At 40.1% G+C, this 246,119-nt stretch overlaps 1 protein-coding gene across 2 annotated transcripts; it reads left to right on the top strand.

The window, feature by feature from the left end:
• Positions 1–24,386: 24,386 nt before the first annotated feature.
• ROR1 (receptor tyrosine kinase like orphan receptor 1) lies at positions 24,387–236,034 on the top strand. 2 transcript variants are annotated; one of them, XM_063137992.1, is made up of 9 exons: positions 24,387–24,577; positions 168,244–168,315; positions 191,483–191,770; positions 194,144–194,174; positions 221,998–222,125; positions 223,051–223,368; positions 224,243–224,488; positions 231,258–231,469; positions 232,874–236,034. In XM_063137992.1, exons 1-9 carry the CDS (start codon positions 24,469–24,471, stop codon positions 234,296–234,298), a joined length of 2,829 nt encoding a protein of 942 aa, XP_062994062.1. In that variant the 5' UTR covers positions 24,387–24,468; the 3' UTR covers positions 234,299–236,034. The 2 variants fall into 2 exon arrangements, with proteins under 2 accessions (XP_062994062.1, XP_062994071.1); XM_063138001.1 differs by lacking the exon at positions 24,387–24,577 and adding an exon at positions 129,298–129,376.
• The last annotated feature ends 10,085 nt before the right edge of the window (positions 236,035–246,119 follow it).

The raw sequence follows: 246,119 nt of genomic DNA, 5'->3' as shown, positions 1-246,119 counted from the left end.
TAGCCAATGGTCAGGAATGCCGGGAGTTGTAATTAAAACATTGGAGGGCACCAGGCTGGGGAAGGCTTTTTGTGATGCTATAAAAAAATAGTCCAAAAAAGTACACAAATCACTGCGCGTAGGCTCACGATCTTGGCTCTATGAGGTCATGATTTTCAGCCATATCTCCTTTTTTGTCACTTGATGCTGTCATGCTTAAACCTTTGAGTTGTACTGGTATTGAGAAGGATCAAGAGGAAACCTGGGGCATGGCTAAGGTGCTGTCTGATTCTAGGCAAGACATACTGTTCAGAAAGCACCATCTGCAGTTCCTTTTAGATATGACTGCTATTTCCAGAGTCAGGAATAATTGGTCATTCCCCATTATGCTTGCAAATGTTTTGCTTGGATTCCTCCTGCTGCTGTTTCAACACTTCAAGAAGGAACTTTGTAGAGTGGTTCTGCAACTGGAGTCACCTGAAAATAGGAGATGATTTGTGAAGGCAGGGCTGAGAGGGTGGGGAATAAAGGCACCGGTAACCTCAGAGCTATGACAATATGAAGCAAGAGGACTTCTAGCATGTGTACAATTGCATGCTTTGGGAGTAGTAAGTCTCATTGAATTAGTGAAACTTCCAACAAAGCATGCCCATGGGTAAGACTGCATAAGAACTTTTGAATATGCAAACAAGGAACCCTCGGATAAGCATGTGAGAGTGAGCCAACCTTGAGTGCAAATTAGCCCTTCTCTAAAATGTTCCTCCTTATGCTCAAACAGTTTTTTCTCTCCTCAGAAAGTAGCCAAAATTTGATTGCAAAAGCATTTGGATTGGCAACATTCAACAGTAACAGTGAAGACACTCCTATGAATAACCCTGTTTTTATCAAGTCTCATACACACCACCCAGCAAGCATTATCTAAAATGTGGCAAAGCTTTATCAAGGTTTCCTGTTCAGTCAAACGTTTTTCTCTAGGCGTTTTCCTTTTTTCACAACTAAAGCTGCCGCTTGCTATGTGTGAGTGATTCTCCTTTTGCATTCAAAGGTCTGGAACAAAAAGAAGTTGGGCTTGTCTGACCAGGTACCCTCCTCCTCCCTTGTCTTGTTCCTGCCAACACCACACTAATTTGTGGTGAATCAAACTTGCCTATTACACTGTTTGTGTATATACAGGACCTGCCCACACAGAAGAGAGTAGACTAGACCTAATAATTCTATACTTGGTCAACATGTCAGGTCATTTCTCAGTCTAAATAAAGTCCTTTATTAGTTCGTTGTGTGAATGGCATCAGGGCCCTTAATGATGAAAATATATACAAGCCATATAGAAGCCTTAGGAATAAAGTCACAAAATTAGGATGTTTTTAGAGTATGTCTGGCAATTATGCTCCAACTAGGCTACATTTTGTCCACCGTCTTTTCCTTGCAGCCCTTTTTCTTTCCCTTGTCTTCATTATCAGCTTGCTTCTGTGAAGTTCCTATGTGATAATTATGGATCAGGTCCTTCCTCTAAGCCTTCTAGTAGCTGCATAATCAAATTACTTGCACTTTGCCCGTAATAGGAGTCCAATAAACTACACAGCACTATTTTTCTATAAGTGTCAGGAGCCATCAATGTAAGCCATTGCTGTGACTTTTGCAAAACTAATCATGCTGTAAGTACAGTGCCCATTGCCAAGAGCTCCAGATGGAGCACGTAATGAGGCCTCTAAATTCCTCCTGGGTGTCTCTTCCCCAACCCCCCTTACTTTTAATATGAAAGCTAAAAACATAATTGTACATGACAGGTTCTAAATACTAAGTCACTGGAAGAAAAGTGGTTGCTCTCACTTTTATTCACTGATACAGTATCAAACTTTAATAGTAAATGATAAAATATATTTTATCCAGAGTAGCAGTTTTTAAAATCCCTTGTCCAGGTTGCAGCATAGTGGAAGAATGTCCTTTTAAAGAGTATGCTAAGCCTCTTTTGATAGAAGCAGAGCCACAATTAAGCCCCCAAACAGATACAACAGAACTGTTGAGCAAATAGGTCCTACTTACTTCCTAGTAATTGGGACTATCTTTTCAGAATTTTGAAGCCCAACCTATGCATGTTCATTTGAGAAAACTTCCCACATCTGGGTAATATTTATCTTCATAAATCATGCTCTAATGAGATCAAAAGGTGCTAGGTTATCAATGTGTCAACTACATCCCTGAAAAATGGTGTATGCATCCACAAGTTGCTGCCCTTTATTTAGGACATTATGTAGTACTTTTGACTGGATAGCATTCAGTGGAACCACCATGTCCTGAGTGGTATATGGAGTCCTTGTTCCAGGGCCTGGAATCTAGGTTCAATTGAGCAGGATCAAAATGCACTCCCAAGTATGGGCCATAATTCATAAGAGTGCAATGCTTTGAGGACAGACAGGAGAATAAGATCTCTGTTAAAAATGACTCCCTTTTCTACAGCTTTTATGAAAAGATACACATTTCTGTCTTTCCCCCCGACATACTCTGTTTGGACAAATGCGTTTAGTGTAGCCTGCAGATATAGCTTATGGCCTGTAGAGGCCACTGTGGTCCTTACAAAACTTGATTATCAGGCCTTTTGGTGCCTTATAGTTCTTCACATTTTGGAGGCTAATAGGACAAGCGACATAGGCTGGAATCCTATACCTTCTTCCCTGGAAGTAAGATCCATTGAACTCTAGGGAATGTATTTCAGAGTAACATGCATAGGATTGCACAGTTGATGACTGGGTACTGGCAAGAATGTGAACAAGCCTAAGGGAATAGCTAGTGGGCATAGCTAGTGTGGCAGAACTGGATTAAAGAATTGGCTTTGTGCCAAACCAAATTATGGGACTCTGCTAGAGCTGCCACCTGACTAAAGAAATCTTAGTAAATGAATTGCATGAATTATTATGGATTAATAAATCAAACATTCATCATTCTATGTGTGTGTATGTATGCATATATATATATATATATATATATATATATATATATATATATATATATACACACACACATACACACACACACATTTATATACCACCCAATCGCTGAAACAAAATACCAAAAAATGATAAAGCACAATATGAAAACATTAAAAAGTTTAAAAGAAGAATAAAAGCAAAGTAAAACCAGCAACAATGGAAAGCTGTAAAAATGCACTAATACGGTTTTTTAAAACAAGGATTAAAAAAACCAGGGGAAAGACCACAGTGTAGGCACCAGGTGAACCACTCTGAGGAGGACGTTTCACATCCACATAAATTATGAATTCTTATGGTGCAATTCTATGCATGTTTGGACAGACAAAATGTCCTACAGCAATCCCCAGCCAGCACTGTTTAACTACATTGATGTTTCATCACACAGATAATACTCTGTTCCCCAGAGGTCTGTGTGCTGTTTCCTAGGCCTGGCTCTACCATTAGGCAGAGCGAGGCAGCTGCCTCAAACACCAGATGCTGGGTGCTATGTGGGAGGGATGGAGACAGCCCCCTGACCATTCACCTTGGTTGGAAGACAGCTATGTGTTCCAAGAAGCCTGTTTTGCATTCCCTAAGTTTGCCTGTTGCCCTCAGGTGAGGTAGGGTATGCTGTATCCCATCACCAATTGTGAAGCAAGTCAGTCTGGTTGGCTTCTGTTGGTGGAACAGGAGAGCTGACATCTTGTCTTTTGTCTCTGGCAGTGAGACTTCTTGGGCTGGCCCTGGTTGTCCCGTATATGGGATAGCATATGTGCAGATCAGGAACTCAGAACTTTCTGGATAGCTAAAAAAAAAAAAGCAGATGAAGTGTTTGATTCCTCACTTAAGGCAAGTGTTTCTGGTGCCTTTTGTATGAGGCAACATTTTTGTGTGAGGCAACATCTTCCTGACAACTTTCTCTCTAATTGCCACATATGTAAGTGTTAGAATCTAGCCCCTGGGTTTGTGATGAGAGTGCAACCAGAATGTTCAAAGTTTCTGGAAACTTCAGGCAGATATAGACAATTATTTCTGCAGATAAAGAGAAGCAATATTCCAATAATGCTACTGTGGCATTAGTCCAAATCCACTGTCAGTAATTTGATCATTGTACCACTGTCATGAAAGTGGGGAAATTTTGCTTTGAGAGGGAAATTACTCCCTTAATTTCGGTTCTCCCTTGACCCATAGAAATCAGAGCACTAAGTGCAATCATATACATTTCTCCTCAGGAGTAAGCACTAATTAAATTAATGGGATTTTCTGCCAAGTACATGTGTAGTACTGCAGCTTAAATCGTTTGTAAGCAACAACAACAATAAAAAAAATCTTACCCGCCTCTCCATTTTGATCGAGGCAGGAAACAACAGTAAATACAAAATACATAAAACTGAATTAAAACATTTAGACTAGTCAGTGTAATTTCTAACAGATACTTGTGATGTAGCTTTAAAAGGAGGGGGTTTAGCACATAATGGTTCTAGAAGTGCTCTAGACCTTAGAGTGAGGAGGTTCCTTATTATTATTATTATTATTATTTATTTATATAGCACCATCGATGTACATGGTGCTGTACAGATAACACAGTAAATAGCAAGACCCTGCCGCATAGGCTTACAATCTAATAAAGTTGTAGTAAACAATAAGAAGGGAAGGAGAATGCAAACAGGCACAGGGAAGTGTAAACAGGCACCGGGAAGGGTGAAGCTAACAGTATAGAGTCAGAACAAACTCAAAGTTTAAAAGCTATAGGGAAAAGAAAAGTTTTTAGCTGTGTTTTAAAAGCTGTGATTGAGTTGGTAGTCCTCAGGTGTTCTGGAAGAGCATTCCAGGCATGAGGGGCAGCAGAGGAAAATGGACGAAGCCGAGCAAGGGAAGTAGAGACCCTTGGGCAGGCAAGAAGCATGGCATCAGAGGAGCGAAGAGCACGAGCGGGGCAATAGTGTGAGATGAGAGAGGAGAGATAGGCAGGGGCTAGACCATGAAAAGCTTTGAAGGTCAACAGGAGAAGTTTATATTGGATTCTGGAATGAATTGGGAGCCAATGAAGAGATTTCAGAAGCGGAGTGACATGGTCATAGCGGCGGGCCAGGAAGATGATCTTAGCGGCAGAGTGGTGGACAGAGACCAGCGGACTGATGTGAGATGAGGGGAGGCCAGAGAGGAGGAGGTTGCAGTAGTCCAACCGAGAGATAACCAGTGCGTGAACGAGAGTCTTGGCAGAAGAGACAGACAAAAATGGTCGAATCCTGGCAATATTATACAGGAAGAAACGACAAGATTTAGCTACTGCCTCGATATGAGGAATAAAGGAGAGCGAGGAATCAAATATAAAGCCAAGGCTACGAGTTTCCTTGACCGGAGTAAGCGTGACATCGTTGACAGTAAGAGAGAATGAGAGGTGAGGAGAAGGTTTAGGAGGAAAAACAAGCAGTTCAGTTTTTGCCATATTGAGTTTCAAACGGCGATGAAGCAGCCAGGCTGAGATAACTGTACACACATGTCTATTGCTGCAATGTTGATTAAGAACATAAGAAGAGCCATGCTGGTTCAGACCAAGGGTCCATCTAGTCCACTATTGTGTTCAGACAGTGGCCAACCAGCTGTAATGGGAAGCCCACGAGCAGGGCATGATGCAACAGCACCCTCCTACCCACATTCTCCAGCAACTGGTGAACATACTGTAGGCCTATTGCCTCTGATACTGAAGGTAGCACATAGCTATTGAGACTACGTCCTGTGTGAAGAAGTACTTCCATTTATCTGTCTGGAATCTCCCACCAATCAGCTTCATGGGATGGCCCTGGGTTCTAGTATTATGAGAGAGGGAGAAAAATGTCTCCCTATCCACATTCTCACACCACATGTAATTTTGTACATCTCTATCATGTCTCCCTTTACTCGCTTTTATCCCAAGCTTAACAATCTCAGCTGTTGTAACTTTTCCTCATAGGTGAGCCCCTTGATCATTTTAGTTGCCCCTTTCTGCACTTTTTCCAGCTCTACAATATTTCTAAGTATACCCTACATTCATATAAGGGCAGTATGATATTGAGGGTTTTATTGTCTTTTCCTTTCCTAATTATGCCTAACATGGAGGTTGCCTTTTCAATTGCCCTTCTCTGCACTTTTTCCAGTTTTATAACATCTTTTTTTTTAACTATGGTGACCAGAACTATACACAGTATTCCAAATGTGGTCACAACAAAGATTTGTATAAAGGCAGTATGATATTGGCAGTTTTATTCTCAAATCCTTTTCTAACATGGCGTTTGTATTTTCTGTAGCAGCCGCACACTGGGTTGACATTTTCATTGAGCTGTCCACCACAACCCCAAGATCTTTTTCTTGGTTGGTCTCTGCTAGCTCAGATCCCATCTGGCTATATTTGAAGTGGGGATTTTTTGCCCAAATATGCATCACTTTACACTTGCTTACATTGAACCATATTTGCCATTTAGTTGCTCATTCTCTCAGCTTGTAGAGATCCTTTTTGAGCTCCTCACAGTGCCTTCCTCCCCCACCAGTCTAAATAACTTGATGTCATCTGCCAACATGTCCACTTCACTGCTCATTTATGAACAAGTTGAAAAGCATTGGTCCAGACACAGATCCCTATGGCCGCTATTAACATCTTTCCATTGGGATAATTTACCATTTATTTCTGCTCCCTACTTTCTATTCTTTAGCCAGTTAGTGATCCATATAAGGACCTCTCCTCTTATTCCATGACTGCTAAATTAGTTCATAAGTCTTTGGTGAGAGTCTTTGTCAAAAGCCTTTTGGAAGTCCAAGTAAACAATCTCAACTCAATCACTGTTGTATAAGTGTTTATTGATGTTCTCAAAGAAATCTGAAAGGTTAGTTGATTCTTTTTCAACAGGGCTCATCCTTCTATATGCTTACTTATTTTATCTTTAATAATGTGTCTGGAAGCACCCTTTTTCTGCCCCCTGCCCCTCAGTGACACTCTCTTTTTTCTCTCCTTCCTTTCAACCCAGCAGATTGGCAGGATGGGACAGATCCCTCTGGCCAGAGGTCTGAACTGATTGCTTGCATTTGGAAATCTGCAGAGGCCTTCTGCAAGCAAACAGGCATTTGACAGTTTGCAGGGATTTCAAATGCACTTGGAAGGAAGGAATTTTGAATGGGGAAATTGCAAATAAAACATTTCTTCCGTTTCTGGGGTTTCTATTCCACTTTTAAAAGTACCATCCTGGTAACATTATACACCTCTGCCTGTAATGTCTAGCATGGACCTCAGTTTTCACATTGGAGGGGTCACTTAGTTGAAAGTGTAAGCACATCAACATCATGCCTGATCTGATTTCAAAACCTGTCTCTAGAGAAGGCTTAGATAAGCCATCCATGGACTGGGATCTAAAGCAACTAGGAGCCAACTGCTTGTAATTGGAACCTACCTATGTCTGGCTGTTATCTAATTTTAAGAACAAAGAAATGACAAAACCTAACCTGTCAGTCAATATATAAGCTGCTTCCCTGAGCAGGCAAGACATTTAGCTACCATGTACATGGCACATGTCCATCTGTACCCATGGGTTTCCTTGTGGTTACAGCTGTTCCACAGTAACTGTGGATATGTGATTAGCATTGTCACATAAACACCCTCTGGGCAGCTGAACAGCAGAAGGTGTATTCTTGCATCCTAAGGACAGAGTGCTTGTCTTACCATTGAATTCAGTGCTTTGTTCTCAGTACTAAAAGGGCTCATCTTGATATGAATCAACAAGGAACAGATTAGAAAATTAGATTACTCTGTAACAAAAAGAAAATCCCAATCATCTGTTGTTGTTTTGTTTTTAATCTGTTCTATTGCTTGAAAAAGAGTGACACTTTTGTTTGTTGGCTTCTATTAAAAAAAAACCCATCTTCTGACAAAATGGTAGATACTTTCCCTAAACCACTAATTAAAACTTATTGTCTTTAAAAGAGGAGAATTTAAGAGAGATGAAGATGGGAGATGGGTTGCTTTTTTAGTGTACACACATTTATTTTGTCCTACTGTTGCCCTAGGTCAAAGAGTTTTCAGATTAAAAAAAAAACACAATTCAGAAGTGTGATGGATTCATGAACAACATGCACAAGGATCCTTCTTTCAAACTCCATTCAACCCTCTGAGAAAACCAACTGTTATGTGCAAATCCAGAACCATGGGTTATTTTGCCAGGTTAAAGAGGTAGTAGGCGAGAGCAGTAAACAAACAAAAAACCAGTTGTTCTATATACTTGTATTACAGTGCCACAAAGGCATTTGGAATACAGAGAGGAATCAGACAAATAAGGAGGAAAACAACCCAGGGATTGAGAAAACAAACCATAGTTTGTGTAATCGTTTACCAGACAAATCCTGAGTAGTATGTAACAAACCACGGGTTAAATAAACCATCAGTTAACATTATTTCAATGAAACTTACAGATCACTGTGTTTAAGACAGCAGTACAGCAGTACAGCGCTCAAACTAAGCTAACCTGAAAGGGACTTAAGTTAGTGATACTTAGGAAGCATTTTCAAGTTAGCTTTATGGCATTCTTGTGCTTTATTTCGCACCAGAAATGAAATACATCCCTGCAAATCATAGGAACCTCTTCATCCAGGTCATCACAAATTGTGCCATTGCATAGACAGCAGCCCCCGCCCCCACCCCGATCCACAACAGGTGAGGGGAAGGGAAAGCATTAGTTAAGATGATCAGCAAGCAGCTGTCTCATTAAATCTGCCCTGAGCACTTTGGATTGGATCCAGACCAGGGCTGCAACCCTATGCACACTTAAAATCTCTGCCTTCATTTCCCTTCTGCATGAACATGCATTGCAATTAGCTGCTTGCTTGGTGGCTAAAAGTTACCCCCAGCCCATTTTTCAGTTCAGCTCATAGCCTTACGAAGGCAAAAAGTTAGCATTGCCCACATGTTGACTCTCCTCCTCATGCAAGGAAGAAGGAGGGAAGGCTGGAGGGAGGAAGAGGCAGAGAAAAACAATTTTTTGTTTGTGTTTCAACCAACTATGGCAACTGAGGTCAATCAGTCTGGGTACCTGAATGAGACAAGAAAGATTGCTACAGGCAAAAGTGGGTCAGTCAAAGCTGGATGCCTTGCAAGCTGTGTATATGTTTTGCATTGGCCACACATCACATGCTTATTTTAAATTCTTTCACACAACATGTAGCAATTCTCCATTACACTGATACAGATTTTAGATAAATGTCCTGGCTGTGTAGTGGTTGTAAATGGGCCTAGTCGACTGAGGATGTTTGTTCTGGCTTAGTTGTAGCCACTGTGATAACACTGCTGATGTACTGTGGGAATCATGCTCCCAAAAACGCATCCCAATGAAGGTAACTTGGGTTGCAGCAGTATTCTATTAAAGTGCCCTTGAAATCCAGTGCACCAACAACCAAGTAGTGGCATGGTACATTGCACTGTTTCTGCTACGTTGTGCTAGAGCAGTCGCATGTGTTGATTCCACTGTTTCAATGGCCTCAGTCTATCAGAAACAGTGCAATGGGAAAGTACAATGTAGTAAATAAAATGGGGTGGAAAGCCCCTTTAAAGCTGGGACAGGCAGACCAAATAGCACTGTACTTCTATGGAAACCACACAGCAGCATTACAGCAGCTGGAAAAGGTTCACACATAATGACAATCCAGAGTATATCATCATCATTGAGTATGGGTCATCACTGAAACAAAGGTTGAATTGTGGGTTGTTGTTATGTGCGAACCCTGCACTATGCTTTAACTGTGGGTTGTTAACCCATGGTTTGCCGTTGGATTGTGAATTCTGGGTTGTTCATAGTTAACAACCAATAATTAAACCATAGTGCAGGGTTCACACATAACAACTACCCATGTTTCAACAACAACCCATACTCAACCCATACCCAATCTGTACTCAACCCGTATTCTGAATTGTCATTATTAAATCTAGGTCACTGACTCCAAAGGTAGAGAAAGAGCATTTGACTGTTTCAAATAAAGAAATGACTGTGTGTAGCCTAGGGTGACCATATGAAAAGGAGGACAGGGCTCCTGTATCTTTAACAGTTGTGTAGAAAAGGGAATTTCAGCAGGTGTCATTTGTATATATGAGAACCTGGTGAAATTCCCTCTTCATCACACTAGTTAAAGCTGCAGGACCTATACTAGAGTGACCAGATTTAATAGAGGGCAGGGCACCTGCAGCTTTAACTATTGTGATGAAGAGGAAATTTCACCAGGATCCCCAAATATACAAATGACACCTGCTGAAATTCCCTTTTCTACGCAACTGTTAAAGATACAGGAGCCCTGTCCTCCTTTTCGTATGGTCACCCTAGTGTAGCCACCTTATCTGCAATGCCTCTGGACAGAAACAGGTGTGCAGCAAACAATCCAGAGTGATGTGGTGCAAGAGAGCGCTGGACAGGGTGTGGAAGGTGGTGTGGAAGGCTAACTCCAATGCTCAATTGCACTTTCCCTAATCTCCAGATGCACTGTGTTTAATGTGAATAATTATGGTTAGTGAATGGTGTAACACTTGAGCCTTTAGTTTATGGAACACTTAGACCCATTTTGGACAAGAGATAGCAATAAATATTTTCTCAGAGCACTAATATCCTTGGGCAAAAGAGCTGTAGTGTGAGCAATCCCTCCTACACTTTCCCTTCCTCACTGGCTATTGCGTCTCCCACCAGAATCAGATCCAGATGTTTTTGAGTTTGTATTCCTTCCTCCCCACCCACCCTTTACAGCTTCACCTAATGTATATGTCTTGTGCAGCTAAAAGGCTAAGCTTTATCAGTGAAAACCCCTTTGTGTAGACAACACATTCGACCTTCTATTCCTCTTCCTTCTCAAGGGGATCATTCTAAATATGGTCCCAAAAGAAATTTGAAAGGTCTGTCACCTTAGTACATAGAGGTGATGCTTAACTAAACTCTTTATTAATCTGATTTTTAGAGAGGTCTGAGATATAACATTCATCCCATGGAACAGTATGCCTTACTGTTCTATTAATTGTTCTGAACATCTGTTAATCTTGTGGTGATTGGTCAAGATGTTTCCCCCTGCTCATAAATTTTAAGATAGTATCTCAGAATGCACTTTGTGTTTTCTGGAACCTTGCAAACAGAAATCAGAAGTGCTTACACATTTTGATGTGTCCAGTGGAGGCAGGCGGCTTCGATGTCAGGGTGCGGTGAATCCACTCTGGATTTCTGTCAAAACTAGTTAGAACTCTAAATGAGCTATTCTTAAACTGCTACTTTAGAGTTCTGACTAAAACCCAGAATTGATTCAGCACCCCACTGACATCAGAGCCACCTGCCTCCACTGGATGTGGCAATCCAGTTCTCCATCAGTCCCTGGAGAATATAGCTCTGGAGATTAGTCTACAACTGAAGCCCACATAGCATGAAACTGTGCATTACCCATTCATGTCTGATAGAGGATATTGGCTATACCTTGTCCCTGAGCTTAGGGCTGATACACTTACAGACATTTCACAAGGGAGGAAGGGTGGTTATGAGTTTACCCGGATCTGCGAACGCCACTCATGGGGCACACGTGAGGAAAGTTTCCCGCAGGTAAAGGAGAGCTGTTGTGGGAGAATGTGTGCCCTATGACGGCGATTCTGAATGTGTAGCAGCAGAAGTGGGCGGGACTAGGCAGATGGGTATGGGGCATGGATATATTTTTTGTAATCAGAGATGTGCACCAGCACAGATACACAGCAACACAAGGGGGGATAGGGACTGTGTCGGAAATGCATTCCTGTGCAGAAAAAAAATATGTTTTTTTTAAAACCACTCGACGATGAAACATGCTGATGCCCATGCACACGACCCTCACAGTGGGTAGGCTGTTTGCTGAGCCAGGCGCTCGTGCTGAACAGCAACAGCTTCATGGGGGGGCAGGCACGGTCACACCAGCCACAGACTTTAGGATTGTAGTGAAAGAGCTGAGAAACCCGCTCCAAAACCAGTCAGTGATATTCCTGAATAACTGAGAGGTGGAGCAGAGATCACAATGGGATCAGCTGTGCGTCATGTGGCCCGGTAGGGATAACATAGGGTGACCATATGAAAAGGAGGACAGGGCTCCTGTATCTTTAACAGTAATGTAGAAAAGGGAATTTCAGCAGGTGTCAATTGAAGAGGGTGAAATTCCCTCTTCATCACCACAGTAAAAGCTACACTAGCTATAGTAGAGCGGCCAGATACAAAAGAGGTCAGGGCTTCTGCAGCTTTAACTGTTGTGATGAAGAGGGAATTTCACCTTCTTCAATTGACACCTGCTTAAATTCCCTTTTCTACATTACTGTTAAAGATACAGGAGCCCTGTCCTCCTTTTCATATGTTCACCCTAGATAACATCGATATTATCCTGGAATAGACACAGCCTGAGTATTAGTCCTGAGGCTTAAATTAAATGCTTCAGAAAATTACAAATTACAAAAATTACAAATTCTTCTTTTTCTATGGGAAGGCATTGGCATCAATTTGAGGTTAGCTGCAGAAAACTCTATTCAAAGTCCTAGCTTCCATTACCACCCCATTCTGAAGAGGCACAGATAAAGAGCAGATCTTCTTTCAGTACCTTGGGAGTGGGGGAGTAAAAAGGTTGTTTTATCAGTGACAGATTGGTTTGAGAGGCCCTTGGGCAGGCTACCTTTTTGCTCTATTTGTTTGGGTGCCAGGTATCAAATGAAGGAAAGGTGATATGTTCTGAAATATAATTTTACATCCAAATGGAAAGGCATGTTGGACAGGGACAACGCGAAGTACTTCCTTCACTGAGGTTGCAATCCTGAAGCCAATATCTAGGGAGTAAGTCCCATTGAACTTCTGAGTAAGCATGCACTAGATTGTGTTATCAAGAACTCCCCACCCTAAGTAGGGAGGTTGTGGGCTCTCCCACACTAGAGGCCTTCAAGAGGCAGCTGGACAACCATCTGTCAGGGATGCTTTAAGGTGGATTCCTGCATTGAGCAGGGAGTTGCTCAATGGCCTTATAGGCCCCTTCCGACTCTACTATTCTATGATTTCTGACTCCAAGTTTAAGTTCTCTGGCTTCTCTGGACACTAGTGTATGTGTATGGGTGCATATGTGTGTGTGTGTGTGTGTGTGTGTGTGTGTGCACACTCACGCAGGGAGACTGGTCACGCTGAGTTGTCTGGTGTGTGCAGATCCAGCTGCACCAGCTATCTCTGTCCTGCTTTTTGACATACACATGTATCATAATGAGAAGGAGACTGAAATTGCTCCTATGTAAACTGTGCAAATATTTAATACATATGTTTCCTCTGAGATAAAACAGAGCAAATCAGGAGACAGTGACTGCAAATTTACACCCCCTTCCACATGCCATTAAGATAAAAGCATTACGCTGCTCTGTAATTATAGGGCCTCAAAGAAGAAAGTTTTATAATGGCAGTTTTCAGACTCTCAGCTATTAAAATCCATGGCACAAAATGAAAGAACATGATTCTAAATAACCCTGAGCTTTTAATTCTGCTCCCTAGCAGTAGGAAAGAACTTATTTTGGAATTGTGCTGAAGTGGTTGAAAGATACAAACATTTGGGGGCAACTGTAAACATTTTTCCTGCTATAAAACCTCTCATATTTATATTTAAATTTTAGTGACATATTTCCAAACTGCAGGACAGCTGCTCATCTGAAGTCTGGAAACATATAAAATAGAAACATCACTTGTTTAATCTATCTAGTTTATGGTACTTAAATGCTACTTTCCTCATATGCAAGGGGGATGTCTTTGGACACATTTTAATTAACCCAACGTCTTTTCTTGCTCTGTTCTATTTTGAAATCTTCAGAATAAACAAACAAACCAAGCTGACTGTCACTGTTCACCAAAGCCAACTAGTAGCTCAGTGTAACTGTTATTCCAAAGAAATTACTGTAAAACGTATAAAGTTACAATTAGCGAGGGGAATGGGGGGTCTTTGGGAATAAATATGTAAACAAAGGAGTGATGAAAAATGATAATTTGCTATGTGCTAGTTTAATTATTGTTTTTGTGTTACATAGTTATCTTTTAAAACATTTATTGACATGTTTCTAGAGTTGTTTTTTTCTAATTAAGATTGCAGTTTAATAAGTGTTAATCAAAAGTTCAGAAGATTGTTTAGCCTTTATATGTGTGTGGTTATGTGTGCCATATGAGGGAGGGAGAGGGGAAACTGAACACGTCTCCTCCCTCTGGCTGCCCATTCCCCCCTCTTTGTTTTAATATTATAAGCTTTATCTGCGGAGCTCCACAGAATCATATAATTTAAAATGAAGACAGCGGGAAGGAACGAGGGAGCCAAAGGAGGACGCTATAGGTGGGAAGGTGGGAAATCGGCCAATCACTTTGTTCTGCCCTGAAAGCTATGGCCACATGTCAAAATGCGATTTAACTCTCCCAACGACACATAAGCATAACGCAGTGCAAACTCGGACGTTGATCCAAAAGTTGCGGTAAATAGCAACTATGAATATGCACATTATCGCTTTAAAAACCCGGCGCTACGGAAAATGGACAGCTGCGTCATGTGTCCTGAAATGCAAATCTACACGTTTAGGTCAGGGAAAAGAACCCATATAGACATCCCCCTGGTCTTCTCAGCAACTTTTGACATCATCAAGGATGGTATTCTTCTGCATAGGCTGTCTGAGTTGAATATGGGAAGAATCACTTATTGGTGGTTCTGCTTCTACTTGGATTCCCAATTTAGAATGTGATTTTGAGAGATTCAAGACTGCTTAACAGTCAAACTTTGGGGTTCTGCAGAGTTCTATGCTTTCTCCCATGCTGATTAACTTCTACACGAAACTGCTGGGAGACATCATCCAAAGATTTGGTCTGGGGTGTCACCAGTATAGAGATGATATCCAGAGAGGGTCACCTGGCCCTAAGTGGGCACTCTAGGTTGAGAGAAGGGTTCAGCTCTTACACACACACACACACACACACACACACACACACACACACACACACACACGTTTTACATGAATGGGTCAGACAAATTGTCAGGACTTACATCCTTGTTTTACTGTAGGCTGTAGCAGAGGTCTGATTCTGGCAAAGGTAGGTGAGGTACTGGTTCCTCGCTATTCGGCCCTGGTTAGGCCTCATCTAGAGTATTGCGTCCAGTTCTGGGCTCCACAATTCAAGAAGGACGCAGACAAGCTGGAGCGTGTTCAGAGGAGGGCAACCAGGATGATCAGGGGTCTGGAAACAGAGCCCTATGAAGAGAGACTGAAAGAACTGGGCATGTTTAGCCTGGAGAAGAGAAGATTGAGGGGAGACATGATAGCACTCTTCAAATACTTAAAAGGTTGTCACACAGAGGAGGGCCAGGATCTCTTCTCGATCCTCCCAGAGTGCAGGACACGGAATAACGGGCTCAAGTTAAAGGAAGCCAGATTCCAGCTGGACATCAGGAAAAACTTCCTGACTGTTAGAGCAGTATGACAATGGAATCAGTTACCTAAGGAGGTTGTGGGCTCTCCCACACTAGAGGCCTTCAAGAGGCAGCTGGACAACCATCTGTCAGGGATGCTTTAGGGTGGATTCCTGCATTGAGCAGGGGGTTGGACTCGATGGCCTTGTAGGCCCCTTCCAACTCTGCTATTCTATGATTCTATGAGGATCAAGTGCATCAGAGACAGGGTGGTTGGGTATCCAGTTGGGCAGAAACAAATTTAAGGGTCAAAGGCAGAGGATGTAATAATCAAAAGATTGGCTAATAGTTGGGAGCCAAGTTGGGTGGACAAGAATGGAATGGCAAGAAGCAGAGACATGATCAAAGCCATGTTGGAGGTCAGATACCAGATGAGGTGAGGCAAGGCAAGGCTAGGCGCCAGGAGGCTGCGGTTGCTGCTCATAAAGACACTGAAAAACACAGCTTGAAACAGGAGCCAGCTTCTTGCCACTGAATGAGTTCTGACCCCTAATACATAGTAAAGTTCCATATTTGGCAAAAACTGCAATAAGTAATAAGATAGTATCAAAAGCTATGGAACAGTAACTGTATAAAGTGACATAAACATGTCAACAGCAACATTTCTACCTATATCAGAAAGGTAAGTGGGAATTCGGTCCAGCCTCTTAGATTGTTCAAAGAAGCATTTATAAAATAATCCATCCCAACTATTCCCCACCCACCACATACACACACACACTCTCTCGCACTTCAGAGCTATTGTACTGCATCTTATACCAGAGGTGGTCTGTAGATTTCCTTCATGTAGGCTTGGCTTAGACCTTAAAAAAGTTGTATGACTTTTAAGAAATGTATTTTGTTATTTACCCTTTACATTTTTCTTCAGCATATTAACACCTGAAGGAAAACTGAAGTCATTTGAGGGCCCTGAAGATGAGAAGACTGTAAGTGTACATCTAATTAGATTTGAGGCAGGGTAATGCCATGCTTTTATACTCCAGAGAACAATAACAGGAAGGGGATTAATAGGAGAGGATGAAGGATTAAAGACAGCCCGTCTTTCCCCACCCCTGATTTCTGTTCCTTGTTTATAAATGCTCAGCACTGCTCACCAGATGACTGACTGTATCTCACCACAGCAAAGCCAACTTTATGTATCAATGGTATTTCAAATGGTCATGGTCACATCAGTTACTGAAATTTGGTGCCCTGGGGATTATACACTTCTTCCATTGTTTCCACATGATACAAGGTTTTTTCGCTCTCTTTAGGAGAGGCTTTCTTTTCATTCCCATAAACTTTCTTAAAAATTGGATGGCTCTCACATTTCAGATTGGATGACCCAGTGAGCTGGCTTTTTTCTTTTTTTTGCTTTTGCTCATTCAGAGAACCAAATGAAATTCAGGCTAGTGACCGAATACATTCTCTCTGACGTTTCTTCTGCAAACAAAACAGGGCAGCACTCTTGGGCTTCAAGCACTGCAGGGGGAGCAAAACTTTCATGCTTCATTGAAATCAAATACCGAGGCTATGTGATAACTTCATCTCTTTTGTATTTATCAGATTAGATATCTCTGGGCTGCAGCTGAAATGAAAAACCTCATGTTCCCATTACCAATAAACAGAATTAAAAATTATCATTCAAAGTCCACTGGTGGAGACAGAAATGTTTCTCTCCCAAAAGTACTTTTGAAAAAATGTTATCCCCTGTATCTCACCCAGCTATAGGACGATGATGTAATTACTCTCTTAATTTAAAGAATAAATATTTTGGACTGTACTCAAGAGTCAGAATATATGTGTGTGAATGTTGTAACTTTGCATTTTCAAGGGGGTAGATCATTGGGTGGCCTTGAGCCAGTCACCATCTTGGAGGAATTATGGTGGTCTGTTTTACAGCATTTCTCAACAGTACTGAAACTTGTAAAGATGGTAAAGGACTTTTTGTATTATGAGTACAATAATCACTGTATTTTGCTGGTGCTTATGTAGGACAATGGTGGATGGCATCCTTAAAGTATTATATTTCTATAGTAGTAGCCACAGTAGCCCATTAGATTATTATATTTTATTAACATTTCATAGCACAGAGGATAGTGAATTCTATCTCACATTCTAGCACAGAGGATAGTGAATTCTATCTCACGGGGGTCTGAGCACCATTTTGTACAGTGTGTGCTACTTTTGTTTTGTGGGCTGAGAGGCAGTGACACACAGACACACAGGAAACTTCATGGCTAAGGGGGATCTGAACCTTGGTTTCTCACATCTTAGTCAGACACCCTAAGCACTACTCCACACTGTCTATATGTCTTTTGTGGTGCACTGGTTCCACCATTGAAATACACACATGAAGATGTGACACAGATGAAGACACAGATAGGGAAGACAGTTCCTCATCATTGAACTGGCTAGGTCACTTCTTTGCTGTGAATGGGGAGGATGTCAATTCACATCTATGCCACTCCATATTTTTTAAGGCCCTTGGGCAAGACATCCTCAATAGACCCATTCTATTTTCACACGACCATTATCACCAGCTGCTCTTGCTCCTCCTCCTCTTTCTCATCATTGCTACCACTTGCTTGCTTGACAAGCAGAGAGCCAGGGAGCAAATAGGCAGTGGCATCTACTGCTCCTTTTTCACCACCATCATTGTCTGGGCCAGAACAATAGGTAGTTGAACAAGCAGTGGTGAAGAGGAAGAGCAACTTCAGGGGGAACTTGTCAGTGGGCCCCTGCTGGGGTGTGGGATCTTGGTAAGTGCCCAACCATGCCTACCTTTGAAGCATACCTACCTTTAAAGTTGCCCATCAGTAAAGCTGGCGCAGGACTCCTTTATTTTTATTCACTGTAGAAGGTTAATTAATTAAAACTGTAGCAGTGCATGCCACATTAGTCACACTGAGTATCCACAAAGTTCGCAGTATACAATATATTCTTCATTAAGTGGGCACACATATACAGTACATAAAGGTTGCCCAGTTTAGTAAATAGGAAGTGTGTGGGAGTATTTGCCTGGGACTTTGAGTAAGGTGTCAGTTGGAGACTAGTGCTGAAAGTTTCCTTCCTACCTACTCTATAGGTATTTTAAGCCTCCAGCATGGGAATCTATGGCCCTTTCTATACCTAAGGATTATCCCAGGCAAATGGAGGGATTATCCCTGCCTGCTCCCGGGATCCCCTGTGTGTCATTTGGATGCACAGGGATGATTCCAGGATGATCCCGGGATATAGGCATGGTGTAGACATGCCCTATGTTCAGTAAAAGCTTCCCCCTTAGTGGAGACTCACAATTGTTTTGTCCAATAATGCAATACCCTCCATTTCTGATCTCATTAGTCAGTGTCATTTTTTATATCCATTTCTGATGTCAGGAGCCCCCACTGAAAGAGGATAGGCAGGTAGCTGCAAAAAAGACGGCCGTATCAGTTATGACACCCTGTCTATGGAATACCATCCCTTCAGGATGCTCACCTGTCATCCTCATTGCTCTCTCTCTTTTTTTTTTTACAAAGACCTTTCTTTTCTCCCAAGCATGTTAGAGTTTAGTTTTGTAGATTTTGTGGCTGTTTTTATATTTAGTCCTGTGCTATTTATTGTTTTGAATTGTATTTTATTCTTGTAGCATTTATAGTTTTATATTGTATTTTATTCTTTTTGCTTTTGTAATCCACGCAGAGAATGTCTGTTCTTGGGCATATTAATAAAAAAATACAACAGAACATTTTCTATAAGCATGCAAAGTTGCAAAACATGAAAATTTCAAAAACTGTCCACAATTTTGGCCACCACTGTGTCCATAAGCAGCAAGCTTCCTCTTAGTCTTTTTGATTTTGAGAGTCTTGTAATAAATTTTATCTCCACTTATGTTTTAAGACCACTCAGAATGGCACATACTCTATGAAAATAATGGTCTGCTACTGAAGATGTATATTACTATAGATATGTATCATTGGGCAGAGTGAGACAGCTGCCCGGGCAGCTGATTTTGATTGCTATAAAAGGCAGCAAATTGTTGGTTCTTAATTTATTATTAATGTATTTTATTTTTATTTTATTTTCTGCTGTCGGGTGGGGGGAAAAACATTTGTGGGATTTTCTACCTCAGATGCCAAAATAACTTCTCCAGGCTTGGGTACCTTGACATAGGGAATGGTTCCATTTTCTGCTTTGCCTCAGGCAGCAAAATGTCTTGTAGCCCAGTACATGATAAAAATGATTGTACATCTGTCGCTTTTATGAATGGACATTATTTAAGCACTAAAGGACTAGCCACATGTTATACACAAATATATGTAACTGAGTCCTGATATTTTTTAAAAAGTGAAAAGCCACTTCATGAAGGAAATTCACAGGAAGGCAAAGAGGGAGGGAGCACTTAATTTTTTTACTGCCCACTGTTTCTCTCCTCCAAATTTCCTTCATGGCTTTCTCCCCACCCACGCAACCCTAGATCCAAAACTAAGTTTGACAGAAAATAAGGAATATTCTTCCCAAATGTTTGAAATGTCAATAAAATACAGCATTTATTAGTGTAATAGGAAAATATGATGTGGGAAGCATATTTTGGAAGGAAAATACAGGCATTCTTGAAACAAGAGCCCATGCAACCAACAAATGTGACATAGATCTAAAGCTAATTGCTCACATTACAACATTTCTCTCACACATCTTTGCATTCCCTTTACAAATTATTCCCAGACAGCACGCTTCATGCTTATCTTTTCATTAAAAAAAAGGGTTATCTATTATACTTTTTTTCCTGCTAGGATTATTTTTTTTATGGATATTGACTACAGACTTCTGTTCTTTCAGAAAAATGTTGGAATGCAAAAAGTCAAAGCTTCTCCTACATAGAATTGATTTTCTGATAGTTTTATCAGCTCATCAAACCTAAGTAGAATCCAGTGGATTTTGTAGGAGAATTCTAATCATTATACCAGGGTCTGCCTTTGTCTTACTCTTGGTTATTCTTTACCATTGCACATTTATGGATGTCTGATGCTTTAATTTATTTGATGATGGTGTTGTTGTTTTTTAACTTAGGCCTCTGTTTTGCTTCTTTCTCCTACTTTTCAAGTTTATTCTATTTTCAGTTCTTCCACTGCAGCACACCGCAGGCTTTCTGATTGTTGAGCGTCAAGGGGAAAATAGCAAAAATATTTGTGTTGACTTCAGAATGCTGCAGATTAAGAGCAGATGTATTCCCAGAGCATGTGTTTTAACTTTCATTGATGTGCTCTGAAGAACAGTCTCTAAGCCAGGAAGCGTATTGCATTTACTAATTGTGGGCAGTTTGGCAGATGGAGAGCTAAAAATAATGTTTTTATGTTTTATTACTGTAAATTATTCTGTTCCTCCTCTCAGACCGAATATATCTGGTGCATTTAATGTATAGATCAGTTTTATGTACACTGTTGCAATACTTTCCAACAGAGTCATCATCATGGTTCCAGTCTGTTCTCTGGGTTAAACCAATGGACAGCATATATTTGCACTTTCTTTTTACATTGATGACAGCTAAAAGAGACCAGGATGATAAAAGTAGTACTACACTGCCTATTTCATACTTCTACTTCTTAGATTAAGGAGCGTGTGGGTTAGCGTGTGGGTTAATGGACTGAGCTTCTCACCTAATACATTATTTATTTATATCCTCCATTAATGCAGTCCTTTCCCTTCCTGTTATGCAGCTGTGAAAAGTTGTCTCTAAAGGAGACAGACTTAGCTCACTGATTCAATCTCCTTCCTCTTTCCTTAAATTTTAGGTAAGTGACTCATCCAGTATTGGTAATGTCTTTGGTCAGTAACTTTAAACATGTATTTCTGTATTAAGAGTAACTTCAACCTGATACATATGAGTAAACCTGATTACATCTGTTTAAATCAGAGGGGAGGAGCCATTTTCCTATCAAGGTCTGCATTACCTCATTTGAAACCTGTTGGGATCCAAGAGCGAGATTGGACAGAGCCCAAAGTGGGCAGGATTTGAAACTAGGACGAAGACCACATTAAATGCTGAAGTCTGCATGGAGTTAGGCTAATAGCCTCAGGCTGCAACTTCTCCATCCTTGATTTAAATAGTATTCTAGCTAAAGTTCAGCTATAGTATTTTGAGAACATGGGATCTATTCAATATGAAGCCGTAACTAAGGCAAAACATTTCTTTCTCCAAGAAATCCTGATTGTGTACCAGAGCAAAACTCTTTCATATATTTAAGCTGTAGCAGTACTAACACACTTGATTGATTCCAAATAGACAACCCATGCTCCACAGGAGTGGGGGTAACTGTGGACCTAGTGGGTGTCAAAAGAGGGAACCACAGGAGAAAACTCAGCCATGCTGTTATAGCTAGAGTGAACAGATACAAAAGAGGGCAGGGCTCCTGCAGCTTTAACTGGTGTGATGAAGAGGGAATTTTACCTCTTCATCACAAGGTGCTGCATGCATACCAAAAACACCTGCTGAAATTCCCTTTTCTATACAACTGTTAAAGATACAGGAGCCTTGTCCTCCATTTCATATGGTCCCCTAGCCATAACAGAATGTGAATGAATCTGAAACTGGTGGGATCTCCAGTGGAGCAGTTATAATTTAAGAAGGCCCCAGGATATGCCATCTCTTGTTAAAAGAAAAGAAGCGAAATTCATATTTGAACATACATGATACTTTGAAAAGTAGCAACATCTATTACCCAACAGCAGGGTGACCATACGAAAAGGAGGACAGGGCTCCTGTATCTTTAACAGTTGCATAGAAAAGGGAATTTCAGCAGGTGTCATTTGTATATTTGGGGATCCTGGTGAAATTTCCTCTTCATCACAATAGTTAAAGCTGCAGGTGCCCTGCCCTCTATTAAATCTGGTCACTCTAGTATAGGTCCTGCAGCTTTAACTATTGTGATGAAGAGGGAATTTCACCAGGTTCTCATATATACAAATGACACCTGCTGAAATTCCCTTTTCTACGCAACTGTTAAAGATACAGGAGCCCTGTTCTCCTTTTCATATGGTCACCCTACCCAACAGTATATTTTGCAGAGGTAAGTCATAAAGGACATAGAACCAGAGATCCTAAACCTGTTTACTTGGACATGTCACATTAATTCAGTGGGATTTGACTCCAAGTTGGTATACTTAGAATTGCAGGCATACTGTTATACAGCTGTAAAACTGACAAGAGTTTTCCTTCTATCCAGGTGTACCTCTGCTGAGCAATTATATACTGTTAGCATTTTCTCTTTCCAAGTTGGAAGAATTAACAGCACACTAGCATGGAAAGCTTTTATTTCTAAATGAGAGAAACAGGGTCACAAGCTTTCCTGAAAGTCATGCCCTTTAACCTGGAAGTTCTTTGCCCAGATTCCAGATGTGTAGAGACCAGATGTGGTTATTCAGGAGGGGGGGGGAGAGTAGAAAATAGTGTCAAAGATACTTCTATATTAAATTTTCAAGTGGCCAATAGCTTTTAAAAAGTTAGCTGCATTTAAACTAATAGTTAATTTGTATAAAGAAAATGTATGTAAACCAGCCTGCTTTAGAGGCCAGAAGGAGCTCTAGTTCATGAAAGGTCATACATAATAAATACGCTAGTTTCTAAGAGGGCCTATCTGTCCCATTCAGCCATCCTTTGGCAGGGGTTGGGATTGCCCAATAAAATGTCAGGTAGGTATATATCATTTGGTATACACTCTGAGCGTCTCTACACCAGTGATATATAGCACGCTTGTGACTGGCCACTCATGAAAACTTGTGGGTTCTTTAGATGATGTTGTCAACCTCCTGCATGTCTACCACACATTCCCCCAGTTATCTCATTCTAAAAAAATAAAATGTCTGGATATCCTGATTCTTCTGAAATATTGTGGGATTTCCTAACATGTGCAGCCAAGGTTGTGCTACAAAGCAAACACTAGAGGAAGCTGTCCCATTCAAATATATGAGCACTGAGAGGAGGGGAAGTTTTCAATTACAGATCATGAGGTCAGCAATTCAAACAACACAGTCGCTGCTCTCCATCTGTGTAATTCATCCCATTACAATCACACAAAAGATGAAGGAAGTACAACACCCAGGTAAGGCAACACAATTTCCCCTTAATGTAGAGATGTCCTCTGAGTAACTTCATAGACCTCAATTACATGCCTTCCCAATAAAACATAACACATACCCAAACTTTTCAACAAGCACGGACTCCCTTTCTTTCCCTCACTTTGCTTCAGAAATCTATTTTTGATGTGACTAAACAAACACACAAACAAAACTTCTTTTAGGTCAATGCAATGTCCTTTATTTCCCTCATAACCACCTCTTTGTAGTTGACCTTAAAAAAATAACGATAAATAAAAACCCCCGACAAAGCAGGCAATAAGCACAGTTGTTTCTCTATATCAAATGATAAAACAGTGTCAGAAAATCCCAGCTCAAGAATGATAATCTACAATTCCAGAGTGGTTTCTTTGTTTTTGTTTTCCATGTTTCTCCTCCCTCCCCATTTCTTCCTTTAACTTTTCAGTCTGTAGCTGACCTTTTTTAATTGTCTTTGTATTTCCTAAAACAAATTTTAACATGTTGTGCGTGCGCGCGTGCACGTTTTAAACAAACAAGCAAGCAAACAAGTCTTAAAGCGTTACTTAGGTGGAGAACCAGGCGCCGGCTGCTAGATCCTGTCTCCCCGGCTCAAAAGGAAGAAGAACGCGGCGCTTCCCCCGCTGGCCCAGCAAGGGGCGCTGGCGAGCCGAGCAAGGCCGGCTGTGGCCTGGCGCAGCCAGCGGGGCTGCCTTGGCCTGGGATGGGTCGGTCTGGAGCGGAGCTCCGGGAAAGTGACAAGCAGCCAGGCGGCTGAGAGCAGCGAGAGCGCGCGCTCGGAAGCGGCGGCGGGAGGGGAGCAGCAGTCGCGGCAGCCACCTGGAGGCCAGCTCCACAGCGCAGCCTGCCTGGGACGGGACGGGACGGGACGGGACGCGAGCGGACCGGGAGCCAGACGCGGGCAGCGGCAGCCCAAGCCCCGCTCCAGCGCTCGTGGATTCCTGGATGTTGGAGTAGCGAGGGCGGACGAGGAGCCGGCTCAGGAATGCAGCGGCAGCTCCGGCCGGGCGGCTGGGAGAGCAAGAGCAGCCCTCTCCTGCTCCAGCTGCTCTTGTGGCTGCACACGCGGAGCCTGGCGGAACCCGCAGCCCAAGGTAAGCGAGGCCCCGCGTCCGTCTGCGGCGGAGGATGCGCCGGCGGAGCAAACCGCTCTCGCTCGCTCTCTAGTTCCCCCCCCCCCCATCGCCTTTTCCTCCCAGTCTTTTGCCTTGGTGGAGTTAGCGGCGCTGCAAAAGTCGGTTGGGGCTGCTGCTGCTCTCTCTCTCTTTCTCTCTCTCTGGCGGTTTGTTGTCAGAGCTGCGCTTGCAAGAGAAACTTCCGAGCCGAAGCTAGTCTGACTGGAATCGAACTTGCAGCGCCATCCAGACCCTTTGCCCGTTTCTTTGCCACGTCAGGTCCCACACGGACTTATTCTTTTAGGCGGCAATCCTATATACATGGAAAGAAGCCCGGTTGGGCTTCGTGGAATGGACTTCCAAATAAACGTGTTGCGGGCAGGGTTTGAATGATGGATCCGACGGGTTCAGAGACCAGCGGCTTGATTTGAGCCAGGATGTAGCCTCGCCTGACATGTTAGCTAGGAACTTGTGAAGACAGTGCCTCTGACCATGTGCGGAAAGCATTTCCTTTCGCAATGACGGCTCATGTCGTCCTCTTGTAGCCCACCCAATCTAAGATTTTAGGAATTTAGGGCATTGCTGCTAATCCACTTTGAGGCCAAGTAAATGAAGCAGGGCGTCCAAGCTCCTTTTGTCAGAGAAGCATCCATCCACCCTTGTGGCCTGACAACTCCAAATGGCTCCAGTATTGGGCCTCCTCTTTCTTTCTTTCTTTCTTTCTTTCTTTCTTTCTTTCTTTCTTTCTTTCTTTCTTTCTTTCTTTCTTTCTTTCTTTCTTTCTTTCTTTCTTTCTTTCCCTGTGGAGCGTCCTTTCCGAATAGGTTGGGCGTTGTCCGATCCTTAACTTGCAACAAGAGAGATTCCGGGCCCCAGCTGGTCTGTAAAGTGTGTCTGACTTCTAAGCCTTTCTCCCAGTTCCAAATCTGTGGGTGATGATTGTGCTTATTTAGTTATTTTGGGGTGGGGGGAGAAATACTCTGCACATGCTCAGAGCAAACCTTGTGTTACTTCCCATGTTCTAGCGATGAAAGCAGAATTCGAGGCTAAGCTGTTCTGGTTCAAGCGAAAACTTTTCCAAAGGGCCTTTTGGGCTCTGCAATTGGGTGTGTGTGTGTTTATTTGAGGAGAGCTCTCGTTGTTGCTGTTCAGAACTCCACCGGCTTTTCCCGCCTCGTCCTGTTTCGTTTGCTTGGCTCTCTTCCTCGCAAGAGCTGCTGCAGGAACCGTCCGTGTGTCCCCTCCCCTCTTTCTTTGCAAGAGTTTGCATTTTGTGTTGAACGAAATTGGACGGCGTTGCGTGAATCCGAATAAACAAAAAGCCTCGAGGTCGCGAGTTGTTTACTTTATCGCGTCCACGTTTTCACAGTTTGCAGCAGGCCAGCCAGATCTGTGTGCATACTTTTGCGTCTACAGCATCTGCTGAACCGAATGGTAACACTTCGGTTAGTCAGGCTGACTTGTGGATTCCTAAGCGTTACCTGAACTGGCGTGTTTAAAAACCAAAAGAACACAATAGCAACATTTGAAACCAGGCTAATAAGGCAAGCCCAGGCCTTGCTGATTTCCCTGCGGGAAGCCCTCAGAGCCCCCTCCCTTTTTCTTTTCTCTTCTTTTTTTGGGCTTGGACACAATGAAAGGGATGACGGGCTGCTCCTGGGGATTCAGTTCAATTGTTCTTCAAGAAAGGGTGGGTGAAAAGTTAATTGAGATGACTGGGTTTGGGAATGGCAACAGCTCTGAAGATGGCATTCGAAGCAAGCGGGGGACATATCATTAGGTCTCCTGGCAAGGCGTGTGGCTGTTTACATTGAATTTGTGTTCTGTAATTCTTTAAAGCTGATGCGAAATTGCCTGGAAGTTTTAAAATTAAATCACGGTTGGAGGCTTTGTGGAAAAATGTGTACTTGAGATTGCTTACAGTGCAACCCTGTGCATGTCTACTCAGAAGTAAATCCCATTGAATTCAGGGGGGGTGTCTTACTCTCAGGTAAGCAGGCATAGAATTGCAGCTTCCTCACAGGCTTCATCCAAACTGTTCAGGAGAGCATGATGCTGTAGCATTGTTGAGACTAAATTGTTGTTGACCTGAGCAATAATCTATTGGGAGCCATATATAAACTATTCTGAGCATACATCCTGCACCTAAATATGAAAAACTAAGTAACCCAGAAGCCTAAATATTTTTATTTATATTTAAAATATTCATATGCTGCCCTTTATCCAATAGATTCTAGGGCAGCGAACAGCAAATATATTGTAAAACATTAAGAGCACAATCCTATCAAGATGCCTGTCCGCCTTCAAACTCAGAGGCTTCCGCAGTCTTCCCACTCTGTATTTTTGCTAGATGGGCTTTTTTGCCCATCTAGCTTGGGCTCTGCAGAGCAGGAGAAACGGAAGCTGGAGGATTTTTATATAAGCCAATCTGCCCAACCCCTCCCCACCCCACTCCACCCACAGAACTGCCCGCTTTCTCTCTTTTCTGAGCTAGCTGGCACAATTTTCTCTGTGACAGTTGCAAGTGGGAGGAAACAGGGAGGGGGAAGGGATGCTATCTAGGGGATCATAAGATTGCTCTCCCTAATATTTAATAAAAACACAACATTAACAGTGAAATGTGGCAAACAACCGGTGGGCTGTCATTTCTTAAATTTAAAATGCCTGGGAATTTATTTGCTTATGCTGTAGAAAATCATGCACTTGATGGCACTGCATAAATAATATTAATACTATTACCAATTAACACTCTTTATCTACCCTGCAATATCCATAATCACAATCTACCCTTTCAATCAGTGAAGCTTTCGTATTAGTGATTGTGAGTGAAAAGCTGATGATTGTTAGCTTTCCGGAATAATGTGGGACTCAAGAGAGTGATTGTGTGTGTGCATGTTTGTGTGTGAGAATTTGTTGGAAGGTAATATCCGGTTGCAATATCTGGTTCACATGTGCATCTACATTTCTTGCTTACCATATTCTTGAAGGCTGGCAGCTCAATGTGTGAACATTATGAGGCTGTCTGAGCTAATATGAAAAGTTTATCTGTAAATCTGTATCAGTCACACAAAAATGTGATCGCTATATGCAATAGTCATCAGGTAATGAACATACCTGTGTAAAGTAGTTCAATAGTAGTGTAATCATGGTACCCTTAATGCAGGATTAGACCTATCAGAATTTATCTCTTGATAACAAGCTACATCTATCAGTTGTATTACCAACTCCAAATGTTTAAATATGCCCTTTCAACTTTGGGCATTGTTTTCAAATTCTTATAATAAAAGACAAACAAAAAATGAATCCCAAATGTATGCTTTCAAATGATTGTAGTAAAATATTTCAGTTCAGATAAGCAATTTTGTGATTTTTTGCAGGAAAAACGCATTTTTTGCAACTACATAAGTTAAAAAGGCTGGTTTGTTTTGATTCCCCCCCCCCCCCCGCCTGTAATTGTGACTATAACCATAAGGGTTAAGGAAGCAATCCTATGTCCCCTAGACAGCCTTTGGGAGACATAGGATTTTTTGGTTTTCTGGGTCCACGCGCTCCGAGCCAGGAAACAGCGGTCCCTTCCTCCTTGCAGCCAGTCTGCCTACCCCCATAACTTTCTGTACAAATCTATACACTTGACAGGAAGCTAAAGCCAATTCTGATTCTCTAACAAGTGTATGGCCACAATGTATGCGTTTGCCAACAGTATCTGTTGCATTAACACTTTGCATTTTTGTTAGGTCTGCAACTGCCCTCAAATATCCTGGTTGAACAGAAATTTAAACCTGGCTTTCCCAAACATTATACTTTTAGTTCAGCTTTACCTAATTTGGTGTCCTCCAGATGTGCTGGGACTGCAACTCCCAATGGCTATGCTGGCTGGGAATGGTGGGAATTGTAGTCCAACACATCTAGAAGGCATCATGTTGGGGAAAGTTGCTTTAATTGCTACAGCATGCTGGCTCTTATTTTTTTGCTTTCATGTAATATGTTTAAGATCAGGATGCAAGTCACAATAGTTGGAGTCTCAGTGAAAACGGGAAAACTCACCTATTCTTGGGAGTTACCATAGGGGAGGCCTCCACTATGCTGATCTAATATAATTATTCTGTTATATTCTTTTGATGTTGAAGGATGAGTAAAAAAATTACTTTATTGGTGTGGGGGTGGAGAGTCCTTGAAGCTAAAGCATGTAAAAGCTAATAAATGGGTTTTATCTTTTTCTTAGGAATATCTTCTGTGGAATTTTAAGTCTATAATTTATCATTCTAAAGGCTTAAACATTTAATCCAATATCTAGATAATGTTCTGTTGGGTTTTTACGTTTCACATCACTATCACTTTTCTTGCAAAATGCTACTACCAGGCGGTCTCCTAAGAGACAAACTTGGACCGTTTCTCCTTAATTCCAAGCATTCCTACATTTTTTTTTGTAATTGCTTTGTAAAATATATTTCCACATTTGACTCTGCATAGTTTTTCCTTTGCCAAAGCAGTACCCAGAGGTAGTATTGTCAATAAATATTTGTTAATGATCCAGCTAATGCCCTTATATTTTGTGTGTGATACTACAGGCCATGAAGAAATTGCAACAGGTATCATGAAGTTAATTTACCTGCTTTTAATAAGCTATTTATTTCATGAATTTTAACTATTTTACTATACATTCTAAAATCCAACTTTGTTAATAATTCTAGATGCATAATATTGAAAATATAACATAATTTCCAATATTCCAAGATTACTTCTCAATTAGTAGCTATGGTGAGTTCTTTAGCACCTGGAGTGAGCTAGGTGTACCACAATGATAAAAATAAATAAATAAATAAATAAATAAAAAGAGACAATTCCTGTATAAAGAAAGAATTGTTTGAGCATTAGGTGGCCCTATGCTTGCTGTTGTTCCCCGCCTTGATCCAATCAGAGAGGCAGGTAAGAAATAAATTATTATTATTATTATTATTATTATTATGTGATTTTAAAGGTATGGTGTTGTTAAATCTAAGTTTTTCATATAGGGTAGGCACTCTTCAAATACTTGAAAGGTTGTCACACAGAGGAGGGCCAGGATCTCTTCTTGATCATCCTAGAGTTCAGGACCCGGAATAATGGGCTCAAGTTACAGGAAGCCAGATTCCGTCTGGACATCAGGAAAAACTTCCTGACTTGTAAGAGCAGTACGACAATGGAACCAATGTCCTAGATTGGTCATGGGCTCTCCCATACCAGAGGCCTTCAAGAGGCAGCTGGACAACCATCTGTCTGGGATGCTTTAAGGTGGATTCCTGCATTGAGCAGGGAGTTAGACTCGATGGCCTTATAGACCCCTTCCAACTCTACTATTCTATGATTCTATGGCACTTGGTAAACAGTTCTGAGTTTCCATAAAATAATAGGAATTTTTAGACACCATTCTACCTTTAAATGATAGAGCACACACATATTTTTTCTGTGGGGACAGTTGATGGAATCTAGGACTGGCCATAGTTCTCCAGCATATTTGCATACATCTGATTGTTACATATGCTGAACCATGAATCCGTGAGTGCATGCTAATGTATAGAAAGGATTTTTTCGCATGCATGAAGCAGCCCTTAATGTACTGCTTTTGGTTCCATTTCTGGAAGTTGTGCCATTTTCCCTCAGTGATTTTGCAGAGCCAAAATCTGTTCCAAAATCCCAAACAGGTCGATTTGCACAGTTTCTGTTGACCTAGAAATCTCCCTGTCAAACTCTCTGTCAATGACCCATAAGTCATCGCCCCTTGACCCATGCTGAAGAGTAAAGCCAATAAAACTAGATGGTATTTTAATAGTTGCACTAATTCGTATCACATCTGTAAGTGTCTGCTAAAGGTGAAGATATAAAGGACACTTCAAAGTACAAGTGGCAAATGCTAGTTTAAGGCTGATAATTGGCATTTCTAATGTTTATTCAAATATGCCCCTTTGCATATTTCTCATAATTCCTGGTAACATTGTCCAGGAAACCTCAAAGAAGAAACATCCACTTATTAATTCCTTATGAAGAAGAAAAGAAAGCTAGAAGACAAATGTCAAAGGACAACCCCAAATAACATATCAGTCTGCATTGGCTGATGCAAGTCAGCAGGTCCTTAGGACATTTTTTCCTGGGACAAAGCCAGCAGGTTCAAAGCAGACATTGATTGATTGATTGATTACATTTTTATACCGCCCAATAGCCAAAGCTCTCTGGGCAGTTCACAAAAATGGTGATTTACTGCAGCTAACCTGCTGTTTCTCTTGTCTTCACCTTCTTGTTTCCTCATGGTCAACACTGCAATTTTATATTGATATAAAAACATGAAAATCAGTGAAGGCAGGTGTCTTGAGGTACCCCAAGAAGACACCTCACCAGCTTGGCCTGTTATCGTAGAAATGGGTGTCTTATGCTATAATCCTATACACATTTACCTGGGAGTAAATCCTATTGAACTCAGTTTGATTGATTTCTGAGCAGACATGCATAGCACTATACTGTTAGTGACACAGAAAAACAATTCAGGTAAAATAGAGACTCTGTGAAACCAGCCACTTTGCTGGCCAGATCTACACCAAGCAGGATATGACACTTTGGAAACGGTTTGAAAACTGTATATGGGGTGTATCCTGGGCTCCATCAATTTTCACATAAACTGTTTTAAAGCAGTAGTGTAGATCCTGCCCAAGTCTAACCACTGCTTGTCGTGATCAAAATAGCATGCAAAGGATTGGGTCCTAAGTAAATATAAATTTCAATTCAAGATAATGTAAGATCAGGTCAGGTCTACACCTTGGGGATTTTGGCTGGCTTGGGAATGTTGAGAGTTGTAGGATTTTTTTTCTGTCTAAACATGTGTAGGATTGTGCCCTTATTGCATTTTTACCCTGCCTTTCTGCCCAAATGGAATAGTAACTGTTACTAAAAGAGTCTTATATTTATATGTTACTTTAATGAATGTCTTTTGGGAGATGTGTGGTGATTTATGTACTCATGAAAAAGTCTTGGTAACTTAAGTTAAACTTCCCCAAGCAAGAGCTAGGCATCTGAAGATTGCTTGTGAGTATGTAAGCCTGGACAAAAAATGCTTTCCCTGAGGTGTGACACTGGATACTGTTCTTTAGAGACAGGCAGAGAAATGCAATAGCCATCTGAGGCTCTGAAAACCTCACAGTTGAAAATGCTTCAAAAACCCTTAACTAAAAGCAGGTGCTTGTTACACAGATGTTATCTTGCATACCAGGAATATCTATAAAGTTGCTTAATGCAAAATAAAAACAAATAGCTGTGTGAAATCGTTAAACTCAAAACACATCTCTTTTTGCAGTTAGTAGAGCCACACATTCTATCTGGGTCTATTCCACAAAAGCTTATGCCACAATAAATGTGTTCATCTTTAAGGTGTCTCAAGACACTTTGTTGTTTTTACTTCAACAAACTAAGAAGGCTACTCTTCTGGAGAATGTTCTAGTTAGTTAAGAAAGCTAGTAAACAACGCCTTTTTAGCGCTGGAAAAAGCTTGCTTGTTAAAGCATATTGCCTATCCTTATTAGGTCATTTTAAAAAATTTCTGCTCTTGTAAACAATTGAAGTAAAAAAGTGTTTATAGTAGTTGGCTTTTCTTTGTAGCAGAGCGAGAGAGAGAAAATCATATCGGGAGTATGTCAGACAAGGTAGGAATTTCCACACCTTTTGAAACAGCATCCTGGAGTGAATCATCAGGATATATGTGGTTCACTGAATTACTTAAAAACTCCATCCCCAAAATATTTTCCTCTTCCATCATGGATTCCCCACCCCTCTCCAATACATTAGTAAATATTTCAGAGTTATGGTACTGGTCAGATATCATGGGAATATCAAATGATAAATTAAACTTTGTGGATTTTTGAGCAACAGTGCCTGACTTCCTATATTAAAGATCAAAGTAACTTAAGGGGAGCATTTGGAATGGAGAGGTGGCAGTTGTGGAAAGAGGAAGGGTGTGTTGACCCCTTTCTCTGCCAGTTTTCCCCTCCTCAAAATCTCCCCCCAAGCTGCTTCCCCACTCTCAGTGTTTATTAGGATAAGTACACCTGTGGCATTCCTAAAGGGGAGAACCACACAGCTGGAGTAATTCTGAGAGAGAGAAAAGGCTAGTGGGAAAATAAACACCCCCTTCCTTGTCCCACATGCATTAGAGCTCTAAATCCCCCCTCTTGAAGTTGCTTTGATCTTAAAAACAAAAAATGGAGGATTGGGTCCCCACATGCATTAGTTTGATTAGTTATGGTGGTCTCTTTCTCTCCTTTCCTTTATTATATTTGAACATAAAATGTGTATGTGTATTTATGTGTGAAAGAGAGAGTGATTGGCTGGGCTTGCATGTCACTTCAAGTCATGGTGGCTTATTAACTACTCAGAGTAGCTTATCAGCTATTGTATCCCCCACACAATTGGAGAAATAAGCTACTGTGCATGGCTTATTTTCCCCACCCTAGTCCCTCTTTCCTTCACAGTCCTGCTCAGCTGAGATGGTATCCCAGCTTCTTTTGCACTGGATACCACTCTCTGCCAATTACAGTGTCATGTTCCTCACTCTGATTGTACACAGCTTCCCCTAGTAAGCTGTCAAAACTCTGTGCAATTACAAACCAAGGAATACCAACCCCATGTGCATCAAAAGGAGGGTGGTGCAAATACACCTTTGGCAGGATAAGGACAAAACTCTCTTCCCATAGCAGAGAAGCACAGAATGCTCCATCAGAACCCTGTGTCCCCTTTTCTCTCCCCACTCCCGACCATTTCATTCATTTCCCCCACTGGCGATAGTGCAATTTGGACAGAGGCTGCTTTCCCCACTTGTACACTTTGGGTATAGGACATGGGGCAATTGGTGCTATATGCTGTAGCTCTTCAATTTTACTTTGTGCTGTTTCACAGAAGCACATTACTGCTATTTCATGGTACCCCTGGTTCAGCAATTCAGTAGTTCATCTTATGAGGACTCAGTATCAGTTTTCTGGCCCCCATCCAGTCTACAACTGCATCCACACCTGCACGGCCTCTCCTGATTCAGATGTCACAGAGAAATAGAACCGAGTGTTAACGCACAGCATGCAGGTGACACTGCACTTCAAAACACATAATGATCTTTCCCAATGGCTTCATATAGGTGTTGAATAGCATTGGGCACAAGCAGTAGGGGTGCAAAAAACAATCACCCAGTGCTACTCATTGAAACCAGCCCTGCAAGTAAGAGCAGAACCACTGTGAAACAGTGTCCTAGGAGGATACTATGGCCAATGCTGCTAAGAGATTGAGCAGGAGGAATAGGGTTGCATCCATGAAGCCAACTGAGGTAGATTCACTACTAAAACCAGGATTGAAATGGGTCTAAATGAATCTACTCCTGCCATCATATGTCAGTGATGCCAGAGACTCGACTGGTGTGCCAAGGAAGCCCATTTGTCCTGTGGATTTCCCATATATGCCGTTTCAGTACATTGCAGTACAGTTTGCCACTGTCCCTCTGCCGATATTTCTTCAGCAGGAATTCAGTTGGGTCAGAATTAATCTCTTCTTTGAGTAGGTGTTAGTTATCAAGTGACCTTGGAGACTGTAGCCTAGCCTAGAAGAACCAGCCTTGTTCATATCTGTTATTTTAATCAGAATTCCATTGAAACGAGGACCTAATTGTAATAAGCATGTGTAAGATAGGATGTCTTTCTGCTTTTTCTCTTAAGTGGCATGGTAGTCATCAAGATGATCTTTATCTGTACAGAAGAAGAACCCTGAATAGTGTGTTCTGTTGATCTTGCTTAGAGTTACACTAGAAGCGTTTGGCTATAAGTGTGGGCTTTAACCTTTCATGAGTTGATGGCTCTTATCTGAACCAGATATTTTGAAGTTCATTTTTGGTTATTAAAAATATTATGTGTGGGGCTGCACTAGAAAAGTCACAATGTGCCAGTGTCCTTTAGAACAGGATTTGTGCAGTGGTGCTTGGATTTGGTGAAATGAGCTGAGAAATGAATTCCTGTACTCTCTGGCTTTTCGTGTTTACAGCAGGAAGCAGTTTTTGTAGAGTTAAACAGATTGTTTTTGTTCCATCTTACTTTCATTCCCAAAGCTTTTGTTGTGAAACCTTATACATTGGATAATAATTGACTAATAGAAGCCAGTCTGTGTGCTGCATTTTTATGCAAATGCTACCATGTTATAGAACTGCTAATCTTTGGAATCTTGGATGTTGCTGGCATCTGGATAAACCCAGGGTGAATTAAACCCTCACTGAGCAAATCCCCATGAGGTTAAGTATGTTGCATTCCAATCTTCTTTCTTGCCAACTGTAACAACTTGGAGTTTTTTTCTTGTTGGTGATGATGGGGACGGTTGATATGTCAGTATCAGATTTGGGATTGCTTTGAAATATTGTGCCTTGCCATAGAAATACAAAATTTACATTAATAGATTTTAAGGAGGAAAAAGTGTTAATATCTTTAGCATGTGGGCTCAAATAAAGATCAGTTGATTAAGACTGCAGCCTTAGGGTGTGTTTATGTGATATTCCTTTGGACCATACAGCATCTTGATTATGATAGTGTGCTGTGGCTTTGACTGTTTGTATTGTGGGAACCTCTTGGCCTTTTGCTCACTTTGAAGTGACCTAGTGTTTCCCCAACATTGGTGTCTGTTGCTCACAGTTTTATGAATTAAAATTGGACACATATTTAACTAACAAAGATACATATGTATTTTCTTCATCAGCTCCCCAAACCATGGACATACATCGTCCGTGAAATGACAGGGTAGCCTACTTAATGCTGCTTCCTGTTGTCCTGCATCCCCCCTTTGGTCAGACAGTCAGGATTCATGGATAGGACTGTGCCTTCTGGACAATGGTGCTGCTTCTAGGATTCCTCTGTGCCTGTCAACTGCTGGTGCAGCTGTCAATTTCTTCCCATGGAATTATGTCCATAATATTGTGCTTTTGATCATTTTATTAGAATTTGTAGCACAGTGTTTCCTGGTGGCTTGATTAGGGTTGCAATATATTCGACTTTGAGAATCCAGCAGGGTGTCTATATGTGGAAAAGCTCTGTGGTGGGTGTGAATCTGTGCTGTGTCAGTTATATGATGCAGCCACGGATTCGTAGCCACCTCAGGGCTTTCCTGTAAAGCTGCGCATTGAAAGTGTCTTATCCCAACTTTTTCAATGGGAGCAAGGTCAGTATGGCTCTTCCCTTGTCTGACATCGCTCCAGTGCTGATCCAGGGGGTGGTCCTGATGGAAGGCGACAGGCGATTGGTCGCCTTCTACCAGGAAGAGGGTGGGCGGGCGGCTCCAGTACCCAGATGATCGCTGGAAACCCCACACTCCCTCCTTGGTGTCAGAATTACCCAGTGCCACCATGGGTAAGAAAAACCATGGGGTTTGGGGGGTAGGCGGCACCAGCTCGGCACTGTGAAGACAGGGCTCAGGAGAAAAGATTTCCACAACTGAATAGTAGGCACTGAGTATGTTCACCCTCTTTCTCCATCTTCCTCTGCTGTCCTACCTTAGGGCACTATGACCCATTTCATATCTAAATAATGAGATGGTGCAGTCCTTACATAGGGTCTTCATTACCTCAAGTTTCATGCAGGGAGGTGTATGCACGAAAGCATCTCAAAGTTAAAAACTGACCACTTCAACAAGGTTACAAACTATATTTCTTTCTTGCTGATGCTAAGAGATGGGCTTTATGTATCCTTTGATCAACTGGATTTGTTCAGCTGTTTCTAAGCAGCTACTATCCAGAGTCCACTTCAGGGTAAAGCTTTTGAAATTGGTTCACATGGTGTGAAAAGACCTTTTCAGTGTTTCGGGAGCCAAATCAAATCAAATGCTCAAAATAAGAACTGCAGTGTTGCAATGAGGAACTAACCAAATGCTGTGTTCAATTTTTGGTTAGTTATTGCTTAAGTCTATAAAGAGTCCCTTTTTCAAACCATGGTTCATTGTCAGTTCTGCTGCTCTTGGAATTACTTCAGATAATCCTATAAGATGTTAAAAAGACCTAAGGGTAACAATCCTGTCTTTCCAAGTAAGGGGATTAAGTGTGTATCTATTAAATGTAATTAGTTAAGAGGTTGGACTTACACATGTTACCTGTCAAAGGAACTGTAAAGAACCATTCAGATTATTAAGAGAATACATATATAACATCCATGAAGTTCTTATTTTTGTTCTGCATTTATATTAAATTTACTGCCTCTTTGAAGGAGATGGCTGAAATGGAAAATTGCTCATGCAATAGAATATTAGTACTATACTACTATTTATTTATTAATATATGCCACCTTTCAGGTGGCATATATTAATAAATAAAGTAAATAAAATAAATAAATAAATAAATAAACTTCCCAAGGTGACTCTTATAACAGCTAGCTGACATAAGAGATAAGACATTAAAATCAATTCACTTATAAAACTAAAACAGCACTCTTAACACACTCTAGAGACTTGTACAGCAAATCCAATAAAACATTAAAAATGGAGAGCATAGTATTTTCACCTAACGGCAGGACAGAACAAAAAGCCCATTTTGAAAGCTGGTAAAGAAGGGGCCAAACATATCCCTTGGGAGGAAGTGGCACAGAGAAAGCCCTGTATTCTCTTAAATGAGTATGCGATGTTACCTTATCTTGAATTCCTCCCTTTCAGTTGGTGAAAGAAGGATCAGACATTATCCTCTTGACAACAGGAATTTAAACTTCAGTTATACTTTGAGAAGTTTACAATGGAAACTTATAATGAACTGGAGCTATTCCATTGTTTCTGTGGTGCCTTGGTTTGAACATAGGAACTAATTTCCAATGTTTGTGTGGTGGTTAGAGTGTTACTTTTCACATGGGAAACCCCAAATCCCTTCTCAGCTGTGAATCACAAAGTGCAGCTTTGGGTAAGTCTGTATTGTTGTAACGCTAATGGCACAACCCTATACATGTTTCTTAAGATGTATGTTCTTACTCCCATATAAATGGCTATATGGCTGCAGCCTTAAATACTAATCTTTGGTGGAAGAACTGAATATAAAAATAACAATGAATATATTTACATGTAATCTAATGTATCCCCATTTTTCAAGAATGTGATGTATTCTGAGCTTGAGTGGATGAATACATTGCATTAATTTTGTCAGTTCCTTTCTGCCTGATTGAGCTGTAGCAGCTCAAACAGTGGCTTGTACCACTGTAACTCAATCGGTGATTTGTCTTTGGCAAGAGAAGGAAAGCCATGTTGTTTACTGTCAAGTAAAACCTCTCTGAAACTATTGCACTGTATTTGAGATCCTGAAAAGCTGCTTAAGGCAGATCCGACTTTTACGAGATAACCAAAACAACGCAACAGAAATACCCTTCATGGCACCACTGTCTCATGCTGAGAACAAGAATCAGCTACTTGCACAGCTATAGTAACGCTGGGTGCTAGGGGTGGTCATGTCCATTGTACAAATACTGAAACCTCAGTGTACTGGCTCAGAGGACTGGGTGTCTACTCTAACATTGTTAAACCCAAATATGAATACTGTTGAGCAAACCAGACTTAGAAGGAATAAAATCGAAATCATATTTGAAAGAAAAATATTGAATTGTTTGTTTCAGTTTGCTTCTAGATCACCACACTTCTAATTGTATGCAACAACACTGTACTGGAAATGCTTTGAAAACAAGAGAATGGGTGTGGATGTTATACATATCTCATGGCTAGAGAAAGCAGTTATCCAAGAGTCACTCCAACATCTGTGGTGATTTACTTATTTAATTTCCTTCCACATTTAATTTATTATGCACTCGATGGGAGTGAATTCATTTTCTGTGAAAACATGGCCTTAAAGAATCACTTTCGAGCTTTCATCATCTCTGTTCTAAGAACAGCAGACCCAACCAGGTGTCCATAATCAGTCTAGTTTATCTGAGACTGATGAAATGTGGACTTCAGCATTTTCCAGATTTTAATGTATTGGCTGGTCCAAAAGGGAGATAAGTTAACCTTATGATATCCAAATAATATGTAAAAAAACCAACCTCTTGTGAACTTCAAAGAATATATCAAATATCTCTTGTGAATTTGAAAGAAGTATTTCTTTTTTTAAAAAAAATAGCCTGTATCTCTCAAGATTTATCACACAAGCCACATATTTATGAGGGAACAAGTAGATAGTGTTCTATACATTTTTCTGCTTTATTCTTTAGAGGAGAAAAAAATTATAGAAAAACCATATCCGTAGTTATTTTTCTTCAGTTCAGGGAATTTGCTCTCCTGAATGGGAAATGGTTGCTTTCTTTGGTTGTCTGTGTGGCCTTTTTGTTTATACTGGCTTGCTCACAATTTGTTCAGTGAAAAGATTCATTTTAGTCCACTAAAATGTGTTTGTTGACTATAGCCTTGAGGTTATTTCTGCATCCTTTTGAGTTTGCATGGTTTTGTTCAAAGTAAATGGTTTTATTGTGTTTCAAAGTGATGATTATTCATATTGCACGATTCATGGGTCATCCCTGTCTGAGAACCATACTGTCCTGTGAAACTTGATGGTTTGGATCTGACATGAAGCAGTACTTAGATGATTCATCTAAGAGATTGCTTCATGCTTTTTAGTTGGTCAGATTTCAAAGAAATACTGTAGTTAATAAAAGTATGTGAAATTCAGTGAGACAAGACATGAAGACATCTGTGATGGGATAGTCCGGCTAGTTGCTTTGGTCAGTATCATTCTTACACTGGGCATGCAGTGTCAGTGCCCCTTACACTGAATGAATCACCCAAGAATCGGACATTACCTCACCACTAGGTTAGCAAATACTCCTCTAGTGTGGTTTGCCTTTCTCTGTTACCCTATTGCACAGATACTATTTCTGAGCCAATCTTATTTTCAAAGGATTATACTCAAATCTAGGGACAGTAGTGCCCATATTCTTTTCTACAATAGTCATTGCAGTCTAGGGCCTCCCATTATGCATGCTTACCTGGGAGTAAGCTTCAATGACACATTGACCCGGTTTGTTCAACACAACAACCCATGAGTTACATAATCCATAGGCTGTCATGACAAATAGGAGAGGGCACACACACTTCCTGCACGACACACTTGCCACTTCTGCTTTTACATAGCAACTCATAATCAGCTTCTTCACAGGTTGCTTACTTAGGGTGACATCTGAGCATGGACCACTGAGTTGTTTAGGGGCTAAACAAACCCATGGTTAACCCATGGTTTGTTGTTGGGTTAACCAAATGGTTGTTCAGCTGCTAAGTGATCTATTGGTCTGGATTTGGAAAACATGCTACGAAGGAGCCAATTGAAGATTGCTGAGTAAAAGCAGAAATGGCAGGCGCCCCATGGGCAGCATGCCCAGTCCTTCCTTGTTTCTGACAGCCCATGAGTTGTTTAACCCGTGGGCTATCATGTTGTGCAGCCTGGCCCATTGGGACTTAAGTTGTACATTTCTCTCTTCCTGCAGGGATTTAGATTGCGACATTACGCTGCTGTTGCAAGAACAAATGCTGCATGTAATAATGTAAATGCATTATGCCAGTGCAAATATGGACAGTAAAATAACATTGCAGTAATATGTCAATTTTGTCACCTGTTAAATCCCTAGATTGTTTTAACTAAATAACTTTTCTTATAGTGTTGCCTTTCATCCTTTTATACACTGTTAACTATTTTGTGAAATGTATCTTTGTGTATTTCGGCTTGGATTGTTGTTCAAGTCAGTGTGACTTTTGTTGCTGTGCATAAATGACAACTTACATGGCAGTAATGTATATTTTATGCTTTGATGGATGAGGAGCAGCTTTCTTTTTATCTGTAGTGTGTCTAAATCTGTAACATGTTGTCACGAGATGAGTATTGATCTTTGGCCAGGATTTTGTTTTGCTTTTGCTTTTGAAGCTGAGGGGTGAATAGTTTCATGAGGTTTAGTAAACAGAATATTTCTTTCTTTGCACGTGCAATGCCTATGGCTCTATGGCTGGAGGACTCTTACTTCTGAGTAGACATGAACAGGATTGGGCTACAGATAGGGTGACCATATGGAAAGTAGGCTCCTGTATCTTTAACAGTTGTATTCAAAAGGGAATTTCAGCAGGTATCATTTGCATGCAGCACCTGGTGAAATTCCCTCTTCATCACAACAGTTAAAGCTGTAAGAGCCCTGCCCCAGTGACCAGATACAGAAGAGGGCAGATCACCCTAGCTGCATACTTCTTTTAACTGCTCTACTCACTTATACTCAAGCTCTAAAGTATTGGATCAGTTGTAGGGCTCTGATCCAAATCATAGAATGGTAGAGTTGGAAGGGGCCTATAAGGCCATCAGGTCTAACCCCCTGTTCAATGCAGGAATCCACCTTAAAGCATTCCAGACAGATGGTTGTCCAGCTGCCTCTTGAAGGCCTCTGGTATGGGAGAGCCCATGACCAAACTAGGATATTGGTTCCATTGTCGTACTGCTCTTACAAGTCAGGTCTAACCCCCTGTTCAATGCAGGAATTCAATTAAAGCATTCCTGACGGATGGCTGTTCAGCTGCATCTTGAATGCCTCCAGTGTGGGAGAGCCCACATACGGTACCTCCCTAGGTAATTGGTTCTATTGTCACACTGCTCTATCCAGCCAGAATTGGGCTTCCTGAAACTTGAGCCTGTTATTCTGTGTCCTGCAGTCTGGAATGATCGAAAAGAGATCCTGGCCCTCCTCTGTGTGACAACCTTTTAATTAGTTGTAGAGTGCTATTATGTCTCCCCTCAGTCTTCTCCGTTGGCCTCATGATGTGATCCATATAGTTCAGTAAACCATATTTCATGGTGGACAGCCCAGTGTTGTCCTGATACAGATACAGCCAATCATAGAAGTGAGGGAGGCAGTTGAAGACACTATCAGACACTATCTGCTCCTGCTTCAGCTGGATTTCATTTCTCCATCGTAGCAGCATTGCCAGCTGTCCCCAGTGTGGTGCTCTTCAGATATTCTGGGCTTCAACTCCCATCAGCCACATCCAGCATGGGCAATAGTCAGGTATGTTGGGAGTTGTAGTCCAAAACATCTGGAGGGCACCAGGTTGGGAAGGCTGTGCTATAGAGTAAGACCAACCATGGGTGTCTACAGGAATGATTCCAGGGGTGAGGGTGGGAAGCAGTACAGTGGTGTGTGCTTGTAATTCACACACAAGCATGCACTGCTATAGCACATGGTTTGGTGTTTAGATTCATATTCTATGACATTTAGAAGCCTACAGTGGCAGAAAATCCTTGGAATTTGAGATCACTAAATGCAGAAGAGTATTCTAGTCATGTTTCACACAAAAGGCATCATGAGCTCCAAATAAACTTTATTTGGAGAGGAATATAATAAAATAAATAAATAAGAAAAAGTTGGGAAAAAGCAGGTGTACAAACATGAAACAGCAGTCTTAATACTGGGTATTTTAAGGCATCACTGTCTTTATAATGCAATCATAAGAGTTCGAAGGGACCTGAGAGATCATCTAGTCCAACTCCCTGCTCAATGCAGGTTCTGCAGTGTAGGGTGCAGCTACATTGCATATATTGTATGCAATATATTTTATGTATTATATTTTCTATAAGAAAAAAAAGTAGTCATGCCAGTTCATGAGTAAAAGAAATTCAAAATAAATACCTTTATTCCACAACTCTTCATCAGGCTAAGTGGCAGGGGATAGAGATTTGCAGTCTGAATGAATACATCAACAAGCCATGGGTTATTTGAGGGTGTTATCCTCCTCAAACAAGCCATGCCAGTTTTGGATGACATGGCAAGCCACACCCATATGAGTAATTAGACAAATGGTGTCTGGCATGCACTATGGCTTAAACAAATATGGTCATTGACTAGGTTCTTACCATTAGCGAAGCTAGAGTTGGATCCCAATGTGAGGACATCCACTGCAATAACTCATATGGTGTGTTCCGACAGTTATGGAAGGGGAAGAATTCATCGTTGCTTCTCCCCTTGCATGAGATCTGCCCATGGCTGTCATTTGCAAAATCCCCAGCAATGCAGCATGCATTGGCATGTTGTCTGAACCTGGTGTGCAGCATGGAGTGGATGGTTTTGTACCCACCCTGCAACGTCTACTGCACATTGTGGGTTGTAGGGTGAGTATGAAGCCATCCTCACTGCACCCTGTGCCAGGTTCGAATGACATGCCAAATTGCACAGCATCATGGGGGATTATGCAAATAGCAGTCATGCATGGAGCACACGCAGGGTCAGGGAGAGAAGCTACAATGACTTCTTCCCCCGGAGCGATAACCTGAACCCAATCATGGGATCAAGATGTTAGATCTGCCAATCATATCCCTTTTGTAAACCACTTACGCCTTACTCCAATTCTCTGTTACCTTTCATGGAGGAATGGAAATCCGGAAAACTGCTTTCTGCTCCCAGGTCTGTTATTGCCTTGCTATGTGACCTTGGCTAAGTTGCTTGCTTCCTAATTTGTAAAATGGGCACTAATAATATTTATCCACCTGTGTAACACACTTTCACATCCTTGAATCAATGAAAGGTGCTACTGTATGGAAACACAAGGTAGCATTATTAATAATTTCACACGGAGCAAAAACTTCTGACTGTTTCTGGGGCAGGTTAATGGTTTCTTTCACAAATTGGTAAGATGTCGTAGCAGAGAACAACGTGATCACTGACAGCAGTCTACTTGCTTGTATAAAGATTTAAAATGTTTAAACTGGTCAAAATTAATGTCAAAATGATGGAAATTCAGTTCATAATTGTCTCAGTTACTATGTTGGACTAATTATTTTACATGATTTAGTGGTTAAAATTCTAAATTCATGGAATGGGGAGTATCATTTCCATCAGTTCTCCCATCTATTTGCAGGCCCCAACACTATTTCTCACACCATTCCCAAGGGTCCCCTGACTTCCAGGAACAGAATTGGTGGGAGGAGGTACAGGAGGCAGCTGAGGGAGGCAGGAGAGCCCTCTTTCATAACATGAATTTTGATATATTCATGGAAGGGAAGTTAGAATCTAAGCCAATGTGTTCGTATGCATGCATGCACCTTCCCACTACACATACATATTCATGTATATGGATAGAAATGGCCTAAGCGTAACTGGGTTAATGGTGTGGCATGCTTACTTGGGCTAAAATGTTGTGGTTATATTTGCACAGGCAGTTTATCACGGTTTGAACTGCTTCTGGAACTGCTCTGATTGCTATAAGGTTTCTATTCAATCAGCAGGGACTGGGTGTTAAATATGTGCTGGGAGATTTAGCAGTACTTTACTCCTGTTTCCCTTCAGATGCTGGAAAGAAGCAATTTTTGATGGTTTATGCAATATTGCCTATCATTCTGTAGGGAAGCATTGAGCTAGGTCTTTCTCGGTGATGCAAGGTAAGTCTGCATGCTTATACAGGATAAAGTTCTGGATGGCTGTTATTTTCCAATAATAATAATTTCTAACCTGCCTCTCCATTCTGATCGAGGCAGGGAACAACAGCAAGTATACCCATTCACCAATCTGGTATTCAGCAGTAGTACCTTCACCCCAGGGGCATTGTCACCATTCCTCCTATATGCGGGAAAAGGGGAAATGTCTATCTTAAGGTGGTGCTTCCCATCTGCAATCATTTAAGTACCTGTAGTACAAATAATTAAAACAAATAATCTGTTGCCAAATTAATTGGAGATTCTTCTTTAGTCAATGTAATTGGGGGGGGGGTTAGGGGGGAAGGAATCAGCTAAGCTGATTGAAATAATAACCTCAATTGTGATAACAATTGAGTCAGTTGCTTCAAAGTCCCAGTATGAGCTTATAGCTTCACTACTATAGGATCCAGTTGCTTACTATGTTAAGCATTATATGCTTACAAGGATTTTATAAAAAGGAAGTCTTTCAGAGTCAACCAGGAGGCCTCGTATGGCTTACAATTAATATCCTGCTTACCGTTCATGCATTTGGCCAGTTCGCATGATCAAACAGCCCACCATGGCTTATTTAAGCTATGGTGGTCTGTGGCGCATGTGGGTAGTCATTTTGAATATTCATTGCTTGGCTGTGGCTTGTTTCATGCAAAACCTGGGAATGTAGGTTATGTGATGGTTAAAGAACCCTCACATAACCCAACAACAGTCCCCGGGTTTGCTTGACACAACAAGCTGTGGGAGGGCTTGAATATGTAAGTACCACCCAACATACACCATAACCCACCGTGGCTTAAACAACCCATAGTGGGCTGTTTTCATTGGGTGAATCAGGTCATTGTGTGAAAATGCATCTATTCACATGCAACTGGTAATATGAACTCCTCTTCTAATTTTCATTACATCTTGATAATAAAATACAGAAGGTGTAATTAATGTATTGAAACACACCACTGCCCAGCTCCTATGCATTCTAACCTGGAAGTTCTGTGATCAGTGGAACTGACATCCAGGAGATTACACCTAGCTGTATCCCTAGTTTGTAAAAATAATAGAAATGAACTGAAGATGAAATAAAAGCAGGAGATCAAATGACATGTAACACTTGTAATGTTTGCCATTCTATTTGTAATGATTCATACAGGTATATGGTTAGAGCTTTTTGGCATAAGTGCTACATATTATAGCGTGATTAATTTGATCCAAACCTCTAAATGTGGAAGAGAATCTCCTGTGCTCCTGTCTCTCCTAGCTATATATATCTATACCACGAATTTGTTCATAAATACAATGACACATGAAATATATCGTAATGCTTCAGTTCTTAGGATGGTGCAATGTGTGTTTGAGTGAGTTAAGGTGATTATTAATTTGGTTCTATTCAGATTTTCCTATAGCTTTATGTTGCTTAAATACTGTCAGTGTTTGGAAAGCTCACGTTTGACCACCGTAAATTGGTTTATATTTCCAGCAAGGCAGTTATTTAATTTCCTGTTGGAAGTCTACATATGTTGAGGCTGTTTACAATTTGGCCAGATTCCAGAAGAGTCTATAGAATCATTAACATGTTGTAGTCTGTTGGAAGGGTTCCATCAGTACTGAACCCTGCATCTTATAAAGCTCTCTTATAGGGAAAGAGAGACAGTGTGAAGACAAGATTTTTATTAAACATTCTTGTTCTAAGTTCTGATGTCATTCATCTTTATGGGATTTTCCTTCCAATAAAACAAGATAGTACCATAAGTGTAAGATTCTAGGTTTTATTTTGATGTTGGCAACTTTTGGGATATGCTGTGTTAGTACTCTCTTTCGTCATCCTAGAAGTGGCTGTTCCTTAGGTCCCGGGCTCAGAGAGTCTCAAATGCTTACTCCATTAGGAAAGTTCCAAGGCTCACCTCTCCAAGAAGCTTAATCATTGTTCACTAATAAGTTTAGCAAAGATAAAAAAAACAATGGGGCAAACAATTGCAGCATAAGAGATTGAAGAGTCAGGCATGACTCAGTGGTAGAGCACATACTTTTCATGCAGAAGGTCTCAAGTTTTGGGGTTCTATATTTGTTTTCTTTAGCAACAAGATTAGCTAGTTGGAAAATGTACATTAGGCACTAGATCTCCAGTTCCCCATAATTGTTAAGTAATCTTTCAATACACTAACTGATTCCAAGCACAGGAGAGCATTTATGCTCACCCGTTTCAACATGCTGTCCTCTGCACTGTTAAGCTGACAATTTAATAAGATCATAATTAGCAAACATCAATAAGGTATTGTAATAATACAATCTGTTGATCTTGTACCCCTGTATTGTAATTTGGTCAGAGATCGTAGAAACTGTCTGATTTCCCCTCTACTCTCCCAGGATGATCTTCTGAAGGTCTGGTATTGTTCTGCTTAAAGGATGATTCATCCTATATTACTGAAAGCGTTGCTAATTTTTATTTACTTCAATGTAAATAAGGAAATAATTTATGTTGGCCTCCCTTTAAAAGTCAATTGTTTCATCTATCTGTTTTAACTTGCTAGTTTTATTCTTTCTTTCTTTATTTATTTATTACATTTCTATACCGCCCAATAGCCGGAGCTCTCTGGGCGGTTCACAAAAATTAAAACCATTCAAAGTATAAAACAGCAGTATAAAACCATAATATAAAATACAATATAAAAGCTCAACCAGATAAAAACAGAAGCAATGCAAAATTACAAATTTAAAACAACATGTTAAAATGTATTTATAGATTGTTAAAATGTTGGGAGAATAAAAAGTTCTTCACCTGGCGACTAAAAGCATATAATGTAGGTGCCAAGCGAACCTCCTTAGGGAGCTCATTCCACAGCCGGGGTGCCACAGCAGAGAAAGCCCTCCTCCTGGTAGCCACCTGCCTCACTTCCTTTGGCAGGGGCTCACGGAGAAGGACCCCTGAGGATGACCTTAGGGTCCGGGCAGGTACATATGGGAGGAGGCGTTCCTTCAGATAACCTGGCCCCAAGCCGTTTAGGGCTTTAAATGTTAATACCAGCACTTTGAATCGGGCCCGGGCCTGGACTGGCAGCCAATGAAGATGGAAAAGGACTGGTGTAATGTGGTCTTGTCGGCCAGTCCCTGTTAGTAAGCGTGCTGCCCTGTTTTGTACCAGTTGAAGTTTCCGGACCGTTTTCAAAGGCAGCCCCACGTATAACGCATTGCAGTAATCCAAACGAGAGGTTATCAGAGCATGGATCAAAACCCTTATTGCTCTGTGACTATAAGTGATTAATTCTTACATTAGGCACTGGGGTGATGCTGATGCTGCTATCGCCCACTTCATGCCAGCATGAGACTGATTAATGGATGTGAAAGTGAAAATTAGAGTATTGCTTGGGTAGTTGCCAAGCAATTATATACATGTTTATCCCCATCACTTCCAAATTCCACCAGGAAGTGATAAGGTGGCACATGAATGTCTTCCTCCCTTCTTGACATCACAAGGATCTTCTTTGTTTTTCATCCTGTAGCTGGATTGGTGGAGAGAGGCAGATGCTTCCTCATGACAATTTTTTAACAGTTGCTATTCAAGATCTTGCTAAATATTTTTGGGTCTAAAGCTATATCAGTGACCACAGGGAAGCTAACTTTCTTTTGCACTATTCTGAACCTGTTGAATTTAATTTAATTTGCTTTTCTCAATGATGCATGCTCTATTTACCTGCACATGTTGGAATAAATTTAATGTATTTTTGTAAGGGTGTTAGAGTAGAGTTCACAGTACTAGCAGCTTTTGCATCAGCCACTGGCCATGCTGGCTGAAAATTATGGGTTGCAGTCCAACACATCTGGAGGGCATCAGTTTGGGGAAGGCTCCTTTGGACATATGCATCTAGGAACAATACACAAAGATAAGCTGTAAATGAAACACACTAAATTAAATACAACTGATCTCAATTCACCTGAGATTAATCTCATCCAACAAGTACATTAAGTGCATTGTGTTCTTATGAGATCATTAATGCCTGAATCTATCATATACTGATCCATTTTTGGCTAAGGGTTAATAAAACTAGGGAAAAGAAAAAAATGTAGAATTGCATGTGGAAATTATTAATCTTTCTATGTGTGTGTGTGTGTGAGGGTGGAATAAAGGAGAACATGGTAGAAGAAGGCACTGTAGAAAGACATCGTCGTCGTCATCATCATCATCTCCCAGTAGCCTTTCTAAGATGACATAAGTGACATGATGGAGAATATAGCATGGCAAGATTGTTCACCAACTAATATCTTGACCACCATTAAAAAAAATCTAGTTCATTGACCAGTGAACAACTGATTTAATGGCTTGCTATTCTTGGTTCTCATCAGCTTCACTGTCCTCTTCCCCCCACTTCTCCGGATGATCGAAACAAGTCAGTACAGGGAGGCGAATGTTGCAAGGAGGAATAGGCTACTAGTAGAATACTTTAATGTTTACTGGAATTTTTTATGAGGAGTAAGTCTTTTTCAGGACAAGGTCTACAACATAATCATCACTGAAGACCTCTGACCTGTGGTTGCACCTGTTACCTGAAAGTCCATGAGCTGAATGCATGCAACTCCCAGTATCCCTAGCAGGGTGGATTTGATTTTAAATCATGATTTAAATCACTACTCAGAAAGTCTAGGTTTAATCATGTTACTCCCCCCCCCCAAAAAAAGTGCACTCTTCCTCGTTATATTTTACACAACTCAGAGTTACCAAAGACTCATTCTTGCTGGTATAATCTTAATATTTACAATCAGATGAAGGTTTCAGTTTTAGAATAACAACTTTTCAGATTAGTTTTAATCTTAGCCTCTTGTGCAGATCTATTCCAGTCCAAACAATCTATTCATTGAATTTTTTGAAACTTAGCACTTAAGAGGTAAGGGGTTGATTCTGTGTACATAGATTTGCAAAAGAACAATAGGATTGTGATCTCTGCAGACACAAATTCAGTTTTGAGAACTGTAAAGCCAAGATAGATTTTTCCCTCAAAAAGCATTTTATTAAAAAAAATCCAATTTAAATTTTTAAAAAATCTGATTTAAATCAAAAAATCTGATTTAAATAAAAAAAATCTTATTTTTAAATTTGTTTTTAAAAATCATTGATTTTTATCCACCCTGATCCCTAGTAAAGAATGAATAGGCAATGCTGTACTCCTCTCAGATACCAAATAGCCCATGTTTTTGCTGCAAAGGGCCTCTTTTCTGAAGAAAGATAAGTGTCAAGGCTGGCAGTGTTCCCAGATGTTTTTGGCTTTGACTTGGAATCAGGAATGGAAATGCTCACTTTCAGCACAGAATTACATGTCTTATGAAGGTAGCATAGGGCTCTCAATTGTATGTTTCTCTGATAATGCTTATGTTGGGAGGGGGCATTACAGGGCAGGAACAACAAGCAGGAGGGAGTTGAGTAACCCCTTCTGCCTGTCTGTCAATTCTGTCCCTGTTACTGCTTCTGGCCCCAGATTCACACGGGATTGGAAACATTTGTTCTAGCTTCTGTCTTTCCCTTTATCTAGAGTTAATCAGTCCTAGACTAGTATTTTGTCATTTTAGAGCTGTGTAAGATAGTCAGTGGTGGTAAGCTTGAGATCAGAATCTGTAACACAAATCTTTGAAGGCTGAAAGATATTCATAGCAGACCACCTATGTTAGAATTTTCTTGTACTCCTGCCAAAGCATAATCTGAAATGGCATTAATTCAGCATTTCAGTTTCTAAGAGTTGGTGAAAGATTTATTATTTTGTTTGTTTTGTTGTAGTTCTGAAACACACACACAATTAGATGGAACTCTACAGGAGATATTAGAGCAAAGTGGTATATTATTTATTTACTAAGCAAGAAAGATTATGCAAGAAATATAGCAATGTACTCTCAGGATGGTATATTGCAGGGCAACAAAAGCACACTGATTGTGCTCTAGAAAGCCAAACTATTCAGCATTGGACCTGTGCTAATCTTTGATACATTCTTCTAGTATTGTAACCACAATGGAATTTTAGATGCTCTGAATACCTCTATTTTATTTATTTATTTATTTATTTATTACATTTTTATACCGCCCAATAGCTGAAGCTCTCTGGGCGGTTCACAAAAATTAAAACCATAATAAAACAACCAACAGGTTAAAAGCACAAATACAAAATACAGTATAAAAAGCACAACCAGGATAAAACCACGCAGCAAAATTGATATAATATTAAAATACAGAGTTAAAACAGTAAAATTTAAATTTAAATCTATCTAGTGTTGTTCAAGGATTTCCCACATTTGAATGAGTTGACCTGATTTGTACTTCCCAGCCTAATAAGGGGAATGAGACACAGTTACAATTCAACTTTGCACTTCTTTAGATTTTTCAGAATGGTTCCCTCTCAAAGCAAGTATCAAAATGTGTATAAAATGCTTATTTTTGGTTGAATGCATGCAAAACTGTCTGTTTTTAGAATAATATCCATACAACATACATATTTATGGGTAAAATGCATATAAATATGCATATTTTAAGAAAAAATACATTAAAAATAAAAATAACTTATAAATGTTACATTTGCAGTGAAGACATTATCAATAACAAGATCAAAGATTCTATCGCCTAGATATGTAACAACATTAAACCTAAAAACAAAGCATATGACAACTTACAAAGAGTTTTCTTTGATAATCCCATATAGTTATGTATTTGCTATAAAGTTATTTTTTTTGTTTGATTTGTTGTCATATAATCATTTATGACAATAAATTCAGCATATATTGAAGTCTTTTCTTTTGAATGTATCCCTGTCACAAGTCAGGTAAATATTTGATAACATGCCAAGATATTACAAACAACCTTTTCATCATTTAAATATACATCTGGCCACTGTGGGGATGCATTCATAGGAAAGTTTCATCGAGAAAACTACCATGTGGTGAACTTTTTCCTATTTATAAATTCTCGTATAAGCTTACCTTTAAAGCTACTTCTGATATATTTTTGTACTCAAAGTTAGATTCTCAGGTACCAACTTAATTGTTATATGTTGTCATGAAGGGTCCATGTGTATGCATTGTAACACTTTCATTCATTCACAGAAGCAGGTTCCCCTTTTGAGTCATGGTAGTTATGACTGGGCTGTTGAGACAAAACCCAGTTCTTTAAGCATACGTTTTTGGTATAACAAACTGATGGACTTCAAACTGATTGGCATCTCTTTTCGATCCTCCCATTAATTTTTCCCCCTGCTGGGATGATGTGCCATTAACAAACAATTGTGAAACTTTTTTATATCACTTCCTAGTCCAGAAATATTTTCCAATTCTTTCAAAGACGGCATTGTCAATTACATAATTTAGCCACTTGACAATGATGATGCATCAACATCTTTTAATAACATCACAATGATTTCTTAATGCACGTTAATTGTGGTCTGATTAACCATTTTACTTTCTGAGAGGTTCAGATGAGTGACACAATATCTATTTTTCTATAAAAGTCTCTATAGGTTGAAAATGTTTTAAATTAATACAGTGCAATCTTATAAAGACAATCGGCACCCTCTAAATTTCAGCCGCCCTTCATTTCTGCTAGATAGGCAATTTTACTCATCTAGCAGCAGCCACTTCAGAGGGGAGGGAAGCTGGGGCAGCCATAAGAAACGTGGTATAGCAGCTGCCGGAGTCTCCTCCCCTCCCCATCCCTGGGAACGCCTCCATTTCCCATCTCCATACTCCGTTTCTGAGAGCAGAGGTGTAGCCAGAACTGTGCTGGCCATGATAGGGAGGGGAGTGGGATTTCTGGGCACCAAGGTCAGAGCCCTGTTTCTGACCTTGGAGCCCAGAAACCAAACAATCCTATGTCCCCCAAGATTGCTCCCTATATTTGTTTTCAATTCTGGCCCAAATGGAGAAAAGTAGTCTTCTCAAGCTTAACATTAGCTAATCCATAGGACACAGCTTACATGTACATAAATATAAAATACTAGAAGTAGGGTGTGTTTCTGTGTTAAAAAGTAAGCTAAAACTGCATTTACCTAGAATACCAGAATCCTGTTTCTTTAACTCTTCTTTACACCCTAAAATAGCATCTCCTGAGGGGGAAAAGAAGAGTTGAAAGCCAAGAATTAGAGTGATGCTATTATCTGGTAACCAAAACATGCAAGAAACAAACACTTCTTTAATTTATTCAATTGGATAGCAGCCAACTTAGATCTGAAATCTGATTATTTTGAAGTAGGTCCAACTGGTTTTTAAATGAAACTGATTTCATGTAAGTATGCTTATGATTACCATATAAAATGCTATGAATGATGTAGTAAGCCTGAGGCTGTGTTTCGAAGTGATGCTGAGGACATATATTTGTCTTATACTTTTTTGTTTGGATTTGTGAATATGGTTAATATGGTATGTCAGGCAGGAAACTGCCATTTATTACTTGGCTGATAGAGGTGCACAGGTCAAAAAACCCACCCCAACAGACAGAAGAACCATCTCACAGCAATCATGCTCCTAAGGAATTAGGGCCTATAACCAGTGTTGAAAAGATAGCTGCACAGATTTCAAGGAAATGTTTATATTCCTTATTAAATATTGCTTGAAAAAGTCTGCTTTGAGTTGCAGCATGAAAATATTTTTAAATAGAGGAGTAGAAATGTTGATAAAGCAACATTTTTCAAATGTGATGGGAACACATCAATCTATACAGCTGAGCAGATGTTGGTCAATTGCGTAGGGTTGTAGGGATAAGAGGAATTGGTTTTCCCTAAAAGATGCTATTTTGCTGACAGATGGACACAGTTAGCTATGACGCGTTATCTACATCACGATATGGATCAGCATAATTAATAAATCTTGGCCCCGAAGTTCTTTATATATAGCTGACCATCAGATTTTGGTTGTACTTTACAAGATTCCAAGGACTGGACCTAGGATGGATCCATCTATTTAAAAATTTAAATTAATAGAGTTATATATGTCTCTTTCATCTAGGATCAAGTGTGGACAACTTGTGGTCCCCTAGATGTTGTTGACTGATTGCAGCTCCCATCAGTCTCATATCCAATGATGAGGGTTGAGGGAGTTGCAGTCCAACAATATCTGGGGGCCACATGTCCATGACTTAGGATCTGTTGTGTGATGTCACATAAGCATCAGTATTATTGCCACCATTGTTCAACATCTGTATTTGGAATGTAGTGTCATCAATATCCTACCTACACACAATTCTTTTCCTTTTTTACACCCAGTCAAGGAGTAACAGTTTGAATTGTCATGCTCTAGTGCTTGTGGGTCATGGACTTTAGGTCCTAAGTAGTACATCCAGTTAGAGAAGGGGATTGTTGGGGAGTCTGCCCTATTTTACAAATTAAGCCAGTGGCAGGGCCAGGAACTGAATCTAGTCTTCTGGTTTCAAGGCTAAATTCTACACACTAGACAGCCTTGGAGATTAATATGTACAGTGCTCATTATCAAATATATTATCAGATACACACATATACACCTAAGTGAACTGTATCCATAAGGTACAGCTGATCTGACTTCATGGCTGTGTTTGTCCATTGTTCTTAGTTGCTAGAAAGTGGTAAAGCTGAATTACAGGTATCCACAGGTGTTTTTTCTCATTTATTTGTTTTTGCATAAACATGTTTACGCATAATTCATAACATAAATGGTTCCTGTGGGAACTGTAGACAAAGCAGTAATTGGTTTGCCAGTTGCCATAAATATGTTTGTGTTGACTTTGTTTTTTAGGAATGTTTTATACTAATACAGCATGTACATATCTTATGGTCATTGAGAAAAAGACCATTCTCATGCCATGTGAAGTTGTGAACCATTCTTCAAGTGAATTTTTGCATCCGAGCTCTTTCCAGAGAATAAATAATTAAATAATCAGTAACTGATTTGGAAATTAACCAAGGTTTTATAGTAAGAATATATAAAGAACCATACTGGATCAGACCAAGGTTCCATCTAGTCCAGCATTCTGTTCACGCAGCGGCCAACCAGCTGTTGATCAGGAACCCACAAGCAGGGCACAAGTGCAACAGCACCCTCAACCCATGTTCCCCAGCAACTTGTCTATATAGGTTTACTGCCTCTGCTACTGGAGGTAGCACATAGCTATCAGGACTAGTAGCCTTCTCCTCCAGGAATTTATCTAAGATAAATAAAAAGATTATTTATTTATCTTTTAAAGCCATCCAAATTGATGGCCATCACTACATCTTGTGGTCACAAATTCCATAGTTTAACTATGGTATATTTTAGGGACAGAAAAGTTGCTGCATCTTTGTTGGACAAACTAAAAAGGAGGCAGAAGTTGTGGGGGGAAATCATGAAATTTTAGGGTGGAACAGATATTGCAAGAGACACGTTGCTGCTACTGAAAAGCATGGCCCTATGACTACTTCTTCCCATCTTCCCCTTAATATCTAGTAAAGAAAAAGGCATGACAGAAGTTACTGGATTTCCTGCATTTACTCAACTTGATTGGCTGCTGCTTGTGGAGCTGGAAAAACTTAATGATGCAGTGTCATAGTGGTTCCTTCCAAAAGTGAGATTTGGTACCAATGGGAGTTCCTCTCCTGGGCCTAAAGGCAATGTTGAGGAAGATGGATTTTGATTGGGATCATAATGGGGGAGGAAAGGGTTAATATTTCTCCCGTAGTACTGTGGTTGGGAACCTCCCAATGTCTGCTATTTAGAGTTTAAAAAAAGATTCACAGAATTTGAAGTGATGTACTTAGCATCACATGTTGTTTGTCCCACAGAGGAATGTTACTGTTATCATCCTCTTGCTCAGACCCATATGCCAATTTCAAAGAGGCAGAAACAGAGGTTTCACATAGCTCAAGGCGAAGAATATCAGATACAGACCCGGAGGGTCAGCAGCCCAGATCACTTGAGCAGATTAGCAGTACTCCTTCAGGAACTAGCCCTTCCGTTGCCCAGGACACCACATCCACCCAATCCTCCTTGCCTGAAGTATCAGAAACTCATAGAGTGCCAGAGAAGTGCTAGACTCCAGGCAGAGTGTGGCTCCTTTAAGGAATCCACCACCCACCAAGAGTGGATGGGGTCAGACATCATGATTGGCAGGAGGATCAGAGCTCAGTTCATGTTCTGGCAGCTGGGTGGAGCTATTTTTCTGCCTTGGAGCTATCTGTGGTGCTACAGACTATTTGGCTAATCCTGCAAACTAGTACCTACTCTCTTCATTTGGTTTTCACCAGCGATGCCAAAGATGGCTAGCTGCTGGTCTGCATTGCCTGACATTCCACCCAGTCCTTAGTCGATTTTGTCCTAAACTCAAGGACCTTAAGCATCATGTGTTTTTGCTTACTAGATGTTGGTGCGGGGTGGGGTGGGGGGCAGCTGAGAGAAAGAGGTGGGGTGCTGTTTTCACCTGAGGTTAGTAGCAGGAGAGGGGTAAAAACACCATTCTTAATATTCACTGCCGAGTGCCTGTCAACATATACTCTAAAATGAATATAAGGGCCAATTCACATATGAAGTATTTCTGTAAGGATATTGCTTACATGAAGGAAATTTTATGTACACTTCTATATGAGAAAAGTGCACTTGACTTTTTGCTATGTATACATGATATGGAAATTTACTGCACATTAGGGCTTACTCTTGTATGTGCACAGGCAAAACACATGTATTCATAATATGACTGTGCGTAAACAAAGTTTCAGGGCATTGATAATCCTGTAGGAAATATATCATGTGGTCCACCACCCATTTTCTGGTCTCATCTCAAGCATTGTTGGATAAGGATGGAGTTCGATAAATTACTGCAGTATATACCAGGGATGCTTGATCCTTTTGGGTCAGTGGGCACATTTGGAATTTGGAGAGAGTGTTGTGGGTGCTCTTGCAAAATGGCTGCCATGGGAAGTTAAAAACACCCATTTCCCAGACGGCAAAACTGATAAGAGTTAAGTAACTTGACCAAGAAAATGAGTATCAAGGAGAGGTGGAGTCTGGTTGCAAATCACATATTTGCAACCACAAATCAGAACAAAACACCCATTTTACAGAAGGCATACTGGTGGTACTCAGAGAATAATCTTTGATTATTCTATTTATTTATTTATTTATATCCCACCTTTTGTCCAATGCTGGGCCTGAAGGTGGCTTTACAAAATTAAAACAAATTCCACCAGAAATTGAGTCCATTACTGCCAACAGACACCAGTTTAGCACAGAAACAGCTTCCTTGGAATTGGCTGGAAAGGAGTGGTAGAGTTGGGTGTCATCAACGTACTGGTGGCACCACACCCCAAAACTCCAGACAACATCTCCCAACAGTTTCAAGTGTATATTAAATAGCATGGGGGACAAAACAGAGCCCTGAGGGACTCTACAGGCCAATGGCCAAGGAGTTGAACAGGAGTCCCCCAGCACCACCGTCTGGGTCCGCCCCTCCAGAAAGGAATGGAGCCACTGTAAAACAGTGCCTCCAAGTCCCATCCCAGCAAGGCGACCAAGAATACCATGGTCGATGGCATCGAACGCTGCTGAGGGGTCCAGCAGAACCAATGGAGACACACTCCTCCTGTCCAGTTCCCAGTGTAGGTCATCTGCCAAGGTGACCAAAGCTGTTCCTATTCCATAACCAGGTCTGAAGCCAGATTGAAATGGATCTAGATAATCCAGCTCATCCAGGAATCCCTGGAGTTGGGAGGCTATCACACTCTCCAATACTTTGGCCAGAAATGGAATATTGGAGACTGGTCAGTAATTGTCTAATACATTGGGTCTCAAGGAGGGCTTTTTCAACTTAGGTCGTACTACCAACTTCTTCAGGCAGGTTGGCACCCTGCCTTGGCAGAGTTAGGCATTGACCACTCCACTTACCCACTCAGCCAGTCCTCCTCTGGCTGCTTTTATAAGCCAGGAAGGGCAAGGATCTAGCATACATGTGGTGGCTCTCACCTCTCCAAGGACCTTGTCCACATCATCAGGCTGTACAAATTGAAAAGTATCCAATAATACTGGACAAGCAGGTGCCAAAGTTACCTTCACTGGGTCTGTATCAACTATAGCATCCAAGTCAGAGCGGATCCGAGCAATTTTATCTGCAAAGTGCTGGGCAATTTGGTCACAGCAGGCTGTCGAAAGGTCTGAATACTCCTCTTGGGGGTCAGTATGTAACAGGCCCCTGACCACTCAAAACAGTTCTGCTGGATGGCTCTTTGCAGACGCTATAGTGACAGAAAACAATAATTTCTTTGCTGCCTGTATTGCCATGGCGTAGGCCTTCAAATAGGCTCTAGCCTGTGTTTGATCCCATTCACTCTTGAGTTTTCTGCTAACTTTGCTCTAGTCTCCGTCTCACTTGTTTCATTGCTGCCAGCTCCCTGGAAAACCAAGGGCTGGTGTGGCTCCACTTTGTGAGAGAGGATGCTCAGGAGCAGGTGCTCATGTCCACCACCCTGGTCATTTCTCCATTCCAGAGATCAACCAGGGCTTTGACAGAATCACCTGCCAAGGCAACAGGAAAATCCCCAAGAGCCATCAGGAAACCATTCAGATCCATCAGCTTCCTGGGGCAGACCATCTTAATTGCTCCTCCACCCCTGTAGAATGTCAGCAAGTCTAAACCCCACCAGGTAGTGATCTGTCCATGACAACGGAACTCTAGAGAGTTCCTCCACTCTCAGATAACTGCCATCCCATCCAGCACAGAAAGCAATGTCCAAAGTTCTGACTTTATACTGTTAGTTTTACCCTACCCAGTGCCTGTTTACCCTACCCTGTGCCTGTTTGCTTTCTCTTCCCCTCCTTATTGTTTTATTATGGTTTTATTAGAATGTAAGCCTATGCGGCAGGGTCTCGCTATTTACTGTTTTACTCTGTACAGCACCATGTACATTGATGGTGCTATATAAAGAAGAAGAAGAAGAAGAAGAAGAAGAAGAAGAAGAAGAAGAAGAAGAAGAAGAAGTAGTAGTGGTAGTAGTAGTAGTAGTAGTAGTAGTGTGCCCAGCAGCATGGCTGGGGCCAAATACTATTTGGGACAGGCCCATGTTTGTCATGGCAAAGATGAAGTCCTGAGCCACAGGATGGATGTTGATAACCCCCAGGACAACAAGCTGGGGGAGGGAGGGAGACTCTTAACACCAACTCCAAGACTACCCCTGCTAGCTCAGGAAGGGAGACTTGAGCAGCGGGGCAGACGGTACACTAACAGAATCCCTGTTCTGTCCTGGGCACTTATCTTCAAATACGCACATTCAAACCCCACAGACTGTGGGACAGGGCACCTGGTCAGGAGGATAGAATCCTGATAGATCACTGCCACTCCACCTCCCCGCCCCCCAGGCCTTGCTTGCTGCTGTACAGAAAACCCTGGTGGGCAAAGCTGAGAGAGATTAAGTCCCCCAGGTTCATCCAATCAGGTCTATGTGATACAGGCTACTTCGGCATGCTCATCCAGGAACAAGTCCTGGATAGGAGTTGTGTTTCAGTGTCAGTAAACATTGGCTTAAATGCCTTTTAATTTTTCTAATCATATATCTTTATTGTAGAATCGAAAGCCAATGAAATTTAGGAAGTATTCTCCAAGAACAAACCTACAAATATTTTTTCAATTGACTCAGAATGCCAACTATCAATAAAGAATGCTCTCAACATTTATTTTATTACCTTGAGATGTACATTTAGCAACCATCCCCCCTTCCAACCCCCCTTATGTTCAATGCTTGGGTTCTTTTTTATTTTCTTACATAGAATATGAAAGAAAACAAGAACCCAAACATTTAACATGTTCTGGAAGGGGAAATAGTTGCTAAATGTTTGGGGATTTTTCCTTATCCGTTCTGTTTATTGTTTATCTGTTTTATAGAGTTTCAATTACTATTTTTTTTTTTTGCTTTCAATGTACTTTAAAGTAATTTGAACCTTGTTGGTGGTCTTGGAAGAGTCCCAGAAATAGGTTTGGCTGGTAGTTGTAATGTGAATACAATTAGTGGTGTTTTTCTTTCCACTTTGAGAAATGAGATCTGTAGAAAAATAATGCATGGCAAATTTGTCAGAACAAGGAAGGTTGTAAAATTTTGGACTCCCAAATTGTGGGAAAATGTATAATATTATACAATTCTGGGTTAAAATGATTGAATAATTATTTTGTTTAATTCATCAAATTACATAATTTAAACATTAGCCTGCTGTGAATATACAGTATGCTTATATACTGCTTATATCTACACGAGGGAACTGGTTGTCAGAGCGGAGTGAGAATGTCAAGGGAGTCCTGGATGAATCTCAACTTTGTGCTGCTTTTCTAAACAAAACTGCTTTCTATAATGGGTGCAATTCAATGAACTCTTACTTGGGAGTAAAGCATAATTTTCAAGTCAGATTGCAAACCTGTTTCTGTTTCAAGTCAGGTTGCAAACCTGTTTTGTAGACTAAAATGGTCTAAAATGTAGACCATTTTAGTCTACAACTTGGGGCTCCCATGACTTCTTTACCATTTTTGCCCCCACTTACTTTAACATCTAGTTTACTATACGGAAATAAGTTATTTTTAAAGAAATGATCCCCATTCTGAAATGATACAGACCAGATGCAGGTTCACCTCCTCCCTAGTATTGTGCTGAAATTGAGGACTGAAAAATATTATACAGATCCTGATCTCAAAGAGCGGATGAATTAACAAACAGAACAAACCCCTGACAAATGTTTAGTGTGGATTTTATAATTTGCTTTATGGTGGGAATGGGGGAAGGGACTTTGGGAAATATCCAATACTGCCACTGTGCTTCCGCTAGTTCTGATGTAACAGGTTGGCAGAGATTTCATTTAAGAAACAAATGTTCTGCTCTTTCCAGTTTTGTTCTGCACTTATGTTAAAAGAGTTTATTTTATAGGATGGGGCACAGTATACATTTGAGAATATCTCAGTTGTTTTCTTTCTCATACATAAGAATAGTTCTGCTTGGCCTGTGTAATTTTTTTGCTGAGGGGCATGTATTGGCAGATGCTGCATATGTAAGATTATGGAGTGCCTAGGGCAGCCCCCTCCAATTTGGTGGCTTCTGGAGGTGTTGGACTTCAACTCCCATCATCTCCTACCAGCATTCCCATTGCCATGCTGGTTGTCCATGTTGGGAATTCTAGTCCAACATGTCTGTAAAACTCCCAAACTGGGAATGGCTGATCCTAGAGAAAACATTAGCTATACTAAGATTTTTATGGGACCAATATGTTATTGCCAAAATAGATCAAAGATCAGAGGTGGTTCAATTTTTTATATTTGGAGGAGGCAGAGCTTTGTTTCTTCCCTGTGTGTCTGTTGGGTGGCATACCCTAGAAAGTTTAGATTTTGTATATTTTATGGAATCTCCCTTTCCTGAATGTGTTATACTCCACTTCTAGAACACATCCAGTCCATAGAAACATATGGATAAAGAAGTAACATTGCTGTAGATTCACATACCATGGTTTTCAAGTTGGCTGCTAAGAATCCCAGAGTTTCTTGGAAGATGTTGGACAAACTGCCAAGTTGGTTTCTAAGTTGGGTCATAGAATCATAGAATCATAGAATAGCAGAGTTGGAAGGGGGCTACAAGGCCATCGAGTCCAACCCCCTGCTCAATGCAGGAATCCACCCTAAAGCATCCCTGACAGATGGTTGTCCAGCTGCCTCTTGAATGCCTCTAGTGTGGGAGAGCCCACAACCTCCCTAGGTAGCTGATTCCATTGTCGCACTGCTCTAACAGTCAGGAAGTTGCTCCTGATGTCCTAGGAGCCTTGGGGTTTCTTGATAAGAAGATGTTGGATGAGCTGCCCAAAAGGTAGCTTGTCTACAATTTCCAATCTTCTCATTCAATGAGCAGCCCCAGAAGAGTGTTGTGTCCATTTTTGAATGTACTTCATACAAGTTAACAGGTTTGCCTGGTGCCACATATGAACTGAATGTATACCCTAGATTGCACCCAAGAATCCTCTACAATACCCAGGCATTCCTCAGTAGGTCTGCAAGAGTTACTCAGCAGATATCTCCCTGCCAAAGGAACTTCTAAATCCATTACTCTAGGGGGTTCTTAAGTTTGAAATGTTGGACTTAGTACTAAATGACACCATTGATGGGAACTCCTGGAGCTTACAGGGGGTGGGATAAAGAGAATTGTAGCCAAAGGACAACTTTGTCATGCTGCCAGAGGGAAAAATTCTTGAACCTGTGAAGAAGTGGTTACTGCCAACTGAAGGAGGAAAGATTAGTGGCTTGCTATGCATCAAATACAAATGGAAACCACATTAAAATTAATGTGTTGATACTAACCAATGCTTATTTAGAATTTTGACACATTTAGGCTACTCACATGGGAACAAGCCCCATTGAAGTCAGTGGTGCTTTCAAATAGAAATGTGTAGGACTGTACTGTTCAGAACACATACCTCTTAAGTGCAATATTCTGTAGTCTGAAGATGAGAATACACTCTCCTGTGTTCAGTAAGAGGGCTTTGGTGGGTATTTTTTAAAAAATTATTATGCTATTAGCATAGCCATGTTTATTGCCTTGAAATAAATAGTTAACCTAACTTGATTAAATCTTTGTACTTAGAGCACCCTTTCAGCTTGTAACAAACTGAATGCTATGCATCACAAAGAGGTTTAACAATGATAATAACACATGAAAAGTCTCTCTACAGGGAGATTGGCCTAGCTTGGCAGAAACAGCAGGGTGCTAATAGAGCTTTTCTGCTTCAAACTAAACAGGCTAGTCAAGCATCTTAACTTCCAACTGAGTTCTCTTACCTTTTGTACTTTTAGTTCCAGCCTTCTTTAATGCTGCCTTCTGTGAGAAAAAAAAGGGGCAAAAGGAGTTCAAAAACATGCCATATCTATGCATGTTTAGCCTCATATTTGCAACAGCATTTACCACGGTTCCACACTCTCCTTTTTTTTTTAAAAAAAATGGATCAGTGGGTTATTTCTGAAATTATTAACCCATGTGTACAGTACAATGAATGTTGGTATAGCTAAAAAGAATAAACATTTATATACAGCTGCCTTTTAAAATAAACTAATTGCATGCTGAGAAAATAAAGCCAAGTCGAATTCTGGAAACTGCAGTGGCAATCCACATAAAGGCAGATTTTTATAGTAGTGTAATATCTCACCTAAATATATGTGCTGATGTCCCTGCCTGTGATAGGGCCGTTGTACTGATAGAGTTGCTGATGTCCTCCTTCACAAGTCTCTGCATGTGCTGGGGCAGCTAATCTTAGGTGAAGTCAGACCCTGAGGTTAATGGGGCTGCAGTGTAATAGACAGGGGTGGGTGGGTTGAGGATCCTGGCTAAAGGGTGTTCTGCTGAATCGTGTTTCTGCTTGAGGGGTTGTTGTTGTTGTTGTTGTTGTTGTTGTTGTTGTTATTGTTATTGTTATTGTTATTGCATATATCGTGCCTTTTTTCCTCCAAGTAACCCAAAGTAGTGTACATAATCCTCCTCTCCATTGTATCCTCACATCAACAACCACCCTGTGAGGCAGGTTGGGCTGAGAGTCTGTGACTGGCCCAAAGTCACCCAATGGGTTTCTACGGCCGAGTGGGGACTAGAACCTGGAACTCCTGACTCCCAGTCCAACACTTCAGTCACTACCCCACACTGGCTCTCACACCACATTGGCTCTCAGATTCTTTGTTTGTGAAATGAAAGCAATACTCCTCAGCATATAGCATGTTATTTTTAAAAGAAAGTAAATCCTGGACATAATAGGAAGTTGCAATTTGAAGCCCATGCACACACATCCATGACAAGATCATCAAATTTCCTCAGAGGCACATGAGAACCCTGATAAAAAATTCTCCATAACATCAAAAAGTGTGTTGTGCTTGAATCATCTGACCCATCACAGATGCCCCTTTTAATCAACAGAAGGGTATCTGTGCTGAGCTGACAGAAACAAATCTGCCTTGTCCCAGCTTTGCTGTGATCCTTCATTTGTAGTATTTTGGAAAAGCCCTACAGATGGAAGCCCTGGGTTATAGCTCAAAGTTGTTAGGTAAGACATTATTTAGAGGGGGATAGGGGAATGAGAGCATTCGATTCTAAGGAACTTAAATAGCTCTTGTTGATCTACATACCTATTTGAAAGGACCAGCTGAAGCAGAAAGCCCAGAGGGTTAAGTGGAGGCAGGTATTCTGTGAACATGATAAGCTATCTGTTGCTCAGCAAGTTTCATGTTTCTGCTTTAGAAAGAAAGAGGATTTTGTGTGTGTCTAAATTCTTTTAAAAGGCTGATTAGGTTTTTCCAAGACCTTGTAATACCTTGAACAGCAGCAGCCACACACACAAAAAAAACACCCACCCCAACCTAACCACCCCCCATAAACCCAGACAAAAACTGATATCAACAACTACCCTGGATGTAGGTGGATGCTTGTGGAGTTAAAAGTAAGTAGTGGGGAGGGGTAGCAGGGAGGGAAGATGATATTTCTTGGGTCATTTAAGTATTGAAAACCTAAAAGCGGAAGATTCAACACAGTTCTACAGAAGAAAATTGGTGCAATTCATGTTTCCTTGCTCCACATTTCATTTCTCACTTTAATTCAGTTTGAATCGTTATCTTACAGCTGTGTTAAGCATAGCCAAACTATTTTTTAATGGGAAAAATATGGGATTATTAGGTATTAGAACTAGGGAGGTTGTTTTTGATGAAGAAAAATGATACCAGTAAACTAGCTTGCCATATGTTCTGAACTAGAATAGCACTTCCCTAAATATAAAGACAATTAGGAGGAACTTTTAAAGAAATTAAGCATGATGAGATTACAGCCAGTTCTGCTTTCTGGTGTGTACCTAAAGTATTTTTTTAAAAAACCCAACAACCCCAAAAGTAGAAGTAGTAGATATATTCAACAGTCCAAGTATTACCACTTCTGCTTGCCTGGCTCATCTTGCTTCCATTAAATTATTGTATACATAAGACTCTTTTGCCTGTTTCAGTTTGATGCCTTTTGTTTAGATTCCAAGCACTCCTTCACATGCGTGTCTAGCTGACCCTGGGGCAGTGGGATGGGGTTTCATTCTGGCCAGTGGAGGTGGTTCTGATGTCAGTGGGGCGGTGAATCCACTCCAGGTTTCAATCAGAATTCTAAAGGAGCTATCCGATAGCTCCTTTAGAGTTCTGGCTGAAACCTGGAATGGATTTGCCGCACCACTGACATCGGAGCCACCAGCCTCCACTAATTCTGGCCTGTGAAATGTCAATGCTTTTCTCATGCTTCTCTTATCAGTTGTGTATCAAATGGTATATGCCCCCTGCTGGCTCTAAGTAGCAGCAGCTGGCATCACCCTTGACTACTTGCTCTACTGTCACTCTGGCTCCATAAGGCAATTTTCCGTTTTTTAAATAATACTTTATGCTAAATAATTTTGCTTTCCTTTAGGACTCACCAGCTAATTTGGTGGTCTGTTTCTAACTGATTGTTTCAACTCCCAAGCCCTGGTGCAAGAAAATGTCAAGAGGGTGGGTCAAAGTAAAGCCAACAAACATCGGTTCCTCTGTAGTGTCAAAGCAAAGTAAAATACTAGATGGAATTCAATATTTGGTGCCACTTGATGTATGTAAATCTTTCAGAGAGCCTCTGCTCAAAATGCCAAGTTATCTGGAGAGAGATGAGTGACTAGAAGATGCAGGGCTGCCTTAGTGGTGGCCCCCTCATTGAGACATGTGCTTCCTAAGGAGGTCTGGACTTACTCTGTCTTTTAGGAGCTGGTGAAGACTTAACTAGTTCTGATGGGCATTTAGGCCTTCATCTGGCCCATGGGGACATTGCTGTAGGTTGGTTTAAAGTCATTTCTTTGTTTTACTTTGTTGTGGTGATTGTCTTTTTATTGTAGTTTAATTCCATAGGTATTTTTTTAAAATAAAAATAAAATTTATATAAGCTGCCTTGAAAGCTCTCTGGGTATCTAAGGCAAGATGTAAAATTGTAGAGCTGACTAATGTATATAACTGTAGTGGTGCTAGATACCTTGTCTAATTCATTTTATTATATTTTTATTGCGGCAGAAATCCTGAAACTTGGCATTGATTTACTCATATTATGTCATCTAATTATACTATTAGTTATGTTTTGTTCAACCTGGCCAAAAGTTCTGTGTTACTCAAATGATTAATCTACTCTTTTGCCAGCATAAGGTGAGGTAATGAAAGGCATCATCTTAACTGTCTTACATCCCTCATTATTTGGGACCAAGAGCTTGGCAAGATATTGACAAATGAATTGCTGCATGGGCCAAAATCATTATGTGAAACTTTGGCTTGACATTGGCACCACCTTAGATGTAGCACCTTTATTGTTCTCACAGTTGAGCCTAGGGCTGTCACATCATCCGCCTCTATTGTGTGCGGTATGTCATGTGATCTGAGGTGCTTTCACATCCTGCCTGCGTGATCCATTTGTCTGTTTTTCATTACACACATGAATGTAATCACGTAGGTCTAACCTGGAAAATAAGAAAGTACCTGAGTGTATTCACAAATCCAAGGCTTGTTCATCCTATCTGTGTAGGTATTTCACACTGGGCCTTTAGAACATTAGCATTAGTGTATGACTTACCTCATTTGTATAGGAGTAGGAATAGAGGAAGCTGAGTCAGACTACTGATCTGTCTGGCTCAGTATGGTCAACAGTGATTAGTAGTGACTCTCCAGGTTTTCACGTAGGAGTTTTCCCAGCCCTACCTGGAGATGCTGGGGATTGAATCTGGGACTCTCTGCATACAAAGCATATGCTTTACTACTGAGCTACAACCCCTCTCCCAGCCTTGAATCAGGGGAACTATTCTGGTTTGAATGTAGGTTACATGTTTTTATATTTTAACAGCTTAGCTAACTTTTGTAATACTATTTTGCGCTTATCACTTCCTTATGGTAGGGCATTTCAGGGGTAGGGTTTTGGGGGTCAGTTTTCTTTTGAGGAAATAGTATTGGGGATTGTGGCATTTAATATCCATTTACAAATATGCAGGTTAAACAGGGAGAAATGGAACAGGCAGAAAAACCGAGAGACAGCACTAGTCTTTAAAACAGCATCAGTTCCCTTCAAAGCAAACCACAATTAATTCCTTCCAGAAGCTCCCTCTTTCTCTTTCGCTGGTTATATCCAAACTCCCAACTACTTCTTTCTGATTCCCCCAGGCAAGTGTGGTAGAACTTATAGCTAGTAGCCACCAGCCATGAAAGATAATATAAGGAAGCATATTAGCTATGCAGAGGCGTAGAGAAAAGGCACTGTCCATATTTGATGAAGATGCTCACAGCAACGTGCCTTGTTGATGGGTAGCAGCAGGTAGAATTATTTTGGAGAATCCTGAATAATGGTCAGTGACTTTATAATGTACGTTTTAAACTTGAATGTTCATAGACAAGCAGAAGATGCTGCATCGTTCTTTCTAATTAGCTGTGGAACAAAATTATATGGCTGCTTAGAAGACACATTTCTGTGCCATTAATGGGGATGAAAAGATCAAATGGATAAATCAATCATTGTTTGCTATGCTGATTCATAAGTGTATTCATTTTGATACACACCATTAATTTGATAACATCAAAAGATGGCCTGGAAGGCTCCATTCAAGAACCTTGATCTTCATGCTTGAACTCTAGTTACTTTGAAGTACAAAATAAAAGGTCCAATTTTCATTGCCTTGATCATGTGGTGTTTTTCCAATTAGTAAATACTGTAACCTAGTAGCTTTTGTAGAAAGTTACATGTTAAAGTACATATTATTTCAAATGAAAACCATGAAAAATGAATTCTTTCTCAGTTAAGGAAATACCAGTTCATAATCATCAGCATTAAAAATCACACTCTTCTCCACTTTTAATTTAACCCCCTTTCCCTTTATAACCAGTTATAGGCTTCCTCATAAGTTTCAGGAAAAAGGGTTTTTCTGTGCTGGCTTACCCTGATGTATAGCATCCTTCCCCAACCTGGTGCTCCCTAGTTGTTTTAGACTACAATTTTCAGCCTTCCTAGCTATTGGCCATACTGGCTGGGGCTGATGGGAGTAGAAGTCAAAAACACCTGGAGGGCACCAGATTGGGGAAGGATAATGTCTAGAGTCCTTCAATACCTTACCCAAAATTGACTTATGAATTATGTTGTTGAAAACATCATATAAGATAAGGAATATGTACTCCTTTCTACTAACTTTCTGCATGTCAAGGTGCTGGTGGCAGACTTCTTTTTAAGTGCCTTTTATTTTAAAAAGATGGCCATGTATTTCAGAATAGGTCCTCTAACCATAAATGGGGCACTTTATTTTAGAACACTTCAGATCCCTTGTTTCCCTAACACACAAGGGTGCCTGTCTTCATATGCCAAAAAGTGTTGGGGGTGTATATAGTATGTTGGACAGTATAGCATGTCCCCCACTAACATAAATATTCTATATAAATGTACAGCATAAATATACTACTACATATACTACAGAACATAAGAAGAACCATACCAAAGGCAGCATTCTGTTTCCACAGTGGTCAGCCAGATGCCAATGGAAAGCAGCAAACAGGGGCAGCCTGCTCATGTTCTCAGCAACCGGCATACAGAGGTGTACTGCCCCTAATACTGGCGGTAATATATAGCCTTCATGGCTAGTAGTCATCGATAGCCTTTCCCTCCATTAATTTGTCTAATCCCCTTTAAAGTCACCCAAGTTAGGGGGCCTCTAAGAAACCAGCAAAAGGGAGTTCTGTACTGCATGATGATTTTTAGCCATTGCACAGTTGCTTTTCTAATTAGCAGTGTGTTGAAATTTCAACAGCAGCTTAGGGTGTTCCTTGCTAGGTGCTGATATAGTTTTGGAAATATAGATAAAATTCATAAGAACCAGAAGTTCATATAAAGCAACTGACCAATGTGGCTGTAAAAACTTTAGGGTTATATCTAACGTTAGTATAACTTACAACTCATTCATTTCAGTGGGTCTACTCTAAGTGGAGTAACATTGGATACAACCCAAGGATATAATTGGGAGAAATAATTGTTTTAACCCATTCTATTGATTTGTTAAGTTCTTTGTTATTTTGTTGGGAAAGGAAGTTCAAAGCTTAAAGTTAGTGAGTATTGTGTTAGTGGCTTTTTGATTATGCCCAGAAACAGTAGCTAATTGGTAGCTGGCTGAGCTCGCAAACTTTGTTAGTGAGTCATTAGCACCCCTTTAAACATAGAAGTTAATTGTACTAGGGATGAATCTGCCTCTGTTCTAGGAGGATTTTGCACAGCAAAATCAGTAAGGATTTTGCACAGCAGTGAACCCAAAAGGAATGAAAGAAATCTGTAAACGCTTCACTTATCCAAATATATTTGGAGCTTTTGTTTTTGTTCTTAAGCTTTGGCAGCTTTCAGACTTCACTTTTTTAATGGCAAACTGCTCCATGGCATCTTCTTTTATCTGGAGGCATCTTTTATTGTCACAGGAGTATAGAAGCATAATCATGAGAACTGCTATTAAACCTATCTATTACAATACTGCTTAAATACTTGTGGAACGGTGCCTACAGCTATTTTCCTTCGGCCCACGATTCTTTGGGGCCAACCCTCTGACTTTGTTCACACAACATGATAAGCCAGAGTATGGATTGAGTGTGTGTTGCTGTTGAACTGGGGGTTGATACTGAACCATGGGTTGTTGTGTTGTGTGAACTCCGCCATGCTAACAAATCATGGTTTGTTCATCACAAGCAACTCTCAGTTCACAACCTAACAAGAAACCATAGGTTCTCTTTGTGGGTTGTTTGTAGTTAACAAGCCAATGACAGAGTATGTCTGAGCATAGTGTCCATATTGCAGGTGGGTTTTTTTAAGTGCAAACATTGATAAGTTTTACTGAAAGGTTTGTCCCATTGAATTCAGGTCAGATTAACAGATGGAAAATAAGACTTCTGCACCTTTAATAGTTGGGTAAAGCAGAGTACTTGGCAGATGCAGCTTTTGTCACCCTACACAACAAACCACACCTAATAAAATGCCCTCTTCTATAAAAGGAGCCCTGTCATATTAATCCCCCCTACTCACCTACATTTCAGTGGACTTGCTTCTGTGTAAGGGCTCTTATTTATTTATTTATTTATTTATTTATTACATTTTTATACCGCCCAATAGCCGAAGCTCTCTGGGCGGTTCACAAAAATTAAAATCATCATAAAACATCATCTTAGGATCCATCATGGATGCATGGATGGATGTCATCCTGCTTGTAAATATCCCTGAGATGTCTGACTAGCCAGTTTCAGTTGGCAGAATATAGGGTTAGATGAAACATTAGTCTGGCTTAGAATGGCAATGGCACTCCTTATTGTACATTATGAGATAAGGTGGCATTCTGAGTTAGAAACATTTAAACATTACTATTGGAGGCAGGCAGGGTAGGAGAACTGCCTTTGCAAAAGATTTTATTTTTGCTTTGGTAGTCCATTTTTGTTTACAAAATTTTAGAATGAAGAGTACTTTCATTAAGAAATAACTTGTGGATTTCTGGAAAGCTTTTTCTGAAAGTAGATGAAATCTTGAAGATGAAATTTATAGGAAATTCCTTATTGTTCTGAGTGGCAGTATTTGAAGATGTATGTATATATGAGAACTATAATTCCTTTCTATTCATGACTCCATTTCTCCTCTGAGAGTTAATTATTCAGTATAACTGTCATACAAATTAAAAATAGATTTCTTCCCACATAGTGTAGATGTTTTTACAATCCCCCCTCCAAATAATATTAAACCACAAACTTTCAATAGATGGGAAAAATCCATCTTTAAACCAGGAGCATCTGTTGCAATACTCTAGTGTGCAACCAACACGCTATTTGTAATAAATACAATACTGATTGTACGTGCCAATACTTTTTTTATGTATGGTGAATTCAAAAGAAATTGATAGTTGCAGTGGATGTTTTGCATGGTCAACACTTTGAAAAAAACACTTTAACATGGATAGTTTGTGACTTGCTATGTTCTTACTGATACCAATTTCTAAAGCAAGGATCCTCAAACTTCCTGGACCTGTGGGAGAATTTAAGAAACTTGTGGGCATCACCCCAAAATGGCTTCTATGGAAGATGTGACTAGTCACATAATGGCTGCCATGCGGTCCTGGCTAGTCAAATTCATCCAAGAAATTGAGTACAAACAGAGGAAGGGTCTGAACTCCAAAGCCAATTCACATATTTGTCCCGACAGAAGCTCAATAAAATATTTGACCCGACAGAAGCTCAACAAAATCTTATGCATGCTTACATGGAACTGAATTATTTCTGAGTAGACCTACATTGGATTGGATTGGTCTGCTCATCTTACACACACACACACCTTTCCCCGTCCCCAAAAGTAAAGAAAATGTTTTCCCTACCTCTAGCCCAGATTCAGCAACTTCATTCCTCACCTGGTGCTCCTACTTCTTCTACCATCAGATCCCCCCCACCTGGGAAGGTGGTGTGTGTGTTTGTCTGTCTGTCTGTCTGTCTGGGAAGGGGAAGGAAAAGAGCAATGCTAGGTGCTGGGAGGAGGAAGAAATAGTGGGATAAAGGAGTGAGAAGGGGAGAAAGAAAAGCTAGGAGAGGGAGAAACAGCAAGGTAAAGAGGTGGGGCAAATAAATAACAAGGTTAGAGGCTGGGGGGGAAGGGGATATAAGGCAAAGGGACCGATTGAGCAAGGAAAGTGGTTGCAGGGAGAGAAATAGTGGCAGTAGAGGATGGGAGAGAGAGAAAACACAGAGGGGAAAGATTTGTGTGGGTGGAAAATGATTGGGAACGGCCAGGAAACAACAGTTTCCATCTCTTCCTGCTCCCCAAACAGCTGATCAGTGGCAGCTGTTTCTGAAGGGGGCAGGAAGCAGAGAGCTTGGGGGGCCCCATTGGAGGGCCCCACAGGTGCATTGATGCCCGCAGACACTGCATTAAAGGAGCCCTGTTCCAAACATTTTTCAGATGTCATAAAAATCTGTGTGCATATTTGAGCATTCACAAGTAGCTCAGCACTGTAAATTCATCACATGTGGATGAAACCAAGTAAAAAATAATTATTGTGTGAGTTATTGCTTTAAAAAGAAGAAGAAAAAGCAAAAGCAATACCATCCTTTTATTTCAGCCTTTTCTACTGCGTCACACAGGCAAAATGAGAGTCCTCTCTAAGCCTTTCCATATGTCTTTTTGATTCAGGGCTGTACAGTGACTTGAGTACTTTTCTCCCTCATGATGGAAGAAGGCAGGCATGAACAACTCACTGAACATTATAAACTCTGGCATAGTCAGAATGGGACAAGAGACTGCTCTGATTGTCCTTGTCTGTAAGCCATGTAAACACTGGTAGCTGCAGATTCCCCAAGGGAGAAAATTTCGGGGTATTTACAATTTTACTCAGCATTTCAAGGAAATAATGCAGGCTCTCAATGTAGGGAACTGCTGTGATTCAGTTATTTTGAAGTCTAATTAAGGCCTACCATTTACTGCCTCTACCTGGTAAGAAGTCTGTGTCTTCTTCACTCAGATGTGATTCCCGAGACCATTATTAATTCAGTGGCTACTATTCAAAATAGCTATATGCAACTCCTGGATCAGAGGCAACATGCCTTGAAAACCAATCGCAGTGGAACAGCAGAAAGAAGAGGCTATTCTCTTGGTTGTTGTTTTTTAAATGTTTTAACCCTTGGGTGAGTGGGTGGGGGAAATTCTAGGAATGAAGTAGATTGAGAGGGAAGGTTAAAACATTCTTACCCCATGCATGGTCCTTATCTGGAGCAGTGGCCCATTTCAAGTAAATAACCTATGTAATTGACATTTATTTTTATTTAAATTAGTTATATACTATACTAAAATCTCTAAACAATTTGCATGAAAAAATATATAATACAGTATAAAAACAAAGTAAAACAGTATAAAATAATAAATATTGAAAGGAAGCAGTGATGGGGCCTGATAGATCCCCAATAATAACTCATTCCAGAGGTGTGAGGCCACTACAGAAAAGGCCCTCCCTTGTGTGCTTGCCTACCTAGCTGCCCTCAAAGGTGGACAAGTGAGAAGGGCCTCTGCTGCTCATCTTAAAATGAGGACAGGCTGATAGATCAATTAAGAACCTGAATTCAGTTCTTTGCACATCTTTACATGTTATACTGGAGCTTTGTGTAATAAAGTAAGTTTTGTGCCTCCTTCTCCCTTGCAAAGTACTCGCAGAAGGAGATGCTTTGTATTGGAAAAGAACAAGTGGTAAAAAAAAAAGTGCATAGTACTCCTCTTGTTGGTTGTTTTTACCATTTAAAACAAAGCCAAGTCTAAATGATGAAAAACAAATTTTAGTTTTGTTCATTGTGCGTTCATAGAGACGAGAGTAAGAGTTCCCATGGGATGGAAAGACATGATACAATATAGCAGTTTAAAATGTTACTTTAAAGAATACATGCTTTTGATTTTCAGAACAAACTCCTTATTTTACTCTAGTAAAAAGTATGGGATCTTAACAACCTGTTGGAAGTCCAGGCAACACAAATCGTTCTTCAGTTCTCCCTCTAATGCTAAATTGCAGGTATTTACAAGATCTGCCAGCAGGAATTCTTTAAGTCTGGGCTGAATTTCGAACTATATCTGTGGGGGTGGGGGTGGGGGTGGGAGGGCAGATGCTCTTAGGATACAAAACAAAGGACTCCAGAGACCTGGGCCAGATCTACACTACTGCTGTAAAGCACTTTATAACAGTTTTGACAACTGTATATAGAGTGTGTTCTGGGCCCGAACAGTTGTCAAAACTGTTATAAAGCACTTTAAAGCAGTAGTGTAGATCCTGTCCTGGTTCAGACATTCATTGTAGGCTAAACAAGCCATTTTGGCTTGTTTAAACCACAGCACATGCCAGGCACGATTTTCATAATCACCAGCCCAGCCACAGTTTGTTGTGCCATCCGAACTTGGGCCAGCATGACATGTTTGAGGGGGAAACAATCCTCAAATAACCCATGGGCAGCTGTTTAAGCTCCACTGCTCCATGGCTTGTTTAGCCTACGATGATCATGTGAACTGGCCAAAATCTCTTAGCTTTCCTATTGGTGGAATTGAAGATCAAAAATATAAAAATCATGAGCACAGGGATGAAATGGTGGCTTACAAAAACTGGAATCTTTAAAAGTATCTAAAGCACAACCATACAGTTCAAGTCAAATTGTTACTGCTTTCCATTAAGATGAGTTTAAAAAGTTCTATGAAAAAACTTCTTGCTGTATAATCAAACACATTCAAAATGTTTTATTAAAAGAAAGTGTAGCCTCAAGCTGGTAGACATTTTCCCTTGTCACTCTAACTTAGCATAGTAAAATATTTTTCTTTCTCATCAAATAGCTGTATGTGTTATACCTGACTTGTTTTAACATGGCTGGTTTTGCTTAGGCACTAGAAAGTAAATGTTTTTCATCAAACAATGCCATTTGCAGGCATGAAAATTGGGTTGCTGAAGAGAAAAAAATCAAGAACTAAATTGAACTCTGGAATGTTGACTGGAGTTTTGAAATGATATATGTTTTAATGAGTAATTTGAGGGAGATCTGTGCCACTGCTGAAAATGGCCTTTCCCTGCTAACCACCCACTGTATCTGCGATGGGAATGCCTGGAGATTGGGTGTGGATGATTGCATAGGGAGAAGAATCCATTATGGCTTCTCTCCTTGTGTGTGCTACATGCATGGCCAACATTTGCATAATTCCCTATGTTGCATCATGGGTTGGCATTTTGTCTGTACCAATGCAGCAGAGGTGACTTTGCACCCATCTTACAACCTACGACCTGCAGTAGAGGCTGCAGCGCAGGGAGATTATACAAATGGCAGTTGCATATGCGAAGGCAGGGAGAGGAGCCTTGATGACTTCTTTTACTGTTGTGATTGTTCGAAACCTCCCCCCGCCCCCGCCCCCTCCCAGTATCTGGACAAGCAAATTCACAAGTACCAGAACAACCCATGAACAGCAGGCTACATGCTGCCAAAAAGTCACGCCTCTCACCAGGTTCCAAACAAAGGATGTACTTGATGTGCCCAGGCTTTGTGGCTGCTAATGCTGATCTGGATACACTCTAATTTCTTTATTTGTTACATTTATATCCTGCCTTTTCCTCCAAGGAGCCTGAGGTGGTGTACATTTTATCTTTACAATGATCCTGTGATGTAGCGTAGGCTGAGAGTCAGTGGCTGGCCTAAAGTCACCCAGTGATCTTCATGGGTGAGTGAGGACTAGAACCTGGGTTTCTCAAGTCCCAGTCCAACACTCTAACCACTACACCACACTGAGGTCTCATCTACAGGATATTCCACTATGAAAGCAGTATGAAAGTGGTATATAAAAGGCAGGAGCCACACTACTGTTTGATGGCAGTCTTGAAGTGCACTGCCAACTGTTGGGTCCCATGACACATACCATGTACCGCTTTCAAACGCTTTCATGGTATCCTGCTTGGTGTAGTGTCATGGGCCCCAACAGTTGTCAGTGCACTTCAGTACCGCTATGAAGCAGTAGTGTAGATCCTGCAGTATACTTCAATAACAATATAAAGCAGTAGTGTGACTCCTTCCTTTTATATACCACTTTCATACTGGAATATCTGCTTGGTGTAGATGAGCCCCTCTGTCTAAGAGCTAAGGTAGTCTGGTTTAAATACAGTTTGTAATCTTGGGGTGGTATCTTCTCACTGGGCTAGATGGTTTACTGCTTAACATTCCATACGGGAGTTCTATGAGCATTAAACCTCCCAAAAACAAACAGGTCTATCCCAAATGCTTATACTTGAAAACCAGAAAGAAATGCAATGATTCACTATTTTTTGTTTTACTTCTGTACTAATATTAGCAGCTTATCATTTAGTTGAGTCAACACTGGCTGCATTCGGATAATCGTATCTCAGCTTAATAAACTGAGATATGAATGAACTTTGTGACTGTTGCGTGCAGGCTCTTTCCTCTTCGGTGCAGAGCATTTCAGCTGAGAAGTCTTCTGTTTCCTGTTTTGTCTGAAATATAAAACTATGTTTAATGTGGTTAAGATCCTGGCTTGTTCTAAACCTTCTAACCGTAGTTTCCCAGTTCAGAGAAAACAGGAACTATGGTTAACTGAAGACTTCCTGGCATGTTGCAGTGCACTAAGAAGGAAAGGGGAATCATGAGGACAAAATGTGCAAGCAAAGGATTTGTGCATGTATATCTCAGATTATTAGGCCAAAATATGATCAACCAAACTGGGCCAATGTTTCTTATGGGTCAATAGGATTGATTAGATTGCTTTACTGGATTTTGTTTAAATGGTGTGTTTTTGTTTATATTTATATACTAGGCATGTCCAGATGACATGCTAAGCCATGGTTAGGCCACTAACCCTTTTGCAGCAAACAAGTTATTGAGAGTGTTTAAAACGTGGTTATGTAGCCACCATGGTTAGGAATGGTTCACATGACACGCTAAGCCATAATGGGCCTGTTCAGACAACATGCTAAGCCATGGTTAGGCTGCTAACACTTTTGCAGCAAATGATTAGTGAGCATGTTTAAACCATGGTTATGTTGCCACCATAGTTAGAAGTAGTTTACGCGACATGCTAAGTTATGGTTCACATGACACCCTAAGCCCAAAATGTTTAGCTCAAAATGCTTAACCACCATGGCTTAGTGTGTCGTCTGAATTATTCCAAAGCATCACTGTTCAGTGAAGTGGAACTACTCTGAAAAGAAATGAGCAGAGGGATTGGAAGCCACATTTCTGTTAAAGAGAGTAGCTCAACCTCTCTGGAGGCAAAGTTACTTACAACAAATTTTACATTTAACACACAAATTATTAGGAGCATTTTATTAATTTTGAAATTAGGCACTTATAAATGTGCCGTGTGTTTATATCAAAGATGGGCAACATATGGTCCATAGTGCCCCCTGATATGCTCCCATCTGCCTTAATGGCTAAAATTTCATATTCTTTGAAAACAAGTGAAACCTGGATATTTTAGGCTTCCTTGGCAGTTTGCTGCTCAAAATTGCTGGCAAACCACCATGTACTTTTTGGGTGCCCTGTGAAGTCTGGCTCAGAGGGAGAGTGGGGGAAGGCAAAATGGTGCTCAAATATTCCAGCATTGCCCACCCCTGATCCATGTTAACATAAAATGAAATTTCATTTGTGTATTATTATGAAATTGAATATTGATGGCCTTCTTTAAATTGTGAATGGAGAAAATTATTTCCAAAACTGCAAAAAAAAAAAAATCTACTCTAAACTGAATGAATTAATTATGAAAATTCAACCCACTTTTCCAAATCTCCTCATTAGGATAGACAGAAACCCTAGAAGGTTTTTCCCAAGCAAGTATAGTGTGTGTTTCAAGGCAATGCATAGAACAGGTTTGGTAATCCTCTCCTCAATCAGATTTCATTTTGCATTCCTCGTGGGAGCAACATTTCTTTGTTGCTTTTTCCAATGGTAAATCTCTTGTATATTTGTCTTCATTCTCCCCCCCCCCCCATTTCATTCTTCCCTTTTGTTTTTTCTCCAAACTTTAAAATAATTTTGACTGTAAAGCTTGAGTGCTTTGCACTATAAGACGGGCTAAGGGTGCGATCCTATGCATATTTAGACAAAAAAAATCCTGCAACTCCCAGCATGCTCCAGTCAGCATGACTGGCTGGGAACTGTAGGGCTTTTTTCTGTTTAGACATGCATAGGATTACACCTTTAAAAGCTTTAACATACATACTATAAATGGACAGACAGACAGACAGAAAAGTTAAGATTGAGAATTAAGGTATTATGTGGTTTCATTGAAAAAGGCCTTTTTAGGATTCTTGTCCTTTCTTCTTGCCCTGAGTTTTCCGATGTGCAGAGTTACCCAGACTAAACAGCCCTGTTATTGGCATATTAGCTGTACTTGTGTGACTTCCATACTCTGTAGGAGCAAGAACAGAATTAGAGCTATCTTATACATACTGGCCTGCGGCCTTAGCTAGACCTAAGGTTTATCCCGGGATCGTCCCAGGGTCGTCCCTGCCTGCTCCCGGGATATCCTGTGTGTCATTTACATGAACAAGGATGACCCCAGGACAATCCCGGGATAAACCTTAGGTCTAGCTAAGGCCTGGGAATGAGTGTCATTGAACTCTGTGGGATTTACTTCTGAGTATATATGTATGGGATTGAACTGTAAATTGCGTGAGAGCATGAAGGTATTTGTTAACTGAGACCCTGCTCTGTTTCAGAGAATACATAGCAAGTCACCTAGTTAGGTTGTTGTCCCACTATGTTTGTGAGACTGGTCCACGAAAATTAATATATGTTGATTGCCCATTGGACTGTAGGCAATTGGGACCTTTAGCATGGCTAAAGTTGTTAGCCTTCTCTATGGGCACCAGTGTTTTAACACTTGCAATTTTCCTCAAGGCTATTGTACCTGAATTCTAATATCCACAGGTCATGAAAATGCCCAGACTTCATGTGATCTTTATTAGAACAGTTTTAACATCCACTTCTCTTCTTGTCAACTTAACAGTCTACTAGCATTCAAGAAAGCTATAAAGACTGATCTCTTGCTGCAGGCCTATCCAGTGGAATTTTAAGATGTTTTTAGAATGTTTTTAGGATGTTTTTAACAATGTATATTATGTTTTAATTCAGTTTTATATATTTTATCATTTATTGTTGTTCCCCGTCTCGATCAGAATGGAGAGGCGGGTAAGAAATAATAATAATAATAATAATAATAATAATAATAATAATAATAATAATAATTTTTCTGGTATATGCTGAGCTCACTGAAAGCAGAACTTCAAATGCAGCAGAGTTTGAATGAGACTTAGGGTCTGGCAAGATTTCTATTTCTAACATTATTCTTTTTCATGAGATTCATGGAAAAAAGGGGATTTTTCTTCAGTGACAAGAATAAATCAGGAAAATGATTGGAGGAATGCTGTGTTTGTGTGCTTGATTCTGCTCTCAGCAATGCAGGTGTAGGGGGTCTTTTCTCTACAATGTCTTGCCCTTGTAATTGATTTTACAAGATACCCAGTGATTTATGGTACAAGTGTATCCTGACAATAAGATCATGCTGAACACCTGTGTGTCTAAGCACAACCTGTCAGGCCCATGTGATTTAAATCTGCTCATTTAATTATTATTTTTATCATTTGCCAGCTTTAAAGATAAATTCACATTTAACTTTTTGTGGGTTCAGATGTTGCTTGTAATGCCATATGATTTCATTTAGCCAGTGTGGTGTAGTGATTGGAGTGTTGGACTGGGACTTGGGAACTCCGGGTTCTAGTCCCCACTTGGCCATGAAGCTCACTGGGTGATTTTGGGTCAGTCACTTACTCTCAACCTAACCTACTTCACAGGGTTGTTGTGAGGATAAAATGGAGAGGAGGAAGAATATGTTAGCCATCTTGGGTTCCTTGCTAGAGGGGAAAAAAGGCAGGATATAAATGTAATAATAAATAAATAGAATGCCCTTCATGACTGGGACCCATGTTTTCCTTCTGTCAAATGGGAAATCTAAGGGATACTTCACATGATGTGTTTTAGTGAATAAACATTAGAAACAGATGGCATATTTCCACCCTAAACACTAGGCCTGCTCTATGACTACACAGTGCAGGGAGGTTTACACAGCCTTTCCCAACCAGGGTCCCCAGATGGTGTTGGATTACAACTCCCACTATCCTCAGCCAGGAGTCCTAATGGTTGGGGATAATGGGAGTTGTGACCCAACAATATCTAGGGACCACAGGTTGGGAAGGGCAGTAGATAATGAGTTTCTTGGCTGAAGAGAATACATTCCTAACGAGTCGTACTCCGGCTCCCTATTTTCTCTAGATGGGCTTTTCTCTCTTTCTAGCTGAAGTGTCAGAGTGGGGGAGGAAAGGAGGCTGGGGAGGCCTGGGGATACGGCATAGGCCATCCGTCCTCTCCCCACCCACAGGAATGCCCCCTTTACCTTCCCTCCATAGTCACACCAGCTGCGAAAGGGAGTGCAGAGTGGGCTGCTCACAGTGACTCCAACCACAGATGCAGGAATCAGAAGTATCCTATGTCTAGGGGCCATAGGATTGCTCTCCCCAAGACTTCCAGACAGCCCAAGAGAAGTAAATTAGTAAAGATGTGAAGGACCAACTCACCCAAACACAAATCAGGGGAAAATGTTTTCCATCATTTTTTCCTAAGAACATGTCCTGAAATTAGAAAAAATGGGGAAAAAATGGATTATGAAATATTTTCTTTTCGAAGACCTGTAGCTTGTATAAAACTTTTATAATGTGTGTGTAGAATTTTGCATACAGGTATTCTGCAAGAGAGATCATGCATGGAATTTTCTTGCTGGATTAGGAGAAATAGACAATGAAATTAAACACAGTTATGCATCCTAACGCAAGATGTCTAGTGCAAACCCCATGCATACTGCATGGTGTAGGTGGAGATGCAATTTCACATCCAAGTTTCAGTGCAGAATGTGAAGCTAAATTCCCCCGCCCCCAGCACACACACACACACGCGTGCGCGCGCACACACACACAGAGTTTTCTTTTATTGTTAAGCCCTGAGAAGTATTCCTTTTGAAGGCCATCTGTAAATGGGGTATATTTTGTCATAGTTAGGGGTGTGTGGTCTGGGAAGAGAAGGAGAAACCTCCATAGTCTGGATTCTGAGCCCTGGTGTTCTGGAATTTGTGCCATCTTGCCAAATTTGTTTCTTGCCAAAGAAGAAACATTTTATCCCAAAGTAATCAAAAGATGAATGAAGCTATAACAACTTGTGTCATTGGCTTACTTCAGACAACACGTTTCTCAATGGTGGTTTTAGAACACCATGGTGGAGTTTTTACACCACTGTTGAGAGATATGTTGTCTGGCAGGAAAACTCCATGCTGTGCAAAGGAGAGTTCCTACAAACTGTTGTGTAGCGTGTTGTGTGGCAGGCTCCATGGAGTTTTCTGTTGCGTTGAGTATACTTAATTGTCAACTGAAAGACTTTAAAGCCACAAAGGTATGAAACTTCTATTCCAGTGGTCATCAGCTACAATCTCATTGTCAAGTCTAGCCCATGGTGGTCACTGCCTTGCTGCCCCACAAATCATTCCTATTACTCCTTACGATTTCCTCAGAGCAGTCAAGAAACAAAGACCCATTCAGCAACGTACATGCCTATTCCAGGGGAAAAGGAACTAGAGGAAATTAAGACATGTGGGTGGCTGTGATGATTGTGTTCACGCATAACCAGAAGTTCATAAATTTTGGCAAAGCCAAAAATTGTGGTCACAAAGATGCAACGCCCTTTCTCTCCATACAATCCTGTATTTGTTTTCTTGGGGCTAAGTTTTAGAAATGCTGAAAATATATATACAAATGCAACTATGTTGTATGATGTCTACCAGCCAGTAACTTTCTCTAGAGTGCAAAAATTGAAGAGTGGGAATCTTTGTGCCAGTGGGAATCAGCAACAACTGGAGCTACTGTTACTACTCATAGTGCATTCTAGTGCATTCTGAAGGAATGCCTCTCCTTGTACCAGCCTACCTAGGCCCTTAGATCTGTGGGGCAGGCTTGACTCATTCTCACACCACTGCAAGTGGTAACATGAGGTAGGGCTTCTCTATGATGGTGCCCCAACCTCACACCTGGTGTCAGTCTTACTATCATTTCAGCATTAAGCTAATACGTGTTTGTTCACACCAGCATTTATTATTGGTTAGCTGTGGTGTGGATTGACTGATTAATTAATTAATTGATTAATTTGTTTAACAGATATACTGTATATCGCTATATTAAACTGTTTTTCTATAGTTGGATGTTTTAATGTTGTTTTTTGGGGGAAATGAAGGTCAGGGCTTAAATAGAAAAATAATAAATAATAAATATTCAGCCTTATTTTAGCAGTCATATAAATCATGCAAGACATATCCTAAGCATAGTGAAATGCCTCAGGATGTTTTACTCACCTGGAATGAGCATGTGCACCACATTGTTATCATCAACAGAACTTGTAAGAGACTTTTATTGATTAGCATACCAGCTCCTTGTAATCTTTTATCATGTTTATTTATTTAATCACACCCTGATCATTTATTACCCTCACTTTAGAGCTTGTGATTTAATGCCTTGGCAAAGGCCACCCAGTAAGTTCAAGGCTGAGTTGGGACTTCAGCCCAGGTTTCCAGGGTCTGCAATGTATCTCTGCTTCATACCTTGAAAAACTGGATCATGTGCCTAAGGTGCTTTCCAAATCCTTGCTTGGTGCAAACATTGATTTCCATGTCCATTATTGTAGGAGCTCCTTATTCTTAAATCTGGCATGTACTCGTAGAGTTCCTGGCTCATGGAAGAGTTGAAAACTGTGATTTCCCGAGGGAGTTTTGATGCAGCGTTCACCATGACCGCGATTACAGTTATTGCAGGTAGAGATTAGCCACTGATGCCTTTTAATTAGAAGTTCGGCTGGAGTACTGAATACTTGGCCTGCTGCCATCCAGAGCAGTGCTGCTGAGAAATAAAAGTGAGATGCAGTGGCACAAACAGCAGGTGTTTGCCTACGCAAATGCTGGCAGGTATGTTCTGCTTCAACAAGGTTTCAGGGCCAGTGTCTGACAATGCTGTGGCATTTTCTCTCTGTCATCAGTTGTCATGCAGGTTTCTTTTTGCCACGCCTGGTATTCTTGATCAAGTTGAACAGAAGATCGTGCTTCTTGTTGTTTCTGCCCCTGTGTCTTTCTCTTCCCTGCCCCCCACATTTATGAAGCAGCAGCAGTTATTCATAAGGTCTGTCATCTTATCTCTGAGTTTAGCATTGCCTCCATGGCTCCATGTATTCGTTGACTGAGAACAGGTAGTACCATGAAAATGGACTGGCCCAAACTGACCATGTAATGCGCTGACAACTGATAGGTTTAGGCAAGGGATGTTTGAACAATTCCTATTTCATGGCTTTAAAGAATGGAGGGAGGTATTTTTGAATTGAGGGCAGTGTTGATTTGGATAAGTTTATATTGGAATAATACATTGATTTAAGACTGGATAGACTTGATAACATGGTTCAAAACCAGGGTGGATTTGATTTAAATCACAATTTAAATCACTACTGAGAAAGACTTGATTTAATCATGTGACTTCCCCCCCCCCAAAAAAAATGCACTCTTCCTCGCTATATTTAACACAACTCAGAGTTACAAAAGACTCATTCTTGCTGGTATAATCTTAATAATTGCCCAATAATCCTACAGAAACCTCTGGAAGATCATGATATTGTGAATGGATTAACGGAATTTATTTACCAAAAAATTTAAACATTGCATGAATATACAGCCTAGTGCTACATAATTAAAAACTAATCCTTATTTCATGATGAATAACCTTTGGACTATAATGTATCTTAAATAGAAAACTATCTTTAGATAGATTTTTCCTCAAAAAGCATTTTATTAAAAAAATCTGATTTAAATAAAATATACATGATTTTTTTATATATTTTTTAGAAAAATCATTGATTTTTATCCACCTTGTTCAAAAATAAAGCCAATTGAAAAGAGGCATTTGCACTCATCGATAGTTGCAAGGCACTTGAAATTGCACAAATGCTTGGCTTCCAGAGCATTTGCCTTTTTTCAGATGGTTTTAATAAGATAGCACATAGTGATTTACAACTCTTGAGAGATAAAACTTTTATCAAAGAATGTGACTTGGCTCTGATATAAATGAAACACTAGTGGGCCCCAGTGCACAGCTTGGTCTTTGGGTTTTGGGGATGCAGTTTTCACAGGGAAATGCAGTGTTTAACGCCTTTGTCTGTGTACTAGCAAGCACGCATGTGGAAACTTCCTTTTTGATAAAGAACAAAGAAGGGAAAGAATCATTTTGCACAAATTATGACTTGGTGAGCTGAAGCCATTAACTTGCTTTATCCTTCATGTGGTAATCAAAGGGCAAAGAAAACAAGTCATAGCATGTATTACTCCAGAGGAATTTAAATAAGGCAAATATAAATATATTTATATATTTATATAAATATATAAATATAAATATATTATTTTCTTCTTCCTTACCTCCCTGCCCCACCACCTGAAAGTATGTTCTGTTGTACATGTGACTTGTGCAGTAGTGAGGTACTTGCTCCTGTATAACTGGAATTATACAGTTATAATTAACATGGAATTGTTAATTAAATCTCAGTTCTAAAATACAAAATGGGAAGTGCAGGAAGTAAGTAGGACTGGAAAAATCACTTTTGTTCTTGTAAAACAGACTTCCCGAACTTGGTGCCCTCCAGATATTTTGAACTATAACTTCCATAATCTTTGACCATTGATTATGCTGGCTGGGGCTGATGGAAGTTGCCATCCAAAACATTTGGAGGACACCAGTTTAGGGAACGCTGTTATACAGGCTATCTGAATCCTATCAAGCAGACTGGCTCTGTAATTGACGCCATTGTTGTGAATAGTGGAGGCTGATGAAAGCCCAAGATGAGCATATGTAGGTTGGATGCACCTTTGACCCCTTTCAAAACAGCCACAGGAATGGATCTTTACATTTATCTGAAATGTTTAAAGATTAGAGGATAGCAGTATTTATGTTCAGTAAACGGCTTGCTTGATTAGGCCCAGATTGTGAAGCATTTCAGAAGGGCATGACAGTAATCTTCAATGTAAAGGGGTAGGGAATTTTGATTCTATCTGGAATTTTTTGACAGTACGTTAAAACAGCTGATGGAGGGAGTGTTGCTTAAACATGGTTACTTGGGCATTATTATTTTTAATACTATTTTATTGATTTTCAAGTAAGGACAAATACAATAAACACACAGAGTAAAAGAAAACACTCAACAACAATACAAATGTTCCCACAGCACCACTATAAAAAAGAGCAAATACCATTTTAGATTTTATTAACCAAAATAATGAAACTAGTCAAATTGCAGAAGATTCACAAGGAAGCCACAAGAAGGGAAAGAAGCAATGGGCTCAAGTTATGGCAAATCTAATTTGGGTTGGATATTGTGGAAAACTTCCTAAATATAAGAATGGTTGAACAGTTGCTAAGGGAGCGACTGTGTGCACATTACATGCTAAGCCATGATGGGTTGTTTACTTGAACAACCCACGGTGGGTTAGCATGTCATGCAAACCTGGATTGGTTTCATCAGGTTGGCTTGTTTTTCCCAAGTCATCCTGATAAGCCATGCTCTGTTCTAAGGGTTATTTTACTCATAGTGGGTTAGCAGGTTGTCCTAGATCTGTCAACCCATCGTGAGTAAAAGGCATTGGGCAGCGAGCCCTTCTGCAAGAGTGGCACAAACTCCTGGACTCGTCCTGAGTGTGGCTGCGAACGCTTTTCGCAGTTGTGGCCAAACCACTGCCAAATGGCACTTCAGAGGGGCTGCTGCTGGTCCCCTCAGCTCTGGCCAAGCACCCCCACCTCTGTTCTGACCATGATCCCGATCACATCCAGAGCCCATTGTCATAGAGAATCTTTTCCAAGCAGATCCAGTCATTTCCCCCTTTCCGCCCTGTCGAACTCCAGCACATCTAATAGTAAACAAGTAAAAACAAGTATAGGAAAATGGGTGCTGCCAACTCAGGGTGGGGGTGGAGTAGAAAGGGGTACCCCCAAGGGTTGGGACAAGAATTCAAATCCCAGGGGGCACTCAGCTAACTTGGTGATCTTGAGCCTGTCAAAGTGCTCAGGGTCACCTAATTAACCAAGCGAATCCAGAAATTTGAAGGGTTGCTCCTACAACACTTGGGGATCTCTTCCTTCTAGTGCACCCTTCCCTGAGTCTGAAGCACCCTGTAATCCTATAAATGTGCACACCACTCCTTTTTTCTCTCCCAAACAGAGAAACTGCTTCTAGTTTGACAGCTGTCAAAAGAAGCAGTAACAGTGATCTGTAGAGTGTTCAGTGACTGCATGGAGGAACATCTGAAAAGGGCTCAGGGTCCTCACTTTCCATGCTATATTGGGAACACAAGAAGACACTTGTGCATTTTCAAACCATTGAGTCCTTCCTTTGTGTTCAACTCCTTTTCTTTCCAAATTCTTTCTGATGATCATATTAGAACTTGCAGTTCTTGATCATGAATTCATCTTCTCCACTTCTGAAATCTCTTCATTGGCTTCCAATGCACTTCAGAATCCAATATAAACGTCTCCTGTTGACCTACAAAGCTTTTCACTGTCTAGCTCCTTCCTATCTTTCCTCTCTCATCTCACACTATTGCCCCGCTCGTGCTCTTCGCTCCTGTGATGCCATGCTTCTCACCTGCCCAAGGGTCTCTACTTCCCTTGCTCGGCTTCGTCCATTTTCTTCTGCTGCCCCTTACACCTGGAACGCTCTTCCAGAACGTTTGAGAACTACAAGTTCAAGCGCAGCTTTTAAAGCTCAGCTAAAAACTTTTCTTTTTCCTAAAGCTTTTAAAACTTGATTTTATTCTGACTTTTATACTGTTAGTTTTACTCTACCCTGTGCCTGTTTGGTGCATTCTCTTCCCCTTCTTATTGTTTTATTATGATTTTATTAGAATGTAAGCCTATGCGGCAGGTTCTTGCTATTTATTGTTTTACTCTGTACAGCACCATGTACATTGATGGCACTATATAAATAATAATAATAATAATAATAATAATAATAACAACCTAGTGAAATGAAAACACATTTCACCACATTACAGCACCTCAGATCCATGGGTAGCTGCATATCTTAAAACAGAAGCAAAGTTCAGAAGCATGAGTGGTTTCCCACTTCTTTTGAGCACCTGATTGTTCCTGACAGGACTTTCTGAAGTTCTGACAATAGGTGCTCTACAAGAGTGATTCCCAGATCAACCTGTCTGACTGAGGGTATGTTTACTGGAACAGTGAAACTCAGTGTTCGAAGTCAGAGTGGTTTCTGAATCAAAGGAAGGAATACATGAAAGCAAATTTCTACTAGTAGATCTTAGTAGTAAATGGCAACACTTGTGATTTGCATTGACACCCATGATTCATATAAGAGAAGAGAATAAAGTTGGAAAGTGTTTTTATGAGCTGTGGGTGTGTTCAGTATTACATGCTCAAGGGTGTTTTTCAGCCTTAATGGAAAGAAATGAGGCAATGCTGGGATAAAGGGAATAAATCTATGTGCACACAATGCAAAAAACCCTGCACTGTTCATCAAAAGAAAATAAGCAGCAGAATAAAAACAGAGGATGAAATTGTATTTCCCGAGAACTGAGTGACAAAATTCTTAGGTTCTTATAGCATCGGCTCTTCCATGGAAATTTTTAGGTTAAGCAATAGATTCCTATAAGAAAAAAGCTAAAAGTTAAATATGGAGCACATTGGCTATTAATTTTATAGGCTGTCCCATATGCTGCTGTGGAATAGAGCAGATTTTTTCTTCAGCCTGTGTATTCGCTCTGGCTTCTGGGGATTATCCAATTATGTGTTTGAGTTGCAAGCTACATGTCTCACAGCAACTCATATATTCAGAAGATGGTGGGATGGAATGGGAGAAATTCAAGTTGTCTTGGCTAGTGTGTCCCAAATTTTAATCAGAATGGTATTTCCTTTTTCTGTAGTCCAAAGGTAGCACCTGTGTTTTTCTTTGAGTGCCAAAAAAAGACACTTGGCAGAATCTATTGTTTCTGAGAAACTCCTGAGTTTCCAGTTCAGAGGCAAAATGAATTAGAAAGTTCATCTGCATACATTGTCTACAAAAGGTGCACAAAACGCCTTCACAAACTATTTCAACAAATTAAAGAGCGGGACCCTCTGACAAAGCTAATAAGATGTCTGGTAAATTGCTTTGACAAAGCACCGAGATCTTATTGGAGACCTGAGGGTTTGTAGTAAAGGTCAGAGTGGGTTGGCATGATGCAATTTTTGTAGTATTTCTTAATCATCCTGCCTGATTTAATGTGTCAGGGACATGCCTTTAACTTCAAAGGATGTTCTCAATTTAAAATTTCACCATAGGTATAGATCCTTGAAATATATATTGCAAGCTTTAACTTTTTAAAAAAGTATCACAGTTGAGTTAAAATGTTTCTCTTAGTCTCTTACTGGCCTTGATTTTGTCCAACTAGTTAATAAGTCAATATACATATATATCTCAGTGCAAGGAATATATCTTAGGAGTTCTAATGATGGCAAGTTTTTTTTTGACTGAATACCAGAAACAACTTATTATTTAGAAAATTATCCTGCATTGCAAAAGGCAGTGAATTAATTCTTTAAAAGAATGCCAATAGCTCAGAAGTCACGAATTTGTGATTAGTGAATTGAAAGATTAATTTCATCGGTTACTTTATTAATGTTCCAGTTCTATCTCATATTCTTTGAATTGGCAGATGCTTCTTCTTTTCCCTTTCATCCAAGAACAGGGAACTTTGCTATTCTGATCAGATCTGCAAACACAGCTTTTTTCTTTGATCACTCTTTGGAGTACAATGTCAGCCACATCCTCCTTTGAGTTTATCTATATCAGGACAATTTCAGTAAAGCCTGCAATTGCTTTGAATGGGTTTAGAAAAGTGTACGAAAGCCATATGTTTTACAATTGTGTAAACTGTCAACTTATTGATTCTATTTATCTCATGACTTTGTTTTTGAAACTTAAGAGTTGTCTACCATCCTCTTTAGAGTAGGTCATACTTAAGAATTCTGACAGCATTTGGCCTGATTTCTGTGACTAATTGCATTGGGTTTTTTTTACTCCTGTGGTGACTTCTGTGATAAACACGAAAATGGTGGCAAATTTTATTTTTGTTGAATATAAACAATGCAATTTGAGTTAAAACTTCTCTAGAAATAAAGCACCCTAAGAAAGTTCTCTAAAGAAAAAGGATGTGAAATTTCCTGTTTTAAACTCTGGCAAGATTTTAAACTTAAAAGTATTGGCATTTTGCTTTTTATTACACAAGAATAAACCTATTTATTTTTTAATTTCTAATTTTTCTAGTGTTGCTCTTCTTTCTATTTCTTGGCTTCTGTGATAAATTTTGTTTCATTCTGTGATTTCCAGACTGATTTAATTACTCTTGATTTGTATTGGTTTCATCCTATCCACAGTTTATACTACGGAAATAATTTGACAGTGTTGTTATGCCACTACCATTCCCTCTGGTGCACTATGAACGGAAACTGTTTACTAAGGTAAAAACATAGGTACACAGTTGAAGTGAAAGATCTTGTCTGGGTAGATCATTATGTGTAACACAGGTGCCAAGTATATCACTGCCAAACAGATAAGGACACTCAGTTTTAGCAGCACTAAGTGCATGTACTTTTAGGAGGAGTGAAAGTGGCCTAGAGGGGAGAGGACTGGAATCACTTCTCCCATTCAAAGAGCATTAAGCTGTTAATTTTCTGTATCTACTTTTGGTTTCGTTGCATAATTGAGATCTGAGCACTTGCATGAACAGCATTTCTTTTCCACTTAATGGAATAAGTGGAAAAAGCATTTTCTTTCACTTTCTCAAATAATACTGCATTTTCTCTGCTCTAAAAAAAACCTCACGGCTGAAAGTACTGTTTAAAAACAGAAGCGAAACTGGAGGGTCATGACCTCAGTTAAAGAACCCACAAGCAACCGTGAGTAGGGAATGATGTGTGCACAATAAATTCCTCATGTAGAAAAGCAGTGATCAGTGTTGTCAATGCTGCTTTTGCTTAGCATCTGTTAAGGGCTGTGCTCATGAATCCCAATCAACTGGGATATGAACAGCCCAGGTTTTAAGACAATTCCCCCCCCCCTTGTGCAGCACCATACATACAGGACTTTGATTCAGCAAGGGAATCCATGCTGATGGCGAATATTTTCTGGTAATACAGGTTTTAAAATCTGTACACTGTGCATCTTTGCTCTATTTAAAATAGAAAATGTTGCTTAGATAAAGTTTTCATAGACCAGGTTTGTAATATTTTCATAGTAATTATGTTTCCTTTGGGCCTCTGGCTCCAAGCCTCCAGCAATCATTCTGTGAGAGAAAATACTGTGGTAGATTACAGAAGGGTTGTATTTCTTATTCGGAAAACAACTGTATGATAAACTTAATGTAGTATACAATAAGCATGAGTACTGACAACCTCTCTATAAAATTGTCTGCTGTCCAAAATAATGAGATCAGCTTTAAAAGAGTGTTGCTTTTAAAAAGCTCTTTGTAATTTGCCATTTATTTCTCTGCCTTCAGGGCAGACTTGTGTTGTATGTTCCATGCGCGCCCCCCCCCCCGCCCCATCTGTATGACAACGGGATTGCTCCTCATTGAATATAAACCCGAATTTTTGTTGATTCGAATCTAGGGAAAGAGCGTCACACTGCAACAGCAACAGCGCAGATCTCATTCCATAGCTAAAGGAATAGGCATGGCACATCAAAGCTGTCTGCAATAGTATTCCAATAGAAAACACTGGCAGCATTCTAGCTTCAGAGTGAAAATGAGCATGCCTGACATAACTTTGCTGGCAGTTGCTGCCATAAGCTTCTGTGGGGAGAAAAAAAACCTTAATAACGTTTGAATTACCTAAATTGGAAAGGCTGTAGGGGAGAGCAGTAGTCTAAGCGACAAGAAAGTATTTATTTATTGATTGCATTTATATCCTGATTTTTTATGCCAAGGAATTCAAGGCTGCAAACATACTCTTCCTCCTCTCCATTTTATCCTCACAACTGGAGAAGTATTGTCAGGTGGTATAATGCATGTTCATATGACATTCCAGCTTCTCATATCTACATCAACTTGTTAACTGGAGCAGATGCAGCCACCATGGGCTTCATAATGCTATGACCACTCACCCTTGCAGTGGAAAGCTCCAAAGAACCATAAAAATAGTTCTGTAAAGAAATGGCCCTGTGTTTTTTTTCTCACTTGTGGTATGATTATGGGAGCAGCTGTTTAAAGAAACAAATCAAAAATTCCATGGGGCCAATCCTGCAAGTGAGCCTAAGCAGCGGTTTGGATCCTAACTGGTTTGTTCTCAGATGAAGGATCATATTTTAATCCAAGTATGATGGGAAGTTGACAGTATCATAAATGGAATTTCAGGCCAAGATTCTGCAGTCAGATCCAAAAACAAAGCCCCTGTTCAGTTTCTGGAGAAGACATTTATCTCCTCTCCCAGTTCTTGGGAGAAAGATATAGTGCAAGTTAAATATATTGTTAGACTGGCAGATTCCAGACTCTGGAATGCAGAAGGCGAGCGTGACTGAGAATCCCATGTCAAACTCTGGCCTAGAAGCTCTCTATTGCTTATTGCTTGCTGTTAACAAAATTATACATAAACACGTATTGGGAAAATTCCCATGTACAGAGAACACACATACTAAAAATCATTTTCTAAGAGATTTCTGGCAAATGTATTGTGTATTCATTGGGCTTATACTTAACACATATTACAGTGACAAGCACAGAGATGTCATCCTGTCAAATTTTGTAATATTTGTATTACACCATATGGAGTTTATTTACTGCAAAAGTAATGACTTCAGAGCAGCAAAAATGATCTTCCTTGTTCAGAAATGGATGTCTTTTTTCATACCCCAACATTTCCTTATAATGTTTTGCTGTAGGAGCAAAAATATGTCTGAGATCCATATTCAGACGATAAATGAAAATGTGATGATTAGGAGTGCCCATAATGCTGAATTCCTGTTTTCCAAATTAAAAAATGTATTTGTGCTAAAATAGAGGGTGTATTTTTACATAAGAATTTACATCATCTTCCCTTCATTTATTTGCCTTTCCTCATCTATAATAATGGTTGCTTACGTGTTCTTCTAGAGGAGTGGTTCCCAAACTTTTTCAGGTCACCGCCCCCTTGGTTCCACAAACTCATGCCCGGTGCTCCCTGCCCTACACTATAAAAATCATTATTCAGAATAGCGGTTTTCAACAACCCACTAAGGAAGATAACAATAAAATTCAAAACAGCAACAATTAATTTAATATTTATTCAAAATCCAATTACATTTTTTTAGTTTATTCAATTAAATATAATTGATGAACTTGATCCAATGATATCATCTTGTCAAAGTCTGATAGTCATTTAGCAAGAATATTAGATATCACATTTAGTAACTAGGGTAGAGTACCTCACTATTCTGTAAAATATTAATGTGATGGATGGGCTTGATGAAGTGATACCAGTTTCCCAATGTCTGGTTTAAAGTCACTTAACATGAGTCTTAAATCACCACATTTAGTAATCTGGAGTCAATTCCTTTGCTTGGAGAGAAGTAGGCAGACCACACTAAAACCACATTCCATCAAATATGATGTTGGAAATGCAACCAGGAGCTTCTGAACCACTCTCCATAGTGCAGGATAGCGGGGCACACCAAGCAGGGTATGTCTCTTCATTAGCGTTTTGGTGCTTTTGAAACATTTCAATTCACCGTTAAAAGTACTCTTCTTAAACAATATTAATACATGTGTGGATTCTTCCCCTATATGGCTTGGGACCAAACTACCTTCTCCCATAAAAATGTCCTTGGGTTTTAAGACCTTCTGGAGAGGCGCTTCTCGGAAAAGACCACCTGGAGCGCCCCTCTGCCACCCCTTTGCCTCTTAGTGCCCCCCTGCTGCCCCCTTGCCTCTTAATGCCCCCCTATGCAATCTCACCGCCCCCAAGGGGGCAGTACCGCCCACTTTGGGAACCACTGTTCTAGAGGGGCGTATTACAAAGACTCAATGCCTGGGAGGCAAAGCAAATAAATTCAGTTTAAAAACAAAACAGATTATAAAATAAATGAAAGTATCAAAATCTGCCAGGCACTTTTCTATATCTAGAGTTCTTCTATAGTATTAAGCATATTTGTAACCCCCCTAGGACATGAACAGACCTAAAAGAGTCTGGAATATATTGATTATTTATGGCTAAAAATTCTCTGCAAATTAGAACAAAGCAAGGGAGACAGGTGAAGGATGAGTTATGGATCTGGCCTGTTTTTGCTTCAACTCAAGAGAAATCTAAGGATTGACATAAATAGGATAAATATAAGATTATTTACTGACAGCAATAATAACAGTTATTATTGTCTGAGAGAGTAAGATAGAAAGCATTGTGGTTAGATGAATAGTGAGGAAAAGACGTTGCATGGATGGACTATATATTGGGACAATGTGGTCAGAGTCCTGCCTGTATCTTCCGTCTGTTGTCCCTTCCAGCTGCTCTCAAAACAATTTGCCTGTATAGATCTCCTAATAATGCTTAAAACTCCTAGCCACCCTTATGAGCCATCTGATCACTGTCTAAATTGAGATGGGGATTTGGGGATTTATTTTATAAAATGGCCTCGTTTGTGAAAGAAGTACTTTGCTTTTCTGAAAAATGCAATAGTTTACATATAGGTTTCTGTGAAGCATTTCCTAATGCCTTTACACTTTCCCCAACTGGGTGCCCTCCAGATGTGTTGGACTACATTTCCCTGCATTCCCTAGCAGATGGGAGTTCCAGGCAACGTGTTGCCTCTTGGTTTAGAACTAGATGTGATGCCCAGCATGAGGCTGTTGCCAAAAGTATCCATTGCAACCCCTTTTGCTTATTGTTTAGGCAAATTTTCCCTATATGGTTTCTGTGCAGCTTGTTTTCCCTTGCCCTGCCCCTTGCCATAAGTAGCAGTGTGGTTGCAGGAAAACACCCAGGGGCTGTCTACATGCAGGGAAAGCCCCACGGTGGCTGTGGATCTATGCCCCATCAGTTAGACAACACAGATGCCTGATTGCAGCCACCGCGGGGCTTCCTTGTGATGGTGCGTTTTGAAAAAGTTGGGAATTTACCCTAACTTTTTCAAAGGGAGCGACAACAATACTTCGCTTTGCGGCCATGTAATGTTGCTCCACGGCCAATCTGGGGCCATCAGGTGGAAGGTGGAATCTGGTGGAAGGTGACCAGCGATTGGTTGTCTTCCACCAGGAAGAGGGTGGGGCAGCTTTGGGACCCGGATGGCCATCCAGAAACCCCATGCTACCTCCAGCTTACGCCCTGGGAGAAGGAAAGCATGGGCTTGAGGAGGGAGTCAGCACCAACCTGGCACCGTGAAGAAAGCCCTCCAATGTGACAATATCACAATGTGAAAGGTGTGTCTAAACATTATGGTCTTAGGGGAGAAGTACTCTGACACGCAGCTGCCCTGTGCTGAACACAGTGCTAGATCCAACTTGACTTGTAGACTCATTATTTGCAGGTTAGTCCTTCAGTGCTCTCAATTCTTGTCACTATCAGGTTTTCCTTCTTCAAATGTTTACCAGGAGTTACTCAGTGGCAAGATTAGTTTTGGGCAGACAAGTGTCCCTGAAAAACTCTTTATCTACTCATGCACCCCCCTGTAATGAGCAGCCAAGGATAATTTACATATGGCTAAAGAGCTTTCTCAATTCACATGAATGGTGAGGCCCAACAGGTCAGTGCTTCACACGAACACAGGAAGCTACCTTGTATTGAGTCAGACTATTGGTCCATCTAGCATATTACATGGTGGAACCTTCCTTGTGGAAACTTAAGGGAAACGGAGATATACTACTAAACTAGAGCAGGCCTTCCTTTTCTTGTTAGCTCTGCAGCATGAAGCCAGCTGCGGGGGGAAACTGCTGCCTGAACAAGCACTAAGATGAAATTCCTTAATCATCCCATAAGAGTGAAGCTTTTGTACTGGAGAGGCAATGAGAATACGACTGACAGTCATTTGGGTTTTTAGTGCTGGATCAGCTATTTTCTAGGCTTCCTGTGCAATGCTTTTTCCAGACAACCTCAAAAGAACTAGGTTCATTTAAATGCTAGGAAGGGGAGGGTAGCCTGCTAATACTTCAGAGAGGTTAAAAGGTGCAAGGGAGGCATTTATTTGGGTTAAAGAAGACTACAGAGATAGAAACTAATGGCTACATTTTATTTATGTTGGAAGTCAGATGTTTTAAGCTATTAAAGGTAGGGAATTCTTGAATTGCATTGGATAAATGTATGAAGGATAGTTTGCAATTCTTTCTTCTGCTACCTCCATTTTGGCCTCTTGGTGCTTTGCAAGGGATCTTTCATCCTACATACCTTTGGTCTTGGGGATTTTCCTTCTTTTCTCTGGGACATAGATGGGAAAAGATGGGAAGCTGTGTATTTTGGGCTTTTGCCTCAATAAAATTTCCTTTGGGTGAGGGTTTATGGATGGGATTTATTTTACCATTGGAATCCAACTGATCACTGTGGTCAGGACTGAGGTCAGATTTGCTAGGGGTTTTGTTTGTTTGTTTTTATAATCTTTAACCCATTGTACATTGCTTGTTTCCCATGTTTGAGCATCTTGAGCTACTCATTCTATAGACACCTTAGTGTGTCTTCTTTGGCCCTTCTCTGTTTTGGCTGTATGGTCAAAGTTATCCCTCCAGAACTGCAAGCTGTTTAAAATATACAACACAATTTTAAAATTCCAATATTATTACATTTTCCATAACTGAATAAATGTTCAAGAGAGTAAATATGTCATGGATTTATGGTATCTCAATGTTACACTAAAATAAGTGAGAATTACAAAATGATGGCATTGTGACTATAGACAATGTTGCACCAAAATTATTGTGAGTTATTAAATTAAAATGTGCTACGTAGTACAGCATAGGGTGGTGACTCCTAAGGGGGCAGGAGGGCAAGCTAGGCTTCCAGTGACCTGTACAGGTGTGAACTATAGGCATATGACTTGGTTATGATGACTGATGTAGAAGTAGTCCTTCACCAAACAAATTGGGTAACACTGGAGAGGGGGAGTTGTATGGTGCAGCTCATACCAACAAAAAACAACAAAACAGGCCACTGATCTGTGTCAGAAGGTGATTGTTCTAGTCTGCCTTAGTCACCTCCTCCTTTGTTCTAAAATCAGGACACTCATGTTTCTTTTAGTACAGGCCTGTAAGTTCCACCCCCTTCAACTCTCAGAACAATTTAAACCACATTTTTTTACACTTGATAAAAAATGTGCAGTTTGAAAACATGCAATGATTTTGATTGGCTTACTGGTCCACTGAAGGATAGTCTACCTACACTGTGTTTCTTAGGGCCAGTACAAATAATGACATGGTTCACACATAATGTTCACTTTGTTGAATTCTTTGTTGAATTCTGGTTGTCATGAGTGTGAACATGGCCATGCTAACAAATCATGGTTTGTTAAGCACAAACAACCCAGAAAGAGAACCCATGGTTTGTGAACTCTGGGTTGTTTAAACCATGGGTTGTCATTATGTGTGAACGCAGAACAGTGGGTTGTTCATGGGATGTTTTGCCAGGCTACAGAGGCAGCGGCCCGAGTGGTAAAAACAAACAAAAAACAGCCACTCTGCATGCCAGTACTAGCACTACAAAGGCATTTGGGATACAGGGAGGGAGGGAGCAAGTGAAAGAGAAGAAAAACAAACAACCCAGTGATAGAGAAAACAAACAACAATTTCTTTGAACATCTGTCAGACAAACCCTGAGTAGGACAACAAACCATGGGTTAAATAAAACATGTGCAAACTAGGCCATTATGAAGAAATGGAGAAAATAGATGGAAATTATTTCTGTTGTCTTCATTTATTTATTTATTTATTTATTGCATTTTTATACTGCCCAATAGCGAAAGCTCTCTGGGCAGTTCAAAAAAATTAAAACCATAATAAAACAACCAACAGCCTAAAAACACAAATACAAAATACAATATAAAAAGCACCACCAGGATAAAACTTTGTAATGCTTAAACTGGGCCTATGGGACTGATCCAACTTTAATCACTTACCTTTCCTGTTTGTGAATATGAAGAACTCTGTATGCAGCTGAATTAATTGAAACATTATTTCATTTGAATATATTTTTCTGCTACTACTTTAGATAAGGGTAAAATATATCTTTTAAATAGGGCAGTTGGAAAAACGTTTGTATTCTCCAACCTCTTAAATCAAATGTGAAGCAGGTTAGGTAAACAACTTAGGTGCATTTGATGTTTCAAAGTGACCTTTCTAAAAAAATATATCACGTGAACTACCAAGATCCTGCCTTTCTTCAAGAGACTGTCCTTGAAATGTAAAGCCATATGTCTTAAGGAAGGTTAAGCACTCAACAAGCTGTATGTTTAACCCTTGAGAGACAATTCTGAAGGCCTGCAGTATAGGAAATTTGGCTGTAATGGTGAAAGAGTACTGAAATGGCTGGTACATATGCCCCTTGGATAGAATTACACTAACATCTATAAAGCTTTACTGGTAGCACAGTTATTTTCATGTCCTTAATAAAAATCTAACTCCAGAATTAAGGTCCCATTTACAAAATTATTTGTGTTTCAATTCACATGCTGGACAATCCACTGGGAACATATGAAAGTATGTTCAAATGAACCCTTTACATTGCAAGATTCACTTCTAATATATAGAAAAACATTCTGACATACATTTTAAAGGCATCCAAATCTAAATATGCGCCTGCTATGTGAAATACAAAAGGCCATTGCATCTTCCTTCAATCTGCTTTTTGTATCCAATCAGAGCCTGCTCAAGTCCTATTCAGGTGTTCAGATTAGTCATGCAATGAGGGAGAATGGGCACAAGCGTGCTAACTCCCCCTCCCCCTTTGCCCTCCACATGTTTTAGGCAGATGTCTACAGTAGGGTGCCTTTTCTTCTTTTGTAGACTCCACACATGATTTAGAACCAAAATTGGTTGGCTTCCAACAAAAGTACAATGTCTGCATTTGAATGTATCAATAAGCCAAAAACTCTGGCTTCTTTAACCATAATGTGTATGAGCAGAATGCTGATGCAAGCAGCCCATTTGCTAACCACTTCACCCCTCCCTTCGTGTGAGCAGATAAACAAACCAGCCAGGGATAGTTCAAGCTGATATCTGAACACACAATTATGAGACTCAGACAAGCCAGGATTCATAAACCAACAACAAGATGGCTTGTTTAGACAGTATAAATCTCAATCCCAGGTTTGGATATCATTGTAAGTTTTCCCTGCTTGGTTTATTTAAGCACTTGGGTTAAGCAGCAGCAAATAGGCTGCATGCAGCAGCACACTTGGTTTATCATTATGTGTGAATGCAGCCAATGTTGGGTCCATTAGTAGAAGTTTTGACTTACAGATGCTCTTACTGACATTCTGCAAAAGTAAATAATCTGGCTTCCATATAAGTACAGAGAACTGTCATAGTTGAAACAAAGATTGAGGACTAGAACTGCCTCTTCCTCCTTGCTCTGTGGGCTAACCTGGTTGTAAGTAGTGACAGGAAGCAGAAAATTCTGAAACTATTCATAAGAACATAAGAAGAGCCATGCTGGATCAGACCAAGGGCCCATTTAGTCCAGCACTCTGTTCACACAGTGGCCAATCAGCTGTTGACCAGGAGCCCACAAGCAGGACATGGATTCAACAGTACCCTCCCACCCATGTTCCCCAGCAACTGGTTTATAAATGCTTACTCGCTCTGATACTGGAGGTAGCACATAGCCATCAGGAATAGTAGCCATTCATAGCCTTCTCCAGGAATTTATACAACCCCCTTTAAAGCCATCCAAATTGGTGACCATCACTACACCTTGTGGAAGCGAATTCCATAGTTTTAACTATGTGCTGTGTGACGAAGTACATCCTTTTCTCTGTCCTGAGCCTTTCTCTCACCAATCAGTTTCATGGAATTCAGTTACTCACACAATGAGGATCAGCAGGGATGAACTCCACCCTGACTCCACAGCCTTCCTTAAGCTGAAGATGAACTTCTGCAACAGGGAACATTCTCATGGAGCCTCCCAAAAAAGCACAGGTTCCACCATGTGATAAAGTTGTTCCCCACTTTAGTGTCTTGTACTATATTCAGTACAGGTGAAAAGTTGGAAAACAGTTGAAACAGCAGAATATATTCATATTGTTCTTTATATCATGGGAGAATTACATAGTGCGTGAATAATTTCTGGCACTACTAATTTTGGCCTAGTTTTCAATGAAACAGTAAATCTGAGTCTAGCCTAAACAACATGGGTTTTTCAGGTAGAGAGACCTGCATAATTTCAATGTTTCTCCATATATATATTACTCCCTGTACTTAGAAAAGAAAACTAGCATGCCAGGGAGAAGCAATCTAGCCTAGTCTTCTCCCTGTTCTTTTACTTGTATGAATGTTTTGTTTTGTTTTTAATGGAAGAGCATTAAAAACTGTAGTATGAAGTGGTACAACCCAAACACAGCTTTAGGATCTTAGTGAAAACTACTCCTTTAATTTTGGACCAAAGAAAACACTTATTCAGCAAAATTCTGGAAGTTGATTGGCTGAACATAGATCCTCACAGTGAACTAGACACATGTCTTAAAATAACTTTGTTTAAAATATAAACACACTACATGCTAACTTACAAACTGCACAGTCAAAGCAGTTAACATATGCCATGGTGACACATGCCTTAGTTATATCCCGATTGGATTAATGTAACACACTCTACGTGGGGCTGCCTTTAAAGAGTTTTCAGAAACTTCAGCTGATTCAAAGAGCTGCAGCCAGATTGCTTAATGGTGCTGGTTACAGGAAGCATACAACTCTCCTAGCTTCTTGTTTGTTTCCAGACACAATTCAAAGTGCTGGTTATGACCTATAAAGCCCTGTACAGCTGGAGTCCAGGTTATCTGGAAGACTGTATTCTCCCTTACGAGCCTGCCCGTACTTTGAGATCTTCAGGGAAGGCCCTTCTCTTGGTCCCACCACCATCAGAACGTGGGAGAGGGCCTTCTTGGTGGCTGCTCCAGGGCTCTGGAACTTATTCCCATGTTATATATGGTATCTTATGATTGCTGCCCTATTTTACAGGGCTGCTGCAATGTATACTGTGATGATTTATACGAAGTGCTTTGGCGCTCAATAAAAATATGTTATGTGATTAAGGAACAGAGAAGTGTGGGGCCCAGAATGTGACTTAGCATAGAGGTCTCATTCCCTACAATCTTTTAATCTAGCCTTGGGCAATAAGAATAATTTTTGTCCCTTAAAAATATTTCTGAAAGTGTTTGTACCTAAATCATTCTAGGATACTTTTCACTCATTAAACATTCATGTTGGAAGATTATTTTCTTTAAAGAAGAACAGGTTCATTCCAGAAATTTTTTTGATCCACTATTACTCCTTTTCAGCAATTTGAAAAAGAGGTTTTAGAAGTGCCTACAGTAGCGATGAACCATCTATGATTCTGTCATCACCATCCGTACATGGTACAGCTACTTGGTGTTTGCAGAAGTCTTGCAACGTTAAGCTGTCAGGTCTGTTTGGATAAGAGCTAGGAAAGGAATAAGAACAAGCTAAATATACAAGACGTTTGAGATGGCTAACTCGTAACGCAAACCATTTATTTTAATGGGCCTTCTCAAACAATCTAATTTATTACCTGTGTTGTAAATACATATATTCAAGGGTGTTTTTCAGACTACCATTTCTGACAGAATGTTCACCTTTTTATTGAGATTGAAGGCAAATGCTGGCTCTACCGAGAGTGGCTTGGAGCATTTGACCCACAGGGAGGAGAAGAAGCATGAGGGAGTCTGCACCCCTTGATCTCACACTTCTTTATAATATTGGAAATGGAGGCTTGAACATTTTTCCAGCAGGGATACTTCTGTGCTCTCCCCACATCTGGAGCACAAGTTCCATGGGTTTGGACGTTACACTAAACATTAAAAAAAGGAAATGCAAACCCACTTTTGCTTTCCACTGGCGCTGCCGGTTCAAAGTCGCTCCAAGAATGAGCAGCATTGATGTGACTCTGATGTATAAATGCTGCATATATACAGCATTTATACAACATATATAAAGCGGGGACATGGTATAAGAGAAGTTTCTGTATCAGTTATATTCTTTGAGGCTCTTTCTCATGTTCCAGCAAACCAAATCCACTAGTCAGAATCTCCTTTTAAAATATGTATGTTAAAGTATAAAAGGTCTGGCTTTTCTCATTTTCCTGCTCAGGCCAATTAGAAAGAGATCTCAAATAAACACAGGATTTCTTTCCAAAAGAGTAAGAAACAAGTTCTCTTATTTTATTAGAAACAGACCATCTTATGACAAATCGCCTGCAAACTTGCAGGCCACTGAAACTCTGATACTCTGGTATTTTTGAGAGGGGTGAAAGAAGCATCCAAAACAGCTTTCCCCCCTTTTTTTGTTTTTAGTGAGGACTTTGGATCTCACTATCCCAAAAGGTCTTCAGAATTCTTTTTAATCCTTTGTTTCCTGCTTCAGTCCTTGTTATTGAAAAGTGATTCCTTCTATGTATTCTCAGGAAATGGAGCAGGATTTTATATGATTAACTGGAACTGCAAAACGTTAAGAGATCTGTTAGGGGGGAAACAGTGAATCTATTTAATAAGGTAATGGGGTAGTTCATAGTCTTCCAGGTCATGTGGAGGCCTCCACGTGTATAGCTGTATGCTCAAAGGCCTCCTTTCTGCCAACATTCATGCTGTACATGCAGATGTCAGGGGGAGGTAATACTTGATGTATGTGCAGAGCTATTTGCCTTACCTTGCTCATGTGTTCAACTAAACAGTAAGCATAATGCTGAGTAAGGCTCTAGGCAATAGGTACATAGATTCAGGGAAATAAGCTTCCATAAATATCCATAATGAAAAAAACTAATTTACCTCAGTATTTTCATCATGTTAATGGGGTTGTAGCCTAGATCTGGGGTCTGGATCTGCATGGTCCCTGAACTTCTGGTCATATTGTTCTGCAAAGATCTTTTTTGCATCCTGTGAAACTATCTTGATTCTGAGTGGTGAGTCATCTAAAGGCTGATTGTAGGAGGATATATCCTGTTGGCTTTGCACCATATCTCCTTGTATTAGTAAATCAACAAATTGTGGCCAGAATAGGTCCAGAGGCTATAATATTACCCTCCTCCCACCCTTGAAAAGGCACAGGAGTGTATTGTCAGCAATGTGGAAATGCACGCACATGCTAAACTCAGTGTTTGCATTTTTTCTTCCAGCATCAAGCAGAGGTTGTCTATGACTCAAAATATGCCTTTTGCAGTATTATTATTTGTGTGTTTTACAGCTGGTTGCGTGGCAAAATGTTTTGTGTATGGGAAAATGTTTTTTTTACTGTGAGTTTAAATTAAAACTGAATACCAGAAAAATTAGATGATTACTTTATTGCATATCCCACCTGTAATGCATATTGGCCTGGTTCCAAAGAAATATGCTACTAGCGCTTGCTACGCAATGGTAATTTAAACTTGAATAGGAGTTCCTCATGGTGATCATGCTTTGAAAATATGGAGTTTCCATGTGACATGAAGACCTGCCCTTTAAAGTTCAAAAAGGAAGTCAAAGATCCTGCTGGGCATGCTTGCCTAAAGTAGCTCTTTCAATCCTTACCACTGAACTTGTGTGACCAGGATATATTCTAAAGGCTGCCTATATGGCGCCAGGTTGCCACCGCTTTTGCTAAAGCCATTCACTTTCTTTGCTGTGGGGTGGCAGTGGCTAATCCCGACGCAGAGGGAGGGCACGGGGTTTCCGGTAGCCATACAGCACACCAGCCTGCTCCCTGCCCTGGTGGATGGCAACCGCCTTGATGCTGGAGCGAGGTTAGACAGCGGAAGAGCTGTGTTTGCCTTGCTTCAGCCTAAAAAGTCGGAGTAAGTCCCTGACTTTTTAAATGTGGAGCTTCGTAGGAAAGCCCCATGGTGGCTTTGAGGTGGCTGCTGCATTGTATAACTGAAGCAGAGCCACTGCGCACCCATTGCGGGGCTTTTGAAGCATATACACAGCCCCCTGGATTCTGTGGATGAGTAAAGTGTAGAGCAGTTTATGTGCTCTTCTACTTCAGTTCTGAATACCTTTTGGCAACTGTTGTAAAACATACAGGGGGGTTCCCATAACCCCCCTTCTGTCTTTGAATATAATACTCTTTTTTATGTTTTATCATACCTGCCCAGACGTTGGACTACCATCACTTACCATTGGCCAGCAGATTCCCTACCCCTGATCTCACCTCATCTCACACTATTGCCCCGCTCGTGCTCTTCGCTCCTCTGATGCCATGTTTCTCGCCTGCCCAAGGGCCTCTACTTCCCTTGCTCGGCTTCGTCCATTTTCTTCTGCTGCCCCTTACGCCTGGAACGCTCTTCCAGAACATTTGAGAACTACAAGTTCAATCGCAGCTTTTAAAGCTCAGCTAAAAACTTTTCTTTTTCCTAAAGCTTTTAAAACTTGATGTTGTTCGGACTTTATACTGCTAGTTTTACCCTACCCTGTGCCTGTTTGGTGCATTCTCTTCCCCTCCTTATTGTTTTATTATGATTTTATTAGAATGTAAGCCTATGCGGCAGGGTCTTGCTATTTACTGTTTTACTCTGTACAGCACTATGTACATTGATGGTGCTATATAAATAATAATAATAATAATAATAATAATAATAATAATAATAATAATAATCTATACAGTCCTTTGGCAGACTCCTCTATTTTTATGAGGCTTTTAACCCATGCTACAAGAAGGAAAAATACAAACCAAATAATAGTGACAGGAAGTTCAAAAATAAATGCAGTATCTCATGTGTTTTGTTTGGGTACAGATTGGTAGTATCTGAGTTATTTTATTTATTTATTTTAAAAATCTGCATTTTAATTTCTGTGTTGAAAATGGTCCCATTTCAAAAGCAGTTTTTAATATAGCATGGGTATCTGCTATTAAAGGTGAAAAAGCCAAATTCTCATCATACTGAGTTACGTAGGCGAATGTTTCGTAGATCAAAATGTGTTCTCACATACCACAGTTACTAAGGAAATAATGTGAGTTGTATGGTTTAAATACCGCTCACATTATTCCACTGATGATACTTACTTCTCTAAAGTAGCAATTAGCCTCCATAGAAGCAGCGAATAACAAGTCTGTGAATGTTTACATGATCAGGAAGAGTAATTGCCACTGGTACACACCTCTCCTGGGTTTTGGCTGTATAGATAGGGGCCCTTTCTGGCATTGTTTCGGTGAAGGATTCATGAACTCTTTCTGACCCTTCACAGTGATACTTGAAACTGGCCCCCATTTCATCTCATACAAGGGTAAAATGCCTTCCCTTCCCTTCTCCCTCTTGGCCTGAAATTTGTCAGAGATCCAAGTGCAATGTTACTTGATCATGATTTGAAGGTTATTGTGAGTTGTTTGCCAAAAGTACAATTAGTATTAATAACAGATTAGCAAAAAGCCATCAAAGAATTTGACATTTCTGTTAACTAGGTAGGTTTATGCGTATGATAACTTGTGTTCCTAACTGATTTGTGGGAAATGCATCAGTGGAGCCCAACTTCAAATAATGATGGATTCCCTCACCCTGATCCAGCACAGCTGGATAAATGTAAAAAAAGGCAGAAGAATTCAGCAAAGACTCAGGTGTTAATTTAGGCTTGCTGACTTTCGCTGGTCAGACATTTAAATCAGGTTTTATTGGCCATTCTGGTTGGGATGATGAAAGTTGTCATCCAAGGCATCAGATTTGGGTTACATTAATCTAAAACTTTTTGTTTGACTAAAAAGATGACCCTAGTTTACTGAGCAGAAGTATTCATTAAAACGTTACTTTTAGTACAAGACAAAAACTGTGGATAGTAGGCTGATCTTGGAAGAAGCATTCGTTCTCTAAGTGCCTACTGTGAAGGATCTTTGAAGAGCTGTCCTTGTGTTCACCTGCAAATTTATGCAGACTTAATTAGTTGATCGAGCAATTAAAATTCAACGTTATTAGTCAATGAAGAGTCCTTTAATTGGAGGAGAGTGCGTGGAGCACTCTGGAGACCATTTTATCACTTACATGTTCTGTGCCTGCAAATCCTATCAGTTGTAGTAGCTCCTACTGTACCTGAGATCTCAGTGTCTCTGGGTGTTGTTACGTTTGACCCTCTGTCCCTCCTGCCACCAATTGTTTGCTACACCCTTTTGGCTTTCCCTGTCGGTGCCATCAGCATGTTACCTTAAGAAAGGATATCAAGTTCTAACTCCACGTGCAGCTAAAGCCCTCAACTCCAGCAGCTGCCCTAAGGGATCCCTGAGCTGGAGAATGCACACTTCAGGTCTGGATTCAGGTGCAGCCACCTTGGGATGGTGCCACCACAGGGAATGGTTGGGGTTCACCACTGTTGAGAAGCCACCATGTTTTGTTTTGTTTTATGCACAATGCACCAGGAATGTTCTGATGCACTGCATTTTGGGAAAATAAGGTTAGCATAGCAGGCACAGCTACTGCCATCAAGGGCCTAGTGCCCACCCAAACACAAAGGTAGGAGAGGGCCTGCAGCCACCCCAGCACCCTGGCCTAGCTAAGACACATATGTTTCCTCTGTCCACTAAGAATAGGTTAAGATTCAGTTATTTTTAACTATAAGAAGGTACATTTAGGAAAAGTAGGAAGAAGCTGCCGATGGAAGCTGTAGAATCTACTTTGGAGGTTTTTCAGTTAACAGTTGGAGAGACATCAATTGTATAGTTCTTTAGGCATTGGAAACTCTCTCTCAGGGTGGGTAGATTATATCAGAGGTCAGCAACATCAAACCCATGGGCCATAACTGGCCAGCCAAGTCTTTTTACAACCCGGAAAATTTATTTTCTCCCCAATTACCACCTGCATAGCTGGACAGGCTGTGTGAAATTATTTATTTATTTATATTAAATAAATATATTATATTTATATTACCCTGCCTTTCTGCCAAAAATGACACTCCGCATTGACTTTCTCAATTTGATCCTAAGGTCTGCATGAGCCATTGAGTTTCTTTCAGCTCTCCTGTTCTAAATGAAATTGCTGATGGTAACTTGGCTAGTTTTTCCTGTACATTTTTCTTAGTGTGTTTTCAATTTTATCTAGAGAGTAATTATTCATCTTGCTGTCATTTATCACCAGCATCCATAAAAGCTGAGTGTATTTTGCCAGTAAAATATAAGTCTCTATTTACTGGAATATTGCTCACTATGAAGGCAGTGTACTGATATATGCTGCTGATTCAGACAACAGTCACTTTCTAACCTCCTAGTTGAAGTGTTTTGCTGATGCTTTCATTCCAGTAATTAAACCCAAAGAACTTTGGTCACTGAACATGCAAACTGAAACCTTCCCTGGGTGTCAGATACAATTTGTGTTACATCAGTCAGCCCAGGTTATTTCGGTCATATGATGCCAAGTTCCCAGTGACAAGATTGCTTATGACAGCGCGAATCAATGTGATCCTGTTGCTTGTTACAAAATGACATGGCTTCTGAGGTGATTCATTTGTGTTTAGAGGAAAGAATGAAAATATAACACAATCACACAAAATTGGGCCCAAAATTTAAGATTGCATTGTGTTTTGTTGTCTTTTTTTTAATGTTTGGAGCTAAATCCCAGAAATGGAATACCTAACGATGAAGCACTTTATGAAGCTAAGAACAATTTTAAATGATAAAAACACATTTTTATTATTGGCAGTTGCTGCCTTTTTATACAAATATCCTTTTTCCGAGTTCCATGGCTAGAATGGTTCTCAGCATACATACAATTGCACAAGCAATCAACTCTGCAGATTATAGATATGCATTTAACTGCATAAACAAATCAGAGAAAAAGTGCAAGTAAAAAAAAAAAGAGAGAGAGAGAGAGAGAGGGAAAGAGAGAAAACTGGGTTTTTTTGCAGTTTGGTGAGCTTAAAGTCCAATACCATTATGTATAGTAACCATTGTTATATAGCAGGTACCATTGTACTCATGTTTTGCTTGTGGGCTTCCCATGGGCATCTGGTTGGCCACTGTGTGAACTGAATGCTAGACTAGATAGGCCTTTGGTCTGATGCAATAATGGTCCTTCTTATGTATTTATGGATGTTTCATTTCAAATGGGAATGTGATGGGAATTAGTATCCTTTCTGCCTGGTACCCCTCCTCCCTACCTAACCTTGACAGAAGTCTAAAATCACTAGTTGGAGATACATCAATTGTACTGACATTCAGAAGATTTAATTATACTTGACAACCCAAAAATATGTTTAGTTGAGCAAGAAAAAAAACATTTCAACGTTTCAGAGCATATCTTTTGGAGCCGTAAAGTTTAAGATACATGGAGGATGAATCATAAAAAATCAGATTAAAAACAAAAGTAATTCCAGGAAGTATACTGATATCCTTGACCTTTTCATCATGTTATCATTGTATTGAAGTATCACATTACTTGTTGTGTGTGTGTGTGTGTATGTGTGTGTGTGTAGAAAGAACATTTGTTCAGCCTTGTATCTGGGGCTTAGCATGTGCCCAGAATCAACTTGATTCTGAAACGCTGTATGCATGTGGAGGTGACAGTTCTTCAGTGGTGAGAAAAGGCACTTTGCTCATGGTCAGAAATAGTCCCCGCCCCAGTATTGCAGAACCCAGAATGGGAAGCAGAATTCTGGGCTAAGCCCTGGAAAGTCTTTCCACGAGAGGAGGGGAAAAGGTTGTGGGGGAAATCCCCACTTATATGAAAAGTTGTTGGGGGAAATGTATGTGGTGGGAGGGAGAAACAAGGGATGGATTATGCTAGGAAACAGTATGTGCATTTTCTGGTTATAGTTTGCTAGCATCAGAGTTGGGATAAGTGCTTAATTTCTAAAAATGTGCTGAGGCTTTGATTTATATAGGAGCAATGATATGCCATTCATCCTGTCTTTGAATTAAAACTGTGTGAAAAGGAGATGCTGTAGTTGCTCAGTGGCTGCATATACTCAGAAACTTTCTTTCTTCCTTTAATTTTTACTTAACTGTTATTTCCATCATAGATTCACTATTTGATCTTGGCCTGGTCATTTATGTCCTTTAGTGTTTTTCAGTTGTAAAATGGAACAAAGGTCTTTAAATGATATACATGCATAATTCCTTGACAATGAAGTCCATATTTATATTTTATAAATATCTGAAGCATTTGTACAGAGGAAAGGAGGCAGCAGATGTCCCTTTTCCCAGCTCTCCTTTAACCTTGGAGCAATCACTGAATGTTGGAAAACATGATTTTGTAGACTCCAACTCAGACAGTACACAGAGGTAGAGAGAGAAGATAGCAAGCAAGTCATTCTTTTGCATCTCAACATCTTCTATAGAGATGTGGGTCTTTTTCCCAGTGTCACGCAATGAGATCTGGAGTATATGGTGCTTTCACTGCAGAGGAGATCCACAAGCTCTAGTTCAGATGCTACAGCGTAATCAAGGAAGGCAGAAGCTTGGCTCACTTCTATGTAGTAGCGTATTTCTTCAATTGTAAGATGCCATCGATTGTAAGATGCACAGTAATTTCAGTACCACCAACAGAAAAAAAAACCCTAAGACACACCCGTGATTCTAAGACGCACCCCATTTTTAGAGATGTTTATGAAAAAAGTGTGTCTTAGAATCGAAGAAATAGGGTATATGAAGAAGCTCCTAGTAGAATCTCATATGAGTATATCGATATGAGTATAACAGCACAGGATCTAAAGGAGGAGAAAAGAGCTCTACAACTCCCATTTGATCCAGTATTTTTGAAACTCTCCTATGAAATTCTAGGTCCTTTCCTTACTTAGTTTAACACAGGAGAAAAACCCCTATTTATGTGTCCCGCTTTTCCTTATTGTTTTGATTAATACATCTTCCTCGGCCTTTTAGTAGGCCTCCAAGGAAAATGGTTTATAAGCTAGTGTTCAGTGGAAGGTCAGCAGGAGGACAAACATATTACCTCAAGCTCCTACTAATACAATGGTATGCAACTTTGGTTTAATTTTATATGGTGAGCTGTTAATTGGATACTGGAGACTGCTAACTTTATAGTGTTGTAAAATTGCCACAGCCAAGGTGAGCATACTTTTTTCACAGTGGCTCTTGCTTTTGTGTCATTCTTTCAAAGAAAAACAAGATTTTAAAATGTAATGAGCAGATGCATGTTTTTTCAGTTCTTTTTTTGCCTCTGAGTTAGACGGACTATCCAGCCACACAGTGCATATTGTCTGATCTCCCCTGCATGAGCTGCTCCATATGTAAGTGTTCCCCCTCTCCTCTTCCATCAGCAGCACTACCATACCTGAGGCATAACTACATGAAATGAATATTGCCACTTCTTAGTACTTTAAAAAGTGTTGCAATATAACAATAAGCCAAAATTGCTGGCGTATCCTAGGTAGGTAAAACAAATCAGAAATTGAAAGCGTTGCATGATGTCTGAACTTGGGCTTCTGGGCTGTTGTTTCCAAACCAGTTGGACTCATAAGCCAGGAATAAACCAGGGTTTGTTGTTGGTTTATGAATCTTGGCTTGTTTGGAAGTAATGAACAGTTTCAAAAATCATGCAAAGCTTTCAGTTTTTGTTTGTTTTACCCACTTGAGTGAGCAGCATACACCAGCATTCTGTTCTTTTAAAGTAAATCAAGATAAGCTAGCAATTCTGGCTTATTGTTATGTGTAGGTGCTCTCCTGTTCTACCATCTGAATATATGAGGGTGTTTCCAAATTTAGAGAAGATCTGTTAAAGTGCAAGAGTAGGTTTAATTTGCATTAAACCTCACAGTGCCTGTGAGTAGAGAATATGGGGAGGGGTCACTTAGCACCATTCCATCTTCTTTTTTCCTGACTATGCATGGATATGTGTGTATACTTTCATTAGGAGAGAAGGAAGGCTATGCATTCTTTCATCTTTCCATCCACCCCTCTTTCTCTGTGCCTTCCAGGTTACTCATGCTACAAGGATGACTCACTGGCCTTGTAAAAAGAGGGGAGGTTGCATGAGGAGATGGCTGGCATGCACAGACATCCTATTTCTTCTCATGGCTCTTATGCTGACTGCATGTATGCACATGCCTGCATGTGAGCAGGGGAGTGTTAGGGAAAAGGGGAGAACCAGGATTCAGATGAGCCCACGGAATCCTCCATGTATGAATCTTCTCTACGTATGGGTGATCGCACCCCTTAGTCTTCTTCAGTTTCTTACTTTCTAATACTTCCTATTGTTAAACAGCTCACAAATTAAATAACACCCCATTCTTAAATGTTAATTGATCTTGTGTTGTATAAAACTTCGCTTCATGGAAAAAGGTGGCACTATCATCCAAAAGGTATGGAGCCACGGGTACCAGGGGAGCCGCACACCCTTCCCCCACCCCTCCACAGAGCGTTATTTAAAGGAATTGAACTAATCCCATATAAATAATTAGACTGTCATGAATGTGGTCTTTGATTCTTATACATCATTTTGAAGATGTTTAAGTAGTGTTAAGAGTATATAAATCTGGTGTAAGGCCTCAAGGGACTTCTGTTCTGCGCTCACACAGGTGCATACATTAGTAAAAGCAATAAACCACACCAGGAGATTGGTAGACTTTGTTTCATCTTAGTTTTCATATGTGGAAACCCCCGTATTAAGAATGATCTACTACTTGAAGAGGAAGGGAAGAAACATTCCACACAGTGCTTTAAAAGCCTGTGTAAGTGCACTACTGGTAAGAATCTGTGTATTCTCACTGTCAGAGGAAGAAGAGATGTCTAACTTAGATATTTATTATACAGATTTCATGTGTTAATGGATTCAAATAGGAGGCTTCTATCTGAAAGCCTGATGTGATGGATAATTTCTAATATCTAAATGCGAACAGAGAAAATTGGCTGTCCAATTTGGCTGCTGAAATGAACCTTTTAAACAAACTTAAGATAAAGTGGCATAATATTCCATCTTCTGAAATCTGATTTCATGCTTGTTGCCACTGTATGAACAACTTGCTTGAATAAAATAGGAAATTACAATTTACTTTGTGAAGTATCAGAAAATGAAAAACAGGACTGTATAAGGTTGAAGTCAGGGCTGGACTTGTCTTCATTTTCCATGTGGCTAACGGCAGTTATTGGAGAGGCTGGGTATGGGGTGGAATTCAGATCAGGGAAATGCTGCAGAAGGAAAGAGTTAAATACTCTCTTTCCCCAGCGCTACTTTCCTGATCAAATTAGTACTCCACATGGCTGTTAGAATTTATTTATTTATTTTTTAAGTGAAAGGACTTAATCAGACTCCTGATTATGTTTAGTTGAGCTCTCATACACGATTCACTGGTAAATACTGTTGCTGTATTAGTAGTATTAATAGTAGTTGTAATTATTATTTGGGCACTAATAAGTCAGGGGCTCTATGAACAGTGGTTACAAGATCAAAGTAAAAAGGGGGTGGGAAGGCAGGGACACTCTTGTGTTGTGAACTCTAAAATAACAGTAATTATTTTGGATCAAGTTGTTCTAGAATTAAAAAAAAATCCTTCCTCCACAGGTGGTCTGGTATAGGCATATATAAAGAAGCCAACTTTAGTTGAATGGAAAGTTCCCTTATATCAATTATGCATTGGCCAAGTCCTGTCAGATATTGGGGCTCTTATCATAACAAAAGAGAATATATATTCACATTTTTGTGTATTTATCCAAACAAGTGCACCAGTTAGGCTAAATAAGATACTTAATATTTATATAAATGCGGAGATGTTATTTAATATTGGGATATTCCTGGTCCTCGTGCACAATCACACATTCCTTCCTTACACTTCTTCTAAATTAATTGTAATCATCTGCAGATTTATTCTGTAATTATATTACAAGCTTCAGAAAGTTTAAAATGAAAAGTTGGCAGAAATCCTATAACTAGCATCGAATCTGCATGTAATGCAAGACTGTGCATATCCCAAACTCAAAATTCTCATGTTCACAATGAAATTTCTTTCTTTCTTGACGGAATGTTGCCTAAAAGTATTGAGAGCTTTATTCTGTTCATTGTTCATATGGATATGTTCTAAGAACCAGAATCTGGAAGATCTTAACTGGAACCTAAATGAGATAATCCCATGTGGTAGTGCTGATCATAAAAGTGTAGCAAATTCATGATCTCCTTGTGTTGCTGTCCAGAGTAGTCAAATCAGGCCATAATAATCCTTTTCTCCCTCTTAGGTGATCCCTGGAGCATACAGAAATAATCTGAGTAGTGGACAACTCATCAGCAAGATTTCTGATATGACCTTGAGCTTGTGTGTCAAATTATATGCCTGTGGTTTCTATTGATAAAAAGATGTCCCTGCTTCATAAGGGTATATTCAGTAATAAGTTGTCAGTCACTTCCAGTGGCTAGTATGTTGCCCCTAGATTGGGAAATCAGGTCTCGTCACTGTTAGGCTTTTCTTGGACAAGTTGTTTTTTTCTCAGGCTCAGTTAGTAGCTGTGGTATGACTGGACTTTGGGGTGCAAATCCAGAGCTCTGTGGCTGCCCTCCTAACAACCAGCAGAGGAAACAGCAGTGGGAGAAAACAGGTGCAGCTGGCATGAGAAGCCAGTTGCAGTTGGCATTGGCACTTGGCATGGGTAGCCATATACCATGGCTGACACCTGTTGTCACACAATATCCTTTTAAAAAAATGGTTGGGCAGGCACACTGCACTGCCAAGTGCCTGCTGCCAAGGCTCCAGTCACATCCACTGCCTCCATTTCCCCAGAGTGCCTCTTATAAAACCCTTGTAGGGCCCTTGACAGCTGGGTATTGCTGCATTTCTGTCAGGGAAGTGAGTGAAAAGAGACTATTGACTGCTGCCATTGGGATGTTCAACCTACAAGGGCAGCCTTGCAGTCTAGAGACTCTTGTATGTGACATTATCCTTTATCCATTGTGGCAGCTTGGCCATAAGGCTAATCATATATGTTGCTATATTTGTACCCCAGGCCAGTATATATTCTTTAGTCATTCTGAGTGGTATGTTATCCTCTTTCGTAGGAAGCTTGTAGTCTAGTGGGCCCTGGCAGACGGTATGTTTCTCTCATTCCAACAAACTAGGGCTCTACCTTGTTTGTGCATGGAAGGGAAAAGCACAACTGGGAGGCCATGCCATCCCTGAAAAAAGCCAACCAAACTCCACTGCCTCTGAGGTGTAATGTGGAAGGCTGAGGGTTATTGAATCAAGAGACTCTTTAGAGGGCATTGGTGTGTGGAGCAGGCAGCTCAAAGGTTGTCACACTCAACGCTGTTCTTCACACACATTCAAAACCCCTGCCTCCTTTCTTCAGGCACTGCTGTGTTCCAAAACTTGCACTCATAATTAACAACAACAACAAATGAACCGAAAATGAAATCTAACATAAGCAGGAAGCAGCAAAAATTGACAAAGTCCTTCTGTATATACTGACGGATCACTGGTGAGTTTCAAAAATGAAAAGTTAACAGTTGTAGAAGTAGTGTGTGAAATGTTAGAGGAAAAACAGCTCCCTGTGACAGCTTCAGAAACCTCTAAATCAATATCAGCACTATTAGGAAGAGGTGACATGAAGAAATATTACAATTGAAGGGAAGATTAAGGCAATTTAATGCTACCTTTTGAAGTGTGCAACATCAAAAGAAAAAAAAGAACTGTGGTTTTCTAAAAGTTGATAAAGGGAACTAGAGACCAAAGGGATCTAGAGAAGGAATAAGAGAATATGACAAAGTATCATAAGATGTAAGTATTATGTAGGAAAAATAATGCTGATATGAATTCCAAAAATCATAGTTTGACATTAAATAAATAAAAAGACCTGTATCCTTGCTCAATAAGAAATTGTACTTCCTTTCCTGCCAAGTAAACAGTGAAAGGGCATTCAACTCTGCTGTAAAATTGCAACTTTGCTAGACATATTGCAGATGGCTTTATTTAGGGGTAGGGAATCAAAGATCTAAAACACTGTAAATTGCACAGAGTAATGTTTCTAATATGTGAAAGGAATGAATAAGTGGACTTCATTAGCTAACATATTGTCAGTGGTGGCATTTAAACTATGTAGGGTTTATCAGGGAAGGATAACTTTTGTGCAAGTATGTCTCTTTGCTTGAATTTGAAGATAGGAATGAGGCTATCTTCAGATGATGTTATGCTTCTTGATTAAAGCTATAATGACTAAGCAGGGTCAACCAATTGCAGTACTAAGGCAGAGCAGCAAAATACATCACGGTATATACCTTTTTAATCAGGAGATTTATCCAGTATCTTACAAACGATACGGAGCAATTCTGACAGCTGCTCTGGGACAGGAAAGATGAAGGACGGCATATTCTGTCATCATCCTTTGGCCAGGGGCTACTGGGAGGTAGCCCTGTCTGCCTCCCAGGAAGAATATCATAGCAAGCTGGCCCCATAAACTGACCACAGAAAGAGCAGCTGCAGGGAGCTTGCTTTGCCCTTCCTTTCCAGAAAGAGTGCATGTATTGGAACCAACCTGGGCCCATCTATACGAGTCAGAAAATGACTGGTGCTCTAATTTACCCTCCTCATTCCTTTTTCCTATTGAATCTTATCTATTAGATTGAGCCTGCATCAGGGACTGCCTTATCTTTCAATATCTGTACAGTGCTTATAAAATTTTAGCTGCTTCAAGTGTATAGTCATCATCATCATCATCATCATGTTTACTCAGACTTAAGTCCTCTTTTGGTTCAATGGGGCTAACTCCCAGGTAAATATATATAACATTGCAGCCTCAGTATTTCTCAGAATAAAGTTGTTTATGTAAATGCATATTGATGTGTTGTTGTTCCTTAAAAGAAAACCTACGTGGGAGCCATGTTATCCTTCAGACAAAAAGAGAATAAATGCATGAAGAAAATGCATTTTAAAAAAGCAAATAATTTTTTTAAAAAAATATTGTACACCACCAGGCCCAAGTAACATGATGTATAGCTTTAGATATATTATATTGAAGCTTATCTCACACCTTTATTTATTTATTTATTTATTACATTTCTATACTGCCCAATAGCCGGAGCTCTCTGGGCGGTTCACAATTGTGGGCGGTTCACAATTGATATAACCTCAGTTGTTATATCCCTGGCTAGTGGCTACCAAAAGCCAGGGCTGGGTTCTGGAGAATGTTCAGAGCAATGGGTATTCTGCAGTTTAGGTTAGCCACATAGACACCTGTCCTTGCCTTTTAACAATGATCACACTCCGTGCAGTCATTTGGGTGGATATGCCCTGCACTGTTATCCCAATGTTCCTCCCAATATAGTTGGAGTTGATTACATGTATGGTACATAGGAAACCCTAGGATAGTCAAGAACCACTCTGGCAGGGATGGAGGGGGAGCTATTATGGTAACATGCCTTTCAAACATTTCTTTTTACCTTGCTTAAGTTGTCTTTCATTGAAAACAGAAGAAGTGTTAGAACGCATTAAGGGCTTCTAAAACTGAAATAATTGTTTGTGAAATTGGTCCTGGCTGTTTCGTGTGTGGTTGTGGAACACCAACTCAAAGGCATTTTGTTTTGTGCAGAACCTCCCCCAGCTCTATATTAATGTTGGCATTGCATCTATACCCACTTTTGTCTCAAAACATAGAAAATGTAATTAAACTAGTGCAGACAGTCTTTGTAATGCTGCAGCCATTCTCTCAGCAGCTCTGATGAGGCGTGGGTTGGCTGTGTCGATCTGGGTTTATTCTGGAGTGTTTGTTTTGTCTTTGTAGCTTTGTTTGGTTTATATTCCCCCCCCCCCCATCTCATTGGTTACTAAAGATGCTGAGCTGCTGTTGCTGGATTTGATTATCTGATAATATCAGTAATAGAGGATGTTTTTGTACAAATTTGTTAATGCATAGAGGAAGTTTATTTGCATGGTTCCAAGGATGAGCAAAGGTTGTACTTTCCCACTAGTGGTTGTATTCTTATTCATATATCTGCTTTTTGGGGTGGGTGGGAGGGGAGCGTCTCCATTTCAAACTGATTCTGAAGTGATTTTTCTTTTCTTCCTCTGAGATTTCTAATGTAATTGCTTGCCTTCTTTGTACCTCGTGCACATCTCTCAACATTATGTACCTTCTCTTTTCAGTAGATGTCCTGTCTTACAGTTTTTGAAAGTGCTACACCTTCCTCGCTTAGTGTGCTCTGCATAAAGCGTTGCCTCAACAGTAAATTGGGCAGACTTCAGTTGTTTCGGGTGAAATTATTGCAGTATCGGAATTCTTAGCATTATAAAGTTATGATAGGAATTGCCCATCCCTGGGTGAAAAAAGTTTTTAAAGGAGGCTCTCAAAGGAGGTATTTGATGCTGTGGAATTATTTTATCCCCAAGATTTCTTCAGTTAACTATTTAATTATTTTTACAATCCTTATTGCACAATTGAGATAACTTAAGCAACTAAAATGTGTTCTTCCTGGGTTAGATCCAATGCTGGCCATCTGCCAACGGAACAGAAAAAGCTCAAGGAAAGGACTGCTCTTTCCCATTCCAGCTTCCTAAATGCTGCTCAAATCTGCTCCCGGGTTGGAGACCCTTCAGAGCAGATTGCGGGGAGGGGGGGCAGGGGACACAGGGAGAAGGAGAACAAGGGGAACTCCATTGTGTGAGTAGAGGTCACTCGCATGGCATTGGATTTTAACTCCCTATAACCCCCCAGCATGGAAAAAAAAACCATAGCTATCCATGTGCTTGTTCCTTTGGTCTCATCATGCCAAAAGTACAGAACCACTTTTGATAAGAACAGAATGAATGGCTGAAATGTATAGCTTCAAAGGATGACATTTATTCATACACAGTTCCTCTGTGTGCTAAATCTATTCTCCAGAAATTTGTTGGCAGCTGAAAAAGAGCAATCCCAGCTGGACAAATTAAAAGCTCCATCCAACAAGCATTTTACTGCACGCTCGTTACTCACAGATTACTCACATGACATCATCTGCCTCTCGCACGTCTTCCGCCCCTTCTGGCCTTTGTTGCACTGCAGCCCCCCCCCCCCAAAGAGAAAGTCTGGTTGCTGCTCTCTCCTACTGGACTGAATGGGGCTAAGTCCAGTGACAGAGAAGTGACAGGAGCTGCGCATTTGACCTAGATGTGATGGAGCTGAAAAATTCACTTTAAAAAGGCATCTCTGAAGTGTATGAATGTGAGGGGAGTCCCAACTGATAACATGATAACGCGTTACAGCCCCGGTGACCAAGCATCAAGGTAAACAGTTAATCAGGCTGGTAAGTTAGGCACCTGTATGAGCTTAGCAAGAGGATGAGGAGGTCAGAGCAGTCAGTCCTTCCTATTTTTTTTATTTTTTTAGAAATTCCAGATTGGAAAAGTCCAACAAATGAAGAACATTTATGAAGGTAGAAAGTCAGCAGAAGCGTGGCGGCTATCCAGTGTATTGTACAGTGTTGAATGTACAATTGTCTGCCTGCTGGACAAAAGTTGTGGTTGTGTCATCACTGCAATGGGTTTGATCCTTTGAAGCCAAGTTAACTAACCTGGAGAATCTGAGAGAGGGAGTGAGATTTGTGGACAAAGCCTTTGGGATTTTGATAGTGATATCCCACTCCCAGGTGATATCTCCTCTGCTATCATGGAGAAAAGAAAAGCTTCATTCCAAATAAAAAGGAAATGATTCCTTAGAAGGGGCAGATGATATCCTCTCACACTAAGGATAGGCTTTTGGAAGGTGAGTGGAAAGTGATTTGATCATTAGCAACACAGACATATATGAATTTGTGACAGGCATATAGACCGCATGGTGCTCAGATAGTGGATTTCATATTTCATCTAGGTAGGCTAGTAGATGTTCCTGAGAATAGGTCAGTGGTCATGGTGCACCTGGCTTTGCACATGCTGTTCCATGTGCAAAACCAGCTAAACAGATGGAGTTGAGGGAATCTCAATGCGTGCTTCAGACAGTGGTGTTGGGATGAGGGTTTTGGATTTGTTAGGCACTGGAGAATATTTTTGAAAAAGCTTGATGGGAACCAAAATGAAACTGGATTTCTGGCTCTTGATATTACAGAGGTTGCAAAGCAGGTTTTGAACAGTGGAATTTGCTACCACAACATGCAGTGATGAGCACCAATTTAAATGATACTAAGGCCTTAGGTAGACCTAAGGTTTATCCCAGGATTGTCTCGGGGTCATCCCTGTTCATGTAAATGACACACAGGATATCCCGGGATGACCCCAGGACGATCTCGGGATAAACCTTAGGTCTAGCTAAGGCCTAAAAGAGCTTTAGACAGATGCATGGAGAGTAATGCTATCTATATGCTGCCCGTAGTATCAGAGGCAACATCCCCCTGTATACTAGTTTCTGGAAAAGAAGGACATGATTCTTGTCTTCATATCCTGATTGTGGGCTTCCCATAGGGGCATCCAGTTGGCCAATTTGAAAAACAGGAAACTGGACTAGACATTCTTTGGTTTGATGTAGCAGGAGGGCTCTTATGTTCTTAGTTTCTTATCAATATGCTGTCTGTGCTTTAAAGTGGAATTTTCAACTCTTTCAAATGTGTTATGCATTTGTTATGGAAAAAAGATTAGGAAAATCTTTAGCTTTCTTCCAACTTTGACACATAATTGTTGCAATGTGCATGCCCACATATGCCAATTTATAGAGGCAGCACTGTGCATATAAAGAGCTACATCTTGGGCGTGGCTGCTTCCAGCTTTAGAGCAGAACACGTTGTCCTGCCTGTATGAGGGTTACAGATTATATTTTTGGTGATGCTGTTATGTAAAACTTCCACCCCTCCCCCAAAACGCGCAAAAATTGAAATCTATATACTGTCTGTGTGTGTTTTAAAAAATCATTTATTATCTAGCTGAGCATAACTTTTCAGACGTGAATGTTCTAATGCATGAGTTCACTGTGCTATTCACCATTTCAAACTGGGACATAAGTTGAACGATCTTGCCAAAAACCATCTACCTCACCATGCTGCTAACCCAGATTATTATTTTTCCTGGACTTGCATTGGTTTGATGTCATTTTTTTTAATTATATGACTGAATATATTTGCAAATAGGAGTAATTTCTGAGGCTCCATTGTTCCTATCCAGGACAGTATGTTGTAGGTTGCTATCACATTTCAATGTTATTAAACATTTGTCTGCCCTCCCTTCTTTCAAATCCTCTCAATGAGCTTGTGCCCCTCTATCATCTGCATTTATTAGACCCTGATGAGAAATGTGTGGCTGAATGAATGCTCCTTTTGTATTCTGCTTTACTGAAATAAGGGGTGGCATTTGGGAAGCTAAAACTGAAGGATCATTTTGCCTGAACAAGTTATTGCTCATTCTATTAATCTGTGGGTTATTATAACCCACACAATCAGCATTTTCTTTTGTGTTGCTTTCTCATTGAAATTTTTTGATGACATCTTCGATATATCCAGGTGAGAGGGTTGTTTTGTATGTTTGTTCTGATTCATGAACCTATAATTATTTTGTCTTATGTCTGTTCAAAAATTTATTTACATAGGAACATTAGTAATCTTCTGTTCCCCATTCATGGATAGGTAGACATACATTTATATAAGACACAGGCATTTGAGACAGAAGTGACCCCAGTACTGGGACAAACAAAATTCTAGCTGCTTTTTAGTTTGACATCTGCTGTTGTAAGTATGCCCTGTACTATTCCTCTAAATCTGAGAGAGGCTATATCTCCATATCTGAAAAAAACAAAACTTTCATTGATTTTTTTTGCAGGGGCAGGGAAACAATATAAAGTTTCATGATTTTGAAATTGGCAAGAGAAGATAAATCCCTCACAAACAGTTTAAAGCAGTAGTCCTCAACCTGGTGCCTTCCAGATGTTTCGGACTTTGACTCCCATCACCCCCAATCAGCATGGCCAATGGTCTGGAATACTGGGAATTATTGTCCAAAACATCTGGACTACACCAAGTTGGGGAAGACTGATTTAAAGGGTTCAAACAGTACCAATTATACACCAAATGTTTATTTCCTAGCTCATCATTTCCTAGAACTGAAGAGCTCTATCTTCTCCTCTTCCTCCTTTCCATGATAATTAAAACAATCAAGTGGACATAGATAATACTACATATTAGAATATTGCTTTTTCAATTTATGATTGTCTCTGGTACCCAGGAGTGCCATATTAGCTTAACTATTCACTTCAGGCATTTTGTGGCTAATTCATACTGAGCCTGTGGCAGTCACAGTTTTGAGGAAAGAGATGCTGACACTTTTCTACCCAGGTAAAATTTTCACACAGAGTCAGCAGCTTTAGAGGCTTTGATGTGCTGAATAGTTGTGTGATAAGTGGCCACTGCCACCCACCATGCCCTGAATTAAGCCTGGATTGGATCTTCCCATGCCATTGTATTAGTTCAAAATGCTGGAGTTGTTAGGGAGTAGGAAAATTCGATCTGAGTCCAGCTGAACAATGTCAGGTTAAAGTGGCCTGATTTAGGCCTTAGCTCGACCTACCGTTTAATCCAGGATGGAGGAAGGAAGATCTCACGTTGTGTTTAACATGAGATCCCTCCTCCGTTTATGCGTGAGTCGCGATGACCTCAGGAGGAGAGGCATCACGCCCGCCATTTTTTTTAAAGCAGCAGGAGTGCGCGAGCGCCGAAAGGTAAGTGTTTTTTAAAATTAAATTAATTTCCCTGATCCCCCCACCCTACCCCCGATGGGCGCAGAGCAACGCACAGCAACGGGCCACATGTTCCGTGGTCTCGAGACTGCAGAAAAACCAGGCCCATAGTGGAGGGCTCTATCCCGGGACAAGGGAGGGATGATCCCTCACTGATCCTGGGATCCCCTGTGCGTCATGTGGATGCACAGGGATGATCCTGGGGTTCTCCCCATGATAAAGCCCCGTCTAGCTTAGATGTAATACAAAACTGTCATTTCCTACTATGTGAATGAGCCACAGCAAGTCTTGAGCTCATGTGCTCCCCTGTCGCTCCTCCTCTTTAGTGTGCAAGAGGGGAAAATAAGAAACAAGCGCTTTTGGTTTTAAACCAACCCTATGACACCTGACCATGGTTTGTTTTAGTTATGGTATGTGAGCAAACCAGGATCAGAAACCACAGTTTGGTTCTGGCTTGGTCTAAGTAGTAATAGTTTAAACTTCCCTAACCTAGTGCCCTTTGACTGCTGGCTGGGGATGATTGGAATTGTAGGCTAATTCATCTGGACGTCACTGGCTTGGGGAAGGTAGATTTAAACTGTAGTTCTCCAAGTTTGAATGCCATAGAAAACTGTGGTTAGTTTTAACAAGAAGCAGGTGTTTTGAACTTCTGCTCTGGTACATTAAAGAGGAGTATTGGAGAGAGTTTTTCCTGTTATAGCTTTGTGCTCAGCAAATAGTAGCACTGGGTGATCTGAGTAGTGTTCTCCCAGTGCCAGAAAAATCAGGTACAAGGTTCCATCCTTAGACTCCTCCCTTAGCTCCTGGAATTCCAAGCGCAGCTAAAGGTTGCCCAAAAATGGCAGCTACCACTCCAAGCTCAAACATTTATGAGGGTCAGGTCTTTGAGAGGCTTAATCCTATTGCTGGCTGGCTTCTGTAGCTATAGTGCTCCACTGGCATCCTGTATGAGGCAAGTGGGAGAGAGCTGGGACACTGTATCCCACTGAACATGTGTTCATAATTGCTGGGTAAGGGGGGGATGTAATTGCAGTACTTCCTGATAGTTGCCATGCATAGTTCCATATAACTGCACATTTTGTGAATAGCTATGTGTCAAATACCATAAAAGGAAAACTAAGGAAGTTTTCAAGATAAAGTTAGGCCCCCCTGGATCGTCCAGGGCTCAAACCTGTTCATCTAGGTGATATACAGGGGATCCAGTGCTCAGGCAGGGGTGAACCCTGGATGATCCCAGGATAAACCTTAGGTCTAGCTGTGGCCTTAGAAGTTGTAAGCAATGCCAGTTAGTTTGACTGTAGGAGAAGTGAATGGAATGAAACATCAATTTTCAAGTACAATATCTTAAACACTACTAGTCATGAAATAAGATCATTGGGCTACCTGCTAGTGTTTGTTTGTTAGTTAGTAACCCTTCTCATCTGATTTTTATTTTATTTTATTTTATTTTCTATCCAGATAATTTAACCCAGGCTGCTTCCCAGAATTTCTGTTTAAAAATGTGGGCTGCAATGAAAGATGCATTCTTCACAAAAGGAAGAGCTTTTTTGAGATGGAAGTTTAAAAATCTATATATCCTATTTCATGCTAAAATACAAAATCACTGTACCTTAGTCCAAAAGTTAGTTTTCTTAGAGAAACTCTCCACTCCCATTCTTTCGTATTCTTCTTTCTCAGGCCATTCCTTTCTTAGAAGCTGCCCTTCAGCTTCCTTGGTTCTGGGCTTCTTGTCCCGTAGCTTCCCTGCCTCCTGGGATATCTTCAGTCCTCAGCCATCCTATGGGGGAGGTTTTAATCCAGCCAAATTGACAATTTTACCCATCTCTTACAGAACAAGGCCTTAAAAACATGTTATTTTACCCTGGTCTTCTTTTGATATAACTACTGTTGTTGATGCTATTGTTATTGTTGTTGCTGGTTTTGTTGTGGCTTTTATCATTTTTTTCTATTTTATTGTGTTTATGTTTTTATTGCTTTTAATATTTTAACCTTTTTTATGTATTTTATTGTTGTGAGCTGCCTTCCGAAGGGATCTGCCCTGAAAGGCGGCCAAGAAATGTTTTAAATAAATAAGAAGTCAAAGCCTGATGTACTGCCACAAAGCAAGAAGGATAGGATTGCACAGTTCTCCGTATAATAAGCTGCTTTGCAATAAGAGCAGGCAGAAAGGGATCCATTTAGGCAATTTATTTCCTTCCTTCCGTCCGTCCGTCCGTCCTTCCTCCATAGGTGGGGGTCAGAAGAAGAGCCTGATCTGTTATCACCACTTGACCTGATTCTCATAAGCATACAGGACAAGTGGGTGGAATCGAGATGGTTTAGAGTTTCTTTTTTTGGTGAGAGGCAGTTCATTGACAGGTCTTGTGCTACCAGGAAAAAGCAGCCTGGATATCTTTTCACAGTATAAGGGCATCCGGGAGCATCTTTGTTTGTGGGCAGGAGAGGAGATGCTATGATAACCGGATTGGTAATTGCTGGCTTGGATCCCACCGCTTTTCTTCACTGGCATTGCTGTGTGGTTTGTTGCTTTTGCTGGGCCAGCCCTGCCACTAGGCAAAGTGAGGCGGTTGCCTCAAGAAGCTGGTTTTGGGTGTCATGAACAAATTCTTAGTTGTTATTATTGTGGGATTTTCCTCCTTGGGTGCCAAAGTATCTTGGCAAGCCTTGGGTACTTCAGGGTGGGGGTGAATTTGCTGCTCTCTGACTTAGACTAGCCCTGTGCTTTTGCCCGCAGTAAATTCTGCAGGAGCTACTGTTACAAATGTAGCAGACAGGATGATTTAAACACTGTGATTTCTACATGGAGGTGACCAAAAAGTATTCATCTGCAGTGCCTTTTTACCACGTGGGTTGTAGTGACTTAAAAGGCTTTTATGGCTTTATGCGTGCTCCATAGTCTGATTGGCAGCGTGTTGGTGCATAAGTGTTACAGCCATTACATGCAGGGCTGGTCTCAGGGGGAGGCATTGTCAGGCACTGACAAGAGCCCCTTGGTCTTTCTCCTTCTCTTCACCACTGAAGTCACCCTTGACTTGTTCTCCTGCCTCTTGCTCTGGCCCAGGTAATGGTAGTAGAAAACAGTAGATGCCACTGCCTGCTTGCTCACTGGATCTCTGCCTACCAAGCAAAGAAGTGGTAACAATAATTAGAATGAAAATAAGGACCAATAGCAACTGATGATAACGGCAGTGAGAAGGGAGACTCACTGAGGGTGAGGCCCATTAAAGGTGCCTTGCTCAAGAGGCCTCCAAAACCTGGAGCCGGCAGTAACCACATCATCACAGGGTTACTGACTGCTCCCGTGATGATGTGGAGGCCATCTTGCTTAAATTAGTCCTTGTCTGATACTCATTTGTCTGGCTGTGTGTTTGCATTGACGTGAGCATTGTTAATAATATATCTTGAGACAAATTTGAGTAAGACAGAGAAAAAAATACTTTGGCCTGATACAATAATTGTGCAGACTTTTGTCTTCAAAAAGAATCTATGGTTAAACAGGACACTGGCAGACATCTTCCGTCCAGCCTTTGAAATGGAGATATATGGATCTAAAAGGACCTGGGGGCATGGAGGATTTAACCTGCCTTATTGACATTGCTGGTATAGGAGGCACAGCTGCATGCCTTTCAAGCATTTTGACAATTTAAGGGGCAGTTAACCCAGCTCTCATAGTTAATTTTAAAAGAAAATTCAAAGGGTAAGGAGAGAGCCAAGTAATAATTTATTGGTGTACACAGAGTACTCATTAATTTTAAAGGCTTCTTTTTTCTTTTCTTTTTTAAAGGTAGCAGGAATATTTCATGATGAATCGGATTTTAAAGGGGAAAATCTGCTTTTTCTTTCTTTGTTTTTACTTTCTCTTTAAACAAAAAGTATTTTCTCTCTCTCCATAAGTTCTAGTTTTAAGTCTTGAGGGTGTTGCCTGATTGCTATTTTTTAAGCTCTAATAAAAATGGAAAGATTTTCATCAAAGCTCAACTTTGAACAGTTGAAGGGGCTTGAAGTCCGGGGGAAGGGGAGTAGGAATCTCTTTAGTTACCTGGGGAAGACATGGACCTCCTGACCTAAAGATCAAAGGGCTGATTGGTTGACAACCTTTTCCTATTTCACCCTGTAAAATACAACTACCTACATGATTGTGATAATAACAAGTTACAGTAGCAGACAAAATGGACATGATAGTGTTAGTCTGGAGAACACAGTCCTGGACAGAATACAGTAAATTGCTGGGAGAGCAGAGAATCCCACTGGTTCAGTGGCTTCCATGTAGCCATCTTAATTGGGCCATTCTGTTCAGAGTTACAAAGAACACGTCTTTCCGTTTTTTGATAAACAACTATAAACTCACACAATTCTGAAGTTGAATTTTTCAACACAGATTAATATGCAAGAATTGGTTACGTCTGAGCCCATATTTGGGCCTTTAAAAATAAATAAAACTAAGGCTTTGATTCCCTTTTGCTTTAGCCTACATACTTAACATTATTGTTTTTCCCTGAAAAAAAAATGCAGTCTTTTCATTATGAAGAGTATACATTTTTTAAAAAAATTGGGATTGCTAAAGGAAGCAGGTCCACAGGCTCAGAAGGGCCCATTCCTGCCAACCCCCAAGACCACCTAGTCACCATCACTGCTACTATACCTCTTGTGAAGAGCCATGTCAGCAGGAGAAGTGGCTGGCACTGCTTTTCAGAGAGCTGGCCAGACCTAAATGCCTGGCTCTAAGGAGTCCTTGCTCAGACCAGGCACTGAGGAGACTAAAGAGGTGTTCCAGGAGATTGCCTGTGCCAGGGGTGATCTCCATGAAACTTCTCCTTAGGAGCAGCTGCCTGTCATCTGGAGCAGATCACATCCTGTTTAGCCAGAGCTAACAGGACAGGCAGAAGCTCTGGAGGAGAAATGTCTCAGGAGAGTGCCCATGGCACAAGCTCTCTCCTGGGACACCTCTAGTCTCCACAATGTCTGTCTCTGAGGAAGGACTTCCTCAGAGCCAGGCATTTGGTGGCGGACAGAAGGGAGATGAGGGGATGGACAGTGGGGTGGGTGGCAGCATGGACAAGTGGAGTGAGTGAGCAGGGGGAGGTGGGAGCAGAGGGGAGATGAGGTGAGGAGGCGGGGAATGGAGGGGGAAGGGCGCCACCACCGAAAGCATGGAGGAGGAAGGGGAAGTGGCCCTAGATTCAACTTTAAATCTTATCCCAGAAATTAAACAATATTTATTTGTTTTTCTTCTTCTTTGAGCCTGCAGCTTATTAATCTTTTCTCCTAGGGGCTGATCAGACTTCAGCACTTGTCCTTTCAGCCTATATCTATGGAATTTGAAATATCTAGTAGTTCTGTTCTTCAACTACCACAGTTACCGAAGTCTTATTTCCTTGGTCTGGTTGAACCTGCAAGATGATAGGCCAGTTTGCATGATTATTTAAACTACCGTAGGTTGTGACGAGTGCAGGCAAGCATTTTGATTATCCAAGGACCCGGCCGTGGCTTGTTGTGTTGTCCATACCTGGGGTCCATGGGTTATACTCTAAGGTGTTTTATGTTTAAGGTGGTTTAAACTCTATTAAATATTTGTTGTGTTTAGACTCTGCGTTGTTATAAATTGATTGTTTTGTTGTTCACCTGCTTTTTTAAAATTTATGGTTGTGGATTTTAAGATGATGTGTTCTTATTTCATTTTTTCTTTACCCTTGGAATTCTTATAGGGAAGAATGAATGAATGAAAAATGTATTTGGCTGGTCTGTTAAAAAAGGAAATGTGGGGGGAGATCTCTATATGTAATTTTCTACAAGGCTTTATTTCTCATGAACCTTCTGTCCTCAACTCTCTTCTATGTACCATTAAAAAAATCACTGAGCTCAGCACTTTAGATGGAGCGGTGGTGAAATACCATGCATAGTTACAGCAAGTAGCCCAAAACTCACTGATGATTATCATTCACTGATTATATAACTCTATTCATAAATTCTTCATGCCAAATATGTGGAATCGTTTTACTTCTTTTTCTTTCCTATAAAATAGGTGTGTGTTCTTTCCTGGGAATGTTATATGGCCATATAAATCCTGCAGTGGGTCTAACTATTCAGGCTGGGAGCTGGGCAGAAAGCTCTTTCTCAGGGACAGTCTGTGATTGTGTTATTATTGCAGCATGTTTTCATTTAACTGTCAAAAATCAGACTGTGGCAGCATTTCCATTACTACTAGCACAGAGAGTCTATTTTAAGAATAGGCCGGAGTTCTGCCCCACTGGAATCTGGGTTGGGATGACGGCTCCTTGGGGCTGGCAGAGACATTTATGGAGACGGCCCAGGCAGTACTTTCTGCTCTCCAGTAGGTTCCAAATCTTCTCTTGAAATAAACAGTCGCCTCCGTTGCACGAAGGGAAGGCCTTTGGGCAAACAGGATGAAGGGTGTAGCTCATGATGGAGAGATCCCTGATGAGTGCTAGACGCCCTACCCCACTGACAAAATGTAGCAATATTTTTTGTCCCAAAAGGAAGCCAAATCAGTTTTCCAATTGCATAATGCCAAAAAATTGTGAAAATTCATATTTATGATCTTTCTGTTAATATGTATTTTCCTGGAAAGAAACTCAGAAAAGGAATTGGGGTAAAACACAACTTTGATGCATACCCAATTATAGCATGGTTAAAAAATATTTAATGGTCTTGACTAAATCATTCACATTCACACAAAGTAGCTCAGATGTTCTTCACATAGGGAACATGCAGAGTGGTTCTCAATTGATGAGTGCCCATGATGGATCACTAGCCATGCAGGAAAGCTGGGTTTGGCCCTTCTCCTCTCTCCCTTCCCCTCAGTCCTTGACCGAGCATCCCAGGGGACCTGGATGCAGACCCATTTTGTCTACTGCTGCCAAGTCTCCCTTCCTGGCTCTGATTGTGACCTTGATTGTGGTTGGAGACCTTTAAAAAAAGATTCCTGGTTCCCATTTCTGTGCAAAAAAAAGGACAAGGATTTTTTTGGTCACACTTCTAGGGAAGGTGTGCAAATGGCTTGCTCCTCCTGCACCCCTGTGTGTTGCACTTGACAAACATACAATGGTGTAGGAGTGGCAAGCATGTATCAAGTCACCTTCCCCATAAGAATCCCTCAAGCCACCTCAGCTTTGAGAGCCGTCAAAACCAAGGTGGGGAGAGTGATTTTTAGGGTGCTTTTAAATTCCTGTAGCTTCTGACAACATCTAAAGGCATCCCTTGCCAAAAATTGGGGGTGGGTGAAATCCACCTCATGCAAGAACTGTATTGCTCCCAACAGTCTTTGGCAAGAGGGTTGGATTTTGCCCCCTCCCCAATTTTCCGCATGGAGGACCTTTAAATTCCATAAGGTTGTATTAGCATTGGGCGCCTTTAGATTGCAGCCAATATGTAATTTTCAAAGAAAGTTTGGATTGTGGTGTTTTATAACAATCTGATTAAACAACAACAACAACAACAACAACAACAACAACAACAACACACTTGGGAATTAGTTCAATCCAGAGAGCTGTCAACTATTTTTGTTGGATGACGAGCAATTATTTGACTCCTTCCAAAGACTATTATGATGCCAATTGACTTCAGCTAATGTTTGGCCAGGAACCATAGTGTCTTTATTCTTTCCAGCTGTTCTTAATTGAATTAAAGGAAGCTAAAATACATTCCTCTTCTTCTTTTTTGGCTTATTTATTTATTTATTTATTTATTTATTTATTTATATTGCATTTCTATCCCTTCTTTTTTCCTCCAAGGAATCCAAGGCAGCATATATAATCCTTCTCCTCTCCATTTTATCCTCACAACAACAATGCTGTGAGGTAGGTTGGGCTGAGAGTCTGTGACTGGCCCAAAGTCACCCAGTGAGCTTCTGTGGCCAAGTGGGGACCAGAACCCGGATCTCCCAACTCTCAGTCCAACACTCTAGCCATTATACCACACTGTCTCTCACTGGCATAGGAGCAGTTGCTATACTTGCTCCTTGTTAATGCCAGTCTGGTGGGTAGCTGACATGCCAGTCTCTAAACAAATATATGTTCCCAATATGGGAGAATGTGCTCCTGATTGAATACTTTGGCAATTCAGTAAAAAACTTTTGGAATTAAAGACTTCACTGTGAGGAGAGAAATGAATAGCGGGGATGCTGACATTTCTGCACTATAGTCGAAATAGATTGGGCTGCCTCGTGCATTACCAAGGAATGTCTTGATCCAGCCAGGGTCGGTGCCAGGCTTTTTTGCGCCCTAGGCAAGGTGAGCTGCTTTCACCCCCCCACCGTATCCCACCCACACACACACACACACGCTCCACGCGGCCCGCTCACCCCGGGGCCAGGGCTTACCGGCTGCCGGCGCCCCGATCCGGCCCGAGGTGAGCGAGCTGGGCAGCAGGAGCGCTACGCGCGGTGCCCAACTCCTCTGGCCGCCCGGACACGGCAGCGGAGTTTCATTGAGGGGCGTTGAGGCGGGCTGCTGCCCTTCGCCTCTGTCCTCCGGGTTGGAGCGGCAAGCGGGAGGCAGGCCACATGGCTGGGTGGAGGGAAGGGAGGGCGGCGGGGAGGAGGGGAGGAGGGGGAGGAGGAGGAGGCGGCAGTCACGCCGGGCGAAGGAGCCACCGGCGCCGAGCAGGTAAGGCGGACGTTCACCCCTCTCCACCAGGCGGCTCCACATTCTGATGTCCGGCGCGCGCCGGAACTCAGAACATGGAGCCGCCCGCCCCCGCCCCCCAGTGTCCCAGGTTGGCTTCGGCTGCTGGGCGGGCGCCCAGCTGAAGCCAAGCCAGGGACGCTGGGGAGCAGGGCGAACGGCGCACCCGGAAGCTGCCCTCACTTGGCCAGAGCGGCTCTGGGAGTGGGAGGGCGACTTCCGGGGGCGCCGAACTTGGCGCTCTAGGCGGCGGCCTAGGTGGCCTTAATGGAAGCACCGGCCCTGGATCCAGCATCATGTGTACACCAACATTGTTAACTGTGTGTATATTAACCTAGGTTGAAAAGCCCCATCCAGGAGCTGGGGACACAGCATCCCTGTCAGATTGTCAGGAAGAGATATATTATCTATTGGGGAGGGGGGGTTAGGAATGAGGGGAACGGCTAATTCACTCCTCTTCCTGTTTGAACACATGGACGGAATTATTGCCACCAATCTGATTGAGGCATTCTTTCATGAACAAAAAGCTCTAATAAGAGATTAACATGTAAGAGCGTATGCTATCACATTATAGCAGCTGCACATGTCTATTACATTGCTTTATATACATACATGAGCAGGAGCTGCGATGGGCTTCAGCAAGATAATTTTAATAGGTAATGTATGAATGAGCTCTGTGCTATTCCTGCCTTTTAAGGAAAAAGGGAAATAGCCATCTTACAAGCACAACCTCTAATATTCTAGGCAAAGGTATTCGTTGATGTGTGTGCTCTATGCAGTTTGCTTTTATCCCTGTTTCGTGTACTTTTTTATTTATCTCCAATAAATTCCTAGGATACTGCAGGAAATTTTGTACTGTCCACATAGCAGTTGCCTATATTTTATGTGTGCACTCTTTTTGGAATACTTTTCCAATGTAAGTCGAGATGAACAATATTGCTGTTAGTGTGTAAACCTATAGAAGTCCCAGAGCTTGTTTTGATAAATGAAGCTGTGCCGCAGTACAGCTATTTGATGTTAACTTTTTGTTACAGTAGGGTGCAGCAACATTTATTCTACTTTTGTCCATGGAATTCCCTTTTTGTGGCTGTCGCAATGATTTATATGCAACAGTAGAACAAAAACTTGGCAGATGCAATGAATTTGCGATATATAGTATGCCTGTTTGAAAACTCCTTAAAGAAACATAGTCTTATGATATGATTAGTTTCTTCTCTGACAAATCATGTCATTCTAGTCTTCTAATCCCATTATATCCTTTTTCTTTGACAGAACAGTCTTGCCTGCCTTGCAACAGCTTACAAAAACAATTCCATGATGCAGAAGACCTGCAACAAATCATATTAAACCTGTCAGTATAATTCTTATTGTCACTTGCAATGTGTACTGCATGGATACAATTTAACCAACATTATTCCCTGTATGTCTTCTGATATTGGCCATTAGTGTCTAGATGGAATTTCAATATAAACAATACTTTGAGATGGTTAAGGTAGCATCACTTTTTGGAACTCTTCACATGTAGTGTAATCCTGTGCATGTTTATGCAGATGTAAGTACCATTGAGTTCAATTGGACTTACAGGTAAATGGGTATAGGATTACAGTCTTGGTGTCTCTATCACATCTGACGAACTTAAATGCAAATCTGATTGTATCTGTCTTGTCTTCCTGAGCAACAATCAGAAATAGATATATATCACAGCCATACCTGAGTCTTCCAAAAAGGTGAAGGCTTATCTCAGTCAATTTTTGTACCAAAATATCTGCATGCATCTTTAAGATGTAAATACAGAAGTATAATGTATGAAACAGAGCTGCATGTCTAGAAAAAACATCCAAAGCTTCTGAGGCTACTCCTAAATCATTTTTATGTTTCCCTGTCAATTTGCAAAGACTTTGCATCAGTTACCTGATATCATTCAGGTCCTTGTATCAACATGCAGCTGAGGCTGAGCTACATGTTAAAGAAGTACATGTCTGCTGCCAAAATCTGTAATACCTATGTAACATGGTGGGTAACATCATGCTTTAAGTTTTTCCACTTCAATGGGTGATGATTTTGATGAAATCATGCCACACATTCTATAGTACTACATGTTACTAGGGGGAGGGACAGAAGGGATAAGCAATTCTTCAGCAGTAGCCACATCTTCTAAATAACATGTCGATTTGGCCTCATTATTTTCACTGAGCTTATTATTCAATAAGCTTTGGATAATTCATGTTTGTTATGTGATTTGATCAATAACAATTAATCTTAAAAGCTTTCTTTAAGGTGCCGTGTTCATGATACTGTTAGATGTATTCCTTGGAGGCATTATTTTTCTCATACTTGTTAAACTCTGACAAAGTGGAACTCCTGTCGCAGTGCGGGGTGATACCTCTTTTGCAATCCAAGATTGACATTTATTTGTTCATGTATCTGCTGTTGTTGCTGAGTCCCCTTCTGATCTTCAATGATCTCTGTGGGTGACGAAATACAATTTGTCAGATATGGAGTCTAAAGTCTTCTCAGAGTTATACAGCATCCATGTTTCCATGACTAGGATGACTTGTCAGCCTTTTTATTTGTTGTCTGATACTGTCAGAATCTCTTATTGTAACTCGGGAGAATGACTGCAAAGTTTTGGTAAATCTGCAGATAACTTTACAAGGTCCGTCACTGTATTTTGAAGTGCAAGTGTGCACCGTACCTTGATTTCAGTTGATAGGGGAATTGGAAGGAAGATATTTGACTTGCTCAACGATGGAATATTGTCACTTTTTAGTGCAGTGTCTCCAAATGAAATACTGTGGGGTTCTTTAGATTAAAGAGAAATCATGTTCACTTACCGGCACTTTGCTTCTTGCTTCTCTTGTGCAGTTTAATGAGTTGAATTACATGGGAGGAGAGGAGCAACCACGTGGCCTGTAATTGAAAACTTCCCCTCCTCTCAGTGTTCATAGTGTTAAATGGGACAGTGCCCTATAATGGGTGTTTTGTAGTGCAACTTCAGCTGCACATGATAGGAAATCCCAAGGTATTTCAGAAGAATTGGGATATCCAGGGTTTTTTTAAAAATGGAATAACCGAGGAAAGGAGGAGGAGGTTCATGATGTCATCAAAATGATGACCCAAAAACTTCTGTGAGTGGCTAGTAACGAGCATGCTACAAATTGCTCATTTAGAGAAGCCCTGCATGTTTAGATTTTTTGATAGTTCTCTGCATCCTTATTTTCTTTTCCATCCATAATCATTGAAAGAGTTGGAAGGAGAAGTTAGTGCCTCACAGCTATTCTTACAGTCTTGCATCTAAATTCTGTGGTCTCTTGTAGTACACAAACAATGCTCATTCTCATAGAACTATAAATATGTAATTAGATGTTAGAGTTGAGAGCCAATATCAGTGCATCAGTGTGAGCTGACATTAATACTTCAACAACAGCCACCAACACCACTGTAATGTAGCAGCCCTCACTTTATGCCTGGGAAATGTGTAAAACAATGAGCTGACATGGTGTGGATAGAAATTAAATTGGACAGTTCTGTGGGAACTTTGGTGAACCACCGAATGTATCTGATGAATCTGATACTTTATGGTGAGTGATTTTTAAAATGAGTTAGTGCTATATCTCATGTACACAGGAATACTTTGGTTTTTAACAAGTATACTGTATTAATTATGATCATAAGCAGGGTGCACTGTTTTGTAAGGAGACTGCACAAAAACATGTAAGACAAACTAATCTTGAGCCAAGAATACTCCTCCACTTCATTGGGCCAATTGTCTTCTGCAAAAGTGAGGGGGCACGGTGTGTATGTGTGCAAAATTGCAGTCTTACTTTTACACAGAAGTGCAATAAGCCTCAGTATGGCAGCTTTCATTATTTCACTGGCCTATCTCTTAGCAGCTGAAAGTACTTGCAAAAGGGTTCTGATTCACTTCATTGCCATGTGTTATATCTTTGGCACAGGAACATTTTAGTGTTCAAGCTAAGTATGTTTTATTCAGTGTGTTGATGTAGGCCATAACTGAAATGTTCTGTATTATTCTACAATGGTTGTGCAGAAGAGAAACAAACTAAAACGTACAAAAACAACTTGCCCTAGGGTCTACTAGTACACATTGCAGGAGGCATCAAGCGCCGTAGCGTAAAGGATCTTACTGTTTTAAGTTTGTGTGATTTATGATTTATATTTTTAATTATGTATAAAAGATGCATTATTGTTATTATTTGTATACTGCAGTGGGCTTTCTTGGGAGGAAGGGTGGTAAACAAATAAACTAAATAATCATAATAAATAGTAGTACAGGTTGGCTATATCTCATCAGTCATTTAGTTAGATGATTTATTTAAATCTCTAAAGTTCATCTCTCCCTTAGCTAACAGTCAGTGATTCAGAGGAATTAATTCTGATCATGTGTACAGTTTTGATACAGGAAATGAGCAAAGGCTGATAAATAGATGACAGGCAAACATGGTACAAAATGTTTGAGAAACAACAAATGTTACCATTTGATTATTTTAAAACAACAATAACTGTATCTCCAAATCTGTTTGTGATTTCCCCTCTTTCTCTGTCTTACAAGTTAACTGAGCAGGGTTTTTTGTTCATTTTAAAAATAAAAGTACGGAAATGAGACCCTTGCAGAAAAGGATGCAGTTAATAAAACATGATCCTAGTTCGGTCATTTTCCTTACATGAGGAATCCTGTTCCTTTGTGCCTGTTTTATCTGTTTAGCCTATAAACGCCCTTGCACGTAAGAGATCTGTTTTAGTTTTTATCAGAGGGGTGCTTAGATATCCATTGGGTCCTTGATAAATGATTGCAAGTATTTTCACCTACAAAGTCCGCAGTGAATACTTCATACAAAGCCAGGAATATCAATTTTCTAGCAAAAAGAGTTGCTATAAGAATTGGCAAAAGATCAGATTAAATATAATGGTATAGCAGAACTCAAGCCTTAATGATTAAAACATTTCCTTGCTGCAAGATCATCTTGATCTTGACCTGAATCTTGCAGTTTGAATGTGTTCCTTTGAAAGTGATTTTTTTCTGAGCAATCTGAATACAGAGTTGCAAAGGATGAAAAAGGCCACTCCACCCAAAGGCATCACAACTCGCCCATCACCTCCCAATCAGTGCATCCCATTAAATAGAGAGCAGGTACATAGATAATTTCAGACCATTCACACAATTGAATCAAGCTACACACTATATGGAATCACTTTGGAGTCCCTAGGTAAATATGACCTGGTCTAGATTTCCCTCTAGATCCTTAACTGTTATGAACTCTAACTCTCTAGATGTTGGTAGTTTTAATGTGTTAACGTATTTTGTATAGAACGTTTGTTAAATGTACTGTTGGTATTGGTCAATGACTGTAATAAAATATATTCATTCATTCTAGATTCAAAATATGACTTATCAGCCAGACTCAGGAGCATGAAGGATAGGAGGCACTTCTGTTTGCCATTGAACATTACTATCCTTTGTTCTGGCAATCTGATTCCTCCAGAGAAAATAGCCCAAAAGTATTCTTATTAGGCCCAACCAAGATATCAGAATAGTGTTGATACTTGGAAGTTGGGAAAATTTCAAAAACAGGTTATGGAAAAGTGTAATCTTCATTTCTATTAGGATTCATTGGCAATTTGTTTATTATGGCCCAATCCTAGCCCCTCATATTTCCTTCTGAGCTGTTCCCCCCTCCCCACGCATTCATTTGATTTCATTACATTTATTACAGTTCTGTACCACCCAATAGCCAAAGCAATCTTGGTAGCATACAAATGTTTAAATCATAAGTATATAATGTAGTAATGTAATATAAAACTATTTTCATGCAAACTTATAAAACAATTTTGCACAATCAGCAATTAATGAAGGACTATTCTTACAAAAACTCAAGTTATATATTCCTCTCTTGGTCAAAAGCCAACTTTAATAAGAGTTAGACCTTTCATCTGTCTTCACCACACTTACAGTTTTTCTTTCATGAAAAACACTGACAAGTAAAATGCAAAAGAAAATAGAAGTGCAACAGGGAAGGCAACTGGGAAACCTCTGTCCTCTGGGATGCTAAGCCACAAAAATGCTCCCCAAAACCCAGTTGACTTGATGAAGAGGCCATGTGGGGAACATTCCCAGCCTGAGGCCGGTGGCTGATAGAATGGATTCTTAATCATCACATCATCAGGTTAGTCAGAATGCCACTATTTAACTCAGGGTTTTTGTCTGCTGTGGATACAATCTAAGTATTCCTGGAACAGTAATTTCCTTTTTGACCTCTATGGATATTAGTTATAGAAAGTGCAGCCATAAAACAATTCTTAAAATGTCAGGGAAATAGCATCTAATGGGACATATGAGCCAAGGAAAGCATACTTGAGTTTTGAAGCATTCCCCCCCAAACCTCTGTAATCCTAAATCTACTAATAAGCCGTGCATCACTGCCTGCATACTTCACCATGACATTTAATAAAGTATAGCTCGTATACCAGCTTTACTGAAATCACAATGTTCATCAATGCGTGGAAAATAGAGCCAGAAATAAAATGCAGCAATATTATGATTCATTTACAGTGCTTGCCTTCATGATAGAAGGATGAAAGATTGATAATTTAAGGTGCAAACTACTGTGCTGTACTTGTGAAATTTGCATAAACAGCAGTATATATTTAATATTTGTGTGTTGTATGCGTCTCATCACTTAAAGACAATGGCTCCTTAAGATAACTAAAAGAAATTTAGCTTAGCAAGATTGTAAGATTGGTTAAGGAAAGAATGGACAGAAAGTGGTGACGATTATTGGGATATATGTAGGGCTGCAAAGTTTAATTGATTAACCTAACCAATCACTTGCCAAATTTTAATTGATTAAAAAGGTGCTCCTGTTTTAACTGGGAAGATGATTTTTTAAAATTTAATGCAAATACTTAAAATGGCAAGAGCCTTCCTGAAAGAGACATTTCTCCCCCCCACACCGCCCATAGGAAGAGATGCCTTTTCTAAGACGATGACTGCTATATCATATTTAGGCAGCATCTAAAAACAAAGTATACATCTTGCTTCTGAACTTTTGTGTGTTATTTACATGCAAAAGAAATTCAGTTGACTATAGCATTTCATACAATCAAGGCAATTTAAAAGTAGATTCTCTCTCTCTTGGAATGAAAACATTGGAATGATCAAATTCCAAATAGTAATTTTCACAGAATGTTTCTCCAAACCTGAAAAAAATAAAGTCTACTTGTCAACATATTGCATGAAATGGAGACATGATAGAGGTGTACAAAGTTATGCACCATGTGGAGAATATGGATAGAGAGACATTTTTCTTCCTCTCCCATAGAGGGGTCATTCCATGAAGCTGATTGGTGGGAGATTCAGGACAGATAAAAGGAGGTACTTCTTCACACAGTGCATAGTTAAACTCTGGCATTCACTAATCCAAGATGTAGTGGTAGCCTCCAGTTTGGACAGCTTTAAAAGGAGATTGGATAAATTCCTGGAGGAGAAGACTATCAATGGCTTCTAGCCTTGATGGCTATGTGCTACCTCCAGTATCCGAGGCACCAGTTGCTGCAGAACATGGGTGGGAGGGTGCTGTTGCACCGTGTCCTGCTTTATTGGTTCCTGGCTGACAGCTGGTTGGCCACTGTGTGAACAGAGTGCTGGACTAGATGGACCCTCAGTCTGATCCAGCATGACACTTTTTATGTTCTTCTTAAATTACAGGGCCAGCAGAAAGAAGAACACAGTTCTAACTGGATCTAATCACCAATTCTAGTATAGATAGTCTTTAGCTATGTCTTTTGCCAGTGTAACTAGCTCCATCCTAAATCTGGCACAGTCACCAGGTTGTCCATGCCTAGGAAAACTCCCTATGCTACCTTATTATCTGAAAAGTGATGTACAGACTTGTACCAGCTTCTTGGTGTCATGAGAGCTGATCTGTCCTCTTCTTTTCCATGGTGTCTTCCATCTTATGCACTAGTATATTTCAGTAGGAGATTGCTGACTCACTCTCAAAACTCTTTATAGCTGATTCTGCAGTGGCTTTATTGTCATTTAAAAGGCCATATATTTCATCCATTTGTCTACTTTCTGATGTCATATTTGCACTCTTCATGTTAGTGTGAACCACTCCAGGGTAAGTCAAATAATATTCGACTATGTGTTCATTGCAAAGGTACTTCGTAAAACTTGGAACTCTTTTTTATTTTGGTACAGATGGCCTTCCATTGAGTATATTTCTGCCAAATGTAAGCACAGGAAGATCTTTGAGAATGATAGGGATATGGGTATATTCATTAAGTGGTCTCCCAGAACCACATAGGATAAATTGAAATGCTACAGCTACAATTAAGTGCAGTTAGCATTTGGTAACTTAGTGGTTACTGTGGGTTGGCTAAACTTTGCATAGGTTTTCTGGGCTACATATAATGGGAGAAAATGCTGGTGACAATTCTTTTTACCTCTCGATGTTGTTAAGTCAACAGAGTAATTGAGTTGCCTGGGAATGTTCAAAGGCTGCAATCCAGCGAAAGAGAACATGACCACAAACAGGGTTGCTCTGTGGTTGGCTGCAAAGTTTAAAAAGAAGAAGTCCTCTTTGCATCTGGGAATTTTCTGTTCCGTAACTAGCAATGAGAGTGTGTATGCCTGGCTTTGGATCATAGTTTTCCAGTAGGTTTAGGCAATTGGCAGCCGACTGGATTAGTTCCGCTCCCAGAGGCTTCCCCTTTAGCTCCTAATCCCAAACTCCACCCTTATGTATCTCGCCTGCTTTCTCTCAGGCCTGGTCTACGCATGCAGAAGAATGAAGTAGAATCTTAAAGTGAGTGGTATTACTTTAGGCTGCAGTTGAGAGATACCATTTTTAAAAATTCTGATCCACATAAAACAAACACCCACAAGAAGAAAGCTAGCATATGAAGGGCAAACATTTTAACTGATCCCCCTTTGTGCTCTGTTATTTATTTATTTAAACTTACAGGAGCCTTTTCTTCTTCTTCTTTTTAATATAAGAGACATTTCAACATGTGATTCCCCCACCTGACTTGGACATGGTTCAATCCATTCTACTGTCTCAGGATGCTAACTCTTCATTGTGCGTTGTGTTAAATCCAGCATTGCATAAGCTGAGAAACATCAGTGATCACAAATGTCTTGTTTTCCTTTATGAAGAGCAGCCGAGGCCCTCTTTAATTATGCATCTTGGGGATAACTCAAGTAAAGAGTTCTTTAATTTCCTCTCTCTCTCCCTCTCTCAGTACAAATAGAGGGTCTGTCAGGATTAAGCACACTCACATTTGTCTTGGCTCATGCATGTTTAAGGTTTGTTAAACCCTCAAATATCTCCCACCGCTCAGGTTCGCATGACTCGACAAACTACAGCAACCCCTGGCTGAGGCTTGTACACTATGCATCGTAAATACATAATGGCAGACGACATGTGCTGTGGTTAATTAACTCACGTGCTGTCATATCGTCTGAACCAGGTCCGTTTCCTAAGCCAGAGGCCTGTATCCTTGTTGTTGCTCTGTAAAGTGGTACGTGCACTGATGCATTCAAAATGTTTCCAACAGTCAAAAGTTCCATAACAAAGGAACAGTGTGATTTTTGCTCAGATGGTGACTTGTTTATTTACTATTCCCCATAGAAAAGACTGTGTCTCCCCCTCCCCACAAAGCTCTGAAATGTGCAGTTATATGACAACAACAAGAAGAGCATCAAAGTAAATCTTGACAAATCCTTTCATAGTGAGGCAAACTAGTATTTTGTTTCAGATGACTAAAATTTTTGTTTCTTTTTCTGAGCCAGCGGCTTGTCTTTTTCTTAAGTACTGACGTTAATCTCCTTTTTTGGAAGCAAACCAAGCTCCTGTATTCCTAATCCTCCCCAATAGTCTATACTTCAGATCGCTTTACATGACCAGACACTATGGCCTTTATACACACACACATACACCAACAATATACTCTTAAAGCGCATTCTCTTATTTGATATTCAGGCATTTCCCACATCACCTACAGTAGACAGGGTTCTCTTAAAAAGAGATTAAGTGCATCAAGTTTCTTGCATTACAAAATCCAATGGCTCTTTGTATGTAGCACTTGCTCTTTTAAAAAATATATATTTAAAAAACAACAACATTCAGTTAATAATTAGAAGTTTACAAATCTCTCTTTGTTCAGTGCACATTCCTTTTTGACATTGAGAATAAAATCACACGTGGCTAATAACAGAATTCATAGCTGCGGTCAAAATGCATTGTGTATGAACATATCCAGCATTTTTATTTCACCAGCCACTCACACTACTGATCCTTTAAACAGCGCTTTCAATTCTCCCCAGTCTGTGGAGGGTTGGAATGGGTATGGGAGGGCAGCTGAATCTGAAGGAAAAAAATACCTTAGGTACACACACACTCCTGCAACAGATTGATTCATTTTATTCATTTATTACATTTCTATACTAGTAAACAGCCAAAATTCTCTGGGGAGTTTACAAAGATTAAAACCCTAAAATACACTATAATGACATAACAGAAAACGAAAGTACAAAAATATAACAATTTTAACCAATCAACAGTAAATAACGGGGCATTAAAACCTTATTATATGCTGGCAAATGCCTACAAATAAAGGAAACCTGGTGTCAAAAAGATGGCAATGTTGGTGTCAGGCAGGCCTCACTGGGGAGAGTGTTCCGTAATCAGGGGCTACCACCAAGGCCCCCTCACTTGTTGTCATCCTCTAACTCTCCCTTGGAGGAAGTACTTGGAGGAGAGGCTGAGATAATGGGAGTATATGGTAGGTTACATCAGGTGACTACGCAGGTTTGTTCGAATAGGTTGTCTTCTGCAAGCACACTACACTTGATGGATTTTCTAGGTCTACATTATCTAGACAGATGCTCGTATAATTTCTCCCCTAAAGGCTCTAAAGAAAATAAATATAAAAAATTGTTTCATTTTAAGCTTGAAAACATCCTATTTTAACCTTAATTTGGAGCAGCATTGGATGACTTTTAACATAATTGTTCTTAACCTATTTTTCTCTTATCTATATTAGTTATTTCCTCTAAGTCTGTTTTCATCTGCCTTATATTCTAACCAATTAATTTTGAGTACTTTTAAGACATCAGAAACTAATCCAAGCATAGGCCCAAGATATTAATCTAAGCCAACACATGAATGCTTCTATTATATTGATTGTATGTGAGCCATTAAGCATTTAACATAATGGATAAACACATCTACTCTCAAATCAGTTTTACAGCAATTCTGTTTATTTGAGGAAATGGGCTGCTGTTTACAAAAATGGCAATCCCTGTGTCCCAGTCATGAAGGCTGAAATTAAGAGAACTGTCATGAGTCATGCCTCTCTACTATTCAATTTTCATCTTCCTGTATGTTTACTTTATCATCAGCTGGCCCACATTCCTATATGGCTAGTAAGATGAAAATTTTCAGTATGCTTCATCACTGAAATCAATACATCCAACTATCCATTTTTTTGAGCAGCCATCTCATTCCAGGTGTCTTTTTAAATGTTGGGTTTTCCACCTATCTATGATCTTATACAAATCCCCAAACCTCCTCTGAACTTCCCCGTTCATTATATGTCCCTGCGTATCACGTCACTATCTTCCTGCTCAAGCCTTCTTCTGATGGGCTTTTCTTTGTTTCTCTTACCACTTGCAGTTGTTTCCTTCCTTCTGAATTCATTCAGGGTAGTCAGTTTCACTCTGGTGCCTGGATTAAATAGGTCCGTTCCTTTAGAACTTCATGTTGTGTCTGTGCACTTCAACAGGACCGACCCTCTCATTAAGGAAGAGAAAAATTTGGGGTGTCATGTCAGCACAGCAAATTGTTAGTTTTATATACTTCTTGTTGTTATGTTTTTACTGCCAGGCATGAGAAGAGATGTTTGTGAGATTTTTCTGCCTCCTGTGCCACAATAAATTGGCTGCTTTGGATACTATGCACGTTTGCTTGAAAAATGGGGAGAACCATTTGCTGCTCCACTTCAACAAAAAATGACTTGGCTTGGCCCTGAACTTCAATGCTCATTTGATACTGTATGCTGACTTATAGATGCAACTCCTTCAGTAGTTGCACTGAGGAATATTGCTCTTCATGGCATACAGTGCATATTATCAAGATAATTATTGCTGTACAATGAAAGCTGAAAACTTTAGAACAGAAAGCTACGTTTTCAGACTACCAGCAATCCTATTGGGTGACAAGTGTCAGTTACTTGAGGACAATAGGACCCTAATGTTCATCTATAAAGAAATTATTTTTAAATATATTGTATTTTATTGATGAGATGTTTTACTGAGATTCAGTTTTGTAAACCACCCAGAGTGCTTTTAAAAGTTATGTTTGCCAAGTATAAATTTCAAAACTGAGTAAAATAAAATAGCTAAAACCTAGCCGTTCTTCCCCCACCCACCCAACTGCATTTTGCCAATCCAGAAATCATGTAGCATTTTCTTATTGGATCTCCAATAATATTGAAAAATCCTTGGATGCTGAAATCACTAAGTATACACAAATGGTGCCACTGTGTCCTTAGTCTGTGCCAAAGCAAATTTCTAAGAGTTATGTAATTCTCCAGCAGTTGAATTAAATCAAATGTTCTGCATGTTATGAGTTACTAAAAGAGAAGCCTTCTCTACAGAGGACTGGAGTATATCAACGTTTCACTGGCAGATGCCAGAGCTTCAGATTTCATGAACTCCTTAACATGGGTGTACCAGCCTCTTTGACTTGTGTTCCCTGTCATATTAGTATAATGCTCTTATCGCTATGCATTGGTTTCTAAAAATATCGTCTAGGGTATCTGAAACGAACTGTCTCAATGGGGTCACCTGAGTGTATGGAAAAGAAGGGCCAAAGAAAATTAACATTCTGCCTCTAAACATTCTTCAGAGCACCTGATTGTTGACAAAGATCTGTCAAAGATTCTTGTTTAGTAGAAAATGTTCTGTATTGTCCACTTTTAATATCTACATCTTCTGATGACTGGAATTTGCAGAACATGTTGTTTCCTAAGCAAGTCAATAACTTGGATATTTCTTGCAAAACTAATAGTAAAACCTAAACTCATATCTCTGTTCATGTAGTCTGGGGTTGATATGCAGGCTTATTGTTTTTATATATTCAGGAGTAGCCACAAAGCTAGAAAAAAATAGTTGCTATCAGGTGCTGGGCATATATTTGTAGTTATCAGCATAGGACACAATGCCCATTATCTAACACAATCATGCTTAAACCACTGAAATCAATTAACTCTCTTCTGGATTATGGCTAGTGTTTAAACATCATCAGATATCTAATTAAAACTGGTTTAACAGCACAAGTTTTTGCATGTTTACTTGGAGCTAGCCCCACTGTGCCTAGAGTGGCTTAATCTCTAGTAAGTGTTTATGAGTGCAGCCTTCGTCATCAAAAGAGGAGGCAACATATTCCCCTCACCTCAGACATTTGGATCATTTATAGCAGCCCTCCCCAACCTGTTGCCCTTCAGATTTTCTAGATTACAACTCTCAGCATTTCTGAGCATTGACCATGCTGGTTGGGGCAGATGGATGTTGAAGTCCGAAATATCTGGAGGGCACCCTTGGATGAGGCTGTTCTAGTGTAACAGCGTCCCTGAGTACACGCCTTCATTTTGATCTTCTCTCCCTTGTAAGTTTTTTGCTACTTGTGGAGTGCAGGTGCCAGGTGAAAACTGACTGCAGTGTTGGCAGAAGTCATGTAATTATGGTGAGAGTATTCCACAACAGGGGATCACCACAAAGAAGGCCCTTTCCCCCATTATTGCATACCCTAATGGAGGTACATGGGGAAGAACCTCCTCTGAAGATATGAGCAAGTTGTTATACATAGAGATGCCAATTCAAGTATGTAGGCTCCAAGCCATTTAGGGCTTTAAAGGTAAGCACCAGCATTTTGAATTGGGCTTGGAAGCAAAAAGGCAACCAGTACACCTCATTCAGAAGTAGTGTAATACTGGCTGTTCTATTTAAAATTCTGGCAGCTGTATTTTGCACTACTAGTTGAAGCTTCCAGGTCACCACTTCATCACTATTTCCTTTGCTGTGTGTACACATCCACACACAAACATTCTGTTACTTCCTTGCATCTAGTAGTTCCAAGGGAAAGAACCAAAATGAAACTTCAGTCTTATTGTGCAGTAACTCAAAGATTTTGCTGTAGAGCAGTGGTCTTACAGAAGTCCTAGACTGGCCAATTTTGAAAAGCTGCATCCTTGTAATAGTCCTAAACTAATTGGAAATGGTTCTGAGTCTTTGTGTATGTGTGAACATATGTCTTCAGTATTTTTAGGATGGCAGGGTCAATTACTCTAGTATCCAATATGTGCTAGTTACATTGCAAAGATCACTTGAAATGCTGCTCTGTTCAAGCGTAATGCTCAAAGCAACTCTCCATGGTTTATAAATCCACATAGAAATAACTGCTTAGTACTTTCTTTGAAAGCTTGGAAGTACTCTGCCTTTATTTTTGCAAGCAACTTTTTTGTGCAGAGATGAGAAAGTCAAGCTCATTCTGCCCACTAGAGAGTCATGTTTACACTAATGGAATGTGTTTTCGATCTTAAACTGATCTTATATCTGACCTTAACTAAAGACCAAGTTGCTAAAAATAGATAAACTAAGTCATGAGGTGTGCATTCCACTCAAGAAAAGCTGCTTAAATATGTATCAAGATTCATTTGTACTCACAGTATTACTATTTGTGCATCCTGTATAACTACTGTTTTTCTCATTATGTTAGACAATGACTCAATTGGAATATACCCTTATCAGTAATCACTGAATTTTGCCTTTAAGACCTCAGGCACCAAGGTAAATTCCCAGAGCAAATGCTAGTGGAGTCATGTTTTCTCTATTGGGATGCAATGTCTTTTTACATTCTTTCATTGAAACAAAATTTTCTCTGGACTATTGCTGCATCTGAGAAAACAGGCCTGCAAAAGATTAAACCTATGTTAAATCCTCTGGTTTCCTGCATTTCCCCCCCAAGTGCTGAACCTTGATAGTCAATCTGTGATGTATCATCATCAACAAGTTCCACACCTCATTCATCACTCTCAATAGCTTTAGGCATTTCTACTACAGAGGAGGGCAAGGAGATATCACTTCTTGTGTACATAAAAGTGAAAGCCCCAGTGGCAAAGATAAAACATAGCTGCAATCTGATGTGTCATAAGTAGTGGTTACAACAGCATGGCCGCATTTGTCCCCTTTTGCTTTAAAATGGGGGCGGGGAATGCATGGCCCTCTAGATATTGTTGAACTCCAATGTCCATCATTCCTCACCATTGGCTATGTTAACTAGTGTTGATGAGAGCTGCAATCCAATATCTGTAAGGCCACATGATCTGGAACACGTCTTCCAGCTCCTCCCCCCAGCGCCGATGCAGGCCTTCTTCTGCGCGCTGGTGCAATGGCGCCAGCCTGCAGGAGAAGCCTAAGTCGGGGCTGGGGGAGGAGGAGCTGGAAGATGTGTTCTGGACTTCTGGGAATGCGTCTCCCAGCCTCCGCCCCCAGCGTTGATCTAGGGCAGCTATGGAAGGGCTGCTGCACGCATTCTCGGAAGCCCGGGAATGAGTACAGCAGCCCCAGCCCCTGCGTTTTGACCGGACATAACCAGGAAAATGGGGATTTCCCCCTGGATTGGGTTTGTCCCCCCGATTCTGGACATGTCCAGGCAAAACCGGACATATGGTCCCCCTAGCAACATAAATAAATAAGTAAATGCCCTTGTTAGCCTTAACCTCCAGGAATTTACCTAATCTGCTTTTAAAACCATCCAAGTTGGTGGCCATTGTTACATCTTGTGATTGTGACTTCCATAGTTTTAACTATGTACTGTGTGATGAAGTACTTTCTTTTATCTGTCCTGAATCTCCCACCAATCAGCTTGTTGGGATGACCCCTGTAAGACCTTTGCCTGCATAAAACTGCAGTGCCATAATTGAGAAATCCAGCTTTTACACTTTGAGTAAAAGTTTTCCAAAATTATTTAGTACCACTCTTTAAAAGGCTTTTAAAATGGGGGTTTCAGTAGGCTTTTAACGGGGAGAGATTCAAAGGAGTAACTTTGTGTAGACAAAAGTGACATTTAGTTCATTGTTGTCAAACCAGGGACTCCATGCCAGAGCCACATTGAAATCAGTACCCCAACTTTGAAGTAAGTATAACATTTGAAGGCTGCAGCTTTGATCAGATAACCTCATTCATAAGTGTTATGTTTTGCAAATGGGATGTGAGTTGCATAAGCAGGCATATCCATCACTAAAAAGTAGCATGGATATAATTTTATACTCCATTATACAAAGTAAGTCTGCCAAACATCTTAAGATTTCTTTCAACTACAGGGTGTGCTGTATATGATTTCATAATTGACATTTTCAAACCATGTATGTTGGGGCTTGGAATTTTAATATACAGGGAACAGACAAAAGAATAAAAGAAAAAAGAAGGTTAAAGAGAGAGCAGAAATATAAAAGAATAATGACTAAGGGAAAACAAAATGAATGAAGTCAAAACCGTAGAGTTAAAAATAATAACATGTCATTCCCCCCACAACCCCATCCCATTTTTTATTGTAAAACTTAATCGCTATTAAAGATTCAATGAAACAGAGCAAAGAGATGGGCAAATGGGAATAATGAGTCATAGAGGGGAGACACAATTTGTATTCATGGGTATAAACCAGGCAGAGTGAAATGTTAATGTTCAGAGCAGAGCTTATTTGTTGCAATCTTCTTATTTATGTAGCACTTCTAAACCATATACTCTATTATCTTGCTTATACAATAATTTAGTAAATGAGGTCATCACATTTTACAACTTGGTTGGGTTAACATGAGGCTGGTTAATAAGCCAAGGTGGCTTGTTAACAACCCCTGTACTTGCCAACACATTTCCCTCATTACCCTTGCTTGGTGCCGGTTGTTGTGCATTGTCAACCCGTTGAGGTTGGGGGGCTGGGGTGGTTATCAAACCCAGATCTGATTGCAGTGGTTAACAACCTGTGCCCTGTAAGAGTAATTAGGGAAATGAGCCTGTGTGCGGCCAGCGTGTATGGGAGTGGTTAACAAGCCACCATGGCTCCCCTCATGTTATGCGAACTGGGCCACTATCAACTACACATGGCAGAGCTAAGTTTGACCCTAGTTCTTGAAAGTCGTTGTCCAGATCTTGAAAGACGACTATCTACTAGACCACAGTGACATTCAAGTGGCATTTATAATAGCAGATGTATTACGTTTATTTCTTATTCTAAATGTTTCCAACTCTCCTTGCCATTCCTTCAATGCAAAGTTAATAATCTCCTTGTTCTGAACCTCTGTGACATTCTCACATACCTATCAGGGGCACATTTCAGCATATCTATCCTGAAAATTTAGTATCTAATTTGGCTTAGTAATTTGCCATGTCTTATCACGAAGAGCTAATGTCAGTATGTTGTGAATTTGACTGCATTTGGCACCAGCTGATATCAGCTTGTATTATGGACAGATGTTCTGGATTCTTGAAGTGGCATATTTGCTATAGAGTGCCATCTAGGGCATGAGGGAGATTACAGTTAGTAAACTTGAACAGGGAGCTGATGGACTTAGTGGGTGGCTTTTCAGGCTCCACACTGAACACTTCATTCCAGTCAGTCCAACAAGTATGCGTGTAGCCATTTGTTACTGTTTATAAGACATAACTCTACACTATAGAAGTGCATCCTAGTCTTTTTCCAGACTTGGTTTTTATATGCAAAATGGTTAATGAATTTCGGAAGATGCTGTCCGAGACAGTTGATAGGCAAACTGTTAACATTACTGTTCTACCTTTGTTGGCAACTGCCTGACTTCCAGGGGCAAGGAATTCCAAAGGGGCCACATACCACATCTTCTGGCTGGGAGATGACAGTGGCTGACATGGGCCCAGGCCCTCCCAGCTGGGTTTTGTGTTAGCGAGGAAGTGAGAAAAGTGGGCGGAGGGCGGTAGAGTAGCTGTGGTCTACAAGGACCATCTCAACCTGACCAGAATTCCTGTCCAGGAATTGAATCACATTGAATCTGAAGACCAGGGATAGACTGGGAATTCTGTTAGTGCATCGGCCACCCTGCTGCCTATCAGACTCCCTGGCTAAGCTCACGGAACCGGTCTCGGAGTTGGTGTTGGAGTCAGCCAGGCTTTTGGTCCTGAGTGACTTCAACATCCCATTCGAGACCAGTTTGGCAGGTGTAGCTTGGGAGTTCATGGTATCCATGACAAACATGGGCCTATCCCAACTGGTCTCTTCCGGAGGTCACACCCTCAATGATCTTCACAAGAGTATTGACAGGGGGAGTGTGTCCCTGCTGGTGCTTTTGGACCTCTCAGTGGCTTTCGATACCATCGACCATGATATCCTTCTGGAACACCTGAGGGGATTGGGAATTGGGTGGCACTGTGCTCCAGTGGTTCCGGTCCTACCTCTTGGGTAGGTTCCAGATGGTGATGCTTGGGGATAGCTGCTCCTCAAAGAAGGAGCTGTTGTATGGTGTACCACAAGGTGCCATCCTATCCCCAGTGTTGTTCAACATCTACATGAAACCGCTGGTAGAGATCATCCGGCGGCATGGGGCGGGGTGCTATCAGTATGCTGATGACACCCAAATATATTTCTCTATGACTTCAGCAAAAGCATCAGCTACAGATAGTGTGTCTCCTCTGAATTAATGCTTAGAAGTGGTAATGGAAAAACAAATTGAAGCTGAATACAGTCAAGACGGAGGTGCTTACTGTCAAGGATCCTAACCTGGATTTGGAGGTGTGAACCAGTTCTGGATGGGGTTACACTCCCCCTGAAAGACTGTGTTCACAGCTTGGGGGTGCTTCTTGATCCATTGCTCCAAATGACAGCCCAGATAATTGCAACGGCCAGGAGTGCCTACTATCAGCTTTGACTGATATGCCAGCTGCACCCCTTCCTAGAGTTGGAAGACCTAAAGACAGTAGTACACGCACTGGTAACTTTGAGGCTCGACTTCTGCAATGCGCTCTACATAGGGCTACCTTTGTGTCTAGTCCGGAAACTTCAACTAGTTCAAAATATGGCAGCCAGGTTGGTCACTGGTACACCTAAGGGTGACCATATTACACCAACTTTAAAATCACTTCACTGGTTGCCAATTAGTTTCCAGGTGAAGTATAAAGTGTTGGTTTACCTTTAAAGCCCTACATGGTTTGGGTCCAGGTTACCTGCAGGATCACCTTCTCCCATACAATCTGTCCCGTAGGCTGGCAACTGTTATCCAGAGGACCTTTTCATTTGCTGCCCCCAGACTGTGGAATGGCCTGCCAGAGGAGATTCATCAGCATAATGTTTCTCTGAGTTTAAGACAGCCGTAAAGACTAGTCTCTTCCAGCAGGCCTACCTAGATTAATTTTAAGATTAATTTTAAGATGCTGTGATTGTTATTTTAATATTGTATTGTTTTTATATGCTCTTTTAACTCATTTTATGTATTATATTGTACTTAGTGTTGTTCCCCGTCTCGATCCAGAGGGAGAGGCGGATAATAAATTTATGATGATGATGATGATGATTTTCCTGGTGGACTCCATTCGGGCCGTAGGTGTTAAGTATATGAAAAGAAATACTTGCTTAGTCATTAAAATTGTGTGTGTATGGCTATCTCAGGGTTAAACAGAGAAAGTCTATCTGTGGGCAATTACCTTGAGATAGAGGCTGTTCTGGGAACCTTGTTAAGATTCTAAGTTAGCTTCATCACAGTTGTATGTAATGTAGATAAGAATTGTATAAGATGTGTATATAGTTTCTCACTTTGTAAAATAGAACTGATCATTGCTTACTGATCACTGTTCTATGATCACTGCTCTCTGTGTATGCCTCAGTGTGCTGATCTGAACTGATCTGAATTGAACTGCACAGAAGCCTGAAGGAAATAAACCAGCTCTGCTGTGTAAGACCTGCGTGATGTGTGTTTTGTTTCTGAGCACAAACAGAGTTCCAGAAGGAGAAAAGTTCTGGCAATAACCCAACAAAGGTTATGGGCCCAGTCCAGTCCAGGAAGCCTACGCCAGCCTAACCCAGGCAGAAGAACCAGAACTTGGTGGGAACGGTGCAGTATCAGAACCAGGAGTCTGCTAAAACAGAAGACTGTTGATGGAGGAAGACATCAAGCTAAAGCCAGTGCTGCAAAGTGAGGAATAATCTCAGTCGGCTGACTCTGAGGAGGACTCTGAGCAGAAGGACGGTGAGATACCAATTCCTAAAGCAGAGGAAATGGCAGGAGCTAATATGTCTGGTTTGCATCAATTGTTGGAAAAGCTGAATGACTCTAACTATGCATTATGGTCTTACAAAATGCAAATGTATCTGATTCAGGCTGAACTGTGGTATGTAGTCACAGAGGATCCGCCAGATAGAGCAGATCCACAGAATGCTAAATGGTTTAAGGACGATGCAAAAGCAATGGCAGTTATTGCATTAGCTGTGGAAGACTCTCAAATTTCCTTCATTCAGTTTTTGAATACATCAAAAGAGTGCTAGAATGCGCTACAAGCTGTATATCAAAGAGAAACAGCGGGCAGTAAAATAATTCTAACCCGGAAGCTGTATGGAATGAAGCTGAAACCAGGGGAGTCTATGTCAAACCATTTGAAAAGCATGAGAGAAATCTTCAATCAACTCAGGGCACGAGGGATGGAGTTTACAACTATACACCAAGTCTATGTGATTTTGTCAAGCCTTGATTCATCGTACGACGCGGTTGTCACCATGATGGAAAGTCAAGAGGAGAAAAATTTAACCCTCGAGTATGTAGCTAGAAAACTACTGGAAACCTATGAAAGAAGACAAGCTTCAAAACAACAGAGCCTTAAACTTCCTGTGGCTGAATTTCAACAAAGCCATAAATCTTCTGACGTGGTGGCTGCATTAAAGGCAAGGAAATGCTTTAACTGTGGTTCCACAGAACACTTAAGGCGGGATTGCAACAACAACAAGAAGAAAAAGCAGTCAACAGCAAAGTGGAGAGAAGAAAACAACATGAATGAAGCTGAATCAACAAAGAAGTGTCTTCTAGCAAGAGTCAAAGAGACAATGAATCCTTGGTTTTTGGACTCTGGGGCTTCAATAAGTATGGCAAAAGACAAACTTTCATTTGTTACCTTGGAAACTTCTACTTCAGAGCAAAAGTGTGTTACCCTTGCAAATAGAACAAAAATCCAGATTTGTGGTGTAGGTAATGTATATTTTGATTGTCTGGGAGTTGAACTACAAAGTGTTTTATATGTACCAGAATTAGAAACAAACCTTCTAAGTGTGTTTCAGTTAACAGAAATAGGATATGAGGTTTGTTTTACTGAAGAAAATTGTACTATAAAACAGGGAAACAAGGTGTGTGTGCAGGGAATAATGAAAGAATCTTTATATGTGATTAATACTTGTACAGAAAATGAAGTTGTGGCCAGCAAAGTCACAACAAAAACAATAGCCAATTGCAAACCACACCAAGAGTGTATCCATTTAACTCATAAAAGGTTTGGTCATGCCAACTATGAAATAATTTCTAAGATTCCAGAATTGTGTGAAAGGGTGAAAATCAAACCATGTTCTAACTATGTAGAATGTAATGTATGCAGTGAAACCAAGTGTCATAAGTCAAACATTCCAAAACATAGTGAGAGAACAACAAAAAGAATTTTTGAATTAATTCATGCAGATCTTGCAGGTCCTTTTGAGACAAGTCAAGGAGGAAACAGATTTTTCTTGTCTATTGTTGATGATTACAGTAGATTTGGATTTGTGTATGTGTTAAAACAGAAGAGTGAAACTTTTCGAAAGTTTAAAGCCTTTGTTAAGTGGAGTAAAAATAGATTTAAAGAACCTATAGCTAATCTAAGAACGGACCGGGGAGGTGAATTTCTCAGCAACCAATTTAAAAAATTCCTCAGTGATGAGGGTATACAACATGACCTTACTGCTCCATATTCACCATTTCAAAATGGAGTTGCAGAAAAGAAAAACAGAACCTTGCAGAACATGTTAAGAGCTCTATTGAAAGAGTCAGGATTGTCTAATCTGTTCTGGGCAGAAGCTTTGTCCACCTCAAATTATTTGTTAAACAGGCTTTACCACTCTGTACATGAAAAAACCCCATATGAAATGTTTTACAAAAGAAAACCTAGAGTGTCACATATAAGGGTTTTTAGAAGTAAATGTTTTGCTCATATTCAGAAAGAAAACAGACCAGGAAAGCTAGCTCAAAGAGGTTTGGAATGTAAACTGTTGGGATATGATACACAAACAAAAGGCTATCGTTTGTGGTCTCCATATCACAAAAGTGTAATTGTGAGCAGAGATGTAGTTTTTCATGAACAAATGCAGGAAACAAAACAGTATGTAAGTTTGCCTGTAGAACAGAAAGCTGTAGAAACAGAAGAAATTCCTGAACAATCTCAGCAAGAGAGGGAGGGAGAAAAAACTATAAAAGAGGAAACTATGCCTGTAACTATGCCAAAGCGACCAGAAAGGGAACGCAAAGCTCCAATTCGTTATTCAGATGAATACCAAAGCAAACAGGTTTCTCATAGAGCTTTACTAATAGCCTATGAACCTACTTCATTTGAAGAAATTCAGGAGATAGAACCTACAGAAGCTCAGGGCTGGCATGAAGCAATGTCAGAGGAAATCAGAGCAATAGAAAAAAATGAAACGTGGGAGCTAGTACCTTTACCTGAAGGTCGTAAAGCCATTACCTGTAAATAGGTATTCAAAGTAAAACAAAATGAGAAAGGACAGGTGGAACGTTACAGAGCAAGATTGATAGCAAGAAGATTTGCTCAAAAATATCTAATAGATTTTGAAGAAGTTTATGCACCTACAACAAAATACTCAAGTGTAAAACTTTTGTTAAAAATTGCAGCAGAAAAACAATTGAATGTATTTCATTTTGACATCAAAACAGCTTTCTTATATGGAGATTTAACAGAGGAAATTTACATGACTCAACCAAAAGGTTTTGTTAAAAATCCAGAGTTAGTTTGTAAATTGAAAAAATCCATATATGGTTTGAGGCAAGCAGCAAAGTGTTAGAATAAGAAACTGGACAATGTATTGATCAAAATGGGTTTTAAACAAAGCAAAGCTGATCATTGTTTGTACACAAAACAAGATGGTTCAAATGTAGTGTATTTGCTGATTTATATAGATGATTTGTTACTGGTTTTTAATGAAGAAGAACAGAAAAACACATTTGTAAACCAGCTGCAAAGACATTTTGAGTTAAAAGACCTTGGTTCAGTGAAAAGTTATTTAGGAATGCAAATTTCAAAAGATTCTAACACAGGGTCATTTCTGATTGAACAAAGTGGCAAAATTAAAAAATTGCTGGAAGAACACAGCATGGAGAATTGTAAAATTGTTGCCACTCCTATGGTCACTGATTTTCAAAATCAGACAGACAGTACTAAAATAGAAGACATACAGAAATATCAGAGTGTGATTAGAAGTTTACTTTATCTAGCAAACCTAAGTAGACCAGATATTACATTTGCTGTAAATCTTTTAAGCAGAAAAATGACAAAACCTTCTGTAACTGATTGGACAGCTATAAAACGTGTATTGAGATATTTAAAAAGTACAATCAATTACAAATTGGAAATATCTACACACAAAGATGGAAATTTTTGTGTTTATGCAGATGCTGACTGGGCTAATGCAATTGATAGAAAGTCTACCAGTAGAGCAGCATTCTTTTACAATCAATCCTTGATTGATTGGTATACAAAAAAACAAAATTGTGTAGCAACCTCTAGTGCAGAAGCAGAATATATCAGCTTATCTCTGGCTTGTAATGAGATTGAGTAGTATAAACAATTATTTGCTGATCTAAGGTTGGAAATTGAGACACCAGTAACCATATTTGAAGATAATCAGGCATGTATTAGTATGGCTACATCTGAAAAGTGTAAACCAAAAACTAAACATGTGGATGTTCGTTATTCTCATGTGAAAGATATAATTCAGAAGGGCTAGATTAAGCTTGAATATTGTCCATCTGAAATGATGTTGGCTGATTTATTCACAAAACCAGTATCAATGGTAAAACACAAAGAGATGCTTTTAAAGCTGGGTCTCAGATTGTAACACAATTTAAACAACATGCGCAAGAAGAGGACTGTTAAGTATATGAAAAGAAATACTTGCTTAGTCATTAAAATTGTGTGTGTATGGCTATCTCAGGGTTAAACAGAGAAAGTCTATCTGTGGGCAATTACCTTGAGATAGAGGCTGTTCTAAGTTAGCCTCATCACAGCTGTATGTAATGTAGATAAGAATTGTATAAGATGTGTATATAGTTTCTCACTTTGTAAAATAGAACTGATCACTGCTTACTGATCACTGCTCTATGATCACTGCTCTCTGTGTATGCCTCAGTGTGCTGATCTGAACTGATCTGAATTGAACTGCACAGAAGCCTGAAGGAAATAAACCAGCTCTGCTGTGTAAGACCTGCGTGATGTGTGTTTTGTTTCTGAGCACAAACAGAGTTCCAGAAGGAGAAAAGTTCTGGCAATAACCCAACAGTAGGTCCATGTGGAATCACCAGGAGCATGTTCTCTAACGATCAGGCAGGGTGGTAAAGGAGAAGCCGCTGTCATGACTAGACCTGTTCTCCGTAGGCTGGGGGAAGGAGTTTTAGGCAATCAATCAGATTCTGAAGCAGAAAAAATGGTGCCAGAAACATACCAGTGGGGGAGCTGACTCTCACAGGCTCTTCACCAGCTGGGAATGAACTTTCGCCAGACCTTATCTGTGAAAACGTTAACAACAGTCTGTGGGAAACCAGTATTCTTCCAAGGGGGAGGGCACTGAAAGGCTAGCTGATCCTAAAGTCTGCTGGCTAGCTGCTTGCCAAAGGCTTCTTGAACCAGTCTCCCTGAAGTCAAAGCATTATGGGGAAAAGCTTTCTGTTCTTATTGAAAAGTCAGTTGTCTCACTTAGTTTGCATAGTTCTGCCTGGAGGAATGTTCCTAGAGGCTGGACTCTCTTCAGGTAGGAAGAGATGTTTATTGCCTGAATAAAGCTTTGTGGATTACTTGGCAGACCTCTATATTGTCTCCCAATAAGGTGGAAGGTTTTGGGAAACATGACAGGCACTCTTTCAGGTATCCTGGTCCCAAACAGTTTATGGCTTTGTATGCTAGTAACAAAACCTTAAAACTGGCCCGGTAACAAATGGGTAACCAAGGGGGCTGCATGCTGAAAAGGGGCAGCTCCTGACAATAGCTGAGCTGCTGCATTCTGCACTAGATCCACCATCTGGAGCAGCCTTAAGGGCAGCCCCACATAGAGCGCATAGCAGTAATCCAGTAATGAAGGTTACTAATGTGTTACCACTGAAGGTTACCACTGTGGCCAAACTACCCCTGTCCAGAAGAGGCTTTAATACTCTTCTAACCTTTCTGTAAGAATGCATGTGGAAGGTAATCTTCTCGCAGCACATAACCAGACATAGCTCATTGGTGTTGAACCAACACTCATGTTGTTTAGCAAATCTATCTCACATAGAACATTTTTAGAGAGACTATTAGATGCTGAAGCTTCAAACTGGGGAATTTAACAATAGAAATATGTGAGTGTGTTTTAATTTCACTCCTAAATGAAGTCACTTTTGCAATGTAAGAAGGCTTTCTTTGAAACTCTGATGGTTTGAAAAAGCAGTTTGTGATGCAGCATGGTGTCTGTGGGAGAGGGGGAGAAGCCTGTGCACCTATTATTATTATTATTATTATTATTATTATTATTATTGTGGCCAGCTGCTTGTTTTGACCTGGGACTATTAAAAATGATTATAAGAACTGTGCTTAAAGTAATCAGTAGCCCCTGGGATTTTTTTAAACCAGAAGAAGCAGGTTTCTTGAACCTACAAATATTTTGATTTGGAATATTGTATCAGATTTGACTTTTGTGAAATGCACATGCAGTAGATTTATAAAGTCAGATGTTAGCCAACTTCTCTCTGGGAAGTATATGAGTATGACATTTGGCTTACTACCAAGTTATATTCAATTATAGTTGTGTTTCATTAGTCAAGAGTATTTTTTTCTTCATATATTCCATTAACTGTTTATAAGGTAAGTATTTTGGCTGATAGTCAAAGGACCACAAAAGTAGTTCTGGCTTCCCAGTGGGTTTTGGTTGCCTGGGCCACATGGCAAGTTTAAAAACAAAAACCAAAAACTAAGGAGAATATTTGGTGTCCAAAAGAGAAAAAGGGCCCATATGCCATTAAGTCTTTGAGCTCACCTAATTATTTATTTTAAGAATTTGTAATTCATTTTATTTTTTTTAACAAACATTTCAAATCAAATGGTATTAAATAGATCTTTCTATCCTGTCATTTGCCTGGGAAACATGTATTATTTTTTTTTTACATTGACTTGAAATTACTATGTTCTAAACGTAGATGTACAAGAGTCAATAGTTCCATTGACTGCTTTGCTAGGTTCTTATTGTTTTTGAACCATGAAATTGCTGGTTGCTGATGTTTAAAATAGTTAATGTTAAAATTAGGATATAAAATAATGAGGACTGCATATATTATGCATTAATCTCAAGCTTTTTTGAACAAGTGGAATAGGTAAACTGAGCAGGCCTGGGGTCTACACTAGTATATTTGGTCACCCCAGCAGAGCCCACCAGGGGTGTCCCTTTGCCTGGTACACTGCTACCACCATCCCAGCATCGTTAACATCGCTAGACAACTTAAGGCCCCTGGTGGTGCTAGTGCTAGCCCTACACAGTAATCTTCCTTCTGCAAATTGTTCCAATTTTGAACTTTGTAAAATGGCTCAATGGCTTAATTTGGACCCCCATTTTGGAATCTTGGGAAATAGTTCAATCTACTTGGACCAATTGAGAGGTCATTCAACAAATACTGAACCCAAATTGAGATTCAGAAATTCAAGGCTTCATGCCTCCCATTGTCTATCATACTGAATAAAATAGAAACCAAATGGTAATGATACTCCGCCCCACCCACCCCCACACACTATTTGTCAGAAGTAGATGAAATCTGCAGGCCTAGTAGCTCCTTAAGAAGGAATTAGACCTGCCAAATTACAGTGAAATAGGTGTAGTGGGTGGTTTTTTTGTTTGTTTTGGGTTTTTTTAAAGGGCACATTGTAGATAACTTTTTATTTCTTGGCAGAATTTTGAGAGGGGATCAAGCCTGCCTAATTTCAGATAGACGGGGCAGTGATTTTTGTGCAAGGGCAGACATTTAAGGTGCTTCTCACCTTATCTTTCTTGTGCACTGTTCTTCTGAAAATGATAGACAGCATAGAGATGGCCCTAAGACAGAAAACTGAAAAGTTTCAGAAGGATAGGTGAAGCAATTTATGTGCAAGGGGAGTCTTCAAATTTGGGGAGTCTTCAAATGTGCGAGTGATTTGCTTCACCTTCCCTCCTCGCTATGATGTGTGCAATTTGTTTGAAAATGGCACACATCATAGTGATGTCTCCAGGCAAGACACTTGCAAGGTTTCCAAAAGATAGAGAGTTCTGATTATTGGGGGGGGGGGGGGAAACAGTTTTATGCTTTTTTTCATAATAAAGTCTGAGAGCGTTGGAATAATGGCCATCGCAGTTCCATCATTGCCCTCTCCCAAAGTGCAGTGACTGGTGAGCCCATGGTAAAACATGGCCTGTGATTAGAAGGTGGGCCTTCCAGCCACTCAACACGACTTCCTCCCACTCCCTCCCTCAGAGTATTTAGAGAAACGAAAGCAAAAGACACTCTTCTTGGAGACACACAGGGCTCATCTACACTAAGCAGGATATTCCACTATGAAAATGGTATATAAAAGGCTGGAGCCACATTACTGCTTTATAGCAGTATTGAACTGCACTGACAACTGTTGGGGCCCATTGACACATAACATATACTGCTCTCATACCATTTTCATAGTGTTATATCCTGCTTGGTGTAGAGGTGTCATGGGCCCCAACAGTTGTCAGTGCACTTCAGTACCGCTATAAAGCAGTAGTGTAGTTTCTGCAGTGCACTTCAATACTGTTATAAAGTAGTCATGTGGCTCCTGCCTTTTACATACCGCTTTCATAGTGGAATATTCTGCTTGGTGTAGATGAGCCCACAGTTTTCCTTTCTGAAGCCAAATTGCAAACAAAATCTTGTACAGGGTCCAGCCAGCTTCAGTTCTGAAGCACCAGAAATGGTCAGAAGGGCAAAGGGCCCTGATTCAGCTTGGGCTTTGGCCTAATTTGATGCAGTGGCAGCACTATAATGGACTCGGAGCTGAGCAGATTTGTATTGGGAGGGTGCCATGTTTTTATCTCCCACAATGCAGTGCCTGGTGTCTGAAGCTGGGCATTGCATTGTAAGAGATGAAATGTGATGGCCACTTGTCTCCCAACTAATTACAGACTTACTGCCGCTGTGTAAACAAGCCAGCAAAATAATCTGCCCAGGAAAGTGGGCGACTGGAGGCAACAGCAGTACTACTGGGGAGTCCAAGTAGGGGCAGGGGGGCGTCTAGTGGTTGGAGGGCAGGAAGTGCTTGGGGGTATTGGTGATGCTATGCTGAGGGCCCACTTGAGCTTGGTGCTTTCCCCTGAAACTGAGAAAGCTGGAGACAATGTCCATACAGGTACAGATAACACACAAGCCTATAAATCTATCTAAAATTATTTCTAAGCCACCTTTTTAAAAATCTATGTTGAATATTATTTTTGCATTATATTTTTGTGCCCTTAAACACATAACCAAATTCTTGTGAGTAGTTTCAATGAAGTTGCTGAGAGCTGAACTACATGAACTTAATTGGTTTCAATCATATCTTAGATGACACCTTGCAAAGGAACTTCCTGTCTCACATCAAAGGCTTCTGAATTTATTTTGTGGAAGGTAGAAACCAGAACATACAAGGTTAACAAGTTTAAATATAGAGAATGGGGCTTTTGCTGTTCTCGTGGTATTTTTTTTTGTGTTTTTTTTTAAATGTTTAAATAGTTTGGGCGCCTGCAGGCATAACCACCTAACTGTGGGTTAGGCAGGAACAAGAGGTGGCTTTGGTTTGATAGGAAGAACAAGTTTGCCCTGAAGTGCCTTTGATCAAATTGCCATGTATGACTCACTTACCTCCCACTGCTAGAAAACTCGCTTGGCTGGCACACAGGTTTGTATTATGGCTTAAGAATTAAAAATCCAAGTGGCACGTCGTTGTTCTCACCATAGTTTCTGTATATTTGCACAGTTCTCTGTTGTTGTTGTTTTCAATTCTATTGCAGCTGCTCTTTTCTTTGTCTGCTCCAATTCCATCCAATACTTTGAGAAAGAAGATTTTGTTTATTTATTTTATTTGTTTGTTTGAGAAAGAAGATTAGTCAGTTTTAGTTGGGGCTCCTGTGTTGTTGGTATGGTTATTGTTATTGTTGTTTTACTGCTTTTTAGCCCCAATGTGGTAAACAATATATTAAAATACAATAGAAGCTATTTATTCATTGTATTTTGTAGGCACCTTTTAGGGTAAATGTCTCCCTCCCAGCAGCTTCCAACATAAAGAAATACAGTATACAAATAAAAAAATTCAAAAGCCATAAATGATCATACTAAAATTAATAATGAATAAGAAACAACAACAATACAAAAACATCTAACCCCATAAAACACTGAAACCCAAAAATACTTACAGCTAAAACCCACATTGTATATATCCAGCAACCTGATAAAATCTGTTTAGAAGAAAGCAATAGAAAACAAATGAAAAAGCCATCTCCCTTGTCCCTGCCAATCCTGCTGTTCTCATAGGCAGGAATGCCATTAGTACTTCAGATTTATATCTCAAAGTATGCAAAAGTATGGTATGGGTGAAAGTGGTCAGCATTCCAAGTCATTAATAAAACTATCATCATCATCATCATCATCATCATCAAATAGCAAAACCACAGAAACAGGAAAAATAGTAGCGACTTCACCTTTTCCTTTTAAAAAAGATCAAAAGGCAGAGAGGCAAATGTACTTCTCAAAGAAGGGAATTCCAGAGCTGCGGCAGCAGCATGGAAAAGGCTCTGTCTGGCATACCCAACGACTGTAGTTGTTCCTATCTTTCAGCAGCTTTCAGAAATGATACCTTGTCTTGGCAGGGATATAATACACAGAGGGGCAAAAGTTGAAGCTTCCTTATGTTAGAGGCTGTGTGCATGATGATCCTGGTGGTTGTGTTTTCAGCTTTCGTGGATCTCAGGCAGAAGTACTGGTAGCACTTAGTATCTATTTTCTGAAATGAGAGATGCCAGCCCAGGGTCATGCCCTGTAACCTCCAAGTACCTTTTCATTTTTCCGTTTCATTGATGAGGGAATGGGACTGTCACACCTACTTTACATATGGTTGGTGAGCCAGCACTATTGCTGGAAACCAAGCTCAGGACTACACCCACTTGAGTCTTGCTACAAATTTAGACCTGCTACTAATTTGAAGCCCAGCCCAGTATGTCCTTGTTTCTCACACACAGATTCTTGAACGCTCCATGCTGGTTCCAGCTCTGTCTCTTTCTTGAATTATGGGACATAACTGCCCACAGTGTTTCTCAGTAAAGCTTCCACCAAGGAACTGGCCCAGAATCTTTGCTCAAAGTTGCATGTATAAGAACCTGTGAATTGGGGCATTAATCAAACCATAGCAAGAGAAGTGAACAAGAGCAGGGCTTCTCACAAACCCATTCCTTAAAAACAGCCAGGAAAAGAGTTGCAGTACTCAGAAGCTCTCTCATATAGTCACTGTTTCCATGCCACTTCTGTAATGGCCGTTTAGGTGTTTGCAATGTAAAATCACTTTGGTTAAGAGAAAAGTCCCTCTGCCTCTGGCTACCTCTCCCTTCCTGGAATTTTACTCCCTTGTTCCTTATTCTGTTGCACCCCTAAAGAGACCTGTACCACAGTTTGAGAGCTATTGCTCTAAACCAGGGGTGCAGAAATTCAAGCCCAGGAGCAAAATCTGGCCTTCCTGGGATCCCAAGCTATACACAGTAGCTTAATTGTCTAATCATGTGAGGGATAACAGTAGTTTATTTTCAAAATAAGCTACTGTGAGTAGCTTATGAACCCATCATGGCTTAAAGGGACGTTTGAATGTTTCCATTATCTTAAAATGCTTCTTTGCAATTTATCTTTTGCAATGTTTCCAAGAAACAGGGGTTTGGGCCTTGTTGCAACTCACCCCCCCCCCCTTTACAAAAATGTCTTTCCCTTCTAAAGGTGTCACTGGTTAGTAGCTTTTAATTTTCCATCAATGGATGGGGGCAACTCAAACTCAAAAGTTGTTTTATGAATGTTCTGTCCTATTTGATAGGTCCCTAAGAGTGCAATCCTATGCATGTTTAGACAGAAAAAAATCCTACAAGTCCTAACATTCCTCAGCTAGTCAAGTGTAGGACTTCTTTCTATCTAAACATGCACAGGATTGTACCTTTAAAAATATTGGGCTGCATCCAGTGGAATGGATTACCCTTCCTGCTCCGTAGTAGATTCGTGGGGTGGGGAGGGCAGAAAGAGAAATGTCTGTTGTACAAGCAGAAGTCCACTCTCCTAACATTGGATATTGCCATTTAGTTTTTTTTAATTAGTGATGTTTATTTAGTATTTGTTTTGTTTGGGGGGGAAATCATCCTTTAAAATTCCCCAAGCAAAGTATGTTTGTTTAGAAGATTTACTTAACATTTCCTATGACATAAGACATTTTTGCCTTTTTTGTTCTGAGGTGCAAAAGAAACTAAGTCTCAAATCCTCCAGCAAATAGCTTTAAGACAACAATTCCAGTATTTCTCCTGCTTTATAAATTCTAGAGGAGTAGCTACTTTCTTTGTGCTAAACAAAGAAAAAGTGTTGCTATACTAGAGAGCTCAGTCATGAAGAGAGATCTTTGTTGATGTGACACAAACATGTACTTGCGCTGGTTTCCACTGAAAATTAGACAAAAAACATACATTTTCACTGAGAGGCAACTTTTCAAATTATGATGTTGAACATCTGTTAAGTATTTGATACCCCGTATTTGACATCCAACAGATTTGGCATCCAGTGTTAGATAGTTTTTACAGTATTATATACGTTAACAACCATTTTATACGTAATGTTCAGCAGCTATATTTTATAATCAGCAGTTTCTATGTACTACATAGACTTCTATATATGAATTGCTGTTCTGATTGCAGTATCTGTAGATGAGAGGATGCTGTGAATGGGAAAACCCCACATCAGTCATGTGGGGGAGGTGGGTTTTTCTTGTATTGCGCGCGTGCGCGTGCACACACCCCTAAACAGTTTGTCAGCTCTAATAGCATCAGCTACTAATCAACTGAAATGTAGAGGGGCAAAGCCCTTCCTCTTGTCCCCAAAAGTGATCAACATTTTCAAAACTGACAGCACCAACCTTCATTTGCCTTTATTGAATGCTAAGCACAGTAGTGGAAGAGGTGGCTTTGTGGGGTGACCCCCCAGAAAAACCTTACTAACCATCATCTATATTCTCCTGGGTTTTAAACTCCATAAATAGAATTGAATTTAATCTGAAGCATTCATGCTGGGTATGAAACTTCTCATTCTTTTTAAAGGAATAGCTACTTCTCCCTCCCCCTCTCAGAGAGACGTAGAAGACATAACTGTGGGATACATGAGGCAAGCATAAATAGAGCACAAACTATATACCACTTGCGTTCTAAGACTTGCTTGCTAATATCCCATCTGAGGATTTTTAATATCTTCACACCTGGTATGGATTAAGGAAATGGCAGTGGGGTTTAAACTAGCACTGTTTTGCCAAGTTTCTCTCTCTATGTATGTCAAGAATGACTGACTGAATTTATCCAGTCAGCACATCCCCAAGCTTATTCACATTCTGAGGAGTAGGCTTGGGAGCTTTAGAACGCCCAGAGCTCTGTGTGTGTTCTCATTCTTGGGTTAAAAAATCCAATCTGAAACAAAAGCCTAAACAAAATAATATAGCCTTGTCCTGCATTTCATAATAGTTGGTGAAAATCAACTTTATATAGGCTAAAATGACCAAATATTGATTTGTTTCCTATCCAGAGATACCTAGCTTACTATTCTGAAAATAAACTGAGGTTCTGAGAAAAAGGACCCTCGAGGATTTAGAGGTACACATAGATCAGATCTGCACGCTTCCTACCTAGCCTCCATGTTGTGCTTTTTGAAGTAGTTTTTCCCTAGCAGGAATGGAGAATCGTCTTTAAAATGAAGTGCACACTGAAGCACTATTGTAACATGCAAAATTATTCTCAAGATGACCCAATTAATTTGTTACCCTTTCAAAGAAGTATGATAATCTACTTCTAGGTGAGTTGATTCCTCACCCCCGCTGGTAACAAATGTTGGAGTAATACGGAACAAGCAGATCACATTGGCAATACCCATTACTATGTCACAAGCCTAGATTATACAAAGATATCAGCATGTACCTATGTGGCAGGGGTGAGAAAATATTTTAAGGTGAGGGGGGGTCAAATTACCCCTACCAGGACCTCCAGGGGTTGGATGACATGAGTGACTGTGGCCATGCCCACAGACATTATGACCCACTGCTAAAAGAGATATGGCATTCCATGTTCATGCATGGAATATTTCAGGACTACAGTTGAATTTGGACACTGTAAAATCTGGGGGTGTGGGGTTTGCTTTCAGAAGAAGGTGAATTAAGCTCAAATTCTCAGCCCTAATGCAGCCAATGCACCTTGCAGCTTAAAAAGCAGAGCTTAAAATCATAGCTAGCAATCATAACCAGCCATAGACCAAGCAGACTGTGGCCTTAGCTAGACCAGGCTAAGGGCAAACCACGGGATCTTCCCTGTGCATCCACATGACGCACAGGGGATCCCGGGATCAGGGAGGAATCCTCCCTCCCTTGACCTGGGATAGTTTTAAGTGTAAATACAAACACTAGGAACAGATCTACAAAAAACAACCGTCTGGCTGTATGAAACCTCTGTTGATATTATGAAGTGTACCAGATAAACAATTAATGACTGTAATGCAAATTAATTCAGAAAAGTTCTGGGTACAAATGGAATGCACATAAAATTTAAACGACTTTCATCTAATGAGCAAAAATAAAATACCTGGAACGATAATTAATCCTTTTTTTAACCTTACACTAAAAATATGGAGAAGTTGGTAGAAGACACAAACTCCATTAATTTCAACTTTAAACCTTTGTTGGTTTTTATTTTTTTTAATTACCCATTATTTGCTGATCCTGATGAATACAAACAATACAAAGCATGGGGATTGAAAGGTATATATAATTACTAAAAATCTGTATCATGGAGTGAATCATAAAATGGAGAACAAATCAAAGAACAATTAGCTTACATTTGCATTAATTGGATGAAGTAATACACTTCAGTTTACATTCTAGAGTAAAACAAACAAACAATTATGCCTTTAACTGAATAGGAAAATTTCTTGATAAATTAAAAATCTAGGTCCAAGGGATTGGCCTCCAGTATGTATAAATAGTTGATAGCAGGTTTAACAGGTACCAACACCAGTGGTCTCAGTGATCAGGGGAATAAAATCCAGACAGTCAGAATATTTTGAACAAAAAGCCTTTCAAATCAATCTCACCTAAAATCAGGGAATATACATTAAAAATAACACATAGGTGATAAATCAGGTTTTCTTGTTTAATTGTATTCCACTCAGGGAGCAATTTTGATGATGGCACAGCATAAAAATACATCAAATTATCAAATAAATAATAACCCATTGTGCCAGCAAATGTTATTGGTGGTACACTAGCATAATGGTAATTTACATTGGCGGTAGTGTCAAATATGATACTGCGCATTCCCCACCACCACCCTGTTGATTTACACAAGCATGGGGGATGAATTTAAAGTTTAGATGATTACTCTGCTTATAAGGAGGGGAAAGGAAAGAAGGTCAGAGGGGTTGGAGTTGGCAGTTATGGGAAAAGACATTCAGTAAATGCTCTATGAAGAGTCAGCGGTGGAAGGATTTCCTTCTTCTGTTTCTTCAGATATTTATCTCAGTGATATTTATTTTCTGAATTACAGCTCTGTCTTGACTTCATCAGAATGCAGAGATAACAAGGTCTCAAAACAAAGATCAATATAATTCTTTAGTTTATCTTTCCAAAGGAATAATCTCCTTCACAGTCTCAGATAGATGACTGAATTGAATGGCATATCTAGTGCTGGGTGATGAAAAGTGAGTACTTTTGTTTTCATCAATGCCAGGACTCTAATTGAGTTGTCACTGCAGTGACAATTATATCCATATCGCTTTGGCTAAAAAGCAATGTAAGATTCATTTCTGTATAACAAGTAACACTGGGATATAAATGTGTTGCTTTCCATTATTAATGCAAAAGAAGAGAAATAATCTCTTACCAACAAAAGTATGCATGTATCTATATATGTGTCTATGAATGATTTAAATAAATATATGTGCCTATGGGATATCAAATAATTTTAAATATGTTTTATCCTGATCTGTTAAACATATTTAAAATATTTGACTCATTCATTAAAATCGTACAATGCTAAAATGCATAGAAAACTAGAAGGAAATAAAATCAGCGTGTTGTGTTGAAACAATTCATTTCCCAAACATGTTGGAAACACAATCAAGTATGGAAATTACAACCATTTGGTAGGGTCACCAAGTGCTTTGTGGTTTTTCGTGGTCTAAGTATAGAGAACTGTAATCAAGCTGCCCCAGAGTTCAATGAAGCAATTCTTATTATTAAGCACTAGTGCAAACAATATTTAGGGGAGGAAACATTAATTTGAAGGGAATAAATAAATAACAGAAGCAACAAATTGTAGCATGTTGTATAGAGAATAGGGAAATAGTTTGACCAAACTGGAGAAATAGTAAAAGAGGTGGGTGTGGGTGTGGGTGTGGGTGTGTGTTTAAAAACAGTATTTATGAACAGATATTACAGAATGAGAGGGCTTATAAAGAAGATATAGTCAATCATTTTTAGGCCATGGCTAGACCAGGCCTATATCCCAGGATTGTCCCAGGATCATCCCTGTACATCCAAATGACACACAGGGGATCCCAGGAGCAGGCAGGGACGACCCCTCAATTTGCCTGGGATAATCCTTAGGTCTAGCTAAGGCCTTAGAAAACTAATGATAATCAAGAAACAAAATGACTCATCATAAATATGGTCCCATGGCACGGTCTGAAGGTACATGAAGCTAAGCAGATCTGGGGCTGATCTGTGCTTGGAGGGAGACATATGGAAGAAAGGTGGAAATAACGATAATAATATGGATTGATTCAATAGCAGAATTCAATTTGTATTTATAAATATCTGAATGTTATTTTTAAAAAATCAGTACATTTCAACCCAAAATAGACCATCCAAAACACATTTTGCATAATTTTAACACCCTACCCCTTATATCAAGTTTTATCCTGCATTCTGAGACCATTTTCCCATTGGTAAATTTCTTGAAAACGGTCTTGATAGTGTCCAGGAAGCACCTGACTAAATGATCCCTCTTTTAGACAATGTGTTTGTTGGGCAAGATTTTCAGTTAGTCAAGCTTACTCATTTATAATACCTGGCAGATATTGGCTTCATGATTCGATTTCGGTTAGGGTCTGTTTTCATGAAAACGTTTATGAATGAGCCATAATTCCTTCAAGATATGTATTTACATTGGGAATACTTTGCAGACTTTCAAACAAGTCCTACTACCGGGTGGGAATGAAAGAAAAAGTGTTTTTTAATATAATGAGTTAGGGTCCCTACTATAGATTATTTTGTTGGCTTTATGGAAACAACAGATTCAATTAAAACCTAACTTGTTAAATAGAAACAAAATCGTCCACATATTTACACACATAAACATTTGTATCTTCACAGTATTATCTGACTAATTATTCTAGCGACATATGAAATATTTTGTTTTGCATTACTGAAATAAAGAGACATGCAAACCATTTACCATAGAACAGCGACTTTTCCTTTGCGTGTTGGAAGGAGGTGGGAAATAAAAAAATTAGACACGTATGTAAGGTATGAAAAATCAGGGGCACATGTATTTCAAATCTGCAAAGGGAAAACCTGGGCAGGCCACTAATCTACGCCAGCAACTAGCCAGGCGTTGGAGCTGGTTGAAACATTCTATGCCTGTGGAATGGCATCTGTAAGTTTGCCAACCTCCAGGACTACCCCATTTGGGGAAGGGAGGCCTTCCCTTGTCACTCTCTCCCAGGCTGCGAAACACCAGGGGTGGGTAAGGTGAGTTGGCCTCACAGGTAACCCATATCCCCCAGTGAGACCGCAAGACCATAAAGCAGGAGGCCTCCAGCATCACCTGTTACCGAAACAGTGCAGCAGTATGATCACCATCTGTGTTGACCCTAATGGTGCCTGTCCCACCAGTCTACACCAAACAAATGATGACTAAATTAACCTAACAACTGAAACATAATCCAGTTATTCTTAGAAGGCAATCCTGCCTCAATTACAGTGTGAAGTAGGTGAAAAGATTCATGGCCGTGGACAATCAGATTATGAGCCAAAGATTCCTACTTGGCCCCCAAAAGGGTGACCATCAGAAACTCACGCTGTATATAGGGAGGGAGGAAGCTGTGCTTCGAAGAGGCCGGTGGGTGGGTCCCCTCAGGCTAATAATGCCAGGTAAACCCCACCCATGGGCATTGGCCTCATAGTAATCACACATGTCTCTCCCCATCCCCACAACGGCCTCTCCGCAGCCAGGCAAGTTGGACGTGGGGTAAGGCATTTGCATGTGAAAGGACGGTGGGAAATAGAGACAAGACATGAATGTATGGTATGAAAAATCAGTGCCACATTTATTTCAAATCTGCAAAGGTAAAACCTAGGCAGGCTGCTAATCTATGGCCCTTTCTACACCTTCAGATGTAGAGGGAGGGAGAGGAGGTGATCCCGGTCTTACCTGCTTCTGGGATCATCGCCCTCAGCTCACATGGGCCACGTGACATCCTGGGCGTCGCCCCTGTTGCGGCTGCCATTTTTAAAAAAAGAGGAAGAGCTGGAGCGTACTTGAGCTCCAGCGAAAATTAAGGTTAAAAAAAAGAAGCCCCGGTCCCCACCCCACCCCCAATGGCCCTGGACTCCCCCCATCCCGGCTCCTTCCCTCTGATGACCCCCACTATTCACGAGGAGGAGGGAGGAAGCTGGGATGGGCTCCCACACCACCTGCGGTCCTTGGAATCGTTCCGGGATTGCTGGTAAAACCAGGATAACTGAGGTCTCAGTTATCCTGGGGAAATGGAGGGATCATTCCTCCCGGCTTCCGGGATCTCCTGTGCGTCATTTGGATGATCCCTGGAAAAACGGACGGTGTAGAAACTAGCCAGGCGTTGTATCATGCGAAACATTCTATGCCTGTTGAGTGGTGTCTGTAAGATTGCCATCCCCCAGGACTACCCCATCTGGGGAAGGGAGAAAGGCCTGGCCTCCCATAAATGTTGCATTAAAGAAATTATCACTTTGGTAATCCTGGTTTGCAATATATTCAGTCCTTAATGAGGACTAGAGTATAGATATTCGTGTAATTTCTGTGTGTGCTCAATATTGTTAGGTTCCTGTAATTAAAATCACTATTCAAAACATTGCAGTTGCTCAGCCTGAGTAAACAGAAGGTTCTTCTAGGTACAATGTACGTGCAATTGCATTTACCTGAGCCTCACTTTTTTTCTCCCTCTAACATGATAATCAAAAGGTTACTTTTGAAGCTCCTCTCAGTGTGTTTGTCATGCATCATAAGAATGTGCTGTGGGAACTTGGAAGGAGGGCACTTTGAAGTGCCACAGAGCTTTTCATGTGGCCATCTGAATGTATTTATTTACTGCATTTCTGTATGGTTGAAGCCCTCTGGGCAGTTCTCAAAATAGAGGTCAAAACCATAGAATACAACAATAAACATAATGTAACATCTAAAATAAATTGAAACAGATACAGAACAAAGAAAAAGAAAATGATCTAAAAGTGCAGCCGGGACAATTCTGATCCCCAGTTCTATTGATTGTTGGGGGTTAGGAGTGGGGCAGAGATGTCTGTCCACCAGTGGAGAGATTATGGCATCACAGTATTTTCCATCTCCCCAAAAACCTAGTAAAGGAACTGAAGGTGGTAGTGGTTTTTATCTAGTATTGAATCTCATAGTTCGCATGACTCGTGCTTTTTCAACAAAACAATCCTGTACTTCAGAATAATTCTGGCACTGTAGAGTGCGCAAGAGATCTAAGCTGCACTCTTATCTGGACAGAGATAGCCTAGCTACAGTTATCCATGCTCTGATAACCTCTCGTTTGGATTACTGCAATGCGTTATACGTGGGGCTGTCTTTGAAAACGGTCCGGAAGCTTCAGCTGGTACAAAACAGGGCAGCCCGTTTACTAACAGGGCCTGGCCGACGAGATCACATTACGCCAGTCCTTTTACAACTTCATTGGCTGCCAGTCCAGGTCCGGGCCCGATTCAAAGTGCTGGTATTGACATTTAAAGCCCTAAACGGCTTGGGGCCAGGCTATCTGAAGGAACGCCTCCTCCCATATGTACCTGCCCGGACCCCCCTCAGGGGTCCTTCTCCACGAGCCCCTGCCAAAGGAAGTGAGGCAGGTGGCTACTAGGAGGAGGGCCTTCTCTGCTATGGCACCCCGGCTGTGGAATGAGCTCCCTAAGGAGGTTCGCTTGGCACCTACATTATATGCTTTTTGACGCCAAGTGAAGACCTTTTTATTCTCCCAGCATTTTAACAGTCTATAAATAAATTTTAACTTGGTGTTTTAAATTTGTAATTTTGCATTGCTGCTGTTTTTATCTGGTTGAGCTTTTATATTGTATTTTATATTATGGTTTTATACTGTTGTTTTATACTTTGAATGTTTTTAATTTTTGTGAACCGCCCAGAGAGCTCCGGCTATTGGGCGGTATAGAAATGTAATAAATAAATAAATAAATAAATAAATAAAAATAAGCTTTTTAAAACATCTATTCTCACACATATAAGCCTCTCTCAGTGGAAGTGTCGTATGACTGTCATAGGTTAGGTTATAGGTTGTGCATGTATTAATTCTTCCTTTTTTCTTTAATTTTCATTTTAGGAACAAATGTGTCAACTGCTGTTGATTTAATGCCTACAGCATCATGGAACACATCAAGTGAACTAGACAAAGGTAAATGGCGTTAAAAGAAATACCATTCTACATTTTTTTAAAGCCACTGTTAGAGTTTCTTTGTTTTGTACTTGATTATATCCAAAACTGCTTGTAAAGTCAGAGGAAGGAGGAGTTTAGGCCAGTTTTGTTTGCCAAGCAATCATTTGATATTCAGACTGTGATTTCTGAAGAATGTTGGGACTCCCCTTTTTACTTCAAATAACACGTTCCACATGTTTGAAAAGAATGTCAAGATGTGAATTATAGCAGTTTATGACCTACCTGACATTTCATCTTGTGGCTCTTGGAATCTGGATTCAATATTAACATGCTTTGGACTGAGTCCCTTTGCATACACTTTTTGGTATGAAATTTGGGGGCAAGCAGTTAGTTCTAGGCTAGGAGGACCTGTTAAAATGCTTTAACATTTGTGACAGCATTGATTACACACACACACAGTGCCTGGAGGAACAAATTTTTACGCATGCGTGTTGTACTGTTGTAAAGTTTGCTGCCCATGCCTGCTTTCTCTTCCTTCAAACTGCTGGCATTTTATTTGAGTTACTAATAATGTTCCTGCAACTCAGTGATGGGGCATCACCTATCATTTTTAATATGGGCTGATATAGACTGTAAGCTCTCTGGGACTATATTTTCTTACCTGTAATATTACTCTTTGCTATTAAAATTCTAGTAACACACTTTCAGTATGAAATCTCACCATTCCCAGCTGACCACAGAGTATGACTTTGTAGGAAGAGAAAAGATAGTTTTCAGCCATGGCACATTTTAGCATCAGAATATATAGAAGGATCCAATACTCATTGACAGCTGCCACACTCTTTCTAAGATGGCAATGTGACCCTAAGATGGCAATCCACCAAGCCAAAAGTAGCCCAATTGTTATGTATAACAATTCACTTGGGATCTTTTACATTTCCTGGTTTTGCAGCTTTTTTAGGACTTATAAAATAAGAGGTTGTCCAACACCTGACAGGCTACAGTAGATGAATGGTGGATTGCATTTGGCTTTCTGGAGCACTTGTTTGTATCTAAACTGCTGTAAGTCTTTAGCTGTAATTCAATATACTAAGGCAGCCTATGCCTATCTGTTTCACTGGCATGGGCCAAGTCTCACTTGGCATGGGCCAAGTCTCATTGAGCTTGGCCCATGCTAAGTATTTAAGTACTTCCTTCATTTTTTTCTGTCCAGTGTTAGTATGCTTCTACTGCTTGAAAGCTGGAATTATTTGTCTCTTTAAATGCCCTGCTTTCACTTTCTGGTCAGGGAAAGGCTCATGTTATGCATGGGGAGAAGTGAACATAGGATGCTGCCATATACCAGGTCTAGGATAATCATATGAAAAGGAGGACAGGGCTCCTGTATCTTTAACAGTTGTATTGAAAAGGATAATTCAGCAGGTGTCATTTGTATGTAGGAGAACCTGGTGAAATTTCCTCTTCATCACAACAGTTAAAGCTGCAAGTGCCCTGCCCTCTTTTAAATCTGGTCACTCTAGTATAGCTCCTGCAGCTTTAACTGTTGTGATGAAGAGGCAATTTCACCAGGTTCTCCATATATAATGACACCTGCTGAAATTCCCTTTTCTATGCAACTGTTAAAGATACAGGAGCCCTGTCCTCCTTTTCATATGGTCACCCTAACCAGGTTAGGCTGTATTTCCATCTCGATCAGTATTTCCTATTCTAACTGGAAAACGGCTCTCTGGAGTATCAGGCTTCCCATCAACTGCTTTCTGACCCTTTTTAAAAGAGAAAGATGCCACGGATTGAACCTGAGGTATTCTGCACACAGAGCATGTGATTTATCACTTAACCACAGTCCCTTCCCTGAGGGCTTCAGATGATCAGTTCTAGGTAGGGTTTCCAATGCCTTATTTAGTGTTTAAACCACTGGGAGACATGCATCTTGAATATAGTGTGTAATAGCAAGGTCAGTAGTGCAGCCACATACCCTTCAAGTGTTCTCAAATATGTTTTGAGATATGTACAGGTCATGCAAACATACAGTTTAAAGAGATCACCTTCCACCTGTTTTCCCCCAAGAGCTGGCATGTGGTCTCAGAAGCATCCATATAAACCGGATTTTAAAGCTTGTTAAATGCCTCATGTGAAATTGGTTCCCAGCCAGCACACCCAATTAAGCAGACATCCCTATTCAGTGGCCTTCACAGTTCCTGCCACTCTTCAGAAGTAAACCCCCACCCCACAACACACACGCTCTTCAGTATTTCATTAGATATATTTTTCATGTTCTTATTAAAATATTGTAAAATTGAATGGGGTTTTTATTTGTTATTTTTCCCCAACCTGACTACTTCTCCAATGACTGTCTACCAACTGAGTCACATTCAACTTGCAGTTTTTATTAAATAAGCTAAATTGACAGCATTAAACAGTTGCCTGTTTATCCTTTTTAACAGGAAATGAAATTTAAAAGAGACGCAACCACCCGTGAAGACCTGTTGAAAGCAGCAATTGATGCGGGAGGGAGGTGGTAGTTTCTCACTAAAACTTTAAAAAGAAACACTACACCAAAAATTAAAATGATCAGATTTAAAATCATCTCTGATCATCTAACACTATTCCATTTTCTTTCTTTCCCTGCTTTTCAACAAAAAGCAGGGGGGAAAAGCAGGTCTTGTTTTTCACAGAGAAGGGAGCTCTTTTTTTGTTGTTGTTAATAGAAATCTTCCAAAAAAAAAAAGATATTTTACATTCATTGAGTGAGGAAAAGCCAGATTCCACATACCTTTCAGGAAAAGGGTGTCTTGCTAAGAAACTGTATGACTCAGGAAATTTTTAAGATGACATAAGGCATCTTTACGGTAGACCACCAATTCAGATATACTGTAGGTCAATAGGAGCTACAGGGGGCATCCTCTTGAGGGTTCTGTAGTTTCATTTCAGAAAAAGATTTGGTAACTTGTTTAACATCATTATTAAAATGATCCATATAAGAAAAGTCTTTCAATGCCACAGCTCCAAGACCATGAAACCTAGACACCTAAAACTTGGCATGCATACAAAGGAGGCCTATGGTTGTGCAACTTGGGATTATTTGGTTTTTAAAACACTTTGGCCTGGTTCAGACAACACGCTAAACCATGCTGCTTAACCACAAAATGGTTAAGGGAATACATTAAGGTTAATGCATCCCCTTAACCATTTTGTGATTAAGCAGCATGGTTTAGCATGTTGTCTGAACCAAGCCATTGACCCTGATCAGATGACACACTAAGCCACCATGGGTAAGCATTTTGAGCTAAACATGGCTTAGCGTGTCATGTGAACCATTCCTAACCATGGTGCCTACACAACCAGAATTTAAACATGCTCACTAACCATTTGCTGCAAAAGGGTTAGTGGCCTAGCCATGGCTTAGTATGCATGCACATTGATTAATTTTAATTAATTTAAATGTGTCTATGTGAAGCTAAAGTACCGTCATACTCTAGGAGGCTGACTCCCCAAACCATTGCATAGCTTTACAGTTTAATGCCAGGCAGGAGTAGTCTGGGGGACATACACCCCTCCCCGGCTGTGGGGCAGCCTCCCACAAGGGAATGGAATGGGCTGTTCCCTTCCTCAAGGGGCTATAGGATGCATAATTTGGCTTGAAGGCTTTGCTGTATCAAAGGAAGGAGTATTCCAACCCCTGTGAATCCAGGTTTGTTCATGAGTTATTTTTATAGAACACGTGTACACAATGCTTTACAGAGTAACATCAACAAAAATATGTCTCTATGAGTCACCAAAGATTTGGTGCTAGGGAAATAGCACCAAAATTACAGGACTCTGTTTCACAGGAGAGGTGAGCAGCTCGAGAATGTTACATTTGTACTTTACATTAAATGCGGTGGACTTTGGTTCTTTGGTAATAACACTGATCGGTAGAAATATGTGAAAAACTCTCCTGCTTACCTCAAAAACCACCTGGGTTTTGAGAGCATTCCTGGCAAATATTAAAAAAGCCTTTAAGGATTTTGTGGGTATTCCCGTGGATTGCTTGCAAGACTTCAAAAGGTTTTCACAGGCACCTCCATTTTCTGTCACCCTCTTCACAATTAAAAAAAAACCTCTTCATTTTGGAGAATGGAAGGTGACAGTAACCAGTGGTAGGGCTTACTCACTCACACACCCCGCAGGCCTAAACCACTCCAAAATTTGAAGTGAGTGACATTTTCTGCTAGGATCATGTGATTTGTATTTTGATCCCAGCAAGAAACCCCTCTACTGAGCATGCTCAGAAGCAGTGGAGTTGGTTGTGCCTGCAACAGAGAAAGCCCTTCCACTGCCCCGTCACAAAGATAAGGATTTTTTTAATTAAAGAGGTTAGCAGAATGGCATGGGAGAGAGAAAGGAAGAGGCATTTTGCATTTGATCCAGATTCAGCTGGGTCTAGATCTGGATTGAAATGAGACACCCACCTTGGAGGGGAATATGTTTGCTTTTCAACCCCCCCATGCACCCCCCCCTTTTTTTAGAATACTTCTCATACCGATGAGCAGCAACTGAAAGCTGGAGAAAACACATATTAAGAGGGTTTGTAAATACCGCAAACAAGAGGCCTTCTTGGTGATGATGATGATGATTTCTTTAGGTTGTTCTCTTTTCTGTTTATCTGTACTGATTCCCCCTCTGGTTATAAACTGATGCTTCACCTACTCTCCCCCACCTTTTTTGTTGATTTGTGCTTTTTATGCAATTAGTTAACATTATTTTGACTCAATAGCCGCTTTCTATGCTAATAGTTTCCTACACAGAAAGTATTCACTTTAAGAAATATTTAGATATTGGAAGGTAGGAAGCGTAGACTAAATGACTTTTCCTTACCTGTCTGCCTACCAAACGAAAGGCCATACAACTTTTTTACTAGCCCACCATTCAGCATATATATCTATTTTTAGTCGTTTGTGACCTAAAAGAAAAACAACTGTTGTATAGTTTCATTTCCTGGTTGCCTGATCACATGATTCTTTGCACCATACATAACCACGAATGTGGGTATATACAAGCCAGCCACGTTGTTGTTGTTGTTGTAAGCCACCTTAAGAGCCTTCTATGGCTAAAGGGTGGGATATGAGTGCTATAATAAATAAATAAATAAATAAATAAATAAATAAATAAATAAATGTATAGCATAGTGGTTTCTTAATCTACGTATGAGCAATGAGGAAGGGGTAACTCAAACTGCATAGATAATCTTATATAAATGCTAGGTATCTCCTCAACCTAGAACGTTTTATAATATTTTTCCTAGAGAGATCAAGATTTTGTGAACAATGTTCTTGGAAACTTGTAAAAAGCTTATCTTTACTACTCAGACCCATTGTCAACTGAGTTAGCTGTTTCTCCTCCCTCTCTAACGCTACAATGCTGTACACACTTACCTGGGAGTAATCATTATTGAACTCAATGGGACTACTTCAAAGTAGTCATGCATAGGGTTGTGCTGTAAGTCTTTTGGTTGAAGGCAGAAATCCTCTGCACATTTACCTGGGAGTGAGCTCCATTGAACACAATGGAATTACTTTCTGAGTAAATGACCCTCTTCAGACGACAAGCTGAGCCACGATGGTTAAACATTTTGAGCTAAACATTATAGCTTAGCATGTTGTGTGAACCATGATTTAGCATGTCATGAGAACTATTCCTAACCATGGTGGCTAGATAACCACTGATTAAACATGCTCACTAACCATTTGCTGCAAAAGGGTTAGAGGCCTAACCATGGTTTAGCATGTAATGTTAGAGGCCTAACCATGCTTTAGCTAGGGTGGCCATATGAAAAGGAGAACAGGGCTCCTGTATCTTTAAAAGTTGCATAGAAAAGGGAATTTCAGCAGGTGTCATTTGTATATATGGAGAACCTGGTGAAATTTCCTCTTCATCACAACAGTTAAAGTGCAGGAGCTATGCTAGAGTGACAAGATTTAAAAGAGGGCAGGGCACCTGCATCTTTAACTGTTGTGATGAAGAGGGAATTTCACCAGGTTCTCCATATATACAAATGACACCTGCTATGCAATTGTTAAAGATACAGGAGCCCTGTCCTCTTTTCATATGGTCACCCTACTTTAGCCCAATATGTGTAGGATGGCTCTGTTAGAATTTGATTTGGCAAGGTCAAAAACTTCAGTGTTTTAAGTTCTATAAAATTCTCCTGAGTAAGTATCTAGTGCCTTTATCCTATTCTGTGGGTTTTTTCTAGATATTCCTAGGTCCTTCTCATGAAATCTTTAAATGTGAAATTGATTCATGTGGTGAAAGGAGATAGAATTACAGCTTTCATATTCATGCACAATTTACCTTTTCATTTTCTCTTGCTATCCAGGGATATTCAGTAAATCAAGCGCCCCTTATGGGACTAGATTTTTTTAAAAAAATCTATTTGTGGGGTCCCATGAGTAGTTGAGGCAGTAAATTACTGTGACTTTTGTTTGAAATTTTTTTAGTTACAGCACATTACCTCTTTTGTTTGCTTTTCTACTGATAGAGTATGTGTTTTTATTTGAGAATTTGTGTTTCTTGAATGTCTCATTTATGAATAATATAGGGTGTGAAATGTGAAGGTCATACAACAAAAGCTACCAAAGAAATTGCCCTAAGTACCATTCACCAATCTGCTAAACTGTTTCAGAAAATGTGTAACTTATTTTGAACTTTAGTTGGTTTCTCCCGCCCCCTCCTTTAAACCCCAGTGAGGATAATGAATGTCTGACCGTTACACACAAGGTAACTATATATAATAACCTTTTCCTGGCTCATCCAGCTATCTTGCTTTATTTGAAAGATTAATAGATCAGAAGGCCAAGGGACGTGTTTTATTGTACATTTCTGTTCCAGATTTCCTGACATTTTTCGTTTAAAAAATAGACCTTTAAAAGGCAAAGGAAGGGCTAATAAGAAGCAGATCTTAAAGTGATTGTATGTCAGAATGTCAAAAATAACTGCATTGCATTAATCCTCAGCCATTATACATGCACATATACACATACATTTCCATATATTCACACACATACACACATGAGTTTTTTGTACATAACTGATTAGTATAATATGGCTTCTAGAGTGACAGCAAAATCCTTCATGTTTTTCATTAGTTTAGTTTATAAGTTGTTATGGATTTTTGTTTACCTGTTCCAAATCACTTATTGGTGATAAACAGTTCTTTGGATTATAACAAAGTAGTTTGTATGCTCTGGATTCTGATTTATTTTTCCCTTGTTGTTTCATGCAGTTGTTTCAGAATTGTTACTTTATCATACTTTATCATACTGTGAACTGCCCAGAGAGCTTCAGCTATTGGGCAGAATAGAAATGCAATAAATAAATAAATAAATAAATAAATAAATTTGTAATTACTAATATCAATGGCTTAAATTCAAACTACCATTAGTGGAAGAAATTGCTGTGCTAGTGGAGCACTGGTGCCTTTTGCCATTGAGAAAGTGATTGCACAAATGCTAGCAGACTTGGTAAATCTAAGATCCGTGAGTCGTTGCACAAGCGGAACTTTAGTTGGAGTCTCCCCTTCATGTAGTTCAGAGCTTGGTTTCTTCTGTGCAAAGTCATTTATGCTAACAAAATCACATAGTTAGATACAACCCATTGTGTCATTTTTTAAAAAAATTCTTACTTCTCCCCTGCCCTCTACCACAAATGTTGATTGTGATATTTTTAATAGTTTTGTATCTTTGCTTTGAGCCATTTTGGATAAGCAACTGATACACATTATGTGTATAAGTAACAAGTGCAGAAGCCTACTGATTGTTCTATAAAAATATAATCAGGTAGATAAAACAGTCAAAAGCATCACACAATCAGGTAGAAAACCCACCTTACATTGACAGCCAGAGGATTCCGTGTTCTTTCTACCTTATTTACAAAAAGCTCTATATTTTAAATAAAACTCAACATAAATAAAAGATACAACATGAATTAATTAATGGTATTAGTGATTCCAGGTTTGAAATATTATATAGCATAAGAGTTCTCAAGCTGCCTTGAGTGCCATTTTCTTGACAGAAAGGCAGGGTACCAATCAAATAAATAAATAAATAGATCACTTAGAGCTTGACAAGATTTCCTATATTTGGGAAATTATAAGAAAGCTTTATCTGTAATAGCCACCATATACAGCTGAGTTATCATATGACATTTGTATATCAGTGGATAAACATGGCTTTAGAGGAATCTGCTGTATTATTTTCTCTCATGCAACAGGAATGTGAGCAGTTATAATCACAGTGACAATAAGTATTTGTAGGATCAGCTCCAGGGCAGATGCAAGAGAAAACTGGGGTGTTTTTAGATGGGGGCTCCTAAAGCTATCAAATAGAAGACATTGTGCAGCTATTCCATCTTTTCACAAGAAGTAGTGGGAACACACAGAAGGGCTACAAGTGAAAGATGATGATATCTGAACCTTGTGTAAAATTATGTGAATGAGACAGGGCAGGGCAATGGCAGCATAAAGGCCTTGTCTGGAAACACCCTGAGTCTAGGAACAGACAAGTTGGAAATAATTCCAAGTAGGCAAACAGAAAAGTTGGGATTAATTCCAGGCAGGCAATAAAGCAAGGGGAAAGATTCACAAAGGGTTTATGGAAAGGGGAAAAAGAGGGTGGGAAGGCAAGCCAGCCATCTTTTAATTGAAGGAGGATTCATCATACCCATTCCTTTAAGGCTGTATGGCTAGAAGGGACCTTTATGGCTAGGGCAGGACCTCTGCTTGGGATATACCTGATTCACCTACACAAAGCCATAAGGCCTGTACAGGGATAATGCAGCAGACGCAATGTTAGCAGTCTGGATGCTCTCAGACCAGTTCTACGTCTACAATTAAATACAATTAAACATGAGATTGTTTGATCTCTTGAGACTTTTTCTTTTAATCTACAGTGGCTTTGAGGCTGAATGATGTAGTGCTGGATTGTTCAAATGTTATATAATTATGTCACTTGCAAAATTACCTGGTTAATTGTCAAGGCATTGGTGATGTTAAAAAGTTAATCCTTGTGCTGTTAACTCCCTGCAGCTGGTAGAATTGTGTATTAACCACAGTGATGGTTGCAGTGCACAATGACTATTCCACAATGAGGATTTTCTGGCTTAGGGTGCACATTCATGTGTCTGTGCTGTTGAGCTATGAAACCTAATCTGCATAGTGGCCTTGAACTCTTAATAAAATGGAGTTATTCATCAATGAATACATTTAGGAATGTGGTTTATATGGAATGAACTATTAAAATACCTTTGCCCCAGTTTTATTGCCTTTGCATTCAGTGTGGGTCAGAGACTAAAACATATTGAAATCTGATTCTACCGCCTTTTTATTTTAAAATATTGGCAGATATTTATTTCAGATATTTTTAAACTGCCTTTCAGCATAAAGTATACAAGGCAACTAACATTAAAACTTTAAAAATATCTATCTAAACATACAATAAAGCAACACCAATTGATTGACAAGAAAGGCAGAATTAAAATATAAATTTCAGTCTTGTGAGAAGAAAACTGTGATCATCAGGCACCTTAAGTAGTGATCACCAGAGTAGTTACCAGACAAGATCTTGAGGGAGGCATTCCATTACTGGGTGCTATCACACAGAAGGCCCTGTATTGGATTGCCATCCACCTAACAAAAGAACGGCCATATGTCCTACTTTACGTCTGTTTGAAGGACTGTCCAGTCCAGCATAGAAGAAACGAGAGCAGGATCCCTGCTTATCAACATTTAGCATGTGGCAAGCAGAATGAACAGGCAGGCACACAGGTCACCTGATCAAAGTCCACCATGGTGAGATGTATTTCTATTTAAATGATAGTAAGACTATCATTTAAATAGACGCTCCACGTGCTCGTCCTCAAGCAAAGCCAATGCCCGAAGAGCACAGAGGAGTACATTAACAGACACAGCAATGCTGTTGATCATTTTGATAACCTGATCGACCAAATCCATCTTTACCGAAGTGAAATTACTTGCAGTAAAGGATGATACCACTAGAGGTGCACAAATGCACATGCGCAGAAACAGTTAGACATGGAGGGAAAAAATCCGGGGAGTTTCGAGGATGTCAACTGCGAGGACGAATAAAGCCCGCCCTTACACAATGCCCTGTTGTTATGAAAGGAGATGGGGTTTGAAGGATGTGTGACCTGGGGAAATGAAACACAATGGAGTAAAGGGAAAGATACGACAGCAGGGAGAGATGAGTGTAGCATGCAACGTTAATGGTGCAGTTTTAAAAAAAGCATGAGGAGGCACCTTGACTACGAAGTGTAGATCCCCTCTTGGTGATGTGTAAGTGGCCACCTTTCCTCCAAAGGTGGAAGCACCTGGAACAGAGGTCTCTAATGAATTTTTTTAAAGAGTGGGCAAGTTCATATGGGAGAAGGTGGTCTTTCTGACAACCTGATCCATACAGTGCACTTAAAAGGATATGAAGCGTTACCACATGGGAAAATCGCGTTTGCTTACCGTTGCTTCTCCACCCGCATGTTTGTTCCTCATTATTTCCTCTTTTGAAAGAGGAAGTAAACAACTTGCATGTGGGCCCACTGCTTCTCCTGAACACAGCAGGAGATAGCGGCAACTTCCGTCTTTAAAAACAAGTCAGACTTGTCACGTGACAGATGCTAGAAGGGGCAGGAAGCACACGGGAAGCAGATGTCATGAGAGGGATCTGCGAAAATCTGTGATTGACCAGTAATGACCATGCAGTAAAATGCTCATCTGATGGAGCTCATGGTTAATGAGGCAAACTCAGGTTTGTATCCCCACTAAGCCATTATGTTTACTGGGTGATCTTGAACAATTCTCCTTTTGTGAGGATGCAAGGGTAAGGGGAGAATCTTGTATACCACCCTGAGCACCTTGGTGGAAAGATGGGATTTTTAAAAAATGTAATAAAGGAATAAGCATAGAAAGCTGATCTGCTGAGTACACACAGTCCCTTTCATCCTCCTCCCATGGCTGGAGTGGTAGTAGAAGACTTGAGACTTGTTCAAGTGCCAAACAAAACTACCTCTTCCTAATGACATCATCAAGGTGGACAGCGGTTAACTCTTTCTAATATAGGAGGTTACATAAATTAGAGAGGCTGAGACAACTGTATGCCACTTAGAATCATAGAATCATAGAATAGCAGAGTTGGAAGGGGCCTACAAGGCCATCGAGTCCAACTCCCTGCTCAATGCAGGAATCCACTCTAAAGCATCCCCGACAGATGCTTGTCCAGCTGCCTCTTGAAGGCCTCTAGTGTGGGAGAGCCCACAACCTCCCTAGGTAACTGATTCCACCATCGCACTGCTCTAACAGTCAGGAAGTTTTTCCTGATGTCCAGCTGGAATCTGGCTTCCTTTAACTTGAGCCCGTTATTCCGAGTCCTGCACTCTGGGAGGATCGAGAAGAGATCCTGGCCCTCCTCTGTGTGACAACCTTTTAAGTATTTGAAGAGTGCTATCATGTCTCCCCTCATCTTCTCTTCTCCAGGCTAAACATGCCCAGTTCTTTCAGTCTCTCTTCATAGGGCTTTGTTTCTAGACCCCTGATCATCCTGGTTGCCCTCCTCTGATGCCCAGCTTTCTTCTGCAGTAAGTAGTAAAATAGCAGGGTAAGAGTGAGTGTCAATAGCTGAGCTTTGCCATACCCCTCCCAGTTGGTAGCATTAGCACACCCTGACGCCCATTATTATTATTATTATTATTATTATTATTATTAGTAGTAGTAGTAGTAGTAGTAGTAGTATCCTGTCTTTTGCCCAATACTGGGCCTCAAGGTGGCCCATTGGCTGCTTCTGTATAGCACCTTGGGTAGGAATATATATGGTGGAACAATAAAGATGAAACAGAACCTGTTCAGCACTAATGTGAATGCAGCTTTCTATCCATGCTTCATTGAGAGCTTTGATAATATGAAAAGCAAGCTGGCCAGGCAGTGGTTGGCCGTCTTCCTATCCAAACATTTTAGTTCATTTCTCTTTAACTCTTTGATATACTTTGTGTGAGTTGCCAGTAAGTCAAAGAAAGTGTGTTGGTTCAGAGAACAAAAGCCCCAATGATTTATGTAGAACCAGTGAGACCCGTGTTCAAATATCCAGCTCACTGGCTAGTCCTAGGTGAATTTATTACAGTTTAATTTATCTCACAGGGTTGCTATGAGAGAAAAAAATGGATTGGTGGGAGGACCAGGTTGGCTGTCCTGGACTCCTTAAAGGAAGTGTGGGGAATAAATACATAAATGAAACTGAAGACCACAATAAGAAAGCAAGAGGGATGTGTCAAACAAGCCTTCCACTTATGCAGTGCATTTCCTTGCATATGGTCCTTATTTCTTGGCTACTCTGGAAGCTGTGAAGGGTTTTATTAGAAAGCAAGTGCGCAATCAATTTCAGCCCAAATGGGTGTGCTGTGCTTTACCATTACCAACCTTAGTGTGCTAAAGGGAATTGTTCCTCACAATGCAACCGCAGGGCCAGGCCCTATCTTTGGGTAGATTGTATCAGACAGCAGATTTGGGGTGTCATATAAGGACAGCAAATTGTTGGTTATTTATAATTATTGGATTTTTACTTCCAGGGAGATACATCTGTAGGATTCTTTGCCTGAGGTACCAAAATAACTCAGCCAATTTTGGATATTACTTATCTTCATGTGTTGGCCAGGGGAGGCACCATTTGCTGTTCTGCCTCAGGCAACAAAATGTCTAGGGTTGGTCCTGAGGAGCTGCAACTGTAAAATATGACTTTAGAAATCAAAGCTAGAGTAATCATACAGAGATTCAAATTCCTTTGCCAGAATTTACTTTGAAACATAACTGTAAATACTCTGAAAGTTTCCTGTTTAATAATGTCTGGATATAACTGTAGAAATATGTGCATATTTCTCTGTACAATTCTGCTTGCAGAACGATAAGCAGTGGACATCTATGCATTCACACCCCATTCAGGAAACTTCTACACCTGAGAATTTTTTGACAGGAACCCTCCCCTACTGTCCCCGTGTGCATGTCTATAGTTGGAGGCTGCCTATTTCCTCAGTTTTTTGAGACCACACATTGCAGCCTCAGTACCAAACAGATCCTCGGTATCAACATGGAATAAAAGACGAGGTCCTTTTATGGATAAAGAACAGAAAACAAAGAGTAGAAATAAATGGTAAATTCTCCCAATGGAGGATCCCACAGGGATCTGTATTAGGAGCAATGCTTTTCAACCTGTTCATAAACGAGTGAGCAGTGCAGTGACACCAAATTGTTTAGGGTGGTTAAAACAAAAAGGGATTGTGAGGAGCTCTAGACCTCTCCAGACCTGAGAGAATGGGCATCCAATGGCAAATGCAGTACATGTAAGCAAGGATAAAGTGATGCATGTTGGGGCAAAAATCCCATCTTCAAGTATAACCTGATGGGATCCGAGCTAGTGGTGACTGACCAAGAAAGAGTTTTTTGGGTTGTGGAGGACAGCTCGATGGAAATGTCAACACAGCGTGCAACTGCTGTAAAAAAAGGGAAACTCCATGTTAGGCATTATAAGAAAAGGAATTGAGAATAAAACTGCTAGTATTACACTGCCTATGGTGCGACCACGCCTAGAATACTATGTACACCTAAAAAAGGATATCATAGAACTGGAAAAAGCGCAGAAAAGGGCAACTAAAATGATTAAGGGGTTGGAGCATCTCCCTTATGAGGGAAGGTTACAACAACTGGGATTGGAAAAAAGGAGGCTGTACAAAATGGAGAATATGGATAGGGAGACATTTTTCTCCCTCTCTCAAAATAGTAGAACTCGGTGTCATCCCATGAAGCTGATTGGTGGGGGATTCAGGATAGATAAAAGGAAGTACTTCTTCAAACAGCACATAGCACATAAACTATCGTGTTGGCCACCAATTTGGATGGTTTAAAAAGGGGGTTAGATAAATTCCTGGAGGAGAAGGTTATCAATGGCTACTAGCCTTGATAGCTTTGTGCTACCTCCAGTAGCAGAGACAGTAAGCCTATGTACACCAGTTGCTGGGGAATATAGGTGGGAGGGTGCTGTTGCATTCATGTCCTGCTTGTGGGAAGGTGCTGTTGCATTAATGTCCTGCTTCCCAGAGGTATCTGGTTGGCCATTATGTGAACAGAATGCTCAACTAGAAGGACCCTTGGTCTGATCCAGAATGGCTCTTCTTATGTTTTTATCTATTTTGACATCAACATTGCCATGGGGATGGTGAGTTGGCTGTGTGAAGAACACTCAAAGAACTACAGTTACAGATAAGCAACCTATCTTTCGTCTTCATCATCTCTGTGCATCATACATATGAACAAGTAGCAATCTAACTTACCAGTGGCTGGTTGGTGTCCTACTGTAAGACAGGTCTAGTGGAGGCTAAGAAACTCTAGCCATCAGTATATGTTGGTACTGATCTTGGATACCAAGGATAATCTCAGTAACGTTCAGTCAGTGTCTGCCCTCCATATCCTGAGTGCTGTTTGTCCCAATACTAAGTGCTTTGAAGTGGTAGGTGCCAGCTTGAACACCTATCCCAATCTGAAAGGGATGACTGGGAAGGTGGTATAACTTAGTGGTATGATCTCTCTGATTCGAGAAGCAGTAGCCCGAGAACATGAAATCTGAAGATCCAATCATATCAGGAGATTGATGACTCTGGCATTAGAGATATCTGCTCTGATAGTCTTTCTCCAAGTTAGTACTGGGACTGGCAATAACTCTGTAATCTCGCCTATGATGTAAACATGATTGGTATAGGATTCTGCACATGGTTAGCCATGGGAGCCTATTATGCAAGTTGGGCTTGATGCTGTATTGGTGAATCAAGCATCAGTAGAGGAGCCAGTATGGTTGATGGCACAGTTTGTACTGGGGCAGGCAATTGGGCATTGGGTTCATAACTGGCCTAACTGCTGCCTTTTTCCATTTTTTTCTCCAAAGAGGATTGTTGCACTCTGGCTTTTTTCAATAGCTTCTTTGCTACCATAAGATTCAATGGCTGCCCAGGTGTGGGTGGGTCAGTACGTCCCAAATTCAGGTCTTGAGCAGAGGAGGAATCAGTCTCTGAAACTCTCAAAGGCTGAGGCAAACAGGGAAGAGTCTCTGATACCCAAGGCGTGTGTGTGTTCTTTGTCACCTGCATAGCAGACTTGTCTGCCAATGGCTCCACCGGTTGAGGGGCTTTCCTCCGTGGAAAAGCCCACAGCCTGTCAGAGTGACTACATCTCATTTGTTTTGTAAAGACTTGAAAATAAGTGCAGGCCTCCACCTTGTGCCACTTTCCCAGGCAGAAAAGACACAAGGAGTGCCCATCATAGAATAATTGAATCATAGAATAGTAGAGTTGGAAGGAGCCTATAAGGCCATCGAGTCCAACACCCTGCTCTGACTGCCACAACAAACACACTTCTTAAATAGGAGTCTCATGGCTACACACTCTTAAGTGATTTATTTATTTATTTATTATTTGTTTGTTTGTTTGTTTGTTTATTTATTACATTTCTATACTGCCCAATAGCCGGAGCTCTCTGGGAGGTTCACAAAATTGCAGAGATCATGAACATAAAAGAAACAAATAAAATTGTGCACACAGGAACAGTGAAGGAGGGATGTGCACACAGGAATGGGGGAGGGTTCCCACCAAAAATTCTTCAGCAATAGAATGGGATTTCTTGCAGGCACTGAGCCCATATGCGTGATGCAAAAGACGACGACAAAAAAGGTAAACTTCTGTGTGTATTAAAGCACAGCTGCAACTATTCTATAACACAAAAATCAGAAAAAGTTGCAAAATAAAAGGCATCTAATATTCAGATTTTATGTTCTGTGTCTCCAATTTATACTCTTAGGCTCATGAAGGTGACTTATGATGTGCGGTGTTTGCATTGGCAACGGGTCAAAACCAGAAACATATTTAAGGCCAAGCTTTCCAGATATTATCTCAAGTAATTTAGAAGTTCATTATAGGGCACCCACTAGGCCTGCTACAGTAAGGGTCTGTCAGCATTTTTCAGTGGTTATAACTCAGGCATAAAGGGGAAAAAATCTCTGTAGGTTAAAACTTGGCATTCAGGGTTTAAGACTGGGAGCAAATTGTTTTAACAAATTAAAAAGTTACATTGACTATTATTACGTTATTTGTGGTCTAAATTTGAAAAAGATTTCTGGTTTCAACCCAACATTTCTAGCATTAAACTGTTTTCTGAAACTGTTTTTTGTAAGTAGATAGTATCAAATGAAGACTGGTACTTGTAAAAATCTAAGAAAATGATAAGTCTGATTTATGATGTAGCCCTTAAATCCTCCTAATTCAGAAGTCTCATTTAAGTAAATGGGTATATTCTGATATATGCAGCCTGAGCACTACAGCCAAAGAAAGTATAAACGTCTTGGGCATAATTTTGAGTCACGACTCAATTTTGTAACTTGTTTTCAGTGCCAAAGTTCGCAAATAGAACAGGTGAAACAGTTCTGCAACTATTATTATAATTACTACAGTAGTAATAAAAAATATTTCTGAAGGCCTATTTTATCCTTCCTCAACCTGGTGCTCTCAGGTGTTTTGAACTACAAGTCCCATCATCTCCAGCTGGCATAGCCAATGATCAGGGTTGATGAGAGTTGTAGGCCAATGGGAAGCCCACAAGCAAGACATGAGTGAAACCACTTGTCTTCCCCAACAACTGGTATTCAGAGACACACTGCCTCTGATACTGGACATAATAAATAGCCATCATGACTAGTAGCCATTGATAGCCTTATCCTTTCTAAATAGCATGATCTGGACTGGACAAGAGTCTTGCCTAAGAAGAAAGAGCTTCTTGACTGTCGCTTAAGAAACTAGGAAGCCTCTAAGCTGATTCACACAATCAGAGGTGGTTTAAACATGGTGGCTTGTTTAATCTATGATGTATGACAGGGCATGCTGGGACCTACTTGCCTAATTACCCTCTCTGGCATAGCTTGTCATGTCATCCGGACCCAGACAGCCTGACTTGTTTGAGGGGGAAACGTATCTTAAATAAGCTATGGCTTGTTGTTGGGTCATTTGACAGTTGTTTCCCCCGCAAACAAGCCATGCTGCCTGTATTCGGATGTTATGACAAGCCATGCCCGGGCAGGTAATTAGGTGAATGGTGCCTGAGATGCCACAGCATGGGCTTAAATAAGTCACTGTGGATTGTTTAAGCTGCAGGGATCGTGCAGGGATCGTGCGAACATAACCTCTGTCAGTCAAGGTAGACAACAATAGGTTAGATGAATCATGGGTCTAATTCAGTATGGCAACTCCTTATGTGTATATGATAAGGTGTCACAAGATTCTGTTTTTTTCTCTTTAACAGACCTCTGGAGGCTTATTCTCTCTCTCTCTCTCTCTCAAATATTTCTAGGCTGGCTTCAAGGGAAAGTCCTCCCAAGGTGACTTACACAATAAAATTGTATCCAATAATACAAGCAATAAAACATCTAGCCCAGACAGTACTTAAAAACTAAAACACAGTTGTAGCTAAAAAACCGGAAGGGTCCAAGGAAACATATTCAAGAAAAGGCCAGGGAAAACAAGTAGCTATTCAGGGCCTTCCTAAAAATATGCCATGATGGGGCCTGACAGACCCCATTCCAGAGGTGTGTAGCCACCTGTTATCTTGTTTGTTTGTTTGTAATGATCCAACCATCTTACCACAGTTATTAAATCCGCCTTTGGTATATCCATTATTCTTTAATATGCTGAAAACTAATCAGCACCCTCTGTTAATAGTACTTCACATAGATTTAAGTTTCTTTGGAAATATTGTATGTATTGTGTTAGTTTTCTATACCGTTGTCAGCACGACCATCATAGAAAAATTAATATTGCCCTCTTCGATTGTATTGTGTATAAAACGGCTAAATTGCTGTCTTTGAAGTGTAATCAAGTTCAGCAGTAAAGAAATCTAATACAGAAAATTTGAGTGTAGTTACTCAGAAGCTCTGCACTATTAGCATGATCTTATTAAATGCAGATTTTTGTGGGAATTCAAGAATGTGTGAATTCTTAGGCTATGCTTTAGAATGACTTTTTATTTTAAGTGTTCAAGTGTATGATGCCAGATTATGTGGAAGCCTGAATATGAAGCCTGAAAGTGAATCCACTTTCCCCTGCTTACTTGTAAAATTGTTGTCTTCATTGCTTTGATATCTTCTTCAGTAAATGGTGATTATATTTTTATTGGGTTCATTGAGTTGTATCTAATGTTAGTTCCATTAATAACAATGGGTCTATTCTAAGTAAGACTAACATTGGATACAAGCCTCTTTGGCCCCGGCCCATCTCCCACCAGTGGACTCTCTCCTAAAGAGGCTGAAAGGCCTGTCTAAAGGAAAAATTAAAAGGAGGACAAAGAGACGAAAATCACCTCTGTCTCTTCTCCCGCCTTGCTGACAACAGCTCAGTAGGGCGCTGTATTGGCAAAAGCCTCCAAGACCACCTCCCAATGCTCGCCCAATGACAGTTCTGCAGTGGTTCTATAATGGAAAGGGATGTGTAACTTTACAAAACTGTACTTTGACGTTTGATTTTCAGTGTTTTTTATTTATTTATTTATTAAATTTATATACCCCCCATGGCTGAAGCTCTGTGGGCGGTTTACAAAAGTTAAAAACAGTGAACATTAAAAGTATACAAAATTTTAAAGTTTAAAAACAACAGTATAAAACAGTATCCATTTTAAACAACAACAGTTCTGGGGTCCATTAAAAACCAAACAAACTTAGCATATGCTGTTAAATGCCTGGGAGAAGAGAAAATGTAACAACGTTGGCGCCCAGGCAAGCTTCATCAGGGAGATCATTCCATAATTGGGGGGGCCACCACTGAAAAGGCCCTCTCCCTTGTTGCCATTCTTCAAGCTTCCCTCAGAGTAGGCACTCAGAGGAGGACCTTAGATGTTGAGCACAGTGTACGGGTAGGTTCATGTTGGAAGAGGTGTTCCGTCAGGTATTGTGGGCAATACTTAGGAAAAATGGTCAGAAACAACATTTATTATTATCAGTTGAATATCAACATCTGGATGGGCAAGCCAGTAAAACTTGAAATGAAAGAAATTAATAGAGATAGGCAGCACCTGATGTTGCATGGAGGAGATATAAGCTGCTTTGAGGGCGGGGAGGCTGTTGGTCAAAAAGTTGGGTTATAAATATAATAAGTAAAAATTGATCCCTTATGAAATTCAGAAACAGAAGCTAGGAGAAATTAGTGGTGTAGGTCTTGTGGAAATGAAACCAACACACACACCAACGTCAAAACAGCCTGATGTCTAATTCAAGGTGGGGAGAGAAAGGTTATTTTGTTCAGAAACTCACTCTCAGAGAAACTGAGGGACCTGTTTGCTGACCTGATCCAATGTCTAGAGATATATGCCTTGACACTGGGGACATAAAACAGATACCTAAATGCCATTAGAGTTCAGGTGATACCTCATGCTTCTCATCCAAGTTTGAGCACCTTAAATAAAACCTATCAAACAGCTTACATTTAGTAAAATTGTATTAATGAACATGCAGGTGAGTGGTCAATTTTGTACAGCTTGCAGGAAAGCTGGTGTTTATTGTGCTTTTGGCTAGAAAGCTTAGTTCAGCTCTTTGACAACTTACCGTTTTGACTGTTTGGATATCATAGTAGTGAAGCCATCCAGGACAAATACAAACTAGGCAACCACTTTTTAGAGTGGGAAGAAGATCTGCTTAAATAGAATATGTCCTGCCCAAACAGGGAGGATAAACACTTCTGTAAGCAAAACTAAAGTATCTGTATGTATAAATGCTACAAAAATAATGACAGTACATTTTTCAAACTAGACTGTCACCTTCACCTAAAACACATTTGCTGGGGTAAGAAGACAATTCATACTCAATAGAGAATACTTTCTATCTATAGCCTCTTCTGAGTGGCTTTATATGGAAACTTTATTGATAATTAACTAATGATTAGAGCTTATGGTCTGGCTACAATCCACAGCAAAAATCCATCCAAGACAGTGTTGAATGTTTACATGCATTGTGAATCTTGCATTGGTCTAATCTGAAAGATGTATTACTACTAAAAGAATTTAATGTAACACTTGAAATAAGAAGCTAAAATAGATTAGAAGAGCTTAACATGTCTCTAGATCCTGGTTTAACATTCCACCTCCACAAAATTAAATAATTCTTGATCTTATACTTGTGTCAATCATATGATCAGTTCACAACAAAACCAAGCATGAACATTCTTAACAAGATAATAACTTAACTAAAGACCTTCTTTCTCTTTTTAATGGCTTAGCTATTTTCCTTTATAAATAGCAAGTAGCTCATTCTCCCTGCTTGGGCAGGACCTCATTCGGCAATTTCTTCAGTTTAGAAAGCTCTTGAATTAATTTCAAAGAATGGTGTTCACACAAGATTGTCACTACATGGAACCTGCTTGGAAGGAGATGTGCAAACTGAAAACACGTGCTTTGTATGCCTGAAAACTGTTGCACCGTGGCTTGCATAGATTTAAGCTGTGCTTTGTATTCTTGGTGAGAAAATGACCAAACTGGTACAAATTAAGTCTTCTGCACTGCTCTTGATGCAATGTGCCCCCAAGACCCTTCCCAAATTATAATTTGGCCTCTAGAACAAAATTTTCCCCTATTTCTATTTGGAGGATCACCAATGCTCATTTAAACCTGCCTGCTCCTTAAGGTCCTTTTCTGCGGCCATATCTGTATGCTCACCATCAAGATCATGCCAAGGGTAGGCGTGGTCGGCTACCTGCCAAGGGCCCACACCAAACAGGAGGCCACTACCAAGAGCACTCTGGACCTGCTCCTCCTCTTCACCTTTGCTACCTGCTTGTTCACCTGTCTCTTGTTCTGGCTCAGACAGCAGTGGTGATGTGGAGGAGAAGCAATAGATGTCACTGCCTACTTGCTCCCTGGTTCACTCCCGGTCAAGGAGATAAGTTGAAGCAATGATGACAAAGAGGATAGCACCTGGTGACAGTGGTAGAGTTTCGGGGGGGGGGGAGGGGAAGACATCGCGGTTATCTTGCCCCAGAGCCCTCAAAAATGAACCGCCCAAAGAGTGGTATAGATAAATGAATAAATCTGTGGATTTTTGTCGGAGAGGGAACAAGGGATATAGTTTACTATTTAATATTTGCCCTGAAAGGTGATGTAGAAATACTGGTTATATAAATATTCAAAATGCAGTCCTCCTCTCTCATGTGAATTGTTGTCATAATGACCATAAACACTCCTGGTGGCAAGATGCAGCATGGATGCAAACTATGTAGGGGGGATGGCAGCAATATATGTGACAAGTAATTTCCATCAGGTGCAGTCATTGCCATATTGTATTAACTGGCCTAAAACCTTATTAAGTGGCTTGGGAGGTTGCTGATTTTTATTTTAAACTAGCTATACCCGGCGTAGCATACGCCGTTGTAGCATATCTTAAAATTTATTGATTAAATATCATCGCGAGGGTGCAGGCTGCTTGGAGGCCGCCGATACAGCGCCGTCTGGCAGACCTGGGGGGCAGGGAGGTCAGGGGAGGGGGAGCAGGTGTCCCCCTCTCTCCGGGGTTCCTGTCAGCCTTGGGCCGCCTGCCCAGCTCGCATGAGATTAGGCCGGGGCCTGGGCTTGCAGCAGGCAAGCAGCCTCCCACCCAGTCACCAAGGGCCCTGGCCGTGCCTCGCTCATGCTCCGGACCATGGCGCTGCCCCCTTCGTGGGGGGGGGAGCGAAGAGGCAGAAAGGAGGGTAGGATTACCTTGGAAGGCCTGGAGGAGTCGGGCGAGGGGCTTAGCAACCTGTATCAGCTGATGTTACACGTTGTTACTGTTGCTTAGCAATCTGTATCAGCTGAAGCCTGTATGGAAACATAACTAAGCGTTTTATATAGATAGATAGATACTGCATCTGAAACACTAAGGCCATGGCTAGACCTACTGGGTCTAGCGCGACGGAGGGGGAGGATCTCGCAATATGGTTATCGCGAGATCTCCCCCTCTGTCTACATGCAGCGCGCTATGTCCGAGGAAGAGGATGTTGCACGTGGCATTTTTTTTAAAGGAGTAGGAGCGCAGGAGTGCTCTCACACAAAATGTAAGGTTTTTTTAAAATAAATAAACTTCCCCACACCCCACACCCTGCCCCTGAGTCCCAGCTCCTCGTGGTTACTCGCAAGGAGCCGGGACAACCCGCGACGCCTGGCCACACATTCTACGGTCTCAGGATCATCCCAAGACTGCAGAAAAAGCAGGGGGAAAGGGCCTGCTGATATCCCAGGGCAAGGGAGGGATCATCCCTCCCTGGTCCTGGGATGCCCTGTGCCGCATGTGGATGCACAGGGATGATCCCAGGGTGATCCCTGGGATATCGGCTGGTCTAGCTATGCCCTAAGTGTCAGATTTCTGAAAAGAGTTAAACTCTCACTTATGTAGAAATCTCTCTCTCTCTCTCTCTCTCTCTCTCACACACACACACACACACACACACGTGGGGGTGGGGTATGTATTTGAACTTATGTAAGCAAATCTTAATGTTGTTGCTGAGTATAAGTTTTAAATGTTTAAAAATAAGTCCCAAAATTCTTTTGAAAATCTGATCGTAATTATATAACAATAAAATGAAATCAGTGCAATGGGTGAACAATGATGGAATAAGCTAAGTATAAATGGGACCTTCAAGACAATGTTGCAGCGTGGCGTTCTCCCAACAGCTGGTTTTATGAGAATATGTGTAATATAGTATCTGTCTCTGGAAGTGTATGTTATTTTCCACAGATTACTTATGGTAGACTCTTGTACTATTTTACAAATGTGTATGGTAAAAGATATACATCCATAAATCTGTATGGTTAATTACCTTGATCCAAAGCCCTATATGCTCTGCAAGGCACATACACATCTCCATTCCTAAAGACTCCTCCATTCAGTTTGACGGAAGGATCAGCTCTGTACACACACAAACAGTTTTTTAAAAAAAAATCTGAAAAAAGGCTTATTCTCAATAAATATACTAGAAAACATTGTCTATCTTTGAACAGATTTTTTTTTCATCTGCTGCTAAAGTCACGAATGCCATACATTTAGAACAGTGCAGAAATATGCAGTGGCCTTAGCTAACTCCTTCCCTTTGTTTTTGACAGATTATTTCTTGACACTTGATGAGCCTATGAACAATATCACCACTACTCTAGGCCAGACGGCAGAACTTCATTGTAAGGTTTCTGGTAATCCTTCTCCAACTGTGCGCTGGCTGAAAAATGATGCTCCCGTTGTGCAAGAACCCAGAAGGATATCTTTTCGTGCAACAAGCTATGGGTCTCGACTACGAATAAGAAACCTTGATACTACAGACACCGGCTACTTTCAGTGTGTGGCATCGAATGGCAGGAAGACTGTTTCTACAACTGGGGTACTGTTTGTGAAATTTGGTAAGAAGTTCCTCTTCTTCGGAAAGCATCTATTCCTGAGAAATGTTGGGTAAAACAATAGAGGTAAATGTCTCCAGGGCAGAACGTGGATGTTTCCCCATCCTATCTCATTAATTTAATTCACGCCTTAGATGAGTAGAACCACTTCTTCAGAATCACAGTTACATTGAATAATTTATTCAGTTACTTACTTATCAGATGATATTTAACAGATAAAATATTTTAATACTGTCCATTGTAATGGAGAATCTTGTGACATCATCAAATTGAAAAGAGCTTCTTAATTGCTCAGTATTGAGACCAGGGGGGAGTTTTATCACTAAGGGCCAAACTCCACATGCGGTTTAATGCTAATTTCAACTTTGGGAAATATGTGAGGATTTTCAGCAAGTCTTCAATGTAAAGGTTAAATTTCCTTCACACTACCATCCGAATTCTGCTCAACCACCAAGCCCGACAACCAATATTTTAACTAGTAAAAACATGCATGTTTTAACTAGTTATGCTTTTAACATCACATGTTACTAGTTATGCTTTTAACATCACATGTAGTTTTGCCTTAACATAACCAGCCAACGGCCTAGTAGTGCCCTTTGGCACTAGTAGTGCCCTTTGGCACTAGTAACAGTGATTATGGAAACTAACAGAGTTATGTGTGGCTGAAGACTAGCAATTTTAGCTGAGGATCTTTCTATCTCCCATCAAACACATGAGGCATTTAGCCTAAAGATTTTTATTAAACATGCTGCTTTTGTTGGTGACTTAAGTTTTGGATGGGTTTGTTTAGAATTGTATTTTTTTTTAGTAACTCATTCATTAAAGATGCAATCTTATGCATGTTTAAACAGGAAAAAGTCTTATAACTCTGTGCAATTCCCATCCTGGGAGTTGTAGGAGTTTTTTTTTCCTATCTAAGCATTCATAGTATTATACCCTAAATAAATTTAATAAATGGATATAGGCTAAAAAGGAAGGACTCATTGGTAATTGGATTAACTCTTTATCTGCTGTGGAAGTCTGCATGAAGTCTGCATAATTAGCTGATAAATTTCTAAACCACCCTCCATCCAAATGTGCACAATAATAAATAATACAATAAAATAAAAAATAACAGACCTATTTTTACTTATTAAATCAATCAGATTTCAACTATTTTGGATTGTGAAATCAAATTCCCCTAAAAAAACATATCTAGAATGAAATTTAACATCTCCTGGATAATCTCAAAAAAGTTATCTAAGCCAGGATTGGATTTGACTTCAGCCACTTTAAAAGTCCACTTTAAAAGATCCACTTTAAAAGTCACAGAGCTATAATTTTATTATAAATGTGGTTTGTGTGAAGTGAACTAACCCTGCCCTCAGATCTCATCATCTGAAACCCCTAGCCTATCTTTAGAAACCCTACAAAGTAATTTCAGCTTTCTTGGTTCCAAAATCCTAGGCTGGAATCTAATGAACTAAGTTAGCCCAAGGGCTGACATTTGCTGAATATAGTTTTGTTTGTTTAATTTGAACAGCACACTCCTATGCCACATCACAAGCTGCCTTTCAGTTCAAAACTGACTTGTCATCCAGCAAGGAAACACAAAGGAACTAATTTTCAAGACATCCATGTTCAAAGCCTCCTTGATTGCATTGAATTACAACAGCATGGTAACTGTTAACTATAGTAACTGCCTTACGATAGTTAATAGTTCACGATTTTAAAATATTGTAATTTTGAAGTGAATCTTTCTTTCCACACTTTTAAAACTATATGTCAATATTCTGTTTTAGAAAACCAAATCTTGATATATTTAATTTGATCAGCTAAAACATTTTGCAAACACATTTGAGGGCATAATCTTACACATGTTTAGACAGAAAAAAGTCTTACAACTCCCAGCAATCCCCAGATAGGTATAGGATTTGGCCCTTAGAATGTTTAAATTACCATAGTTTACAGTTTCACAGATTATTTCTGCCACCCATTCTCATATTTTCTGAAAGCAAATACTGAAAAGACATAATAATGGACTGATAGTCAAAAACTCACTGTGGTAAAACAGAGGTGTGTTCCCCCCCCATTGTCTTGAATGGATGAGATCCCAAACCAAAATGTACTAAAACCCAAACAAATTTTCATGTGGAATATTTGTCTATCAGCGTTTTTAGAATGTACTCATTAAGCTCTTAAGTAAAAATAGAGGAAAATATATTCCTATTGATAGCACTGACAACTGATGCTATGTAACAGTGCTATGTCTTATATTAGAAACTTGGACTAATATAATGAAGTAAAATAGTATTTAGACAAGCAAAATAAATCTAGAACATCCTGCTAAAAACTCTTTTCTTTTTTTCCTTTTTACAAAAAACATACTTTCTCTAGGTCCTCCTCCAACAGCAAGCCCAGGCACATCGTGAGTTGCTTGATTCTTATTACATTAATTAATCATGTATTACTATATTTTTCTATAGAAGTTGTGTATGCATCTCTAAATTGGAGTTTCTTCGGCTCAGTTCAGACAACACGTTTCTTAACGGTGGTTTTAGAACTCCACCATTGAGAAATATGTTGTCTGGAGGGAAAACTCCACCCCACAGTGGAGTTTTTTTTAGAAAACACTCCATGCTGAATATCCACACTGTGCAGAGGAGAGTTCCTGCACAACCGTTGTGTTGTCTGGCAGGCTCTGTGGAGTTTCCCAATGCGCTGAGTGGACTTTACCTATTGGCTACAGAGTTCTCTGGCAAGAGCGGTGTGAAGCTCTAGGAGAGACACTGGGATTGGGTTTTTTTTTAGCAATGGCTGATGGGATACCATCAGGAGGAGAGGGGGCGGAAGAAATGTCAATCAAACATCACATTGCCTTTTACTCAATTCCACGGGAGCCCACAATCACACAACGGTGGAGTTAGAACATGTTGTGTGGTGAGTACCCACTAAAAACTCAACCATTGAGTGGAGTTTTCTCACTGAGTAGAGAAAAGTGTTGTCTGAACTGTGCCTTTATCTTTAACGAATGGATATTGGTACATTTATTTATTTATGAGTTTTGTACGCCACTCCAAAACATACTATTCTTAACAATATTCTTTATTTTTATTAACTCTCTCATCATTATAAACTCAGACTTCTCCCATTTTCACACACAATCTGCCCCACAAAGAGTTCTGCAGTGGACACTGTCCAAGCAAGAGACTATCTCTTCCTTCATTAAAATGAAACAATTCATTCACTTCCATGATCCTTAATCCATACTAACTGATAGTCCCCCACGTGTTGGGAAAGCAGCAAAAAGTAGTGATGTTGTGTCACATCTGATGCTCAGCTCAGTGGGCACCTCATTCATCCATCGGACCTGAGTAGTTCCCCCTCTTTACAGAAACTGGGGTAGACTTTGGGCCAGTTCATATGAACGCAGGGTGGTAAATAACCCATGGTGGCTTTTGAGTGGTTTGTTAATTACCCCAACCAACTACTGTCTTTGGGTTCAGATGTTACAACAAGCTACATCCAGCAAGTAGCTCCAGATGTATTCCAATATGATTATGTGTGTTCACACATAATAATAATCCAGAATTTCTGACAATTCTGAATTATCTTTCACCACATTGCCTAATTGTTCCCCCTTGGCTCCTTCTATTATTAGGAACAGTAAACTAATCAGTAAACTAACCAGAAAATTTAGCATTATGTCTGAAGGACAGGACTTCTGGCTTTTTGCTTCTAAACAAGTCAGGAATTGGAAACTAACAAGAATCCCATTAGACTCTGACTTGTGAGGTGAACAACAAACCAGGAGTTCTGATTCAGATGTAATCCTAGACTTTTGTTTCCTGATTAGATTAGCTGCTACCATTGGTGAGAAAAACCAAGCAGGAGTAATTGGACAGTATACACAAGCACACTATTCATGAATAGTAAGTCAGAGATCTCCACAATTCTGGCCTATTGTTATGTGCGAAGGCAGCCATTGTGTCAGCCTAAGCAAGTTTTTGTAACCACAAAATGGCATGTTGCTATGCTTTCTCATGAAGTATCACATAATGCATCTTTGTGTTTTAAGTAGGAAATTGGCCAAATTAAAGATATTCAGTTTGTTTTGGAAAATAGAGCAGTTTCTTTCTTTTTTAGCTTTATGGGCTTGAGCAAACTGCATATTAAATCCCATGGCTGGGGGACTGCATTCCCTGGTCATCCGTAAGAGGGTTGGTAAGCAACTTGTAAGACCTAACATCTGCCATTGAGTTGCTTACTGTCTACTTCAGTTATATTGTTAAACAAGGTATAAGAGCTTGAGTTACGCCAAACTAAAAGTAGTTGGTTTGTTTTTTAATTTGCTGTAGTCTGCGTTCCACATAACAGAGTTGATGGAAGTTACTTACTGGTTTCTCTTTCACTCTGGTAACTATGGGCCAAAGAACATTGAACAAGGAGATCTGTCACTGGAACAGCATGAATGTTGAAGGTGTTTTACACTTTCCTACCCTGCTTTTCTTCTAAATCACCACCACCCCAAGCTACTATTTGTTCTGCAAGGGGGATAAATACAGGCACCCGTATCATGACTGTATTTTTCCCCAATGGAACAGATAGTAGAGCCTGGGGAGGGGTGGTGTAGAATGAAATGGAAAATACTCCCAGCCCCTGTGCTGCTTCCTCAGTTGTATTAGCACCGCCTGTTTACCCCAAATAGTATAAGAGAGAGAGAGAGAGAGAGAGAGAGAGAGTTAGCTCAGTCATAGTTCTTGTGGGGGTAATTTGGTATTAAATATAGGGCTGAGTGTCCTGATTGAATAAAGTAAAGAATGGCAATGTCCTCATCCAAATAACTTGAACTCTTCTCAAGCTAGGAAGAAAAGGTTCATTGTGTTAGGCCATAATAAATCACGGATTTCAGTAGCAATGTATGCAGCACATTAATTTCCATAAGTACCAATGCAAACTGCTTGAACAGAAAGAAGGCAAAGTGACTTTTTGGGGGGGCTGGATCAGTTAGTCCTTTTTCCCAATCTCCCTCCTATGTGAGGTGGGGAGTGGCATACCTGCCTTTCCTTCCACATTCACGTGGAAAAATATGAATGGGGCTATACACATAGAATCCAACATACAGAGGCCCATTTCAAATGGTTGATTTCCCAGATAAAATACATACTCAACCGAAAGTAATGCAGCAGTGCGGCCAGGTAACACCCACATTTATTTATTTATTTATTTATTGCATTTATATCCTGCCTTTTTTCCTTCAGGGAACCCAAGGTGGCATATGTTATTCTCACAACAACCACCCTGTGAGTCTGGGACTGGCCCAAAGTCACCCAGTGGGTTTCCATGGCTGAGTGGGGACTAGAACCTGGATCTCCCAACTCCCAGTCCAACACTTTAGCCCCTATACCACAGTGGCTCACAGTTTCTGATCCAACAAGTAATATATAATTATAGAATCCTGCTACTGTGTATAGATCACTTTATATGTCTTAGGGTGCTGATGTTTGGAACTGTGCTTGCACAGATTTATAAGTTTTCCCTTTGGCTAAGCAGAGAAATCGAGAAAACATATCCCAACAATGGAAAAGAATAAAAAAAGGAGCAGGAACAGAAAATTTAAAAACAGCATTGGGACATTAGCATTAGTTTTTAATCCAAAAATAGTCCTCTCAAAGCAACTGATGAAAAACAGTGGGAGAACATTTCAGCCTCCCGGGACATGCTGTTGCCAACCTTTAAGAGGCCGTTCTTGAACAAAGGAACTTCAAAGGGAGACTCCAGCTTGATAATGAATTTTGATGCTACTATACATGTTAATTAAGCTAGCAATGCAAGGATGTTTGTGGTATTATCAACACTACTTTGTGAACAGCCACTGTGCTTGTTTTGCATACATTTAAACTTTATCTTAATTACCACAGTCGGGATTTATTTTTTATCTTTTTTTTTTTTTGCATTTCATTTCCCTCTGACCTCACTATTTACATTCTTCTCTCCCTGTGCATACATATAAATATTCCTGCTAACCGAAGGTTGAACTATACATTAGATTAATTATGTCTCATACATCTCCACATCTTCTTTTTTGTTTGTGCCAAAATAAGGATGTAGCACCAGAACCGTATTGGGATCACTTGCACAGAGACAGGAAGTATAATCCTTTTCTCTCCAGCCACTTCGACCTGGAATTCCCCCTGCTCCAGTGGGGCAATGGAGGTTTAAGAATTAAATCTCCCTCCCTTCACATGGTAGTCCCAATCCAGATTGACGGCTGATGTGTCTACTTTGGAGTAATCAAAAAGAAGGGGTTATGTCTTGCAAAATTAACATACTGTATAGTTTCATCCTGAGGATAACATTTAATGCAACTGATGAGGGCCTAATCTACCCCAAGCAGGATATTGCACTATGGAAGCGGTATATGGTATGTGTCAATGGGCCCCAATAGTTGTCAGTGCACTTCAATACTGTTATAAAGCAGTAGTGTGATTCCTGCCTTTTATATAGTGCAATATCCTGCTTGGGGTAGATTAGGCCTGGGTGCACGCTAGCCCATGAAAGCTTATGCCATAATAAATGTGTTAATCTTCAAGATGCTGCAATGCTAGTTTTGCTGCCATATAATGACACAGCAATCATCTGGAAAATATAACAAAAGCAAGATTACAATAAAACATAGTATAACATTTAAAATACAAACAGAGAGCCCATATCAAAATATCATCGGAAATAATGAAAAGTATAATAAATATAATTTATATCCTTGCAGATTAGATGTTTTTCTACTCCATAGTGTATTCCTCCAGTGTTTTAGTTGGTATTGATTAAATACAGTGGGTGGATAATTAAATTTTATTTGTACTGAAGCATAGAGATCCAAGTTAATAATCTCATTCCATTAGATTACTCACTATATATTATAAATAGATAGATACTCTATCTGGATAATATATAGCATAGTATATCTATTTTATATAGTATGTGAATGTGCATTTACATACATACACATCCTGTATAGCTAAAAGCTAGATACAAAACCTGGAAAAATAAATAAAAAAATTAGCAAGTAAATGACAAAGTAGATAAATTATAAATTAGCTTTAGAATGGAGATTATATTTTTGTGGCTATGACAGCAGAAAATCCCCCCTACCAAATAAGACCCTCTTTATGAATAAATCTAGTATCACATTGCTGATACATCTGTGGCTGCACTAGTGTATAAACCCACATGATTCCTCTGCAGGCATGATTCCTACACAAGGATCATACCACCTTAAAGGCCAGGTGTTGCTTATATGGCATGGTAACCACATTCACAGAAGAACCACATGGATGGAAGTCTTTGCACAATATTTGTAGTGACACGGGTTCGGCCACAAAGAAGGTGCCAGTTGCATCACTAGCATTACTCCTAAGGGCATCAAATTCTAGGATGCTTGGATGGAAATGCTTGGACTGAGAAAAAATGACTGGACTGCTATTTTCTATGTGCAGAACTGTCTTTGGTTGTGCCTCTCAGTTGGGCAATGAGATGCCTACATTGATACTGGTATCATCAATTGTGTAGTGGTAAATTTTGAACTGCAGGCACTTGTCATGACAGTCTCTATAGCCCTGCCCTTAATGAAAGTCCAGATTCAGGCAGCTGTGTTGATCCATATCAATAAACTACTTCTAGTGGTTTAATGGCCACCAAGAGGTCTTTTTTTAAAGATTATGTCTTAATTACCTGTTCCAGACTAAGCCCCTTTCCCCCACTCCCCAATTCTTTGCATTACAACAGAGAACAATATATTGTTGCTGAGGCAATTAAATTTCCCTTCAGCTACAGTGAGAATTGCAGCTAAACTCAGAAGGAACAGGGAATTCTGAATGAGATGACATCAGCATCAGCATCCCTGTTAATCAAAAAGTGCTAGTACTATGTCAGTGTAACCCTTAGTCCCACTACACCCAAGGGTGGGCAGAAGGTAGATCTCCAGATGTTTTGGACTTCAACTCCCAGAAGCCTCTGACATCATGACCAATGGTCAAGAATACTGGAAATTGAAGTTCAAAACATCTGAAGATCTGTTTTCTGCCCACCCCTACACTCTACACCACTGGGTGTCATAGTTACAGAAAATGGATCTTGAAGAAAATGGATCAGACCTTCACTTAACACATGGAGGCCAGGCATAGAGGCATAGGATGGACAGAGCATTAGGGGTGGTGCCAGCAGTGCAGTCCCACTTCCCTTTATTCACATGGATGGATCTTTGCTTATCCAGGTGAAATTGATATTGTGCTATACTGGCATTTTTGCCACAGGTACACCTTGCCTGATCCTGCTTTCAGTTTGTGGTGTACTAATATTTGCACGATACATTTATAATATAGCATGTTATGTTGGATACTACTAATCAGAGTGGATAGTATTCAGATAAAGCTGCAATTCCCACTTATTTGGAAGTAAGTGTTATTGAACTCAATGGGTTTTTTTTTCCTGAACTGAGCCGTATAGAACTGTGTTGTAAATTAATCATTGGTCTACTTCATTGTAAGGCAGCCTATTTTTTAAAATAGTCTATCGTTCCAGATAGCAAGAAAGTGATTGAACCACTTTTGTGGTCCCCAACTGTTAAAACCCCGTCCCGGTAGTAATCCATTATTTACCACACATTGAAATCTGAGATAATTTCTATGACCCAGGGAACAGCCTGCTCTTTTAATGGCCTTAGAACTGTATTGCTTCCTTAATCTTTGAGCTGTTTGGCTGCTACCATGATGGATCAGCAGTCAGAGGGGAGATAGAACAGTCTGGTGCAGCAACAGCAGCAGCCACTACAGACATGGCCGAGCAGATTCCAAGAGATAAGAGGATTTCTTAAAAGGGGAGAAAATACTTTTAGCCTGGGAAAATGGTTGAAACACTACCCTTTTCCATCTTCATGTCATTTCCCCTCCTTTTCCACTTCTTATATCATTATCCTAGACTTGATGGTGCACTTACACCAGTATAAATCAGATGTAAGCTTGTTGGAAAGCTTTGAAGGAATTTGCAGCGGAGAGTAGCGGGAAGCACAACATAGTTTTCCAGAATCAACTGGATATAAAATTAAACAAAGTGTGATGCAAATTATGCTCCTTAGTACAAACTATTTCATAATGTCATGTTTCATTAAAAGGCAGCAATCTCGTATGTCTTCACCATATGCATATGCAAATTTGGAAGCATTTCTAAAAAATAACTTGCATTAAAATGCTCTTCTTCCAGGGCAGAGTATAATGGCTAAGAACATGAGCTGTGTTGAAGGTGTCTCTGACTGAATTCTCAGTGGTGACCTTAGGCCAGGCCTCTCCAACCAGATGCTCTCCAGATGTGTTAGACTACAATTCCCAAAATGCCCCAGCCAGCTGTGCTGGGAGTTGTAGTCCAAATAATCTGGAAGCCTGCTTTAGGCAAACCACGCTTCTCTCAGCTTAGGCCATGGCTAGACGTGGGGGTAAAAGGGCAACGATCTGGCGATTTTATGATTGCGAGGTCGTCGCCCTCGTTTACACGTGGCGCGCGACATCACGGCCGCCATTTTGTTTTTATTGGAGAGGGAGTGCATGAGCGCTTGTCTGCAAAACGGTAATTTTTTTTAAAAAAAAAATTCCCCGCTCACCCCACCCCACCCCCGATGGGCAGTTACTCGCGAGATGCCGTGACAAACCGTGACAGTGGGCCACCATATATGGCTGATAGGCTGCTTTTGACTGGTTGGCTTACAAGATGTGTAGGCCTGAAGCAATATTTGCAATATACTATTATTCTTACATATTGCAGTATATTTATGAAATATATTTTAATAAAAATAAAATTTCAACATGACTTTTTAAAAGAAAATAAATGATACCCATAAAGGTAAAGATAATTTCCTCCTATGTTTTCTCTCTAGTTTTTGAAATACAGCTTTTTAAAATAATGGCATCTTAGTCCAAAATATTGTCCTGGTTCTTGGCATGTACTTGCTGGGCAGCTTATTGTCCTGGTTCTTAGCATGTGCTTGCTGATGTAGGGCGTCATAGGATTTGGCCATACATATCTGAAACCCATGACAGTATAATTGATGCTATAATGGTTCATTTGTAGAACCTCTCCACAAAATATATGCAGTCAGTCAAAATCACAGGCTGCCTTTATTTTACAAACTTTCTGGAGTAGGACAGGAACTCTGCGCAAATAAAAGCTCATTGTTCTGCTCTGGCTCCACATTTTCATTTTTCAAAGTAGACTTTGTCAGCACTCTGAAAGCATAGGCTTAAGTGACATTATGAAGCTTATACTTCGTAAGTGTCTTTGGATGGAAAGAAAATTTAGAAATGGCAAAAGAAATAAATATCTAAATACATCCCATCCAGGTAGGGACGCTAAGTCTGTTGTATGTGCAGCTTGATGGCAAACCATAGGCACAATTAAGTACTGTGCATGCAGTTCCTTTCTCCAGGACTGTATGTGTAGAGCCCTTTTCTATATGCTGAAATCTTGCAAATCTGGATTCAGTTTGTGTTTGTGTACCAAGACTAGTGTGCGGTGCAATATGGCCTAGCTACTACTGTGCCAAAAACTTCAGTATGCCAAAAACTTTGGTATACCTACCTATCTGGATTCATTTTTCTTCCCTGGAGAACTGCTAAATCAGTTGATTTTAATAATAATAATAATAATAATAATAATAATAATAATAATAATAATAATAATTTATTTCTTACCCGCCTCTCTGATTGGATTTATAAAAGAGCTCTGTGTACATCGTTCCAACTGCTCTATATATGCTCCATTGGGACAGGTTGATAGAGCAAGAGCTGACAAGCTTAGGGTGACCATATGAAAAGGAGGGCCGGGCTCCGGTATCTTTAACAGTGGTATAGAAAAGGGAATTTCAGCAGGTGTCATTTGTATGCATGTAGCACCTGGTGAAATGCCCTCTTCATCACAATAGTTGCAGGAGCCCTACCCTCTTTTGTATCTGGACCATACAAAACACCCCACAGGTTGCAGCAAAGGACATTCTAACTAAAAAGCCATCTCCATTTGCCCCCCCCCATACCTTCCCCAAACCAAAGCTCAACTGAATACACCTGCCTTGTATTCCATTCTCTTTGATGAGAAAATACTGTGCTTATTTGTTGTTCCCCCCTCTAACGGTATGAAGTGGAAATCCCAAATTAAACAGTAAATGCCTATCACTCTACTCTTTTTTTTATCTCTGGGAACCAGATTGAAAGATAATTGAACCAGAAAAGGGGTAACTATTGGCAAAGAGTATCTGCTCATTTGCTGATGTAGACTGATGAATAGCTGCCAAGTCCTGCAAAAGGCTGTAAAAGGAAGGACTTGCCAGGGGGTGAGCCAATCAAGAAAGAGTAAAAAGCCAGAGTTAAATCTGTACTCTAAAGAACGTCTACCCAATAGTAGGGGACAGTATTGCTGTAAGCTGTTTTGGGAGAGCTTCTGCCCCAAAAGGCATCCAAGAAATATTTTAAATAAATAATAGGGTTGACCTTTCAAAAGGAGGCATGGGAGGAGGGGGGTTCCAAGGAAGGAGTTAGAATCCACAGCACTCCTTGACAATGCCTGATCAATAAAGGAGAAGTCATAAAACCCCTGATGTTTGTGGGAGACAGAAGCACAAAAGTAATTTAAACATGTACAGAGATCAGCAGCGACAGATCACGCTCTCTCTCTCTCTCTCTCTCTCTCTGTGTGTGGGTGTGGGTGTGGGTATTAAGCATGGCTTTTAGGGTTGGCTTTTGCTTGTGTTATGGTAGGAAACGTTATTGCAACCATGGCTACACCGGCGAGCAGTTTCCAGGCACAATTCAAAGTGTTGGTTATGACCTATATGGCTTGGGACCAGGACATCTGAAAGACCGCCTTCTTCCATACAAGCCTGGCTGTGTTTTAAGATCTTCTATAGAGGCCTTTCTTTTGGTACCACCACTTTCAGAGGCATGAGAGAGGCCCGTCTTGGTGGCTGGTCCCAGGCTGCGGTACTCCCTGCCAAAGGAGGCTAGGTTGTCTCCCTCTCTAATGTCCTTCCCTCCTCAGGCAAAGATATTTTTATTCAAGCAGGCCTTTGATGTATAAGTGGGTCTGTTTGACTTGGTGCAGTTTTTATGCTGTTGTGTTTTTAATTGTGCTTTTAATGTATTTGTTTTATTGCTATTTTCATCACGTTTTTATTAATCTATGGTTCTAAGCCACCTTGAGTACCACTTTCTTGGTAGAAAATTGGGCTACAAATCAAATAAATAAATAAAACCAGTCTAACGGTCAGTATCTTTTGGAGAATCTTTAAGGGGTTGGGTGTGAGGTATCTTTGTTTTCTTTTGCTACAGGAAAGGAATAGGACATAAATGGTTTATCAAATATTTTAATATTTTAACACTACTAGTCAGTCTAAGGCTGATAGCCATAGTCATTACAGGTTTGGTGCAGGGCTGGGCAACCTTTTTGGGCCTGAGGGCCACATCCAGTAAAGGCTTTTGAGTCGGGTGTTGCACACATGCACAACATTCCCCCACTCTCAAATACACCCCCCTTTCCCCACACGCAGAGACACTCACTTTTCCCCTTTCAAAATGGAGATTGCACCAATGACAGCCAGTGTGATCCTGGCTTTCAGAGGTTCTCCCTGCTGGCCTCAAGAAGGACAGGTCCTTCTCCACTTCAGCAGGAACAGTTTGGCGGGTTGGGAAGAGTTCAATCTACCTGGGGAGAAAAGCATGGGGAGAGACGACTGTCCCTTCGTGCCTTCATTTCTCTCACAATGCAATCTGTATGGAGAAGAAGGTTTGTGGGGATGACAACCCACATGCATTTCATCCTATTGACAATGGTGAAGAATTCCATAGTGATTGGGGGAGGGGTGTCATATAGGCTCCTTCATGGACCACGTGGAAGGCCTGTAAGCATCACATGTGGCCCACAGATTGTAAGTTGCCCATATGTGCTTTAGCAGTTTTCTAGGTTAAGTAATGTAAATATACAAAGTAGGTGGAGCAACTTCTGTTGGGAGAAAGCACGTGCAGGTGTTCGTTACCTAGAAATGTCAGTTAGAATAAAAATCTCACAAACTTTGCCACCAAGTTACACTAGTTCTATATGACTTTGTAAATTATACTGGATCACTAATTAATAGGGGCAACTATATTATAACAGAGACACACACACAGGAAAAATGAAGCAGGTTGAAATCTATGTGTGATGCCTGTCACTGACAGAACCCATATTACATTCTAGTAACATTATGTCATCTTGGTTAAAAAAAGAAAAAGAAAAATCTACCTCAGCCACGCTAGGGTTATCTGTGGCCCATAGTCACATAAATTTGACACTTCCAGTTGATGGCCTGGCTGTTGTCCACCTAAGGTATAGAAGCTTGAGACATCCTATAGGGCTCTCTCTTTTTAAAATAAATAAAAATAAATATCAACATCTAATGAGTTTAGTTTCATTATAGCCTCCTGGCATGAGGAGTCAGAAAAAGAAGTGTGGGTGATGTTGGAAGAACAACTGGCTATTTCCAAGTTTTAAGGCCTAAGGGTCAGTTAGGGAAAAGTAGTAGGGGTAAATAGAAGATAGAAAGTTAATATTTGGTAGGGAGAGATGTGGGGAAGGATAATGTGGATTTTAGGGGATATGATAAAGAGATGGAAGTTTATAGGGTGATGTAGAATGGGAGAAAAGAGAGGTATTTCAGCAGGAGCAGTGTGCTGTCATTCAGAGACTTGGTGTACCACAAATTTTATAGTCATACAGTGCCAGAGGATCAAAGACACAAAAAACTAGCTTTCCATGCTAAGGAACAAATAGGAAAGAATATTTACACATCAACACAATAGCTATAGGGAAAGTCAGGCTTAAATGTAGGTGTCCCTTTTAGAGAATGCTGTGTATAAATTTTGACCTACCCTGCAAACTTCCAAGGGTTTATTTGTGCCAACCCTTTTGGTGAACCCAGGATTTTTGCTTGTTTGTGTGTAAGCCTTCAATTCTATTCTGAATGTTGAGGATAAGTTCTCAAACATGTGTAACAATAAAGATGAGTGTTGCCTTGTAGTGAGAAGCATGAAGTATGTTTAAACCACATTGTGCAGGCGCCTAAATACATACAATAATGAAGTGGGGGCATTTAGGTTTGTTTTTCTCACCTGGAATTTACTTGAGACAAATGTGATGTTAAATTATATGTTTGAAAACTGGATTTGCAGCTCATGAAAGGGAAAACGTAGTTCAGGTACATTAGTGCCTGAAGCCTTGCTACTCTTGTTATGTCTTGTTTGCCAAACACAATGGATAATACTGAATGGCAACTTCAGATTGCCATAATGTTGCAAGCTCAGGTATCTTATTCTAAGCTTTGAATGTGCGACATCTCACAACCTTGAAACCAGATATGTATGCGCACACCTTGAGTTGCTACACAAAAAGCACCATGACCTTTGACTGATTGACACACAAAGTGGAGGTGAAAGGTTAGATTTTCATTTCTTTTAACGAATTGCAACTAAGACCTTTGAAAACCATAGTTCTGCATCAGTCATGTTTATATAAACGCTTTGAGGAAATCCTAAAACTGTACATTTCACATCTGCATTAAAGAAGAAGCAAAAGTTAATTTATAATTTCCCTGTATTAGAATGAAACTGGGAAAATTCTCTGTGGAGCTTTGTTAAATCCCATTAATTGCAATGGGTCTACTCTAAGTAGGGCTAACATTGGCTGTAATCCTACATTTTCATTTTTCAACCGATTTCTATGTTCAGTTGTGGCAAAAAAAATTTAATAACGTTGGGAAAAAACACTTAAATCTGGACTTCCAAGGGAACTGTGAAGCAGTTACTGCTTTCAATTTAACAGCACCAACACTGTAGACTGCAGGGGTGATTGCCATTAATAATATGGGGGAGGGGCAGGAAATAATAAGCTGAGCAATATGGGGTGTTTCTTCTGGAAAGTTGATCTGTTCATATAATGACACATAATTTCAAACTCAAGAGGTAGCTAAGAGAGCCAGAGGGCTGGACAGCGGAAACTGTGAATGCATCATTCCATCTGTGTTTCCATTACAGCAACATTCAGCCATTAATGCTGCCAGCAGTGGACAACAGACTTCTAAAGGACTAGTCATGTTTTGGGGCCAGACCCTGCAGGCTGTGGAATCATGGTAACCTACATGATGTATAAAAATAGGATGTTCATGTCTTATTTGCCTACCTGGCATTTTCAAGGTGAGGGTGGGCTATAAATAAATAAATCTTGTCACAGCACAGAAAAATTCAAAAGTATTCCACACAGGAAAAACCCAACAAACCAACAACAATGATACTCATGGGTGTGTTAATCTAAAAGTTTATTTGTTAAAGATAGCAAAAATTACAAAATAGATACTTTTCTATGCCAGACGTCATGTGTCATTTTAATGTGTCAGTCATGCTAATACCATGGACTTGAAAGATAAAATAATTCAAACATGCATTGCCAGACTTGATTGAATCTTCAAAAGATTGTAGATTCATTCCAGTTCATGCAAAGTTTGAGGCTAGCTCTTTTATCCAGAGGTTGATTTAGTGAAGCCACACACTTTTCGCACTCCACACCACAAGAATTTCAGATTTATTTCCAGGGAAGAAAAGCTTAACTTGTCCTTCTGAATCTGACTTCATTGCTGGAGTGTATATCTTCCATGATGGCTACCAGAAACTGAAAACAATCATTATACAAGAACCAATGTTTTGCGGCTTAGTGCAGGGTGACTTTATAGTATAGTGAGAATGTTTTATAACAGAAGCCTTGTGAAGAAGATGACATGAAACCCAATATGAAGCCAGTAAGACCAGATTCATTTATTGCTTTCAACGGAATAGGGCACATTATAAGCTATGTGGCCCATACCAGTTCCATTGAAAGCTAACAAAGCTGCCCATTGTTGTAGAGAAGTGTCAATCTTGCAAACTTCAACTTAAACAAGTTTACCCTGTGCTTTGCCGATCTTTGGAGTAGCCAGTGGTCTCAATCTTTGGGAATGTGTTTATTCAGTCTAGTAAAAACATTAAAAGGAGGAATAAATCTCTGGTGACCTGAACTGCTTTTCACTGCTGCTATAAACCATAGAACATTTAGAAAGGACTTTTAGAGGTAAAGATAATATAGTTTGTTTAGTCGGTGTGTATATTATGGTCTTGAGTGGTAGTTACAGAGGTCAGTTGCAACTTATATTACTTCATCACAAAATCATTAAGGATGTGGAAGAAAGATGATAAGGCGTTACATCATTTATTCTGATAATTAAAGCCATGCACAGTGCTATGGTGTTAGCTATACTAAAGTAGTAAAGTGGCAAAAAAAGTAATGGTAGAAGTTCCTATCAGAAGTTCAATTGCTGTAAAAATGGGTTAAACATTGACTTCACAATGTGTCAAGTTTATTGATCTTGTTAGCAGCAAAAAATGTGCATGATTATTTTTGTAGGAAAGCAAAACGTCGATCTGCCCTCTTATTAGCTAGATAGTTCTATTTCTAAGTCACTTTAAGATCCGCACAACCAGTTTCCCGTTTTCTGCTGTTGCATTGACAGGTTTTTAAAAAAAATTCTTTGATTTTTTTTTTAATGTCACATTTTAAATTGTTCATATGTTGTGCTAGCGTAAACTCACTGTGCGACGGAAGTAGCACTTGCTAGGATAATGGGAGGAAGGCGTGATTTGCAGCACTGAATTTTGGCATCAAATCACCACATTTTCCCCATTGTCTTAGTAAGCAGTAGTTACATTGTGCAAGTATTGGTTTATGCTCGCTCAGCACCATTACCACTAGCACTGGGACATAGTTGGACACTCACCTCAATATCCAGGTTCATGTCTTCTTTCAGAAGATTTTGGTGAGAGTGGAGAGTAGTGGGAGATCTTTCATTTCCAATGACAAGTCTTTGCACTGCATCAGAAACTGTTTTTGAAATCCCGCCCCCCAAGTTTCAAAACAGTCTCATCGAGAGACATATTGGCCTGCAGTTTGGAAACACTAATACACTCTGAGTCAATAATGTGTATACTACTGGCTGATGCTCTTGCCTGGACTTAAATTACCAGTTGGAAGGCAGAGCAACTACATCATTTGGAATTGTTCCACGTTTGTATTAATTTAGATAAACGTTAAGATATAGGTCCTCTGTTGTGAGAACAGGCTGATACTAGTCATGCCAAAATCAAGTCTAACTGTCCATTAGCAGAGCCAGTGATGTAGAAACAGCAATGTATGTTTTGGTTCACATCTAAAGCATATTGCTCATAAATTTAATGTTGCTTCATTGTTTTGGTAGCATATAGGAATATTTTTAAAAATAATACTTGGCTGAAGCAGCAGTTGATTTTTTTTAATGCACTTGTAAAATACATGTTTCCTATTACCAAGCCAAGATAAGAGTTTCCCTTGATATAAAACACTTTTCTAGCTAGCCTTAGACTCCAGCTTTTGGACTTGATAGTTCAATAGTACAAATATGCCAAAGCAGGCTTTATTAAAACAAGGTTTTCTTAAAGGTTCAGCTTGTTTAAAACATCTTTGTAACTTCAGGTAATATTTTTTTCCAATCATCTAATTTATCTGTAACAATTAACATTATTTAGAATATCATAAAAATTGACCTTTGTCATGCAGCATTTTACAGAAGAGCATTAGCCTTGTTCCTTACCATACATTAGATAGATGGTCTAATTCCAGGGGTTGTTGAGTTTATTCTTAGAATCCCAAAATACTAGAATGATATGCAAGAAGCAATCTCCCAAATTGTTGTGTTATCCTTAACACTTTTGCATTAATTGTAATAGAGACAATTGGTTGTATCCAATAGGGGCCATGTGCAGGCGGCCATCTCCGCTGAGTCCTGATCTGCACTCATCCAGTCCCGCTAGCCCAGGTCTGTGCGCAGCCACAATAAAACACTTCTCGGGACGAGCACTGACATGAGCAAAAACACTCATTTCTGGAAGGGGCAGGTCACACCCCTTCCAGAAATGAGCTCGTGTAGGGCACTTAAACTGGAAGAACGATATCATGGCTGTACACGGTAGGGGCCGCACATGAATCAGGGCACAGCCATTAATGGATATGACCCAAAGATTCTCAACGGATATCACTAGAATTTTAACAAGGTGTCTCTAAACTAATATATAGCATCCACCAAAAACTACCTTTCCTGCTGCTACTAACTATGGTTACGTGGATCATGAAGCTCCATTGTAGCTGATGAGCTTTGAGGTGTCTTCAGAGGGAAAGAGGAAACCAAAAGAAGGAGCAGTGGGGACATATGCTCCATAGTACTTTTGCATAACTGAAGACAAGGCAGAAAACATGTGGTTTCTCTAATCCATGCCACAGTTTTCTTCCTTCGTAACAGATCTCTGACAGGACACTTATGCTATCTATGGCAGTGATAACCAGTTACAGCACCATACGTCTGCAATTAACCTGGTCATTTTTACTATTCCTGTGCGGTATAGCACATTTTATTACCACGTTGCCATGTCTGTTCTGACGTATAATAAGATAGCTGGATATCTTATTAAATAGGATATTCAAGGCTGACAATCTTGGATGTCAATGAAGCCACATGGTGGAAAATAGATTTTGGAGTTGTCTTCACAATCTTTGTAAATTTGAACCTGTATATCCATGCACTACCCCAAGACCTGAAAGTTTACTTGGGCCAATCAAATGACTGCATATGGTAAATTTCTGAATGTTGTATTCTTCCTTGGGAAGCTGAGAAGAAATGAGGCAAGATTTTAGGAATGAGTAGACTTGTCCTACAATGTGGGCTATCTATGGGGCTGTCTACATGCATTCAAAGCCCCATGGTGGCTGTGAATCAGTGCCAAATCAGTTATATGATGCAGCCACAGATTCATAGCCACCGTGGCTGCATATTTAAAAAGTTTGGGACTTACTCCCAGTGGGAGCGAGGTCACCCTAGCTCTTCTACCATCTGACATCGCTCTGTGGTCGATTCAAGGGGTGTTTCAAAAGGATGGTGTCCAGCGATTGGTCACCAGAAGCCAGGAAGAGGGTGGGGGATGACTGCCAGAAACCCTGCACTCCCTTGGATTTAAGTTCACTTTCTTTTAAGTACCAGTACTGTACAAAGGGTCTTGCCTTGGAACTGTAGGCTATTTGTGATGGTGGAAGAGATTATGCTTGATGACTTCCAGCCTCTTGTGTTCCAATGCTGGGTACACTGACTCATGTGTCATCTATGCTGGCACCACCTTTCTAGCAGGAACTGTGCAAGCAGAAGACATAAGGAGGCAGAAGGAATCTGTAAGACTGGTTGCCTGGAAATAATGTGACTTCTGCTTATGGTCTTTGAGGAATCACCTCTCTCTCTCTCTCTCTCACACACACACACACACACACAGATTTTCAAAGTTTTAAAATACATAGGGGCTGTGATGGGTAGAGGGAACAGGGACTGTTCCAGAGGAATTACTTAAATGTCTTGAGTACAGTAATTAGTTATAGAGGGATAGTTTGGGGGATGATTGGAAGATTCTGTATGTATGCTTAGTTTGGCCGTGCTTCAAAGACATCCTTTAGGATTCCCGATAGCTCACTTTTCTGTGCTGATGAAGCAGCAAGATACCAAAATCCAAGGCCGGGTTCAGGATCACTTGCAAGAAAACCTCCTACGGATATCCAGAATAAGTGAACCTTTCTCCAAGGACAGGACTCACAGGGTTCTTTTCACACACTCCCCTTCCTAGACTTATGGGTGGAAGTGTAATTTGGTGATTTTGAAGAAAACACACATGTACTCCTTGACCTGAGTTAGTTCCATTTGTGAATGCAGAGGCAGGTCTTAATTTTCACTCAAGCATTTGTTCATAGCTATTTGTTGCCTTAGGAATCAATTTCTTATCTCAAGAGCAATCTCTATTTTTCTGACTCCAGTTTAATATAGCTCATGAGATTCTTAAAGCTGACCAATTATTCCCAAATGAATAGTTTCTATTTATACGTGTCTATCAGGAGTGGAATTTATGAAAGACACATAAGTTATGTGAACTTCTAATGTTTTCACAGTTGTTAAGCCACTCCATCTATTTTAACTAAGAGAAAACTGCATATTAGATGTTGGGACTCAACAGCTGCCCGAAATGATGTTAGAAAACCAAGGCTCTAATACAAACAAACCCTAGATAATTTAGCAGCAGCCAAAAGTTAACTTTTTCTACTTCACACCGTGTGTATGTATATTTCAAACTGAAAGCAGTTTCTTTTAATGTTTAGTGAACAGCTTTTAGTACATTTTAAAGAGACTGTGCATACTGTGAAATGACATCTCAACAGCTTTAATTCTTTGCAGTAACAAGTAGTGTTGAACAGACTGACTATTTATGGCATTGTTTGCCTTCACCTACTTTGGATTTCCTTTCTATAGATAAAGTTGTGTGGCACCAAGTCATATTACTAGATATATGATACAGATGCAGGCAGCCAACATATACCAAGTTAAATCAAAGATTGTGCTAACTCAATATTGTGTATCCCGAAAAGTAGTGTCTCTTGAGAGACTGAGGATGCTTCTAGATGGAGAGCTCATAGCACTAAAAATCAAAAAAGCATTGTACAACTTTCAAAAAGCATTGTATACCATCTTTTCTTCCTTATCCATTTTTTTTCTGATTAGAAAAAAGAAGCAGCAGTGGGAAAATATGGGAGGGCTACAAAGTAATGTCAGTGTCAGATCCCCTGTAAAATTCCATGAGCGAGGCAGTGCAATTGCATAATAAAGGCCTTATCTGGAAGCATCCTCAGGCACTGGTGTACCCTGTCTTATTACCCTATATGCCTTACCTGGATATGCCAGAGATTGAATCTGGGACCCCCAACGTGCTGAGGAAAGGTTTAATCATTAGTGTGGCTATTAACATAATTGCACATTTTTCAGATGCTGCTAAAATAAACTGGCAGTTTGATCCCAAAATTTGCAGCAAGATAAGAGTTATCCTTTATAACCTATCATCTTGCTTCAAAGGATTATCTCCTTTGAAGCAAGGAGTTTTGAGGAATGGAGTTCTGAGTCACATTTTGATTTTCTTGTATTGCATTCAAGTGATTTTGTGATTTTTTTGATACTGGTATTTACAATGTTTCAGGTGTTGTTGTTATTTTACTCTTCTGCTTTTCATATTATGATCCTGCAATATTGGAATTTTTGATACTGATATTTCATATATTGTATTAATGTCAAAGTATCTGATTGCGCAATATATTATATTTGATAACAATTCCCCCCATTATTTTGGGTATCATTTGCTTAGTAATCTTCTTTGGTTTGTTTCTCTGAATTAGGGTCTGTTGAGGATCCTAACCCATTTACAGTATTTCAAAACTTTTTTTAAAAAATGCTTGGTACATTGCCCTATCTAGCTTATTTTCAGGGAGACAGAGCACCTCAACATCCTCTTATGACTCATAGGCCCTGTGCTTAAGCAGCATGGTTTAGCGTGTTGTCTGAATGGGGCCATAGTATCTTATAGCATCTGGGTATCAAAATCCCTTTTCCTCTCCCTTTTTCTTTTTCCTTGTGTCATTTTTTTTAGATTGTAAGCCTGTGGCCAGTCAGTTTTCAGGCCCGATTGAAAGCTTAGGTGCTGTCCTTTAAAGCCCTAAATGACTTAGAAACAATCTACATAAAGAAACTCCTTCTCCTGACTATTACGATAACCTTTGGAGGCTCTTCTCTGGGTGCTGCCACCCACAATGGTGTAGTGGGTGGTTTCCAGGGAAAAAACTTTCCGTGTAATAGCCACCATCTGTAGAATGCCCTTCTCAGAGAAATGTGCCTGGCACCTACATTATATTCATTTAGATGCCAGGCTAAACTTTTCTCCCAGCAGGATTTAATCTTTAATTTTTTGTTTTTATTATCAGTTTTATTGTTGGCGCTTTAATATTTTTTAATATCTTAATATTTTCATTGGCCGGGTTGTTACTTTGGTTGTTCTTGTGTGTGTTTTTATGATTGAAAACCACCCTGAGCATATTTGTCTGTTGGCAAATATAAATCAAGTAAATATATAAATCAAGTAAATAAATTTTAAATATCTCAAACATTATAAAAGCATGAGAACAGAAAGTAGACAAGCTTTTAGGTATCTTCTTTTACTCCTGTTGCTAGACAGGGTCTCTTCAAATTTGGTTCCAAACCAAAAATCATTTGTTCCAAGCCATCAACAAGATGTTCATTGAGAACAAAGATGCCAGAAAGAAGCAGGAAGTTCATCCTATGGTTGCAGACAATGGAATTAGACATGATTCCAGACAAAGAAAACATTTTCTTGAATTTTCCAGGTCTACCTTTTAATTTAATAGACAGAACTGGTATGTATTAAGTTCTGCTTTTTAATAGGCAGAAGGCTTTTTGGTGGGGAGAGAATCGGGCTACTAGTTCCTGATTTGTTGCAACTCTAATGTAGATTTCTACTTAAATATGCAGGCTATCCCAGTGTATGGTTGAAGAGGTGCGTTAGGCAATTAGACCCACCCACTGAGCCACCAAATTGTATCTGACCTGAACCTTGGCGCCACTACTTTGCGCCTGGCTATGGTTAGTGGAACCTCAGCCTTCTAGTAAAAAAAAAAAAAAAAGTGCAGATCCCACAAGCCTAAACGCTACCTATGCCTGCCTTAAGGTATTTGTTAACCTGTCCCCACACACCTTTGAGGTTGCTGGTGTCACAGTGAGTTTTTTTTTCCAGTACATGCAATCAAGGAATATGTGATTGTGTTTGCAGAGCTGCGCCATTCCTCACCGCACCTGACTGCCATGCCCCCTGACATCTGCATGTTTTTTGTGTGAGAAACGGCTCTCTGTGTGAGCAGGAGGATCTTTGGCCATTCAGGCTTCCCCTCGCATAGAGGAACTTCATGCATGTACATCATTCCAAATGTAGTGTGCTTCTCATGTATCTTGAACATACTGATGGGGGGGGTGAAGATATGGCTGCTGGGCGCATTGGAGGCAGGGCTAGCATGGGGGAGTCATTTGTATACACCCCTCCATTGTCAAATCTGATTGAGAAGGTGTTTGAACTGATTGCAACCTGTTTTACACTTCTTTACTAAAGGTGATGATCCTGGTAATACTTATTTCAGTTTGACGGATTGGTGAAATTCAGTTTGAAGGATCAGCACATGTATATCTATTAAAAAGGCTGTCAATACTGTAAACATACTTGGAACTCTCTTATTATATTTGACTTTATAAGCCCTCTTTTTCCAGTAGACTTCAATCAGAATTGTAAGACTTTTTTTCTTTTGCAATTAGTAATATGTGCTAAGTTAAAAACCAGCCAACATATACTTTATATAGCGTTAATTACGTTTGTCAATTAATGTGTTATACTTTTCATCTGTCGGATTTGGTCTGTTTTTCATCATACTTAAATCCATAATATTGGCTCACCAAAAGTAATATTTATTTAAGCATATAACCATAATTGTATTTTTAAATAAGGCATGGGCATAATGATACTGATGAAAATGAAATACACCTTTTCAAGAGGTGAAATGACTGATTTCATTCAATGTTGTACTGATGAGATATTCACATCAGAAAATGTCCCATATCATTTATGACTAGTTTACAGTCTCTTCTGGGCAGGATCAGGAGAAAATCTAACAACATAAAGGTACGTTTACTTTTAGAGGCTTGGTTTCCATGGATAATCTGCCTTTATTTATAAAACACAGAATGACTTGGCTTTTCTTCAAAAACAATAAATTGGGGACACCACTAAAATAGTACATTCTGTCATTCTGTTGAAATGTAAGTGAAAACAATTACATGTTTAAAACTCCACCTTTAAGAAGAGAGGAGCACTGAGCCTGGATTCGGATATTTTTTTTCTAATTTGAGGCTCCACATTTCCAGACAAGGTATCTAGAGCCAGAGCCAGCAAACTATGGAGAGAAACCTGGGGTGCCCAAATTCCAGAATTATGTGCATCATCAATCCATATGTCTCAGAGAGAGAGGAAGAAAGGGAGAGAGTGCAATGTTGGATTTAAGCCTAAATTACTGAACTTAAACTTGAAAATAAGGAAAGAGAATCTGGGTCAACTATTAATGGTTTAATCTGCTGCTGCTAAGATTCTCAGCATATAAAGCAAAACAGATCAGGGTGGGGAACACTTTTAAAAATTGCTTAGCAGAGCAAAAAGAAACTATCAGTACTATCATTGCCCAGAGTCCTCTTTTGGATGGGCTATGTGTCTTTCATTCACTCTTCTGAATTGTGCTGAAAGACAGAGATGCACTGTGTCCTCTAGGTTACCATAACCATTTAAGACAGAAGTGGAAGAAGTCCTCCTCTGCCAAACCCCACACATGTAGTGGTGAAAATACAAATGTAAGTAATTAGGAAACCTTAGTAGCACTGCAAAGCATATGAACCACCCAGAGATTAATTTTTGTGAGCCTCTCAGAGAGCTTCGGCTATTGGGCGGTATAAAAATGCAATAAATAAATGAATACTAAATGAGCATTTAATAATGAAGTGTAGCCTGCAGCATGTGTAGCTTACAGTAAGCAAGTGTTCAGGTTACATGGTGGGCACTGGCAGAAACAATGGAAACATAATTGCAGCACGATCATATTCTAAGTCTATATTGTTGTTTTTATGCTTTTGAAGGTTTTAAATTTTTGTATATTTGTTTTTAATGTTCACTGTTTTTAACCTTTGTAAACTACACAGAGAGCTTCGACTACGGGGCGGTATATAAATGTAATAAATAAATATAAATAAGTGCGGCTACATGGTTATTTTGGGTAGATAGTCAGGGCTGGCATTACTTTGGATAGATAGTCAGGGCTGGCATTTAGGATCAGTGTGGCTGGGCAGCTGCCAGTGCCCATCATCAACTGCAAATCCCCAAATTGTTTCTATTTCTGTACATGGTGTTTTAATATGCACACAAAGCTCTACAACTTTGTCAATGCTGGAAGAGGACAAGTAGGTGCTGCTAGCAATGCCCCTTCTTTTGGGACCCACCAGGTGTTGTTGTTGATAAAAACGAGGAGGAGGAGGAGAAAGACGAGGAGCAGCACAGCAGCCATGTCCTGGTTGCCACAGTGCAAGAGGGCTCCTCCACCAGCAGTGAAGAGGAAGGGCGGTGGCATGGTAACAGCTGCTATCACTCTCTCACTCTGTGCTCACATGATGGGGTGCTACTGCTGCTCTTCCCCCATATTGTTATTGCTGCTGTTTGGTGAGCAAGAGGTCTCTGACTTCTCTAGGGAGGAGAAAGAGGGGAAGTGTCGTAAGCTGTGTGGAAGCCGTCTTTCTCCGGTCCTACAGGGTAGTGACAACAAGGAGAAGACTGGTCAATAGTAACCTCTTCTTCTCCCAGGAGGAAGTGGAATGCAGTAGTGATGGCAGCATCTGTGGTTGTCTTCCTTGCTGCCGCTGGCAGGTGTGTGCGTGTTCTCAGCTCAACATACGCAGCGTTTATTCAGGGGACATTCTAAGAAATAAAAGGTATCCTGTTCTCTACCTTATAAGCTAAATGCCTGAGGCACGTATTATGCTAAAGTGCATATATTCCTTCTTATGGCAAATATATGTATACTTGTGCGGCATTTCTCTACAGAATATCAGCTTTGTGGACCAAGGTGTCAGATAAATAGTTTTGTACGTGTGAAAATAGAGAAGTGTTTTACTAAGGAGGGCCTTGGATACTTTAGACCTCCATTATTTATGCTAAGAAAGCTACAACAAAGCCATGAAAGGATGGCCATCTGGGTGGCCAATGAAGATACAACTGGTTGACTGTGAAGTTGGTGCACTTCACCCCTGTTAATAATGCTCATGTTAAAATGGTATCAAGTGTCCACTAGAAAGGAATTTGGTAGAACAGAGTTTTAAAAATAGCCTAAGGGCTAAAACTTAGCTGGTTCCAGAAGGGAAGTTCTTCCTCTCATGTTTCAATTTAATTGGAACTTCCTGGGCTGACAACTGAGGGTGAGTGTCTTGAACTATCTGCTAAGTAATACCAAATCCAGCTGTATTTTAAGTATCTGTAGCTGTAAAATCAATATAAGGCTGGCATAGTTCCTTATTACTACCAGTGCAACAATGATGAGAGTTCTTTATATGCCATATAGCGAGAGAACTGCTCAGTCTGGGCAAGTATTAACTGTGTATTTCTTTTTAATACAAATCAATAAATTGAAGTACTGTGGCAAAATGCAAATTCTGCACTTTAAACAAATTATGCAAACAATAACATTTTTCTGTATTTATTATTTTTGCACAATCTTGGTTCTGTCACTCAAGGAGCTCTGCAAGGCATTGAAACTCCACTTTGTAACCACAGAAGTCCAGTTTAGTGTCTTTTGGCTTTCTGAGATTTCACCAGGTGATGCCGAAAATGCTTCCAAGCTTATCTGAGCCATCATGAGAACTAGAAACTTCCAAGTTTTGTTTCTAGCTTTTATGGTGGTTTTGGCTTTCTTGTTTTAAGTGAAAGCTGAGATTCTCAACGTATCAATTTCTGTACCAGGTGCCAAATTCCATGTTCACACAATGTTGCAGACTCAAGAGATTCTAAGTTTTTAATGTAAAGGTCCAGTAGCGTAGGCAGTGCTCAGCATTTATAGTTGTATCTTATTTGTTTAATCCTCATTTTGTATATATTTCTTTATCTGAAGTTTGGAAGGCTAGCCACCCTCCAAGATAAACCCAAAATAACTCTGTCAAACAAAATGTGAGTCCTAGGAGTTTCCTGCCATTTTCATAACTATGAGCATATGAGCCATAGTTCATGTTGAAAAATGCTGTACAAAAGCTGCCAAGAAAGATCCAAGCAGTATTACCAATGCTGTTTTATAACCAGTCACAGCTGCTGTTGATCTGACAGCAGCTACCATAGTTTTTCTTCTCCTCCCTGCAGAACTGGGTTTCTAGAAAGGAAATAATTATTGCAAACCATTTAATCTGCGAATATGGAGGTTATTTTCAGAGAGCTAGATTTGGCCTACTTTTACCCGTAGCACTGGGTTTATTCTCTAGAATAATTGGCAGCATGTCAATGGGTTGGTGATTGGCTGTTGGTATTCACAATACAAAAATCTGGATCACAGATGTACCATACACATGCTACACCATCTTTCTGTAGAGCTGAGAATTGGCCCAAAACTGTTAGATGATCAATCTGGACAATTTTATAATAAACATCACAAGGCCTATGTATCCAGAAGTGAAATTTTCTATGCAGCCTTTAGTTTCCTGAAATGAATGATACATGTTTTTAAATTTGCTAATGATGACAAGGTAAAATATGCAATAATTGCTGCAATATGTCTCTGCAATGTATTTTTATTTGGTTGACAAAACCCATTCAAACTATTCTGCTACTTTACTTTCACTAGCAGGAAGCACATCAGCTCTCACCAGTGATGTTTCTCTTTGTTCAAGCCTATCTTCTTGCTGACTAGAGGTTGTCAACTTACATATTCTGGACATTCCTAGGGTGTTTGCAATGCTGTCATCATGATTAGGCTGCTGTCCTCAAATCCTTATTCTGAAGTAGTTCCTTAAGAAATTATTGGATTTTGGAGTGAAGTCTAAGTTTGCAGCTTCAGGTCACAAACCTCAAAATGTTTACTTGTAGTGTTTATCTTAATGTGTTTAACAGCAAAATGAGCTGTCTAGGGTCCGTGTGAAATTCTTGGTAGAAATTAGAATTTTCATTAGCTATTGTGTGAAGGTATCATTCGAACAATTAAAAAATATTGACACAACATTATTTAAGTTATTTTGTTACTTTCCTTTGTTTGCTTCAGATCACTCATGTGGAACTGCTTATATCTTAACTCTGATAGAACATCAAAGGTGGCCACCACAAGTGGCAAATGCTAGGAGTCTGGGAGCAGCATATGGTGTTAGAGGACAGGAATGTGTTTGCCATGTTCTGACTGCTGCCCTCAGGTGCAGTGGAAGATGCTTTCCGACTGGAATAAGATTAAACTACCAGTCTAGTTAGCTTCTGTACATAGAAATGGGAGGGGGGAGTATCCTCTTTGCCTTTGCCTCAGGCAGCAAAATCTTTTGAGCCATCCTTGAGGGACTTCTTCAATCACTAATAGTAGAATCCTTCTGGAAATGTTTCATCTAAATGTGTGTCATCTAAAAGTGACCACTGCACAATGACTTTGGTAGCAACCACACCTTCAGGAAGCTGCTTTTTGCAGCTTGCCCAAAATGTGGTTGACTCTAGATTGTACTCCATAATACATCCATTCAGATGACATTGAGGAGGGGCTTGGACTAGATGGCCTATAATGCCTCCTCCAGCTCCATGATTCTATGACATAGCACTAAGCCGATAATAAAAATCTTACTATGTGCTAACTGAAAAGGGGAGGACCTAAGTTATCAGAACTCAAGCTAATGTTATACATTTGTAAGTGACTTTTAAATTATACAAAAATAGTATCTGAGATAATTTTCTGTCTCCCCTTCCAAAGTATAATATAAGCTCTGAATTTCCAAGATTTTGTTATGAAACAGAGTGAGCATATACTCAATTTTAACTTGGACACAAGTAGTTGTATTGCTTTGGAAAGTATGACAGAATATTATTTATCCATTTGCATTAAAGATTTCTTGCCAAGCAAAAGCTTTTACATTTTACTCCATATAAAAGTTGGAACAACATTACAGAATACGATGTAGAGTTTGTTAAGAATAAGAAAATAAATCATACTGTTTGAATATGTGTGTGTGTGTTGGTATGCTCTGCTATATATAAAATAATAAAATTACCTATCTCAATGAACATGAAGTAAGTTGCCCAATTTAATAGAGAAAGTTTCTGTTTTCAACTCTTTATGTTGAATCAGTGGAACATATTTCTACACACAGGTTTGAGGTGCCAATATATGTAACAATCTAGAGCCACCTGTTCATTTGTATGTAGTTTGAAAAGCTTTCTTTCTTCTCATAGGCAAAGTTCCTTCTGGTTTGGTTAGAGCTATAATTCCATGAAGTAAGGGGGATTGTTCATGTGAGGCTTACTAAAATCAAGCCTTGAAGGATATGTTGCTCAATCTTAAAATGAATCTTAGTACCATTGGCATAAATGGGACTTAAGTGTAACTAACAATCATGTATACTAGCACCCTCTTCTCCCACTTAAAACTTTATGTGTTCAATATAGTAGTAAAATCCCATGTCATGAAAATATCCACAAGTCCAAAATGTTAAAACATTGAACATGTATAAACTACCCAATATATTGTAGATGGGAATTTCTGCTCCTTAATATTTACCTGGAAAGTAAAGTATTATTCACTACTTCAGTACCTATGACTGTAATCATAATTCATTACAAGTGAAAAAAGTCCTTTCACTAGCTCCACGTCTAAGTGCTGGTGCCAATCTCACCAGCTTTTCCATTAAGCTGGTTGCAAGAAAACCTTTACTCATAATCCTAGGTGCTACAATGGCACAACACAGATTAATATGATTAGGCTTGTGTTATAGGGTCCATCTACTTCAAAATATAATAAGGGCAGAAACCTGTTTAATTTTTTTTCTTTGCTAAAAGCTTCCTAATGAACAAATAAAAATGCATAGGAAGGCTTATTCTTCACATTAATCACAAGGCTTAGTCTAAAATGCATGTTTCAAGACCATCTTTGGCATCTGTAACTTGAGGCAACTGAGGATCTTTCTAGCTTTAAATGCCCTCATTTACTCACACTGCCAGTTTCTTCCTCCAATCCTTAAGGTTCCACTACAGCCTGCTTTTTATTTGTGAAGAAGTCTTAGGAGAGGCACCAGAGTATGTACTAGTGTTGAAAACTTCCCCCATCGCTTTTCCACTGCAACAAATCTCAAACAAGCCATTTTGGGAAACTTGGGACTTCCAGGAAAAATGGTGGTTAGAAATTAACTGAGTTGCTCAATTTGATCTATTATCTTAAAATATAACATGGGACAAGAATAGAATCACCTAAGGGAGAAGGGGGGAAAATCAGTATAAGGGTTGATAAAAAGTTCTGACTACCTTGAATGAATCCAAGGGTGTGTCTGCCAAAGGCAGTTGTACACAAGGTTAGTGCTTAGAAGAAGAAATTCCTAAATTTTGCTTTTAATTGTAATAGTAGAAATTGTTACTAATACTATATCATATAATATGCATATTTGGTTTTAGTGATGAATATGAAGAGGATGGATTTTGTCAGCCATACAGAGGAATTGCATGTGCAAGGTTTATTTTAAACCGAACCATTTATATGGAGTCTCTGCATATGCAAGGTGAAATAGAAAATCAGATTACTGGTAGGTAAAGAATTTTGCTTTGTTCTATTTTCAGCTAGAGTGTCGTCATTTTTTGACCTTACCGTAGGGGTGAGCAACTTGAGGCCCTCCAGATGGTTTTGCCTACAACTCCCATGATCTCACAACAGTGAATATGCTGGCTAGGGTTGTTGGGAATTGTAGGCCAGAACATCTCGAGGACCAAACGTTGCCCACCCTTGAACAGTATAGTAAGCTCACTCTAGATTTAATCGTTTTATATACACTTAATTTTACTTTTACATGTTTATTTCAGTTATTCAGAAGAAAAAGAACTGGTTTTGGGTTTGCAAATTTTGAAAAATCTACCAAGAAAATGAATTTTGCGCTTTAAAAAGATATAACACAAGAATAATTTTGTGTACAGAGAAAATTGGTGGTTCTTAAGTTCCATTGAAACCAGTGTGACAAATTTGTTTTGAATAATATCGGCTCCAAAAACAGGGCCTTCAGTGCAATTATCTTGCTTTTCGGGAAACATGTCTTCTTTCTAGGCCAATGTTCTATTAAAGCTGTGCTGTATAATTTGGGATCTACCAAGCCAAATTCAACCTTTGAGATGTGATCCACAAACCATGTTTTCTGCCTTCTAGGTGCTTAACAACTCTCCTGTTGTTGCAGCAACACAAGACATAAAAAAAATAGAAGAGTATCTCTGATTGGCAGCATAAGTGATGGCAGGTCACAGGCTTGCCAAAGTTTGATTTGAAAAAGTGGACATTGAAAAAGAAAGTACTGTTCTTCTCACCAAGACATTTACTTCCTATTGTGTCTTTCTTTGGAAGTGGTGCTGCAATTGTTACAGTATGTTGTATTAGGGTATTAGGGTGCTGCAATTGTTACAGTATATTGAATTTGCCACTCCACATCACATTGTCTAAACTCCTTTGGTGTGTTTATATTACAGCTGCCTTCACTATGATTGGAACCTCCAGTCATCTATCTGATAAATGTTCCCAGTTTGCTATTCCTTCCCTGTGCCATTACGCTTTCCCATATTGTGATGAGACTTCTTCAGTTGCAAAACCACGGGACCTCTGCCGCGATGAGTGTGAAATTCTGGAAAATGTTCTCTGCCAAACCGAGTATATCTTTGCAAGATCCAACCCTATGATTCTGATGCGCTTAAAGCTACCTAATTGTGAAGATCTACCACAGCCTGACAGTCCTGAGGCTATAAACTGTATCCGCATTGGCATCCCTATGGCAGATCCAATCAATAAGAGTAAGTGACCATTGTAGACTTGATGTCTTGCATATGAAATATCGAATCCATCAAAACATTTTTTCTGAAGCCCGTAAACCTCAAGAAGAATTGTAACGTGCTTTGTAAACTCAGTTTTCAGATTACTAGCCTGGTAGGAAGACCAGCTTATTATTTCAAAATCCATCTTCCAATACAGTTACCCATTTGTCTAGATTTTATATGCAATGGTATATTTACAATAATGCCTTTTAATTTTAAATTAGCAATTATTATTTGAACTATTATCTGTAATATTCCTATACCCATTAACATATAGTACTCTAAAGCCTTTCTCATTAAAATACCTACTATCTGCTCCATTAAAGTAAATGATACTAATAGTAAGTAAAAACTTTTTAAAGGATCAAACGTTGCTGTGAAGTGCTTGTGTGCTATATTAGTAGACCTACCTCCAGACACTGAGTCAAGTTCATGTTAGATCACAGACTGATTAGAGTGAACATAATATCAAATGCCTTCATTTCCAAGATAGCTCAATAACAATTGGGCCTCCCAATTTCTCTTTACTTTTATGCCAAAATAAGGATTCATTTCAGGGTTACCAGGGCAGGTTGAAGTTCTTATATGTATTTTATTTGTAAAATATTTGGAATAAAGGTTTTTCTGTGACAGAAACGTAACCATTAAACTCTCTTGAAGAATATGAACGTATAGTAAGCCCAGCATTATCACCTCTGCAAACTGGGAACCTGAATTAGATTTTAGCACATAAGCCAGCAGAAACACACTATGCCTCATTGAAGATACATTTCATTTGTTTATACCTGTCAGTCACCTGTGTGCACAGTACTGTTCTGATTTCACCATAGTCAACTGCTGCCTTCTTTTACAGATCACAAATGTTATAACAGCACAGGAGCAGACTACCGAGGGACCATGAGTGTCACAAAATCTGGTCGACAGTGCCAGCCGTGGAATTCCCAATATCCACACACACACACATTCACTGCTCTCAGATATCCAGAGCTAAATGGGGGCCATTCCTACTGCCGCAATCCAGGGAATCAGAAGGAGGCTCCATGGTGCTTCACTCTAGATGAAAACTTTAAATCGGAACTCTGTGACATTCCAGCTTGTGGTAAATACAGAATTCTTGCATTTTGAAAAGAAAATAGGGAAATTGTTTTATTGTGATTAAGGACATAAGAAGATAAATTCTGGATCAGACCAAGGATCCATCTCGTCTAGCATTCTGTTGACACACTGGCCAACCGGCTGTAATGGGAAGCCCACAAGCAGGACATGATGCAACAGCACCCTCCTGGGCTTGTTCCCTGGCACCTGGTATACATAGATGTACTGCCTCTGGTATTGGAGGCAGCATATAGCCAATAGGACTAGTAACCATTGAAAACCTCATATTTTCATGCCATCCAAATCCATTACTACATCTTTGAGTAGCAAATTTCATAGTTTAACTAAGCATTGTGAGAAGAAGAACTTCCTTTTATCTGTCCTGAATCTCCCACCAACCAGCTTCATGAGATGACTCTGGGTTTTAGTACTATAAGAGAGGGAAATGTTTCCCTATCCACTTTCTCCACAGCACACATAATTATTACACCTTTACCATGTCTCCCCTCACTCACGTTTTTCTATGCTAAATAGTCTCAGATGTTGTAACCTTTTCTCATAGAGGAGTTGTAGCTTTAGACCAAGGGCCAAATTACACATTATATTAGTCACATGTTTAAACAAGTGTGCTTAATTTACCAGGTGGCTTTTATTATGGAGGAAAAAGGCAGCTGTTGGGCCTAGGTCCAGACTAGAGATGTGAAGGCCTGGGAAAAAATGGAAAAATTCCGGGGGGAAATCGTTTAACCCCCCCCTTTTTTCCAAAGCCTTTTTTGTTTTGTTTTTTCAAAAAAATGAAGAAAAAAATGGATTATGAGAAGTTTTATTTTAGTGTGATGAATAAAATGTTTAAGACAAGGTGTTCAGATATTTACTTCTCCAAATGATTTCTAAAAACTATGTACAGTATTAGATTATTACAATTTCTGTGCACCGAGGACAAGCAAGTCCTAGGTTGCAAATTGAGACTACAACTCTCAAATGCAAGAGCAAGATGCATTTCTGCCTCTAGGGGGCACTGCCACTGAAGCAGAGACTGAAACTGATAGTGGTAGCTATAAGCTCAGAAAACTAGTCTGATTAAATTTCATGGATATTCATTGTTCCCCCCTTTTTCTCAGTTCTTTTTATGGGAATGGGAGCTTTATGTCTGCTTGTCACTGTGGAGGACTAGCAGAGACATAAATAATTTTCTTTGTTATTAATGTTGATGGTTTCCTCTGTTGTTGTTTTAAATTATTTTTTGCCTGCTCCTCATAAACTGGCAAAACCAAGAGGTTCCTTGCAGTTCAGGTGTTCCTAACATAACAGTTCAGGAGCTTGTAGCTCCATTTGTTACCAAAAAGGTAAAAAAAGAAAATTCAGTTTGTAATAATTGTTTGAATACACTGTACTTTTAATATACCAAATGTAATAATTTTATGTCAAACCAACTTGGACATAATTACATTTTATGTTTCTAAAGTAACAAAGTGACTTTCAATCTGTAAAAAGTGCTAATATTGCATTATTTCAATTTTTCTGAAAATTTCTGTTTTTCCCCGAAAATCCCCTGGGAAAAAAGTTTTTTCCCCATGGCTTCAAAATTTCCGGAAATTTTACATCCCTAGTCCAGACCCTGCTCTTGGCCCAGATTGGGGCAACACAATGGTTTTCTGCTGAAAATTTTCTTCCTACTTGATGTTATTTTCCTCTGAAGCTGCCTCTTGTCATAAGCAGCACTTTCAGGGACAAAAAACAGTCAGGTGGGAAAGATTTTAAGCAGAAAACTGGCATGGGTCTCCAATCTGGATCTGACAAAACATCTTTGTAATTTTTAGTAGTTGTAATTATATTCACTTTCTTTAGTTGCCAATAAACTGCATTAAAATCGCCTCTTGTAACTCACAAACTAGTCCCCCCATCTGCTGTAGTAATATCTACATCTTAATGCCAGTGTCCCAGCAATTCTATGGCGCATAAGCCTGATCTTCTTTATCAGCTTTTCTAGCTCTCTAAAAATTAAATACAAACCAGGCCTGCATCTTCTTTTGTTGAAAAAACTGGATAAGTATGGTTCTTCTTCAGATTGCAGGATATTTAAATTAATAGTCATATTATTTGGCATTTTGAAAAGTGTTCAATGCTACTGAAGTGTGAAATGTTCACAATTCACATCTCAGGGCTGTAGTGTTACATTTTGTTTTTTGAAGTGTAAAACACTCAGAATTAAGGACATGCTGCATTGGGAAACTACTTAATTGACATCCTTTTAAAGCTAACAAGGCTTTATGGTGTTAGGAACAGCTTTAGAGAAATGATAATCCCACTTAATTGGTGATGAATTGTACATGTGGAATTAGCCCTGAGGCCTCCATGTAGATTTCATTCTAGGATTAGGAGCTGCTCTTGTAATATCATTGGGTACTCTTTTTGAATGCATTTTACTATTGCATCTGCCAGAATGAAAATACATTCAAAATACAGAACAATAATTAAACTGCAAGACTGCATAGAGATAACAGCCAAATCTTTTGTAAAAAATATAGTGGGGAAGAATCCTGTTTAATGAAATCTGCAGGAATCTTCAGGATAAAGGGTAGCAATAAATCTGAGCCCGATTGAATGCTGGAGATTTCAGAGGCACAATGGAAGGAATAATTGTAAGTGTATGGTCCTACTTTTTATTTAGATGTAGCACCAGTAGTGATAGTAAATAAGTAGTAATAGTGTTTCCAGTACTCACTTCTGTTTCTGCCCTAAGGATGGGCAGAAACTTGTAAAGGGAGGAGAGTAACACTATATTCTATTGATATGACAGTTTTGGTCTCCTCATGTAGGCCCAAGAAGTTCTGAAATAAATGTGACTTTACCAGCTGAGGTACTATCAGTCTTTTCTCTTCCTAACCATAATCAGCTCCTACCTGCCACCTTCTGATGTGAAGGAATGTAAAATAATGGAAAGGGCGAGGAACAGGAAATAGGAAACCTATATGGATTCAGTTTTGACTAATGAGCACATGTCTAGACATAGAAATATATACAGACATAGATATACAAATATATACAGTGGGGCTGTTCAGACAACACACTACGCCATGGTTAGGCCTCTAATCCTTTTGCAGCAAATGGTTAGTGAGCATGCTTAAACTGGCTTATGCAGCCACCATGGTTAGGAATGGTTCACACAACACGCTAAGCCATAATGTTTAGCTCTAAATTATTAACTACTGTGACTTAGCATGTCATCTGAGCAGCCTTCCCCACCTGATGCCCCCCAAATGGTTTGGATTACAACTCCCATCATCTCTGACAATTAGCCATTCTGGCTGGGGCTGATGAGAAGTTGTAGGGCAAAATATCTGGAGAGCAACAGATTTTGGGGAAGGCTGTTCTAAAGACTGATTGGCAATGTGCCCAGTTAAGACATTATGTTCCTGGTCCAACAAACAATCATTTCTTGGAGTGGGACATTTATTGGTTTGTTAAGTTATACCTATGACTTCTGATCCAGGATTCTGCTTTAAGTGTTCCCTACAAATTGTGGTTTGCAGTCCTGATTTGTAGGGAGCACTTACATCAGGGTTTCTAGGTTCAGATGACATGGCAAGTTGCGGTTAGCAAACCAGGAAGCCAAACCTGGTTCCTCTAGTATCAGAGGAAGTATGTCTCCTAATGCCAGTTGCTAGGGAACATGAGCTGGAAGGCGCTGTTACGCTCATGTCCTGCTTACGGGTTTCCCATAGGCATCTAGGCCACTGTGAGCACAGAATACTGGAACAGATAAGCCTTTGGGTGGATCAAGAATGGCTCTTTTTACGGTCTTATAAATTCATGAGAGAAGAGTGGAGGGGGGGAGCATTCATTCTCAGTGCTCATTACCGCTCTAGCAAAGCATTCTTTGTTGCACTGAGAACATTACATTTGAACTGGGCCAAAAGGTATAGAAAATGGTGTTCTACAACATATTCTCCTAAACTTTTTTGAAACCTTCCATCCCACAACCTACAATTTCTCCACAGAATAAGGTCACCACAGCACTTAAAGTTGCCAAATATTTTTACATGATATCGGGCTGCTCCAAAAGGATGATTGCAGCCTCAAATATGACAGGGCAGGATAAAGGGGAATATTAAATACAGCTGCCAACTCAAATTTTGAAAGCTTTTAAAAGACATACTACTTTTAACTTTGTTATTAGAAGAGAGGCGAAAAGAGGTGAAACACGTTACAAGTTTTGCTGCCAAAAATCCAAAAGCCTGTGTTCTTTTTTCATCTGTACATTTACGTCAGGTGGTTGTAACACTTCTGCTTTTTCTCATCTCTTTCATCACTTTGTTACATGTGGTTTCCTTGATTTCGTAGTTCATGTCTTCTCTTCCCACTTGTCTGTCTTTATGTGTCAAGATGTCTTAGGCTAATGTTCAAGCTCCCACTAGCTTCTTTTGGCAGGGCTTGAGTTGGCCAAAATGCTGTATGGTATCCCCCTCTCTTTTGGCAGCATGCCCTACTGGCCAGCATTTACATGGCTGCTTTAAGAGAGAGTGCTGGGTGCTGATAGAGATCAGCAACCTAGAAGTGATGTGTAATCCCCAGGAAGTTAAGCCTTGGAGAAAAATGGGGAAGGCAGTTACCTTGCTCTCTAATATTGGCATAATTGTTAAGATAACTCAAGAATGATCTTCAGCGTTTTATGAACAGGAATAGATACATTTGTTTTGAGTGAGCAATCATGGTCCCAGTATTGGGGTGAAGGATTCTATACACCCCACCCTCCAAACTCTGAAGTGGTTACCCCATGCACTAAAAGAACAAGCCACAGCAGGCCTCAGGCTTGCATGCGCCTCTCCTTCACTTTCTGTAGCATTGCCATGAGGCAGAAATCAGAATCTTCAGTGTACCATCTTCATTAACTATGGTTTGCAGTTGCATTGCTTCAACAAACCATTGTTAAGATTAACCACAGTTTGTCCAGGATCAGATGTCACAACGAGCTACGGTTAGTGTAAAATGGCAGCAAAACCTTCAGAATTCTTCCTTGTGACCATGCTGGGGGGAGTGAGGGGAAGTATGAGGTTTACTGTATTTTGTTCTCATAATACTAAACTATGGTTTAGCATTATATCTGCATGAGGCCAAATGGATGGCATAAGAAGTGAAGTCCAGCTAAATGGAGGTGAGGAACCTGTGGCCGTATGGATGTTCCTGGGATACAGTTTTCCATCATCCCTGACTATTGGTCATGCTGGCTTGGGCTGATGAGTGTTGAAGCTCAACAACATCTGGTTGGCCACAGGTACTCCATCCCTGAAAGAGATGAATCGGAGAAACCAAAAATTAAGAGTTGTATTTTTGTCCATATAGCCTCGTGTGGCGCAGAGTGGTAAAGCAGCAGTTTCTGCAGCTGAAACTCTCCCCACGGCCTGAGTTCGATCCCAGTGGAAGCTGGTTTCAGGCAGCCGGCTCGGGTCGACTCAGCCTTCCATCCTCCCGAGGTCGGTAAAATGAGTACCCAGTTAGCTGGGGGAAAGGTAATAATAGCCGGGGAAGGCAACGGCAAACCACTCCGCTATAAGGCCTGCCAAGAAAACGTCAGTGAAAGCTGGCGTCCCTTCAAGAGTCAGTAATGACTCAGTGCTTGCACTAGAGGAGGATTTTTGTCCATACCTGAAGAAGCACAATTAGGAATATTAAAAGAAATTACAGAGCTAGCTTGCATTTGGATTTAAGAAAGGAAAGAGTTCATGGAGTGTCAGAGTAAGACAATGCAGAGCCACATACCTTCAAGGTCCTAAACAACACTATCTATTGGCTCTCTATACTATTATACATTATCTGTATAACTTTTACCTAAAAGATATAGAAAATATTCCACTCAATTTGGTTTGGCCAAGGTATTGCATGTCTGTCTGGCCTCCCAAATTTGTTGGCAACTTCCCAGTACAATGAAAAAGTCTCAGCCAAATTTTGTGTGGAAAGGATTAATAGGCACTTGCTATTGATGGGATATGCCACTGGCACTGCAAATGGGTATTATTGTAATATTACTTATTTAAACCCACTCTCTGCATGGAAAAGGATTGGGGGGGGTTTATTATTATTTTCCCCCTCTAGTAAGGGACTTTTGAACTGCAAAACTACCCATCTGCCAAAAGACAGTATTAGAAAAACAATTAACTCTGCATTTAGTGTTCATGGGTCCTTTTTTCTCTTGATGTCTAATCTCTCTCATTGCAGGGCAACCACAGCCAGTTTAGGTGGATTTATACCTTTTTGCCAGCGTATCTCAATTCTAACTCAACTACTGTCAAGTTTTTGCTACAAAAACATCCTACAAGCCCCCTGGCATGTGTCAGGTCTTTCAGAGATACATGAAATCCAACACTAATGTGAAGTTAATTATTTGTTGGAGATTTTAAAAGCACTCCACAAAGTTCACTTCATACCCTGTAGCTATTGCATAAATTAATATATAATCATATGGAAACTTTTTTAGGTCGTGTTTCCCAAATAGTATCTGTGGCTACCCACCCGGAAGCCCAAAATGCATCCAACCGAACTGAACTCAAAGTTAATAACACACTGCTATCTAGTTGGTATACAGCCCATGTACTATTGCTGGTTATCAAGAAATACAACAAAGAGCAGGAACAGTTAATGCAAAAGGCGAAATCTGATTCAGAACTATGAGTTCCATATGTTTTTATTATGTGTACAAGAATACATTCTTTGTGTGTGATTTTATGCTTTTCTCCCTGTTGTTCCCCACTTACCCACCCCTTTTCCTGAATTAGACACAAAGGACTCCAAGGAAAAGAACAAAATGGAAATCCTCTATATATTGGTGCCAAGTGTTACAATTCCCTTGGCTATTGCCTTACTGTTTTTCTTCATCTGTATTTGCCGGAACAACCAGAAGTCTTCCTCCCCTCCAGTACAAAGACAACCTAAGCATGTCAGAGGGCAGAATGTAGAAATGTCTATGCTAAATGCATACAAACCAAAGGTACTGCAGGTGATGTCTACTTCATATGCCAATGTCACATAAGAGTAACATACTTAGTTACAAATGAGACGTTTTCATTTTGCTTTCAGTTCAAAGATCCTTTGATATTTTGGTCCCTTCCATCTTGTTGGTTCTATTGTTTTCCTAATTAAACTAACTGGCTGCATTTCACAATTGTATGGAAATCATTGTAATGCTCTCTATTAAATTAATAAATTACCCAAATGTTTCTTTAAATATGGAATCATACTGAGTTTGGATATATGTTTATTAATTCAATGTTTTTAAAAAACCTGTCCAGTTTTATCCAGGAAGTGTAGGTATTTATTTATTGCATTCTTATACTCACTTACCTGGGAGTGGGTCCTATTGAATTCAGTGGGGCTTACTTTTGAGTAGGCATGTATAGGATTGCACTGTTAAGCTGCCAAATATTAAGCACACTTACTAGGGAGTAATCCCTAGTTCAGGGCATTTTTTACATGTTTACGATTGTACTATTAAGTATATTGCAAAATATCATAAATTGGCTCCATTCTTGTCATTCATCTAATAGAAGCAACTGATAGAAATGGAGTGTCCCTGCTGAATTTCCTTTGTACTTGGTTTATTTTGGCGTGGTGCCTCATATGTGTTTTACACTTCTTTGCATTTTGCACACTAATGTATGACAAATACCTGTCAAACAAAAACTAAGCAGATTTATAACTGCTTGACTCAAAATGAACCCCCTTCCTGCCAAAACTTTGACTTCATTTTCTTTCATAGTTTTCCACTAAGTTGGTTAAAACAGACAACCCTGCATGAGGTCAGACAGAGGTCATTTCACTTTCATTACTAAAATATAATTTACAATATGCCAGACCTAAACAAGTTTTAGCCTAAAGGATTTGTATAATATAAACCATCTGTTTCTCAACAATACAGCTAATTTCCTGCCATCACTGCACAGTCAACTGGCTGCTTAAATGCCTCTGTGATATATTAATTCACACAGTATTTATCTAAAATTTGTAAATGATCAGGAAAATTAGAATTCAGTTCTGAGTGTCACTTTAAAATTATAATAAAAGCACACTGGTTCCACCCTGCATTTTTTTTTTTTGAGGGGTTGCTTGCCATACTCCTTTAGTAAAATTGGAGTGTTTAATTGTCTGGACCAGAGTAACAGCAATCCCCAAGTAAAGCACCATTTTATTTCCTAAGGTTCCTGTACATTCAGCTGCGCTGTCAATTACTCTTATATGGAAATGTGTGCATTCACATGGGTTACAGTGTTGTTCTTCCTAATCCTATATATAAAGTGAAGGTGACATATTATACAGAGAGTGGCCTTTTTTTGAGAAACACTGTTCTTCCATTCTTCCAGTTGCCTTCTGATATGTGTTGTCTTCTGTCTAACAGAGCAAAGCTAAAGAACTGCCTCTTTCTGCTGTCCGTTTTATGGAAGAGTTGGGTGAATGTGCTTTTGGCAAAATCTACAAGGGACATCTTTATCTACCAGGCATGGACCATGCTCAGCTGGTTGCAATAAAAACTCTTAAGGACTGCAACAATCCACAACAGTGGGCAGAGTTCCAGCAAGAAGCTTCTTTGATGGCAGAGTTGCATCATCCCAACATTGTTTGCCTTCTTGGGGTTGTGACTCAAGAGCAACCTGTCTGCATGCTTTTTGAGTACATGAATCAAGGAGACCTCCATGAATTTCTTATTATGCGATCACCACATTCAGATGTTGGTTGTAGCAGTGATGAGGATGGCACTGTAAAATCCAGCTTAGATCATGGGGATTTCTTGCACATAACAGTCCAGATTGCAGCAGGGATGGAATATTTATCAAGCCATTTTTTTGTCCATAAGGATTTGGCTGCTCGCAATATTTTAATCGGAGAACAGCTCCACGTGAAGATTTCTGATCTGGGATTGTCAAGAGAAATATACTCAGCAGATTATTTCCGAGTTCAAAATAAATCCCTCTTGCCCATTCGTTGGATGCCCCCAGAGGCAATTTTGTATGGTAAATTCTCTTCTGATTCAGACATCTGGTCCTTTGGCGTTGTCCTGTGGGAGATTTTCAGCTTTGGTCTTCAGCCCTATTATGGATTTAGTAACCAAGAAGTCATAGAAATGGTTAGGAAACGGCAACTTTTACCATGTTCTGAAGACTGCCCTCCCAGAATATACAGCTTGATGACAGAATGCTGGCATGAGCTACCATCTCGGAGACCAAGATTTAAAGATATCCATGTCAGGCTGCGCTCTTGGGAGGGGCTGTCAAGTCACACTAGTTCTACTACACCTTCCGGTGGAAATGCTACCACTCAAACAACTTCTCTGAGTGCAAGCCCAGTTAGCAACCTAAGTAACCCTAGATACCCTAACTACATGTTCCCAACCCAGGGTATACCACAAGGCCAAATTGCTGGATTTATTGGCCCACCAATACCTCAAAATCAAAGATTTATTCCTATTAATGGATATCCAATTCCTCCTGGATATGCTGCTTTTCCAGCTGCCCACTACCAGCCTGCAGGCCCACCAAGGGTAATTCAACACTGTCCTCCACCAAAGAGCCGTTCACCAAGCAGTGCAAGTGGATCAACCAGCACCGGTCATGTGACTAGCTTGCCATCTTCAGGATCCAATCAGGATGCAAATATTCCTTTGCTCTCTCATATGTCAATGCCAAATCATCCAAGTGGGATAAGTATAACCGTTTTTGGAAACAAAACTCAAAAACCCTACAAAATTGACTCCAAACAGGTGTCTTTATTAGGGGATTCCAATATTCATGGACATAATGAGACTGTAATTTCAGCAGAGATGTAAATAAATAAGCCCTTTGTAAATAAAACTATTTACAATATGGACTAGAATGTTTTAGAGGAGATTTATATTCAAATATTTTATTGGAGATTCTTCTGGCTGTATAAAGAGATATTTGCAATAAGTATCTTCTGTGAAGTTTATTTGTGTGTAACAGGATAAAGAGTTGCCAAGCAGATGTTTTTTTAAAAAAATGTAGCTAACACTCAACATTGTGGGTGTACACCTATTTTGCAGATATTAAGGGGGGAAATAATTGTGTGATTATTATTTTTTAAAGAAACTTAACTGTGACATTTTATTTAATCACAGTTCTTTAATCACAGCAACTTCTGTCTGAACAACCTTATTCTTCTGAACACTTATTTTAATATTTGTCATTTTTATGAATGAATGTGGGATGGTGGCCAAATGTTTAGAACAATTAATTGTATTCCTGTAGAATGGAAGTTTCACTCTTAGTTGGTCTTGTGTGATATGGGAGCATCTCAAAACAAGGCATACACAAATACCTGATCCATTAAGCTAGGATGAAGCCAAACACAGTGTCAAATTTCCTTTATCCCATTCTGAAGGCACATATTGGGCATTGACGTGACTGTGGGGGTTTGCTTTTTTCTCTAACTACATCCACATAATCAGGAACAAAGTGGGTATGCAATATCAACTTAAAATGAGAGAGATGTTTGTATCCTCTTTTTTTTTTTTTTAGAGAAAATGTTGTATTCTGTTTTGACCTTTGATAGGTAGATAAATTATTTTAACTAAACTGTTTCTATCTAGTGATAAGTGTAAGTTCATGCATAAACTCAAAATGCATAATTTTCTGTTAAAGCATAACACAATAGCAGGCAGTACTACAACCAAGAGACACTTAGAATCCAAGAACCATTGTGGAAATACATATAATAAATGAGTGAATATTTTGTATTTCTTGACTTTATATCTGTAGTTGCAATAGACTTTTGTAACCCTTTGTTGCTATGCAACCCTTTAAAGAAAACTTTAAATTCTAATTTTATAATAAATGGACAATCAGTTTTCCCAAGAATATTTATTATTTCAGTAAAATAAATAGCTTTTGTAGTATTAACCCTGAAACAGGAAATCTACATTCCATCAGATGTACACAACAATTTTCTAGAAATTGTCTATGATAACTTTTGTATGTCATTTCAAATAATGTGAATTAGAATTAACTTTTTACTAGAAAATATGGCATTTGTATTACTGAAATTTATTCAGGTATAATCAATCTGGATTATTTTGAAACCACTGTAATGTTTGAAAAAATACTGTGTAAATTGCAACTGCTCATACTTTTTTTATTATAATAGATTTTCTATGGATTATACACACACAATCTTTCAAACACTTGACAGTATTTTTTTCAATATCTTTTGCACAACATTGTTTTTGTTTTGTATAGCAGAATTGAAAAAATAGATCCTGCTTTTTATTTCTTGGTCTGTTTCTTTTCTTTTCTTTTACTAGATGGGGATGGCTTGAAAATATATCATGATATTCAGTCACTGTTTTGATATATATATCGTTGTTTTCAGTGCATGCATTTAATTACTGTATTACTTTATTGTTCTGCTCGTTAAGGCTGTTGCACTAAGGTAAGCATGGAAATATAATAACACAGGCTGTTTTATACAGAAGCTAAGTGCATTTTTGTAATTCAGATTTTAGAGTGATATTAAACACTGATTATTATATGCTGCTGGTTATTAAAACATGGTTTTAAAATAATACACACATTTTATGGATCATGATATAAATATACTGATAATCTCAAATGGATTTAAAAAAAACACATCCAGATAATCTTCCTCACACATATCAGTCAATTGAGACTACTGTGCACTGATTAGAGGAATGTATAGATTCTTGAAACACCTCTCATTTCAGATGTTTGAGAAAGGCTATTAAAATGACAGAGCTAATGGAATGAAACATTTTATAATCACTATTAATCGTTATAGATGAAGGTTACCTGGATTGGCACCAAGTAACCCCCACCCCCTGCAAAGTGACCTCTGGTGAGCTTCTCCAGCATCTGTGGACTTCTTTAGTAAATGTGGTAGTGACAGGCAGCAGCAGCAGAGTTATGGCCTGTGTCAAGTGACTGACCCAGCCACCATTATAGTTATCTACAATGTCCTGAAGTAGCATCATTCAAGGGCATAATGGACAATTTAAAATGACAGCTTGCCTGCCACTAACATTTGGTAAGCCTGAGGCATGGATTGAGGGTAGGCAGGAGGGCCCAGAGCAGGCATCAGAATTGGTGGGCTCTGGTAAGGTGTTGGGGTCCTGGCAGCTGCCCAAATTTGCTAGGTGCTGATACTGGGACTTGTCTACTGTTTCACTTACCTTTCTTGTTGGTGTGGGGTTCAGTGTTGTGCATGATGTGGCACTATATAGAGATGTGGCATAAAAATGTATAAAGTAAGTGCTTTTATAGTAGTGCCTTAATACATTCACAATGTGGCCTAGATATAGTTTTCTTATTGTGGTATTTTTGCATTGGGTTAAATTAAGTGAAATTACAGTATAGGAGATAAGGTATAGTTTTTTGCATGTGTCTCAGAAACAACTGGGATGCATCCCAAACAGTATAATCGTAATGGAAAGGCACAGATATGTGTGCATGACTAGATATTTAGGCAATCAGAGGACAATCCCCCATTATAATTTAATATAGGTGCTTTGCTACTGATTTCACTTGAGTGATGCTGCATTTCAAATCACACCATTGAACAAATATTGTAGGAGTTGGGACAACTCATATTCACAAAGCTCCTGTCTTAGTTCAATTCCAAATTGAACTTTCTGCAATTATGAGAAATCAATGAGACTTGTTTGCCTGGTTTTCTTGGGATTTCCCCCTATAATTTTGTTGTTAATATAGACCAGGTTTTATATATATTATAATGCTAAGCCTGTGGGCTCGTTGAAGGTTTTCTTCATACTTCTGACCTTCATATTATACCACAAACAGCTTTTGCACTATCACCACCCTACCCACAATTCCCAAAGTAGTTTGCCATGCAATGGGATGAGGGAGCTGCTGTTTCAGGAAAACAAGTCAAATTCTCCCTTGGTCTCACAATTCCTTAGATTCTAGTCACTGTTGCTAAACAAATCAAAAGTCATTCTGAGATACATCCTGAATTTCAAGGTAGATTGCATAGATATAGATTTGGTAACTTTTCTCCCTCTCCGAAAATACTAGAACCCGGGGTCATCCCATGAAGCTGATTGGTGGGAGATTCAGGACAGATAAAAGGAAGTACTTCTTCACACAGCGCATAGTTAAATTATGGAACTCATTACCACAAGTTGTAGTGATGGCCACCAATTTGGATGGTTTTAAAAGGGGGTTGGATAAATTCCTGGAGGCGAGGGCTATCAATGGCTACTAGCCTTGATGGTTGTGCACTATCTCCAGTATTCAAGGCAGTAAGCTTGTGTGTACCAGTTGCTGGGGAACATGGGTGTTCTTATTTGCATGTTTATAGGTTTAGGGGTTTGGATGTAAATTACGCAGTCTGGTCATTAAGTAAGAATATATATAAATTCTCACACTGAAAAACCAAATGTTTCATGGCTGGTTTTGAGTTTTCTGTAACAAAAAAACCTACGCCATGCATGTGCTTCCAATGTTTTTGCCTTTTTATATCATCATTACCATGGTAAAGTTCAGAAAATTGTACACTTCTAAAATCCAGGAGTCTCTGAATGAAAACTTTGTCAATACCAAGTAACAAATCTTCGGCTTCACACACAAGGTACAGTTTGTTAATAAGCACTAAAACAGCAATAGGAATTCCTGGGGGAGATAATAAAGAAAGGAAAGCCCCCAACCTAAATTGGATAATGTGGAAATAATACCTTTGCCAAAGAATCAACATTTTGCAAAGCCAGATGCAGAGATGTTTTTTGCATCATAGACATAAAAACAGAATACGTCCCAAACCTTCCGATTGTAAAATCACCATTGCACCTTTCTTCAAAAAACTAAATACAATAGTTATAACTTATGAAACTTGAGAATAAGCTGCATCTATGAACAAAATCCAGTATATAATTAATAGAAAAAAGGTAATTTAAAGTTGACTCCTATAATTTAATAGTTTCTTTGCTTTCATAAACAAAAATGGGAGGGATGCTCAACTTTTACACATTGCACATCACAAACGAAACTGAAAATTACCCCCGCAGGGAGTTCAGGAATGAAAGTATATACAAAACAAAGAACATGGTACTTCTGTGAATATTGCAGAAGACTTACGTGCATGAAGGTATTTAAGATTTGCACACTTACCCATCAAATCTCTTGCTGGTCCAGGAGCTGTGATGCACATGTCTAGTTCTTGGACCTCTAAGGTTCCATTCACTTCAAGAAGAAGGGACAGTTCCATACATCCCATAGCAGAAGCATATAGAGCAAGAGTTTCTGTGGCTGAAATGAATGAGGAATCCCACTCACATGACACCCACACATACACACCCACCCACATACATTCACTGCACGTTCTATCATAGTTTTATAATGGAATAAACTGTTACAAGTGTTCACGAATGTTGCTAGTTGCTAGAGAACAAGATGCGATGAGTAGAGTTGGTTTTGAATAGTCATCCGTGAAACTCAAAAGAGTGACATAAACAAATTACTCTGGATCACCCTACTCGCTAAATAATACAGTTGTGCCTCAAGAAATAATTAGGTCACAGTTAATTCCAAAAATCATGTGAATCAGTGAATAGCATGTATTTCATTAAATAACAAAATTCATTATTTTCCAAACTAGTAAACATTCATTAATATTCCTTAGCTGGGGCAACACATTGACTATTAAATTGAACTACGCATCAGAAAGACTCTGGTTCAAATTTCACCTCTGCCATGAGTCACTAGCTGTCCTTAGGCAAGCCACTCTTTCTTTGCATGTAGCCCTACCTCTAATCTGCAATATAGGAGTAATGCAACCTTACAGGGTTGCTGTAAGAATTACAACAAGCTATCATATGTGAAGCACCCTGAACAACCTAGAGGGCTGTATAAATGGTATTAATTAAGATGATAAATTGAGAACACTGTTACTGGCAGCAGTAAGGCAGTGAGTGGGCTGGGATCATAGAGTGAAGAGGAGGCTCCAGCCTTCTCCCTCTCCCAGCAACCCCCATGCAGTCAGATCACTGCTCTACTGCCACTAATGTTGGCAGTAAAGCCACAAACTGGATGGGGGTCACTGGAACAGTGAGGGGCTTTGGCTTCCTCCAGTGAACCCTGAAGTGTGTACATGAGTGTGTATGTTTCTCTATGAGTACATGTGGGTATGCATGCATGCGTATGTGGCCCTAGCCACCCAGCCAACACCCAGTGTTGCCTTCGAGACCAAAAAGGTTGTGCACATCTGGTTTAGAGTATCAAGAGATTTTACATTTTTGTCATAAACAGATCACATAGTAATCCAGTCTATGCGAGGGTAATTGAAATCACCCATTACAACCACAATTTTGTCTTTGGATTCCTTCCTGATTTCATTCTCCATCTCATGATCACCCTGACTATTTTGGCCAGGGGAACAATAGCATGCTCCTAATCCTGAACTATGTTTGCACCTGGTGTTGTCCACAGTCATTCTGTGGAAGTCAGTCCCTTTTAAGGTTTCTAATATGATTCTTTTTTTATATATATATATAATTTTATTTTTCTACAATACTTAAACATACACATTACATCCTCTCATAAAGAAAAACAACATACTACATAATATTTAAACGTTGAATACATAATATCTTATCTAAATACATAATCAAAATTAACATAGAAGTGCACCCCCCACCTTGGGATCTCATTCCTGATTCCAGAATCTCATACTTTCTTCTGCTGGTGGTTTCCCACTTCCTTTAGAAAACACAAATATTAGGAACTGTTTCCAAATTCTTTCAAAATCATTTGATTTAGCTATACCTCTTCTCCATTTAATATTACTTGTCAATTTATCATTAATAGCTATATCCCATACTTCTTTATACCATTCTTCAATAGAATATTCCCCTTGAATCTTCCAGTTCCTAGCTATAATATGATTCTATGCCCTCTTGGATGTATAGAATGACACCTCCCCAATATGCCCTTCCCTCTCCTCGCTAAAGAGTTTGTATCCAGAGATTACCATATCCCATTGGTTCTCTCCATTGTATTTAGTTTTGTCTCAGGGGCTCCTCCTCACACTCAGTGAGTTTGGCTTCTCTGTAGGTCTGTATAACCCTTCCTAGCCTCCTACAACTGCTGCTGCAGCCAATTACATTAAGAAAGCTTCATTTAAATTTGGACTGAGATTTATATCTAAACCCTGGTTATATGAAAACTGAGCCTAAACTGAAAGCTGAGCCTAAACACTTTGTTTATAAACAGACTTCTCTATTACCCAGCTTGCAATGTGGACTTTATCAGTGTAGCTGACTTGGGGTGGGGTGGGGTGTTGCCTTTTAGCTGAGGTATTTGGTTGAGGTTTTGTGCAACTACTCATGCTTTTTTGCTGTAGTAAGTCTGCAAGAAACTGCAAAAACAACAACAAAGGGTCTTGACTAACACCATCATCATCATCATCAATTTATTTCTTACCCACTCTCCATTTTGATCGAGACGGGGAACAACAGCAAATATAAAATACATAAAATTGAATTAAAACATAAGATACATTATTAGAACATCCTAAAAACATCCTAAAATTCCACTGGATAGGATATATGGCAAATGGTTTTATTGACTATAGTCCACTGCAGGATTTTCTCCCCTGGGATTAACTCCTAAATTGTAAATTTCTAAAGGATTACCCTCTGGGATGAGCAATCTTTTCTGTGTCCTTCGTTTGGCTTTAGATGATGATTTATAAATGATGGCCTAAGCGAATTAAATAAATACATTTGTAGCTCTTACCTTCCCCTCACATGGGTGCTTAACTCATGTGTGCTGTACTTCTTACTTTGTCACTGGGGCTGAAACATTTTGCCACCAGGCTCTTTCTTGGTTCAGTGGGGTTCCAGCTATTTCACCCATTTCACTTTGCAGGCTGGTTAAATGTGCCTCTTCTAGAAGTTGCTATAACTAATCAACAAGTGTGATATCTCAATAGTGTATTCAGACAATTTAGAGTATATGCAATACTCATAGCTGGAGAAAAATAAATAAGATACTGTGCACATGTTTGTTCCAACTCCCTGAATATTTTCTATCAACAGGAAATAAAGCAGCCAAACTATCTTATGTTGCACATGAAAAGCACTGCTATATCAAGAAGGTTTAATGATGTTGGAGACCAGTCACATGACTTTTACTCATACAAACCACATCCGTTGATTCTCTGAAGAGGTCTGTCTTCTGGCTGGAGCTTCAATCACTGAGATCGTCACTCACCACAACCCCAGTACCTCTGTGGGCCTACAAACTCCTTGGCTCCACAATGTGGCAGCTGCAAATTTCTGCAATAATTTTTATAACTTTTATGAGAAGATGATACACCCTATACAGTCAATCGTCTTTTTACTTGTTTGATCTTGCAAGAGTAGTAACATTTATATTGCCAGGGCAATAGAAAATATTAAAAACACAGATGCAACTTTGTGGCTGCATATCAAAACAATCTGAAGAAAAAAAACCTGGAATTATTGAAAGCACCTGTGGTGCCCACTGGGACAAATTGATTTCATTTGTGGGTGAAATTGTCCATTTCATCTCATAAGTGCTAAGTATATATTTAGCAGTAACCTGAGAAGCAGGATTTAAACTAGTATGACAGACTATAATTGAAGTGCTTCACTAAGGTCTTGGCATGTGCATTGGTTTTGGAACAAATGGAAAACTGAACAAATTGGAAGCCAGTTGGATTGATTTGCATTCATCCCAAAACAAATGCATAGAGAAACAAATGAACAAGCATGGGTTCAAGGCTTCTGGGATGGATGGAGTGCAGAGACTTACATGTCTCTGGCAGCAGCAGATCCAACACCAGCCTCTATTCTTGGCGGCCACCATTTTCCCCAGAATGCAGTTCCAAGGCATTTATGGAGATAAAAGCCAGGTGCATGCTGCCCAATCAACCAAACAAATCATGGGCCATCCATGGGCCATTTAGTATTACATGCAAGCCAGGAACTCTGGCGTGTCTCTCCTCCTGACAAGCCAGAGAATTAACCCACACGACCGGGAAAAGAAAACAGGCCATCAAAACTTATTTTCCTGCCCTGCATGATGTCATTACCATAATTATCCTTGCCAGGCAGTTTATCGTGTCATCCAAACCTGGTGAGGGTACATGGTAGGCAGTTTTACAAACCACCCCACAAACCATAGCTTGTTCTAGGCTTCTTGTCATTTCCGCTTTCAATCATGTTATCATGATGTCTCAACCCAGAACACTGGGTTGTTTAGGGTTAAAGAACCCAGGGTTAACCTAACAATGAACAATGGGTGATTGTTGGTTTAACTCTGGATTGTTTAATATCTAAATAATCCAGAGTTCTGGAAGTGGAAGCAGCAAGCATATGGGAGACAGTGTGCTCGCTCACTGTTGCTTGGTCCTGACAATGATCTCTGCTCTGTTAGAGGAGAGAAAAGCCAGAGTTCCTAGTTTGCATGTTATGGTAAGCCAACCACAGATTTATTTATCTTTACAATTCTTTGTTACTGTGACGTGCAAACCAGGCCAAAATAGTAAGTGCTGCAAAAATAATTGCTGTCTCCACTGGAAGCCACTATGGAAGTTGCGCTGAGGTACTCTGAGGGGGGGAAAACTGGCCCCTAGGAGCGCCCACCAAATGACTGATCTACTGCCACTGCCACAATAAGTGATGGCAGAATTATTTTAAATTTTTAAAAAGGAGGGTTAACCCCAAAGATGAGCCAAGGAAGGAAATTTAAAATTAATGCAACTTTAAAAAAAGAAAACACGAGACAAGTAAGGCTGTTAGGTATGAAAACAAATGTAATCCCCAAACAAAATCTTTTGCACACTTCTAAGGACTGGCAAGATAAAATATAAATTTATGTATGTGAAAGAACTAGATTCCTCCATATGAATTAACAAGGGATCTTTAAGTTGGAGGAAGCCAACAGAAAAATATATATTCCTGTTTGAATACTAAGAGATTACTCAGAGCAGCAAATGTGGAATGTCTGGAATATAAAGAAAATATGTGTCGTGTCTAATCCTGTTTTGGGAGAAGGTGTTTCAGGTAATCAATCAGAATCAGATTTGGACCTAGAGGAGGTGGCGCCAGACACCAGCCAGGCTGTACCACTGGGGGAGGAAGCTCTCACGGGCGATTCACCAGGTGAGAGTCCGCCCTCTCCAGAGCTTATCTCCTCAAGGCCAAATCCTACACACTCAGTGGGAAGTTTCTTCACAGCTCCTCACAAGTAAACGTGAGGAGCTGGGAACCGGGCATGGGAAGGGGGAACGGGATCTTTTTTAAAAACAACATACTTTTAGCAATGGAGCGCTCGTGCGCTCATTTTCAATAAAAAACCAAAATGGCAGGTGCGACTTCCTCTTCCTCCCAGGTCATCGCGTGCTGCATGTAGACTGAGGGGGAGGATCTTGTGATCACCATATCGCGAGATCCTCCCCCTCCCCCTCCCCTCCCTAGGTCTAGACATGCCCCATGAGTTATAGTAATAAAGACTAGATCTATGGAAACTGGCCAATACAGGCTGAGAGACAGTCAAACATTGCAGTTACAAAGGTAGTCCCAGGAGGACTATACTTGCTTAGGCCTTGTTTACAATATCATGTTTTTGGACTTTGCAATAATACCAGCTCATGCGATTGCTGGCCTACCCCCACCTACTGCATAACTGCAATCTATACATACCTCTCCCCGACGTATGTTACAGCCAGAATGTAGCTGCTATATGATTTAACTTGAAAATTGGATCCTTTTCCTTTTCTGGAAATTGCAACCAGATTTGATCACAACAATGTGGAAATGAAGCATCCAAATTACATTCTGATATTGCATTTACAAAAATGCTTTTGAAGAAGAAAAGATGTGGTGTTGCAAACATATTTTTGCAAATGTTACTATCACAGACTGACTTTAATTACTTTAATTAATGGCCAGTACAATGATTTAAAGAAGCAAGTCTTACAGGAGTAGTTTTATCTTGTTTCATGATCAACGCTATATCCCCTTTAGGGTAAAGATGACACATTTGTATCAAAACATTGCATTCAACACAAAAACTACAATAAACTGCAAAGAAAAAAACCCCAGCAGAGATAAAGTGTGCTTTTGGAGCAGTGGATGAAGGCCACAGTTTGCAAACTTGAAATTGGTCAATGGACTATGCCAAACATGCATTTATACATGTTGTGACACAAACTCACACATATGCAGGTGTGCATATTCTCTCACATGCATACATGAATGCACCTCTAAAAATCACAAGGTTCATAAATACACTGTCATGTGTCATACATGTAACACACTTTCTCACATATGAAGTCCAGATTCAGTAAGCTACAACAAAATGGAAAGGAAGTTTCATTTCCTTTTCCACAGGTGTAGAAAAATAAACAGGAAGTGTGGAGCCTGACAATCTTTCTTCAAGTCATCAGTGCGTAAGAAAACATTTGATCCAGTTTTCACAACAAACCTAGTGTTATTTGAGGGTTGTTTGAACTAGGGCTTCTCTTCGGGTCGGAGAAACAATAGCGAGGCGGCCTGATTTGCCTCCGGAAAAGGCGGAGGAGAAGCAAATTGGGGGGGCTGCGGATTGAGGTGAAGAGGATCGCCACAGTCCGGAGCTCCGGATGCAGGTAAGTAGGGGGAGGGGGACTCATCTGGCGCTGCCGCCGCAGTCCCTGCGGTGACAGCAATGGAGCCAGGTAAGGGGGCAGGGAGGAGTGAGGCTTACCTGTGTCCATCGCGGTCCGTCGCGGGCTTCAATTGAGGCCCAGGCTTCAAGCGGAAGAGGCCGCGGCCTTCTCTTCCACTTGAAGTTGGGCCTCAATTGAAACCCGTGACGGACGCAAGTAAGGGGGCGGGGGGGTTGGCCTACCTGGCGCCGCTGGCGCTGCTGTCCATGCGGCGGTGGCAGAGCCACGTAAGGGGGCAGGGAGGAGGGAGGCTTACCTGTGTCCATCGCAGGCTTCAATTGAGGCCCCGGTTGAAGCTGGAAGTAAAGGCCGAGGACTCTTCTGGCTTCAAGCCTGGGCTTCAATTGAAGCCTGCAATGGACTGCAGCGGATGCAGGTAAGGGAGCGGGGGGGTTGGCCTACCTGGCGCTGCCAGTGCCGCCATCCATGCGGTGATGGTGGTGGTGGAGCCAGGTAAGGGGGCAGGGAGGAGGAAGGCTTATCTGCATCCATTGCGGGCTTCAATTGAGGCCCCGGTTGAAGCTGGAAGTGAAGGCCGAGGCCTCTTCCGGCTTCAAGCCGGGGCCTCAATTGAAGCCCGCAACGACAGACCCAGGTAAGGGGGTGGGGGGGTTGGCTTACGTGGCGCTCTGGATCGGGCCACGAAGTGGATCGGGTGTGTGTGTCTGTGCACAGCCCTAGTTTAAACCTCAAATAATCCACGGTGGCCAGATTCACATGACATGTCAACCCCCTGATCAGCAGGTTACATATTCAAAATGTTGCCTGGCATTCACCATGGCTCATCATTGGTTAAACAACCCCTGATGAGCCTAGCATGTCGTGCAAACTGGGGCATTATGTGAGCCATAGACCCCTCCACATTTTGAAATCATATAGAACATTCCATCAAGATGCTGCTCTGATGCATATAGTCTTATAAGTCC

This window comes from Elgaria multicarinata, chromosome 1 (genome assembly GCF_023053635.1).
Source record: "Elgaria multicarinata webbii isolate HBS135686 ecotype San Diego chromosome 1, rElgMul1.1.pri, whole genome shotgun sequence".
Lineage (NCBI taxonomy): Eukaryota > Metazoa > Chordata > Lepidosauria > Squamata > Anguidae > Elgaria > Elgaria multicarinata.
The sequence above is the reverse complement of the archived record's forward strand: the minus strand, read 5'-3'. Positions and strand labels throughout refer to the sequence as shown.

What these genes read in the sequence shown, in the direction of transcription:
- ROR1 (XM_063137992.1), top strand. Translation starts at nt 24,469, where the DNA reads ATGCAGCGGCAGCTCCGGCCGGGCGGCTGGGAGAGCAAGAGCAGCCCT. An exon ending in ATCAAGTGAACTAGACAAAG is followed by an intron (nt 168,316 to 191,482) that starts GTAAATGGCGTT and finishes TGTTTTTGACAG; the next exon opens with ATTATTTCTTGACACTTGAT. An exon ending in AATAGAAAATCAGATTACTG is followed by an intron (nt 222,126 to 223,050) that starts GTAGGTAAAGAA and finishes TTTATATTACAG; the next exon opens with CTGCCTTCACTATGATTGGA.